Source organism: Peromyscus maniculatus, chromosome 5 (assembly GCF_049852395.1).
Source record: "Peromyscus maniculatus bairdii isolate BWxNUB_F1_BW_parent chromosome 5, HU_Pman_BW_mat_3.1, whole genome shotgun sequence".
NCBI lineage: Eukaryota > Metazoa > Chordata > Mammalia > Rodentia > Cricetidae > Peromyscus > Peromyscus maniculatus.
The window spans coordinates 106291909-106499374 of NC_134856.1; the positions used below are offsets into that span (position 1 = coordinate 106291909).

At 44.7% G+C, this 207466-nt stretch overlaps 7 protein-coding genes, 1 long non-coding RNA gene and 1 other non-coding gene across 17 annotated transcripts; 5 read left to right on the top strand and 4 right to left on the bottom strand.

Moving 5' to 3' along the window:
• Positions 1-1788: 1788 nt before the first annotated feature.
• On the top strand, positions 1789-5687 carry Armh2 (armadillo like helical domain containing 2). Its single transcript, XM_006977126.4, has 2 exons — positions 1789-2152; positions 5163-5687. Exons 1-2 carry the CDS (start codon positions 1861-1863, stop codon positions 5591-5593), a joined length of 723 nt encoding a protein of 240 aa, XP_006977188.3. The 5' UTR covers positions 1789-1860; the 3' UTR covers positions 5594-5687.
• An 11026-nt stretch (positions 5688-16713) lies between these two features.
• Positions 16714-40111, bottom strand: Gmnn (geminin DNA replication inhibitor). Of its 3 annotated transcripts, none has more exons than XM_006977127.4 (7): positions 40069-40111; positions 25886-25943; positions 22845-22922; positions 22052-22187; positions 18512-18594; positions 18178-18288; positions 16714-17108 (listed from the first exon to the last, which is right to left on the bottom strand). In XM_006977127.4, the coding sequence occupies exons 2-7, from the start codon at positions 25934-25936 to the stop codon at positions 16947-16949; spliced, it is 621 nt and encodes a 206-aa protein (XP_006977189.2). In that variant the 5' UTR covers positions 25937-25943; positions 40069-40111; the 3' UTR covers positions 16714-16946. The 3 variants fall into 3 exon arrangements, with proteins under 3 accessions (XP_006977189.2, XP_042134238.2, XP_042134239.2); XM_042278304.2 differs by lacking the exon at positions 40069-40111 and adding an exon at positions 27435-27544; XM_042278305.2 differs by lacking the exon at positions 40069-40111 and adding an exon at positions 27050-27068.
• Positions 40112-56069: 15958 nt separating this feature from the next.
• C5H6orf62 (chromosome 5 C6orf62 homolog) lies at positions 56070-66762 on the top strand. 2 transcript variants are annotated; one of them, XM_042278303.2, is made up of 5 exons: positions 56070-56207; positions 58921-59097; positions 60030-60152; positions 63413-63547; positions 65430-66762. In XM_042278303.2, the coding sequence occupies exons 1-5, from the start codon at positions 56166-56168 to the stop codon at positions 65553-65555; spliced, it is 603 nt and encodes a 200-aa protein (XP_042134237.1). In that variant the 5' UTR covers positions 56070-56165; the 3' UTR covers positions 65556-66762. The 2 variants fall into 2 exon arrangements, with proteins under 2 accessions (XP_042134237.1, XP_042134235.1); XM_042278301.2 differs by having other exon boundaries at positions 56101-57540.
• Positions 66763-68946: 2184 nt separating this feature from the next.
• Acot13 (acyl-CoA thioesterase 13) lies at positions 68947-82590 on the bottom strand. 3 transcript variants are annotated; one of them, XM_076573074.1, is made up of 4 exons: positions 82360-82590; positions 72575-72759; positions 69317-69492; positions 68947-69112 (listed from the first exon to the last, which is right to left on the bottom strand). In XM_076573074.1, the coding sequence occupies exons 1-3, from the start codon at positions 82438-82440 to the stop codon at positions 69336-69338; spliced, it is 423 nt and encodes a 140-aa protein (XP_076429189.1). In that variant the 5' UTR covers positions 82441-82590; the 3' UTR covers positions 68947-69112; positions 69317-69335. The 3 variants fall into 3 exon arrangements, with proteins under 3 accessions (XP_076429189.1, XP_076429188.1, XP_006977191.1); XM_076573073.1 differs by having other exon boundaries at positions 68947-69116; XM_006977129.4 differs by lacking the exon at positions 68947-69112 and having other exon boundaries at positions 69241-69492.
• On the top strand, positions 82587-94298 carry Tdp2 (tyrosyl-DNA phosphodiesterase 2). The gene is made up of 7 exons (XM_006977130.4): positions 82587-83043; positions 83124-83209; positions 85235-85405; positions 86078-86169; positions 89764-89882; positions 91543-91713; positions 93291-94298. Exons 1-7 carry the CDS (start codon positions 82846-82848, stop codon positions 93564-93566), a joined length of 1113 nt encoding a protein of 370 aa, XP_006977192.1. The 5' UTR covers positions 82587-82845; the 3' UTR covers positions 93567-94298.
• A 3084-nt stretch (positions 94299-97382) lies between these two features.
• On the top strand, positions 97383-166439 carry Kiaa0319 (KIAA0319 ortholog). Of its 4 annotated transcripts, none has more exons than XM_076573075.1 (21): positions 97383-97539; positions 122154-122296; positions 125363-126135; positions 129740-129932; positions 132457-132555; positions 134437-134534; positions 135620-135707; positions 138455-138547; positions 140629-140761; positions 142186-142414; positions 144405-144528; positions 146316-146448; positions 147939-148087; positions 149126-149277; positions 150883-151021; positions 151989-152148; positions 156796-156938; positions 159572-159694; positions 161906-161996; positions 163787-163878; positions 166080-166439. In XM_076573075.1, the coding sequence occupies exons 2-21, from the start codon at positions 122242-122244 to the stop codon at positions 166256-166258; spliced, it is 3246 nt and encodes a 1081-aa protein (XP_076429190.1). In that variant the 5' UTR covers positions 97383-97539; positions 122154-122241; the 3' UTR covers positions 166259-166439. The 4 variants fall into 4 exon arrangements, with proteins under 4 accessions (XP_076429190.1, XP_076429193.1, XP_076429191.1 ...); XM_076573078.1 differs by having other exon boundaries at positions 122160-122296; XM_076573076.1 differs by having other exon boundaries at positions 97391-97539; positions 142186-142418; positions 144409-144528.
• On the bottom strand, positions 117765-117955 carry LOC121829925 (U2 spliceosomal RNA). The gene has a single exon (XR_006072975.2). It is a non-coding gene; the product is annotated as a U2 spliceosomal RNA (small nuclear RNA).
• A 4594-nt stretch (positions 166440-171033) lies between the features above and the next one.
• On the top strand, positions 171034-172713 carry LOC121829563 (uncharacterized). Its single transcript, XR_006072495.2, has 2 exons — positions 171034-171171; positions 171345-172713. It is a non-coding gene; the product is annotated as an uncharacterized LOC121829563 (long non-coding RNA).
• Positions 172714-177366: 4653 nt separating this feature from the next.
• On the bottom strand, positions 177367-205834 carry Aldh5a1 (aldehyde dehydrogenase 5 family member A1). Its single transcript, XM_042278297.2, has 10 exons — positions 205392-205834; positions 195812-195895; positions 194037-194207; positions 192404-192520; positions 187191-187334; positions 185573-185716; positions 183214-183372; positions 181384-181553; positions 180173-180231; positions 177367-177680 (listed from the first exon to the last, which is right to left on the bottom strand). The coding sequence occupies exons 1-10, from the start codon at positions 205710-205712 to the stop codon at positions 177475-177477; spliced, it is 1575 nt and encodes a 524-aa protein (XP_042134231.2). The 5' UTR covers positions 205713-205834; the 3' UTR covers positions 177367-177474.
• Positions 205835-207466: the final 1632 nt, after the last annotated feature.

The window sequence follows — 207466 nt, forward strand, 5'->3', positions numbered from 1 at the left end:
CATGGTGTACAGACATACATACTGGCAAAACAGTTATATACATAAAACAAATTCATCTTTAAAAAATTAGATGGGAGCCGGGCGGTGGTGGCACACGCCTTTAATCCCAGCACTTGGGAGGCAGAGCCAGGCAGATCTCTGTGAGTTTGAGGCCAGCCTGGGCCACCAAGTGAGTTCCAGGAAAGGCACAAAGCTACACAGAGAAACCCTGTCTCGAAAAACAAACAAAAAAATTAGATGGGGATTGGCTGAAGAGTCCCAACATCATCCTCTGGCCCAGTACCTCTGGGATCCAATGACTCTGGCCTCTACAGGTACCTGCACACACATGTAACCCTCACCCCACACCTACACACATACAGGTAACTAAAAGAAAACTAAGTCTTTGAAATATATATTGTTGGGGGCTGGAGAGATGGCTCAGAGGTTAAGAGCACCGACTGCTCCTCCAGAGGTCCTGAGTTCAAGTCCCAGCAACCACATGGTGGCTCACAACCATCTGTAATGAGATCCGGCGCCCTCTTCTGTATACATAATAAATAAATAAATCTTTTTAAAAAAAAAAGAAAAGAAAAGAAATATATATTGCAAAGACAGTGAATGAGACAGACCGAACTATATGAGACCTTGTCTCAAAATATGTGCGTGCGTGCGTGCATGCGTGTACTAGAGGTGAGGGAGCATTTCCTTGTATGATCCTGATGCAGCGGCCTGCACTTGTGAGAGGCTGACAAAGGCGAATCACTTGAGCTCAGGAGTTAAGGTGATTCTAGGCAAAAGCGCAACAACCTGTCTGAAAACAACCCAAGCATATAAAACTGAGTGTGTTCAGAATACAGAAGTCATTTAAAGCCAGGGTATTGACTTAGCTGGCCTATACATAGAATCGTAGAGTTATTTGTTTTGGTTTTTTAAGACAGGGTCTTGCTATATAGCCCAGGTTAGCTTCAAATTCAAAAGCCTCCAGCTTTCCAAATGCTCAAATGATAGGTATATGCCACATTTAGCTGAGAGATTTTTGTTTGTTTGTTTGTTTGTTTGTCTGGTTGGTTGGTTGGTTTGGGGTTTTGTGGGGCGGGGGGGGATTGAGACAGGGTTTCTCTGTGTAACAGCCCTAGCTGTCCTGGAACTAGCTCTGTAAACCAGGCTGGCCTCGAACTCAGAGAATCCACCTGCCTCTGCCTTCCAAGTGCTGGGATTAAAGGTGTGCGCCACCACTGCCCGACTGGTTGCTTGTTTTTCAATGAAGCCCAGGTGCTTGTGTGCTAGGATCCAGTCGCCTTGGAAAATGTACTAAGACGGGGGAAGAATTGAAGAGTAGTATCTTTTAGGGGGTTGGGAGAAGTTAGTTGAAATGTCCACAAACAGGACACCCACGGGCACAAGAGAATACATGGGCACAGACAGATGGGTAGCTACGATGTGGGGTGACAGACGGTTCTCTTGCTTCATCTTTGTCATCCAAACAGGTTAAGTCTCCAATGTAAAGAAAAACAAATACCGCAGCCTAGAGATAGCTGAAGCCAGTTCCAGGAGAAGCCACTTAGCAGGTAGGGTGGGAGTCCAAGAATCCCAGTGAGCCCAGCACAAGACAGGGAGCAAAGACAGGCATGAGCTCTTGTTCGGGGAAACCGCTTAACTCGACGGTTTGCGCCCCCACAAGCGCGACTTGTTTTTGTTCTAGTCCTAAAGGGCCTTGAATGCCAGGCCCAGGAACCTCAGCATGTATCGGTTCTGGTTCCCGCGTTCTGGTTCTACCGTGTTGCGGGGCAGTGCCCTAGGTTCCGCTCTCTCTTGTTGCCAGGCAGGGCGTTCCCGCGCTGCGGTGAACTCCAGCCCGGCCTGTGCACGCCAGCACCAATGGCCTTCTACAGGAAGTTGAGGATCAGGTCTTTGGGGACTGTTGGTAGACGGATTTGCAACCAGACCCGTCGGTCCTTCACGAAGCTACTCAAGAGCTTCAGAAGGTTCTGGAATACTGTTAAGAGATGGTTTGCAAAGATCAAGGAGGAAGAGCAGCCAATCTCCGCAGCTGAGGGCATTTTTCACAGAGAAAAAATTACGGAACTTGGCCAGACGCTGAAGAATACAGCTCTATCCCTTGAAAAAAGAGCTCTGGCTGCCCAGAAAATTGGACTACTGGCCTTCACAGGTAACATAGCTGCTTCCTAACTTTCTTCTGCTTGTTAGAACACTGCAGTTTAGAAGGGATGATGATGATTATTTATTTATTATTATTATTATTATTATTATTATTATTATTATCATTTTATTATTATTATGCCCTGGCTGGCCTGGATCTCTCTCTGTAGACCAGGCTTAGATTCTGTTGTCAATATCAACTCAAGATCTTTCAACTCAAGTTCAGATTCCAACAAGGTACTAATTGAAAGGGGGCGTGCGGTAAGGTGGAGACTCTAGCCTGGAGCTCTGTTCTTGGGCTTCTCTAACTTGTGTGACCCTGGACCTATAACACTGAGGGTATTCCATTTGGTGATAAAGCTTTAGTGGAAGCTGGAGATATGCCCTCCCTTGCTTCCCATCAGCACAGCTAAGACTAGCACAAAACTAAAGCACTCTGCTCCTTGGATAAATAGTTGGCTCTTCCTCCAGAACATGAAACTCTAGGGGACTGAGCCTGCCTCACGTGATCACAGCACAGATAATTCCTTCACAGGGCTGAGCTATAGCTGAGCTTCCTGCCTCTCTAGTTTTAACCACTCAATAGTAAAGAAAAAGATGCCTACATTTCCCTTCATGGATATCATTCTTTGAAGATTTGACCCTTCAAATTACATCTAAGGAATTCATTTTCCCACTAAAATAAAATTAAAGCACTCAGACCTTCTAGCCAGAAACTTTTTTTTTGTTTTGAGAAAGGGTCTCATGTAGTGCAGGCTGGCCTCTAAATCTATGTAGTCAAGGATGACCTTACATTTCTGGTCTTTCTGCCTCTATCTGAAATTATAGCTGGTCCTGGGATAACCAGCCTCAGAACATATTATTTTATTAGGAGATGATTGTAAGGATTAAATAAAACTTTATATATATTCCTTAAAATTCATTAGGGAAAAATGGGCGGGTGGGACTTGGTCATCACCAGGGCAGTGTAGCCTTGCCTTTTCCTGGTATACTTACTTTCTTAGTAACTGTATTTGTTTTGTTCTTCCAGACAGGTTCTCTCTATTATGTAGCTCTGGCTGTCCTGGAACTTGAGTGTAGACCAGGCTGGCCTTGAATTCATAGAGATCCATCTGCTTCTGCCTCCTGAGTGCCCAGTTCTTCAGAAGTATTTTAGGAGTGTAAGTTTTTACTGATTTTTTTCAAAGACACTTTTCTATATAATAATGCTTTTTCTTATTTGAAGAAGGGGTTTGAGACAAGAGTCTTTTTTTGTAGCTGTGGCTGACCTGCAATTACCTGGAATCAGGCTATCCTCAGACCTGCACAGACTTGCCTCCCAAAGTGGGATTACAGATGTGTACTACCATGCCTGGCTCTGTGTTATACACTTTATAAACTATAAAAATAAAATATTTGGTACTTATATTCTTTTTTTTTTTTTTTTTTTTTTTTTTTTTTTTTTTTGGTTTTTTGAGACAGGGTTTCTCTGTGTAGCTTTGCGCCTTTCCTGGAACTCACTTGGTAGCCCAGGCTGGCCTCGAACTCACAGAGATCCACCTGGCTCTGCCTCCCGAGTGCTGGGATTAAAGGCGTGCGCCACCACCGCCCGGCTTGGTACTTATATTCTTTATCAAAATTTCATCACAAAGCCAGGCATAGTAGCACATGCCTTTAATCCCAGCACTCATGAGGCAGAGGCAGGCCATTCTCTGAGTTCGAGGGCAGCCTGGTCTATAGAGTAAATTCCAGGACATCCAGGGCTATATTAAGAAACCCTGTCTCAAAAAAAAAAAGGAAAGAAAACAATCTAGGACTAGGCTGAGTTGATGGCCTAAGGAAGAAAAATCTTCTATGGCAGCATTGGTCTTGGGTCTGGGGAAGTTGGGAGTAAGAAATGCATAAGAACAACTCAGCAACTAATGACTCCAACACATTTCTAGCACAAGGCAGCTGAGGCTTCCTTGCTGAGCCTTTGCATTTCCTCTGTGCTCTGCCTCTCTCGGATCTACCGACTTTCCTCCAGTACAAAGACAGAACTTCTCTAAGCAAACACATCCAGATCACACCACTTGGATACATGCACGCCTCGGCAGGCAGTGACCTTCCCATGCTTCCCTACAACGCCTCATCAGGTTCTCAATTTCCAGTGACACAGAAAAGGAAAAGTTAACATGTCTAAAATGTCACCAAGGGTTACCAGAATATGAACCTGGGTCTGGGGTGTAGTGAGGCCCTGAATTCAATCCCCAGGACCAAAACAAACTGACAGAGGAGGTGGAGGCTGAGGAGATAGCTCACTCAGGAAAACGCTTACTTTGTAAACATGAGGCCATGCACTCATGAGCCCTAGAACGCACATAAAAAGCTGGATGGAATCTTCAGACTGGAGAGCTGGAGACAGATGGGTTGCCAGTCAGTCAGGCTAGTCTATTTGTAGAGTTCTAGGCCAGAGAGAGACATGCTCACAAAAATATTAAAGGTATACAGCCCAGTGCGGTAGCTCACACCTTTAATCCCACCAAGGAGGCAGAGGCAGGTGGATCTCAGAGTTGGAAGCCAGCCTGATCTACAAAGTGAGTTCTAGGACAGCCAGGGCTACACAGAGAAACCCTGTCTTGGAAAACCAAAATAATAATTCAAAAGTGGATGATAACCAGACAGTGGTGGCGCACACCTTTAATCCCAGCACTCGGGAGGCAGAGCCAGGCGCATCTTTGTGAGTTTGAGGCCAGCCTGGTCTACAGAGCAAGATCCAGGATAGGCACCAAAACTACACAGAGAAACCATGTCTCAAAAAACAAACAAACCAAATAATGGATGATGTCTGAGGCTGTCTCCTAACCTCCTCGAACATGCACATACATATATGCACAGGCATCCCCGTGTGTGTGTGTATGTGTGTGTGTGTGTGTGTGTGTGTGTGTGTGTGTGTGTGTGTGCATGCACACACACAAGGAATAAGAATGCACAGGGGCCTCTGAAATTTTACCAGCTACATTCACTATGCACTTCTGGAAGCGAAAATGCTTGTCTTGCAGGGGGCCTGAGTGCGGCACAGTTCGCCAGCGAGTACATGCGAGAAGTGGCTCTCTTGCTGCAGAGCGAGAAGGTGATGTCGTCCAAGACAAAGATCCTCCTGCTCCAGAGTGTGGCGTGTTGGTGCTACTTAAACCCGGCCAGCCAGAAGCGAGCCAAACAGCTGCAGTTCATCCCCATCTTCATCACTTTCTTTGAGACCCCCTTCCACTCCACCATCAAGAGTGAAGTCAACAGCCACCGCCTTGTTCAGTTCTGGATATGCTATGCCCTCTCCGCCATGACCTGTAACAACTTAGCCGTCATGAAGGAGTTGAGATCTTACAGCTCTCTAAAATACCACCTGCAGATACTGGCTATGGAGAACTGGACTGGGTGGTCTGAAAATTTTGCTGAGGTCTTATATTTCCTAGTAGGTTTTCACAGAAATTAATTTTTTTCAGTCCAGTTCCATGATCCAGCTATCTGGGCCATCACATTACCCTGGAAACCTGAAATAAAGACTAAAAGCCGTGTGCTGTTCTACACTCTTGCCTTTTGCAGTTAAAAAGTTCTCTGCACAGGCTGAGGAGACAGTTCAGTGGGGAAAGTACTTGCTGTGCATGCCTGAGGACAAGTCTAGATCCCCAGACTACACCTAAAAGCTATGTGGGTGTTGGCACCCCCCATGTGGTCCCAGCAGTGATGAAGCCTCAGTATAGATGGTGGGCAGTGATGGGGGAAGACACACTAGGTCCACTTCAGACCTATATACATGCACCACACACATACACAACATGTACACACACACAATCTATGTAGACATCCATACAGTCTGTCCCTGTAATCATAAAACCTGAACAGCTCCACTGCTTACTATGAACTTAGAGATACGGGGCTCCTTGAGCTCACAAGTGTAATCTCTCCCATTAGGAAATAAAGATGTTAAATCATCCAGGCTTTTAACCCCAGTTCAGCTACTTGGCAGGTGGAGGCAGGGGGGTTGAGTTCACAGCTAGCCTGGGTAACACAGTGAGACCTAGTCTTCTGGGTTCCAGACCAGCCTGTTCTACAGAGTGAGTTCCAGGACAGCCAGGGCTGCACAGAGAACCCTTGAAAAACTAAAAGAGAGACCCTCTTCTCAAAAGAGAGAAAAGAAAAAGAAAGAAAAAAGGGGGAGAGAGAGAAGAAAAGAAAAGAAAAGAAAAGAAAAGAAAAGAAAAGAAAAGAAAAGAAAAGAAAAGAAAAGAAAAGAAAAGAAAGGAAGGAAGGAAGGAAGGAAGGAAGGAAGGAAGGAAGGAAGGAAGGAAGGAAGGGAGGGAAGGCAGGCAGGAAGGCCAGGTGTGGTAGAGCAAACGTTTAATAACAACACTCAGGAGGCAGAGCTCTGTAGTTTGAAGACAGTCTGTCTGCTCTACATATGGAGTAACAGGCCAGCCAGAGCTAGATAGTGATACCCTGTCTTTAAAAAAAAAAAAAAAGTCGAGGGGTGGCAAAGAGGGCAGCTGGAGAAATGGTTCAGTGTGAATAAAGAGCTTGCCACACAAGTATAAGGACCTGAGTTTGAATCCCCAGAGCCCACTTAAAGCTGACCACGCTAGAGTGCCACACTCCTCTGGCACTATGAGAGGCAGAGACAGGAAAATCCCTGAAGATTGTGGATGAGCTAGCCTGGTGCTCATGGCTGTGAACAAGCGACCCTGTCTCAAATAAGGTAGAAGATGAGGCCTGACACCCAAGGCTGACCTCTGACCTCCACATGCACCCTGCAGCACTCACACACCCATACTCACACACATGAACATACACATACACACATCATACACACACACACACACACACACACACACACACACACACACACACACACAAATGTTTTTAAAAGTGGAAAGCAGGGCTGGAGAGATGGCTCAGAGGTTAAGAGCACCGACTGCTCTTCCAGAGGTCCTGAGTTCAATTCCCAGCACCCACAAGGTGGCTCACAACCATCTGTAATGAGATCTAGCACCCTCTTCTGTATACATAATAAATAAATCTTTAAAAAAAAAAAAGTGGAAAGCAAAAAGCAGCTAGACCTGGTGGCACACACCTGTAACCCCAGGTTTAAAGGCAAATACTACAAGGGATAGAGAGGACTCAGCAGGGAGGAGTGCTCTTCCAGAGGACTTGGAAGGTAGAGGCAGGAGGACCAGAGTTCAAAGTCATCATCAGCTACTGACTGAGTCTGAGGTGCGGGAGCCCACAACTGACTCAGTTTCCCAATTTGAATCTGAAGTCTATTCTGAGTCAATAGAGTTCAAGGTTGTTTGCGTCAAGGCTGTGAGAAAGTCCTGATAAGCCCGCAGAGTCTCCTTGAAGGGCTATGAGAAAGTCCTGATTAGCCCACAAGAAGGAACACACTATTTAGCTGGATGCAGGCTGCTGATGCCAGCCAGAGGTATATGGAAATAGAAAATGAAACTGCCTGCTCCTTGATGCAGGGCAGGATAGATAGTGGCTGAATGCCTGTGCTGTGCATTGTTCTACTCTGTCCTTCCAGACTGTATACAAGCTGGCTGTGAAATAAACTCGGGGCTGTCCGGCATTGACCAGCAGACCTCTTGACTCTTTTTTGTCTTCTTCATTGTCTCTTCAATCCGCATGCCTCTACCCAGCTACCAGCTACCCAGCTGACTATCGGCAGGCCCGACAAGTGGCCGCCAAGGAGGCTGAGGTCAACTTGAACTACATAAAATTCTTTCACACACTCTGTAGCATGCAGTTGCAATTAGACGCAATGGGCTGTGTGCCATTGTTGAATAATGTCAGTGGGAATATTGATTTTAGCCTTTACACAAAAACCAAAGTGATTGCCTCCAGTGTCTACCATTAAACCATGAACATTATTTTCTGATATCTACTTGAAGCTGATTTACAACAATTACTTCATTACCAATTCCTCACTGAGAAAAAAACATACCCTGGATTCTCATCACACTCCATGCTTACCAGGAATAGCAACATATGCCTCTCATCTCAAAATGAGAGCAAAAGATCAGAAGTTCAGTGGCATCTTTAGTTAAGTATTGAGTAAGCATTGAGTAGGCTTTCCTGTTGCAAAGGCCCATGGCCAATCTCTCTCATCTCTGTCTCCTCTCCTTTCCTTTCCTCCTCTCCTCTCCTCTCTGCCTGCTGCCTAGGGATCAGGATATAAAGCTCTCAGCTACTTCTCAGCATCATGCCAGCCTACATGCCACCATGCTCCCTGCCATGATAATGAACCAAGCCTCTGAACCTAAGCAAGGCCCCAGTTAAATGCTTTCCTTTATAAGAGTTGCCTTGGTCGTGGTGTCTGTTCATCTCAATAAAGCAGTGACTGAGACAGCATATGAACATTCTCTTACTACATACATGTGCCCACTCTCAATATAATCGTTATGCAATTAGGCAACATAATTCTTTCAATACTTTTCCAAGCTGTCAACTAATACAGTGTGATTACATATTCCTTGTACAACTCTTTCCCTGTGGTTGCTTTTCACTTAGCTCCTGGATGCCTGCCATTAAGTTCCACATTTTTCTTCTCTATATTCAGCATCTCTTGGAGAGCTCATGATCATCATGGAACCCAGCAAGATAACAAGTAATCTAGGTGTCATGTCCAAGTATCTCCATCACCCCTAGTGATGGGTCCTGCTCCTCTATGTACCCTTGCCTTTCATTGTCCAATGTCTTCCTCTGATTGGCAACGTTGACATTCTCAAGGTACTGGAGACTGAACCCAGGGCCTTGCACTTGCTAGGCAAAAACTCTACCACTGAGGTACATACCCAGCCCTTAACTGATAGATTCAATCTTCTTCAATCTTTCTGAACCCAGAGAAACAGCAGCAAGCAGCAATGTTCCGCACAAGCGGAGTCCCAGTAGGACAGGGAAAGTTGAGCCCATGACGCTGAGTTCATACTTTCTAAAGACATCAATCCTGTCATGTCACGCCACTCTGCTGGAATCGGGAGTGTTGCGCTACTGGGGTGTCCTATGCCTGGAAGAACACATGTGATACAGAAAAGCATATATGCTGCCAATTAAAAATGTAAAACTGAAAGAGGATGTGGCTTAGTGGTAAAGTATTTGCCTACCCTGCAGGAAGCCCTGGGTTCAATCCTCAACACTGAAGGGAGGAAAAAAATAAAAAGTAGCATAACATATACTCCTTTAAAAAACATATATTAACATTCTACATATACTAATGAATGACTTACTCTTCCTCATTGCTTCAAAAGATTCTGCCATGGCCGGAGTGACATTTAGATTGCTTCCCGTCTCAACCGGTCAAAGCAGTAATGAATATATTTCACACAAGTGTGTCAAAGATATTTCTAAAAATGAAACTGACTAGTAACAGTGTCTTGTTATCCCCACACGTCACTTCTTCATTGCTGGGCTCTAGCTTTATTGGAGTGGAATTGGCTTTAGGTTTCTTGGGGGGGTTAGGGAAAGAAACCATGGCTATGTTCAATTTACATATTTAATCAGAGATGTCGAAAAGCTCTCCTGACTGTGCTCAGGGAACGTATTCTCTACAGAATGGAGTGCAGGGCAGTCTGGCCACCAAGCCTACTTAAGCTCCAAAAGATGCCGGTGGAGTTGAAGGAGGTAAGATACTTGGTGAAGTCGTGTGTTACTGTAACGTCTTGTAGCACTGTGATGCTAAGTCTTGAATGCCAAACTGGATAACCAGTTTTCAAGTCCTTTTGTTTTCCTTTACTAAGCCTTCTTAAGTCATCTCTCCAGCATTTGGGTTTCCCCAGAAACAATTCAGAGATATGGATCCAAGAACTAGGACTGTATTTAGGAGTTGATCCTTGGAACCAGCAAAAGGGACAAGAGGGGTATAGGTATGTTTGTTTGTTTGGTTTGGTTTGGTTTTGGTTTTCTGAGACAGAATTTCACTATGTAAACAGCCTTGGCTGTGTGAGATCTGCCTACCTCTGCCTCCTGATGGGATGAAAGGCATGGGCTACCACTGCCTGGTGGGGTATGGATTTTAAAAATGTGTGTTCAATGGCTCTCCCTGGGAAGGAGAAATAGACTAGACTCTGCAGGTGGATTGGAAGTGAGTAGGGAATAAGAGGGACCAGGTGGGGATGGGGTGGAGGGAGTGTGGCAAGAGACAGTTGGAACTAGGGGGCACTTGGGGTGTGGGGGTGGAAACCTAGTGAGTGGGGAATTACTAGAATCTATGAGGATGACCCTAGTGAGGACTCCTAGTAATGGAGGATACTCAGTCTGAACTGGCCATTTTTTGAAGCCAGGTAAGGCTTCCAGTGGTGAGAGTTGGGTTACATTTGGTCGAATTACTGGCCTAGGAAGCCTCTGGAGATCCCTAAACAACCCAGACTGAGCCGGGCGGTGGTGGCTCATGCCTTTAATGCCAGCACTTGGGAGGCAGAGGCAGGCGGATCTCTGTGAGTTCAAGGCCAGCCTGGTCTACAGAGTGAGTTCCAGGACAGGCTCCAAAGCTAGACAGTAACCCTTTCTTGGAAGAAAAACAAACAAACAAAAAAACCCAAACTGATGCAAGGCCAGAGGTTACTCTCTGAAAACTGAGGCAGCAGAGGGCATTGCCAAGGACAACTTCCACTCAGCTTATTGAATGGAGAGATCAAGCTGGTTCCCGCATGGTACCTTCACCCCTACATTCTAGTCTCTTTGGCATGAAAAGGTACTCTACGGGTTATGGAAAAACAAACCTGGGGGGGGGCATGTGCTGGGGCAACAATGGTGGCACAGAACTTGTGGGAGTGGCCAGCCAATGTCTGATTTAACTTGAGGCCCCTCCACAGGAGGGAGCCTATGCCCTAATCCGCCTGGGACGGCCAGAAACCAGAGACTGGACATCCCAGAGACCTACGGTAGAACCAAACATGATTGGTGCTGTGGAACAATCCAATCTACACTATGAATATGTATTAATCTCTTTTTGTTAATAAAAAGCTGACAGGCTGGTAGCCAGGCAGGAAATTAGGTGGGAAAGGCGAACTGAGAATGCTGGGAAGGAGAAGGGCAGAGTCGGGAGTCACCAGCCAGATGTAGAGGAAGCAAGATGAGAATGTTGTCCTGAGAAAGGGTACCAAGCCATGTGGCTAAACACAGGTAAGAATTATGGGTTAAGTGTAAGAGCTAGGTAGTAATAAGCCTGAGCTACTGGCTGAGCATTTATAAGTAATATTAAGCCTCCGAGTCAACTATTTGGGAAGCAGCTGCCTGGTATTTGGGAGCTGCTGGCAGGATAGAAACTTCCAATTACAGATTGGTCTTAAGAAAAAAAAAAAATCAATGAAATGATTCTTGATATTCTGCTATGCTCATAGATCAGTGGTCTGTCCAGTTGCCATCAGAGACTTCCTCCTAGAGCAGACAGGAGCAGGTGCAGAGACTCATAAACAGATATTATACAGAGTTTAAATTGGAGGTCTCCATCAGATCCTTCCCCTCAGAGCTCCAGGAACCCCAAAGAAGCGGGTGAGGAAAGACTGTAGGAGTCAGAGGGCATGGAGGACACCAGGAGAACACGGCCCACTGAATCAACTATGTGGGGCTCACATGGGCTCCCAGAGACTGACACAGTAAGCACCAGGCCTGCATGGGTCCACACCGTATGAGAGAACCAACTCCCAGGAGTCTTCCTCTGACCTCCATACATGCCTAAAGGCACATGCAGGTGACCCACACAAATAACAACAAAAAATTGTTATTCTGTGCTTGCTTGTATGTATGTTTACGCACCACACGACTGCCTGGTGGCTTCAGAACCACTAAGTGGGTGTAGGAGACTGAACCCAGGTCCTGTGGAAGAACAGCAAGTGCTCTTAACCATTGGATAATCTCTCCAGTCTCAATTTTTTAAAAGATATTATATTCTCAGAAATGTTTCCACTGTCACAAACTACTGCACAGCCATCAAGCCCACCTGGTTTCTCTCTAGCCTCAGCCAGCATACATTCCGTCACCATCATGCTACATGCTGCTTGCTCTGCTGTTATGCTATAGATGACACACTACTCTGAGGCGCCTGCACCCTGCCTCCACCTCAACCCTGCCACTATCCAGTTAGCTATGTGCCATTCCCGTGGGTCACATGTGATAGGTGGAGTTTGAGGTTCACTGGGTGATACACTGCTACAAACACTGACGATTCAAACTGCATGAATGGATGAGCATGCTACCTCGTGGGTACGTAGATAAACAGTGACCTGGGAAATGGTCCTCTGGGCATGTCTGTGGGGGAATTATCTGGACTGTGTTTCAGCAGTAAGACAAGCATACTGGTGATAGCACCTTTCCCTGCATGAGATCCTCAAGTTAAAAAAGGCTGAGCAGCAGCCGGGCGGTGGTGGCGCACGCCTTTAATCCCAGCACTCGGGAGGCAGAGCCAGGCGGATCGCTGTGAGTTCGAGGCCAGCCTGGGCTACCAAGTGAGCTCCAGGAAAGGCGCAAAACTACACAGAGAAACCCTGTCTCGAAAAACCAAAAAAAAAAAAAAAAAAAAAGGCTGAGCAGCAACATGCATTTATCACTCTGCATTCTGATGTCAGTGAATACAACATGACCAGCTGCCACAAGCTCCTACAAGCTTGACTTCCCCGTCAGGATATATTGTCCTTGAAGTGTCAACCAGAATAAATCTCCTTTCTTAAACTGCCTTTGCCAAGCTGGAGAGATGGCTCAGTGGTTAAGAACACTGGCTGCTCTTCCAGAGGACCTGGGTTCAATTCCCAGCACCCACATGGCAGCTCACAACTGTCTGTAACTCCTGTTCCAGATATATATATGTAACTCACACAGATATATATGCATGCAAAACACCAATGCACATAAAGTAAAAATAAATACATTTTAAAAATTAATAAATTGCCTTTGCCAGAGAATTTTATCATAGCAACAGGAAAAGAAACTGAGATGACATTGCTAAGGACAAAGCAAGCCTCCATAGCAAGCCTCCATAAGGAAATCTACCCCTGCATCACCCAGGAATTTGGACCAATTTCAGATGAGCTGGGAATCCCCATTTGAGAGGAACCAAGCCCCCCAAAAATGCAAACACCCCAGCAGGTGTATCAGGTATTTGTCGGCATTGCTATCAATTTACCTGGAAATGTTAGTAACATTTGAACAAATTCTTCTTTGAGTATCCAAACTATGTAATAGCAATTTGTATTTTAAATCAAAGGGAAGTTTGAACTGAAAAAAAAAATTACTGTGGGGAAAATGGACATTTTTTTCTTGGTTTTTTAAGATAGGGTTCTGTGTAGTCCTGGCTGTCCAGGATTAAAGGTGTGTGCCATCACTGCCCAGCAGGAAAATGGACTTGTTAATCCTGCTGGGAACTAGGCTGGTATATATACTGTAAGAGCCTGTTACCCTATCCAAAGGACCCAGGTGCTCTGATAGTTATAAATTCCTTGCAATTTCTTGACCTGTGATTTATCAGGTAAAACCTGAAGTCCAGAGATCTTGGGGGGGAGGGGGGAGTTATTGTTGTTTGGTTGGTTTGGTTTGGTTTTTTGAAGATAGGGTCTTACTATGTAGCCTTGGCTGTCCTAGAACTCAGAGATCTTCCTGCCTCTGCCTCCAGACTGCTGGGATTCAAGGTGTGTGCCACTGCAGAAGGCTAAATCCAGAGATCTTTTAAAGGAATAGTTAAACAGAATTAAGGGCCCTTATGGCAGTATGGTGGTCATGTGCTGCATTGAAATGTACTAGAATGTACTTCTGAAAGCATCTGAATTTCTTTTTATCAAAATAGCTTTTGTTGTTGTTTTTTGTGTGAGACAATTTCTCTATGTAGCCCTTGCTGTCTAAGAATTCACTTTGTAGACCAGGCTGCCCTCAAATGCAAAGATCCTCCTGCCTGCCTCTGTCTCCCTAGTGCTGGGATTAAAGATATGGGCCACCACACCTGGCTATCAAAATAGCTTTTTAAAAACAATTATATTTAGTGTATGTGAGTGCAGCCACTGACACTCCATGGCCCATACCTGCAGGTCAGAGAACAATTAGAAGTCAGTTTTCACCTATAACCATGGGCTCCAGGGATTGAATTCAGGTTGTCAGATTTTCCCATCTTGTCAGCCTACTGGCAAGATATCTCACCTCTGGTGTACTAAGACTGCCAGTCAAGGGGCTGGAGAGATGGCTCAGAGGTTAAGAGTCCTGGCTGCTCTTCCAGAGGTCCTGAGTTCAATTCCCAGCAACCACGTGGTGACTCACAACCATCTGTAATGAGATCTGGTGCCCTCTTGTGACCTACAGGCATATATGCAGGCAGAACACTGTATACACAATAAATAAATCTTAAAAAAAAAAAAAAAAAAAAAAAAAAAGACTGCCAGTCAAGCCTCTCCAAGAGCAGCAACATAAGCCTGAGTCTGAGAGAACCTTATGCAAATGGAGAAAAATATCTGAGAAGAAGCTGTGTCCTTTGCTTGTTTTTCAAGGAGAAAGTTCTACTTTTTACAAAGCCTGTTGATGACACAGCTCCAGCTCTCCATGTCCGGTGTGAGAAACCTTTGCAGACCTAAATACTGTTAAGGCTTTTTCATTTTAGAAACCTTTCCTGCTCTGGCACTGCCCTAAGAGTTATCACAGTACTTTAAAAATCCTCCTTATAACGGGGGGAGGGGAATTAATGGAATACACGGGACATGAAAGAAGAACTATTTGGGGGGGGGGAGCAACAAGCAGGGGACAGGAGGAAACGTTACCCTGAAATGTTTAGTTATATACCCTTGTATAACTAAACTGAGTCACACAGCTCCACTCTCCTAATTGTGACATTACCAGATTCTCCCCCTTGCCCTATCCCAAGTATTTTTAAAAATTAATTTGCCAGTTCTCTAATGCAGTCTTGAAGCTAGTGACCCAAATCCAATGCACAGCCACCGTCTCATCCCACAGTAGTTTATACAGCCTCGAGTAGTTTATAAGACACAAAGAAATTAAAATGTTTTCCATTCACACTAGCCACATTTTAAATGCTGAACTAGCGGGTCCTTCGCTGTACAACACAGGTATATCACCATCACCTCCAAGTCCTATTGAACAAAGTTGTTAGTAACAGCTTCCATTTTTGTTTGTAATATTTATTACTCATTTGAGTACGGCACACATGCCAAGGCCCGTGAGTGGTCAGAGGACACCTTTCCTGAGTTGGCTGTCATTCCTGCTGCTCTGCATACACCAGGCCAGATGGCCTGTGTGCTCTCGTCTCTGCTTCCTGTCTCCACACAGAAGTGTGCTGGGCCTGCAGACCACCTGGCTTGTCTTAAAAGCATGAGTTCCATTAACTGGGCATGTTAGCAAAAGCCTTTTAATCCCAGAACTCCAGTGCTCTAGGAAACAGAGGTAGGTGGATCCCCGAGTCCGAGGACAGCCTGGCCTACACAGAGTTGCAGGGCAGCCAGAGCTATAGAGAAACCTTGTCTTAAAAAAAAAAAAAAAAAAGAGGAGGTGGCGGGGGACGGAACGGGACGGTACGGGACCCAAGGGATGAAACTCAGGCCCACGGCCCTCACAGCAGGTCCTCCTACCTACTGAGCCATCTCCCTGGCCTGTTTGTTTTGCAACAGGGTCTCGTGTAGCCCAGGCTGGCCTTGAATTCATTATGTAGCAGAGGACCCTGAACTTCTGATCCTCCTGCCTCCACCTCCCAGAGCACTAGAATCACAAGTGTGCACCACTACCCTCAGCTTGTGCAGCTGGGATGAAGAGGCCTGTGTGCATGCTAAGCTCAACCGAGTTCCAGTACCCCTCCAATCCAGCTTTCTTCTTAAGCACTTTTTCATCGCATTAATACTAAGACAGGCTTTTCCTCAATACTGGTGACAGGAAAATGAAAGTTCTAGAAGAGAACGTACCTAAAATAATCTTTGGGGGCTGGTGACATGGCTCAATAGGCAGACTCTTGCTGCCAAGCCTGGCAACCCATCTCTGCGACCCACAAAGTGGAAGAACTGACTCCCACAAACTGACCTCTGACATTCATACACAAGTAAGTAAGGGCAATACAAGTGAAGGTTGATAATGTTCTTTGTTGTCAACTTACATAAAAACACTTACTCCCCCCCCCCCCCCCCACCATGCCGCATGCTTTTCTAGCAAGGTCTCCTGTCTGGTTTTCTTCTTACTCCTTGGATACACACTTTGTGTATAGTTTCCAAACTTTCAGCTACCCCGTGTCTCCCCCTGCACCTCCATTCACCACTTTGCTTCTGAGGACTGTCTCTATCACCCACTACCTACTGCTTGGAACGTTCAAAAACACTATGACCACACGAGTTAGACAAGCCTTTACCTGGCTAATCAAATTCACTCGGGGAAGCTTTAGGACAGTAGACGCTTCACTCAAAACATGATTAAAAATATACAAACATGAAAATCAACATTGCTCACAGTGATCCTGAGATCAGATCAACAGAGCCTTAGCTCCAGACAGAAGGAAGTTCATTTCCCACTTCTACAAAGTGAAATAATAAAATACTCTAGAAACAGATGCATTTTCTACAAACTGGATACACTGAATTCTCCAAGATATAGCATGTTCAACAGGAAACTGAAGTTTATTGAATATACACAAGTCACATCTGACACTGAGAACTGAAAATGCTATTTACATTGAACAGATTAAAATACATACTGTCAGTATCCGAATGAGGTACTAGAATGTGGCACTAGCCCCAGGCCTCCGACCTGGACCGCAGCACCTGCACACTGTAGTTCATTTACCAAGAGCCACGCCAAGGGCAAAGCTGGCAGTGCCCCACACTTCATGGACACGGTTTGGCGTCCGTGGAGGAGGACACGGTCTCTTCAGCACACGTGCCAGTTTCTGAGTCTTCCACTTCAGAATCCTCAACAGTTTCTTCTTCGGAATCAAATTCCTGACTATCTGGTGATTCAAAGCTATCCAGGGGTTCATTACTCAGCCTCTATTAAGGAATAAGCCAGCAATTTATTGTAAAGATCTTGAAAATGAAATACACTGTTAGTCAGTATACCTATACAGCAACCCACCAATGCTATAATACCTTCAATAAATTCTTTTACAGTGTTATATCAAAGTCTATATAGTGCTACATCATATTTCAGCAAAATCCAGTTAGTAATTCACTGTTTTTTTAAGCACTGATTGAGCTACTTCCAAAGCACAACTTAAATTGGTATTTCTCTTGGAAACAACAGAACTATGTGTTCGTAACTTCCAACCAGCTGGGGAATCATATTTTTAAAGCCAACAGGGAGGGCTAGTTCAGTACTTCAAAGATTGTCACAGCAGGGTTGGAGAGATGACTCAGTGGTTAAGAGCATGCAGTGTTCCTCTAGAGGACCAGGGTGTAACTCTAACTCTAGGCCATACTTATTACACATAATTAAAAATAATAAAATAAAAAAAAATCTTAAAACAACAACAACAATAACACTGTCATGGCTCTAAAATGTTAAGGAAGCAATTTAATGTGAGAAGGTTTGATTTAAAAAGCTTTCTTTCCACTGGGTGGTGGTGGTGCACGCCTTTAATCCCAGCAATGGGAAGCAGAAGCAGGCGGATCTCTGCAAGTTCGAGGCCAGCCTGGGCTACAGAGTGAGTTCCAAGACAGGCACAAAACTACACCGAGAAATCCTGTCTCAAGAGAAAAAAAAGCTTTCTTCCCATTGGTAAGATGGATTTGCTTTGTAAACACAAAAAAGGCTGAAAGTGATAAAGACAAGCCTGGTAGTTATACGAATCAGGCTGACTCTTAGAAACACATTAGCTACCTCCCAAATTTAAAAAGTCAGATAAAGCCTATTTGTTTTATAAATGATAGGTGGTAGCATGTTTAAAAACCAGAACCTGGAAATGTGTCAACTGTGCAATAGAGTAACTTTTCTTATTATCTTTTTCAGATGTGGGCTTATACAAGCATTTTACAGGTAAGGAAAATAACCCTGACAGGATAAACACACTCACTGACCATTGTCGACAACTCTGAACCCAGTGACTATGGAATCACCTACCTCAATCACCTCTGCCATGTACTGTACATGCTCTGCTACCTCTGCCAAGTCCTTATTCTCCTTCCTCAGGCGGGCAATCTCACTGTCCTTTTGTTCAATTTCTTTATGAAGCTATAGAATAAAAATATAAGTTCAGTACTCCATAAATCTGCTCTCGTCTCCAGCACTCTCCCAGCAGATCACTGACAAGCCCACGCAGTAACACAGGGGGCCTCACTCTGCTCATGCAGTCAAACTCTATGAGACCCACATTCAAGCTAGGCTGCACCAGCCGACTCTGCTGAACTGAGGAAGAACTACCAGAGCCTCCAAATGGTGAGAACTGCACACGTACTTTCTCGTTTTCTTTAAGAGCTTCATAGAGAGCTTTCCTCCGCTTTTCTGCCACTTCTTTCCAATACTGAGAGGATGGGTTTTCTGGAATAAATCAATGTTTTACACAACTTTAAACGTCAGTGCTAAAACCTGATCGTGGTGGAGCACATGATCCTAGCACTCAGGGGTCTGAGGCCAGCCTAGACTACACAGCAAGTCCTTATTTAAAAACACAAAACTTACTGCTATAAAAAAACTCAGTGAGGCCGGGCGGTGGTGGCGCACGCCTTTAATCCCAGCACTCGGGAGGCAGAACCAGGCGGATCTCTGTGAGTTCAAGGCCAGCCTGGGCTACCAAGTGAGCTCCAGGAAAGGCGCAAAGCTACGCAGAGAAACCCTGTCTCGAAAAAAAAAAAAAAAAAACTCAGTGATTGATTTCTATTGAAAAGCTCTAATCTAATTTGTATTTTTTCAACATATCAAAGCTTTCAAACCCTGAAAAGAATTGCAAAAGAAGGAAAATAAGTGCAGATCTATCACCTACACGGTTTAACATTTTACAAGATTCACTTTGTGTTTATGGTTTTTATTTGACCTTTAAGGACTCTACTACTATTGAGCTACACTCTCAGCCCAAATACTGTTACCTTTGAAAAGTCTAGACTAGTTAATCTGCATATAGTTCTTAATGTTGAATTTTTGTTTCAAGCTCAACACTTTTGGCAGGAATAAATACATTGTATCTTCAGTGTATTATCAGGAAGTACATACCAATCTGTTACAATGTCGAATATAAAATTTAATCATTTTATTTGGCTGCCATATACCAAATTTCTCCCTTGTAAAAATTGTTTTTCTTGGTAATTAATTAGAGATCTAGAGAGCAAAACTAGAGTTTGTTAATCTGTTCCTCAACCAATTTTAACTCTACTGGTAATTCTTGCCTAAATCTTCTAAACTCTACAGTGGATGTGATTTTTGAAAGGAATTCTCTCTATTCCATTTTCTCTTAAGCTATCATTACAGATTCATATGCTCTTTCCATTCACTGTACCACCAATAATTCTTTCTGTCTTTCCACTGTTTTTATTTTGAGATATGTATCCCAGGCTGGCCTTGAACTTGATGCGTAGCTGAGAATGACTTTGAAGTGGTCCTCCTCCCTTTGCCATCTCAGAGCATGCATGACAAGTGTGGGCCACCATGCCAGCTTTAGTAGAGGCCATTCTTGCCACTAGTCAGTTTCATGCTCAAATTTCCACACATTTAATCAGTGTGACTTTCTTCAAAGAGTCCGTCCCTTAAACATGTCTAAAACTTTCCCTTATTTTCTGATATGAGACCTAAGGATCATTCTACACTATCCTGGATATTGGAATACTGGAGTCGGCCATTTCCTGAAGAGCTTTAGTGCAGAATAGTGTTTACAAACCAAGAATTGGATATCTGCTATGTTTCTTGCTTTCAGTGGAGGGGTTTTTAATAATTTATAGTAATACTCTCAACCAATTCAACAATTCATCCTTCTCATCCTTCCCTTCTCCATTCCACATTTGTATTTCCATTCACCCGATTAAGAACTTGCCTCCCGGGGCTGGAGAGATGGCTCAGAGGTTAAGAGTACTGGCTGCTCTTCCAGAGATCCTGAGTTCAATTCCCAGCAACCACATGGTGGCTCACAACCATCTATAATGAGATCTAGTGCCCTCTTCTGACCTGCAGGCATACATGCAGGCAGAACACTGTATATATAATAAATAAATAAATCTTTAAAAAAAAAAACTTGCCTCCCAACATCAACATATTATTCATTTGCTCCATTCTAAAATATATACAAGATTTTTCTTTAAGAGTGCACAATGTACTACCAACAACAGATTTAACAAAATTCAGGCACTCTGTGTGGATCTTTTAATTCTAATGATGTATCCACTGAAGTTCTCAAGTCATACTGGTATTTTCTATGACTAAGAATGTCTATGATCACCGTTGACTGTACGAGCGATATTTTTGACATACGTATAGAACTAACCTTTAACTGACTTGAACCTAATCAGGTACCAACGTTCCAAGTCCTGTTTCATATGCACTGCAAAGCTGCTGGGGTTCTAGCCAGTTGACCAACCATTTGCAATTTTGTCCTCCTGTAAAAGTACTTTCTGCAGCCGGGAGGTGGTGGTGCATGCCTTTAATCCCAGCACTCGGGAGGCAGAGGCAGGAGGATCTCTGTGAGTTCGAGGCCAGCCTGGTCTCCAAAGCAAGTTCCAGGAAAGGCGCAAAGCTACACAGAGAAACCCTGTCTCGAAAGAAAAAAAAAGTACTTTCTGCTTCCAAACTTCCCTACAACATCCCAGGCAACTCAAACAAACCAAGCATTCCCGTGACTGTGACCCTGAGCAAGTCAATGAAGTTCTCTACACTTCATTTCTCATGACCTCTGACCAATACAGAGGAAAAGTCTCCCCAATGAGCCTGGTGTGGCAGTTTAAGACTACTCTTCAGGGAGGCAAGACTGCCTGAGTTCAAAGCTAGGTTGGGGCTACACAGTGAGTTCTAGGACAGTCCAGGCTGCAGAATGAGACTATCTCACAAAATAAAAAAGCCCACCATGCTGGGCAGTGGTGACTCAGCACTTTAATCCCAGCACTCAGGAGGCAGAGACAGGTGGATCTCTGTGAGTTCGAGGACAGCCTGGTCTACAGAGCAAGATCCAGGATAGACACCAAAACTACAGAGAAACCCTGTCTCGAAAAACCAAAAACAACAACAACAACAAAAAGGCCCACCACAATTATTATAAAACATCTTCAGTTTTCTATTCTTTTCTGATTTCTACTACTCTTCCATTAAAAACTATGATTAAAAACTATGATATAATAAATACACTTTATTAAAGTGTATTTCAGGCCAGGCAGTGGTGGGACACACCTTTAATCCCAGCAAAGGGAGGCAAAGACAGGTGGATATCTCTGAGTTCTAGGTCAGAGTGAGTTCCAGGACAGCCAGAGCTGTTACACAGAGAAACACTTTCCAAAAAAAAAAAAAAAAAAAAAACCAAAAGGAAAAAAAAAGTGTATTTCAACCAAGAGGTGGTGACTCACACCTTTAATCCCAGCACTAAGAGGCAGAGGCAGGCGGATCTCTGAGTTCAAGACCAGCCGGGTCCAAAAAAAAAAAAAAGAAAGAAAGAAAGTGTATTTCTCATTCATCTTTATCCTCTTTCCAGTGATGTTCCCACTGGCCCTATTACTTGGTGTTCTCTTGGAATATTCAAACCCTTCCTCTAGCACCACCTTTCTTCTGAAGAGCCCAGTTCCAGGTCTTGTAAAATCCCAGTGCAATCTACTCTCACAGATGCCAATTTAGTCACTGTCCTAGTCCTTAATACTATCTCACCCACATTGAAGGCTTGCCAAAAAATGGTTCCATGTGTCCAAATTTAGAGTATCTGCCTATTTACAACACAAAATTTTAAATTATCAAACAGTAACCCCACCAAATAATACACCTTCATCAAAATTTAAACTTTTAAGACAAGGCTATGTTCTTTTTATCATACCTTTAATCATAAGATCAAATGCTTCCTGGGTGACATCTCCAGCATCTTTATTTTCAGCAGCCTCTGGACCAGAGCTCGAAGTCTTAGATATTAACTGGTCATTCCAGTGCTTCCTTTTGGACAAGCCTTTTGGCAACTGTGATGGAAACGCTTATTAGATTTAATGAACAAGAAAGCTACACTGTTCAGTTATTTATGCATTTAAGAATCTTTTCAAATTATACAGTTCAAAACTACCGTAAGAGGGTTGGTGAGATGGCTCACCAGATAAAGGTACTTGCTGTCAACCTGCATTCAATCCCTGGGACCCACAGTGACAGAAGCAGATTCCTGAAAGCAGTCCTGACTTCAATTGTATATTGGGACACTTATATGAGCCTAAGTCCATGCAAACACATACATACCCACATGGGTGTGTGCCCACCCAAAATAAATAGTTGAAATTTTTTTTGGCTTTATTTGTAATTACATTTTTATGTCTGTGTGTGCGTTTATGGATTTGAGTGCAGTCCTTGGCCAGAAAAGGGCGTCCCATCCCTTTAAGGAAGAGTTACAGGCAGTGTGAGCTGCCCGACTGACATGGGTACTGGAGACTGGACTCAGGTTCTCTCAAGAGTAGTGTATGCTCTTAAGCACAGAGCTGTCTTTTCAGCCCATAAATATAACTTCAAAAAAACCTACCAGGATGTATATTATTTTAGGAATTTTATTTGCAGGAACTATTTTGATTAGAATTTAGCAAAATCTGGGAACTGTTTAATGCTGATTGACCACTCTAGCCCTGGACACATACCTCATTTTCTCTGCCAACAAGAGATCCATCTGCAGAAGGCTGAATCATCTTCAGCGTTCTCCTTGGAACAGGACTATTCTAAAAGTCAAGATGATTCATTATCTGGTTACTGCTATATGATTACTTTCCAAGTTTCTATATAGTTAGACTTAGTCTTACTATAATTTGAGTTAAAGAATAGAAAAAAGAAATCACTAAGAACACAAGATTTGCCCTGATGCTGTATCAGAATAAGTAAGTTTGCTTAATCAACCAGCAAACTTACTTCCTAAGTTATAATAAAGTTTGAAGAAATGTTAAGAATAGGTGGGCCAGCCAGGCAGCGGTGCGCAAGCCTTTAATCCCAACACTCGGGAGGCAGAGCCAGGCGGATCTTTGTGAGTTCAAGGACAGACTGGTCTACAGAGAGATCTGGGACAGACACCAAAACCACACAGAGAAACCCTGTCTCAAAAAAAAAAAAAAAAGAATGGGTGGCCATACCACCCAACCAGACACACACAGGAGGTAACTTTTCTCATTCTAATACAGATTCTTGTTATTTTAGTTAAAACACACTTTCTATGGTAGCACTGATAGTTCAAATGATGCCTGATAAATTTTCAATTAAAAAAATAACTGACTGTATTCTTAAAAAAAAAAAAAAAAAACTTCCAAAATGGGAACTTACACTCTACTTACAAAAGAGGTAAACACTGAGAGAAAAGATTACTCCTCAAAATATTTTTTTCTCTAATCAAAAAGATTCATCTCAGAACTCTAAATATTCCCAAATATTATGGGCATTTGTGAAAAAAAACTGCTGGTTTTTTGTCAAAAACCAGGACATATCTGGGAAGAGGGAATCTGACCTGATGAAAGAATGGCCTATAAGCAAGCAGGGATGGGAGGGGGGCGTTTTCTTGGTTGAGGATTGATGTGAAGGGCTCAGTTGTTGCCAGTGCTATCCTTGGGCAGGTGACTGGGATGCATAAGAAAGAAAACTGAGCAAGCAAGCAGGTGAGGAGTGTTCTTCAGTTCCTGCCTTGAGTTCTTGTCCTGACCTCCCTCAGTGTTGGACTGTGACCTGGGAGCTGGAAGCGAAATACACTTTCCTCTCTGGGTGGTTTTTATTGTTGTTTTGGCTTTTTTGAGACAGGGTCTCTCTGTGTAGTCCTGGATGTCCTAGAACTCACTTTGTAGACCAGGCTGGCCTCCAACTTGAAGATCCGCCCTCCTCTGCTTCCTCAGTGCTGGGATTAAAGCTGTGCACCACAACCACCTGGCTTGGTCATAGTGTTTTATCACAGAAATACAGTTTGAAATATTGTATTACATTTACACACACACACACATCATAAGACACCTTGCCAATCAGTTCTCTTCTTTCACCATATATAGTCCAGTGGGTCATCAGGCTAGGCAACAAGCATCTCACAGGCCCAAGAATATAATTTTTACTTATTATTTATTTATTAATTTATTGGAGGCAGGGTCTTTCTATATAGCCCTGGCTGGCCTTGAACTCAGAGATCCACCTGCTTCTACATCCGGAGTGCTGGAACCAAAGGCGTGCACCACTACGTCTGGCACCAGGAATGTAATTTTTAGGAACACATTGTAGGCAGAAGCAAGTGCATGAGGATGCCATGGACAGTCCCTCCTGAACCATCATCTGAAAACAGAAGCAGTTTTGTTACAAGTCCATTCATTAGGACACTGAATTAAAACACTCTGGCCCAGGCATGGCACAAATCTGTAATCCCAGCACTTGGTAGGTAGAGGCAGGTGGAACTCTCTGAGTTCAAGGCCAGCCTGAAGTCTACAGAGTGAGTGCTACACTAGCCAGGGCTGCATACTGAGATCCTATCTCAAAAACAGAAACAAACAAACAACAAAAACAAGCCATGCATGGTGGCACACACATTTAATCCCAGTACTCAGGAGGCAGAGGCAAACAGATTTCTCTGAGTTTCAGGATAGCCAAGGCTACATAGTGACATCTTGTCTCAAAACAATCCCCTCCCCCCCAAAAAAAAACCCTCTAAAATCCCCAAGATAGTGCTTTAAAAACAAAATTTTGAGCCGGGCAGTGGTGGTGCATGCCTTTAATCCCAGGACTTGGGAGGCAGATGTAGGTGGATCTCTGTGAGTTCAAGGCCAGCCTGGTCTACAGAGCTAGTTCCAGGATAGTCAGGGCTGTTACACAGAGAAACCCTGTCTCGAAAAAACCAAAAGATAAAATAAATAAAAAATAAAAAAAGTTGTCTTCTTTATAATATGTAAGCTCCTACATATTTCCTGATTTTAAGTTCTATTTTGGGAAAAAAAAAAAAAAGAATCATTAGTTATACCACCACCATGGGATAGCAAACAATGGTGAATACTCAAACAAGGTTAGCAAGAACATGACACCACACCGGCGTGAGAAAGTTACTGTACTTCACATGACAAAGTTCACCTTTCCCACGGTAAAGTTTCTACTGTTGATTATTATCTCAGTATTTAACTGAGGGACAAATGCCAACTACCATGAGAACAAATATTACAACAACATTTCAGATATAATTTAGATTACAGATTAATCAAGTCTCTAAACAGAAGAAAATAAAACTAAATGTTTAATCTTGATAATGGTCAAAGAAGCCAACTAAGGTGCTGTCATTTGCACACTTACAAAGACCACTTCCAAGATTTACACTTTATACATGTAAGCTTTATAAAATATAACTCAAGGAATGTACACTACTATAACATTCCTTTCTCTATACACATAGTACATTGGAATAACAGACTTTTAGACTCCAAGTTTCATTCATATATTTAAATCTTAACCTGTTCAGAAAACAATTTGATATTCTCAAAACCCTCTCCCCAAAAATATATGCAAGAGTACACTCAGTTTTACAACTTCTGATAATGAATCCTGAATTTAAACTCACTCTGGGGGTTGAGGAAAATAGTTTCAGCCCAGGAGTTAGGGGCCAGCCTGGGCAACACAGCAAGACCTCACCTCTTAATTAAAACAAATTCAAGCACATTTCAGAGGTTCCATTACATACCTTCACATTCTCTTGGGCTTCTTCCTGTTTCTGCTTCATACTGGGATTCATTTTTCAGCTGGCAACACAAACAAGCAATTTTTTAAAAAAATTTAAAAATTTAAAAACAGTGTGGTTTGTAACTGAGGGTAGAGTCTAGATTCTTTTTAAATTATTTACAAATATACACAAAAATCTTCCTACTTTATGGTAGAACCACTATCTGACAAAATGAAGCGATGTCCTGTACAAAATACAGAGATCTCAAAGGATCTGAGAAAGGGGCACCTGGAAAAGCGAACCAGGCACTTAAGCACGCTCAGATCTACCCTAAAGAATACCATCCTGCCTGTCACAGTGGCACATTCTGGACTGCGGGGGCAGAGATAAGAACATCAAGTCAGAGATCAGCCTAGGCTGCATAAACAAGATCCTGTCTCAAAATAAAATAAATTTTTAAAAAGGCATGCTTTCTTAGCACAGCATAAACCAGGCCTAGTGGCATCAGCTGGGAAGCAGGAGAAACAGAATTCAAGATTATCCTCAGCTACATAGCAAGCTTAAGACCAACTCCCCTCCTACTTACATGTAATTAATAATTTACATTGTGTCCTAGGCACCCACACATGTATGCAAATACAAACAGCTTATAACCCGGTGTGGAGTTCTGCTATTTTCTACTCTATTTCACGTTAATAAAACCTTATCGGAAACCCACTCAAGGGAATCTAGATGTGTTTCTTCTTTTCTTTTTTTTTTTTTTTGGTTTTTCGAGACAGGGTTTCTCTGTGTAGCTTTGCGCCTTTCCTGGAACTCACTTGGTAGCCCAGGCTGGCCTCGAACTCACAGAGATCCGCCTGGCTCTGCCTCCCGAGTGCTGGGATCAAAGACGTGCGCCACCACCGCCCGGCTTCTTCTTTTCTTTTGAGACGGCTAAGTAGGCAAAGTTGGCCCAAAACTCCTGAACCTCCGCCTCGGGCTTCCTGAGTGCTGGAGATTAAGCACTACCACGCCCAGGCTTGGGCAATGTTTCCTAAAGTGCAGGTAATGGCCCAAGATCGTGTTATCATTGGTCAGGCGCATAGGACAGGGTCCGAGGAGAATCCACTGTCACCTACACCGGCATCTCTGGAATTGGAGACGCAGGATTCAATGCCCTCGCCCCAGGAGCAGCGTTTGCACTACCTATGAGCTGGCCGGAGGTACGCAGCTCGTCTAGACCCCTGCCACGCCGTCCCTGAGACTCAGCGGCCGCACACCTTGCCGGACGCGCCGGCCCCGCCCAACGCGGCGTGCGCCAGCCAATAGGAAGCGCGAACGCCGGAGCGCGCCAAAACCGACCCCACCTATGGCGCAGCCCCTCGTCTCAGCTCGCCCAGCTTTGCCTTGCAGCCGGGCCGGGGCTACGGGCCGAGATTACAGGCCGAGGCTCGGGTTCCTTCCAGTCCTCGCCTCTCCCGGCCGGTTCCCCGCGGCTGTCGAGGCAGGCCTGGCCGCGGGCCAGACGGAAGACACCGCTGCCGGAGTTGCGCTCGCCTCCGCTCCCGCCCCCCGGCGCCCTCGGACTCACAGACTACGGTGCTCCGTTCCCAGCGAGCCTAAGAGCGGGACGAACCCCTGGCAGCACGCCGGCCCCAACGGCACCAGAACGACCCGAACCTGCGGACTGACCCGCCGACCGGGCAGCTGACGTAATGAGGGGCGGGGCCTCGGCATCCAGCCAATCGCCTCTTACCGCCGCCCACCGCGCCCACGGACTCCGTGCGCCTGCGCAGTCGGCCGCGGCGCCTGTAGTCTTTGGGTGAGGTCTCCAGGTTCCTCTTGGCTTAGAGGTCTGTTCCCCCCACCTTCCTTTCTGACCCCTCTGCTGGAAGCTCAACGCTTCAGCACTCTATAGTACTCTGCTGGCGAGGACACAGGACCTACTCCCACTAGCGGTAAACACGGAATAAACATATTTTTTAAAGTTATTTTATATATTTGTGTATTGTCTGTTTAGCTTTTTGTTTGTTTTCGAGACAGGGTTTCTCTGTGTAGCCCTGGCTGTCCTGGAACTCGCTCTGTAGACCAGGCTGGCCTCGAACTCACAGAGATCCGCCTGCCTCTGCCTCCAGAGCGCTGGGATTAAAGATGTACACCACCACCGCCCAGCGGCTACTCAAAAGTTTTAAAGGAAATTTTTCCTAAAGAATGTAAAGTGAATCTGGATGTGATAGCCCACACCTATAATCCCAATACTAGGGAGGCTGAAGCAGGAGGATCTTGAATTTGAAGTCAGCTTGAGCTATGTAGGGAGACCCTATTTCAAAATGCCAAAAAAGAGACTCTAAGAGGACTAAAAACATGACTCAGCAAATGGAGTGCTTACTACCGAGACTATGTGAGTTCCTTCCCCGGGATCCACATGATAGGAGGAAACTGACTCTTGCAAGTTGTCCTCCGATCTACACACACACACACACACACACACACACACACACACACACACACACCAAATAAATGGGTAAATGTAAAAACAGAAAAGACAAGACATAAGGAACGTTAAATGTGAGACCCAGACCTTGGAGAAACCGGATAGCCTATGGGACTCCACCCATGGAACTTTCTGGAAGTATATACTCTGTAGAACTTAACAGTAACCTTTCAGGGTACCAGAGAAAGCTCTTCACAGGGAGGTTCTCCAAAGAAGCGGTCTATTACGAAGTTGCCCCGGGCCTAGGGTGGCCTGGAGCTGCTGACTACTGCCGGCTATTAGTAATCTCAGTTAGTTGTAGTCCTTGAGCTCTACCAGGGCAGAAATCCAAGACGCTCTTTGGGTTCCAAGCTCTGGCAGCTTTTGTTCCCCTCAGTGCTTTGCTGCAGCTGAGCAGAAGGGGATAGCAGCAAGGCATGCCCTGTAAAGATGCAGTTCCTGCACAGACCTCAGTACCCAGCCTTAACCCAACAGGCACTACCACTCTCGTGAGTCTAGAAAACTCCGCTGTTGCGGGGAATTACAGCTTCCATTTAGGCCCATGTTTGGGGGAGTCCTTAGTGTTCAACACTGGCCGGTGTTAACAGCTGTTAGTCCAGGATCTAAAGCAGGGGAATCACTGCAAGTTCAAGTCCTGCCCGCCTACATATCAAGCTTCAAGCCAGACCTGATCTCAAAAACAAGCGAACAAAAGTCAGGCATGGTGGCTCATGCCTGTAATCGTAGAACCTAAGAGACAGGAGGATTATTGCAAATTTAAGGCCAGCATTGACTACATGATGAATTACAAGCAAGCTTAAGCCACAGAGGAAGACCTGCCTCAAAAAAAAAAAAAAAAGAGCTACATGTCCAGGCATGCTAACACACACCTTTAATCTCAGCACTCGAGAGGCAGAGGCAGGTTGATGTCTGTGAGTTGCAGGCCAGCTTGATCTACATAGTGAGTTCCAGGACAGCCAGGGCTATGTAGAGAGACGCTGTCTCAAATAAACAAACAAACAAACAAACAAACAAACCAGCTGCAGCTCTGTCTTCCACAGCTGCACCGTTAGAAGCCAGGGCTATTAGCTGTGAAGACAGTTATGTTGCTATCTCCAGGCTTCAGCTTGGGCTAGTCTAAGAGCACTAGCAGTTTGAGTGACAGTCCTTTTGCTGAAGCTGGCCTCGATGGTTTTAAATGTGGCACTTGTTACCCGTGTGAGAAAGACCATGAGGCACAACAAAACCCAGTATCAGAGCTTTATTGGGGGCCGGGGAGGCGGCGAGGACAGAAGAGAGTGACCCGGCCTGTGACAGACACATACAGGGAGAGTGGAGAAGAGGAGAGAGCAGAAGAGAGAGGATTCTGTGACTGGCTTTTTAAGGATTTCCCTGCATATGTGCATGTAGGCTGACGGAGCTACGCCACACATGTGCAGATTGTGTGACCACGCTGAGCACAGATGACGTAAAATGTAAAGGCTCCTTGCTTGGCTACTGAACTGTGCATGTGCAGTCATGCAGCTGGAAGAATTCTAGCAGGCCTGAGTAGCAAGGGAGATATCAATAGATGCCAGTTAGGGAATCAGGTTGCTCCACCCCCCAACATGTTTGTTTATTTACAGAAACAAGAACATGAGGAATGTGTACAGTGAGATCTTAAGAAGCTGTCATGAACACTAACGACGACTTTAACAGATTTGGTGGTGGGTAAATTACGAGAACTCCAGGCGAGTGCTCTACTAGTGAGCTACATCTCCAGCCCAATGGTGTGTGTGTGTGTGTGTGTGTGTGTGTGTGTGTCTGTCTGTCTGTCTGTCTGTCTGTCTCTGTCTACCCCTTCCTATGTGATTGGTAATCCTCCTACTGAACTTCCTGAGTGCTACCATTACAAGTGGGCATCACCACATCAGGTCCAGTGGGTTTTTAACAGTGTCTTGCCTGTGCTCACCACCTACCTAGGTGCCCAGGGAGAGGCAAATCACTGTCATCTGTCTCAACTGTGGAAGCCTAGTGCAGTTCAGAAGTTGAGCAGAAGCGGGAAGCCATCGCTATCTGCTCCTAAAGTGTCTCACCTCCGCCCTCTACTGGCAAAATGTCAGCATTGTCAGCAAAGGGAAAAGTAAGAATCCAGCCTCTCTCTCTCTCTCTCTCTCTCTCTCTCTCTCTCTCTCTCTCTCTCTCTCTCTCTCTCTCTCTCTCTCTCTCTCTCTCTCTCTCTCGCTGTGTGTGTGTGTGTGTGTGTGTGTGTGTGTGTGTGTGTGTGTGTGTGTGTGTGTGTGTGTGTGTAACTTTATTAGCTTCTGGAGCGGGGTAGGGTGTCAGAGGAGCCTATTCTTTCTTCTGCCCTGTGATCTCAGGAATCAAACTCAGGTGGTGAGATTTGGCAGTGAGTCCCACCCAGATCATTTGTTAAAGACCAGGCCAAAATAAGGGCTTTGTAGCTGAGAGACACAGATAGATCGTGTAGCAGAGATGTGACTGTTGCCTAGGTTCATTTTTTTTTTCCTTTCTTTTTCAATTTTGGTTTTTTGAGGTAGGGCCTCACAGTATAGCCCTGGGTTGACCTCCAGGCCGCCTGAGTGCTGGACTCACCCTCACTTGCCTGCACACCTAGCATTACTTGTATTTTCTTGCACAAGTTTGTTAATCACTTCATTTTCATTTTCTCCCCAAAATGAAAGTGAACAGAGTATCAATATAGTCTTTAAGATGCAGATAGTGACTGAGAGACAACTCAAGGGTGAAGCACACTTCCAGAGGACATAGGTTCTATTCCCAGCACCCACACGGCAGCTCACAACTGTCTGTCACTCCAGCTCCAGGGCAAATGACTGACGCCCTCTTCTGGCCTTTCTTCTGCTCTGTGATCTCAGGAATCAAACTCAGGTGGTGCTGAGTGTGCACCACTTCCTGGACAGACAGACATGAAGGTCAATCGCCCAGATGCATAAAATAAAAAAAAATAAAATCTCAAAAAAATTAATAAAGTGCGAGTGTCTTTTAAACATACAAAATAGTATCTGTGGTGGTTTGAATGGAATTGGTTCCCATAAACTCAGGGAGTGGCACTATTAGGCGGTGTGGCTTTGTTGGAGGAAGTGTGTCACTGTGCAGGTGGGCTTTGAGGACTCATATATGCTCAAGCCACGCCCAGTGTCTCAGTTCACTTCCTGCTGCCTGTGGTACAAGATGTAGAACTCTAAGCTCTTTCTCCAGCACCATGTCTGCCTGCATGAAGAGTTGCCATGTTAATGGTGTCTCTTGACAGTAATCGAAACACTAGCTATGACAATATCTAACATCACTTAAGAAAGGAAATTAGGAGCTGGGCATGGTGGTGCACACCTTTGATCTAAGCATCTGGGACTCAGAGGCAGGTGGATCTGTAAGTTAGAATTCAGCCTGGTCTACATATTGAGATCCAGGACAGCCAGGGCTATACAGAGTGACCTTGTATTAAAAAGAAAAAAAGAAAGAAAGACCCTATATCAAAAAGCACTCAGGAGGCAGAGGCAGGCGGATCTCTGTGAGTTCGAGGCCAGCCTGGGTTACCAAGTGAGTTCCAGGAAAGGTGCAAAGTTACATAGAGAAACCCTGTCTCAAAAAACCAAAAAAAAAAAAAAAAAGCAAAGAAAGAAAAATGCTTAGGTCTGGAGAGATAGCTCAGGGGTTAGGAGCATGCACTACTCTAGTAGAGGACCTGAGTTTAATACCCAGCACCCACACTGGGTAGCTCACAATTGCCTGTAACTCCAATTCCAAGTGATTCTGACACCTCTAGTCTCTAAGAGCACCTGAATTTAATGCACATACACATAATTAAAAATAAAGATAGACCTTAAAAATGAATTACAGCATCCAGCTGTGGCAGCACCCATCTGTAATCCCAAGACTCGGAAAGCTCAGACAGGAGGATTGTAAGAGCACAGGCTGGCCTCAAATTCCTCCTGCTTTAGCCTTCTGAATACTAGGATGAGCCTGACTTTTTTTTGTGGGGCTTTGTTTGTTTTGTTTTGTTTTTTAATTTGAGATCAGGTCTCACTATGAAGCCCAGGCTGGCCTTGAACACCTAGCCTCCTTCCTCAGCCTCCCAGATGCTGGGATTATTGTTGTTGTGATGCCACATGACTAAGTTAATTTATATCTGCAAAGCAAGCAAAACCTGGGTCTACTCTGCTCCTGCTGCTTTCCTTATTGGTCCTGGTTCTTTCTTGAGAGATGAGACTGACCCAGCTGATGCCCTTCAACTGAAGGGAGCTGAGCTTTTACATGTCAGGTCATGAACACCTGCTCTGAAGCACAGATCTGCGGTTTGAACTTTATCGCAAAAGAGGCCCAACCGACTGGAGAGATGGGTCAGAAGTTAAGAGTGCTTGCTACTCTTCCAGGGACAGGGGTTCCCCTCACCAATGTTGAGCTGCTCACAGGCACATGTAACTCCAGCTCCAAGAGATCCAATTTTATCTTCTGGCCTCCTCAGCTGAGCACATGCACACACATGACATTCACTCACACTGACACGTACATATACATGAATAAAAATAATAATATGTATTAAAGATAAGAGGCCCAAGGCTTTGTCTGCCTTTGACAAAATTACGCATATGTTAAATTAAATCTTTTTTAAAAGATCTTAGTATGGAGAAATGTCACAACTTTGGTTAAATTCTCTTGGCAGAAACCAGAAAGTGGCTGCATGTGCAGGTCCCTGTCTCCTGTCTCACAGAAAGACATGTTTCTTTTGTTATTGTGCTTGTGATAGGGTCCCATGTAGCCTAGGATGGCCTGGAACTCCTGACTCTCCTTTCTCTACCACCCAAATTCTGGTATTATATTCATGTACCTTGTTTAGCTGGCCTGGTACTCACTTTGTAGCTCAGGCTGACCTTGAACTTGAGGCAGTACTCTTACCTCAGCCTCCTGAGTCCTGGACCACCATGCCAAGCAACTCATTTCTTTAGAATTAGTTCTAAGTAATAGTAGTATAGCTGCCTTCTTTAAATTGTTACTGAGTTGTTTTTTTTTTGCCCCTTATAATAAACTTCATTATTTTATATCCAGGATATGATCCAATTTGTGTTGGCATTATAAATTACTTGTTTTCAAATCATATTTCATAAGTGGGAAAGTGGCAGGTGACTGTTTTGTCTTTGTTTTCTGGTTTTTCAAAACAGGGTTTCTCTGTGTAGCCCTGGCTGTCCTGGAACTCACTTTGTAGACCAGGCTAGCCTCAAACTCACTGAGATTTGTTGCTGGAGGGCTTCTCTCCAGATTCCACCAAGCCCCGCAATCCCACAATCCATGTATAAAATAACCACTCAGACGCTTATATCACTTATAAACTGTATGGCCGTGGCAGGCTTCTTGCTAACTGTTCTTATATCTTAAATTAACCCATTTCTATAAATCTATACCTTGCCACGTGGCTGGTGGCTTACCGGCATCTTCACATGCTGCTTGTCCTGGCGGTGGCTGCAGTGTCTCTCCCTCTCCTTCTTCCTGTTTTCCCAATTCTCTTCTCTCCTTGTCCCGCCTATACTTCCTGTCTGGTCACTGGCCATCAGTGTTTTATTTATATAGAGCGATATCCACAGCAGAGATTCGCCTGCCTCTGTCCCCAAGTGCTGGGATTAAAGGCAAGTGGCACCACCTTCCAGCTGACAGGTGACTGTTTATGAAAAGTACGTGCCAAGAAGCGCCGCCATTCCTATGGGGCTGCCATCTGCAGAGCTGACGAGTGAGAGCTCTGGAGAGTCCAGCTACTCCTTAATCTTCTAACATGAGAATGTCAGATTTCAGGGTTCGTTTTCAAGATCACCAAGGTTGTATGTAACAATAAAGATTCACAGACTTCTACCTGGAAATCAAGTGCACGTGCGTGCGTGCGTGCGTGCGTGCGTTCATGCGTGCATTTTGCAGGTTCACATATGTGTGCATGAATGTAGAGTCCAGAGGACAACTTTGGGTTTCATCTAGAAGTCTCTTCAAGAGAAAAGCAACTATAAAGAATTTCATCCCCACCCCCCAAAACTAAATCCAAATTGAATATTTACTTCCAAGCTAAGAAAATACTAGAGACAAGTTGTAGAGCTACACATGGGAATGATGTCAAAAGCCAAAGTGTAAAAATTGTCCAGGGCAAATAACGTGGTCCCCAACAAATCAATGACAAGATAAGGGTTAAAAATCAGGAGAGGCAGGCATAGTGCCAACACTCCTGGGAGCTATGGTGAAGAGATCAGAAGTACGAGTCTGTATGAACTACGTACTACAACAGCAATGGTTGTGGGGGAAGAGAGAGGGAAGGAAAAAGCAAGGGGAGAGGAGAACAAAGAGAAGAGGAAAGGAGAAGAGGAGGGTTGAATCTCACTACTGAAGAACAGGGGAAAGATTTATAGAGAACAGTCTGGTGCTCAGAGACTGGAGAGCTGATTTAGCCGTTTAGTGTGCGCTGCTCTTACAGAGGATCCAAATTCAATTCCCAGCAACTACATCTGGTACCTACAACCACTTGCAACTCCAGCTGCAAGGGATCCAGTGCCTCTGCCCTCTGTGGTATTGCACCTATGTGCAGATACCCACATGCACACAACTTAAAATAAAAGTTGTTTTCAAATGAGACATAGTACTAAGTACAATATGTCGTTCAGGATTGAATTCATCAATTCTAAGAATCAAAACCAGAAAAGCCACATGTGTGTGGTAGCACATGTCTGTAACCCCAGCACTTGGCAGGCTGAGGCAGAAGGATTCCTACAAGTTCCAGGTCAACCTTGGCTACAGAGTAAGACCCTTTCTCAAATACGAAGGAAGGGAAAGGCAGAAGAAAGGGAAAGGAACAAAAGGGCTGAACGTTGTGGTGTGTACCTCTAATCACAGCACTGGGGAGATGGAGGCAGAAGGATCAAGGTTTCAAGGCCAGCCTGGGCTACATGACACCCTGTCTCAAGTAAACCAATCAAAAATGAACCAAAGTCAAAAATCGGCCCTTTAGGATGGGTGAGATGTCTCAGTGGGTGAAGGCACTTGCCTCCTGTCTCAATTAGGGTTCTATTGCTGTGAAGAGACACCGTGACCACGGCAACTCTTCTAAAGGAAAACATTTAGTTGGGGTGATTCACTTACAGTTTTAGAGGTTCAGTCCATTATCATCATGATGGAGAGCATGGCAGTGTGCAGGCAGATGTGATGCTAGAGTAGTAGCCGAGAGCCCTACATCTTGCAGGCAACGGGAAATGGACTGAGACACTGGGCAGTATCTTTTTTTTATTTTATTTTATTTTATTTTATTTTATTTTTGGTTTTTCGAGACAGGGTTTCTCTGTGTAGCTCTGTGCCTTTCCTGGAACTCACTCTGTAGACCAGGCTGGCTTTGAACTCACAGAGATCCGCCTGCCTCTGCCTCCCGAGTGCTGGGATTAAAGGTGTGCACCACCACTGCCCGGCTGGGCAGTATCTTGAGCATAGGAAATCTCTTTTGCCCCTCCCCTTGCTGATGGATAAAAGCCCATTATGAATAAAGCAGGGCAGGGGAGCTGCTGGTATTGACCAGGGCCCTCCCGAAGCTATCCTGTGTTTCTGTTTTTCTCTCCATCCACATCTATATTTCTATCTAATACTTCCTCATTCCTCACTCCTCCCCCCAAGAACCCTTTGATAGGTCAGAGTTGGTTTCCTACAAACCTCTTTTTTGTCGTTTTGAGACAGGCCTCACTATGTAGCCCAGGACTTAGAAAGAATTTGCCATGTAGAACAGATTGGCCTCAAACTAACACGTAACTGCCTATTTCTGCCTCCTGAATGCTGGGACTAAAGGGCTGCACTACCATGCCTGTTAAAAAAAAAAAAGTAAAATCTTTAAAAAGCGTTTATAAATTTATTCCCAATAATTTAATAGCATTAATCACAATAATCTCTCCTGACCACTAGGTGGCAATGCTATCTAAATTAAAAGTAGGTCTTGAAATTGGAAGACTCATCCATTTATCAGTCTGTACTGAGTTTTTCTCATCTGTTGACCAAGCAACTTTTGATCACAGCTATGCAATATTCTTTCAAAAAAAATTGTTTTAAAGATTTATTTATTTATTATGTATACAGTGTTCTGCCTGTATGTTTGCCTGCAGGCCAGAAGAGGGCACCATTACAGATGGTTGTGAGCCACCATGTGGGTGCTGGGAATTGAACTCAGGACCTCTGGAAGAGCAGCTAGTGCTCTTAACTGCTGAGCCATCTCTCCAGCCCCCTCAAAAAATTTTTTCCTGCAGTGTCTCATTATGTAGTCCAGGCTGGCCTCAAATTCCCCAGGCAGCCCGTTTTGGCTTTCACCTCAATACCCTCCTGCTTCTGCCTCCCATGTGCTAGGATTTCAGACATGCACCACCATAACCAGTTTGTTCTTTAGAAGTTTAATTAATTAGCCAAGATGAATGTATCCTCTCTCCCTACATGTGGACTATACTGAAGCAAACAGAATGACTGTATTGGAAGGGTGGACAGAGGCCATCTAGGCTCCTTGTCTACTTCCAGACAGAATAAGATTTCTGTAGAATTTTTTTTTCTTTGCTTGAGAAACATAACTTTTTTCAGGTATCTATTCCAATGTTTAACATGAAGTCAAATGTTTCCTTTATAGCTTGTTTGTAAAGCAAACAAATTCTAAGTAACAACCATGTGCCAGGTATTGCGGGGCCTTCATGGGTATACTGGGGGGTGTATCTGGCTGTCACTTTCTGAAGAATGGAAGATTTACTGTGGCTCCTGTTGACACAGCTGTGATGGTTAACTTTAACTATCTACTTGACACAACTTAGAATCAATCGCTTGGGAAGAGAGTTTCAAAGAGGGGTTGCCTAGATGAGGGCGGCCTATGAGCATGTCCATGGGTCATTGTCTTGATGGCTTTAAGTGTTTTAAGGCTCAGCCTGAAAGCGGGTAGCGCCAGTCCCTTCTTTTGGGTACTGAAGTGCGTAAGAACAGACGTAGATGAGCACGGAGCATGCATGTGTTTACTTCTCTCTGCTCCTGACTGTGGATGTGACGTGACCAGCTGCCTCAAGTTCCTGTCTTGACATCTTTGCTATGATGAACTGTAACCTGGAATCAGGAAGTAAAAGTCAGCCTGCCCTCCCCTAAGCCGATTGTTGTCTGGGAGTTTATCACAGCAACAGAAACGCAAATGTTGGCTCTTCTCAGGTTTATTAGAGAGCCTACCTTGTGTCTAAGAAAGGAAGGGCCTCTCGGGAAGAGAGTGGAGCATCGCAAGGCAGTGTGGGAAATGAAAGAGGAGAGGAAGAGGGCGCGTGAGTTCCTTTTCTCGTGGTTGTGGCATGGGAAACCCCTGACAACAGCGACGTGAGGAAGGAATGGTTTGCCTCATGGTTTGATGATCCAGTCCATCAAGGTAGGAAGGCACAGTGGCAACAGCAGCCTCTTCCTGTGGCAACAGGCCTGTGAGGAAACTGGCTACATTCTGTCCGTGGTCAGGAAACCACAGAAAAGTGAATGCTGGTACCTAGCCTCCCAACCTCCAGATCCATGAGCATATAACTTTCTTTTCTTTATAAAGTGTCCAGTCTTGAGTTTCTTCTCACAGCAACAGAAAACGGACTAAGACATTTGGTTGTTCAGCCAAAATTGCAAAAGTCTGCTATTGAACTTGTGCCATGGCTACCAAACTGGAACATGACACAGCTTCTAAAATTAATGGGTCACAGCCCTGTAATGAGGATCACATTACTGAAGTTGGGAGTTGTCACAAAAGTTATGGGAATAGAAAAAAAGGTTTTGAATACACTATGACCAAAACTTAATTCAAAATTGAAGACATTATAACTCGGAGGTGTGTGTGGCAGAGCTCGGCCCTGTTGAACTGTGTACGTTCCTGTAGCCTTGGTCTGGTGTTAGTTTCTTTTCTGATATTGTGATGAAATACCATGGCCAAAAGCATCTTATGGAAGAAAGTTTACTATAGTTTAACTGTTCCAGAGGACTCGTCCATCATGGTGGGCAGGCAAGGCAGCGGGATCAGTGAGCTGGGCTACCACGTCACAACCACATGGGCGAGAAGCAGAGAGAATGTACTGAAGATGGGGTAAAGCCACAAACCCCGAAAGCCCATCCCCCAGTGACATACTTCTTCCAGCAAGGCATCTCTTCTAAAGGGTCCAGAGCCTCCCTAAACAGTACCAGCTAGAGACAAAGTGTTTAAAGACCTGAGCCTGGGGGGCGGGAGGGGGGGCATTTCTCATTTAAACCACCACAGTTCTAAACATACGCGTGCACTTTGCAATGTGCCTGCCATCGTGCTGTATGACACCGAGGAATTCTGCCTCAAAGACCTCAGCCCAGATAGGAGACTATTACACATTGTGATATTGGTTCTTTTTGTTTGTTTGCTTTTGGTTTTTGCTTGTTTTCTTTGGTTTTTGTTTTTGTTTTGAAGACAGGGTTTCTCAGTGTTGCCCTGGAACTAGCTCTGTAGACCAGCCTGGGCTTAAATTCAGAGATCTGACTGCCTCTGTCTTCTAAGTGCTGGGGTTAAAGGCGTAGTTTAATTATGGAAAACTTTCAATATTGTTCTACCATCATTCCCCAGCATGTCTGAAATTAATACACCTTTGGATTGTATTGTGTTAGAATGTCTGAGTTTCTTAAAAATTATTATCAACTGTGCACGTGTGTGTGTGTGTGTGTGTGTGTGTGTGTGTGTGCACGCGCACGCTCATGTGGAGGTCAGAGGAAAACTTTGTGGCATTGTTTCCTTCCTTATACTTTTACCCAGGTTTTAGGAATCAAGCACGGGTAAGCAGCCTTGTGTGGCAAGCATTTTACCGCGGGAGCCATCTTGTTAGCTCATGACGGCTCAGTTTGGAAACCGCTGTTTGAGTTTCTGACCTGAGTTTCCTTTACAAGAAACAGTGTTCTCAGCGCTTACAATCATAAAAATAAAAAAATATGCATCAAAGCCGGGCATGGTAGTGCACTCAGAACATAGAAATAGGAAGCTCGGGATTTCAAGGTTATCCTTAGCTACCTAGTGAGTTTGGGCCAGTCTGGGCTACAGGAGATTTTATCTAAATAAATAAGGCAGCAAACAAAACATACAGTTAAAAATGGTTGCAGGAGGAAAACATTTAAGAGGACCTGTACATACAGCGATGTGTACTTTAAAGGTCTATCTAAAAAACAAACAAACAAACAAAAAAAAAAAACCACAAAAAGCAGTAATAACCCACTAGCACTCTTCATCCTCTTTCTCAAGCCATATGCTTACTAATTTGCAAAATCCTACCACCAGTGAATGAAGCAGAAGCCCCAAAGACACTGTGTGCTACAGCAGACGCTCTGCAGGGATTCAAGCAGCTGGCAGGAGACAGAGCACATCTTTGAGGCAGTTACCTTGGTTTCTTTTCCTAGTTGCTGTGATAAAATGCTCTGCCAAAAGTGACTTAAAGAAGAACAGTTTATTTGTGGCTCACAATTCAAGGTAGAGGCCGTCTTGGAAGTCTAGGCAGCTGGAGCTGGTCACATCGCTCCCGGAGTCAGAAACAGGAGTAAACACAAGCTGCTGCTCACCTCCCTTTCTCTCCTTATATTCAAGAACCCCTGCCCATGGAATGGTGCCACCTCAAATTAAGATGGATCTTCACACATCAATTAATGAAACCAAGTAATCGCCCCCAGACAAGCCCAGGGGCCCATCTCCCAGGTGACTGCAGATTCTGTCAAGTTTACGACTGACACTGACCTTCAGCACTGCAGGAACTAGTACTTGTCTCTTGTGTTTCTGCTGCAGCTTCTGTTTAGCTTCCTGTTTCTTTAAATATCGCTGCGAGGGGGCGGGCGTGGGGGGTGGGGCTCCAGCGCACAGGGCTCAGAGGGAAATCCACGGAGTTGGCCTATACTAGACTTTTTTATCTGAGGGGGGTAAGGAGAAAAAGACACTCACACTCTCTTTTGATAGTTTCCTTTTTTATTCTCTATTCTTTCGTGTCCCTTCATTGTTGGTTGAAGAAAGAAGGCACTCCAAGATGAAATCTTAAGACCCATGTGACAGCAGGAAGCTCCAGCCTCCTCTGATGGACTGAACCCAGGAACAGCACAGGGGTACAAAGGCGTATTTATTGATTGTTACACAAAATGCTTCCTCATACCAAGGTCCCTAATCTTAATTTACATGTCTTGCTGATGGAGAGCGTCCCAAGTCCCCATGACTCTAGTCCTTTATTATGTAATCAATAGTGTGCAATACATAATAATACAAGAGCCTCCGGTCTTGTGACCAAAGCCGTGGGATGGCTGCAAAGCCCCTTTAGCAAAACAATCTCTGTCTTCCACAAGGATCCTTCAAGGTCAAGGTACTTCTAAACAACAGCTGTTCATTCTAATATCTACCCCATACATTCTGCTAAATTCCTACAGAGTACAGGTAAAAACACATTTTTTTATATCCCTCACATGATTAAAAACAAAGGCACCCCAATAACCCATATACATCTAAGTAACTTGTTACATATTAACAGAACATGAGCAAGCAGAAAGTATGTGTTCATAGCCAACTCTTGTTGGCAGGCGATAGCGGCGGCATACATATAAAGGCACAGCAGAAGCAAAAATGTTCTGGGGTCTGTGGTCTCAGGGCCTTGCCTAACAGAGATTCACCTGTCGGGGGTTGCCTCCTGGTGGGCTGACACCTAGAACTTCAATTGCCACCTGCTGCTTCTCTGACATGGCCACCAGCATTTAAATTTCCTTTTTTGTTTTATTAGTGATAAGTCTGAAGAAGTATAGGATGACCTTGAACTCCTGATCCTCCTGTGCCAACCAGGTGCAGGGATTACAGGTGTGTGCCATCACACCCTTTTAGTAAATTATTGTCTATTGACTAAATCTTGATCAGTTCTGGTCTGGGAAATGCTGCCCCTCCCCATCAACCCATCAGCTTATCACAATGTTCTTAACAGGACATACACTAAATCACCTCCTTATTAATCCTGCTGCCAAGAGAAAATAAAAAGGTACCTTTCTAGCTGGGCATAGTGGCACACACCTTTAATCAGAGCACTCTGGAGGCAGAGGCAGGCAGATCACTGAGTTCGAGGCCAGACTGGTCCACAATGGGAGTTCCAGAACAGCCAGGGCTACACAGAGAAACCCTGTCTCAAAGAAAACCAAAAACAAACAATGCACCTTTCATCTTTGTGCACAAATAAGCCCACAGGAGGCCCCAGTGTTCTATACTATTGACCTTCCTTTCACGTCCTGTGTGCCTTGAAGACCTTTTCAAATGGTATGTGTAGCTGTTCCTTCCAAGCAGTTTAAAGCTGTCTGGAACTCTCTTGTGTAGATGTATTAATACTATGATTTTATTCCTTGGCACCCAGATGGTTTTTTTTACATGCAACCACGCCATAAACTTACTTTTAGTTCAGATGATGGAGCCAGACTGACTGGGTTTCAATCTTGTGCTGGGTTTGGTCTGGCTTGGTCTTACACAAGTTTAGTGTGTTGCAATGAGTGTGCACTCACATGAGTCCGGAAGACGTTTCCTAGTGCTCATCCACTGCCTCTGGCTCTTACACTCTCTCCACCCCCTCTTCTGAAATGATCCTTGAGCCTTGGGAGGGGGTGCATGAGGTATGTATGTTCCCTTTAGGGTTGAGCCATTCTGGAGTCTCCTACTCTTGGCTCTTTAAGCAGTTGTAGGTGTGTGTTAGGTACCCTCTGTTGCAAATAGAAGCTCTTCAGGGAGTTGAGAGATGCATTGATTTCTATGTGTATTCCAGATGAAACACATATATCTGAAGTTCTTTTTATTTTTAATGTGCTCTTGTTTAATGCACATGCCTGCACCGAGGCCGGTCTTGGGTATCATTTCTCAGGAACCATCCACTTTTTTTTTTTTTTTTTTTTTTTTGTGATATATATTTTTCATTTTACAATACCATTCAGTTCTACATATCAGCCATGGGTTCCCCTATTCTCCCCCCTCCCATGCCCTCCCCTTACCCCCAGCCCACCCTCCATTCCCACCTCCTCCAGGACAAGTCCTCCCCCGAGGACTGTGATCAACTTGGTAGACTCAGTCCCTTCCTCCCAGACTAAGCCAAGTGTCCCTGCATAAGTTCCAGGTTTCAAACAGCCAACTCATGCAATGAGCACAGGACTTGGTCCCACTGCCTAGTTGCCTCCCAAACTGATCAAGCCAATCAACTGTCTCACCTATTCAGAGGGCCTGATCCATCTGGGAGCCCCTCAGCCTTTGGTTCATAGTTCATGTGTTTCCATTCATTTGGCTATTTTTTTTTAATAATTGAGTAAAACTGAAATTTATTATATGCCACAGTCGTCCTAGGGACCTCCATGCTATATATATAGCCTCTATGGTTCTATGGGTTGTGGTCTGATTGTTCTTTATTTTATATCTAGAATCCACCTATGAGTGAGTACATACCATAACTGTCTTTCTGGGTTTGGGTTACCTCACTCAGGATAATTTTTTCTAGTTCCATCCATTTGCCTGCAAATTTCATGCTTTCATTGTTTTTCTCTGCTGAGTAGTACTCCATTGTGTATATGTACCACATTTTTTTCATCCATTCTTCCGTTGATGGGCATCTAGGTTGTTTCCAGGTTCTGGCTATTACAAATAGTGCTGCTATGAACATAGCTGAGCATGTATCTTTATGGTATGAATCAGCATTCCTTGGGTATATGCCCAAGAGTGGGATGGCTGGGTCTTGAGGTAGTTCGATTCCTAATTTTCTGAGAAACCGCCATACTGATTTCCACAGTGGTTGTACAAGTTTACATTCCCACCAACAGTGGAGGAGTAGGAACCATCCACTTTTAAAATTTTTTAGATTACATTTACCTATTTACTGTGGCAGGTGTGGGGTGGAGGAGGGAATGGGCAGAGATTCTTCTGCCTTGCAAATGCTGGGATTAAAGATGGTTTTTTGTTGTTGTATTTTTTTAATGATTTGGGTTTTTTTTTTTGTTTGTTTGTTTTGTTTTGTTTTGTTTTGGTTTGGTTTCTTGAGACAGGTATTCTCTGTGTAGCTTTGTGCCTTTCCTGGAACTCACTCTGTAGTCCAGGCTGGCCTCGAACTCACAGAGATCTGCCTACTTCTGCCTGCCAAGTGCTGGGATTAAAGGCGTGCGCCACCACCGCCCGGCCTAATGATTTATGTCTCCTGTGTGTCTTTGTGTAGGTATGTGCACATGAGTGGCCAATGCTATGTAGGTCAGAGGGGTCTCAATGGAGCTGGAACTAGAGGTGGTTGTGAGCCACCCGAAATGCGTGCTAGAAATAAACTTAGATCCTCTGCAAGTTAAGAGCAGTGTGTGTTCTGAACAGCTGTCCCATCTCACCAGCCACAGCCAGCAGCAGGACTTTCTTTTGTTGAGCAGTGAACTTAGCCCTCAGGGATAAGTCCCTCAGACCTAGTTACAGCATAACTAGTCTATGTTCATTTCCAGGCGTCTCTCAAAGCTAAGAGAAGCTGGTCACATGGCCAGTAAGCTTCAAGGCAGTGTCTACTATGAAAGAAAGTGTCCCCAAGAAGAGCGGCCCCCAAAGGACTCCCCTCTTCTGCCTTTACACTGTGATATTAGGAACTACTGCAGTCATTTCAAAGTCATGAATCACCAAGAATAAGAACTGAGAGCAGGAGGAAGGAAGGATGCCAGTGTGACTCATGTTCTCACTTCCAACTTTCATTTCTTCCTGCGGGTCTGCTCTGCAGAGAAGTCATGATTAATCTGGTTTGGCATTCTTCTGCAAAGCCACTCACTGTGTAGATAGCTCAGATATTTCTCTTAGGGCAAAGTGGGAACTTGATTTTGTTCTAAAAAAAAACCTTCCAGGCAGAGAACCTTCCAGGCTTCTGTCTCCTTGTGTGAATGACTCCACTGCAAGGTTTGTGGTACAGAATTCCAGACACCGGAAATGGTGATGCAGTGACAGGAAGTGGTTCTGAAATTCACAGAGTCACAGGTACTTTGTCCAGTCACCTGCTGCCAACAATCCTGGATTCTTTGTTCCCATCCATACTCCAGCTTCCATTTGTGACCCACTAATTCTGTTCCTTGGCATCTTTTACTGCTTTCTTATGGACTTCTAGAAACTTCTTTTTTTTCTCTCTCTCTCTCCTAAAGCCTCTCTCTACTTCTTTATCCTTACCTTCATTAATTTCTTCCGTGTGTCACCGACTCAAATATTCTAATTTCTCCATCCCTGGGTCCTCACAGACATCTTCTTACCTTCCATCCAGGTTGCCTGGCAGCCCTAGGTTCCATTCTACCCCCTTCCTCACCCCGACTCTTATTTCTTGCCAGTAGTGCTGGAGATCAGCCTAGGGACTCAGGCATGGTAAGTCATCTAGTAGCTCTTCTAGGGAGTTGCAACCTCAGCTCAGTTCTGCGGGGGTGGGGGGATGGGGGTAGTGGGTGAGGGGGTAGAGTGGGGGTGGGGGGCTCCTGCCCCCACACACACTTCCTTTAAAAAAAATAAACTCGCCCGGGCGGTGGTGGCGCACACCTTTAATCCCAGCACTCGGGAGGCAGAGGCAGGGGGATCTTTGTGAGTTCAAGGCCAGCCTGGTCTACAAAGCGAGATCCAGGAAAGGCTCAAAGCTACACAGAGAAACCCTGTCTCGAAAAATTAAAAAAAAAAAAAAATTTAAAATAAATAAATAAATAAACTCATCCCTGGGGCTCCCAAGCTCCCTTAGGGACTTCACATCTGTAAGGCTTCCCCTACTCTATTCATTCTCCATTCATTTTCAACTGTGCAATAGAATCTTGAAGGGCACTCATCCCTGGTCTGAACCACACACTCTCTCTGGGGCTAGTAGCATTTCAGATATATGATCAGTGTATCCTGGGTTCCCATCCTTTCTGTCAATGCTCATACCTGCTGCATTCCCCCTTTTTTTGTTTGTTTGTTTGTTTTTTGAGACAGTGTTTTTCTGTTTTCTGTAGCTTTGGAGTCTGCCCTGGAGCCCTCTCTGTAGACCAGGCTGGCCTCAGATTCACAGAGATCCACTTGTCTCTGCCTCCTGAGTGCTGGGATTAAAGGCGTGGGCCACCACTGTCAGGCACCTGCTGCATTTTTGACATTAAATTTCCATTCCCATAGCTACCCTAAAACTGTTCTCTAAACAGTCAATAGTGACTTCTGTTTAGCTGAAGCTACCCATCTTTCCCAGATACTAGTAGTATTAGTATTGAGATAGGTCTCATATCACTGTTACACTCAGATTTCAGATCTCAGGGACCCCCCAAAAGACCACCACAGAGACCGAATCCTGCATGTAAAAGCAAAGAGGCCTTTATTATTTCAGGCTTGGAGCTTGGGCCCTCTGTCTGCCACAGAAGTGAAAGCAGAGAGCCCAGAGCCCAGGCAGGGTGGTAGCAGAGGTTGGGGTGAGGGGGATTTCCAGGGTTCAGGACCCTGATTGGCAGACGTTTGTCTAGGTATAGGAAATGTGTGGAATGTCAGGTATTCCCTCTTAGATGAATGGCCCCAGTGGGTGGGGTCAGTTTATGGCTCTTCCTGGGTCCAGGTGTTGCCTGCCAGAAGCTGTATCTGGGCCTCTAAGACTGTCATGGGAGCTGTGTGGTCAAGCTGTTTTGGGGTCCCTCTACAACATGCTATCACTCTCTCAGACAGAAAAGCTCTAGGGTTGAAATCTGGAGACATGCTGGCACTGCTGCTTTTGTGACCAAACTGTGCTGTCCATGAACAAGTTAGTCTGGGCATAGACTTGTTGTGAGTAGATTTTTGTTGTTGTTTTTCTGAGACAGAGTTTCTCTGTGTAACAGCACTGGCTGTCCTGGAACTCACTCTGTAGACCACGCTGGCTTCAAACTCAAGAGATCCGCCTGGCTCTGCCTCCTGAGTGCTGGGATTAAAGGTGTGTGCCAGTGCTGCCCAGCTTTTGAGTAGATCTTTATTGCAATGATTTAACCGTTAATCATAAATATGGTCCGTGTCTGATCAACTTCAGATAAAAATTTAGGAACAATGTATTTGTGAGTTCCTCAACAATGTGGTAACTGTTGATCACAAATAGGAAATGGAATGAGAGTGTTATGAGACCCAGATTTTATAAAGGGAGAGGAAATATATGCAATCTATGTGTTAAAGGTAACAAGTCTGTAGCTAGAGTTTTCCTGCCTTGCCCACAGTCAGGACAAATCTCTGTCACCCGCCAGTCCCACAGCTGCTCAGACCCAACCAAGCAAACACAGAGACTTATATTGCTTACAAACTGTATGGCCGTGGCAGGCCTCCTGTTAACTGTTCCTATATCTTAAAGTAACGCATTTCTACAAATCTATACCTTGCCACGCGGCTCGTGGCTTACCAGCATCTTCACATGCTGCTTGTCCTGGCAGTGGCTGGCAGCGTCTCCTTCTGCCTTCCTGTTCTTTTATTTCTCCTCTCTGTTAGTCCCGCCTATACTTCCTGCCTAGCCACGACCAATCAGGTTTTATTTATTGACCAATCAGAGCAACTTGACATACAGACCATCCCCCAGTACAGCCAAGTGCAGACCATCTCAGACACCTGCACTCAGGCCCATGGTCCTAATCATCCTCTATGCAAACCTGCTGGGTAACGCCACAAGGAACCCAAGAAGGGCTCCCACAGGACATACATTAACATCCCACAGCACAAGTCTGTAAATACTTTATTGGCTTTTCCCTTTTCTTTTTCTTTCCCTTTTATCTCACTTGGGGCGGGGGTGGGGCAGCCTCCAGGAGCCCAGGGCTAGAAGGAATCCACGGGGGCATGTGCGTATACTAGACATTTTTATCTGAGAGGGTTAGGGGAAAAGACACTCACACCCTGTCTTGATGATTTCTTTCTTTATTCTCTGTTCTTCCATGTTCTTTCATTGTCAGTTAAAGAAAGAAGGCACTCCAAGATGAAATTTTAAGGCCTGTGTGGCAGCAGGAAGGTTCAGCCTCTTCTGATGGACTGAACTGGACTGGCCCCAGAACAACCATTTAAAGCTGTATTTATTGATTGTTACACAAAGTATTTCCTCATATGAGGCCCTTAATCTTGATTTACATGTCTTACTGAAGGAGAGCATCACATGCCTCCATGACATGACTCTAGTCCTTTATTATGCATCGTGTGCAATACACAATACTACAAGAACCCCAGGTGTACCTGAGGTGTCTTTTGACCAGAGTCATAAGATGGCTGCAAAGCAAAACAATCATTGTTTCCCACAAGGATTCTTCAAGGTCAAAGTACTTCTGAAAAATAGCTGTTCATTCTAATATTTATCCTATATAATGATTCTGCTAAATTCCTGCAGAGTACAGGTAAAATCATGTATTTTTTCACAGTCAACTCTTTTGTTGGCAGGCTGCACATTGCAGTCACAAAGAAAGAATCAATCATTTTACTATTTATCTTGAAAGTTAATCTTATAAGGACTCCTAAGGACTCACCAATTGTTGTTGTTTGTTTTTACTCTTTAGGGGGCCTGCCACCCAGCTCCCAAATAAATACACATGGAGGCTTATTCTTATTTATAAATGCCCAGCCTTAGCTTGGCTTGTTGTTAGCCAGTGTTCCTTAACTTTAAATTATCCCATTCATTTTTGGCCTCGAGGCTTTTAGCATTCTCTATTCCTGTATACTTTTCTCCGTTTTTTTTTTTTTTAAAGATTTATTTATTTATTATGTACACAGTGTTCTGTTGGTATGTATGTCTGCACACCAGAAGAGGGCACCAGATCTCAATATAGATGGTTGTGAGCCACCATGTGGTTACTGGGAATTGAACTCAGGACCTCTGGAAGAGCAGCCAGTGCTCTTAACCTCTGAGCCATCTCTCCAGCCCCTTTCTCCGTTTCTTACTCTGTGGCTTGCTGTGTAACTGGGTGGCTGGCCACTGGTCCTCTTCTTTCTCTTGCTCCTCGATATCCCTCTCCCTGATTTCTCCTTCTATATCTTCTCTTTGCCTGCCAGCACCATCTATCCTTTCTCCTGCCTTGCTATTGGCTGTTCAGTTCTTTATTAGACCATCAGGTGTTTTAGACAGGCAAAGTATCACAGCTTCACAGAGTTAAACAAATGCAACATAAACAAAAGTATTAAAATAATATTTCCCACCAACAAACCTAAACTTTAGTACATAAAAAACAATCAGTCAGCTGTACTTTAGATCTTTAGGGTGCATATCCATTCATCAATAGTTTTTTTATATAAAGAGATTGAGGCTAGAAATGGGTACATGGAATTAATCATCTTTGATCATCAACCAACCCCAGCAATTAGGTAATAACAGTTGGGCAGCTTTGTATTTTTTACACACCTTAGCTATGTGTCCTAGTGAACTTGATACTGTTTTCTGGGGTTTTTCAGCTTAAAGCTATTATCAAAACTCTTATCTAGCCTGAAGTTATTATAAGGCTTTGTTTCTGTTAGTGATACACACCGAAACCTGTGACTGCATGGCTCAGCATTGAGATGAAAGGAATTTGAGCCAGCCTTGAACTTCAGTCACCACCTGCTGCTCCTCTGACATGGCCACTGGCACCTTTTGTTGTTGGTCTTTGGTTTTTGTCATTTGAAACAAGTTTTCACTCTGTGGTCCAGAGCTTCAGGCAGTCCTCCCACGTGCTGAATTAGGATGAGCTGCCATGCTTGCTGTTGGCAGGCTTGCTCTCCTATATTTAGCTGACATAAGCACGTGCTTGAGTAACCCTTTCTTAATTTGGTATAAAAGCAGGAGACAGGGCTGTCCAGTGCTGGCTTTCTAGTGCTGGAGTTAGGAGAGAACCTAGGAGTGCTCTTTTAGATTGGTCTTGATTCTTCCAGAGATGGCTGGTACAGAATCTTTACACAAGGAGTCATTACAAATGTAACGTCTTGAAACCTGGATGTGATGGTGCTTGCTTGTATTGCTAGCACTTGGGAAGCAGAAGTAGGAAGCCGCTGAACCCAGGGGTCCCAGGACCCCTTCTGAAAAAGAAAGAGTAATCTCCTTTTGTGCTAGCTGCATTGCCATTAAGGAAATTTCACAGTGTATCTGGTGTTGTAATGAAAACTCTGAGGATGTGGCCATATACTCCTTTAATCCCAGCATTAGGGAGGCTGAGGCAGGAGGCTTTCCTAGAGTTAGAGGCTGTCTGGGCTTCATAGTAAGACTCTGTTACTTAAAAAAAAAATCTTATTTTATGTGTATGTTTGCCTGCATACAGGTATGTGTCCAGACACTAAAAGAGGGCGTTGGATGCCCTAGAACTGGAATTAAGGATGACTGTGAGCCACTGTGCAGGAACTGGCTGGAGAATTCAAACAAGCCACCTCTCTATCTCTGAGACCATGTTTCAAATACACAACGACATCATATTCTTTTGCCTGCCATTTCAGTTTTATAACCTTTGAATAGTTAAATAACATGTGCCATCTTATCTAAAAAAAAAAAAAAAAAAAAAAAAATTCCATGAAAGCATGAAATTTGCAGGCAAATGGATGGAACTAGAAAAAATCATCCTGAGTGAGGTAACCCAAACCCAGAAAGACAGTCATGGTATGTACTCACTCATAAGTGGATTCTAGATATAAAATAAAGAACGATCAGACCACAACCCATAGAACCATGGAGGCTATATATATAGCATGGAGGTCCCTAGGACGACTGTGGCTTATAATAAATTTCGGTTTTACTCAATTATTGAAAAAAAATAGCCAAATGAATGGAAACACATGAACTATGAACCAAAGGCTGAGGGGCCCCCAGCTGGATCAGGCCCTCTCTGAATAGGTGAGACAGTTGATTGGCTTGATCAGTTTGGGAGGCAACTAGGCAGTGGGACCAAGTCCTGTGCTCATTGCATGAGTTGGCTGTTTGAAACCTGGAGCTTATGCAGGGACACTTGGCTCAGTCTGGGAGGAAGGGACTGGACCTGCCTGGACTGAGTCTACCAGGTTGATCGCAGTCCTAGGGGTGGGGGGAGGATTTGCCCTGGAGGAGGTGGGAATGGGGGGTGGGCTGGGGGTAAGGGGAGGGGGTAGGAGGGGGGAGAATAGGGGAACCTGTGGCTGATATGAAGAACTGAATGGTATTGTAAAATAAAATAAAATAAAAAATAATAAATAAATAAAATAAATAAAGAAAGAAAAGAAAAATAAAAAAATGCAAGGAAAATAAAAAAACATGAAAGTGATTGGCATCTAAAAAAAAATTCCAGAAAAAATTAAACATCTCTTTTTTTTTCTTTTTTTAAATTGTTTTGTTTTTTTTCAAGACAGGGTTTCTCTGTGTGTATTCCTGAATGTCCTGGAACTCACTCTGTAGACCAGGCTGGCCTGGAACTCCCAGAGATCCACCTGCCTCTGCCTCCCGAGTGCTGGGATTAAAGGTGCGTGTGCCGCCACCACTGCCCAGTTAAACAGATATTTTTAACCAAGGTGCCACCATCTCGGCTCCACCAATCCTGTTGTTTGAAAGATCCTGGCCCAAAAGTGGTGATTTCTAACATAAGGAAGTATACTTTTTTTCCATAGTAGGTGAATCTAAGTCTTCGGTGTTTTTTAGACTTTGTTAGAAGAGGTGTCGTTCATATAGTCCTCACTGACTTCAAACAAACTCATGATGAAGCTGAAGATGACCCTGAAGCCTCCTGCCCTTACCTCTCAGTGCTGGAAGTACAGGCTTGAGCGATTCCTACCAAATCTTATTTATTTACTTACTTATTATATGTGTGTTGGGGGAACATGTAAGGTTGCACTTGCTTTGGGTGCTTCAGGGAGGATACTGAGTGTCCTGCTCTGTCAAGCTCTGCTGTACTTCCCCTGAGACAGTGTTTATCTGCAGCTTGGCTGGAGCACAGCAAGCCCCAGCAATGCCGTTTCAGACCACCATAATGCTAGGGTTACGGGCACACTCAGCCATGCCCACGGGCTGGGGATTTGAACTCAGGACCTTGTGCTTGTACAGAACACACTCTATTTGCTGAGTCATCTCTCCCGCTTCCCCAGAAAATTTTGAGTCTCAGTCTTTTAATTTCCCTGGAGAACATTATGGTCAGAGATTTAATTTCTGTCCATTTCCCTTGACTACACTCTCTCTTTTATTGCCTTTCCAAGTTTCAGAGAAAATGGAGCCAGAGCAGTTTTCTCCCTTTGAGGCACATGACTTCTGTGTTGTGGCGCATTTCACTAAGGGCTGGCCAAGGTGCACAGCACAAATTGTAGGATTTGTTTGGCTTGTAACCTGTTACCTTCAATTCTGAAACTAAAAACTAACGTTTTTCCTTAACACCTCTCCCTCCTGATTTTGTTTTGTTTTTGATACAGGGACTCTATATTGACCTCATTTGCCTCAAACTCCTGGGCTTTTTGTGATTCTCCTGTCTCAGAGCACCCAGCTGGCTCTCCCTGCCCATAATTATTATAGCAGCATAAAAATTCTTCACTGTTCTTAGATATGACACCAAAAGTACAAACACAAGAAAAAAATAGTAAATTTGTTGTTTTTTTTTTTTTTTTTTTTGGTACCAGGAAGGATGTCACCAAAGGGGGGGGGGTGGTTGGGAAAATGCAGGAGAAAATATTTGCAGTGTATTCCTACACTTCAATAAGAAATTCTAAGCTGGGCGGTGGTGGCGCACGCCTTTAATCCCAGCACTCGGGAGGCAGAGCCAGGCGGATCTCTGTGAGTTCGAGGCCAGCCTGGGCTACCAAGTGAGTTCCGGGAAAGGCGCAAAGCTACACAGAGAAACCCTGTCTCGAAAAACCAAAAAAAAAAAAAAAAGAAATTCTAAATAGGCAAATCTCTGAATAGACGTTTCTTTTAAAAAGACAGAAAAATGACCAGTAAGTACATGATTCAGAAATTCTACTCCTTGGTTACTAACCAAGAGAATTTGAAGAGCCATATATGTATTCAGAACTTTTAAGCAAGTGTCACTAACAGCATTATAATAGCAAAAGACAGACACAATTTAATGTTTAACAGTTGAAGGGTCGGTAAAAATAGAACACCTGCCTTAGAATGGAGTATTACTCATCAACAAAAATTAAGTATTGGTAAATTATGAGTAGATCTTAAAAACATGTTAAGGGGACCAAAGAGATGGCTCAGGGGAAGACTGCATACTCTTTTACAGAGGACCAGAGTTCAATTCCTAGCACCTAGCACCCATGTCTGGGGACTCACAACTACCTATATTTCCAGCTCCAGGATATCTCTGGTTTTTTTCATAGGCATTTGTTCTCATGTGCTAGAGCGTGCTTGTGTGTACACACACACACACACACACACACACACACACACACACACACGTTTTTAAAAAAACTGTTAAGAAACTAATCACAAAAAATTACATCACATACTGCATTTCATTTACATAAATCTAGAAAGGACAAGCCTAATGAAACAATATAAATTGGTGGTTTCCAAGGGCTGGAAAGGAGAATGACTAATAAATGGGTACTAGGTCTTCTTGCTTTGAGAATGTGATGGTTACTTTACTCTGCAAAAAAATACTAAACACCATTAGAATGTATACATTAAAGAGATTAATATGTGTGGCATATGTGTTCATTTCTATAAAGGCTATTAAAGTCTTCCATGAAAATGATCATGTATATATATACTTGCTAATATCATTAACTCTGAAATAATTTTACTCATGTTTTTCAGTTTGTGATTGTGAGGATAAATCAGCAAAAGAGTATTCCAAGCTTTATCACATATATATTTTTTAATTGAAAATTATGTTTATTACGTGTAGTGGTATGTGTGCTCATGGCCTGTGTGTGGATGTCATAAGACTTCTGTGTGGGACCTGGGGTGAAGTCAAGTAGGGTTTGGCAGCTTGTGCCTTTATTCAAGGAGCCATCTCCTAGGTCATTCTTTTGTTTTTTGTTTTTTGTTTTTAAAAACACTGGATCCTACTATATAGCCCTGGCTGGCCTGGAACATGCTATATAGACTAGGCTGATCTCAAACTTGTAGCAATCCCCCCATCTGTCAGCCTCCCCAGCTCTGGCGTTACAGACCTGTGCCACCACACTGGTTTTATTTGTTTTTGTTTTTTGTTTGGTGGTGGTGGTGGTGGTGGTGGTGGAGGAGGGGGAGGAGGAGGAGGAGGAGGAGGAGGAGGAGGAGGAGGAGGAGGAGGAGGAGGAGGAGGAGGAGGAGACAGGGTTTCTATAGTATTCCAGGCTGACCTTGAATGTTTGAAGGAGAGTGACCTGGAACTTGCAGCAATCCTCTTGCTTCAGCCTCCTCGGTGCTGGGATTACAGCCACTATAGCCAACTCCAATTTTTTTATTTTCTAAAGTTAGGAATAATTTGGGAAGACCAGGAATCTCATCCGTGGTTTTGGACAACTTACACTGAAGGATAGGCTCTAATAATTTCTTTGGCTTATGGATAAAGAGGGTGATTATAGTTCGTACATCTTGATTTCACCAAGTGAAAAGCAGCTATTTAGGAGACTGGACTTCTAAATTTTCATCAGAGTAGCCAGGAATGAAGCACACAGGCTTTGCTCCACGTGGAGTATCGACTTTCGCTGGTTAATTATGTAACTTAGTTTTATCACACAATAGCTCCCAGAAACCGAGTCAGCGCTCTTTGGGGTCAAGGACGGCGTGATTCAGCGGTAAACGTTCCAGTGTCCTCTTTACTGTTGAGGACAGAGCCAGAAGGACGGGATGTAGGTCTGAGGTCCTCGGGGATCCCTGTTCTCACCAGGGTGGGGAATTGCATGAGTTCGTCTGCCTCTTCGATGCCAGCAGCAACCCATACAGGACATCTCTGACCTCGCTTAAAGCCTGAGGTCCACTTTCCGTGGTGGCGCAGGAAGCCGGGTGAGGATAGAGCCCTGCACGCTAACTCCAGACTCGCTGGGCTGTAAACAAGTTCCATTCCAGGCACTCGAAATGGATTCTCCGTTGTCGCAAGTTACCAACCGGCCGACTCCCGAGAATAATAAAGTGAATCTAACACCATCCCGTCACCTTCCAAAGCACTACCGGGTTCTTTCCTCAACCTGCCCCTTCCAACGCCCATTTTCCCGCCCACTTCCTCGGCTTTGGCTCTTGGGATTCTCTAGAGCAGTGTTCTCAACCTTCCTAATGCTGATACGGTTCTTCATGTTTGGTGATGGCCCCCGTACCCAACCGTAAAATTGTTTCCGTTGCTATTTCCTAACTGTAATTTTGCTACTACTAGGAATCGTAATGTAAGTATCTGTGTTTTCCGACGGTCTGAGACCCCTGGGACAAGGTCCTTCGGCTCCAAAGGAGCACCGACCACTCAGGTTGAGCATCGCTGCTCTGGAGGGGGCTCAATCGGGCTCCAAGTCCAACCACAGCCGCCCGGCAGCGCGCGGAGGCAGAGCGACACAACCCCGTGCTTCGTCACGAAGGGCGTGGGGGCGTGCTCTTATGACGTCAAAGAGGGCGGGGCAGAGGCCAACGCCGGAGACCCGGACAGGCTGAAGGAGGGGCGGAGGGAGTGGCGGGAGCCCCTGTCCACGCCTTAGGACTTCCCATCTTGAGGAGGAGGGGAGGACGTGCTCTCCAACTCCCCTTAGGGAGAGAAACACCACGTGGAAATCTTCATTTCCACGCCGCCCACTATGAACAAAGAGTTCTACGCGTGATATATTATCGATCTTCGCTTCCCTATCTTCGCGATCGTGAAAACGCTTCACACCTCCGTTCCTGCCTCCCCCCCTCGCCCTGGCGCACATGTTAGCGTCCTGAGTGCGCGCAGGCGCAGAGCGCTCGGGGCGGTGCCGCCGGGGGGGCGGGTGACGCAGCGGCCCGTCGCTGCCATTTTAAGTTGTTTGTTCTTGTTTCTTTGCCTCAAACGCGACTCAGCCCCGGACCCGGGAGGTTCCCGAGGCAGCCGCCGCCGCCGCCGCCGCCGCCGCTTCTGCAGCCACTCCGGTGCTGGGGGGGGACAACGAGGCTGTCGGTGGCCCCGCGGACGCTCGCCCTCCTCCACGCCGACTCTTTTTTTTTTTTTTTGGAAACGCCCTCCCTCGGGGCTCTCTGGGACTCTTTTCTGCCTGAACCAGACAGACAGACAGACAGACGGTCGGGCGAAGTAGGCCGCGGGAGCCGACGCTCGAACTGAGACAACTCTGCCGTGCTCACCCCGCGGACAGGCCGTAGCGCAGGGCTTCCCCTCCCCTCCCCGTCCCTCCCGCGCGCCTTCCTCTTTTCCTCGCCGTCCTCCCCCACCCCCACCCCAGCCCCCCGCGCCGCGTCCTTCCCTCCGTCCTCGCCCGGGGCGCCGAGCCCGACTATGGGGCCCAGGTGGGGGCTGAGCGGCGGCAGCAGTGCGCGCGGCCCGGCCACAGAGCGCAGCGCAGCGGGCATGGAGGGGCTCCGTCGGCCCGTCGTGTTCTCTTGACATGGCTCCCGCCCGCGCCACGAGCAGCGCTCCCGCCGCCGCCGCCGCCGCCGCCTCCTCCGCCGCCGCCGCTCCGCCCGCAGGCTGCGGCTAGACGGCCCTCCCGACGGTCGGTCGGCCTGCGAGTCCCGCTCTCCTCTCCGCGGGGGACCCCGCCCTGCCGCCTCGATCCCGGCCTCTGCCCCCCCCCCCCTCGGGAAACCACCCAGCCGCCCCCACTCGGGAAACATGGGCTGTTGAACGGGAAGAGCCAATCCAGGAACCCGGGAACTTCATCCCTTTCTTTTTTTGGGGTGGGTGGGTGGGCTTCTTTTAAAGAAGTAATTCTTATTAACACGATTATTTTCTTCTTTTCCCTTCTCCACTGATCCCACTTAACTCTCTCTCTTTTCCGCCTCCTCTACCCGGGCGGGAATTGTTATCCACGGTGAAATGAGTGAGAACCCGAGTGATCCAGTGTCTCCCGTGGTGCGAGTGAGTCGCTGCCGCTGAAGGCGAGGGGTGGGGGTGGGACCTGGGGTTCGAAGGCAGGTGATCCCCGGGCCCGGCCTGGGACGTGGGAGAACCCGCCACCATTGCCTCAGCCATGCTCACACGAAGATAATAGAACTCCCCACCATCCCGAACCTGAACGGGGTCAAATTTATACGAAGGGCTCCCCGGGGAATGTAGAACCCACCTCAGGGCTGAGGGTGCTTGGATCCCGGGCATTAATCAGGGCTAATCACAGAGCCGGAATAACTATTAATATCGTTTAATAGACCCCCCCTTCCCTCTGCCATCATGGTTCTCCTTGGCAGCAGCGTTCGCAGCCGCCTGAGGGTGAAAACGTGGGTGATGGGGAAGTTGGTAATGACTCCGCTGTTTTTTCTCATGGCTCCTTTGGGCAACAGCTGTCCGCCCCCGGTATACACTGTAGTTGATTGCAGGGAAACCCTGTACCTCTCCCCTTCTTTCTCTGCTGATTTTGCACTTTTCTCTTTGCTCACCACCAAGTGTAATCAATAGCAAAGCACTGACAGTACATAGCAGTAGTGAAATCTGAAATAACTAAGAATTAATCAGGTACTACAGCCATGGATCTGGCTGGGTAAAATCCAACTGGGGATTTCAGTTTCATTCACCTACCCTGTTTTGGTGGTTTTTGTTTTTTGTTTTGTTTTTTCCTTTTCTATATTTGGGAAACAACATCACAATTTCCCCTCCTTTTTCCTTTTCTTAATCCCTTCTCTTGAAAGGGGGAAAAATCCGGATGGATTTCAAGGATTGGACTGGTGTCAACTGTGTTTTATTGCACACCTAAATCCTGATGATAGGTTTTTCATTTTCCCCTCAAAGCCTTTTATTTTGGCAGTTTAGCCAAATGTGTTTTCCAGAAAGTTAGTTCGAAGTTTTTTCTCCTCTTTCTTATCCTCCTCGCCTTCCCCTTTCCCATCTCTCCCCCAAACATTATTGTCCAAACATGACTGGACAGCAACTTTTGTTTCTTGACCCTGTGGTATGACAGTCTGCTAATATTGCCAGAAGGTGCAGTTTGGGGGTTACAGTTGTGATTTTAGCTATTCAATCATATTAGCAGGAAAAAAATGACTTGTTTCTGTTGTACTTGAGTCTTAAGAAAAAGTGCCCATAGTTTAGTGACAATTTCCAAAGGCTTTAGTACCACCTGTATTTCAAAATGGGGGACCCAAACTCCCGGAAGAAACAAGCTCTGAACAGACTACGTGCTCAGCTTAGAAAGAAAAAAGAATCTCTAGCTGACCAGTTTGACTTCAAGATGTATATTGCCTTTGTGTTCAAGGAGAAGGTAATTTAAGTTCCTAACTGAATTAGCACAAGTGATTTTTGTAAGTTCATATTGTTTGTTACTTGAGTGTTTTTATATTAGGCTTAAGAGTGTGTGGAGAAAGACTGCTTTGTTTTTTGCCCTTAGGGGGTGATTCTGTGAATTGAGCCCTTGCAGAAAATGGAGGGTCTTTCTATATTAATTGACTTTGAAGTATTTAATTCAGAATACACTTTCAGTTGACATGGGACTGAGTAACTGCAAAACTTACATGGAACAAAAGAGGGAACTTAGTCAAGTTAAAAGTAGGATGTCTTAAGTTATATTGGGATCAGATGTTTATATGCTAAATTTAGCCTGTTTCTTTGAATCTTACGGTTTCAATTCTTAGGATACAGTTAATGAAACAATACATTTCAATTTTTAGGAGCAATTAAACATTGAAATGATAAAGTTTTGTTTAGAATTGCTACTTTTTTACAATTAAAAATGACCTAAGAAGGTGTGTGTGTGTGAGTGTGTGTGTGAGATATGAGAGAGAGATCTCTAGTTCCACAGTTAAATATCAGATGAGTTTGAGTTGTGAAAGTCAAAGAGAATGCCATGAAAGCGATATTTATTCTTTTGCAATTCAAAATGGACATTTATCAATAGAGCTGTTTGACATAAGATTGGGTTATGAATAAAGGAAGTGCAACTTTGACTTTTGCACTAAAAAAAAAAAAAACAAATGAAATCTTAGTGTGATGTCTGTTTAGTATTTTTTTTGGACGTTTCCATGGTTCTTACCCTAATCTTAAGTTTTTTTGTGTGTTTAAGAACCTTCAGCTGTTAGTAATGAATGCAAAGTGGTTCCAGAGTAGTTTGTATTGAAGTATTCTGAGGATGAGTCATTTTTACAGTTTCTGGTTTTTTTGTTTTTGTTTGTGTGTGTGGGGGGGTGTTTGTGTGTTTTCTAACACGTTGATGGCAAATTTGATAAGATCTGATTATATTTTAGTTTAAGGTATTGCAATATAGGTTCTTTGAATCCAAGCCCTTAAATGTTGAGACTAGATAGATCTTTGCACCTAATTCATAGGATGCCCCCGGGCCACCATAGAGTATTACTGATAAGCCTTGTTTGGAGGGTTTTATAAGTTTATAAAGATTGGAAAGGAGTTCTTGATCTTAACTAGTTTGGAGACACAATTTACTGTACATTCCCCCTTTTTAAACATTGATAATTGTAGTCAGATAATATCCAGAAAAGATTATTGGACTTGATACCATTTCAGGAATAAAACAGTTACTGTTTGAGTACTTGTGTGTTTTAAACTAGTGAGATTTTAATTTAGTTGCTGTAGAGTCAGTTAAGTGAATTTATATCAGCACTATATCACTGAATTTTTTTCCTTTTAGAAGAAAAAGTCAGCACTTTTTGAAGTGTCTGAGGTTATACCAGTCATGACAAATAATTATGAAGAAAATATTCTGAAAGGTGTGCGAGATTCCAGCTATTCCTTGGAAAGTTCTATAGAGCTTCTGCAGAAGGATGTGGTACAGCTCCATGCTCCTCGATACCAGTCTATGAGAAGGGTAAGTTCTGGAAGTCTTGATTTAGGAAATGAATTTCTGTGAGTTAAAGGTTGCAATTTTTCTCTTTGTGTGCTTAGAGACCTCTGTGTAACAAGTGTAGTTTTTGCCTCAAGACCATTCTTAGCTGGATAAAGCACGTAGAGGTATCCTCCAGTCACTCTTAGGTATTATGCATATTATGCATAAAGTTTTTAAATACCTTGAAGTGCTTTTTTTTTTTTTAAAGATTGACTTCCAATAAAAACATGGGTCACTTTGCTTAGATGGAATGATAATGATGTATGTGATCACTGAATGATATATTACCGTTCGTTAGATTCTCTTTTTGAGGGGAGAACTAACACCATGCCCCCTTGTAATGAGAAATCATAAATTATATTACTGCCAACCTTCAACTTTAATCTGGTGTATAACCCAAAATTAGTTAAAGCAGAGGGAGCCTTGAAATAACTATCCTGGTCTGGAAGAAGTGTACTGGTCTTGGGAAACAGATATATGGAATATGATGCTGGGAACAAGAATAGAGAAAAGTAGCTGTCGAACAGCACATCAAAATATTTTATGTAATAAGAGTGGGTCCTAGAAGTTTGAGGACATTTTGTGCCAAATACATTTTGTTTTGAAAGATGGAAATAAAGGCATAGGCACATTAGCTCTTTACCTGAAATTTAATCACGTACTGAGGAAGTTAGGTCTTTTTTATATGAGGAACATTGGGCTAAATGACTGGATTGATTCTACAATATAAAAATTAGTATTAGAACAGGAATTAGATTGCAGTCAGTCTGTTACCCCGAAGGTAGGAGATGATAAATTGTGGCCTTTTACACTGAGCCAGTGAGTCTGGGATCAGACCCTCCCTGCATTTTTACCTTTTGTCATACCACTTTGCTTCTTTGAAACTTAAAAAGACCTTTGTTGTCGTTTTCTAGGATGTAATTGGCTGTACTCAGGAGATGGATTTCATTCTTTGGCCTCGGAATGATATTGAGAAAATTGTTTGTCTCCTGTTTTCTAGGTGGAAGGAATCTGATGAACCTTTTAGGCCTGTTCAGGTATTTTATTCTAAATAAAGTAGTGAGCACTTCAGTGACAATCTCTGTAATAGGGTTTAACTTGAAAATACTTTGGGAATATGCTTCCAATAGTTCATAAATCTTTCCTGTCTTTTTAAATATTATATCGTATGAGAACAGAATTTATAGAATCTCTTAACACCTCTGGTTTTTAATTAACTTCTTATCCATTATTAGGATTTTGTCTTTCTGTTGCTTTTGTATGTGATGCAGGCTATTAAGATAGATAAATATAATATATTTAGATATATAGAGAGATATAGATAATATAGATAAATATAGATAAAAAAAATTTTTTTAAATAGCTAATACCTAACAGCCATGGATGTGCTAGAGCAGCAGTACTCAACCTGTGGGTTATGACACCCACAGGTCACATATCGGATACCCTGCATTATCATATATGTATAATTCATTCACAGTTATGGAGTAGCAACAAAGTAATTTTGTGATTGGGGTCACTACAACATGAGGAACTGTATTAAAGGGTCAAAGCTTTAGCAAGGTTGAGAACTATTGTGCTAGAGAGTAGAATGTAAAAGCTCAATAGAAAAGGAATGAAAATGGGAGTACAAAAGTTCATATTATACCTTAGTTCAAGTACTGTAATTTGAAATTATTTCTAAAGGTTATTAAAAAGCCAGTATATTAATCTATATACACATTTAACCTAAGTACTAGTGATAGCTAGGTATGTGTGAACCTCTTTTTCCAGAGAAAGAAATGAGACGGTTATAAAAGAGGAATAATAGGTTCAGGGTCGTTTAGTTGAGCAGTCAAGACAAACTGTAAGCAAAAATAAACCCTCTTTAAAAGCTAGGCACTAGAAAGCTGGCTTGGGTGAAGAGCACTGACTGCTCTTTCCCTGGATCTGGTTCAAGTTCTAGCACCCACATGGTGGTTCACAACTCTCTGTAACCCTCCAGTTCCAGGGAATCCAATGACTTTTTCTGGCCTCCAAGGGCACCAGGCATACACATGGTACATGGATATACATGCAGGCCATATTAAAAAACTAATTAAATTAATAAAGGAAAAGTAAGGTTAAAGTAAACAAGGTAAAAAAAGCTTATACTCATGACTCACTGCCTTCTATGAAAAGTTCCCTGAGCTAATTATAGGTTCCTTCATCCTTCAGGATTGATTATAATATACATGTAATAACTTTGCTAGTTTTATAGCTTACCTGCAATAAAATAAGCTAGTAATGTGACACTAATTTCATTCCCTTAAGTAATTTAAAAACAGGCATCTGTATGTTACATATCTTACAGGGATTGGCTCCAAAACCTCTGCATATGCTCAGTTCATGTAAAACAGTGTAACATTTACATAAGTTTCTGTATACTTTGGATCATCTCTAGGTTGCTAATAACATTCAATAAACAGCCACGTAAATAGTGTTACACGTTGTTTTGGAATGAGGGTGGAGAGTTCATATTTATTCAGTACTGATAGGGTTTTATTTTTCTAACATATTTTCAGTCTGGAATATTGAAGATAAGTAGTCGGTCTACTCTGTATGTTAAATGAGGACATGGAGCTGCTGACCTTCCCAGCTATGGCCCACTCCTTCCTTGGAAATGTTCTCTTAGTAAACTAACTCTGCTTCTCCATTTAAAAAGAAGTAGGAATTGAGAGGGCTTAAATATGAAGGCAAATGAAAAAAGAAGAAATTTTAACTCAGAGACTTTTTAAAAACCAAAAATTTGAAATTTCTAAGTACATCTATAGTGGTATTTAGTAGGGAGTAAAGACTTTGAATGTGTCCTTGTCGTGCTTAGTACAGTGAGGTGCTGGGATGGATGGACTAGAGTATTTTCATTACTTCAGAGAATTCTGTTATCTCTTCTTATTACCCTAAGGATGTAATTGAAATGCTATGGAACTGTATGGTGAATCTCAGTTTTGATTAGTGGCTGTTTGTATTAGGATTTTTATTTGTTTTTGGTTGAGATGGGGTCTTACTGTGTAGCCTTGGCTCATCTGGGATTCTCAGAAATCCACCTGCTTCTGCCTCCTGAAGTGGTGGGATTAAAGGTGTGTGCCACCACACTCTGGCCCTGATTGCCAGATTGATAGCAAAAGCTGTTGAGAGCTGGAGTTACGGCTTAGTGGAGCACTCACCATGTACTCGACCACGTGCAAGGCTCATCTCTGCTGTCACTGAGAGAAAGAGATGAGGAGTATAACTCACTGAAAGAGGCCAGCATTTACAAGGCACTGGGGTCTTCCCCTAGTACTATTGCAGGGGTGGGACTGTTAAAAAAAAATACTTGACAGTAAAACCTAAATAGCAGCCACTCGTGATTTTACATCTTAATATTGCCTACAGTTCTTGGTAGCAGAAATTGCTCAAGGCAAATGGACTATGAACAGTTTACAATCTGAATTATCTGAAAGATGGTAAAGGTTTTTTGACTTCTCTATTAAGTCTGGTCTTTCTGCCTGGAATTTGCTTCCTTTTTTTTTTCTTCTCTCCTCCCCCCCCCCCCCCAGCTGAGGAACGAACCCAGGGCCTTGCACTTGCTAGGCAAGTGCTCTACCACTGAGCTAAATCCCCAACCCCTAAAGGAGTCACATTTTCTTTTTTTTTTTTTGGTTTGGTTTGGTTTTTCGAGACAGGGTTTCTTTGTGTAGCTGTCCTGGAACTCACAGAGATCCGCCTGCCTCTGCCTCCCGAGTGCTGGGATTAAAGGCGCGGGCCTTATTTGCTTCCTTCTACTGCCCTTTGACAAGTGGAAGGGTGAAATTGACTTCTTCCATAATAGTAACTTTGTTTCTGTCTTCCATGACAATTTTCTTTTCAGAAGCCCATTTGTAGAAGTAAGACTGAGTTTGTTGCACATTGAAGGCTTTGCATTTCATAGGTGCATTAGGTTTGCATTTCCTCTTTAACTGTCTGGTGCAGTGGGTTAGAACCTTAATGTATGGCAAACTTGTTTCTGTTTGTTTGTTGTTTGAGACAGGTTGTCTGTCTTGTCCTTCTACCTCAGTCTCCTGATTGCTGGAATTACAGGCATGTGCAACTATACCTGGCAAGAACTATTTTTTTTTAGTTGATTTTCTTTAAATGAACTGAGTTTTACGTTGTACATAATTTTAATTAAATCTAAGTACTCCTGTGTGTCTCTTGTTTCCATCTTGGTCAACACAAACATTCATGTGGAAGTAGTAGATGATGGTTAGGTAGTGAGTTGTAACTGTAATTACATAAAATGTTTGTATTTTGTAATTAGGCCAAATTTGAATTTCATCACGGTGACTATGAGAAACAGTTTCTGCATGTACTGAGCCGCAAGGACAAGACAGGAATTGTTGTCAACAATCCTAACCAGTCAGTGTTTCTCTTCATTGACAGACAGCATTTGCAGGTAAGGAATTTTTTTAGAACTAATTTGGGGCTCATTTGAAGTTAAGAAACCTGTCCTATGCCCCCTCTAGAGAAGTTCCCATACTTTGTTCCTTATGAGCACTTTGTGCAGAGCAAGCTTTCTAAGTCCCTGATCAGTGGGTGAACATCACCTGGGAGCTAATTAAAAATAGACTCAGTTCCTGCTCCACTTCTAGTTGATCCAAGTATGTATTTTAAGTGAAATTGCTTGGGAGTGCAGGTATATATGTGAGTGTGGTTCTTCAGGCAATGTCCAAACCCTGGGGGTCCACGTGTCTCTGCTTCATGAGAACTGTGCATGTCACTCAGATCCTCATGCTTGCTCTGGCAAGCACTTGACTGACTAAACTGTCTCTCCAGGGTTAGCAGACATTTTAAATGCGAATCTTAAAACAAAACAAAAAAACTTATTTCTCACTTGAGCAGCAATCCAGGTATTCATCAAAAAAGTTTCAACAGGCATTCTGCAGTAAAAATTCAGGCTGAGAAATTATCTAGGGCTGTTAACTATCAACAGCAAGACATACCCAAGGTGGGGCTGGAGAGATGGCTCAGAGGTTAAGAGCACTGACTGTGCTCTTCCAGAGGTCCTGAGTTCAATTCCCAGCAACCACATGGTGGTTCACAACCATCTGTAATGAGATCTGGCACTGTCTTCTGTATACATAATAAATAAATCTTTAAAAAAAAAAAGACATACCCAAGGTAGGGAAGTCAGACATCTAAAGAGACAGTATGTGCTGAGAGGCATTCAGTGCAGCTTTGTGCCCCAAATTTACAGCCCAGATCTCCCTAGGGAAGGTAGATGTGCTGAATAGATCTTGGCTTCAGAGAAGGTTGTTTCTGCTTGGTATTAAATTGTACAAATCATACTCATAAAGTTATTGTGACTTTTTTTTTTTTTTTTTTTTTTTTTTTTTTTGACATTTTAAATCTTTTCTGGTTTTGAGACAGGGTCTCTAGTAGACCAGGCTGGCTTCTAAAATAACTCCCAGAGATCTGTCTGCCTCTGCCTCCTGAGTGTTGTACCCCACCACACCAGCTTCCTGTTTCCATGTTTCTGTTACATTTTAAATGAAACTTGGTCTAGCATGGTTAAGGCTTGTGATTGAACTAATGGCTCTGTAAGCATACTGCGAGTCCCTTTCAACCTCTCAATATCTGCTGTATAGAAAAGACTGAGTTAACAAGTCAGTGCATATCTCAAAGCTCTTAAAAGGTTTAGGACTCAACTTGATTTCAAAATTGGTGTTTCAGTGACCATCAAGAATAGAGTGGAAAGACAAAGCAGATTTAAAACTTGGAAATAAATCAAGTTAAATCAATTTATTTTGGTTGCCTCAAAATAAATTTTAAAAATTAAAAAAATTGGTTGAGAAACAGATCTACACACTCCCCATCTGAGAGCAGACAGGAAACTCAGATCTTGATTTCCCACCAGAGGGGAACCTGTTGTGTTGTTGGAGCTGGTTCCAGGGCTACAGGACCAGGCACAGTACAGTTCTATTGACTTCTTTAGTGTTTTAAATATGCATGTATTCTCTATGCATTTATTTCAAACATTTCTTCTTTTCTCCCATATCCTGCCTGAATAGGAAACATACATACTTTATTGCTGGGCAGTGGTGGTGCCTTTAATCCCAGCACTCAGGAGGCAGGGGCAGGCGGATCTCTGAGTTAAAGGCCAGCCTGGTCTACAGAGTGAGTTCTAGGACGACCAGGGCTGTTACACAGAGAAACCCTGTCTCAAAAAAATAAACAACAAATAAAACCCACTTTATTAGTATGCCATAGGCTTTAAATTGTGAGGGGATGATAATTTAAAAAGCTATTAAAATGATTAAAAATTCATTTCCTTCTAGACTCCAAAAAACAAAGCCACCATCTTCAAGTTATGCAGCATCTGCCTCTACCTGCCACAGGAACAGCTCACCCACTGGGCAGTTGGCACCATAGAGGATCACCTCCGTCCTTATATGCCAGAGTAAATAAGAGCATTGACCAGCAAAATGGAGAAGACCAGAGAATGCAGCAGCGATTTTCTTTTCTTGTTTTCTTACCACTTTTCTTTCAGAGTTTAAAGAAAATGGACTCATGCACAGAACACTATGCATTTTGAAACTTGTTCATCCTGGATTTATTTTAATCATTTGTATCACAGAACTTTAAAAAAAATTAGATGTCTTCTGCACGGACTGTGTGAAAGAAGGTGCTTTGCAGATTGCTGCACTGCATCGGCATCTTACTAAAATGTGAAGGAAGGACTATTGTACACTGAAATGCTTAATGTATCTGAAAGCACAGGTGATGCTCAGTGTTGTGGTCTTCATGTTTGTGCTGGTTTTTGCCTCTGACACCTGTCATCAGTATTGAGGGTGAGAGTGAATGTAACAGGTATAAATAACACTTAAAAACTTAATAGCTTTGCTATAATCACCGTTGTTCCAGAGCACTGTCAGATTCATTCTAATGACCAGAATGGTTGTTACAAAAAGAAATTACAACCAAGGGAAAGAAATCTTAATGAAAAAAGCATCTCATTGAGGTACTTCTACCTCATGTGCACTGGGCCATGTTTGTTTTCTTGGTACTCATTAGTACATGTATTTTTTCCCAGATCTCTTTCCCCGAGTTGCTGTTAGAGTACTCTGCTGTGTGCAGATGCGTTTACACACATTAAAGCAGATCTGGAGTCTGGCGTGGCTAAATGCAGCTATAAAACCAAGGAACATTCATAGCTGCAAAAACCATCTAAGTAGAGGACTTTTTGGTTTTTGTTTTGTTTTGGTGTTAGAAAATTTTAATTACAAATAAAAAAATCCAGTGAATTTTGCAGAAATACTGGTTTCTACACCATCCTAAAGAAGTTGAGTGTTTGGAATAGAAAAAAATAAAGTGGGGATCTTACATTGTAAAAATAACCAGAGTGTCAAGAGTTCTGAAAGCAGAACTCATTTGTGCAATGAACATAAGGAAAGACTACTGTATAGCTTTTTTTATTTTTATTTTGTTTTGTTTTTTTTTTCTTTGAAATGAAGAAAAGCTTTGCTTAAGGGTTGCATACTTTTATTGGAGTAAATCGGAATGATCCTACTCCATTGGAGTTAAACTAGTGCTTACTGGTTTCCATTTGTATTTAGCTTCTGGTTGGAATTTGGAAAAAAAATGAAACCTAAATAAAATAGGTGAAAGCTTCTTGCCTATTCAGATGAATATACAAAATTGCAGTGATAACTTTTTTATCCATGCTTTTGGTCACTTAGGTTGGTTGGTTTGGACGAAAGAACTAGCAGTTATAACTGAACAAAAACTGAAGACAGATAGATAGCTTCAATAGTTCCCTACCTTTTGCTTTGTTTCCATAGAAAAGGAAAAGAAAAAGCCACTCTTAATGTGAAAGGGCATTTTACATGTTCTCTGATTAGAGTCAATTTGATAGAACATTGTGAAGGTTTCTTAAGGCCATTGTTCTATAGCTGTCTAACAGTTTGGAGTGGAAGTAGACATACAGGTTGAGAAATTTGTCCAAGCTCTTATAAGTAGAGGACTTAAGTCACCAGAGGCCAGTGGCTTTTTAAAAACCATTTTACTGTTATACTATGTTCAACATACTAGGCAGTTCAGCAGCCATTTTATCTTGGAATAATTTAGAAAAGTTGGCAAGAACAATATGAGATGTTCTGGTGTAACATTTAAGATTTTTCCCAACATTTTCCTCTTTGTACGTACTTACTCAACCATAGCACTTGTTGCACACATGAGTTATATTTTGCCCTTTTGTACTTAGGCCCATGTTACAAATAAGTGCAAGATTTGGTGTGGTGGAGGGTGGGGAGGGGAGGTGTTTCTGGTCACTGTATCTTATAGTAGTACCATTACCAGGCTTCCAACATGACAGCATACCATCCATGTTCTAGTTAACCATCAAAATTGGGAGTGTGTTCATGGTTAGATTGACTTTGTACCCTTCTAATATCCAGAAGCACATGCCATCTGCTCCTTAAAACTAACTTTGGTTTCTGCACTATGTGCTTACTGCTAGTGACTGATGGCAAACAATATGAAAATGGCCTCTTCCCTTGAGTTACAATGAATCCTGGTGCCCAACCAAGCCAATTTTTTTTCAACCTTTATAAGGTGTTTTGCCCTGCTTGTATGTCTGTATCATGTGCATGCAATGCCTGTGGAGGGCAGTATTGGGAATCAAACCCAGGTCCTCTGGAAGAGCAGTCAGTGTTTTTAAATGTTGTGGCATCTCCAGCCCCAAACAATCTTGATGGTTGCAAAAGATTTTCCAAATTTCTCTGAACACGTTTCAGCATTCTGTGAGTCTTGTCACATTTACTGGCCATCAACATAGTATTGAGCCCAACCCACCATCCATAATATTCAAGACTCAGTTTCTTGAGCACTTTCATGGATAAATCAGAACCTCCCTGAGTCCCAGCCCTGGAACCTGTCAACAGCTGAGGAGTCTGAAGGAAGATCTGATATCTAATATAGACAACTTCTGACCGCAGATGCTTCAAGTTTACTGAAAGCTGCTTTCGTTTTCCACTCTAGTTTTGAACCCTGAAAATGAAGAAAGCAAGAGTCCTCTAATTTTTGAGACTTTTGAGAAATGCACTAATTTGCTAACTTGAATGTAGTATAGTAGGCTGGGAGATTTAAAAGGGCTCATGATAAGTCCCTTCTACAAAAGATGCCAGGTCCAGACATACAAAATCAGCAGAGAAAGGTATTTAGGCTGTTTCTACTGTTAGGGCTTCGCTTCAGATTTTTAGGCCATACATCGCAGACTCTTCAGTTTCTCATTATGGCTGTAGTTTTAGCATTTGGAAGTTTGATGATCATGTCTCATAATGGAAATGGGACAGCATTGGAGCTGGGAAAGACCTACAATTTCATTAAGGATTGATTATTGCTATGTTGAGATTCCTGTGTCTCCCTTAACTCTTGGGCCCTCAGGTAATGGTTTTTGGAAGTTGGAGGTGCGTGTGCGTGTGCGTGTGTTAATTCCTCTCCCCCTTTGCCATGTGAAGGCACTATTAACTAAAAAGTGGCCCCACCAAAAAGTATGGTGGAAACTCAACCTGCAAGTCATTTCTGAGGTTTATATGCTATCCAGCCTATAGTACTGACTGATATCTATCAACTCCTCTTTCTCCTTGAACACTAGACTTCAGTTTAAGAGTAATCTTAAAGTGGGTCTTCTAGCTGCTTTGCTTTACCTGTTATAAAAACTGAACTGAAACTAGTCAGGCAAGGTGTAACATACCTATCATACCAGCATTCAGGAGGCTGAGGCAGAAGATTGTTAGTTCGATGATCCTGATGCCAAAAGCCAGACTCAAAACACCAAAACACTGAGCCAAGAACTCCATCCAATTATCATGCACCTGATTTAAACAATTGATGCTTCAAAAGAAAAAAAGGCACCCTAGCTAGACTTGGTGGCACACACTACCATAGCACCTGGGAGGCAAAGGAAAGTGGCTATCTGGTCTGGTCTGGTCCACAGTGAGTTCCAGGGCAGCCAGAGACCCTGCCTGGGAAAAGGAAAAAAATAAAAATAAGACACAACCACCACCACCCACCCCTCCACCCCCGCCAGCTCTCATACTATATTTTGGTTTCTTGGTTTCTCTTCCCCAAAGAAAAGACTTCCTTAGCTACTTCTGGTACAGACATTTATTTAAGAAAGATCACAAATTATACTCTTAATCACTGTTGGGCTTCTTCAGGTTACCCTGCTGTCCTGCCGTTCCTCAGTTTCCCAGGTGTTTTGTGTGTCTGCCTTGTGCTATTAATTTTCCCGTGGCCTTGTTGGTTAGATCCACCGAGGCGAATGCAAGTGTTTTTCCTTGCTTCAGAATATGTGCTGTGATCACTATTTCTTCCCCTATTTTAGCAGGTGACATGTACCTTGAAAGAAAACATTTAAATAGTTAGTGTTTAACTGTTGAAAGAATGTGACAAACTCCTACCAGCTTTCCTGCGTAACTTAACCTACAAATAACTTGAGAATACTATTGGCAAGCTTTTGGTATTAAATTTAAATAGCTGGTCTGCATGATGTTCTTCCTGACCCATCCATCATTCATCCATGTATTTCTTTTCACATAAAGATGGGATTTCCTTGCCCTTTTTTATTTTTATTTATTGGTTTTTCTTTCTTTTTTTTAATTTATTTAACTTTTTTAAAAAATGTATATTGGTGTGAAGGTGTCAGATCCCCTGGAAATGGAGTTAAGACAGTTGTGAGCTGCCACGTGGGTGCTGGGAATTGAGCCCAGGCCCTCTGGAAGAACAGCCAGTGTCCTTAACCGATGAGCCATCTCTCCAGCCCCTATTTTTTTTTTTTTTTTTTTTTTTGGTTTTTCAAGACAGGGTTTCTCTGTGTAGCTTTGCACCTTTTCCTGGAACTCACTTGGTAGCCCAGGCTGGCCTTGAACTCACAGAGATCCGCCTGGCTCTGCCTCCCGAGTGCTGGGATTAAAGACGTGTGCCACCACTGCCCGGCCGCCCTTTTATATTTTTTTAAGTTTCTTCCTATTTCATATTTATTTGAAACCACTGAAAGATTACCTGTAGCTTTCATTTAATCTGTTTAGGTTCGTAAGTGAAGTATCTGGGTGTCTATATCTCAAGAGACTATTCAACACCAAAGTGACAGTGTAAGAACCACAAGGAGTGGGCTGGAGAGATGGCCTGTAGGGAGCTGCCATTCAAAGATGGCGCTGGCTTCCTGGTAGCCTAGCTGTAAACAACTCCATATTTGGCTATGCTCTCAGGACTACGTGCTCTGTGACCTGTGCATGCACGGGTATGGTAATCGACCTTATGTCCTCAGCCTATCCCGTGGCTCCCCATGCTTGCATTCTGGCGGGACCCAATCACAGTACGGCACGTTTGCCTGATTCCCTATATAAGCAGCTGCATTTCAGTCCTCGGGGCCCCTCACCTCCCGCTCTCCCTTAACCAAGAGGTGCTCCAATAAAGTGTGATCTGAGAAGAATCCTCGAGTGGTGGTCGTTCTTCCTCGCTGGCTGAGGAGCTCGCCGCAATGGCCCAGCAGTTCAGAGCACTGGCTGCTCTAGAAGACCCAGGTTTAATTTCCAGGACTTATATGGCAGCCTACAAGCCTTTGTAACTTGTTCCGGGGGAGCTGATTCCCACCCCACCACCCCCACCCCCGGCTCCTGTGTTTGTGTAGTGTACATGCACAAACTCGGATACACACACTTCATTTTAAAAAGAAACTACAAGAAATGAAGGAAATATGAAGTCTTTAGCCATCTTAGTAATGAACTGCATATACAGTTGTCCATGAGGATTAACGTAGATCCACCTGTCCACACCAAATCCAGAAACGCTCAAGTCTGTTATATAAAGTAAACATGCAAGTCAAGATCCACTTCGCAAGAAATTATAGTAAGTTTTTAAAAATTACATTTGCATTCATTTTGTTTGCATTCATAGTATTTGAGTGAAGGTCAACAGAAAACTTGGTGTCAGTTTTTTCCTCCCACTATGTGAGTTCCAGGGGTCAATCTCAAGTCTCAGGTTTGGTAGGAAGAACTCTTACCCACCATCTCGCTGGCCACATAAGTTGTTTTTGATGTTTATCCACCAACCCAGCTCTCCAGCTTCCTATCTTACTTTAATATGTATATACCTCTGTGTGGATATGTGCATGTGAGTGTCCAAGGAGTCAAGAGGTGTCAGGTCTCTTTGGACTGGAGTTACATGCAGTCTGCTTGATGTGGGTGCTGGGAACCAACTCAGGTCCTCTACAAGACTGTTCATGCTCTTAGCCACTGAGCCATCTCTCCACTCCCTTTGTCCACTTAAAACAAAGTTCTCATGGAAACATAGTCATCAACTGGGCTTGCTCACCACAAGGACCACCAAATATGGCTCATTAGCATAAACAGTCTCTTTTCTGTCCATCTTGTCTTTGACATTTTGTCCTGTGATTTGATTACTGAACTCTCAATTTATTCCCAGGCTTAAGAGAAACTGACAGGGTTCCAGTTTTTTTGGTTTTGTTTTTTGAAACTGGGTCTTGCTTTGTAGCCTAGGCTGACCTTTAACCGAAGATCCTCTTGCCTCAGCCTCCCAAGTGCTAGGATTAGGGACATGAGCCACCATGCCTAGCTTTAGAGCTCAAGTTTTCCATTTTGGAAAAGTGGCTTCTACAGACATTTTCACAATAGTGAGGGACAGGCTGAGGTCTAGACCACACACTGCTCCCTGACCCTGCCATTTACGCAATAGTCATAGGAAAGACTGAGGATCCCTTCCTGGCACCTGTGTTCACCTTGTTGCAAGATTTTGGTAACCCATGGGAAATGGTCAACTTTCCTCCAAATGTTGCTCACACTTTTCTTTGGGGGTGGGTGGAAGGGGGAACACAGAGTTTCATATAGCTGAGGCTGGCTTTGAACTCTTCTGACCCTCCAGTTTCTACCAAGTGTTGGGATTATACCACCACATCTGGCTAATTGGTGATACTTTAGTGTTTGGGGTTTTTTGTTTTAAAACAGGGTTTCGTTGTGTAGTCCAGGCTGACCTGGAACTCATTAAATAGACCAGACCACCCTGGATGGAGCTCACAGAGGTTTCACTCGCCTCTTCCTCCCAAGTTCTGGGATTAAAGGTGCTTTTTTTGTTTTGTTTCTTGAGACAGGGTCTCTGTAGCCTTGGCTATTCTGCAATGCACTTTGTATACAAGACTGGCCTTGAACTCAAGAGATCTGCCTGCCTCTGCTGGGATCAAAGGGATGTGCCACCATGCCCAGTTTACAAATGATTCTTTTAAGGACTATATGAAAGTTATAAATCATGAGTTTAAACAACCGTGGATTGAAGATATTTGAAAAACAGGTACACGTCCCCAAAATGTACAGATTTTTGTCATTATCCCCTGAACAAAACAGTGTAAGTTATTCGAAATGATTATCAGTTTTTTTAAAATCGCCCGGGATGGCATCTGGATACATACGTTATGTTCATGTCAACACTGACTCCAGGTGCTCCTCTTTCGGTGCACATCAGGGCCACGGTTGATATGCTATCTATCAGGGTTGCTGTCAAGCCTCCATGGAGAGTACCGAACTTATTAGCATGTTGTTCTTCCACTTTCATTTCACAAACTACTTTCTCAGGAGCAGCAGAGACAAGTGTCACCTAAATAGTAAGCAGATGTGAAAATAAAAATTTGAACATTAATTCTGTGGTATCTGAATAGCTCAAATACATCAGCACAGCAAGAGCAATCTTGAAGCTGGAAGCTTGGCACAGAGCCACACACCTGTAATTCTAGCATGTGGGGCGCAGAGGGAGGAGGACATGCATTTCTAGGTACCAGAGCTACAATAGTGACGTCTCAAATACGTATTTCATTTTAAACTGTGCTTATATGTGTGTATCTGTAAGTATATGCACATGGCATGCAAGTTGTGAGCCCAGAATAGGATGGAAGGTGTTCGGGAGATGGAGTTACAGATAGTTGTAAGCCAGCCACCCAACCTGGGTGCTAGGAATCAAACCCAGGTCCTCTGCAAGAGTAGTATGTGGTTTTAACCACAGAGCCATCTCTGTCCCCCATTGTGAGATTTTTGTCCTTAATTAAAAATGTGTGTGTGTGTGTGTGTGTGTGTGTATTTCTGGGTATTTTGCCTGCATGTATGTCCAGTTCCAAGATCTTGTCTTTAAAAAGTCATTTGAAGAAACAGAATCTACCTAAAAAGGTGGACTCAGAAATCTAGTTAACTTGCCAGTTCATGGTAGAAACGAACTTTGTACTATTGATTTTCTAGCTTAACCTGCAACAGACTGATTTCCAGAGTAAAGTGGGACAGGAATGCGCCCCTGGATTCATTCCTGCTGCTGGCTGGAGCTTTGAATCTGGGTTCTTGGTCTTAACAAACTTGCTTACTAGCACTCGGCTGTGATCAGTGTGCCAGGGCTGCAAACTGTTTTGAGAGGGGGGTGGGAAGGGAGAGAGAGAGAAGAATGTTCAGGATTTTTTTTTTTTCCTGTTCCTTATCTTGAGGAGTTTGGATCATTGGGCTGAGAAATGGCTCAGCAGTTAAGAGTACTTGATACTCTTGGAGAGGACCCGAGTTTCATTCCTAGCACCCACAGAGCAGCTCATAACCATTTGCAACTCCAGTTCCAGAAGATTCTTTTGGCCTCCACAGGCACCTGCAGGGAAATCACACACATAAAATAAAAATAAATCTTAAAAAAAGAATTCAGAGTGTTGTGTATACCAGAATCTTATGGTACCCCCGACACACACACTATTTTAAGTTTACTATTTTTGTGATTTAGTGTCTTGTGTGTGTCTGTGCATCATGAGTGTGCCTGGTGCACACAGAAGTTAAGAAAAGTTGGATCCTCTGCAATTGGGTTATGTATGGATGGTTGTGAGCTACCTACCATGTAAGGCTGGGAACCGAACCCTGGTCCTCTCCAAGAATAGTAAATGACCTCAACTGCTAAGCCGCCCCTCCAGCACCTCCTAGCATCTTCTTGAATATTTGTTTTGAAACAGGGCCTTACGTAGCTCTGGTTGGCTTTGAACTCACTGCCCTCTTGCCTGCCAAATGACAGACCACAGGCCTGCATCACCTGGCCTACCACCTCTCTTTGGACCTTTTCCATCAACCAACCCCCACAATCTGTCATCTTCTAGTCACCGATAAAAAGGTTTAACTTGGGTGTTTTCTAGTTTTTAGACAAGCAGAGTAATTTTCTACATGAATTAATGAACAGTGCAAAACAGCCTAAGAAACAGGCTGGGAGACGTTCAGTCATTCATCAAGTTGGTAGGATTATTAGTAAGCTTTAGTCGGAACCCCATTTAAACAGAAAATAGAAGTGAACTAAGATAATCCAGCAATGCCAAATTCCCGCTTGACGGCCCCACCCCATTTCTAAGTACCATGAGAAGGACTACACGAAGGTACAAACACAGGAAGCAAAGGTTCCTCCTTCTGAGGTGCTTTCCGAGGTCTGCCCGTGGCGGCAGGCAGGGTTTGTCTCCCTCACCTCCTGCTGCAGGGCCGGGGGCTGCGCCACCACTGACAGGCTTTGTTCCTCTCTTCCTTTCCTCATCACCGCAGCTTTGCTTGCAAGCAGGCCGTACTCTGTCAACACTCCTCATATTAAAATCCTCCACTAGTGAGATCCCAGACAAAACTTGTAACGTCCTCTCACTTCTTCCTGATCTTCCAGCCTCTGTCTTCCGAGTGCTGGGATTACACCTGTGCCCACCACCTCATTCAGTACTGGGGATTAAACCTAGGGTTGTGTGCATGAAAGGCATCCTACCAATTGAGCTATCAATCCCCAGTACATCTCTTCCCCCCTCCCTGTTTATTCTTTCTTTCTCTCTTTCTTTCTTTTTTAAGATTTATTTATTTATTATGTATACAGCATGTTTTGCCTGAAGAGGGCATCATTACAGATGGTTGTGAGCCATCATGTGGTTGCTGGGAATTGAACTCAGGACCTCTGGAAGAGCAGTCAGTGCTCTTAACCTCTGAGCCATCTCTCCAGCCCCCCTGTTTACTCTTTCTAAGGAGTGTGCTGAGAACTGTAAAATCCTTGACTTCTTTACTGTGAATTTTCTTGGGGGTTCTTTTTCTGCAGTTTTATTCTATTTCTTCAACTATATATTCACTGGACTGCAGGAAATTTTCACCTCTGATAATAAACTCATTTGTAGTACATGTGGCTTGATCAAAACGTCACTATGTAATAATGTATGATTGTTATGTGCCACACAGATAACTCGTATTTTGCTGATATATTCAGTGGTTCACTTCAGGCTCACCTCCTGTGTGACAGAACTGAGACTTTGCTCTAGGTCTGTCACCTCTATGAACCTCCCATCACTCCTATTTTAATTTTTGAGACAGGGTCTCCCGCAGTCCCGGCTGGCTCTATCTCTGAGGACCCTCTGCCCGCCTGGCACACACTACTATGCCTGGCGTTCTAATCACTGCCATAACATCGGGAAGTATGGAGAGGTCTTTAGGTTTCTTCCTGAGTCACAGCTACAGTTTCAGGGCTTCTACTCGTTTTTATTCTACAGGAGGCCGCGAAGGGGGGCAGACAATGCTGTTTTATACAACCAGTAAATAAAAGGGGGCGGGGGGGGGGGGGGGAGGTCAGCGTCGCCTGTTTATAGCAATAAACAGTCCAGCCACAAGATGTCCTCACAAACCAACAGGATATAGCATTCGGCCCAGAAGGTAACCCAGAGCCTTATTTTGGGTGCTAATCGAGGACACTGAGTCACACCAAACATGACTTTAAATCAAAGGTTGGCAGGGCAAAAGGAACAAGTTTCATTTTTGTTTGGAGATTGAGTCTCAAGTACTCAGGAGCTGAGGGTAGCCTTGAACTCCTGACCTTCTTGTCTACCTCCAATGTGCTACCACCCCAGCCACACGAGTGAGACTTAAAGCCTGCTTTTCGAGAGCTCAGTCTGAAGTCGGTATAGAAACTAGCAGCGGACGAGGTTACTGGAGATTGTGAATGTAGGTTTGCCTCTGTTTACCTTTAGAGCAGGTCTTACTACGTGGCTCAGGCTGCCTTCAAACTCAAGATCATCTCTTTCAGCCTCCTGAGTGGGAGATCACAGGTGACTGCCACCATGACCAGTCTGGCACAGGTTTCTTGAAACAGATACTTGTAAAGTAAAGTAAGCCTTTATATACTTCCTTAACAGATCTCACTTTCAAAGCCATGTTTTTATAATGAGGGATTAGGGGAGGCTTACAGGGAAATGATACCTCAAGTTCTTACAAAGGCCAGATGGGAATGATAGAGAGCCACGTGGACACCGAAAGTCGTCCTCAGAGGCTTGGTGACTCCAAGTTACATTTACTCTCTTGTGTATGTGCATGTACCGGAATGCCAGTGGAGGCAGGGGACAACTCTCAGGTCGGTGTGTTTTTCCTCTCCCAGGGCCCTTAACCGCTGAGCCACCTTGCCAGCTCAAAAGCTTAGTCCTCAAAGTTCCCCTTGATTCTGGAACTTTGCTTTGGTTAAGATGACAGAAGCGAAGGGGACGCCAGACTTTCTACTAGAGAACTTAGCTCTGCTCATTCTAAGACAGGCTCTGCTGTCTGTTTTTTCATTCATTCATCTATTTATTTAGAGACAGGATTTCACGGCGGAGTCCAGGCTGAGCTTGTAACAAACCTCCTCCTCAGCTTGGAGCCCAAAGTCTGTTCCATTCCCAACATTCTAGGAGTTGAGTGACTTCAGCAGGTCGGCATGAACTCAGCCACCCCTGACACACTGGACTCCTCAGTTTATCAAACACATTGTTTTAGCTGGGCTTGGCTGTAAACACCATTAACCCCAGGAGGCAGAGGCAGGTGGAACTGTGAGTTCACAGCTAGCCTAAGCTGCACAGGAAGATCTCTGTCTCAAAACAGAAGAAGCAATTGTCTTACACATTTGCACGTGCACTCACAACGTCCCGTTCCTTTCTCCGTGGCCATCGGTGTGTTGTCGCTTGCCAGCACCTTATCCATTCACATGGGTTATGTGTACAGGACTCACACTGTCACACCGTTTTTGACCCCTCCCCATGTAACCCCAAATGCTATTACAAACAGCCATGTTCTGGGCGACAAGCACAGCCCTCTTCGCTCATTTTCTTTCCCAGTGACCTGCCTAATAACATCAATGCTTGATTCACTGACTTAAAAAAAAAAAAATCACCAAATATGCTGGGCATTTGGAGGTAGGGGCAGGAGGATCAAGAGTTCAAGGTCAGCCGGGCGGTGGTGGCGCACGCCTTTAATCCCAGCACTCGGGAGGCAGAGCCAGGCGGATCTCTGTGAGTTCGAGGCCAGCCTGGGCTACCAAGTGAGTTCCAGGAAAGGCGCAAAGCTACACAGAGAAACCCTGTCTCGAAAAACCAAAAAAAAAAAAAAAAAAAAAAAGAGTTCAAGGTCATCCTCAGCTACACAGCAAGTTCAAGGCCAGGCTGCAATGAGACCCTGTCTCAAAAAACTCAAGTAAAGGGCTGGAAAGATGGCTCAGCTGTTAAGAATGTGTATTGTTCCTCCATGGGCACCTGAACTCACAAGTACATAAACATACACTAACACACACTAATCCACATAATTACAAAATAAAAATTTTGAAAACCTAAATAAAGCATTATTTGCCTTAAAAAAATCTCTAGTGTTAGCCAGGCAGTGATGGCACACGCCTTTAATCCCAGCACTTGGGAGGTAGAGGCAGGTGAATCTGAGTTCAAGGCCAGCCTGGTCTACAGAGTGAGTTCCAGGACAGCCTATACAGAGAAACCCTGTCTGGGAAAACAAAAAAACTAAAACCAAAACCAAACAAACAGTCTCTAGTGTCACATTTAAATAACCAGAGAGGCAATCTTTTTTCATAAAATACTAACATGGTTCAGGGAGTCACATACAAGTTAACAGAGAGAATTTAATATAAGGATTTATTTATTTTTTGGTACTAGAATTGAATCCATGAACTTATTAATGTACTTTACTCCTGTGTTACATCCCCAGCCCTTAGATAATAATTGTTAACCCGAGATTTGGGGAAAGCTACATTCTCTAATGTGCCAACATGTGAGGTGTCTCATGTGGTGATATTTTGTTTGTATGTTAATAAATAAAGCATGCCTGGAGATCAAGGGGAAAAAGGCCAGTCATTTTTAAGTAAACACAAAAGTCAAGCAGTGGTAGCACGCACTCTTAATCCCGATCACTTGGCAGGCAGGGTGTATGTGTGTGTGTGTGTGTGTGTGTGTGTGTGTGTGTGTGTGTGTGTGTGTGTGTTCAAGGTCACACTGGGAACAGATCCAAGGTGGTGGCACACACCTTTAATCCCAGTACCAACCACAGAGACTTGGAGGTCTGTATAGATAGGCAGTAACAAGGAAATAAGGTAGCTGGGCTAAGAGTCAATGAGAGGGCAGAACAGCAAGGCAATAAAGGTGTGGGTAGATAGGAAGTAGCTCACTTTTGGTAGCTGCAGACCTGGAGAGGTAAGGTTGGTTGGTGGCTCTCACTATTTCCTTGATCTCTAAGGCTTTCACCCCTATATTTGGCTCTGTGTTTTTTCTTTAATAAGACCGTGTAGAAATTCGTCTAAGTCTCAAGGTGAACAAACAATTCCAAGTTCAGGGCAAGGACACAGTATGTATTTTGAAAGGACAGGGTAGCAATTTAACTAGTTTGGATACAAGACAAATTGTTTAATTAGCAGAACAGTCCAGATTCCTTGGCCTCAGTCTTGCTGCCATGTGAACTGGGTAACTCTTTGTGATGGGGGCACTGTGGTGCAAAGATGTGTACTGTAGGTTACTGATTAATGCCCCTAGTCTCTACCCATTAGATGCCAGAACATCTGTCTCCTATTCTATTAAAACTGTGGTCAAAATGTCTCTAAAGTAAAGGTGTCTTCCTCACATGACAGAGGCCACATACTCATGAACTCAGTAGCTGTGGTTGCCAGAATAAGACCTTCATAGAATGAAGCTCGTTAGCATTCCAGCATGGAGGAAAGCAGCTCATGAGTCCCTATCCCACTTTGATCCCAGCACTTGGGAGACAGAGGCAGACGGATCTCTGAGTTGGAGGCCAGCCTGCCAGCCTGTTCTACTCAGGGAGCTCTAGGACAGCCAAGACTAGAGAGACAAAAACAAAAGGGGGGTGGGCATTAAGTTAGGAGGCAGCAGGGAGTGGATCTGGGAGGACTTAGGGGAGGACTCAGGGAGTAAGATCAAAATAAATTGTATGTATATCCGAACTTCTCAAAGAATAATCAATATACAAAAAAAGTTCTCAGAGAACATACTGCTTTATAGGATAAAATAGTGTTCAATTCTAGAATTGAAAAGGCCAACTAGAATCCATGAATTATTATAGTTGTGTCCTTGGATAGGTCTGGCAACCAAAGGAGGCAGCCAGAGAAGGCTGGCAAAAATACCCAGGCCTCTGGCAGGGACCTAGGAGAGGCGCTTCTGGCCCTTTTGAGGGCTCCTGCCTTCCTTGTTGGGCCTTGAGAGTTGTGAGCACTTAAAGGTTATTTATTGCAGTACTCTTCATATTCCAAATGTTCCTATAAAGAGGATATTTAAATAAAATATGCTAATATCTACACAATGGAATATTCTTAAAAGGAAAGAAAGGCCTAGAGTCCTGTCCTGCAGCTGGCTGGAAGCTCTTTTGCAGGCTCTGGTATGAATGCATTGAGATGCTCACTGACCAAGATGTAGTCGTGTGTTTGAGTCCTACTGATGTGGTATGCAACCCGTGGGCCCTCGTGACTGGATTTCCAAAGCTGCCTAACAATTTGAGAATGTATAATGAAGAAAAATTTGAAAGATTCCTTTTGAAAGCAATCAAAACTCTCAAGGCTTGAGGGAAGACCCTTTTTGCTAGCCAGGCTGCTTGCAAATATTCAGGGATGCAGCAGTACTGAGTTCCCACTCATGCTGGGGTGGGCTTTTCAGTGAGGCGGCTGCCTGGGCGTCTTCTGTGCTCTAATACACTCACTGGTTCACTCTGTTAGCAGGGCTATTGTTGGTACCCTAGCTGGGTGGGCAGACAACTGTCCATTTCTTCCCCAGGAAGGTCACATGAAAGGAAAACATGCATCATGTGGACATACTTTCTTTTCATCTTTTTGAGACAAGGTCTCATGTAGTTCAGGTTGGCTTTGAAGTAGGTATGAAGTTGAGGATGAACTTTTAACTTTCTGTGTCCACCTCCTTCGAGTGTGGCTGGGATTACAGGTGTGTGTGTGTACTATCACACCTGGTTTAATGCGGTGCTAGAGATGTAAGCCAGGGCTTTGCGAATGCTAGGCAAGCTTCCTACTAACTGAGCTACATTCCCAGCCTCCAGGAGGACACAGACTTTGAAATGAAGTGTGAAGTGTGAAGTGGTTTGTTTTTTGTTTGTTTTTTATGGGATCAATATAGCTAGATTCAGTCAGGACGTCAAAGTCCTTGTGAAGTTAGTACGTATAACAATCTTTTAGGAATCACTAAGCAGAAATACATTGGGTATGATGGTATACACCATATGAGTAACACCAGCACTCAGGGGACAGAGGCAAGGAGGGTTAATTCAAGTTCCAGACCAGCCACGATGCCGTCCCAAAAACAAAACAAAGGAAACCATAGAAACCACATATATGCATACACAAACCACTATACATAAACATATACTTTCGTCTTAGCTTCTCTGCCTACATAAAATGTAACCACTTATCTGCTGTAAATCAAGTTGCCAGTCACACAATGACTATTATCAATCTGTGTGGTTTAACAGCCACTTGCTGCTACCTATAAATTCTGAACTCCTGCAGTGTGGCCAGATCTACTGCAAATGTGAAATCAATGCTGATTTCCAAAGACTAAGTATTTAAAAATCAACTTTTTTTTTTTAAAAAAAAGAAAGGCTGGGCTGGAGAGATGGCTCAGAGGTTAAGAGCACTGACTGCTCTTCCAGAGGTCCTGAGTTCAATTCCCAGCACCCACATGGTGGCTCACAACCATCTGTAATGAGATATAATGCCGTCTTATGTATACATAATAAATAAATCTTAAAAAAAAAAAAAGAAAGGTTAACTGTTTTTTTTTTGGGGGGGGGGGATTTGGTTATGTAACTAGCCTATAAACTCCCCTGTATCAGCCTCCCTTATGTTGAAATTACAGGTAGGCACCACCACACTAGACTAAGGTATGAGAATTTTAACTAATTACTCAAAGGCAATCAAACCAATGTCAAAATTATCTCACACAAGATAGTCAGATGTGGTGGCACATACCTTTAATCCCAGCACTCAAGAGGCAGAGGCAGATGGACTTCTGTGAGTTCCAGGCCAGCCTGGTCCACATATCAAGTTCAAGAACAGCTAGTGCTACACAGAGAGATCCTGTTTAAATAGAAAAAGAAAGAAAACAAAAAAAAGTTATAAAATATTATAACACCCACAAGGGGGATGAAAGCTTAAGGAGGAAATGTCTATAGATCCCCACCGATGGAGGGCCTCCAATTTGCAAGTATGCTACTAACTACATCATCCCAATTCTCACAACATATTAAAAAAATAATTCAAATTTCCTCTTAGATTAATACATTCTTATTTGGGGGGTAATATTATCTTTTCAAAAGTCACTCAAATCATGTCTTTGGATTTTAAATATTTCTTATTTGAAAACATTAAATACATTTACCTAAGTGTTATTTCCTATTTTTGACAAAAGTCCTGACACTTTATGCTGAAAGATTTCAAATACCTGTAGTTGATCAATATTTAAATCTCATGTTCAAATTCTTTCCAAATTCCCAAGCATTCTTTCTTAATCAGAAAAACAGACATTCATGCATCAAAACACTTACCAACCTATGTTACAGAGTAAGACCCAGTCTCAAAACCAAGAAACACAACATAGGACAAGTTGTCCATCATTCACTTCTATAACCCAAACGTACTTCGCTTTCATACCTTAAAACAGTCCCTATATACTAGTCCTGCAGACTTCAGCGTCCCTTAAATGGTTCACACTTTTTTCTTGGCTCACTCAAGCAGTTTGCTGGTTAAAAGACCAAATCTGTCTCCACCGGTGACAGTCATACTTATTTGCAACGCACTCCCCTCGGCGTTTGAGAGGCCACTAGGGTGCACTTACAGGAGCACTCCACCAAACAGAATCTAACTCGGGTGTTTTATTAGGTTCGCCCCCTTCACCAGGTGCTTCGCCTACAATACCTTTTCCAAAACTCTATCAAAACCGGGAACTCTGAACAAGACCTTCATTACTTCTCGTATATTCTGGGTCATGCTGCTCATCGTGGACGCAACTCAAGATTCTGGGCTCTGCGGGAATGAACTCTAGATGAGAGGATCCTGAATGTACAAGAACGCAGAAGGTCAAATCTGCAAGCCCAACCCGTTCTGCGGCGCGCTCTGGTTGAAAGGTCGCGCGCGCTCCGGCTGCCCAACTCCGGCAAGCTCGAGCGCTACGGTTTTGTACCCGCTAGGGCCCCAGCGCGCATGCGCAGCCGCCCTGCCCTGTCCCCTCCCCACGTCCCCCGCCCGCGTCCGCGCCTCGCTGGCTGCGCAGGCTCCTTTGAGACCTAAGGGGGCGGGCGGTCTTCCGGCCGGAAGGTTGATGCGGGAGCACGCGCACGCGCAGCGCGCCTGCGCAGAGCCCGGCGTTTGTCGTCCGACGCGCGGGAAGCGGACGCTTTGGTGATGGCGTCCGGGAGCGGTTCAGATGCAGCGGAGCTGGCGGAGCCGGCGGCGGCGGCGCCCGCAGCAGCGGAGGCAGAGGAGGAGGTTGACAACCCGGTGAAGAGGCGGCGGCTTCAGTGCATGGGGTTTGCGTTGGTGGCGAAATGCGACCCCACGATGGCCCACACCTTCCTGTCCGAGAACGACTGGCAGATGGATGTAGGGTTGCGCTTCTCGCCTCCTCCCCTCTTCCCGGGTGGGCGGGGCGTGCCCTCCATCCTTGTGCCTTTGCCTTTCAGAAAGCGCTGAGCGCCTTCTTCGAACCGCCAGAGAACGACCCCGCGTGGCCACGCCAGCCTCCGACGACCTTCAGATCCGAGGCCTAGTAAGCGCCGGGGCCGCGGGCAGCTTGCTGGAGGATGCTTGCTGGGGGGCTGCGTTGGGCGTCGGAAGACCCGACCTGGAAATGGTGACTGGCGCCCCCGGGCTGGGAGTATGAGGGACTGCTTTTCTCCGAGGGACCTCGGTCACTTCCAACGTGACTTGCTTTTTTGGGTTGGTTTGTTTGTTGTTTTGAGACCGGGTCTCACGGTGTAGCCCTGAGGAACTCGCTCTGTGGACCAGGCTGGCCTCAAACTCAGATCCGCCTGTTTCTGCCTCCTTAGTCCTGGGATTAAAGGCACTTATTATACTCAGGATGCTGAAGGCGACTTTTAAGTTTGATGTCAGCAGATATACAATGTGAGACCCTGTTTCAAACACTTTATATTTTCTTCAGAATTGGCGTTGAATTAGCCTGGCACCAAGACCTTGGCTTCTGATATTCTTCACTAAAAAGAACAAGATGACTGATTCTAGAGCAGGAGGAAGTGAGGTAGAGGATGAACATAGAATAATCTACAGTGCTAGAAAGTAAGGGAGTAGCCAGAGAATGTTGGAAATATTCCAGAATAACATAGGAACCAATGTAAAAACAGAGACAATAAACAATTAGAAACAGGTTGTAGTCTGCACAATAAAATATAAATCTGTATTTAATTAAGTACCAGCTGTTCATGAGACAAGTGACTATTGAGGTAGAGTTCAAACTGGTAAATGGCCAAGGTTTGAGGATTTAGAAAAATCCTTTGAGAACTACTAAACAACAAAGTCCAATCAATGGATAGTAAAATTGGGATGGAAGTTGAGTCATAAACAAGATGCTTCCATGTTCAAAAACCCGCACAAAATGTCACTCATGAGAGACTAAAATGTTCCGGTTAAAGGCTATTAAAGAGATGGCATATCAGTGTGATTTAGTTCACAGTGAGGGTTGTAGAGTGTGTAGGTAAGAAAGTCTTCAGGGAAGGATGGAAGTGGTTTGGAAAGAGACTAATAAAACATTCGCATTTGGAGAATTTGGATGCAAAATTGGTTAGGGATTCTTTTTACTGTTGCAGACTCAAAAGTTTTGTGGGTTGTTTTTTTTTGTTTGTTTGTTTTTTGTTTTTTGAAACAGGGTTTCCTCTGAAACAGTCCTGGCTGTCTTGGAAATCACTTTGTAGACCAGGCTGGCCTTGAACTCACTGAGATCCGCCTGCCTCTGTCTTTCAAATGCTGGGATTAAAAGTGTGCGACACCGCCACCCAGCTTGTAGAATCAAAAGTTAACAAAGTGCCTAACGCTGACTTCTTTGAAGAAAGCCATTACTTGTGGCCCTGAGGTGGGTGGATGGTTAGTGTGCTTGTGGGAGATCACATGAAACAAACCAGAGTGACCAAGTATTTGAAACAACTCACTCTGGGAGAAAAGTGTTCCCTCTAAGGGCAGACACACACAAGCCAGCATGTGAAGGCAGAGGACAACTTGCAGCTCTCTCCACCATGTGGGTTCTGGAGGTAGAACTTGGGCCACCAGGCTTGGCAGCAAGCACCTTTACCCACTGAGCTCTATCTCCAGCCCAGCTTTTAGGATTCTTCAAAGAAAATTGTTCATAGGAGAAGTATCCATTATCTGAAATGTTTGGGACAAAAAACTGTTTGAGCAGAGGCAATTCAGAACGTGAATTTTCTGATTAGGAATCATCAGTCTGTATCTTCAAACTGAGGGCAACGGATACCGGAAAATTCATTTTTAGAGGGCACGGTCTGTACATCTATCTGTTGGAAGCCAGGGGTCAGATTTGGGTTCTGAAGGAGTAGTGCTCTTCTTGAGACAGTCTCCCACTGGGACCATGCATGGACTCCTCATTTAGGATAAAACAGGCCTCAGTATCTATTGGTCTCAGCCACCCATGGTGAGATTATAAGCATGTACAACTTCTGGTCTTTAATGAGAGTGGGGGCCAACTGAATTACCTCCATAGCCCCCAAATACAATTCGGAATTTGTAGATTAAAAAAAAAAATAAACCTTTATTTTGATCTTGCCAGTGTTGATCTAACCAACGAGGATGAAAATGATACCACCACTTTAGAATCCAGTTCATCTGGACCTCCTCTAGAAGATAGCAGCATTATCTCTTTCATTACCTGGAATATTGATGGATTAGATGGAAACAATCTGCCAGAGAGGGCTCGTGGGGTGTGTTCCTGCCTAGCTTTGTAAGCATTGTCACTTCTGTGGTAGGGACTGTGATAAGTGTTTTTATAGTTCTACAAAGCAACAATGCAAATTTGTACTTGAAATTTTGACTTTAAGGTCAGCTCAGAATAAATGTATAAGACTTGGGATGTTTGGTCTGGGAAGGGCCTTGGGATGGATTGGAATACCAGTTTATGTTAGCTGCATTCTAGAACTGTAAGCTTTACATAGTAAATTTTGTCCATAATTGCTGCCATGAACTGAAAATTTCCTAAAAGATCTGTTTCTGGCTGAAGTTCTCTGGGGCTGTTATCACTGGACAGCTACAGCTTTTTAAGAGAATCTGAAGAGGTAACATTGAATACATCTGTTGATGTATATGACCATGGAAAACTCAGTGTAGTATATATGTTTTCTGTTTTAATTCCACTGGGGTGATGTGTAGTGGAGGTGCTGGAATTGAACTCGGCCTTGTTAGGCAAGTATTCTGTCACTGAGCTACACATCCAGTCCATTTTTAATTGGTCATTATGATATTGTGTAGTAAATAATACAGATAAAGGTCAATATAAGCATTGAGTACTGGGGGTCCTGGAGGGTAACAGTTTTCTTATGTATTATGGAATTTTCTCTAGGTAGCTGAAAATGAATGATATGCTGATGTTCTTGTTAAATTGATCTTTTTAAATTAGGTATAGTCCAGATGTGGTATTTCTACAGGAAGTTATTCCTTCATATTGTGCCTACCTAAAGAAGAGAGCAAACAGTTACAAAATCATTACAGGTAATGCTTCTCTTGCCTTCTTTCTCAGTTGCCTTTTTTCTTTGAAAAATAGATCAATAAAGGAGAAAAATCAAAGTTGGGCTGTTTCAGCAAGAAAGGGCACACATAGTTTGAGAAAAAATGAGCAAGGCACATGATAGTTAAAAGGTTGATAGGTTATTTTATAGCTTAATGTTAATAAATGGAAAAATGATTGAAATAAATATTTCTTTTTAGGAAAACAAAGTTGTAAAATTTCAGACTTGTGTATTTTTAAGTGTGATAATCACATTTTAGTTATATTTTCTCAAAAAGTCTTTAATTCCTTTTGATTTGTTTTTATCCTTTTCCAGTATAATTTTAGTTTGTAATTTTTCTCTCATTTTGGTTTTGCTAAATGTGTTGGAAATAGCAGATCACATCTCATAATTGTTATACTGAGTACTTTGGATTTTCAGTTTCACATAGCCTGTGATTTTTAATTTTGATTCACACTCGATTCCTGGGTGCTCAGGAGAGCGCTCTTGAGTTTTGTGCCCGCTCCTCTCTTGGTTGGGTTTCTTTCACGAATCTCTTTGGGATTCTTATTTTTGGACTTTGTATTCTGTGTCCTATGCTTCTCCCCTCTCATTTTTTCTCACTTCAGTACCTTTTTTTTTTTTTTTTTTTTTTTGATAAAGGGTCTTATTGTGTAGCTCTGGCTTTCCCTTTCTCACTATGTAGATCAAGCTGGCCTTGAACTCACAGAACTCCATCTCATCTCCCTTTGCCTGTGCTTGGATTAAAGGTGTGTGCCACCACACCCAGCTAGAGCCATTTTCTGCTTGATTGGTATATGGGTAGTGGAGTGGAGTTTTTGTTTGGTTTTGTATTTTTAATCCTACCATATTTGAAAATACCTGTATTGCAGCCTTGTAGTTAGTTGAGTGGACATAAGTTTCTAGGTCAATGTTTTCTGAGTTTGGAAGCATTGATTCAGTGACTTTGGTTTCTGAGAATGGTCAGTCTGCTGCCGTTATGATTCTGCCCTTCCCCACTCCATTCTCTGGAAGTTTGTGGACCTCAGCTTAAACCCTGATGTTCTTTCTACCTTTTCTTCATTCATTGTACTGAGTGGCTGTTGGAGGGTTTGGTTAGAGGGTTGGAACACCCCCATTTCCCCATCCCTCCTCATCTACTTTTCCTTCTTTTTCCCTACCTTCCCCCTAATGCTTCTCTTCTTCCTCTATCATTGTTCTTTTTCCTTTCTCTTTTTTGAAAGCCCCCTTAAGTTGTAAAACTCCATAAATCCTTTATTTCCATATCTTTCATAAGTTCCCATATTTAATTTCTTAGGCTACTTGTTCACGGTTTATGGCGTGTACACTTTGATTTATGGATGCAGTATCTTCTCTGAATATATGGCTTTGTTTTTCTGTTTTAGTTTTTAAAGTTTTTGATTTGGTGAGCCACATTTATTATGTGTATAGGTGTTCTGCCTGTATGTATGTATGCATGCGTGTATGCTTGTGCACCCCATGTGTGCCTGGTGTCTACCGAGGGCAGAAGAGGATGTTGGATACCCTGGAACTTGAATTACAGATGGTTGAGAACTACCATGCTCTTCTGGGTCCTCTAGAAGAGCAGCCCAAACTCCTAACTGTTGAACTGTCTCTTTAGCCCTTGTTATATTTCTTTGATTAAAGGAGATGAGTTGAGAGTGAGTTCCTGAAGAGGAGAAGATTCTGGTTTTACAATGTGCAGTATTTATGAGGGTACTTTGCTTTTGAACTCTATTTTGTCCTTTCTTCCTTCTGAGAAGTTCCCTATGTTCTTGAACGTGGAGATCTTCTGCCTCCTTCCTCCTGGTGCTAGAATTGCATGAGTACACCCCCACACCCAGCTTCATTTTCCTCGTTTTGTTCTTTTTAGTTGTGTTAGGTTGGTATTTTCATGTCATAAACCTGGCCCTTTATGTATAGGGATTCTTGACTCTTGGTTCACATTTAAATTCCAGATTCCTGTTAAAACTTGGTAGTTTATTATCCCTGAGAAAGGCTAAGTACTGCACTTTACTAATGGAAAGTAAATTTTGGTATAGCCAAATGGCTTGTTCTGTGGTGGAGTGACTTCTAGTTGTCGGCATATCAAATATATAAAAGCTTTTAATCTGAGACCATTCTTTTTCCTAAAAAAGATTTCCTAATTTGGGCATGAGGCACTTTTCTCTGTTGAAAACAACTGAGCAGCAGGTGGTGGGGTGTATTCAGTGTTTTGGTATTGAAATAGGTCATCTACAAGCTGGGCGGTGGCGCACACCTTTAATCCCAGCACTTGGGAGGCAGAGGCAGGTGGATCTCTGAGTTTGAGGCCAGCATGGTCTACAGAGCAAGTTCCAGGACAGGCTCCAAAGTTGTACAGAGAAACCCTGTTTCAAAAGGAAAAAAAAAAAAAAAAAAGAAGAAGAAGAAAGGAAAGAAAGAAAGAGGTCATCTACAAATGTGTTGGACTGCATTCATGGCTGTCCTGGGTCTCACATGGCCTGGGGTTGCAGATTTGATAGAGTTGGTAGAGCCTCTAAAACTTAATTTAAGCATAAAGTAATGATTTGGCTGTGAGGAACCGGGGAAGACATGTGGGTCATGTTTATTCTGTATCCAGACCTGAACTGTCCCTCCTCTTCTTAGCTTTTGCCTTTGAGGTGATTTTATGTCCCCATGTTACCAGACTTTGGTTGAACACATCCACCAGCTTTCTTCGTGCACTCAAGTGGTCTCTCTGTTCTCATACTGTCCGCTACTTACCCACCTGCTTTCTTTTCAGACAAACAAAAAAAGCTGGAAGCTTTGATTCACTGGCCTTTTGTTCCTACTCTCTTTTTATGAGCTTCTAGCTTTCCAGTATTCTCAATTTTTTACGCATAACAGCTAATTACTTTTAGCACCTGTGCCCCTTCCTCCCCACCCCTCCTTCCTTTTTCTCCTCCTTTCCTGTCAGGGACAAGGACAGAATCTCTAGTTAGTGGAAAAATACAGACTCCCATAAGACAGAACTAGATTATCTTCCAGTCAGGTTGCCTAGCAACAGGACATGGAGTCAGAGCCCTTGACCCTCTCACCCTGTAAACATCCTATACAAACATCCTGTTAGCTTGCCCCACCTTATGCAAATGACAGCTTCTTGCTTCCCCCCCCCCCCCCTTGCAGGAACTATGTAAATCCTTGTGGAAGGAAATAAAGTTGCACCTTGATCAGAATCTAGACTTGGTGTATTTCCTTTGTATCTCCTGTCCCTACATTCCCTCCTTAGGGTGGTCGAGAACCCGTTGTAGCCCTGCAGGCCGGGGCACTTTCCCTGTCTCTGCTGGGGATATAACCCAGGGCCTCACACATACTAAATAAACATTATACTAGGGAGGCTTGTCCTATCCCTATCTGATCTTAAATATCAAATTTGTGTCTCTTGTTAAACTTTAATAAGGGGCAGAAACATACACTTGGTTGACCTACTTCAAAATGGACTCTCAAAGATTTGAACCCATGTAAATAATGTTGTTCCTTGTAAGAGTAGGGGAGCTTGTGGTAAAGTGAAGATACTTCTGACCTCCCCTAAAGACTTTTCCATAAATGTTTGAAGGTAACGAAGAAGGATATTTCACAGCCATACTGTTGAAGAAAGGAAGAGTGAAATTTAAAAGTCAAGAGATTGTTCCTTTTCCAAATACCAAAATGATGAGAAACCTTCTATGTGTGAATGTAAGTTTAAGTTTGAGGTGGTTTTTTTGTTTGTTTTTGAAGGAATTGTCTTTACAGATAAATTTGTTCCTTATATAGATACTCTTTTTTTTAGTATTTGTTTATGTGTGTCTGTGGTGTGTTAGTTAGGACTTTTGGGACTCAGTTCTCTCCTACCACAGGTTCCAGGGATCAAACTCAGATGGTCAGGCTTTTGTGGCAGGGGCTCTTACCTGCTGAGCCATATCACTGGGACAATCAGTCCCGTCCTCCCGCCCCTTCTCCCCCGCCCCTTCCCCCCCCCCCCCCCAGGGTTTCTCTGTGTAGCTTTGAGACTTTCCTGGAATTCACTCTGTAGCCCAGGCTGGCTTTGAACTCACAGAGATCCCTCTGCCTCCTGAGTGCTGGGATTAAAGGAGTGCTCCACCACCACCTGGCTGGGACAATTCTTTCAATCCTGTTTGTTTATATCTGTCTGTAAGTGTGGGTCTGGAGGTCAGAGGACAACTTTGGGAGTCAGTTTTCTTTTCCCACTGTGGTTCTATATATTGCTGTCGGGTCATCAGTTTTGTGAAGCAAGTGATTTACCCACTGAGCCAGCTCATTGGCTCTTTTACAAATATATTTTAAATAGTCTTAGAAAACTTAGATTTCCACTTAATTTCAGATACAAACAAACTTATCAAAGTTAAATTCCTGATTAGATGTTTTCTTAAGAATATTGTAACATTTGGCGGAGGAGAACATTTGTCAAGTAATTTGTTACAGCAATGAGAACAATTACCACTGCATAGCACAAAGGAACATTAGCAGTTGGGCTCACGTTGAGGGAAGGCCTGGTAGTGGGAGTGTGAAGCAGCTCGTCCTGTAGGTGCAGAGTTAGTTAGGAATTAGATGAATGTGGTACTCAGCTTGCTTTCTTTTCCCCATTTTTTATTCAGTGTGTGAATGAACCCTGTGGAAATGGAAACACCCATGGCAGACCTTTGCAAGTCACTGCAAGGGTTAACCTGTGGGTGTGAATGAGCGTTATGTTCACGTTAGTGTGATGGACACTTATTTTTCTCATTAGTGTGACAGAGTACTTGACTAAAGCAACCTACGGCAGGAGCAGCTCATCACATTGTGTCCACAGAAAGCAGAGCCATGACTGCTAGTGTTAGCTCAGTTTCCCCTTTTTGTAGAGTTTAAGACTCCTCTCACACTGATGCCCTTACTTACACTTAGAGTGGGTCTCTCCACCTTAAGTAACCTAATTGAGAATACTCCTCAGACATTCACAGAGATTTTCTTCTAGGTGATTGTAGATGCTGTAAAGCTGACAGTCAGTGTTAACCACCCTTAGTATGGAAAGGTAGTGGAGTATGACAGGAGGTTGAGAAATAGGCAGGATCCAGTTTGTGATCTTTTATAGTAGTCTTTTTACCTTGCAATAGCATTCTAGAAAGGTGTGAGCCATTGATGGCCTGGGATTACTGGGGGAGGGGCACAGTTGGGGTACTATGTGAATAGTTCTTGCTTGCTAAGTAGTTGTCGTAGGTGAGGGTGGCACCTGTGCTGCTTTTCATCTAGGGTAGTACTGACTGTAGTTGCAGTTGAGTAAGTAAATCCCAGTTGATTTGACTATTGACTAGTCTGCTGTTAGTCTGTTACCTGTTCAACTGTAATTGTCCTGTTGTAGGTGAGCTTGGGTGGAAATGAATTTTGCCTTATGACGTCCCATTTGGAGAGTACCAGAGAACATTCTGCAGAACGAATAAGTCAATTAAAAACAGTTTTTCAGAAAATGCAAGAGGCTCCAGATTCCACTACTGTTATATTTGCAGGAGATACAAATTTAAGAGATCAAGAAGTAAGTAACAGAGATGGTTCACTGTCTGTGGAGAGATTATTGCTGTGGAAACTAATTTGGGTTCCCTTTATCAAAGGTGTGGACTTGGAAATACAAGGTAGAAAACACTTGTAGTTTTTGTATAAAAAGAGGCCTTTACACTATTAGGGGAAATCCTACACGTGGTACAGACAGTATAAAGCAGTACATATTTTGGATAGGGAAGTATTAGAGGAATAATTAGAAGAGCTTAGAAAAGATGGAAGGTATTTGTAGCATCCCTAGGTACAAGAAGTTCTAATCCTCTTTTCTGAATTGAAACCAACTTTTTTAAAGACTTTATTTTTGTTGGTAGAACCTAGGGCCTCTTACATGCTAGGCAACACAGCTGACCTACCGCTCTAGGATTTTGTTTTTATTCTAAGTTTTATTCTATATGTTGAAACCTTTCAGATAAAAAACTACTAGAATTTAATTTTATATGTGTGTACATTTTAGTCAGAGCACAGCTTGTGAGGTGTGGTTCTCTCCTTCCTTCATGTGGGGTCCTGGGGTGGAACTGAGGTGTCAAGGCTTGGCAACAGGAGCTGTACTGGTTGAGCCATGTCATTGGCCCCAGATTTTTGAGATTTTAGTCATTACAAAAGAGATTCAGTCACACTAATCATGAACAGAATATAGTAGTGTGTTATCTGAACAAAAATTTTGCTGATATGTCATGATTCATCACCCTTTTACCCCATACTCCTGACATTGCTGTGGTCAGTTCTGAAGCAAAATTGTAATTTAGTTTAGACACATGAGGAGTTTTCAAGACCTCAGAAAATTAAATGCAGGATTACCATGTGATCCAGCATTTCCTACTTTGAGGAGTGAAAGCAGGACTGGAAAAGATGTGTGTACACTTGAGTTGATAGCATGGTTGTGTATGAGATCCAAACTATTGGAGGAACCATTGTAGGTGAGTTAGAAATAGAGTGTATGTGCGTAGGTTGGTGGCACATGCTCAGGAGCCAGGCAGCGCTGTGACACAATCCTGTCAGTCTACTGAAGGCCCCAGATTGTGCACACGGGGGATTAAAGGGATTAAAGTGGTTGGGGGTGTGTGTGTGTGTGTGTGTGTGTGTGTGTGTGTGTGTGTGTGTGTGTGTGTGTGCGTGTGTGCTCTGCCACACATAAAAACTTTGTTTTTTTTTAATGCTGGAGATTGAACCTGGTGTGCTACTAATGCTAACCCTGTACTTGATTGGTATCCTATTGTAATAGCTCACAAAAATTTAAATCATATAATGTGAATGGGGAAAGAAAAACAATATTATTAGGGTTTGGTCTGGTTTTTGTTGGTTTTTCTTTTTTAGTGTGACTCCCAGACATAGTAGTGCATGCCTTTAATCCGAGCACTTGAGAAATAGAGACAGACTGTGAGTTTGATGCCAGCCTGGTCATAGTCATAGTTCTCAAAAAAACAAAAAACCAAAATTTCAAAAAATTAAATAAAAAGTTACATTATAGGTGATAATATCAAACACCTTTTCAACTGAGTGGGGTGGGTGGTTGTAAATATATAAACCTTACATGATATTCTTTCTCTTTTCTAGGTTACTAAGTGTGGCGGTTTACCTGACAATGTTTTTGATGCCTGGGAATTTTTGGGCAAACCTAAACATTGCCAGTATACATGGGATACAAGAATAAATACTAATCTCAGGATTCCTGCTGCTTGTAAGCATCGCTTTGATCGAATATTTTTCAGAGCAGAAGAGGGCCACCTTATTCCCCAAAGTTTAGACCTTGTCGGGTTGGAAAAACTGGACTGTGGTAGATTTCCTAGTGATCACTGGGGTCTCCTGTGCACCTTGAATGTAGTATTGTGAAAAGCTTTCCAGATTTGAGCTTTACATGTTTGTAATGGTTCTGGATTCATGCAGATCTCAACCGTTCAGGAAAGCTAGGTTTAACACAGACAAATTAATAAACTGGATCATTAGTACAGCAAAAACAGTTATATTTTACTTTGTAGCTTGTGTCCTCAGAATTAAGAACTGGTGTTTGCAGTCAAAGTGTGCTTGTGTTCAGAATATGTGGGCTTTTGCTGAAAGGATACAGCCACTCAACTTGTACCAGTGTTCATTGCTGCCAGCAGGTCTTCAGGTAGTGGCCATCTTGTCTCAGGGCTAATCTTCACAGCGCTATTGTTAGGCACCAAAATAATATTAAACCGTTTTATTAAGAGAAAAATCAAGTTACTGAATTCTTGAGACTGCATTGTGTCTTATGTTTTCTAAGTTCAGAAACTTAAGTGAAAAAGCCATGGCCATCTGCAGTAAATGACAGATGTTGTATATCAGACTTGCACTTAGAATTTCAGTAACTTCTGATTAATATTAGTTTTCCGATAAGTGACAAAATTAAGCTTGGTAATGATTACACCCAGCTTAAGCAACATGGGAATTTTCTTAGAAAAAATTCATGAAGATAAGTAACCTTTTGGTTTTGTTACTGGTAAGATGGAAATACTTTTCAGGAAGTGAATAAAGAATACATTTTTAAAAAATGTTCTGTAAAGAAAAAAATGTACTGTAAATAAAGTGTTTTACTAATTTGTAGACTAAGTATGATTTCTCTGTCCATGCTGGGATTTTTGTTCTATTACCATTGGGAAAACAACCTCACATGTTGCTTTTCAGTGGGAATCACCAAGAAATCTCTGTGTGTTATTCTATTAAATCCTCAGCACTTTGGAAGCTATGGCAGGAGGATTGTCATTAGTTTAAGGCTAGCCTGGGCTGCAGAGTAAGACCCAGACAAAAACAAAAGATCTAACCTTGAAAGAGCAGTGTGATGCACCTATTTTAGCAGTATACTAGTGGAGGAGGATGGTGCTGGCTCATTTGGTAGAATTAAGTTTTAAGAGATCACATTGTTGGTTTTTTTTTTTTTTCTTCTCCCTCTCTTTTGGGGGCCCTGCCACCCAGCTCCCAAATAAATCACACACAGAGTCTTATTCTTAATTATGAAAGCCTGGGCTTAGCTTGGCTTGTTACTTGCCAGCTTTCCTTAGCTACCCGTTCTCTTACTTCTGGAACTTACTCTTATTCCTCCGTGGCTTGCTGTGCAAACTGCCTCCTGGAGCCCCCTTCCTTCTCCGGCTACTCCCTTTTCTCCTCCCAGATTTCTCCTGTTTATCCCCTCTGCCTGCCAGCCCCGCCTATTACTCTGTCCTGCCTCACTATTTAGCTCTGTATTAGACCATCAGGTGTTTTACACAGGCACAGTAACACAGCTTCACAGAGTTAAACAAATGCAACATAAACAAAAGTAACACACCTTAAAATAATATTCTACAAGATCACAGTATGAAATGGGTGATGTATTATACTATTAGACCATCAATTTGTTATGAAAACATGAAAGTTATAATTTCTGTTATGTAAGTGTCTACATAAAATGTTTTCCTTGTTTATCACTTTGGACAAAATATGTCAGGAAAAGAACAATCCACTGTAGTCTTCAATGGGCAGCAGTTTTCAAATGGGAAGATTTGAAAACCTAGTAATTTGTAAGATGTTGAGATTTTTTAAATTTGAACAGAAAAGGAAAACTCGTAGTGAAATTCCAATTCACAATTGGTAGCAGACAAGTGCTCTGCCATTAAGCTACATCGTGAGGTCAGTGGTTTAGCTGTGGCCCCCCTGTACACCCTCCCCCACCTTTGGTAAGCACAGTTTTTGCCGTCTATGTGCAGTGTAGCAATGTATCTTAACCTTGTTGAACTTGAGTTTATCCAATTAAGATAATTCCATGCTTTTATTGTGAAAAATTTTCTAGCAAACATACAGGTGAACAATCAAAAAAAAAAAAAAAAAAGACAATCAAAAAACTACAAATGCTTGAATCACTTTGTCTTTGAACCTGTCTGGCAACTAATGGGAGGTCAGTGAATGTACACCGAATACCAGACCAGACAGAGGTGATCGTGGTTTCACATCCATTGGAAGGAGACTGGCATTTCCTTCAGTGTGTTCATGATGTGTGTGTGTAAATGAAAGAGAAGCTGATCTGATCTTTTTTTTTTTTTTTTGGCATGATACTCCCACTTGGTTGTTTTGGAGGGGGAAAGGAAGTTGAAAGTAGCTCCTCATTTTGCAATTGTCAGCTGTAGGGATGTATGGTTGACTTGTTTATCTCCATCAGTATCTGCTATTACTTCATCTTACTCCATTTCACTCCTAAATTTGTCATGGTGGGGGATGGGGACTGGGGCGAGGGGAGGTGGGGGAGTTGTACACTGATGTAACCATTTCCATCTTTGTCAGGCTCTGCCGCCTGAAGTTCTTCACTGTCTTATGACAGAAGGAGAAAATGTCTTCGGTAGCTTTGCTGTTGCCCTTTACGTACCATTTTTTCCAGTCAGGGTTTCTTTGTGTAGCCCTGTCTGTCTAGGGTTCCCTCTAGACCACGTTGGCTTTGAGCAGCTTGAGAACTTAAATTTAAGGCGTGCACCCTTTCACAGCTCACTCTCCCCCACCCCCTAAACAGCTCATTATCTCCATTAGTGCCCGCTTTCATTCGATACAGTGCTTTTAAATGAATGTATGATGTGCTCACTTCGGCAGCACGCATATTAAACATGTCTGTAAGAACGTGTGGAGGCCTGAGGGCAGTTTGTGGAGTCATTTCCATTTTTATGTAGGTCTCAGGGATCTGACTTGGTGTTCGAGGCCAGCCTGGGCTACCAAGTGAGTTCCAGGAAAGGCGCAAAGCTACACAAGAGAAACCCTGTCTCGAAAAACCAAAAAAAAAAAAAAGTGCCTCGCTGAGCCACCTCACCTCTCCTTCCCCCTTAGTGTCTCACTGAGCAGCTTGGACTGGTCTAGAACTTGCTAGGGGCACCCGGACAGCTTCAAACTCGGTGATCATCCCGACAGCCTCACCATGCCTGGCTTTTAATGTATTGTTTGAAAGAAGGTCTCAGTATGTAGCCATTCTCCTGCCTCAGCCTTTTGAGTTACTAGAGTGTACTACTGCTCCTGGGTCAGCTCCGGTTCTGCACCTTTTAGTAGGTTTGTAACTTGTCTGAGGTGTCTCCACAAAGATGCCAGTGGAACTTATTCTTTCCGGTGTGCAACTCTGTCTTTAAGCCACGACGATGGGGTGTATAAGGAATATTCTGCCCACCCTTTCTGCCCTTTCATACCAATTCCTAGATACTTTGATGTCCTTATAATACTAAAAATAAAAGAAAGTGTTCCTCCACCCATTTCCTCTGACTCAGATTCTCAATACAAGGCACATTTCGAAATGCACTCGGCATCCATTTACCCTTGCAAAGTACAGAGTTGATCTGTGTCGACGTAGACTCAGGTTTCTATCCTTGATCTGAAAGCAGCATTCAAAAGCAAGAAGATAAGTTATTTGGGGCCGGGTGGGGAGTGCAAAGGGCTCGGCTGAAAACAAGACTTGAATAGCCAGGCGACTTGACTTGGAGGAGTCTGAGCCAGGCAGTTGCGTGCTGTTTCTGAAATACCTGTCCATCCCGGCATTGTGGAGCCATGGCCGGGAAGAGGTGGGCGAGGGGGACCAGAGCAAGGAAACAAATAGGTCGGTCCCTCTGCTTGGTGGAGTAGTGCGGGCTGCGGCACAGTCCATCCCTAGGGGCGTGTGTGCGCGTGCGTGTGCGTCGCCCTGGTAACCCGGGAGGCGGAAAGGCGCTGAATCACCAGCGTCTGTGCAGCCGCAGGGGCAGGCAGGTGTCGCCTGCAGGTGTGCCTCTCAGGTGTCCTGACTGGACACCAGCTTCTGGGCTGTGGGGAGCATCACGGAGCCTGGAGATTGCTAGGGATGGAGGTAAGAGCCGCACTCCGCCGCCGGCGTTCCTGTTTTGATTGATGGATTCTCAGCAGGGTGGAGTCAGGGAGACTTGGGTATCTAACAAACCTCAAACCCAAGAATCCGTTTCTTTAAAGTTCATTCAGTGCTGTCATTTGCTAAATGCATTTCGTATCTGCTACGTGTAGCAATCAGAGGCTTTCAATCTGGAGTCCAGGTCCCCTGATTTCTAACCAGGGTCTACTTGGGGTTCTGCGTTACCTCTGCCTAGGGATGGAGGGTGTGAATGTGTTTGTGAGGCTGGGCTGTGGGGTATTGAGTGAAGCTCCCAGTGCCCAGCTTCAGTGTCCCTACAGCCACCTCAGGTGCAGAACCCCATCTCCCAGCCCAGTTGGCAAAGTGTCAGCAACGGAAGACAGTAAGCAGGTAGGTGATGCCAGTGAAAAGCAAATAAGAGGCGGACTTCTGAGGGTTCCTCTAGACACCTAGGAAAAGCAATCCCGGAGAGCCGCATGATTTGATGGTTTCCCTGTATGGTGGAGGTGGGATATTTGGCGATCTTTCCAATCTTTCAAATTGCATGCCTTAGACATTAGACAATTCTTCAGAATTGTTACCTTTAAATTGCGTTTAGTGCTGTTGACGTGGTCCTTGCTACCATTTGCCAAATACATTCATTTATCACCTCTCCTTACTGTCGCCTAAAGCTTAATGGTGTTTAAAGGCTTTCTTTCCTGATCTTTGAATCCCCTCCAAGGAATGGCACAGATTTACCAGGAGCACAAAGCTGGAGTCGTTAGTCATCGTTCTCAACACCATTTGTTCTCATAATTGTATGGAGGGAGAAAGCAGTGTGATCATATTCGTGCTCATGTTTATTGCTGGTCTTCCTGAACATTTTTGTTTGAGAGTTAAATGTTGACATTTTTTCCACTGCTTGAACAGAAAAGTTGAATATTTTTAATAATGGAAAAAAATTATAGATCACATTCCGTAAACAACACAAAAATTTTTGAAGTGGATGTGTGTATTACTTTATTCCTGAAATGCTTGGTGCCTGTGAAAATTCTTCAGTGAGACAACTAAAGTTATGCCACATGTAAATCTTTATTTTGTGCTCATGATTTTACTTATTTCTAATGCAGATGGGGCAAAGTGGAGGTATCAGTGCAGTCCTAAACTTAGACCTCACAGAGAAGTCTAAATTCTCTGCAATTTGAAAAAGATATAAAAAACACGTAGCAGGAATTTTTAGAACCCCAGGTAACAGGAACATCCATCACATCTTGACTGTGTAAAATGCCAAAGCAGGGCACGCATTTTCTTTCAGAAAAATACAAACAATTCAACTAACACCCTCACAATTTAGAAAGCTGAAGGCGAGCATCAGTAAATTCTAAAAGAATGCATATGTTTAAGTTTTTTTTTCTTGACTTAACACCACCACCACCAGCACCACCCCGCCACCCTACCTGACCCCCACCAGAGAATCATTCTTTTTAAATAAATTTGTACAAGTAGGGCTGGCTGTTTAGGACGCTAGAGTTGCGTGACATAGATAGCATGATAAGAGAGACGGCCTGCTTAGGGGTGTGGTTCAGCTGTTAGTGGCAACCTGAAATTAGGGAAACTCTAACCTCTAAGCCTGAGTCTCTTCATCTGTAAAATACAGAAAATAGTAAGACCTACTCAGTGGAATTCCGGTAGGAATTAAAACAAGACTCTAGAACTCCCACGAGCTGAGCTGCAAGGACTGCTCCAACCCAAGTGTTGGAGGTCAGCTTGGAAACACAGGGATACCATTGGGTTTTTTTTGTTGTTGTAGTTTTTAGTCAACATTTTTCTTTTCTTTTCTTTTCTTTTTTTTTTTTTTTTTTTTTTTTTGGTTTTTCGAGACAGGGTTTCTCTGTGTAGTTTTGTGCCTTTCCTGGAACTCACTTTGTAGACCAGGCTGGCCTCGAACTCACAGAGATCCGCCTGCCTCTGCCTCCCGAGTGCTGGGATTACAGGCGTGCGCCACCACCGCCCGGCCAACATTTTTATTTTCTATGTGTGTATGTCTGCCACAGAGAATTTGAACTCCTGGAGCTAGGGTTCAAGACAGTTGTGAACTTCCTGACATAGGGGGCTAGGATCCGAACATAGAAGTCTATTTACAAAATTAATAAGATGAGATAATATGTACACGAATGCCTTTTTATTTCTTTATTTTTCTTTTATCAGCTTGATACAGTATAAATTCTTATCCTAATTGTGAAATGTTTCATTGAGGCTTGCCCAGTAATTGATTAAAACAAAAACTTATTATAAGCCACAGTCATCCTAGGGTCCCCCCTGCTATGTAGCCTCCCTGGTTCTGTGGGTTGCAGTCTGATTGTTCTTTGCTTTATATCTAGAATCCACTTATGAATGAGTACATACCATGTTTGTCCTTCTGGGTTTGGGTTACCTCACTCAGGATGATTTTTTCTAGTTCCATCCATTTGCCTGCCAATTTCATGCTGTCATTGTTTTTCTCTGCTGAGTAGTACTCCATTGTGTATATGTACCACATTTTCTTAATCCATTCTTCAGTTGACAGGCATCTAGGTTGTTTCCAGGTTCTGGCTATTACAAATAGTGCTTCTATGAACATAGTTGAGCTTGTATCTTTGTGGTATGATTGAGCATTCCTTGGGTATATGCCCAAGAGTGTTATGGCTGGGTCTTGAGGTAGATCAATTCCCAATTTTCTGAGAAACCGCCATACTGATTTCCACAGTGGTTGTACAAGCTTGCATTCTCACCAACAGTGGAGGAGTGTTCCCTTTGCTCCGCATCCTCTCCAACATTGACTGTCATTAGTGTTTTTGATCATGGCCATTCTGACAGGTGTAAGGTGGTATCTCAGAGTCGTTTTGATTTGCATTTCTCTGATGATTAAGGATGTTGAACATTTCTTTAAATGTCTTTCAGCCACAAATGCTTTTTTTTAGGAACACCCCCCCCCCTTTGAGACAGAGTTTATCTGTGTAGTCCTGTCTATCCTGAAACTTGTTCTATAGACCAGGATGACCTCAAACTCAGAGATCTGCCTGCTTTGAGTGCTGGGATTAAAGGCCTGAGCCACCATACCACACCCAGTTTAATCTCTGCATTCAGGTAGGATGATCACTCTATCAAATTCAAGACCAGTTTGGACTATTTGAGATCCTGTCTCAAAAAGAAACAAGAAAACTAAATAAATTATATTTTTGATGGTTTGAGAAATGTATTTATGTGACTGTATGTATATTACATGTGTCTGGGTACCACAGAGGCCAGAAGAGAGCTCTAGATCCTTTGGAGGTGGAGTTACAGGCAATTGTGAGCTACCTCTTGTGAGTGCTGGGAACCAAACTTGAGTTCTCTGGAAGAGCAGCAAATCCTCTTAGGCACTGAGCCACCTCTCCAGTCCAATAAAAGTTATTTTTGAAATAAAAAGTGTTCAGGGAAAAAATTTATTTCTTCAAAATAATACGTCACTAAAAGTAGAATTATTTTAATGTGGCCCAAAGTTTTTCTGATGTATAAAGTCAAGTTTTGTTAGAAACATCAGAAAGTTCATACATCTTTCCTTGTAATATCTTTATAAAAACAATAACAGATAAAATCTAAATGCATGCCAATTTAATGCCCAGTTAATTACATTTAATACTCCAAGAAAGGAGATTTGCTTCAGCAGGCATGAAATAACTAGTGGGTTATTGTTCTATTTCCTTTAAAAATCTATTTTACTAGACAGCCAAGATGACATAGACCCTGTGTCAAAAAAAAAAAAAAAAACCCACGTAACACAAATCCCATTCATTAGAGCTCAGCCTTTACCATCACACTTCTTAAAATGAGTGTAAGTTCCAAATTCACATGTAGCACCTGTTAGAATATCTTAGATGGGGGACATTTTATTTTTTGCCAGTTCTCAGAAGTTGTTGACCCTTGTATTACATTTTTTTCCATCAACTTTGACTAATATAAATTGAGCTGAGCATGATTGATACATATCTGTAATTCTGGCATTTGGAAGAGGGAGGCAGGAGGATCCGAAATTCAAGGTCATCCTTGACTACCTAGTAAATTTGAAATTCATCTGGGCTGCGTGAGACCCTCCTATCCAGAAGAGAAATCCACAAAACCAAACAACAACAACAACAAACCACCCAACAACAAAACCCTACCACCAGGGCCAGGGAGATGACTTAGGAGGTAAAGGCTCCTCCCACCAAACCTGCCAACCTGAGCCTGAGCCCTGGCTCCACATGGTTGAAGGAGAACTGGTTCCCATTATTTATTCTTTAGCTTTAATACATGTGCTGTGGCATGCATAAACCCACCCACATACACACGCACACAAATACATTTACCATGGGTATATGATATATACATAGTGATTTCACAATCCATCTAATTAATCTATCCATCAACCCATATACTTGCCTGTTTTTGTGTGTGATAAAAATAATAATAATTAAGTTTTTCTCTTAACAAATGTATAGGGTAGCATAGCATTTTAAAGTATAGTCATATCACGGTTCTGTGTGGCACATCCCAACAACTGACTTATCTTGTTACTATTCAGCTGGCTGGGGTCCTTTCGCTCTACCTGGAAGTCATGAATAGAGCCAACATTGCTGTTCTGGCGCCAGTAGTTCTAGGTCCTCAGATGCCCAATGCTGACCAAAAGGCTTCCAATTCCAAGCCCTAAGAGCCAGGAGCTGATTGCTCCTGACTTTAGAAGCCAGAGACTTAGGGCACTGGGCAATGGGTTAGAGGCTCTGACTGGGCTATTCCACTCGCAGCCTTAACATGTGGCTGTAATCCTTACCTTCCAGCATCAGGTGGTGCCTGCTTATGTCACAACTGCTGGGAAAGCCTTGGGGGTTGGGACCTTCAGGTCTAACAGTGTCCACCTTGACAGCTCTTGGGCCTAGACAGGGCCTTTGGACAGCAGCTACAGTTATACCTCTTGGGAGTAAAATATCCCAGATTTTCACCCCTAACTAGACAGCTCCCTGTGATTCTTCCAGAAATTGGGGCTCTTCTGCTCCCAATGTTTCTGCCCCTGGCAGCTCCCTGGAACATTCTAGCAGCCTTCTTGCCACAGATGCATGCTCACCTCTTCTCCAGCATCCTAGGGAGAACTGAGGACCTCCAAACTCTCTCAATCTCATAACTTATCTGTTGCTGGAGGGCTTCTCTCCAGGTTCCACCAAGCCCCGCAGTCCCACAATCCACGTATAAAATAATCACTCAGATGCTTATATTACTTATAAACTGTATGGACGTGGCAGGCTTCTTGCTAACTGTTCTTATATCTTAAATTTTTATAAATCTATACCTTGCCATGTGGCTCATGGCTTACCGGCATCTTTACATGTTGCTTGTCCTGGCGGTGGCTGCAGTGTCTCTCCCTCCTTCCTGTTTCCCCAATTCTCCTCTCCTTGTCCCGCCTATACTTCCTGTCTGGTCACTGGCCATCAGTGTTTTATTTATATAGAGTGATATCCACAGCACTTATCTCTTCATTTTTTTTGCCTCTTCCAAATTCTTGTAAATTTCTATTAGTAAGTGTATATTGAACCATTTGTTACTTTATGAATCTCCCCCCCCCCCAACTTTGTTTTTTCTTTGAGTTGCATTTAGGTTATTTCACCAGATAGAACTTCCATGTTATATGGACTCAGCTTTTTGGCTGAGATCAAGTGTAGATATTGTTTCTATTCTAAAATCCAATGGCTGAAAACAAAGCAAAACAACAACAACAAAAACAAAGCCAATGGCTGGGTTGCCTACTTGGTCTTTTTTTTTTTTTCTTTATAAACTTTTATCATTTAAAGATTTTTTACTTGTTTGTTTTCTCAAGACAAGGTTTCTCTGTGTAGCCTTGAACTCACTCAGTAGACCAGGCTAGCCTCAAATTCATAGAAATCCACCTGCCTCTGCCTCCCAAGTGCTGGGATTAAAGGCGTGAGCCACCACTGCCAAGTTCCTCTAAAGACTCTTTTTAGCCAGGCAATGGTGGTGCACACCTTTGATCCAAGCACTTGGAAGGCAGAGGCAGGAGGATCTCAGTGAGTTCTAGGACAGCCAAGACTGTTACACAGAGAAACTCTGTCTCCAAAAACGAAAAAACAGCAGGGGGGGGAGTTCCTTTTTTTAGCGTGTATGTGTGTCTCTGTGTGTGTATGTGTGTCTGTGTGTCTCTGTGTGAGCGTGCTCACACACGCATGTGTGGGTGCCTATGGAGGCCAGGAGAGGACATGAGATCCCCTGGAGCTGTAGTTACATGTGGTTGTGAGCTGCCCAGAATAGATGTTGGGAATCAAACTTGAGTCCTCTGTGAGAGCAGGGAGCACTCTTAACTCCTAAACTGTCTCCATCCACGGCCCTGTAAAAATGCTGACTATCTGTACCTACGCTGCATTGCTGCATTTAGTGTGGAGATACTTCTAAATTAGTTCTTTACTGAGTTCCCAAAACAAAGTCCTAGTAATGAACGTACTTTGGCAGTCCTCCTATTTGTTTTCAATCTTGCAGTCTAAGGATTTTTTTTTTCTAATTCCTAGTAATAGGACTCATTACCCCTTCTTGGCCTGCAGTGATGTTTATGAGACTTTTCACAGTATTTTACAATGTCAGTCAAAGTCTACCCACTTGCTTGCTGTATTAGTTTGTTTGATATTGCTGTGGAATAAATTATTACAAAAATAGTGACTTAAAACATCACACATTTGTTTGAATTTATGAGAGTCTCATAAATTCTATGCAGCTGGCTCTTTCTCTCTCTTTCTTTCTCTCTTTCTTTCTCTCTTTCTTTCTCTCTTTCTTTCTCTCTTTCTTTCTTTCTTTCTTTCTTTCTTTCTTTCTTTCTTTCTTTCTTTCTTTCTTTCTTTCTTTCTTTCTTTCTTTCTTTCAACTTTCTCTTTAGAGCCCTGCCAACCAGCTTCCAAATAAATACATGGAAACTTATTCTTACTTACAAATGCTTGGCCTTAGCTTGGCTTGTTTCTAGCCAGCTTTTTAAAAGTAATTATCCCATCTACCTTTTTGCCTCTGGACTTTTACCTTTCTCTAGTCTATATACCTTTCTTTCCTTCTTACTCTGTGGCTAGTTGTGTGGCTGGGTGGCTGACCCCTGGCACCCTCATCTCCTTCTCCTTTTCTCATTCCTCCTCCTTCTCCTATTTATTCCCCGTGCCCACCAGCCCCACTCCTGTTTCTTTCCCTGCCTGGCTAGTAGATGCTCAGCTCTATACTAGACCAATCAGGTGTTTTCGATAGTCACAGCAACACAGCTTCACAGAGTTAAACAATGCAACATAAAAGAATGCAACACATCTTTGAATCATTAAACAAATGTTCCACAACATAAATGAATGTAACAGATCTTAAACTAATATTCCACAACAATTCTAGACTCAAACCAAGTTTCCATTGCAGTGTGCTGTGTGTCTTTTCCTTGGGAAAATAGAACAATGGTACTCCAAAAATGCAATTCTGTCGAAGTTCAACTTAATGAACCAATGAGTTCATTGGTATTACTTACAGGAGCAACTCCATCACCCAAAAGCCCACCCCAGCCTGGCTGACCATTCACAAAACTACAACACTGGAGTCTCTTGAGACACTTGCAGGCTGCTACACCACTGAAGAGTCTCCTTAACCAGAATCTTTCATAACCTAAGGGAGGTACATTCATGAATCTGGGGAGCTTTCCTCCCCATTCCAGTGAAGGAATGTTTCAATCTATGCACCATTACCCCTGGCTTTGCTCAGGAAGTATCACATGGGGAAGGAATGAAGGATACTTTATAAAAATCTTTAACAGAGTTTTACAAGGGATTGTCACTGACTCCAACTGAACCGGACTGACCCAGACAACAAACAGTATTACAAAGATCATTGTTTATCAACCAGTAGCCAAATGTTGTGGTCAACATTTATGATGTAAATGTAATTTTATAACATCGCTTTCAACCTCTATTTTTTACTGCATTCAGCAAATGATACACATGTATTACTCTGGGTCAAGGGAATAGAAGAGTATGCAATTTAGGATTACAACTATGCATTAGCTTACATTGTAAAAGTTGATTGCATGGGAAATCATGGCAAGTAAGGTTGGTTCTCTTAAAGGCAGATTAAATAAACAGGCTGAGAACACAGTAGGAGAGCAGCCTTAAGTGTAAAATGACCTGAAGGGGTATTATTAACTCTGCCGGTGAGGTCCAGCAAAACCTAGTCATTTAGATCAAAAGGGCTCTTTCCATAATATTGCATTACCATACATGCTTATGTTCCTAGCTGGCTATTGGCTAAGGGTTGCTCTTAGCAACCCTTCTTCCCGCATGATGCCCTATATCCAAAGCAGTAATAAAATACCATTGTTACTTGATATTCTTGCAACTGTATCTTGGCCTGCCCATGAACATAAAAATCTGCAGGCATTCAAGTTTCATATAAAAGGTTATAGTATGCCCTTATAAACTAGGCATACCCCATCACATACTTTAAACCATCTCTAAACTATTTATAATACCCAATACAATGTAAATGCTATGTAAATTTACATGTGGTTGTGAGCTGCCCAGAATAGATGTTGGGATTCAAACTTGAGTCCTCTGTGAGAGCAGCGAGCACTCTTAACTCCTAAACTGTCTCCATCCACAATTGTTATACTATTTTATTTGGGAAACGATGACAAACAGTTTGTTCAGTGTAGGTCCTTTTCTCTCCCCTCCTCATTCTCTCCCCGACCCCTTCTTTTTTTTTTTTTTTTTTTTGAGATAAAGTCTTATTATGTGGCTTAGGCTGGCTTTGAACTCCTGGTTACTTTTCTCCCTTGGGCTCCCAGATACTATGCATTTACCACTATGTGTGGCTTTGTTTTCTGTTTTTGTTTTTTTGTGTGTGTTTGTTTGTTTGTTTTGTTTCATTTTGCTGAGACAGGTTCTCATTCTATAGCCTAGAATCACTTAGAACTAAGTGGCCCAGGTTCACCTTAAACTCATACCAGTCCCCCTGTCTCAGCTTTCCAAAGGCTGGAGTATAGGCATGTGGCACCACTCCTGGGCACAGTCTGTTTTCCTCCTGCATGTTTTCAGCTCAAGGCTGGCGAGAAACTGAAGGTGAGAGAGAATTGTTGAGAGGCACAGCTATCAAGGTTCCAGACGGCCTTGTCAGTCAGTCTGAGATGAGGAGACGTGCTTGTGATCCCAGCACTTAGAAGGTGTAGGCAGGATCATCCAAATCCAAGGGCAGCCTCAGCTACATGACAAGTTCAAGACCAGCCTGAACATGAGCCCTTGTCTTGATAACCAAACAAAAAAGATATTTAGGAAGTAGCTGAAGCTTAAGCCCTGTGGAAGGGGACAGCAAGAGAAGTTTGGAAAGGCAGAACAGAGCAAAGAGCTAAGGAAGGAACATGCTGACGTGGGTAGATGAGACCGTTCAGGGCTAAAGAGCTTACTAAGCATCAATGGCTGCCACTACAGCTCCCAAAGGAGTCAAGCTGAACAAATTTCTCTTACCTTGAAACACGCTCCTCATCAGACTTGCAGCTCTCAAAGGCATCCTTGCACACCTGTGAGAGTCCACAGTGCCTGTTAGAGCAAGCAGAGCCAGGAGGGGGCAGACGCTGGTGTGGAGTGGTACCCTATGGGAAGCTTCTTGCTCATGGCTGTGCCCATCACTATTTTAAACCCTGTCAATGATGGGTCTAGTGTGAAACCCGTTATTTTATTTTATTTTTTATTTTGGAGACAGGGTTTCTCTGTGTATCTTGGCTATACTGTAACTCACTCTGTAGGCCAGGCTGGCTCTGAACTCAGAGATCTCCCCACCTCTGCTTCCCATGTTCTGGGATTAAAGGCATGTGCCACCATACTAGGCTGCAAGACCTATTAAATTGTGAAATAACCAGCTTTCCCTGGATTTATTCTTTCCTTGTTTTGTCTCCCTAGCTGGTTCCAGTGGTCTGACAGTTTTATGGCTAATATCTCTAGAGTTGTTCTGAAAGGTGCAACTTGATCCATCAGTGGATATGTTATCAGAATCTACAATGGGTTAAAGATCTATTTCTTGTACTTAACTTTCCAATTCCAAGTCCATAACCTAAACTTACATAAGAGTCTTCTATAACCAGTTGTAATATAATGAGTTACCATATTGCTCCCCAATGGACCCATTCTGTCTTTTAAGTTGATCTTCCCTTGTAATTGGACTTTTAAAAATGCCATTTGGCATTTCCATTATACAGAAAGGAACCCAGAAACAACATAATATTTTGTCAGTATTTTAGGAGAGTACTCAACGTAACTAGTAATAAAGGGGTGGGATCTATCTCCTCAGCAGTTCTGATTCAGGTCACCACCCCACATCATGCACAGAGCCTTAGGAATGATTTCAGTCCACGAGCCAGTTTTGTCTCACCAGAAATAATTCTTTAAAACACCACCAATCAGATCTGTTGCATTATAACACAGATGGAATGAGTCCTCGTGGGACTGTAGCCTTCTTCTTTAAAGTCCCTGATTCCCTAGCTAAGTTAGTCCTTGACAACCGCTTAGCCCTTGATTATCTCTTGGTAGGGCAAGGAGATGTTCATGCAATAACCAGTGCCTTCTAGTCAGACATGCAGCACAGGCCTATAACCCTGCACTTGGAAGTCTAAGGCAAGATGTTTGTGAGTTTTCAGTCAGTCTGGGCTACATAGAAAGTTCCAGGCCATTATTGACCACATAGAGAGATCCCGTTTCCAACATAAAAACAAAACCAACTAACACATTCTGTTGCATCTATATGAACACTATAGACCAGGTCAAATTCAGTGTCAAAGAGAAACATAAGCTGTTAGAAGGACTGCCCAAGTTCACTGCCTCCATTGACTGTACTGCAATTAGGGACAATCACTCATGCTTAACCTGGTTTCTGTCCTTCCCCTCCAAGTAGAAGATTGTACGCCTGTTAAATTTTTAACCCTGTATCTTCATTCTCTTGGTGCAGTTTGTGTCTTTCAGGACACAGAAGTTTCATGCTAAGGTGATGATGATGATGATGATGATGATGACTACAGTGGTGTCTCCAGGAGAAAGAGTTTGGGCCCTAGTAAACTATTCAACCAATCAGTGAGATGTTCATGTCTGTATGGAAAGTAAATACTTTTGGTCACAGGAGAAAATTACAGAAGACAGATTTCCTAAGACTAAGGAGCATAGAGATTGGCAAGATGACTCAGTGGATAGAACTGTTTGCCCTAAAAGTCTGATGACGTGAGTTCAATCCTCAGACCCCACAGTGGAAGGAAAGAATTGGCTTCCTGAAAGTCCCTTTCTGACTGAACTTGCCGCTCCCTATTCTGGCTTGTTTTCTGTTGCTGTGATAAAACACTGAACAAAAGCAGCCGTGGGCAAGACTTATTTTATCTTACATTTCCATGTCACAGACTGTCACTGAAGGAAGCCAGAGCAAGAACTCAGGCAGGAACCTAGAGGCAGGAACTGATGCAGAGAGCAAGGAAGAAGGCTGCTTATTGGCCTGCTCTGCTGAGCCCTACCACATGAATCATTAATCCCAAAAAAAAAAAAACAAACAAAAAAAAAAAACAAAACAAAACAAAACAAAAAAAAAAACCGTCCCTACTGACTTGCTTACAGGCCAAGCAGTTAGAGGCATTTTGGTTCCCCCTTCCTAGACGACTCTAACTTGTGTCACATTGATTTTTGACTCGCCATCACTACTCCCTGATAACAACAATAAATCAAAATTTAAGAGTTAAAAAAGATTAAAGAAGATGGAATTTCTTGTGGGGAAGTAAGAAAGATTATAGGACACTTGGCCTTCCTCAAAGTGAGATACATACCACACACACACACACACACACACACACACACACACACACACACACATGCATACATATATTTTCACATATGTCTGGGTACACCAGTGAGGGATTTTTTTTTTTTTTGTAATTAAATAACTTGAAGTGGAAAGACCTATTTTTAATGCAGAACTTTTGAAGTGGGAAGATAGACCTTTAGACCAGATCTTTTGAGGCAGGAAGACCTGCCTCTAATCTGGGCCATGCCTTCAGCAGGAGCCTATACAAAGGGCATGGAAGAAAGCAGCTTGCTCTCTTGCCTGCCTGCTCTCCCTTTCGCTGGCAAGTCCATTCTTTCACTGGCTCTAGAGTCTACTTTGGGATTCCGGCTTATACTAAAGAGCAGCTTAGACATACAGCCTCACAGACTGGAAAACTACTCGATTCTTGGATTTTGTGTTGGTAAACAGACATTGTTGGACTAGCTGGATCAAAGCCTGTAAGCCATTCTAATAAATCCTTTCACACACACACACACACACACACACACACACACACACACTATAGAATTTACTACTAAAGTATGATAATTTTGTGTTGGATCTTCCTTATAATATCTCAATGTTTTTGTCTTTTCTCTATTTTTTAAAAAGGAGCTTATTTGTAATTGTGAGCATGTGTAATGTGTGTGGAACGCATGTGAAGGTCAGCAGACAACCTGTGGAGTCAGTTCTCTCCTTCCACCTTATGTAGGTCCGGGATAGAACTTAGTCCCTAGACTAATTCATGAGGCCCCTTTACCCCCTGACCTGTCCCCAGGCTAACACATGAGGCCCCTTTAACCCCTGACCTGTCCCCAGGCTAACACATGAGCCTCTTCACCCCCTTGAACTATCTCACCAGCTAACACATGAAGCCCCTTTGTAGCTGAACATCCAACAGCACAAGGAGGTTTTCTTGGTAAAAACTTCTTGTTTGTCCTATTTCGGCCAAGCTGAGCCAGACAAGCGTGCGTTTTTGATCCATCAGACCACGATGGAGTCGCTAAAGCCCCTACAGTAACCCCAGTTTCAGCTCTACAGATTTGGTAGACAAGCCAGGAGAAGGCAATCAAGCATGGCTTCTTTAGCGATTTGGTGAGTTGCTATCATGTCGGTGTGGCTGCTTCACACTAGGAGACTTTCCTTTGGTGGCAGATACCATGGGGAGACGTTACTTCAGTGCAGATGTTTCAGAGACTCTGATCTGCTCTTGGGAACCATTTGTTCTGAAGGCCGTCATGTTAACAAGCACTGAGAGCTGAACACGTGGACAGCCACTGTGATAATGCCACATGAACTACCACCATGAACTGACTACATGAAGAGAAACCGTAAGCTCATCACATGAACTGACACTGTCAGCCTACCACACGATCAGTCACTGGGACCTCACCATATCAACAAACAGCATGAATAGGAGCAACCCCCAGTGGTGACCATCATGAGCAGGCAGGCCTGAGAACCCGGGTTTAAAGGTCACTGGACTTCCCCAACAGCAAGTACAAAACTCCAGCTTTCTACACAGGAGAGCAGGAGACAGCCTGTGGCTGTCACCAGTTGGACCAGCCTCACCAATGAATGAATGAAAGGGGCTGCATCCATCTGTCAGATGCTCACTTCCCTGCAGCTAGGGGGCAGCAAGACTATGAAGCACAAAAAGACCCAAGCTCAGGCAGAACCCTTGCAGGAACCCCATGCTCACGGCAGCTGACAGTCCAGAAAGGATTAGATGGCTTGCTTTCCTCTCTGCAGTGGAACAGGCTTTTGGCAGCGGACACCAAGCTCAACCTCCATCTCCTCAAATACCATAAATAAAAAATAATAAGTGAAGAAGTAAATGAAAGAAGGAAAGTAAATTCTGTTGGTTAGGCCAGGGCTTCGGAAAATGTTCCTGCTCATAATTTCGTTTCACTTGAGAAAGGTAATGTGACTCTGGATATATAGGTCTATTAGACAGGTATAAAATGCAAATATTTGCTGATAATAAGTCATAGAGAAATTTAATCTACCAGGCATTATGGAACATACCTTTAATCCCAACCTGGTCTACACTGAGTTCCAGTCCAGCCAGGGCTATGTAGTGAGACCCTGTTTCCAAAATACCCCAAAAAGTTTAATTTACAACTCTTTGGTATAAATATAATTTTACCACTTATTAAAGATGAAGGTAAATTTGCATAGTAATGAGATGGATCTGATTGTTTATTTTTACATGAAGGATTAAACTGACTCAACATTTGGTACTCCTGGGGTTGGGAGGTCTTGCACAAGCTATCTATGTCTTCTGCCAAGCAAGTTTACCAAGAAAGTTGCTCACCACTCAGTCAGATTCAGGAGCTACCAGAGCAGCAGTAACGGTCCTTGATTCGGTTTCAGTCTCTGCTCTATCTGAGGCAGCAGCAGCTACAGACAGGTGCAGGGCAAAGGCTGGACAGCTGCCAGTCAAGTGGCAAAGCCATTCCCTGTCACAATAACAGCTTGGGTCATTTAAAGGGAAGATAAGGTGCCGGTGAGATAGTTCTGGGGTGAAGGGGCTTCATGTGTTAGCCTGGGGATAGACCAGGGGTGAAGGGGCTTCATGTGTTAGCCTGGGGATAGTTCCGGGGTGAAGAGGCTTCATCTGTTAGCCTGGGGATAGTTCCGGGGTGAAGGGGCTTCATGTGTTAGCCTGGGGATAGACCAGGGGTGAAGAAGCTTCATGTGTTAGCCTGGGGATAGACCAGGGGTGAAGGTGCTTCATGTGTTAGCCTGGGGATAGACCAGGGGTGAAGAGGCTTCATGTGTTAGCCTGGGGATAGACCAGGGGTGAAGAGGCTTCATGTGTTAGCCTGGGGACAGTTCAGGAGGTAAAGGTGATTCATCTGTTAGCCTGGGGATGTTTTTCATAGTTGATCAATATTTTGTTTTATTATTGCCAGTGCTGAAAACACTAGTTACATAAATACATAGTATAAAATGGGAGAAATACATTTAGGGTCATTTCAGAAATTCTTAGAAAATTCATCCTAATCCCCAGTCAAAATTCTTTGAATGGTTTTTTAAAATGAAGTGACTTTATCAAATCAGCAATTCAAACAATAATCTTTAAAGTCAAGCATTGTAACACATTATAATACAAAGATATATTAGTTGTGTGTGTATGTGTTGTATGTGCATGTCATTGAGTGTGCATGCATTTGTAGGAGTCATATATTGATAGGTGTCTTCTATCTCTTCACCTTAATTGTTAATTAATTGAATGTGTGTGTGTGTGTGTGTGTGTGTGTGTGTGTGTCTATGCCTCTGTGTGTACGTGCATGCGTACCACTGGAGGCCAGAAGGTGTTATTGGATCCCTTGGAGCTGGACTTACAGGCATTTTTGAGCCACCCAGTGTGGGTACTGGAATCTGAGTTCCAGTTCTCTGATAGAGCAGCATGTAGTCTTAACTACTAAGCCATCTCTCCAGCTCCCATACACCTGAGCAGGGTCTCTCACTGAACCTGGAGTTTGCTGTTTTGATTATATGGACTGGCTAGTGAGCTCCTCCTGCCTCTTCACCCCAGGGCTGGGGTTTTAGGCATGGGCCACCATGCCCAGTTCTTCTGTGGGTCCCAGAGATCCAAACTCGTCCTCCTGCTGTACAAGCACTTTCCCTATAGAGCCCGGCCTCAGGATACTCTAATTTAATACTTACATGTTGAGGAATGACAGTAGGAAAATACGAAAAGCCTTCATTTTCTGTAACCAGACCATTCTCCTTCTGTAGGAGCAGAGAACTTTGTACAGTGAAAACACTGTGATTCATAACATACAATAGCCTCTAATCTGAGCCAGGGTGTTTCAGGTAGCATCCGCTGAGGTTATGTGGTGTGACGGCAGGCGCAGTACAAAGTTGGGTGTTGTGTGTGCAGAATGAAGGCTTCAGCGAAGCCACATGACACACACAGATAACACTGTCAGGAACATCTTGGAATCAGGTGTTGGAGTTTGAATTAATAGTCTGGTCATTAAGTGTTCAGAGACCTTTGGCTATCGCCATACATTTTGTGCCCATCACATGTGGTTGAGACCCACAGTATAAGAAGCTTGGGTTTAAGCCTCCCAGTCTGCTTTGGTGGGGCCGATGGCACGAAGTAATAGAGCTGTCTTTAGGAAGCAATTGAAGAGGGAATGAGCTGTACGTGCTGCTGTGGTCAGTCAGCGTACAGGACCAGGGGTCTTCCTAGCTGAGAGAACAGCTTAGCACAGCTGCAGCCCAGGGGACAGGTGACTTTTTATAGAAGCTGTGGATAGTTTTGCCTGTCTGAGTATCGAGCTCAAGATTCTTGGCTCCCTGTTCTCAATCAAATGGCAACATACGTTGGGAGTCAGTTGGCAACCTTCTTATTGTTATGTTATGATTGGCCCGGGGAGCACAGAGCAGGATTTTAAGCTCAAGAAGCTGGCAGCTCTGGGAAGTGCCAGTTAAGAGCAGCGGGAATCCCCGTGGCTGTAGTTTTTGTGTGTGGGGTCAGTCAGACTGGAGCTGTCTTTGGGTGGCTCTTGCTGAAGCATCTGGGGAATTGCTGCCTGTGATGGACACCCCTGCTGCCAGCAAAGTGCTGATCAGAAGACACTTTGCATTTTCCTTTGCCCCCCCCCCTCCTTAAGCATGGATACTTTCTTGCAGGTCCTCTGACCCTGCAAGTGCATTAGTCACTGTTACAGTTAGTTTTTATGTCTACTTGACACAAGCCAGGGTCATTTGGGAAGAAAGAATCTTAATTGGGAAAATGCTTCCACAGGATTGGCTTGTAAGCAAGTCTGTAGGACATTTTCTTTTATTATTTTTTTCAGGTGATATTTTCATTTATTATGTTTATAGGTACCATTTACACTATTTTTTTTTTCAGTTTATTTGAGTCAGGCACTGAAGAGGCTGGTATAAGGTGAAATACCAGCCATTCCAGTGGATCAAGCTACAATTGTAAGGCCTGCTGTCTTTCCCCAGTAGGATATTTTCTTGATTGGTGATCAGCGTGAGAGGGTCCAGCTCTCTGTGGGTGATGCCACCCCTGGGCAGGTGGTCCTCAGATGTATAAGGAGGTAGACTGAGCAATCTATGAGTGAGCAAGCCAGTAAGCAGTATTTCTCCATGGCCTCTGCTTCAGTCCTTGCCTCCGGGTTCCTGAGCGCCTTAACTTCCTGCCCTGGCATCCCTGGATGGTAGACTGCAAGCTGTAGGATGAAATGAAACCTTTTCCACTTAGGGTTTCTATTGCTGTGATAAAGCACCATGAGCCTAAGTGTTGGGAGCACAGCACAAAGGACCTCGTGCCCACAGATCTCCAGAGAAACCAGCAATGTGAAGCATGAAGGATTGTCTTTCCAATGGGAAAGTGTCATGGGCCATGCCCTAAACACAGCAGGTGACCAATAGTGTTCGGATGTTATCCAGAGCTATTGAGAGCCAGCCTCGATACCCTCTCAGGGTTCAGAGGGAAGGCTATTGCCAGCGCAAGGCTCAAGGGATCTGAGGGTGAAAAAAATCCTCTCACTCCATGCTCATTTGTGCCAGTTTCTTTATTATTTCTCTCTCCCTTGCTGCAAAAACTTTCAGTTATATATACACGCAAAACAAAGGCTGTTCTCTGGTAATTGCAAAGTTACAGAGCCCGAATTTTTCTCAGGGTTAACGCAGATAGGAGCTGTCCAGAGTGACACTGTCAGCATCTTTCTGGCCCCAGGGAGGCATGGCCAGAAAGATGCCTGGGCAGCATTAAGAGGCAGAAAAGTTGACTTAGGGAGCTTTAAATTTCAAGAAGGGAGAAGGGGAGTTTGTGTATGATACTGTATTCCTAGGTTAAAATCCTGTATCAATAAACCAAGGTGAGGGTAGTTGTAGGGAATTAATAGCTTTTAGGATGGAGCTGGAGGTTAGCACCTTCCCAAGTCAGCTGTGAGAGAATTTAGGGCACTCACTCTCCATAATCAGGAAGGGCCAGGAATCAAGCAAGCTTAGATGTCCCTTTATCTCTGAAGTTCCCAAATGTGATCTATTTGAAAGATTCCCTTCCTGACCACATGTCCTGCCAAATGGGAGATAATTGCAGGGAGCTGTCTTCTAATGTTTGTCTCAGGGAACAGAGTGGAGATTAGGCTGTGGGAACCAAGTTTATTGACTGCATGACTAGATTCTTTCACTGAAGGTCCCATGGAGCGGGGAAGTCACCCAATATACCAGCACATGGGAAAAATTGTGCCCAATAATTTACACATTGCTGGGTCATTTTTGGTATGGGTCCCACTTAAAGAGGGGAGAGCTTTTGGTTTCACAAGAGATTTACTGTAAGAACAGCCATAATACAAAAGGCAATATGCCCAGTGTCTTGTGACTGGATCTCCTCTCTCAGAATCCATTAATTCTGGTGGGTTCCTTTTGTTTTATCAGCTGAAACCCTACTGTATAGTCCTGAGGACTACAGCAAGTTGTCAACCCACCAGACGAATGGTTCTCTGATGGAGGAACCCTGTCAGGCAAGGCTTGCAGGGCCATGAGCTCTGAAAAAACTGTTGTTCCTGTCTGTAATTTCACTTGTGCAAAACTGCTATGATATCTCCCCATTACCATGCATTTTCATGTAATGTGTACATGTAAAATCTCATGATTACATTTCGATGTTATAGGCACATATATTTGTGGATGGTCAGGAAGATGACTTCTTCCTACACTATGTTATTCTTGCAAATAAAGCAAGCTCTCATAGATCAACCTTTGTTCCACATTACGATGAGAAACTTAGAAGCTTGTTCTCTATCATTAGCCTTACTGACATGGCAATTTGGCCAGATGAAGTGTCCTTGTGGACAGACTCACAAGCAGAACTTTCAGATTTTACTCATGGAATTGCAGGTGTCTGGCCTTGTTGGATCAAAGTCCTTCAGAGTTTAATAGCAACTTATATTGTCCTAAGCTTCCTCCGCCAGCCCTGCCTTACTGGGACTGTAATACCTTGTAGTGAGAATCCTAATTGGTCTTAACAATAAAAACCTGGAGCCAGATATTGGGGTAAATGCTAAAAGATCAGAGAGACAAAGGAGCAAGCCACAGCCACCTCTCACCTCGACAACTCCTCAGCCCGAAAGGAGCTGAGCTCCTGTCTCTTCCTGCTTTATATTCATCTCTCCACCCAGCCATATCACTTCCTGTCTCCACATCCCTAGCGCTGGCATTAAAGGGGTGTGCCTCCCAAGTACTAGGATCAAGGGTATGAGATTCCAAGTGCTGGGATTAAAGGTGTGAGCCTCCACCACCTGGCTCTGTTTCTCTTTTAGACTGGATCAATCTCATGTAGCCCAGGGTGGCCTTGGACTTCTTATCTTCCTACTTCCTCCTCCCAAGTACTGGGATTAAAGGTTTATGCCACCACTGCCTGGCCTCTATGGTTAACTAGTGGCTAGCTCCACATTTTGACCTCCAGGCAAGCTTTTTTTTTTTTTTTTTTTTTTTTTAATTTTTTAAATTATTTTTTAATTTTTTGGTTTTTTCGAGACAGGGTTTCTCTATGTAGTTTTGGTGCCTGTCCTGGATCTCACTCTGTAGACCAGGCTGGCCTCTAACTCACAGAGATCCGCCTGGCTCTGCCTCCTAGTGCTGGGATTAAAGGCGTGCGCCACTACCACCCGGCCCAGGCAAGCTTTATTTGTTAGAGCACAAACAAAATATTAGCACAGCACCTCCTCAACACTGGCTAAAAGAAAGCAATTACCACTTTGTATACAAGTCCACACCAGTCTTTAACACAAGATTTAAGCTCAGTTTACTAACTTGTTCACCTTCAGTTCTGGATTTTATTTTATTTTTAATTTTTTAAAGGTTTATTTATTTATTATGTATACAGAAGAGGGTGCCAGATTTCATTACAGATGGTTATGAGCCACCATGTGGGTGCTGGGAATTGAACTCAGGACTTCTGGAAGAGCAGTTGGTGCTCTTAACCTCTGAGCCATCTCTCCAGCCCCTATTTTTAATTTTTATTTATTTATTTTTTTGAAAGCAGACACACTTTATTTCTTAGGGCCCATTTCCAGTTGTGTAAAGCCAGGATTACTTATGAAAAAGAATTGTTTTAAGACAGAATCTCACTATGTATCCCAGTGGGTCTGGAACATTGTAAGGTCCTTGGTTTCATAGGAACCCGCCTGCAATTACCTCCTGAGTAATGATTTAAGTGCCCAGGCATGCAGTTGAAGGTAGTAAAGAGGTCTGATAATACCACGACAAACTGTAAAAGAGGAAGAAAGCCTGAAAGTACTTGCAACCACCACAAGCTGGAAGGAAACCTATTATCCAGACCATTCTGTACATAACAACTTATTCTTGCATTGAACTGAGATCATTCCCCAAGGGGGTGCACCATTCCCAGAGATACTGCAATACTGGGTTGATGCGTGGAGTGGACGGAGCAAGCTCCTATTCCAACTCCCAATTCCAAAAACCCGTTTAATATATTGTCCTCAGATAGAGGACGCATCAGATATTAAACTGATAAGAACAGATACTACACTTGATCTTAGCCAAAAGGCCGAGAAGCGATACCTGCCACACAACCGGCAGCCTTGCTCTGCGCCCTCCACCCACAAAGACGTCGTGGTGACCGCTCGCAACCCTCGCTCCCGGCTCTCCCCCGCGCCTCCTTCCGCGTCCCGTCCGCGTCCGCGTTCTCGGCACCTCACTCGCCCTCCCACATCCCACAGCTTCAGCCACAAACTCCACGACCCCGGCGCTCCCGGCATTCCCCCGCGTGGGCCAGCAGCGTCTGATTTGCATGCCCCGCCCCTAACGAGGGGCGTGGTGACCTTAAAATGAGCTTCCTCCGTCCGGGTCGCCTCCCCGCCGCGCTTAGGCGCACTCGGGGGCACTTCCCTTTTGGCCACCCTAGAGAAAAAAATCAGTCCTGGATTTTATATGAATAACAGGTAATTAACCAACTAATTAATCTAACCCAGTCCAGAAGGAATTCTGGATCCCCAGAAGCTGCAACCTTGACAGCTCCAAGGCACTGTCTCCAACCTCAGATCACCTTGCCAAGTCTGTTCCTGGACAGGGACACAGAACTAAATTTCCCTTTGTCCTTTTCTCCAGGCCTGTGAGAAAGTCTTGGGTTGATCTGGCTCCCCACAGCGTCCTGGACAGCAGCTCTGGTACACTTGCACTATTTCCAGCTTTGAGTAATGACAACTCTGTTATTTCTGTTCGCTGAGTCACCCTGGAATTTGATCTTAGCTCCCACCTTCCATTCTACCCATCAGCAGATCCTGTAGATCACTGGAGCCGGCTCTGCAGCCCTTATGCTTTATCTCTTTTGAAGCAGGGTTTCTTGTAGCCTAGACTGGTCTTGAGTTTATGATCATCCTGCTTCTGTCTCTTGAGGGCTGGGATTAACATTTCGTTCTGTAAGGGAGCATATGGTAGTGATCAAATGGATGAATTCATCATCCAGACTGTGCCTGCTGTAAAAAGTTAATTATAGATGGCCAAAAGGTTTTGGTTCTAATGTATTTGAAATTTCAGAGAAACAACTATTAACTCTATGTCTACTATGATTTTATACAAACCCAAACACTTTACAACCCTGAACAAGCAACAATGATAACATAATATAGAAAAAGGAGCTGAGAGGGAGGAGGAGAGGAATAGAGAGAAGGAAAGAAGAAAGGAACGAAGAGAGGAAGGGAAGAGAGGAAGGGAGGGACTTGAAGTTATTGATGGTTGGGAGTCACCGTGTGGGTGCTGGGACCCGAACACAGGTCCTCTGAGTGTTGAAAATGCTCCTAACTGCTGAGTTCCCATGCCCAACTTTTTATGTGAGTGCTGGGGACTTGAACTCAGGTCCTGTGCATTTGCAGCAAGCATTCTGACTCATGTTGGAGCCACCTCCCCAGCCCCTTAGCTGATGTTAACTCTTTTAAGTCTTAGTTTCATCATGTGTGGATCAGAGATAGTAATATTGTCATGGTGGTTGTTAGGATCACACTGAGAAAATTTCTAGGAAAAAACCCTGTGCTCACATTACTACATCCAGACCTCAGACACTGGTGACAAAGTGCACTGTCGTTTTAAATAACGCTAAGGAAGAAACACTCAAAGCAAGGCACATTCCCGTCTTATCACTTAACACAAGGCTTCTTAATCTTCTTCCACTATGATCCTTTTTTACCCAAGACATTTTTATGTGACCCTGGGCAAACAGGTATATAGAATGGGCATACAAACTACACACTGACAGCAAATCACAAAGAAATTTATTTTAAAGCAATTCTTTGTTTTATATATATATATATAAAACAAAGGTAAAAGTGACATAAGTGAAGATTCCCTAGCCAGGTATGGTGCCTTGCCTGGGGTTCCAGCTGCTCAGGAGGCTGAGGCAGGTATGTTATTACTTGATCCTAGTTCAAGGTCAGCACATCCTCCATATGATAATAATAATAATAATAATAATAATAATAATATTTTGTTACTCTTTTAGTTCATTTCTGCTGAGGAACTTTTCTACTCAGTCACCGGTGTCTGTGGCCTTTCCACACAGTGTCTCTTGGTTCTACCACACACTTCTTTCGGTGGATGCAGTATTTCTGAAGAGCTCTTTATTTCTTTCTTAGTTTGTTTTTGGCGTTGGGAATTGAGCTCAGGGCCTTGTATGTACTAAGCACATGTATGTACTAAGCACATGCTGTACCACTGACCCACTCTGAGCACCTGCATGTTGTTTGGGAACATTCTTCCCAGCCTCTGACACCTGCTCAGTGTGGCTGATGTTTACACAGATGCTGTGGCAGGTTCTTCCTCTTCCACTTGGCCAACTGTAATTGTAAGCAATCCTAATGTCCAAGGTGGTAAAACAAGAACATATTCATATGTTAGAAATGAAAGAATATGGCATATCAGCTCTGAGACACTGAAGGTGCAAATGCCAGTGGCTGAACCATATACAAAAGTAGAACTCTGACCCACAACTCATAGAAACCTGCCCAGGAACCCACCCTTGGTCTATAACAAACAGTCCAGGAAGCCAGCTTGCCAAGAGACTTCTCGGAAACTGGATTACCAAGTCTAGTACTTCATGAGGTCAAATAATGGCTTTTACAGCAGCTAGCAGCAAGTGGGCAGGACTTGAATAACTGACAGCTTCTCTAAATTTTAGCCCTTTTCCCCTTGGGACCAGCCCCCCGCCCCTGCAAAAAAAAGTAAGTACATTCATGTCTTAGAGTTTCTATTGCTGCCATGAAACACTATGACCAAAAAGCAAGTTGGGGAGGAAAGGCTTTATTTGATTTACACTTCCATGTCAATGTTCATCATCGAAGGAAGTCAAGACAGGAACTCAAACAGGGCAGGAACCTGGAGACCGGAGCTGATGCAGAGGCTATGGAGAAGTGTTGCTTACTGGCTTGTTCCCCAAGGCTTGCTCGGCCTGCTTTCTTATAGAACCCAGGACCACCAGCCCAGGGATGGCACCACCCATAATGGGCTGGTCCCTTCCCCATCAATCACTAATTAAGAAAATGCCTTGACTGGGCAGTGGTGGCACATGTCTTCAATCCCAGCTTTTGGGAGGCAGGTGGATCTCTGTGAATTTGAAGCCAGTCTGGTCTACAGAGCAAGTTCTAAGACAGCCAAGACTACACAGAGATACCCTGTCTTAAAAAACTAAAAAAGAAAAAAAGAAAGAGAGAGAGAGAGAGAGAGAGAGAGAGAGAGAGAGAGAGAGAGAGAGAGAGAAAGAAAGAAAGAAAGAAAGAAAGAAAGAAAGAAAGAAAGTGTCTTATAGGCTTGCCTACAACCCCATCTAATGGACGCATTTTCTTTTTTCTTTCATTTTGTGTTTTTTATTGTTATTTTGGTTTGGTTTGGTTTTTGGTTTCGGGGGACAGAGTTTCTCTGGATAACATCCCTGGCTCTTCTGGAACTTGCTTTGTAGACCAGGCTGACCTCCAGCTCACAGAGATCTACTTGATGGAGGCATTTTCTTAATTGAGGTTCCCTCCTCTTAGACGATGTTAGCTTGTGTCAAGTTGACATAAAACTAGCCATTAGCTTTCCCCATATCACGGGATGTTCCACGTCCAGTTAGCCAGGACAGCTTCCCACAACAGCAGCCTCCTCTCCCAGCACACTGAAGCCTCCTTTGCATCCCACTACACAGCGTTTCCTCTCCTCTGTCTTCCAGTCTCTGCCAATGGGAGTGACTGAGTTCTTTGCCACAACACACTGTGAATATAGAGCCTTGCTTTTCTCACTTGATTGGTCTTTATTTCCACAGTTTGTAGGATGAGCTGACATAAAACCTTTCATCTTTTCTCTTCTCTCTCTCTCTCTCTCTCTTTCTCTCTCTCTCTCTCTCTCTCTCTCTCTCTCTCTCTCTCTCTCTCTCTCTCTCTCTCTCTCTCTCTCTTTGAGGCAGGGTCTTACTATTTAGCTCTAGCTGTCCTGGAACTCTCATTGTATAGACTAGGCTGGCCTCAGACTCACAGAGAATCTGCTTGCCTCTGCCTCCCGAGTGTTAGAATTAAAGGTATGTACCAATATGTCTGGCCTTTTTTGTATCTTCTTAGGAACTAACTCTCCTAGCTATTTTAACAAATTTCTCTGGAGAATAGCTGCTTTGGCTATGACTTCACTTCGTGAACAGGACAGTTTTTCTGTTAACGGGAATAAATGATAGGAACAATGTGTTTCCACATTTATCTGCTCTTTTCTTCTTCCTTGTCTCTGTTTTGTTTTCTTTGAAGTTCTAGAGGCTACATCTGGCTCATCCACCGCCAAAGGGAGCCTGCTCCAAATCCTCTGCCCTGGCAGCGTCATCCTGTGTGAGGCAGAATGGTGTCCCCAACAGGAGCACTGTCTTCATTGCTGCTGCTGGCCGCCATTGCAGGTAGGAAACCATTACCAGGAGACATCATTGTTTCCTGGGAGAGTTGTAAAGGCCACCTCCCGTGGGTGGCCAGGGCCAGGCATTAAACACGATTTTGCTCAGATTCACTTGCTGCTGGACACGTGTCCTCAAGGGAAGGAAGGCACATCTGACCATGTGGGTCAGGGAGAAACTTCTGGCTCAGGTCTTCATAAAAGTTATGGAGAGATGCAATGGTAGCCATAAAAATACTGTGTGTTGGAGAGGTTGGGAGTTACCTTATCTCAGCTTCACCCCATCCTCTCTTGAGCTTCGTAAGAGGTGCTGTTTTGTTGTGTTCAGCTGTAGTAAATTAGTGTTTTCTCCATGTCTGAGATCTAGCTTTTCTCTAAAAAATAATAGACCAAAACTATTCATGTGATTTAAAAACTGGATTTGTGTTTGAGAAAATACCATCTCTGCTTCATGTGTTGCCTTTTTTAATTGGAAAAAGAACATACGTGGTATATCTAATTCTCATTACACTGGATGAAATAGTCTTTCCACAGAGCTGATGTTTGGCATTATGTTGCATTTACTCATTATTTACTCATTTATCGTGTGTGTGTGTGTGTGTGTGTGCGTGTGTGTGTGTGTGTGTGTGTGTGTGTGTGTGTGTGTGTGTGTTGTGGCATATGTGTGGAGGTCAGCATGTAGGGATCAGTTTTCTTCTGCTACCATGTGGGTCCAGGTCATGAGTCTTGGCAGCACATGTCTTTACCCACTGAGCAATCTTCCTGGCTCTGGAATTGTGTTATGAGACTACCAAGCTACCATCATGCTAACATTGCACTACTAAAACTCTACCCATTACAGTGATGTGGTGTACAGGTAGCTTAAAGGTGATTCCTATGTACGATAGAGCTATTTTCACACGGTCACTGTCAGAAACGATGTCTGACAGCCCTCTTGTGACTAGAACAACATTTATTAAAATAAATTCAACAGTAAGCCCTTACTATGAAGGAAATTCAGTGCTATTGAGGTTTGCTTTTATTATTTCGTCACAAAAACTAACAGACCACACTCCATGCTGTCCATGCCAATGCCTACTGTAGTGACTCTGTAGAAAGATTGATAATTCATTATTGAAAATCTGACTAAGACTAGTGGGATGTAAAACAAGGCGTACTGGTGAATGCCTTTAATCCCCATTCTTGGGAAGCAGAGGTAGATGGATCTCTGAGTTCCAGGTTAGCTAGGACTACACAGTGAGATCCATCTCAAAACAAACAAACAAACAAAAACTTGATTATAGAAATGTACTGAAGACAAGTGTTTTTCTCCTTAGACATTTTCCCTTCAGAAGATCTATCAGCGCCGGGCGGGGGTGGCGCACGCCTTTAATCCCAGCACTCGGGAGGCAGAGCCAGGCAGATCTCTGTGAGTTCGAGGCCAGCTTGGGCCACCAAGTGAGCTCCAGGAAAGGCGCAAAACTACGCAGAGAAACCCTGTCTCGAAAAACCAAAAAAAAAAAAAAAAAAAAAAAAAAAAAAAAAAAAAGATCAATCAGCAAATAGCCTGAGATAAAAAAAAAAAAATGTATTAACAACATCAACAAAACAAAGACACAGTACTTTTCTGTTCCTTCTGTAACTATTTTTTACACAAGGGCTATTGTAAATGACATAAAAAGGAGACAAGTAGAGAAGAGTGGAATTATAAATATGAAGAGTTGGAATGTATAGGTGAAAAGGTACATGACTAGTGAAAAGAATATATGTGGATAGAAAGGTAGAGGAATAGAGGGATGGGTGGATAGGAGAACAGCGGGAAGAGTGGATAAGAGAATAGAGATGAGTGGATAAGAGAATAGAGGAATGGGTGGATAAGAGAATAGAGGGATGGGTGGATAAGTGAATAGAGGGATGGGTGGATAAGAGAATAGAGAAATGGGTGGATAAGAGAATAGAGGGATGGGTGGATAAGAGAATAGAGGGATGGGTGGATAAGAGAATAGAGAAATGGGTGGATAAGAGAATAGAGGGATGAGTGGACAAGTGAGTGCGTGGGTGGATGAATGAGTGAAGAATGGATGAACTGGTGGAAAGACAGGTGACTGTGTGGATGAGAAGTGTGATGGATGGATGCATAGTGCAGTGGACCCTTCAATAGGGAGTGTTGATGGCTGGCTGCATAGCCAGGGATGGAGGAGCCTCTGGTTTTCTCGAACGGCTTCCCTGGGATGTACATATATACATATGTGTGCATGTATGTATAATAATATACATTACACACACATGTGTGTATGTATGCATTATATATATATATATATATATATATATATATATATATATATATATTACATTTTTAGTACAAAACAATAGGATTTAGGCCAGCAAGATGGCTGAGCAGGTTGAGGGGGAACTTGCTATCAAACCCAATAACCTAGGAAGTTCATTCCCTTCATTCCCTGAGACCTACATGGTAGAAGAGAGCCAACTCTCATAGGTTGTCTTCTGACCTTCATGGTACATGTGTGTGTGCACGCACACACACAAAGAAATAGAAATCATTTTTAAAAAGGCTTCATTGTGACATTTCACAAACATATATCATTGTTGTAGCCCAGTTTCCTCTCCCATCCCTCCTCCCTCCAAACTGTGCTTTTCCTTTCATATGGTATGTTCACATGTATATACATGTAAATGTAGGGAAAGCAGGGCGGGCTGTGGTAATTCCCTGCGTTATCCCCTCCTGCCCCTCCTTTCAGAATCTTCCTCTTCCTGCAGTTTCCTTTCTGCTTTCATGGCATGAGTGTGTGCATATATGTCCTATATCTTCAAATCTAGATTCTGCATATGGACTTCAGTTCTGTTTAGTATCTTAAGGCCAGGTCCCATGTAGTTCGCCTAGGCTGGCCTCCAGCTCTCATGGATGAACTTGAACTCTTGAACCTCCTGTCTCTACCTCCAAAGTGTGTGTGGGGGGTTACTGGTGTACTATACAGCTTGGATATTTTCTCCAATATTTATTGGCCATTTGTGTTTCTTCTTTTGAAGTTTGTCTGCTTACCAATTTGGCTTTTGGCATCTCTCTGGTCTTCAGGTGGCAGGGGCCAGCAGTGCAGCGAGGGGAGGACTTATTCCAACGCCATCATCTCGCCTAACCTGGAAACTATCAGAATCATGCGGGCATCTCAAACCTTCTCGGTGGGAGACTGCACCGCAGCTTGCTGTGACCTGCCCAGCTGCGACCTGGCCTGGTGGTTTGAGGGCAGCTGCTACCTGGTGAACTGCGTGCACCAGGAGAACTGTGAGCCCAGGACCACAGGCCCCATCCGGTCTTACCTCACTTTCGTGCGCAGACCTGTCCAGAAGCCCGAGCAGCTGCTGGACTACGGAGACATGATGCTGGCCAGGGGTTCCCCCTCTGGTGCTTGGGGAGACTCCCTTGAGGACCTCAGGAAGGACTTGCCCTTTCTAGGCAAAGATGGGGGACCGGAGGAGACTGCCGAGTACTCCGATGACTACAAGGAACTGGAGCAGGGCCTCCTGCAGCCCTCCAACCAACAGGACCCCAGAGGCGGCGCTGAGTACCCCGACTGGAGCCTGCTGCCCGGCAGTGAGGGAGGTTTCAATGTCTCAGCTGCGGAAGACAGCTCAGCTGCTTCCACAGAGAAGCTGAAGGACCCCACACCCCAGCCACTGGACCAGCAGCAGCTGGGGGCCCTGAATGAGTCCACTTGGTCCCCTACCCCCGGGCACTCAGCAGAAAGCAGTGTGTGGCCCCCCTCTGGGACCGTATTACCTGCAGGAGAGGGGATGGAGAGAGAGACTTTACAGCTCCAAGAACAACCCAGCAATAGCTCTGGAAAAGAGGTGGGTGTGCTGGAGACATGCTTGCAGTCGAAAGATTTCCTGTGTCCCGTCTGACCCACAGTCGGGGGGGACAAATCTTTCTCACCTGCAGTCCCACAAACACTTAAAAATAATCACTCGGAGGCTTAATATTAATTACAAACTCTATGGCCCACGGAAGGCTTCTTGCTAGCTAGCTCTTACAACTTAACCCATTTCTATTTATCTATAAGTTGCCACGTGACCATGGCATAACCCGTCTGCTGGCATCTGGCTGCTCCTTAGGCAGTGGCTGGCATCTCTGTCTTTCTCTTTCCTGTCTCTCTCCTTGGATTTCCCGCCTGCCTCTAAGCTACCTTGCCATAGGCCAAAGCAGCTTATTTATTAACCAATGGGAACAACATGTATTCACAGCATACAGAAAGACATCCCACAGCACATGCTTAGGTGGGCAGGCAAAGTAGCACATGGCAAAGCTCTGCCAGAGTCTTCAGGCTAGAGGAACAGGAAGATGGATGTCAGAGCCCAACGGGAAACAGAACAGCGTTCTTTTGCCGAGCTCCCCTTAGCAGGCAGTCTGAAAAGAACACAGAGCTGAGGAACCTGAGGAGGTTTCTCCTAAGGACACTGACTCAGGTTGATGCCTGAGGATGAATGTCTTCCACAGCCTAACCAGTAACATAATAGCGTTCTTTGCCATGCTTCCCTAAGTAGAAAGTTTGAAAAGAACACAGAGCTTCCCCTTCCCAGGTCATCTACCCAAGAGCCCTTGTTGCTGGAGGGCTTCTCTCCAGGCTCCACCAAGCCCTGCAGTACCACAATCCACGTATAAAATAATCACTCAGACGCTTATATTTTTTATAAACTGTATGGCCGTGGCAGGCTTCTTGCTAACTGTTCTTATATCTTAAATTAACCCGTTTCTATAAATCTATACCTTGCCACGTGGCTGGTGGCTTACCGGCATCTTTACATGCTGCTTGTCCTGGCAGTGGCTGCAGTGTCTCTCCCCCTTCTTCCTGTTTCCCCAATTCTCCTCTCTCCTTGTCCCGCCTATACTTCCTGCCTGGTCACTGGCCATCAGTGTTTTATTTATATAGAACGGTATCCACAGCAAGCCCTTCTCCCTAGAGATCCTCTATGGCTAATTAATGTTAACGAAGACTTCATGGAAGGCCCTGGAACCAGCCTGTATGGACACACACACACAGAGGCTTTGAAAATTTCCCGTAGTAGACAGATGTCAAGTTTTTCTGTACCACAGTCAGCCCAACCAGTTAGTTAGGTGGCTAGAAGGGGTACCAGAGATAGGTGAAGCTGATGGGTAGGAAGAACCACAGACCTTTCCATGAAAAACCCTGGTGGTAAAAGAACGAGGGTCTCATTCCCAAGTAGTCTCAACTACCCAGGAGGTGGAGGCAGGAGGACCATGAGTGGAGGTCAAGGCCATCCTTAACATGTTCTGAGATCCAACTCAAAAAAGAAAGAAAGAAACACTAATAGGGTATGACTCAGTGGTAGAACATTTGTCCCCGGGACCCTGGAATGAATCTCCAACCCTTTAAACAGTGTGCAGGGAGGGGGCACTGGAGGGGAAAGAATCACGGGGGAGACTAGAGACAGCAAAAGTAGGGAGAAGGCCTGAGTGGTACTGGAAGGAAATCCTGTGAGGGCAGAACGCCGGAGAACCCAGAGATCGCTCGGACTTGAAGAGAATGTAAGAATCCGGGAGCTTAGCAATGATCTGAAGGCAGTCAGAAAGAAGTGAATGGAGGGCACCGGGGAATTTCAGAAGTCCTGTTTTTATTTTATTTAGCTAATTATTTGCAGGCAGGGTCTCTGGCTGTGAGCTCACAGAGATTTGCCTGCCTCTGCCTCCTGAGCACTGGGATCCCGGGGCTCTCCTGGTTTATGCTGGTTTTAGCTACAACTCAGGGCCTTGACCATGCTAGGTGAGCTTTCTCTCAACCGAGATACCTCCTTGACTCCTTTAAGAATTTTAAAAAGGAAAATAGTATGTAAGATTCTTGACACACTGGGAAAAAGGACTTCCAGCTTCTGTGGCATGCTTTGGGGGAGAATGAGATACAGGCAGGAGTACAGGAGAAGGCCAGAGAGAAACTTGGCTTGAAGCATTTGGTTTGGGGTGCCATTTTCAAAGCCCCAATAATACATGCAAAAGAATGAGTTGTAGCTTTCTTATTTTATACTTTATATAAAAAAGAACTAAAAATGTGCTAAAGACCTGAACGATAAGAGTTAAAACAATACTAAACCTTAGTAACTAGGTTTAGATAATTATTTTTGTATAGGGCATCAAAATTTGGCAAAAATGATGTTATGCATCTTTAATCTCAGAATTCAGAAGGCAGAGGCAGGAGGATCTCTGTGAGTTCCAGACCAGCCTAGTCTACATTGTGAGTTTCAGGACAGCCAGAGCTACTTAGAGAATCTTGTCTCAAAACAAACAACTTAGTAAAAATTTAAAAAAGAATAAATTGACTTCATCAGAATTAAATACTTTTGCATCCCAAATAACAACATCAGGAAAGAGAAGACAACCTATAGAATAGAGTAAAATATTTGCAAATCATTTATCATAACATTATATGCAGAAATGCAAATAAATCTTACAGCTCAATAACAAGGAAACAACCTGATTTAAAAATTGGTAAGGACGAGTGGTGGTACGTGCCTGTAATCTCAGCACTCAGGATAAATAAAGCAAGTAAAAGAAGTTGAATCCAAAACGTAATGCTATTAGGATGGCTAGAATAAAATACAAAAAAAATAAAACCAGGACTGGGTGGAGAGTAGTCCAAGGTCTATAGGCCTGAGTAGTGCAGCAGCAGCAGCAGCAACAAAGCCCAACTAGGGAAGTGTCAGTCGGAGGAGACGGTGCAGTGCTTGTACATGGCCGGTGTAGTGCACAGCGATGCAGATGCCCGGGAAATCTGGCTTGCTGTTCTGAGCGCTAAAACAGTAATCCACGGCATCGCCCCAGCACGTGACCCAGCAGTCACACTTCCAGTGTGCACTTCAGAGGAATAAACACATCCCTCCATGCAAAGACTGTAGCAAGGCAGCGTTATTCATGCCACAGCGCCACTGAACAGAGTGTCTATAGAAAACCAGTCAAGACCAGACTTGTAGAGGATGAGGGGCATGTCAGCCCTTCCTTCCTCTCACCCTCTGCCTTCCTCCTTGCCTCTTCTTTCTCCTTTCTTCTCTTCCTTCTCTTCTGTTTATCCTCCCCCCCCTTCCCCACTCTCATTTTCTCTTTCGTTGGGACAAGGTCTTGCTATGTAGCCGAAGTTCACCTCAAAAGCAGCAATCCTCCTGCCTCAGCTTGTTGAGTGCGCTCTTTAGGAGCCTGCACCACGACGGAGCTCTGTCTTCTTGTATGTAATGAAGGCACTGATTCTGTTCATGAGGGCTCTCACCCCGACATCCTGACCACCTACTCTGCCTCCCCGTCACCTAAAAACCATCCCGTGGGGGTTAGGATTTCAGTGCATGAATTTGGAGAGGGTGGGCCCAAATAACCCATTGCCCATATTTGTGTTGTCCAACCCAAAGGAACATTTTTCATCACGACATATACCCTTGTTAACTTACCCCGCAGGTTCTAATGCCTTCCCCTAGTCCGCCCTCTGCCAGCCTGGAGTCCAGCCCAGCCACGGTGGAGAAAAGCTCCATTCTTACGGTCGCCCCACGGAGCACAGGACGCAGCCCCCCAACGTTTCCCACCACTACAGTTCTCCCTGGGCTGACCCCACCTGCGAGGCCTGTGTCACCGACTTCTTCTCCCAGGACAGGTAACGTTTGAAAACGACAGTTAGAAGACATTCACCGCAGAGGCGGACTCCAGCGGTGACAGTGTTTAAGGTTTACTGCTCCCTTCGGGCCCCCGTCTAGAGACAGACACTTAGCAGAGACAGACACTTAGCAGACGCTGTGCTCTGCACCCAGAGTAAAAGATGAAGGGCATTCTGTCTTTTCCCTCTGTGGATCTGGAAGGTACGAGGGGAGACTGACAGATGGATAGATGGCCCCGGCAAGCTACGGAAAATGCTGTCAGAGGGTGCTGGCCGCAGAGGAGGGTTACTTGACCTACCAGGAGAGCCAGGAAGCCATTCTGGAGGAGGGCCTGGCAGGGTAGGGGGAGCCAGGTCACATGGGGTTGACCTGTTCTCTAGGGGGGAGCAACACATGTTCTAATAGGAGTGCGTGTTGTGTATTTCTGGTTAATGAACTTCCAGCAAGAAAACAAGGCAGCTGTGATATTTGAGGGTGACTTCGATGGAGAGATAGGGAACTGCAGGAAGCCTGTCCTGGTGCTGGGAGCAGGAGAACCATGGTGGGCCTGTAGCACCAAAGACTTCTCTTCCTGGGAAATCACTAGCCTTGAGAGTGTTGCTCTCTGAATCTCAACACCACGAGTGATCTCTTCCATCGTGTGTGGAAGAGAAGACACGACTCACACAACATTTTGGAAGAACCAGAAGGAGATCAGTTGGCTGGAACTAGTTTTGTGGTTGGAGAGGACAAGATAGGAGTCGAGGATGGGAAGGATTACTTAGATTAGGTTCACCGAGGTGGGAAGACCGTAACTGTGTGGGCAGCGCCTTTCCGTGGGGTAGGGACTGGATGTCATAAAAAGGAAAAAGTGAGCTGAGTACCAGGGTTCATCTCCCTCTGCTTCCTGATTGGGGACACAATGAGATTAGCTGCCTCCCACTCCTACAGCCTTGTCCCCGCTGCCTTGATGGACGCAACCCTCATGCTGGGAGCCAAAACAAACATTTTCTTCCTCAAGTCGCTTCTGTCAGAGTTTTTGTTACAGCAACAAGAAAATTAAATAAAAACTAATATAAAATAAGGGCTGTTGTCCAGAAAGTGAGTGGGGGCTTAATGCTTCCAATGTCAACTGGAATATGAGGGTGGCTGTAGCTACAGCCCGGTTCAAAGCTTGAACTGCTTGGCCAGGCGGTGGTGGTGCATGCCTTTAATCCCAGCACTTGGGAGGCAGAGCCAGGCGGATCTCTGTGAGTTCGAGGCCAGCCTGGGCTACCAAGTGAGTCCCAGGAAAGGCACAAAGCTACACAGAGAAACCCTGTCTCGAAAAAAACAAAAAAATAAATAAATAAATAAATAAATAAATAAAATAGATAAAAATAAAAATAAAAATATTGAACTGCTTGAGTGTGGAGGTGCAAGTCTGTCACCCCAGCACTTGGGAAACGGAGGCAGGCAGATCAGGAGTTCAAGATCATCCCTGGCTACATAGAGAGTAAGAGAGCAGCCTGGGCTATATACGATTCTGTCTCAAATAATAATAATAATAATAATAATAATAATAATAATAACAACAACAACAACAACAACAACAACACTCCTAACGTAAAGGTTCAGTTACCTTTGAGACCTGCCTGGTAGCCCAGGTGCCCCCTGGACCAGTGCTGCTCAGTTTTGATTCCCTGATGCTTCTTACCCTTCACTCTTACTGACTTTGACCCTGAACTTGAGTGAGGAGGGGACTGAGGTGAAAGAGAAGCTGTGTGAGGAAGAGAAGCTGCCCTGGGATGGGCTCCCTGGGTGCTAATGGGGATATGGGAATATTGGGGTGTCTTTGAGAATGGCAGAGCCTTTCTCAGCTCTTGGTAAGCTTGGTTTTGTGGGCTAAGGTCCCAGAAAACTCAACTCACATAGTTTATTCTGACCCAATTATGAATGGCGGTGAAACTAGTGCCCAGTTGAGACAAGCCACAGTAGGGCGATGTGGACGCCATGGAGGCTGGGCAGTAAATGAGCTTTGCTGCATTAGCAGGTAAGTGCTTTTGATGAGAGGTAATGTCCCTGCTGCTGGAGTTCAATTACCTCTTCATACTGAGCTTGCCTGGATTTCCTATTGGAAAGGCGCCAAGAGCAAAGCCATTAGCGGCCATTTATGAGGGGCTCCCGGATCTGAGCAGCATGGCTAATGATACCGAGTCACTTAGAAGCACTCTTGACCTAGTTGTGAGTAAGGACCGCTCACCAGGGAGTCAAGAAAAGCTGGTGGCCCCAGAGAAAACAAACTCAATCGGTAGTCCTCCACCTGTTGGTAAACTGCCACCCAACACATTGCTCATTCTGAATGATTATTTTCTTCACAGTGTCAACTCATGCAGGAAGTTTTAAACTTGCAAAGTCTAGCTTGCAGCATAATAGAGGGCACCATGGTGCCTGGGCTGGGGTGCCTTAGATAAAACTTTATGAAGGATGATCACGCTAAGAGCAGGTATATTATCGAGACATTGTATTACATAATGGCATGCACGATTTCTAATTAACTTTTAGTAAAGGCGCTTGCAGTGTCTGCTGGAGATAACCTTGTGATAACCTTACCGGACAGTGAAGCAGAACTGAAGGCCTCTGTTGAGCCAGCGCCCCCTGCAGGTAAGAGTTTGACATTTTTTGGCTGGCAGAGCTGGGGTGTTCTCTCCCAGGTCTCCACAGATCATAGGCCTGATGCATTCTTCCCACAACATTCCAAGTAGGAGATGGCCAACATTTACTGAAATAGCAGAAATGCAGTAGGTATCTAGGAAGTTCAGTATAGTGCATAATCTTTGACTGGTCAGATTGGAAGATCACAATATGATATCAGAGAGGTGGGGTTGCCAGATGCAAGGCCTTGATCTGTGACATCCCACAGAGGCCAGGGAGATTCCACTGAGGAGAGGGAGTGGCATGCAGTGGGAGGCTTGCTTGCTGATGCTGTAGTATTAGAGACACAGCTGAGCAGTTCTCAGAATATTCCAGATCAGCTGCTCAAAAAAAGACCAGGGGCCAGGGAGGTGCCGTGGACAAGTACCTGCCATACAAGCATGGGAACCCATGTCAGATCCCTAGAACTGATGGAAAACTGGATGTGGTAGCATGTCTATCATCCCAGCACTCCTGTGGCAAGATGGGAGGCAGAGCGAGGCTAACTAGCCTAGCCTGTACAGTGGTGAATGACAGGTGATCCCATCTCAAACAAGTTGCAAGTAGAGGATCAACACTTGAAGCTGTCTTCTGACCTCTACACGCACTCCTACACACACACACACACACACACACACACACACACACACTGCTGCACACACACACATACACACACACACACTCCTACACACACACACACACACACACACACACACACGGTACACACACACAGTACACACATATCACACATGTACATACACACACATACATGCACACATAAACACACATAAAATACACACAGATAGATTTAAATATCATGCCAAGTTGACAGTGCTTACCTTCTCCTTACCCGGTGCCCCGCTATTTCCAAGCATTTGAAACATTCCTACAGCCTATCAGTGCACTCTTCCTTAATTAGATCATCCTTAAAGTGTTTGGTTCTCACTCAGGTCACGTGGGTCAAAGTTTCCTAAACAGAGATGGTCTCCCCTGTCATTTGCCTCTCAGTCCCTTGAGCTGAGCTGAGCTACTCCATTGCTATCTAAAGGCTGCAGACAGCTTTAGTTCAAGATAGAGAGGTTCAAGTAACTTTGTGTCTTAAACCAACCCCCATCCAGATCAAATGAGTTGAAATCTATGTACTTTTCATCAAAAGGAGAAAAGATACAGTGGATTCAAGAGTTGAAGTGTATGTAGGGGTGGGTGTGGGTTTGCACGCCTTTAATCTGAGCACCAGGGAAGCAGAGAAACTCAGATTTCTGTGAGTTGGAAAACACCTTGGTCTTGGTCTACATAGTGAATTTCAGGCCAGCCAGAGTTACAGTGTGAGAGCTTGTCTTATTGATTAGAAAAAAAAGGAGCCGGGCGGTGGTGGCACACGCCTTTAATCCAGCACTCGGGAGGCAGAGCCAGGCAGATCTCTGTGAGTTCGAGGCCAGCCTGGGCTACCAAGTGAGCTCCAGGAAAGGCACAAAGCTACGCAGAGAAACCCTGTCTTGAAAAAAAACAACAAAAAAAAAAAACAAAAAAAAAAAAAAGAAAAAAAAAAGGAATTCTATGGATAATCAGGTGTTGGAAACAGCCTAGAAGGAATGTTTTCAAACATTAACAGTGAAATTGGGGAGGTTTAATTTTTAGACTCTATTTTCTATCATTTGTGTACTTTCATGATAATTTTTTTTGTGTGTTTGTTTTTCTTTATTTGCAAAGACACAGAAGCTTTGTGATTCCTTCCTGGGATGAGGATTGAAAGCGTGTATTTAAGGCAATTGGTACTGTTGGTTTAAAGCTCTCTCCTTCTTAGGGTTATCTCAGAATTGATAAGCATTCATGTTTCTGATTTGTTCTCAGACACAACTTACAGCTATAAATGGAGTTTAATGAGCCACCCTATAGACTTTCAAGGTAAAATCAAACAAGAGAACAAGCCAACTCTTCACCTCTCTCAAGTAAGTAACAGGTTTCACACCTCAAAATCCGGTTAGCAACATCTTTGCTGGTGAACCCAGAATTCTCTCTTAGGATTAAAAACAAATGAAGAAGCCAGGCATGATGGCATGTGCCTGTGGTCTCAGCTACCTGGGAAACTGAGGCAAGATTGTTTGATCCCAGAAGTTCAGGCCAGCCTGGGCAACATAATTGAATCTCCTGTCTCAAAACAAAAACAAAAACAAAAACAAAAACAAAACCAGAAAGATCAGAGAGTTATAATTACATAACGCTCAAGCAGGCAGATGGATGGTTAAATGAGGAAACGTTCAGTAGCTTTTCTGTTTGAATTGCTTGGCATATTATCAGTTCAAGATAAAGAGCCTTGGAAGCCCATACTGTGTGGTGGATTCAAAGCCTGGGTTCTAATTCCTGCAGTCTTTAGTTAAAGATAACTCAGGTGGTCACCAGGCATGTTCTGTGAGTTTCTAGCAATTCCATTCTAGTTGCTCAGATTATCAAATCCTGCTCCACACACAAGACACATACCACTTCCTTGGCTCCAAGGAGAACACATTGACTTAATAGCTAGGGGTCTGGTTTCTTATGAGGTGAATGTCTTCCTGCAAGGCTGTACCAATTCCAGAGCCTTACCAGCTCATATCACTGCTGTGAGACTAAGCTGTTTCTCAGAGCATGATACCCAGACCTCTGCCAGTAAATCTGTGAACTTGTATGTATGTTACAAATGTGTGATTCCAGACTCGGGTGCAGATCAGGGTAGGGTCCTTGCTGAGCACATGTGAGGCCCTGGGTTCACTTTTATCACCGAGCAACCCCCACCCCCCACCCCAAACACAGCACAGTTCCATACACACTCATCCAAGAGCTGCTGTCCTTGGCTCATATAAGGCCTGTGATACCTGTAACTAAGAAAAAGGACTATGTAGGTGACTTAGTATTTTAGAATGCAGTTCTTACATTTGTAGCAGTCCTAGACACATTGAAATGAGGCTTCCTCTCAAGCCTTTGGGATGCTGTTCTAGAAGGCAGATTCTAATGTCTTCAGATGCTCACCACCCATGTGTCTGTTTTTACATTGCAGTTGTCCGTGGGACTCTATGCCTTCAGAGTAGCTGTTTCTAGTGAGGATGCATTTGGAGAAGGCTATGTCAACATCACTGTTATGCCAGGTGAGTCGGGTGGGAGAATGGCCGCTTGGCTGTGCTGGTCTCATGTTCTGCACCCGGATGCCACGGTTGTATAAACTGACGACATGACTGCTCCATGGTATGGTTAAAGGGAAGGTTTTTTATTGTAGGTGTGTGTGTGTGTGTGTGTGTGTGTGTGTGTGTGTGAGAGAGAGAGAGAGAGAGAGAGAGAGAGAGAGAGAGAGAGAGAGAGAGAGACAGACAGACAGACAGACAGACAGACAGAGGCATCTGGAAGAGTCCAGAGCAGAGAGAAGTGGACTGGACACTGTCAGGGCTGTCTGTGAGAGAGGAGGGAATAGCAAGGGAGAGAGACTAGAGAGAACAGGGAGAGAGGCGGGAGCAGAGAGAGAGGAAACATAGCAAGAACACCAAGGCTGTAAGGAGACTGAGTAGCTGGGGTGAGGGAAGCCAGCGAGCTGAAGGGAGTTTAGGGTAGGGAGGAGGTGAGAAGGGCTAGATGCTGGACTTTGTAACAGGTACTGGTGATACAGAGGGAGCCTGGAAGCCAGCATAGGCTTTGATATGCTGAAAGGTGCCACAGGTGCCACATGTCCCTTCTGCCAGAGGTAAGGGAAATGAATCCTTATGACAGAGGAAAAACTAGCTTCACGAGTTCCTGAGGGATGCTGGCTTTTTTTTGTTTGTTTGTTTGTTTTTTTCAAGACAGGGTTTCTCTGTGTAGCTTTGTGCCTTTCTTGGAACTCGCTTTGGAGACCAGGCTGGCCTCGAACTCACAGAGATCCGCCTGCCTCTGCCTCCGGAGTGCTGGGATTAAAGGCGTGCACCACCACCGCCTGGCAAATGCTGGCTTTTATCTAACTGCCAGAAATCCTCCTGTAGTCTAGGTGGAGCTCTTTTCTGGATATTTGGACTGCCTTTGGAGTTTGGACCGCATATTCTTTTATTTTTACTTTAGAGACTGTCTTAGTTAGAGTTCTATTGCCATGAAGAGACATCATGACCAAGGCAACTCTTATAAAGAAATGCATTTAATTGGGGTCTTGCTTACAATTTCAGAGGCTTAGGTCATTGTTATTATGACAGGGAGCATGGCAGCGTGCAGGCAGGCATGTGCTGGAGGAGTTGCTGAGAGCTTTACATCCTGATCCACAGGCAGGCAGGCAGAGAGGCAGGGGTGGGGGGTGGGAGGTTGGGGGGGGAGGGAGAGAGAGAGGGGGAGAGATGGGGGAGGGAGAGAGCCTGGGCCTGGTGTGGGCCTTTGCAACCTCAAAGCCCACCTCCAGTGACACACCTCCTCCAACAAGGCCACGCCCCCAATCCTCTTCAACAGTTCCATTCCCGGTGACTGAGCATTCAAATACGTGAGCCTTTGGGAGCCATTCTCATTCCACACACAACCCCCTCCCCGGCACCATTGCAGAGAAACATGCAAGGACATATATGTTTAGTCTTTTTGTTTTCTTTTGCTTTTTATGTAACGCTAGCACTTGCTTGACATGCTACTCAGGTATACAAGGTAACTACTCGCTGTTCTTGAATGATGACAAGCTGTACCTTGACCCTCCCTGTCCAACGCTTACTCTATCCACCTTCTTTCCTCATGATCTATAACTTTCGTATAGGAGCACGGATATTTCAGATGCATTCACCTGTGCCCCTAAAGGATCAGGGGCACACATGTGTCATGGACTATCAAGTCCACCCCTGGGTCACAATGCAGTGTATTCATGTGGGTTAGAGGAGGTGACCTTTGGTCCTGGTGGGCACACCCTGCTCTGTGTCCTGGCCTCCAGCTTCCACTTACCCATCAGCTCAGCGGAGCCATTGGCCTCCATCATGTTTGTGGCAACACCACCCCCTAGCCATTTCTCCTGGGGGCCAGCAGCTCCACCTTTCCCACAGTCTACTTACTACTACAGCTCAAGTCTTGTGATGGTGGTGGGCACCTTCGGTCAAAGATTTAAGATCCAATTCATGGTTTGGTGATGTTGCTCAGTTGGTAGGGTGCTTGCCCAGTACTGAATACACCTGTATTCACCCTGTAATCCTAGCACTTGTGTGGGAGGCCAGCTTCCACTTTTTCCCCAGGGTACTCTTGAGGAGGGAGGAGTGAGGAGTGAGAAACATTTAGATAGAAAGATAGAGGGGAGAGAAACAGATAGAGAAACAGATAGAAACACAGGATAGCCTCAGGAGGGCCTGGATCAATATCCACTGGCCCCTTCTGTATATTCTAAAGGGCCTTTTGTAGGAATGCCAAGGGGTGGAACAAAAGACCTCCCTTTAGCACAGCCAAGTGCAGACCCTTCCAATCACCTAGAAGCCATACATGAGGTCAAACCATCCTCTAATGCAGCCCTGCTGGGTAAAGCAAGCTCAGATCTCCCAGGAAACCTTTGTGGGCCTCCACACTTTTGGGAGGCACAGACAGGGGAACAGGAGTTCAAGGTCATCATCCATAGAGAACTGGAGGCTACCCTGGTACAAATAAGGCCCTGCACTCTAGTCTTCCTTTTCTGTAATCACGGTACACATTCCACGACTCACCTCTTGAGTATGGGATTGTCTATAGGTCAGTAAATTGACAGACAAGCTCAAAATCCACAGGAGGGTTTAAAAGTTTACGGTTTCCACAGTTGAGACCCAGGGGGATGAAGACCTCTCCAGGAGGTTCAGAATAAGCTCTTAGCGAGGATTCTTTGTTTGTGTGTGACTGGTGTGAGCGAAGCTGGCTTAGCTGCTGTCTGTTTTTTTCTGTCCCACAGCTGCAAGAGTCAACCAGCCACCCACGGCAGTTGTTTCTCCTCAGATACAGGAACTCACTCTGCCCTTGACCTCAGCCCTCATCGACGGCAGCCGTGTGTATCCTCCATGTTTGGATGGTTTCTGTCTGTCTGTACTGTCCGATTGAGCACTCTGTGTCAGGGCCAAGAAGACTTGTTACACCGAGATAAACCAGTGTCTCTTTCAGCTTCGTGTCTTGGGCTCTTCGGCTTCCAGCTGGGAGCAGCAGCATCCCTGTAATCCCAGCACTTAGGCAGCAAAGGCAGGAGAATGGGGAGTTCCAGGTCATCTTCTGCTACTCAGGGAGTTCTAGGCCAGCCTGGGATACACGAAACACTGTCTAAAGCAAACAACAAACAAACAAACACAATGTTCTTTAGGGTCAGATATTTGATTTGTAATTTAAATAATTACTAAGGATTCTTTTGTGAATTACGTAGCATTTCTAATACTAGCAATTGAACAAAACCTTTAAATATAAGCAAGGTTGGCTTCAGTGAGAGTGAGTAGCATTTTGCTTACTAATTTATTCAGAGTTTATTCTTTAACTAGAGGATGAGGGAAGTCTAACTTTGGGTGTCCATACAAGCGAGGATAGACTATAAACACGTCTAGTGTTAACTTGGTTTAACAGTGTGATGTGCTCTGCATCTGCTTTCCCGTTCATTCAGTCACCAAGTTAACCCCATGGCCTGCTGAGAGTGAGAGGCAGTGACTGTGGCTCCTACTCACGAATGTCGCTCTCTCAGCCCGCCGCCAGACTGTGGACATCACAGTGATGTGATGCTTGCATCTATTCGCATCATATCCACATCCTCCGCCCACTACAGTGAACATACAGCACATTTGTTTGTTTGCTTGTCTGTCTGTACTGTCAGCTCAGGCTGGCCCCACACTTGCTGTGTACTTAAGCTTGACCTTGGCCCTCTAATGCTGGGATTTAGGCTCGTGAGCCTCCATGCCCAGTGGACAGAGAACACTTTAAATGGAAATAATTATATGAGAAAAGGCCAGAATTTTTAAAAATCTTTGATCAGAATAGCTCAGTTATAAAAACCATGCAGGATTATTAGTTGGCCATATAAACTTATTTCCTTAAAGGAAATTGACGAAAAGCCAGCTTCCTTCTAGGTCTGGAAGCCTAGGGTTCTACATGACATACATTGTTGCTCTCTTTTATTATTTATTTGTTTATTTTTGTGACATAGAGATTGAGCCCAGGGCTTTGTGGATGCTGGGCAAACATTCTGCCCTGCTTGGTTTTTTGTTTGTTTGTTTGTATTTTTGTGAGACAAGGTCTCACTGTGTAGCTCAGTCTAGCCTTGAACTCATGCAGATAATTTTGACTTAGTCTCCTGAATGCTAGTGAACTACCATGCCAAAACCACCCCCTCCCCACTTCTCATTACTGGGGATCAAACCACTCAGGGCTTCATATGCATAGTAGTTAAGCACTGTGCCACTAAACTACAGTCCCAGCCTTCTGTATGTGTGTGTGTGTGTGTGTGTGTGTGTGTGTGTGTGTGTGTGTGTGCTCATACTGTGTGTGTATTATGTGCAATATAGCACACCTGAAGAGTTCAGAGGACAACTTTTGGTAATCAGTTCTCTTGTCCCACCTTGTGGGTCCCAGGGATTAAACACTCAGGTCGTCAGCCATAGTGGCAGGTGCCTTTAACTGCTGAGTCATCTTCTCTGTCCTACCCTGGTTTGCTCTTTTAAGTGGGGAAATTTTCGTGCTTGAGTCTTTTTCTGGACTTATATCTTAGTCATTAATATGGTAAAGGGGTTTTGTACATTGTAGATAATCAGCTCTCAACATGTTCAAGAACCTGTTATTCAGATATCTGTATGAAACTGTTGGTAGCATGTCATCAATCACCCAGATGAGTAGCAGCTGAATGTCAAGGCGCTGCACTCTGGGCCACAGTACCTGTCAACAAGTTAGAACAGCCCTACTCAAACCTATGCAAGTCTAGAAAAATGGTGACAATTTAGGGACTGGGAGATGGCCACAATGCATATACTGTGTTCTGTTGAGATCTGTGCAGATGCGTATTTCTACTAAACACGTTTAAGTTTCCAATAAGTTGTAACACTTTCATCTCACCATTCCCATAACTCATTCTGGATGTTGTTTTCTTCCTCTTTGTAGAAAGTACAGATGATACTAAGGTAGTGAGCTACCACTGGGAAGAAGTCGACGGGCCCTTCCTCGGAGAGGTGTTTCTGGCTGATGCTCCAGTCCTACGCTTGTCGAACTTAGATCCTGGTAACTACACTTTTAGGCAAGTGGGTTCTACCTATATTGTGTTTTCCCAGGACTTCTCTTTTGACTGTTTCTTGAAACTGATACTTTCTATAAAAATAAAAATAATATATCACCAAGCAGAGGAAGCGAAATATTTCCCCTATGTCCATGACCTAAAAATGAGCACTCTGAACAGTATGGTATTAAGTGCTTCTTAAGTCACATGCTACTTTAAAACCTTTTCTTTTTTTTCTTACTTGGGTTAAAGTTCTGATGGGAGAGACCCCTGGGGTTTTGTTTGTGGTCAGAGCTGAGCTGGAGTTTGGCCCTTGTCTGTGTGGAGTTTGTGGGACAGTGTGAAAGGAAGCCCAGAACCTGCAGATGACCCCGATGTACAATTTACCCTGAGCTGCTGTTCTCTATTCCTATTTATACAGCTTAGTTCCCAGACACCCGCCCCACTCCCCATCTCCACCAAGGGTGAAATGAGCGAACGGAGACTGTGCTGTTCTTGGGACCATTTCAGTACAGGAGGGCCTGGGCAGCTTGCTTCTCTCTCTCTCTCTCTCTCTCTCTCTCTCTCTCTCTCTCTCTCTCTCTCTCTCTCTCTCTCTCTCTCTCTCCCTTTCCTTTTTTCTTTTTTCTTTTGGTATGTGTATGTTGAGCATTTTGTATATATTTGAAAATGCTTAACCCTAAAATGCTTTGCAAAGAGTGTTCTGGAAGCATGATTGTAGAAAATCCTCTAGAAATGACTTTAGAAACTGGGTGCTTTGTAGCTGAAATTCACAAGTGGTTCAGTCAGTAAATTCTCAAGATCAAAGGCAGAAGTGGCTCCCGGTAACACTCTTAGCATGAGTCATTGGAGAGGGGTGTGTAGTGATGCTCTTAGGATGAATTGTTGGAGATGGATATCTGGTGATGCTCTTAGGATGAGTTGTTGTAAGAGGTGCCTCGCAATACTCTTAAGATGAGTTGAGTTGTCTAGAGAAGCTTCTTGGTTTCCTTGAGGGGGCACATTCTCCATTCAGCATCTCAAAGAGTAGTAGATCCATAAAAGCTAAGCCTTAATGTGGAAACATATTATGATTCAAAAGTAAAATGACATTCAAAAATCCATGACAACAGAAACAAAGAAAAATATCTTCTGGCATGTATGCTTTTCTTAGCCTCATCCTCAAGTTTCTATTTTCACCTTTCTTTTTTTTCCAAGACAGGGTTTCCCTGTGTAGTTTTGGTGCCTGTTGTGGATCTCGCTCTGTAGACCAGGCTGGCCTCGAACTCACAGAGATCCACCTGCTTCTGCCTCCTGAGTGCTGGGATAAAAGGCGTGTGCCACTGCCGGCTGGCCTCTATTTTCACTTTTTTTCTGAGAATGTTTGGTCTGAGCAGGCTAAGGTGACCACTTACTTTCAGGTGTGGCACAAGCTTGGATGTAAGAGCTTCCTTTTCTCTTTATAGGTTGACCATCACAGACTCAGATGGCGCTACTAATTCCACCACAGCAACCCTCATCATCCATGGTGCCGTGGACTACCCACCTGTTGCCAATGCAGGGCCAAATCAGACCATAACTTTGCCTCAAAACACCATAACTCTGAATGGAAACCAGAGCAGTGATGATCACCAGATTGTCCTCTATGAGTGGTCCCCAGGCCCTGGCGGTGAGAGCAAAGAGGTGGTCATGCAGGCAAGTCCTCTATCCTGCCTGCAGACTTTTATCCTATCTCTGTCTGTCTGTCTGTCTCTGGTCTCTGTCCGTCTATCCATCCATCCACCATCCATCCATCCATCCATCCATCCATCCATTCATCCATCTATCTATCATCTATGTATCATTCATTTATCTATTCTTGGTTTAGGGGGGTTGTTAAATCAGAAAATCTGTTTTACAAATTTCTCAAACTGTGAAGTGGTGGGAAGAGCATGTAACTCACAAGTCTCCCCCAAGTTTACATCCCTTGCTGTCACACACCCAGGTAAGCACAGAACAGCAACCAAGCAGTCAGTCCTGTTGTTTCAACTCGATCATGACATCCTTTGGGAAAAAAGCAGACATAGTATTTGTTAGAGCAATATTTTATTTAGACTTGGGAGAAACATTAGAGGTAATTAACCTAACTACGTTATCAGGAAAGCAGATATTATTCTGTATGCCCCACTTACTGAAACACTGTAGCAGATACTGCTGTGTTTACCACTCTAGAAGTGGGGGGACCTGGGAGAATGGAGCCTATAAGCAAGGCGGACTAAAGTCTCATCAATAGCCAACTTTATTCAGAACATCAGACAATTTATATTCCAAGGGTTAACAGGAGTGACATGAGTCAAGTGTCCAGTCACAGGGCAAGCCGCAGCTGGCGAGCAAGCTGCTCATGGCAAAAGCATGTTTATCCACATAGGCATATAAACAAATAAGAATAGCCGGTTGTAATGAACATTCTGAAGTAAACTCCTATCCACTACTCCTGGGGGGCGGGGCACGAAAGCGTAATCCAAGAACAATTTCATGTTTTTGAAGAAACTGAGGTCACTCTTGTCTTGGCTACTTGGAGATTTTTCACAAGCACTCAGAAATCTCCTTACACCTCCATTCTCGGACCCTGTTCCAACGCTGCTATACTGAGTTCCAGGGACTTTATTAATTGGCATTCCTTCAATGCTGTGAGGACACACAACAGACTCAGAATTACATTGTCTCGGGTTCACACCCGTTTTTATTTTCTCCTTCCCTCCTCCTCTCCCCGTTTTTCCTCCCCTCCCCCTTTTTTGAGACAGGGTCTCACTGTGTAGTCCTGGCTGGTCTGGAGCTTGCTACGCAGACCAGGCTGGCTCCAAACTCACAGAGATCCGCCTGCCTCTGCCTCCCCAGTGCTGGGATTAAAGGCGTGTGCCACCACACCCTGCTTCTTCCTTCCTTCTTTTAACTTCTGCATGCACCGCCTAGCACCTCACATGTACTAGGCGAGCTCTCCAGCCCTGAGTGCTAGCCCTTTCCCCTTTCATATTTTTCAAGTTGAGCTAGGGTCTTCCTAAGTTGTGCAGATCGGCCTTGAACTTCCTCTGTCCCTGGCAGGTCTTGAACTTGCCACCTTCTTGCTTCAGCTTCCCAAGAGTCTTTGTTTGCTTCTGTGGCTGTGATAAAGACCATGACTAAAGGTAACATGGGGGAGGTGAAGTTTATTTCACCTCGCAGCTGGTAATCCATTATCAAGGGAAATCAGGGCAGAAACCCGGAGGCAGACACTGAAGCAGAGGCCGTGGAGGTGCGCTGCTTACTAGCTTGCTCCTTATGGCTTGCTCAGCCTGCTTCCCCATACAACCCAGAACCACCTGCCTAGGGGTGGCACTACCCACAACGGACTGGGTTCTCCAAAATCTGTCATTAATCCAGAAAATGCTCCCCCAGGCTTGCCTACAGGCCAGTCTGATAGAGGCATTTTCTCAACTGAAGTTTTTTCTTCCCAGATGACCCTGGCTTGTGTCAAGTTGAAAAAAAAATCTAATTGGGACACCAAGAAGCTGGTGTGTTAGGCCTGCACCACTGCATCCGGTTTGTTTTCGAGCAGGATCTCTGCATTCAGTGAACCCAGCAGCATCTGTCATGGCACACTGTTTCCTGGGACTTCTCTAAGGACAGTCTTCCTCTTGTTTCCTTTTCTACATTTGCTATTGTGTAGGGAGCACAGACCCCATACCTCCACTTGTCTGAGCTGCGGGAAGGAGAGTACACATTTCAGTTGATGGTGACGGATTCCGCAGGACAGCAATCCGCTGCTCTGGTCGCCGTGATTGTCCAGGCTGGTAGGTGAGATACGAATGAGATTTGATCCCAGAGATGAAAGCAGAAGCGATAGCCAGACTCTTGAGCTTCAGATGTGTCTAACTTGGTGGTCACATCCTGAGGTTCCTGAGCTGGCAGGAAGTCAGAGATGCGAGAGCTGATGGGGCATGGACAACCAAGTTTCCTTTGATGTTCTGAATCTTGTCACTTGCCTCTAAACCATAGTACCAAAGACAAAATGAGAGTCCCTGTCAGCACCAAGTGTGTCTCTGATTGGTCATCTGGTAACTCCTGGGCCTGTCATACTCAGCTGGAGAAAGCTCCAGGGTGTTTTGGGGAGACTGGTTGACTGTGTGGCCTGATACCCAGACGCAGCAGACACTTGGGTGGTGACCCAGGCTCCACTCACTTTCTGGTCTTATAAAAACCCAGGGCTCGGCTACCTGTAGCTTTCGGGAGACTCATAGGTAGCCAGCCAGACCTTGCTTATGATGGTCTTGGTTTGAAAACTTCTCTAGAAAAGGCTCACTGTCTCCACATCCATCGCCTGGTAGCCTGATGATGGGAAGTCTCAGCTGAAAGGCAACTGATTGAATTTTCACTAGCTGATTCAGCTAAGATGTAAAAGGTGCTCCCAACCAGACCCTAGGGATATGGACTTAAAGAAGATGGGCCTGGCCTGTGCTCTTCCAGGGCTGTGGCAAGTGCACGTGAAGTGACATGAAGTTATTCAGGCGCTCTCCTCAGTGAGGAAGGGCACCCACATAAAGAGCACCCACAGAGCACTTGGCTCCAGAAATAGCTTTCACTGGCGTCCCATTGACAAATTCATGACAGGTGATCAGGAGGAGAAGGATGGGGAGTGGAGGGCAAGAAGGAAGGTGTTTAGGAAGAGGGGCCCAGACTCCCAGAAGTCACAGGACGAAAGGGGCCTGGGTACATTGAAGAACTAAAAATAATGGTATGACTGGAGAAAAAAAGAGACGGGACTAGGCCTGTTGGAGACCAGGACTGGGATGAGATGTCCCACAGAGGGGCGGAGCTTTGTGGATGTTTGTCCTTAGGAAATTAGGAAGCCACTGTGCATATTGAGGAGGACAGAGGGGAAAGACACTATATTCTGATGTGTGACTCTTGGCTTGCATTATGTGGCCTTTTTTTTTTTTTTGGAAGCAGAAATAGTAGCTATTCATAAAAATAACACCATGAGCAATATTTTACTTCTTTTTCTTTCTTCCAACATTCAGCTGAGACATTTTCCTTTTTTAAAATATTTATTTTTATCTGCATGGGTGTTTGGCTTGCATGGATGTCTGTGAAGGCCAGAAGGAGGCATCAGAACTGGAGTCACAGACAGTTGAGAGCCACCATGTGGGTCCAGGGGAATTGAACCCAGGTCTCTCCAGCCCACAAGTGAAATGTTGTCAACATGTGCTATGTAGTGGGCACTGTGCTAGACAGCGGGGCTGCAGACAGAAGAGAGCAAGCTGTGCACCCTGATTTCTGTCCCTCTTCCTTCTCCTCCCTGCACTCTTCCTTCCCTCTTGCCCTTGTTTACTTCCTCCTTAATTCCTTTCCTCCCTCTCACCTCCTCTCCTTCCTTCTTCTTTCATTCCCTTCCCTTCCTCCCCTCCTCCCTTCTTCTTCCCTTCCCTTCCTCCCCTCCTCCCTTCTTCTTCCCTCCCCTTCCTCACCTCCTCCCTTCTTTCCATCCTTTCCTCCTCTCCTTCCTTCTTCTCTTCCCCCTTCCTTTTTGCTTCCCTTCTCTCTTCTCTCCTTTTCCCCTCTTTAACGTCTGTAATTCTAGAGAACAACCAGGCTCCGGTGGCTGTGGCAGGCCCCGATAAGGAGCTGTTCTTCCCGGTGCAGAGCGCTACACTGGACGGGAGCGGGAGCAGTGATGACCACGGCATCGTCTGCTACCACTGGGAGCACATCAGGTAGTGTATCCACCCAGCTCTGAGGCCGGGTCACTGCTGAGTGACCGCATCCCTTCCCTGGAGGACCGTGTTAAACTGCAGCCCGAGCTTGTTGAGGAGTCAAGATTTAAGCAAAGAGTAACTAGGCCTTATTGATAAAAATATGTATTATAGGCATGGCACTACATGCTTGTAATCCTTGCACTTGGGAGGCTGAGGCAGGAAACTCTTGAGTTCAAGGCTAGCCTAAGCTACATAGCAAGACCCTCATTTCAAGCAAACAAGCAAACAAAAAGAGGATAGTGTTTTGGGAGAGATGGTCACCAGTTGGCAGTGGAGGGAAGTGGAACTCAGAACAGGTGGACAGGGCTGGCGTGGTATGGGGTGAGCTTCCTGGCAAAAGAGATGTAGGGAAAGCCATGTGTGGTCTACACTTAACCAGCCCATTGATTTCATAGGACAGATGTGCAAGTTCAAGGTGAAATTCACATTATAACATTTTCTGTTTTACCTACTGGGTCTCAATATACCACAAGGCTTTTGAAGAAGGAACTGCATCCTTCCCATTTTTTTGTTTGTTTGTTTATTTTGAGGGTTTTACTTTGTAGTCCTGACTGGTCTAGAACTCTCTACATAGACCAGGCTGGCCCTCAACTCACAGAGATCCATTTGCCTCTGACTATCCCCAGCTCCCAAGTGCTGGGATTGAAGGCGTGTGCCACCACACTGGCTGGCTCATCCCCATTTTCAAGGTGAAAAACTTAGGCTTGAAGAAACCAGCAAGGCCGAGTAGTTTAGGCTGCCTAGACTGGAAGAGGCTGCATGGAGACACAAACTGCCTCTGTCTGACAACCAAGTCTAGGTCTTAACGACTAAACATAATTCCTCTCTCCCATGGCAGATCATCTGGCTTGTGCCTTCCTCTTCCATGCATGCCCCAAAGCTAGATGAGGACTAACAGAGTTTCATTCAAAGAAGAAATGGGCAGGGTTGGGGATTTAGCTCAGTGGTAGAGCGCTTGCCTAGCAAGCTCAAGGCCCTGGGTTCGGTCCTCAGCTCCGGGGGGGGGGGGGGGGTAGGGGGACGGGTAGAAATGGGTGGTTGGGTATGGTAGTGCACACCTGTAATCTCAGCACTTAGCAGGCTGAAGCAGAAAGCTCATCATGAATTCAAGACTAACCTGGACTACATAGTGAGACCCTATCTTAAAAAAAATGAAAGAAAAATGAGCAGTTTCTAAAGTTCCATTTTCTAGAGAGATCAGTTCAATGGCATCTTAATTAAAAAAGAAAAAAAGAATAAAAGCCCTTTTCAAAAACCTAGTACATCTTTTTTTGAAAACAGACTTTAGCTTTGACCCTCATGCCAAGCTAGAGAACGTGTGTGCATAAAGAGTTATCTTAGAATTCTGTAGAAGAGCAGATAGAAGGTCACTACAGCCAGGAGTAGAAGCATTTGCCGGGGCACAGATCTCATGCCCACCTTTTGTCCTCACCATCCCCGTTTTACAGAGGTCCCAGTGCAGTGGAGATGGAGAATGTGGACAAAGCCATAGCCACGGTCAGCGGGCTGCAGGTGGGTACCTATCACTTCCGTCTAACCGTGAGAGACCAGCAGGGGCTGAGCAGCACATCCACCCTCGCCGTGGCTGTGAAGAAGGGTGAGTGGACCTGGCGACAGGACCTGAGCCTGCCCTGCCTTCCAGCCTCCCGGGTCCCCAGGCCAGTCCGTGATCACCCAGCAATAGTGGTGTTTGCTCGTGAGTTCACAGCTGACGGAGCTCTGCTCGGGGCGGGCCAACCTTCTCCCTGACAACTGACTTCCCTTAAGTCCTGTCGGGCTTCAGGGAGTGTGCAGAGCAGGAGGACATGAGCCTACAGTCTCTGCAGGGAAATAGTGTTTCCTCTTGTTTGCAAAGCAGTTCACTCTCCTGTGACCCTGGCCATGAAAGATCCAGTTCTGGCCAGTGCTTAGCTTTCTTCTTTCTTGGAAACCCAAGAGCAGAAATATGTTCAAGTTTTATGCTTTGTTTTTTAAAGGAGCAGTTTAAAAATTTTTTATTATGTTTTTATTTATTGTGTATGTGTGGGAGGGGAGTGTGCTTGCCACAGTGTGAGCGTGTGTGAGTGTGAGTGTGTGTGTGTGTGTGTGTGTGTGTGTGTGTGTGTGTGTGTAGGTCAGAGGACAATTTTCAGGGAATCAGTTCTCTCTGGTTACCATTTGGGTCCATTAGCCTTGGTGACAAGCTTGTTACCCACTAAGCCCTCTAGTTGGCCCATATACACCCCCCCCCCTGTTTTTTATAGACAAGTTTTTGGACTCCTCATCCTCTTGCCTGCTGGGATTACAAGTGTGCAGCACCACACCTGGCTTTATTTGCTGACAGGATTGGACTAAGGGCTTCAGGCATGCTAGGCAGGCACTTTACCACTGTATATGCCTAGCCTTCTGTACTAGTTTGGATTGTAAAATTCTCAGTAAAATTACTTGCTTTTGTCTGTCTTCCCATTGGACCAAGAGCTGCTCAGTATCTGTATGTATATCTTGTCTTACAGGTATTTGAGACAGAAAATAATGCTTTGGGTTATCTAAAACAACCTTGGCTATAAGATGGAGCAGTTGTGGGTGGTTTACACCATGCCATTGATAGTGTCTTAAATCAACTTCTTTCCTTTTGTTTTTGCTGTGTCTGACTTAGAAAATAATAGTCCTCCCAGAGCCCAGGCTGGTGGCAGACATGTTCTTATACTTCCCAATAATTCCATTACTTTGGATGGTTCAAGGTCTACTGATGACCAAGGGATTGTGTCCTATCTGTGGATCCGGGATGGGCAGAGTCCAGCTGCTGGCGTGAGTACTGGAAGGGGGCTACCCCTCAGTCATGTACACTGCATCCAGATGAGTCAGTGTGGTCTGCTGTGACAAAAGACAGGGTGGCCTAAACTACAGAACAGTTTTTCCTCATAACTCTAGAGGCTGGAAAACCAGGACCAGGGTGCCAATCTGTTTACCTTTGGTGAGGGATCTCTTTCTGTATCCTGGGTAGCCAACTACTTGCTATGTCTTCATGTGGCAGTGTGAGAAAGGAGGAAAGAGGTGGGGGAACTGCTCTCATGTTTCTTTTATAAGCACACCAATCCTGGGGGTGAGGCCCCACCCCTATAACCTCATTCAACTCTAATTACCTCCTTCTAAATTCTAACTTAGAACTTAGTTGCAGACTAGGACTTGAACATGTGACTTCTCTCTTACCATGCCATCTCCCTGGTTAGATTCATGGGCCTCTGGGTTTGAATATTCTGAGAGCTGGAGACACTAGGCTGTCATTAGGTTTAAGCAAAGTCCTTTTCCTGATCTGATTTTAGGATAGCAAACCACGCAGGTGTGTCCCACCCATGGTGCTCAGGCTCTTGTGTCCTAGAACAGCTATGGATTGAGCCCAATACATTTGTAGATGACAACATCGTGTTACAGTATCAGAAGGTTGGGTACCATGAGGGACATGGAAGCCAAGCTTTCCAGTGGGGCCCTTCTCCTCCTCAGCTTCCTATTTGAGCTTTCTTCCTCCATGTATCAGGTATATCAGATGCATGGGGATTTCCATTTTGCACTTCACAGGGGCAGAGAGTAAAATATAGAGATGGAACATGACTTGGCCAAGGCCAAAGAACTCAGTCTCACACCAAACAGACCCAGATTTTTAGCCATTGGAAGCCGTCGGATCACTTTGCCGCTTAGACTGTAAATTTCCGTACATCTCCCTTTTCTCCATTGCTAAGGACTTGAGATCTACAGAAGCACTCTTGTGGATATACAAAGGTGCGGTCACAGGGAAGGAACTGAAAATGCCTTGTACATTCTAATGTACTTCTAGAATGAATTCTATCTAGCTAGATAGTAGATTAGCTTCTAAATGCATTTCAGTGTTTCTCAGTTCAGATTCCTAATTTTTCATTGCCATCCATTCTGGTCAAAAAGTACAGACAAAAGATTCCAGAAGATTTCTCACCCACTCTTTGGAGCTATGGGCCTGTAGAATGAGTCATCTGTTTACCAAGGCTCTGGGGTCACTTGAGAAGGTGGATATGATATGCTGTGAGGGGACATGCGGTGAGAGCATTATAAAACTATATTAAACAATAAGACCATAAAACTCCATGCTTTGTCCTGAAGCTTTCAACCTAAGCTCTCGCCCTCTGTTAATTAATCATTTGGCCTGGAAAGTTGTTTACCTCATCTTGTTTGGTCCTTGTCCCCACTGGAGTTCCACATAAAGAGGAGCTGAAGATTCAAAACCTTCCTCCTTCCCCTCCCCCCCCCACCCCACTCCTCCTTCCCGCTCCCCCAGCCATATAAGTCCTACACACCTGAAAACAAGAACTCAGAGCTCTGAGCTCTGAAGAGGTTCAGAGACTGGGTACAAGCCTGACAGCTGTCCTGTGGTTCCCTCCTCAGGATGTCATCGGAGGCTCTGACAGCAGGGTGGCTCTGCAGCTCGCCAATCTGGTGGAAGGAATCTACACTTTTCACCTGCTGGTCACTGACAGTCAGGGGGCCTCAGACTCGGACACAGCCACGGTGGAGGTGCTACCAGGTGTGTACGGAGCCCAGGTCACCGGGGCGGGAGGTCCTCTGTGTCTAGCTTCTGCCCTTGGCGGGTCCCACCCTCTGGCAGGAAGATTTTGCTTTCCTGATTTAACATGAAGTAAACGTGGTCAGGCTGAGGGAGGGCAGCCTTGGTGAGCTGGGCATAGTGATGCTGCTGAGTGTAAACTGGACTGGGTAGTGCCCCCTGAGCAGGAAGTGTGCGAGGTGCCAGAGTTTCCATGTAGCCCACGGGTATAGTTGATTATCTTTTGAGAGAAAAACTACTAGATAACGAGGTGGAATAAAATTGGAAAAATACTCCAGAGTGGTTTCTGCAGTGGTCACCCTCCTTACGCCCCCCATCTCTCTCTCTCTCTCTCTCTCTCTCTCTCTCTCTCTCTCTCTCTCTCTCTCTCTCCCCTCTGGTTTTTTTGAGACAGACTTTCTCTGTGTAGTTTTGGTGCCTGTCCTGGATCTCGCTCTATAGACCAGGCTGACCTCAAAATCACAGAGATCCGCCTGTCTCTGCCTCCCAGTGCTGGGATTAAAGATGTGCACCACCATCGCCCAGCTCAGCTCTCTTTTTAAGGCAGGGTTTCATGTGTCCCTGGTTGGCCTCAAACTCACTGTGCAGTAAGGATGACTTTGAACGCCTGATCCTCTTGCCCCCAGAGCCCCAAGTGCTGGTATTGTAGGTGTGTGCTACCACACTCACCTCTCTGCTGTTTTAGAATGATCTCAGTCCTAAAACTAGCTATAAAAGACAGACAAGGGTTCTTTTACACTTGTATTTGTTTATTTTGACCTACTTTTGCTGTGCTGGCCATGGAACCCACAATCTGTGGGTACCGGGCCAGCACCCCTCTCCTGAGCCACGTGCCCAGTCTGGCTTTGAACCCTTCTACAGACCCTGCTCCTTGCCTTACCAAGCCTGTGATCTCGTGGTGAAAATCCTGTGTCTTCTCTCTCCTCAGACCCCAAGAAGGATGGCCTGGTGGAGCTGATCCTGCAGGTTAGTGTCGAGCAGCTGACCGAGCAGCAGAAGGAAACCCTAGTGAGGCAGCTGGCTATGCTTCTGAATGTGCTAGACTCAGACGTGAAGGTGCTCAAGATCCAGGCCCACACGGATGTCAGGTATGGAGCTGCATGCTCAGCCCCCGGTACTCAGAGGTCAGCTATGATGCGGTCAGCTATGATAGCTACTGTCTTTTTGTTTGTTTGTTTGTTTGTTTGTTTTTTGTTTTTTGTTTTTCGAGACAGGGTTTCTCCATGTAGTAGTTTTGGTGCCTGTCCTGGATCTCACTTTGTAGACCAGGCTGGACTAGGCTGGCCTCAAACTCACAGAGATCCACCTGGCTCTGCCTCCCAAGTGCTGGGATTAAAAGGCATGTGCCACCACCGCCCAGCAATAACTACTGTCTTAAGCAAGAAGGTAGATACGCATAGTTGGTGTAACAAAAGTTACATTTTATTATGTTGAGGGTCATCACACAAGGTTCACACTCTAAGTTCCTAACTACATTCCTAAGCCTGTCTCCCCAAGGCTGCTCATCTATGTGATGTATCTTAGCTAGAGGTCGGGTCCAGTCTCTAACAGAAGCCTCTGATGACTTGAGGGTCAGGATCCTGTGGGAGACTCTCCTGTCCCAGGGCAGATCAAGGTGGTGTCTCTCCAGTGTGCAGCATTGCTCTTGGTCTCTGCTTATCTCCCGTCCAGTGGGTGTCATGGGGTTATCTTGAGTGAATGCTGTCACTGGGTTCTGGTGCAGCCCTGGGTATAGTGGGGTTCCTGACTAAGCTATTTTCAGATGTCTAAAAGGCACTTTTTACCATGCTCATTATACCTACCCCGTGCTGGGCCCCACTCGGGAGTCAGACATGAGTACTTACCCCGTGCTGGGCCCCACTCGGGAGTCAGACATGAGTACTTACCCAGCGCTGGGCCCCACTTGGGAGTCAGACATGAGTACTTACCCCGTGCTGGGCCTCACTCGGGAGTCAGACATGAGTACTTACCCAGCACTGGGCCCCACTTGGGAGTCAGAGATGAGTACTTACCCAGTGCTGGGCCCCACTCGGGAGTCAGACATGAGTACTTACCCCGTGCTGGGCCTCACTCGGGAGTCAGACATGAGTACTTACCCTGTGCTGGGCCTCACTCGGGAGTCAGAGATGAGTACTTACCCAGTGCTGGGCCTCACTCGGGAGTCAGATTTGCTGCAGGCCTCCTCTGCTCTCTCCCAGGTCATCTTTCTCCTTGTTTGCTTTCTTGTCTATTATTATTTTTTAAATCACATTCATATTCTTCTGTTGTTATCTTTAAAGAGAAGAGTAAGAACAAGTCATTCTAGGCCCCTCCCTCGGGTCCTGGTAAAGGTTGGTGGACTGAGAGTGTTCAGAATGAAAGAGTTGGGGAACTTCAACGGAGATGAGGCTTTGCTCTGCTGTTTCTGCAGGGCCTGCAGATAGCCTGGGCTTGTGAGGAAGGTGTCTTGTGCAGACACTCTGTGTGAAGAGACTGTCAGTACCAGTCACTGTCTTTAAGGGTTTTACTCAGCCTTTCGTTCTCCCAAATTTCCTGTATTTAATTAAATTTTATTTTTAAAGCTTTCCAAACCAGCGCCAGCACAGGGCAGGAGAATAGAAAGAATGGGATGATTAAAACCCACCATTTCCAGGAAGTGCATTTTGTGGCTATTGTTGGTTCGTCAGTCTGGATTAGTTTTCCAGAGAACTGAAATTTATTTAGAAAAGTGACTAATGAAAACATATTCTAATTAACTAATTATAGTGCTGCAGATGGGACCTAGGGCCTATCGAATAAGGGTTCCACTATTGAGATTGCTCAGCAATTAAGAATATAGACTACCGCCGGCCGGTGGTGGCGCACGCCTTTAATCCCAGCACTCGGGAGGCAGAGGCAGGCGGATCTTTGTGAGTTCGAGGCCAGCCTGGGCTACCAAGTGAGTCCCAGGAAAGGCGCAAAGCTACACCGAGAAACCCTGTCTCAAAAAAACCAAAAAAAAAAAAAAAAAAAAAAAAGAATATAGACTACCCTTCCAGGGGACCAGTGTGTCCCACTGCCCATAGTGGGCAGCTTACAGCCTCTTATAATTCCAGGTTAGGGGAGCCAAAGGCCTCTTCTGGTCTCCATGGGAACTTGCATTCATGTGTACACACACACACACACACACACACACACACACACACACACACACACACACAGAGACACACAGAGAAAGAGAGAGAGAGATCACATATCCATATAATTAAAAATAAAAATAAAATCTTAAAAATAAAAGAATGACCCATGTAGTCATGTCAGCAATTATGGAGAGAGATTTTTGACAAAGTCCACAATCCTTTTATGATGAAAACACTTTTGGGTTTAGACAGGTAAGGGGGACTCACCCTTCTCTGGGGCACTGAGCAGGTGTTAAACACTGTTAAAACCATGATGTTAACATTTAATTAATTTAATGATAAATTCTGAAATCCTTGCTATATGCACTCTTCCTGGTGCTCAGCTTTCTCTAAATAAAAATGTGAGGGGTGGGACCATCTGACTCCCTATTTGGAAGCTGTTGAACTCTCTCTTCCTGCCTTGGCTGTCTTGGGCTAAAGGGCGGTCAGTCAGACAGTTGTCTGGACTATTCTTACATTCCACTAGCCATCTTAAACTCTCCACAGATGCCTTGAGACATCTATGCAAATGTAACATTTGATTTCTTTGGCTCCTGTAGGCGTAGCCTCAGCCAGGACTATTGGAAAGAGTTTGTACCAGACACTGAGCTATTACAAGCTGTGACTGTTAATCTCACTTGTCAATTTGATCTAAAAAATCAGCTAGGTGACGACCCTCTGGATGTGCCTGTTGAAAGATTGTTTTGATTAGGTTTATTGAGATGGGAAGAGCCATGCACTATGGGTAGCACCATTCCCTGGGCAGAGGATCCTGGCCTGTATAAAAAGGAAAAAATGAACTGAACGTAAGTGTTCATCATTTTCTGCTTTCTGACTGTGGGTGCAGCATGACCAGCTGCCTTCTTGCTACCAGGTTCCTCAAGCCATAAGCTCAAACAAACCCATTCTCCCTTTGCCATGGCAATAGGAAAAGGAACCTAGACAGAAAATCGGTACCAGGAGTAGGGTCAATGCTGTGATAAACCTGACCATGTGGTTCACAGGCGTTTGGAACTTGTTTTTGGAAGGAATATGTAGAAATTTGGAACAATTTGGAAGTTTGGGGTAGAAAAGCTCTAGAAGGCTGTAAGTAAAACTTAGGAGACAAGAATGCTGAAAGAAGTGTGGACAGTGGACAGACAGATGCCTGACTGTTGAGGTCTCAGTAGAAAACAAGGACTCTATCAGGACCTGGGGTAGGGCCCATTCGAGTGATATTTTACTAAGAATCCTGTTTAATTCTGCCCATGCCCTAAAAACTTGAGTGAAATTGAATTTAAAGCTAACAGACTAATTCGTTAGGCAGAGGGGACTAAGGACAAGAGAGTATTTAAGCTGGTGCTGAGATCATCTCTGGCCTCAACATGTATTGCACACCTGCGAACACACACCTGCGAACACACACCTGCACACGCTCACACATGGGTGAGAGACGTACAGGGAGGCACATGAATAGAGCGCCAGGTCATAAAGAGGCACAGGTGGTAATGATGCATCTACAAAGCTCAATAAAAGAAATGCCAGGGAAGCCGAGAGAAAGGTCTGGAACATACCTGTCCGGAGTACCAGAGAGCATGATCCTGCCAACACTTTGATTTGAGGCTTTGGCTGTCCAGAACCTAGAGACAGGAGATTGCTGTTGTTTTCAGTGACTAAACTGTAGACTTGTTGGCAGTAGTCCTGGGAAACTCACACAGGTCTCAGTTGGTATTTCTCTACAGAAGAGGTAGGTGTGCCGGTCAGCACATGAAAAGGTGTTTAAGGAACTGCCACGTAAAACCACTCATAAGGCTGGAAGATGGCTTAGCAAGGTGGGCCTTCCTGCTGCCAAGCCAGAAGACCTGAGTGCAGTCATCAGGGCTCACATGGTGGACGGAGAGAACAACTCTCATAAGTTGTCCTCTGATCTCCTCATGTGTGTACCACAGCACATGTACCTGTGTGCCTAGGTGTACATAGACACAGACAGACAGACAGACACACACACACCTCTTTTAAAACCTGTTCACAGGCTGGAGAGATGGCTCAGAGGTTAAGAGCACTGACTGCTCTTCCAGAGGACCTGAGTTGAATTCCCAGCAACCACATGGTGGCTCACAGCCATCTGTAATTTGATCTGATGCCCTCTTGTGGCATGTAGGCAGAACACTGTATACATAATAAATAAACCTTAAAACAAAACAAGTCTGTTTCATTGCCTGCCTATGGGATGGCTATAATCGTGGCAACTGTTTGGAGCACTGTGTGTTGCTGGTGCAGATGTAAAGTGGAACAAACAAGTTGGATGGCTTCTAAGGAATGACATCCAAAGTTGACCTTTGACCTCCACATGTACACCCAACTACAAACAAATTATACAAATTATTTATACACACACAAAGAGATATACATACATACAATGGAGTATTATTTGGCCATAAAATGAATCATGATGCACGCAACAGCATGGATGAACGTTAAAAAAATGCTAAGTGAATGAAGCAGCTGCAGAGCTGTAGTGGTCTCCCTTCCCGACTGCGCAGGGCAGATGGCTGAGTTGGTACATCGTGCCGGCCACTGTCTGGTCATGTGACCGTCCTCTCATTGTCTCTTCTACAGCACTGTGATTGTATTTTATGTGCAGAGTGGGCCACCTTTCAAGGTTTTCAGAGCTGCTGATGTGGTCCGGAATCTGCACAGGCGGCTCTCAAAGGAGAAGGCAACCTTCTTACCCTTCAAGGTCTTGAGGATAGACACAGCAGGTATGCCTCCCATGGAAATACTATAATTAAAAAACAAAACAAAACAACAACAACAACAGAAAACCAGACTTGCCAGTTACTGGAGTGTTACAGGCACAACATGGACGCTGTTGTGGTAGAATGCAGAATGAATGTGCCCCACAGTATCTTTGAACACTGTTTGGAAGATTATGGAACTCTTAGGAATTGGAGCTTTGCTGAAGGAGGTGGACCCCTGTGGGAAGCTCTTGGGGTTTCCTAGCCATTCACCCCGCTACCATCTACTCCCCCTGCTTCCTGACTGTAGATCAGTGTGACCAGCTGCCTCCCATCTCTTGGTCATGCCTTCTCTGAACTGTGGAACTATGAGCCCTTCCCCTTTAAATTCAGGAATTTGGCCCCAGAAACAAGAATGGTATCTTATACAGGTGTTTTTCTTTCACTCCCCCTCCCTCCCCCCTCCCCCTTCTCCCCGCCAGGGACTCTGCATTTATTTCTCCAGTAGGTTTTCTGTGACACATTTGCCAACTACTCCTGTCTTGGAAAGAAACCGGAGAACAGTGGTGTCATACATCATTGTTTCAATAATTTCTCCCGCCAGTTTAAGATAGCTTATACGTGTCTTCCAGTGGTCACTACATTTCTTAGCTCTGCTTGTCCCTTTAAGATACCAAACCGATTCGTAGTTCCATGGTCCCCGTCCTCATCTCAAGAGCAAATGTTAATGGAGTAGTCACCTCAATGAGTTTCCAGGATATGACGATGTTTGCACAAATTTAATTTGTTTTAGATATGTGTTAGTTGTAATTGACTTTCTCATTCATAACACGGAGTAACTTGGTAACTTGATTTTTTTCAAAGTAGAATCTTTTGTTTTTCTAAGATCCTTGGCAATGATTTATTTATTGTAGAAATGTGAACTATCCTGAAAGGGGCGAAGAAGAAACCAATCCTCCGGTTTGTAGAGTTTAGAATTCCCATGGCCCAAATATAACTTTTGTTACTATTCCTGTGTTTCTCTTCCTAGTTGCTCCATCTTTAGGAAATATAATGCAATCAAGATGATTTGATTTTTTAGTGTGCTTGTGTGTGTGAGTGTGTATCTGTGTGTTGCTGGGGACTCAATCTGGTGTCTTACACCCGTTAGGCAGAGTGCTCTACCACTGAGTTACATCATAGCTCTTGTAATGTGTCTTTAAACTGTAGGCCATACCATTATTATTTCCCCAAATCCTTTAGAATTTCTTTTCCATAAGACACTCATGGCTGCCTGGTTTTCCTCCCTGGATGTGTTCTGTAATCATACAAATTCTACCTTGGACTGTAGGGATGATTTTTTTTTTCAAGACAGGGTTTCTCTGTGTAGTTTTGGTGCCTGTCCTGGACCTTGCTCTGTAGACCAGGCTGGCCTCGAACTCACAGAGATCTGCCTGGCTCGCTCTGCCTCCTGAGTGCTGGGATTAAAGGCATGCACCACTGCCGTCCAGTTGTAGGAATGATTTAAATGGTACAGTAAAGACAAACTGCCCTGAACTCCCAAATGTTCCCTTTGCACGTGCTCTTTGAGGTTATTATTTTGGTAAATGGTAAGGCTCTTCCTATGAGATGGATTGGCTTTTCCCTAAATTTGCTTCCTGATGAGCTCTTCGATGTTGAGAGTGTTTGCTACTGTTGTGGTGGTGAGGGTTGAGACAGGTCTTCCATGTTGTCCTGGATGGCCTGGTGATGGCTGTGTAGCGGAGGCTGGCTTCAAACCTGCTGCAGTCCTCCTGCTTCAGCCTCCTGGGTGCTAGGATTTTAGGTGTATGCTATCATGCTTGGCTCATAAGAGATTGTTTCGTTTTGTTTTCTCAAAACAGGGCTTCTCTGTATAGCCCTGGCTGTTCTGGACTCACTTTGTAGGTATCTTAGGATTTCTGTTGCTATGAAGAGACACCATGACCATGGCAACTCTTTTTTTTTTTTTTTTTTTGGTTTTTCGAGACAGGGTTTCTCTGTGTAACTTTGCGTGCCTTTCCTGGAACTCATTTTGGAGACCAGGCTGGCCTCGAACTCACAGAGATCCACCTGGCTCTGCCTCCCGAGTGCTGGGATTAAAGGCGTGCGCCACCACCGCCCGGCCTCATGGCAACTCTTATAAAGGGAAACATTTAATTGAGGTGGCTCACTTACAGTTCAGAGGTTTAGTCAGTTATTGTCATGGCAGGGAGAATGGCAGCTGGGACTATGACAGTGTGCAGGAAGGCATTGTACTGGAGAAGGAGCTGAGAGTTCTTACATATTGACTCATAGGCAACAGGAAGTGATCTGAGACACTGGCTGTGGCTTGAGCATCTATAAGATCTTAAAGCCTACCTCCACAGGGACACACTTCCTCCAACAAGATCACACCTACTCCAATAAGGCCATGCCTCCTAATAGTGCCACTCCCTTTGAGGGGCATTTTCTTTCAAACTACCACACCAGGCTGGCTTTGAACTCAGAGATCTACCTGCCTTTGCCTCCTGAATACAGGGATCAAAGGCATGCACCCCATGCTAAATTTCTTAAGAGATTTTTAATTCACCCATTTGTTCTGGGTTTCTACTATGGAAGTGGAAAATTGGGGCCCTCCTTTTGTTCGTGGTAACCTTATCTCTGCACCTCTTTTCCAGGATGCCTTCTCAAGTGTTCAGGTCATGGCCACTGTGACCCCATCACAAAACGCTGCATTTGCTCCCAGCTGTGGATGGAGAACCTCATACAGCGTTATATGTGGGATGGCGAGAGCAACTGTGGTGAGTGTAGTGTGTGTGTGTGTGTGTGTGTGTGTGTGTGTGTGTGTGTGTGTGTGTGTGTATGCGTGCGTGCGTGCGTGTGTGCGTGCGCGCGTGCGTGCACATGCACATGCACAGACACTCATCTCTTCCTGGCTTAGCATCCAGAACCATCCAACTCCATTCTTACCCGAAGCCAAGTGAACCAACTCACTTGGTTGTACATTAAAACCTTGGCCCAGTCCGTCTCCTGAGACTTATCTGCAAAACCTCCTGAGAGAGAGATACTTGGCAGGGCAGTTCTGCTCTCCGTGACGGGCAGTGCTAAGAAGCAACTGCTCTGAGACTTTCCCCCAAGACTGTACCTGCTGTGGCTTAGGATGTTGGGACCTTATGATAGCACACCCCCTCCTGGGATAATACAAAATGGGAAATGTGGCCCACACTGCTAGGAGTCAGCCCAAGCAGGTACCAGCCACAGGAAACACAATCTTGCCCCTCAGCCCAGGCTGGTGCCAGTCAGTCTCCTTGGAGGGAAAACTCACACACACACAAACACACACACACACACACACACACACACACACACACACACACGCTCTCTCTCTCTCTCACACACACACACTTGTAGTATATATATATATATATATATATATACACATAAACAAAATATAAACTATATATAATAAATGCATATAAAAATAATACAAAAATACAAAGCAAATATATCTCTATATAACTATATATCTTATATATATCATATGTATAGCCATATATGATATATATCTATATATACCTATATATGCTATATATATATATATATAGGTATATATATATATATTTAGTTACTTTGGATTTTTTTGAGGCAGGGTCTCATACAGACTGATCTGACTCTGAATTCTCTACACAGCAGAAGATGACCTTGAACACCTAATCTTTCTGCGTGTTGGAATTACATATCTTAGTCACCATACTCAGCCAGAAAACTCTATTTTAATGGCAGTTTCTTCTTAAGAGTAAATTTGTCATCCTAGGGATCCAGATGGACAGAAATGGCAAAAACTGTTAAGAGCTGGCTGCCATGCTGTGTTCTTTAACTCTCCACAAACATCAGAAAGGAGCCAGCTTCAGGCCACCATTCTAGGGAGATGGCATGACATTCAATCAGGTTGAGCATGAGTCCCTGTCCCATTGGTGCTTTGTTTGTTTGTTTGATTTTTTTTTTTTTTTTTTGAGACAGGATCTCTCCATGTTGTCCTTGCTGTCCTGAAACTCTTATGTTGACCAGCCTGGCTTCAAACTCAGAGATCTGCCTGCATCTGCTTTCCAAGTGCTGGGATTAAAAGCATGTGCCACCACACCATCTTGGGCACCCACTGGCATTTCTGCCCCTAAGTTATTACTTCTAAGGTTAGGATGTAGAAGGAATGAGGAGTAGTTCCCAAATTGACCTCTGGCCCTGATATCTTCAAGCCACAGGCAGACATCCAGACCCTTGACTTGCTTAATGAAGACCATGCCATGGGTCTGGGGCCATAGCTTGGTAGGCAGAGTGCTTGCCTAGCACACTCAAATCTCTCTCTCCAGCACCACATAAAATCAGGTGTTGGGTGCACATCAATAATCCCAGCACTGGGAATGTAGAGGAGGAGAGTCAGAGTTCAAGACCATCCTTGGCTATGTAGTGAATTCAAAACCAGCCTGGATTACATGAGAGCCTGTCTCAAAGAGAAGATAGAGGAGGAGGAGGAGAATGAGGAGGAGGAGGAGGAGGAGGAGGAGGAGGAGGAGGAGGAGGGGGGGGGGAGGAAAAGGAGGAGGAGGAGAAGAAAAAAATACCATACAGACTTCTTAGGGGGAAAGGTTATGATTCTTGGGATTCTGCAATGAACATTTTAATATTTCATATATTTATATGTAGGATGCATGGTTACTTCACTGTTTCACTTTGGATTTCCTGTTCTCAAGTTAGCCTGAACGATGTGCCTGAGGTCCCTGAGTTATGTACCTCATGAGGTCCCTCAACCAAATAGACACAGCCATTAGTCTGTTGTTCTGATTTGCATGGCGCCTGGCTAGGCTCTGTTGCCTGTCCACATAGTGGTCCCAGCACACCACTGGCCTCTGCTCAGACAGACTCACTGTGAGTCGTCAGAACAAAGCCAATTAGCAAACGGTTTACCATTGTGCAAATGTGTTTATCACCTACCTCTGGCCTTCTCGTTTTTGCAGAGTGGAGTGTGTTCTACGTGGCAGCGCTGGCATTGATCCTGACAGTGCTAACTGGAGCTGTAACTTGGTTGTGCATCTGCTGCTGCAGGAGGTACCTGATGTGCTTATTCATTGTGAGAAAAGAAGGCCCTTCGCTGGGGTGATGGACAGCTTCAGGCTTGTTTGCTTGGACTTGTCTCACTCTTTAACTGACTAACTGACAGCTAGTTTTTAAGACAAACTGGACTTCATGGGCACGTTCCACTTCTAGGCATGTGCATCTAAGTGAATGGATCAATACTGGAGGCAGGAGGCAGCTTTTTCTCATTGATGTTCCCTCACCTTCCAGCATAGCAAGACCTATAATTCTATATCAGATTATATATATATATGTATATATGTGTGTGTGTGTGTGTGTGTGTGTGTGTGTGTGTGTGTGCGCGCGCGCGCTATGTATTGAACCTAGTGTCTTGCACGTGCTAGGTAGGTACTCAACCCCTGAGCCAAATCCCCACTCCCAAATCTAATAGTAATCTCTGTCTCACATGTTCACCAGAGCAGTGTCCAGGTGGCTTTACATATCTCAGCAGAGAAAAACATTCTAGAAGTGTGTGAGTCTGATTTTTAGACTTGGTTATATGAAACAACAATTAGATCAGTCTGAATCCTTTAGTCCACCTAAAATTGAAGAGAGGCAATTTTGTTTTAGATTTTTCTTCTTCTTTTTCCCCCAAAGGAGATGACTTCTGAGAAGCCCCTGGGCTGCCCCATTGTCAAAACCTCCCAGAACCCTGTGTTCAGCCCTGATGAGGAGATTTGTGAGGAAAGATATCATTAGACCTCAGAAGAGAGTAGTGGGCTCATTTTCCTATACAAAGCACTATGTGTCTAAAGATGGGCTTTTAAAATGGCATTCTAAAACTATAGCTGCTTCTATAAGTCACCCTTAGTGTATTTGAGTTTTACTTATGACTGCATTCCCAGCAGTGGGTATGGCAGAAGAGCCAAGCCCTGAGAAAGAGGCCCAAACTCATTGAGTCCCCAGAACCACGTGGGATAGGGTCCCCTACTGAATGTGGCTTTACACATCTACATCTCAGGGTTGTGTACAGGAAGTGAACGGTGCTGACCTTGAACATCTACTGAACAGTTGCCGTTTTGATTCATAGTGACAGCTCTAACTGTCCTGTTGTATTTGGCCCTCCCAGCAACCCCAGGAGAAAGGGAATCTTCTGGAGGGGAGGGCATGGGACACAGAAGTCTTAAGTAATATTCTCAAAGCCTCCATCTAGCAAGCACTAAAGTGAGAGTTAGAAGCCCTTGCTCTGAGTGACATGATCTGATCAGAACAAGTTGACTGATGCTTAGGGTCGTGGTTTGTCCGTCTGTTTTGAGACAGTGTCTCACTATGTTGCCCTGGTTCTAGAACTTTCTACGTAGACCAGGCTGGCCTCAAACTCACGGAGATCTGTCTGTCTCTGCTTCCCGAGTTTAGGGTGGTTTTAATGAGTGTTTTTGAGTCATACTTTGCAGCTTAGCATGAGACACAAAGGATCAGCCCAGTTTTTACATCTTGTGGGAAAAATGAAAGACGGAGTTATTTCTAAGATAACTGCGGGGCTTCACTGTTTTATCACTTCTTCTGTGTGCCCCTCCCTCCGGGTGCTGGTTTCCTTCTCTGAACATTCTTGGTCAGCACTGATTTGGGGAATCTTGCTCACCCACATCTTTCTGAGTGAGACATTACTCATGGGGGAAAAGCTGCCTGGGCTGTATAGAGGTGTTGAGCATTGCTTGAAGAGACTCCAGCACCTGAGTTTCAGGTGAACCCTTTAGTTAGGTGGGAAAGATCCCAGGTACGATTCTGAGCATTTGAATTGATCACTTCATTGTTCCTTTCAGACGGAAAAGGACTAAGATAAGGAAGAAAACCAAGTACACCATCCTAGACAATATGGACGAACAGGAGAGAATGGAACTGAGGCCCAAATACGGTAAGACAATTGCCTGACACTTTGGAACACCCTATCTAGGCATTGGCCAGAACATTCAGGTGGGTGACATGGAGACTGAGGTGGAAGCAACAGTTCAATCAGGCTGGAAGAGCAAGCCTGGGAGTCTGCAAGGAAAGACAAAGGCCCTCAGCCCTGTGGGCGGGCAGGCTGCCTGAGAGCAGGCTAATGGCACTCTATTAGAAAGTTAATGAAACATTGACAAGTACTCTGGGACAGTAATGGGTGAGGGTTTGCAGGTACTTACTGAAGGCTGAGCCTCTGCCAAGTGACCCCAGGGCCAAGACTTCTCCTCCATGGAGGTGTCCCCCGTGCCTGGTTCTTCTCTACGCTGGGTTAGAGGGTGGTGGGTCATATGACCCACCATGCACTTTCACCCTGGCTTATCTCAGATAGCTGTTCCCTTTACATATGGCCAGAGATGCAGCAGCAGGACATCTAGCCTTTAAAAAAAGAACCATTTCCCATCAGCTCCGTCAGCTGGGGTGTTTACAGAAATTTGCCTTCTCAAAGTGTATTGGCCCTTATGCTCAGGACACCTTCTACTCACTTCAGTTAACCTTTGGATGCTCACATATTAACTATTATTTAATGTACTTTTTCTGCCCCTCTGAGGCTGCTCAGTGCTGATTCTATGGGTTTTCTTAATTCTGGGTTTATAGATAACTTAGTTCTTTCTTTTTCTGTGGGTTTTTGTTGTTGTTGTTTATTTTTGTTTGTTTTTTCGAGACAGGGTTTCTCTGTGTAACAGTCATAGCTACCCTGGAACTCACTTTGTAGACCAGGTTAGCCTTAAACTCACAGAGATCCACCTGCTTCTGCCTCCCTAGTGCTGGGATTAAAGGTGTATGCTACCACCGCCCGGCTTACATCTTATTTATTTATTCCAGGGCAGAGATGTACACGTGCCACAGCAGGTGTGTGGAGGTCAGAGGACAACTTTTGGAAGTTCTCTCATTCTACTCATGACCCGCTTATAAAATAATAACTCAGAAGCTTATATTAATTATAACTGCTCGGCCATTAGCTCAGGTTTATTACTGCCTAGCTCTTGCACTTAAATTAGCCCATAATTCTTATCTATGTTTATTCACATGACTTGGTACCTTTTCTCAGTTCTGCCTTGTCATCTTCCTTCTTCTGTGTCTGGCTGGTAACTCCTGACTCAGCTCTTTCTCTTCCCAGAATTCTCCTCATCTGCTTGCCCACCTATACTTCCTGTCTGGCTACTGGCCAATCAGTGTTTTACTTATCAGCCAATCAGAGAAACACATATTCACAGCATACAGAATGACATCCCACAGCATTCCCTGTTTCCTACTTGTCATTTGCTCCACACTTTTTTCCCCTGTAAGTTCTCCCGGACACTTCTAAATGTTCTGTGCCCTCCTTCTGTTCTCCTACCTCAACATCCCTCTTAGTTTAAATCCATCCTATTTGGACCATCACAGGATGAATCCCAGCTATCAGGAGATGTTTGTATCCTCCTGATTCATGTAAGAGTTATATTTCTTAGATATTTTGAGCCATCATGTCAAAGATCCATGTTTTAACTCCTTAGCTAGACACTATAAGTTCTTTTTAAAAATTCTAAAGCATTAGTGCTGGCGAGGTGGCTCAGTGGGTAGAGGTGTTTATCTCCAAGCCTGACAGCATAGGTTCTGTGCCTGGTGCTATTTGGAGAGAACCATCTCTCACTGTATCCTCTGGCCTCCACGTGCATGCCATGGCACACCCCGAAACCTTTATACTTTATGTTAGACACTAACAGTTGGTTGATATTAGGGGTCATATCTTAATCCCAGAAATCAAATCATCTATCAAAAATACTTGGTGGGGTTAAACTTCGAAGACCACTGTGGCGGTTATGTGTCCCGTGCCCACTTTGTGCTAAAAGCTGGGTGAAGGGCTTCACAGGGGCAGTTTCATGCCGTCCTCACCATAACCCTGTGGGTGAGAGCTTTGTCACCTTCCAATAGATGGGAAGAGTTTAGGTACCTTGACAGGGGTCATGAAGCTGGTGTCAAGGTCAAGTTCAAGTTCAAGGGTAACACCCAAAGCTGCTGTCATGCCAGCCCACCTGCCATGTGGGTGACTGCTTTGAAGGCCCAGAGCAGGAAGGCAGCCAGAAGGTCAGCTGAGGGGAGTGGCCCGGCCTTCACGTTCTCCCTGCTTCTCCCCAGGCATCAAGCACCGGAGCACCGAGCACAACTCTAGCCTGATGGTGTCAGAGTCCGAGTTTGAAAGCGACCAGGACACACTGTTCAGCCGAGAGAGGATGGAGAGAGGGATCCTGAAGGGTTCCCTGAACGGCTCTGCCAGAAATGGCGCTTCCTTCGGCTACTGCTCAAAGGACAGATAATGGGCTGTGTGTGGAGGGACCTCTTGGGCCTGTGACTCAGTACCAGACAGTGGGAGTTAAAATGCAAAACTGACTCCTGCTGGGCACAGCACAATTATCAACCCTTCCCAGGGGCCTTGCTCTGTGCTCCACATATTTATTAAAAGACCCGGGTTCTTGGAATTTTCAAGACAAAAGAAAACACTGCTTATTCAACGGATGCTCATTAATAGAGAAAAGGGTGCATAAGACGTCCGCGGAGTGAAAACAGTTTTGTGTCTCTGTGCTGGACACTTTAGTATATTTATTGTCCATGGTGAAATAAGGCGAACGCTTGTTTATTTATAGCCCTGTAGGAAAGACAAGTTAAGCTCTGTAGAAGCTGTGACAGCCTTTAAGAAAAACCTTCCAGAAGTGGCTTCTCAGAGGGGCTGCAGGGTCAGCTTGCAGTTCAGCTAAGAGGCAGGAGCCATCTGTGTGCAGCGGGCTTCCTGTGTTGACGTGATGTTCGTGATGCAGCCAATTGCTGGCTAGGCTAGAAATTCAGGAGTTAAGGAAGAATCAGAATCCAAGAACAGGAGGCAGTAGAGACGGGGAGGGGATAAGGACTTGCAGGTTGAACGCTGAAGGTAGCCTTTAATATTCTTTTCTTTCTGTCTATCTCATTTCTTCTCATTCTCTCTCTCTAAGAAAAGGAAACCGCAGTGGGGCTTCTCTCACTTGGTGGACAAATAAAACTGACTGCTTATGCACTTGACTTTTATTGAGTATGTACCTTAGCACTGCCATAGAAAAGGAGAAGGACTCAGTGACTGTGGACATATTCCAAAACTCTGAAATACGTTCTTCATGAGGGGAGTGTGGTCATCATGCTCTGAGCTCCTACAAAGAGTTTCCATAGAAGTAACTGGGTAGAAAGTTCACTGTTTATGCTTTAAAACGTATTTAAGGCGCTGGAGAAATGGTTCTATCTGCGGCCACTCACTGCTCTTGCAGAGGACTGTGGTTCAGTTCCTAGCACTCAGATGGTGGCTTACAACTGTCCATAACTCCAGTTTCGGAGGGGTCCAGTGCCCTCTTCTGGCCTCCAGCAGCAGCAGGAATGTACAGAGTTCATACATGTAAGCAAAATATTCATGCACATAAAATAAAATCTTAAAACCTTATCTAAAATGTAAAGAACTAAGTCTTACTTTAGTTCTTAACACAAAAAGGAATTAAACCATGCCCTCCCCTAAAGTGGCACTCAGAGCAATGAAGTAGAGTTCATTGCAGCCTGAGATGTTGATGGGCTTGTGGTAGTTGCCCAGCTGCCCACAGCCCCGAGGTTGGTAGCCTTGGCAATGTTCTTGGCATTCAAAGAGTAGAAGAGCCCAATACTGTAGCCCAGCACCTGGGAAAGGAGAGCAAGGAGGAGCAGTTCAGTGATAGCCTTGGCTATGCACTAAGTTTGGTGACAGCCTCGACTACATGAGACCCGATGTTAAAGAATGAAGAAAAAAAATCAGGAGAATTAGAACTATAACATAAATTTTAATAATTATTTGTTTCTGGAATCTTCTATTTCTGAACTATAGGTAATAGAAAGCTCAAAAAAAAAAAAAAAAAAAAAACAGCCATGAGTAAGAGTCCACTGTATTATACTTTACTGGGGAAATGGTTAAATTAAAATGTATAGGAATGCACTTTTATTTTAAAGGTAATTTATTTGTGTATGCCTATAAATCCTAGTTCAGTGTTATCTATATTATTAGAGGAAAAGTAATTTTTTTTTTCAACAGCAGTATTTAGTTTCAAGAACAGAATCTTCCCTATCCTTAGACCAGTATGACGCTACTTTTTGTGGGGAACTGGACATTTCTGGCATAGAGAGTATGGCCCAAGTTAGAACAATAGAGCGTAATAGTGAAGCCTGTGAAGACCTCCTGCTTTATGTATGCATAAGTATGCATTATGTATGCATCGCTCATAATTAGTTGACCTTTGCAATTAGTCTTGAAAGGAGACATTCCTACGCCATAGACGCTCACTGGAGGTCCGTGGAGCATGAGTGCTTTTCCCAGGGTCACAGTCAGTGGTGGATCTGGAAGTGATCAGGAAGTCAAGTGCCAAGACCCGCTTTCCAAGCCATGAATAAGTCCAGCCTTCATGTTGGAGGGCAGATCCTGGTGAGCCTTTCAGACCCCGGAAAGTTCTGTTGCTGGGGCGAAGAAGAAATCTTTGAGTGTGTCAGAAAGCAAGACCAAGTGGGAGAACATGGACCTAGACCCTTCCACTGGGACCCACTCTGAACTACCCCTCCCTCGAGGTTTTCAACGTGTGTGCTGGTTCTGTCCTTGGCTATCTCAGCTGGGCCCCTCTGATCCATAAACCACAAAAGAACCTTGAATCTATGGCAAACCAGAAATAAACGTCACAATGGTTACTGGAAAATGAATTCTGTCTTGTGACCCATTCGTTTCTTGGGGACCAAAAGAGGGGGTAGCCTTGCCACTCAGCATTCATCGTGTGCTGTTTATAACTAGGGACTCTGAGAGCTGTTAGTAAATAGAGAACAAGTCTCTAGCCCAGTGGTTTTCAACCTTCCTGATGCTTCGACCCTTTAAAACAGTTTCTCATGTGGTGACCCCCAACCATAAAGTAATTTTGTTGCTACTTCATAACTGTAATTTTGCTACTGTTATGAATTGTAGTATAAATATATGATATACAGGATGTTTAATATGTGACCCTTGTGAAAAGGCCAACTCACAGGTTGAGAACCGCTGCTCTATAGAGTATGGGAGAGAGCATTTTCTAGGGCTCAGAGGCTGAGAGTGCAGCTAATTACTGCTTTAAACAAAGATCCAACCCCAGCATCCCCAATATTTAAACACCTTAAAAACATGTAGCAGGGAGCAGCAGTCATTTGTGATTCTAGCACTTGGAAGGTGTTGGGGGGAGAAGTAAGACCAAGAGTTCAAGATCACCATGGCTACATACTGTATTCAAGGCCAACTGGGGCTACAGACCTGTCTCAAGCAAACAAACATTGAGTGAAGTAAGAAAATGGTGACCTGGTTACCATGGATTCCGAGTCTTGATCTTATTCTTTTCAATGTATTATTTTCCACATGTTTTGATCAAGTGTTGATTCTCATGTAATACTATTAAATACATGTGCTGATCTAAAGAAGAGTTCACATTTTCTCTAGTGTTTATTTTGAAGGAGAAATATATTTTCCTTATGCTTCCATGTAGAGAGATCTCCCTGAGCTGGATCAGAAAACTGATACTTCTTTTCTCATGCTGCACGTGTTGAAAAAAGGATGGATTTATATGTTATCCTTTTTCTTTTTCTTCTTTAGTATTGGGGGCAGAAGCCAGGAGTCTCTCTGGAATATGCTAGGCACATACTCTACCACTGAGTTACATCCCCAGCCTTGTGTTTTATGTTTCAGATAGCTGAAAAAAATTAAACTGTTTTGATCACATGCCTTATGTATAAAGTTAACATTTGTGTCTATAAACAAGTTTTTTGGAGCATGATCATATTTATTTATTTATGTATGGATTCTGTGGCTACTCTTACAAAGTTTTAAGGAAATTGTAATAGGAATTGTCTGCAAAGACTAAAACACTCAGCCAGGCATAGTGATGCACTCCTTTGAGGAGGCAGAGGCAGGAGGATCTCTGTGAGTTCAGGGCCAACCTGGTCTACAAAGTAAGTTCCAGGACATCCAAGACTACATAGAAAGCCTGTCTCAAAAACAAAAACAAAAACAAAAAATCAAAGATTAAAACACTTATTATCTAGACCTGTAACAAGGAAGACACAGTTTCTGAAGCCCAGAGGACCCAATAGTCATTCCTGAGGCCAGACAAGCAGCTTGAATTAACCGTTTTCAGCTCAGCACGTTCACTTCTCAGGATTAAAGCACAGTCTGTCCCCTGCTGGCAAGGGCAGACTGTAAGTGGCAGCTGTGGTGGTGTCATGAGTAGATTTAGGCCAGCAGTCCTCAACTACATTCAGCTTTTTTTTTTGACAGTGTAGCCCTGGCTAGCCTGCAATTTACAGAGATCTGCTTCTCGAGTGCTGGGATTAAAGGCTTGTGCCACCACGCACAGCCCTGACTTAACTATTTGTCAAAAACAAAGCCAATTTAGGACTGGGAATACAGCTCAGTAAGAGTTCTTACCTAGAGTGTGTGGGACCTTAAATTCAATTCACTGGGGGGGGGGGGGGGGAAGGTCAAACAATTTAAAAGTATTTTGAGGTATAATTCACTTAGATAAATTGCATACACAAAACATAATTTGATAGATTTTGATGTACGGCTATCTCTGTAATCAAGCTAATAGGTAAGTCATCCCAAAAGATTCTGTGCGACCCTTCATAGGCACACCTTCCCTTAAACCTCACTACCAGATGCCCTTGAATTTTCTAGTTTTGTAGAATTATGTTGTATGGATTAATTTTTGAACTTCCTCTGCCAGGAAGTTGTCTCCAAGGTGTTTACATCAATCAGTCTATTAGTAATTTTGTTGGGGTAAACTGTGGTCCTGTTCGGAGACTTAGACTGCTACTCATTACGTATATGAATTAAAAGTCCCTTTGATCATCACTGTCCTGCAAGAATTCCGTATTTTACTGAGTTTTCTAAAAGCAAATGAACCAGATATGCATCATCTTAACAGCAATGATCTTTGGCCACTGTTCGGATCTACAAGGGTAGTGTGTGGAAGGCTTGATCTCTAGACCCTGCTACTGCTGGAAGGCACTGGAAGCTTTAAGAGGTGGGGTCCGGTGGGAGGAAGTGACCTCACTGGGTGCGCGCCTTCCTCGCTCTGCTTCTCCACCCGCCCTGGGAACCGTTTTCCTCTGCCCAGTGGGGGCTGGTGCTCAGCCTGGCCCCGCTCCCAGGGCAAGCAGCTCGCAGGAGTGGGCTAGACGGGTGAGTCAGAATAGACCCTTTCTTTTGTAAATTCTTCATCTCAGGTATTGCGGGCAGTGACAGAAAAAGCTGGTTAACACATTTTTTTTTTTCCTTGTGAAAATGAAAATAACTCTTAAAATGTTTCTCAAAGGTCTAAGTCTGTGTGCCCCCTGCCCCCTTTTCCTTTCTAGGTCGGCTTCCTCCCTTGCCCCAGAGAACACTTCGTTTTTTCTTAGAGGAAGAGGCTTCCAGCTCTCCTGCCTTCTGCTTTCCCATGGCCGAAGTGACTCCTCGGGAGGCAGAAATGGATGGACCTCCCGGCATGTGAAGGAAATTGCCCCTGGTATGGCCATGCCCGTGTCTGGCTGCGTCTCCGGTTCCTTGGGATTTGGCTTGGCCTCCGTCACGAGGGCTAATGTCACCCTCATCAGCTGTTTCTTCCTGAACTCATCGGAAGTCAGGGGTCGGAGGAGACCCTCTGAGATGATTTGAGGTTCATCCAGGTCGTGGCGCCCTGGGGGAGAAAGCCCCACTGGGGGAGCTTAGTACCCGCACCGCGCGGGTTGGGGGGGGGGCGGCTGCCTGAGCTTCTGCCAGGTGCCCCTCTGAGGCCATTCCCTGTGCACTCTGCGGGGAAGGGGAAGACGTCGGGTCTGGGAGCTGCTGTATGTACTAAGGCCCTGATCCTGAGGTAGTGCACCAAGTCCACAGCCAACCCTTTCTATCTCGATGACTTGTGAAGCAGTACTACCCTCCTGCCTTCATTATGTCCAGCTGGAACCTGAGGGGAACTCTGCGCCTGGAGACCTGGGAGCTTGCCCTTGTCCTGGTTTCTGTTCAACCCTGATCAAGGCTCTGCCTGGAGTTCCCGCGGCTGTTGCCCCTTAAATGGACGCACTGGGCGTTGGGGATGGGGAGACGAAGGGGAGCTCACGTTAACATTCCAAGTCCCAACTCGAGGGAGGACGGTTGCCAAACCCGTACGTTGAACTCCTAACCCCCAAATTCTAGAATGTGCGAGGAGTTGAGTCCTTTAAGAGTGACTTAAAATGAGGCTGTAAGGGTGGTCCCTACCCAATTTTAGTGGTGTCATGAGGGTCAGGCCCCACAGATGGTTCCCAAGGGCACACAGGCCCAGTGGGGAAACACAGAAAGGGCCAACTGTAGGCTGTAGGCCCAGGAGGCGGGGTCATATGGGACCTTTCCAGAGCTGACTAGGGCTTTGCTTTCATGGATGCAACCACCCATGAATTCAGTGGATTAATGCAGCGTCTTAACAGTGGGCCTGCTGTTAAGGCCAGTTTGATCCGGTCTTTTGCGTGTGATGCCCTACACTGCCTAGGGACTCTGTTAGCAAGGGCATTGCCACATGCCTTGACCTTGTACCAGAGCCATGAGCCAAAACAATACTACATACGAGAGCCGTGGTCTTGTGTTACCAGCAACAGAAAATGCACTCAGACAAGTGTTCATATTTGAGGATCCTATCCGGATACCAGGGACTCAGAAAATGCCTTTCTCATACTTTTCTGTAAAATAAAAGACTGGAAGAGTGGCTAACAGTGGAGTGTGTAGAAGACAGATTACAGAAGGCTGGAGCACGCCCTTAGGCAGCTGCACATCCCAAACAAGCAAATCCACAGTTCTCGAATTCTTGGTGTTGCTAAGTCCTTGTCCCAGCAAAAGATACCCACTGATCCGGGGCTCGTTGGTGGGGAGTTACGATTTCATATCCACACTGGTCTAACACTATGCAGTTAAAACTCAACTGATTTAAAAAAAAAAAAAAGTCCCTCAACAATGATCTGGTGTAGAAAATGGCAAAAACAACACAGCCACTCACTTTGACACAGAGCTAGGAAGTCCTGTTAGTTCAACATTTATTAATGAGATTCAACTCTGTTGACCAGACAATGTCAAACACTAGAAAAATGAGTCAACGTATACATTTACAAAGCAAAATATTTCTCATCAATTCCCAAGATTTATCTCACAAAGTATGGCGAGAAACAATCACAGTATTAAGTATTATTCAAGTAATATTCTGTTTTTAAGTAGCTGCACATGGGTAATTAAAACACTGGGACCCAGCCTCCAGAGAGGCAAGCCCAAGGGAACCAATTTGAAGGTTGTGACGTCACAGAATAGGCTTGTTTACATTGTGCGTCTGATCTTTATTTTTACCAAGTCCCAAAGAACAAAGATACAGAAAGAAACAAGCACTTTCTATGGGGTCATATTGAAAGGCCCCTCAGATGGAAAAAGACTCAAACTTTGGCTCTTTCAGTGGGCCCCACTAGCTGGAGCAAATAGTGCCTTTCAGGGTGACAGGATTATCAGGCTAACATCCTTTGGGTTATTTGATGATTACTGCCAAGAACTCCTGGTAACAGATGCCCAGAAACTGTGCCTTCTTCACAGGAGGTGTTCAATCGAATGAACTCAGGTCTCATCAACACGGAGGCCACTGTCCCTCTCTTGGTATAGATGAGGGCCTGTAAACCAGCTTTGCAGTACATCTTGTTGGTTCTGCAGGCCATACCGTCTCAGCAAAGCTACCCAGGCACAGGGGACGGTGGCTGTGTTCACCCACAGACTCTGGGATTTCAGGAAATAACTGTTCTAGCCTACCACAATCCATCTGAATATATGAAGCACCTGAAACTCAGGAGTTATACAAAAACAGGTGGCAGGTAGGATTTGGCTCACAGGTTGTGGTTCAACACTTCTGTATATCCAGAAATTCCACTTATCACATATCTTATTGAACCATAACACGTTCACTTAAAAATCATCTCTTAGCTGGGCATGGTAGTTATATATGTGTAGTTCCAGCACAGGCAGTCAGGGCAAGAGAGTCTACATGAAACCCAAACTCAAAACCCCTACAAACTAAAACACTTAATTGATTTGGTGATAACATGCCTATAGTAGCAGCTATCTGGGAGACTAAGGCAGGAGGATCATTTGAGCCCAGGAGTTTAAGGCCAACAAGAGCTCCTGTTTAAAAATATATATAAAACCCCCAAATACTGTCTTTCCATGACCCAAAACCGTTTTTCTAAGATGTTCTTTCATGTTAACTTATTTTCAGTGGTGGTGATTAATCCCATGGCTTCCAGCATGCTAAGTATATACTTTACCACTGCTACCCGTTCCCATTATTTTAATTACAAAAATTGATTTACATTTATTGTAACACATGTCTGGGCCAGTGATATACCCAGTGAGTCAAATATGCACAAGAAGTAATTGCCACACAGTCCAAGAACTCCCTGGCTGACACTGTTTAAAGAAATGACTTCTATTCATATCTCAGCATGTGTATTCATCTTCTACAAAATAACAGCAGAACATTTGTATTGACTGAAAAAAGATGGGCACAAATCTTAAGAAATGAGAAATGTTGGGGCTAGCAAGATGGCTCTGCGGTTGAGAGCAGTGGTTGCTCTTTCAGAGGACCAGGGTTCACTTTCCCAGGGTCCACATGGTGGCTTACAACCGACTTTAACTCCAGTTCTAGGTGATCTGATGATGCCCTCTTCTGGCCTCTGAGGGCACCAGCATGCATGTGCACAGACATACATGAAGGCAAAATACCCACATCCATAAAAATTTTTTAAAAAAATGCGATGGAAACCAGCGGCACACTATACAAGAGGACAGAAACAGACTATGAACATGCTCAGCTGTGACTCTTGCCACTTGGGCGGGGTCCCTAGGAGGCAGATTTCTACTTCTTGTGCACAGGGACTTTTTTTTTTTTTTTGGTTTTTCGAGACAGGGTTTCTCTGTGTAGCTTTGCGCCTCTCCTGGAACTCACTTGGTAGACCAGGCTGGCCTCAAACTCACACAGATCCGCCTGGCTCTGCCTCCCGAGTGCTGGGATTAAAGACCTGCGCCACCACCGCCCGGCAATGCACAGGGACTTTTAAAACCATGAATTCCTTATTTGAAGCTCCCAGTGGCTTGGGACTTTGTAGTGTTTAGGTATCTCTGCAGCTAGCTCTGCTGTCATCCACGTTGGCTTCTCAGAGCCAGAGCCTCCGCAGAGTATGTGAGTGGGCTCTACACAGGGAGCGGCGTGGGGAGGGGGGCGGCATGGGGCAGGGAGCCGTGTGGGGAGGGGGGCGGTGTGGGGCGGGGAGCGGCGTGGGGCGGGGGGAAGGGGGCGGCGTGGGGAAGGGAGCGGTGTGTGGCGGGGGGCGGGGGGCGGCGTGGGGCGGGGGGCGGCGGGGGGCGGGGGGCGGCGTGGGGCGGGGGGAGGGGAGCGGCGTGGGGAAGGGGGCGGCGTGGGGCGGGGAGGTCCACTGCTGCCTGTTGGGAATAAACAGCTTCAACAGCTTCTAGGTGGACGGGAACCTAGGCTTTTCCTCATTTAAATCGTTTCAAAGTGAGACCAATACCAGTTACAAGGAGTTTGGGGTGTGTGTGTGTGCGCACGCGTGCTCACACGCATGCCTTTGTTGCACTTGTGGAGGTCAGGGGACAATGTGGGGTTGGTTCTCCCTTCCCATCTTTAAGTAGGTTCTGGAGATGGAACTCAGGTAGGTCCCCAGGCTTGTCCAGCAAAGCTCTTATCCACTGAGCTATCTGACAGGTCCAGGTACGGTTTTGTTTTGTTTTTAATCGTGAACCATAACTGCTTTTACTAGGACAACAGTGCTGGGGATTCATGGCTTCAGCTCTCTTCCACAGGGGACTGGCAATTATGGAAATCATTTTTCACCGTGGTGAAAGTGCTTTTGCTCTTCTGGAAGTTTAGCAGCAGGTGTCCCCGGGGACAGCAAGCCTGGCTCAGAGGTAGGCAGGTGAACACGTGGGCACCTGGCTTCCTTCCTCCACAAAGGGTGGTATTGCTCAGAATCAAAACTGCTCCTGTCCTCAAGCTGCATTTTCAGTATCTGTGAGGCATTTTCACTTCCTTCAGGCTCACAGTACCGTGTACGCCAAGCCTGAATCTCTGGAAGTGGGGCATGACATCCTAAACAGCACACCCAGGCAGTGGAGCCGCACAGCACCGGGAACAGCCGAGAGCCCATGCTTTCCACTGGCCTGGTCTGGTGGTGCAGGCCTGTCAGGAAACTGAGGCAGGACGATAAAGAGCTCAAGGCCTGTCAGTGTAACTTACAAAGACTCTGTCTCAAAATTAAAATGAAAACAAAACAAAACAAAATACATTGCGGGTAGTTCAGTGGTAGGACACATGCTAGTGTGTACAAGGGCATTGATTTAACACCTAGAAAAGAAACAACAGCCGGGCTTCGTCCTGCCCAACACCTCTGCTGATGTTTGCCCCCAAGCTTGGGTTGATTTTCTAAGAGAAATAAAACCAAGCATAAGCTAAGTTTAGGGCAGTGGAGACTTCCATTTACCCAGGTGTGGTAGAGCACACCTGTAACCCCAGCACTGGAGAGGCTGAAACAGTAGAATTGTGAGTTTGAAGCCAGCCTAGGATGCTTAGCAAGACCCTGTCTCATAAAAGCAACCCAAATGATGATGAACCAAAACAAAACAAAAACAAACCAACCCTGTTTCCAGCAATTAAAAAACAGCTCAGAGCCTGCTGGTGGTGGCGCAGGCCTTGAATCCCAGAGGCAGGCGGATCAATGAGTCCAAGGCCAGCCTGGTCTACAGAGCAAGTTCCAGGATAGCCAGGGCTACAGAGAAACCTTGTCTCAAAAAACCAAAAGAAAAAAAAAACAAAACAAAAAAACCCAAACAAGCAAGCAAGCAAGCAAGCAAGCAAACAAAAAACAGAAAAGCTGACCAGAAACTAGGAGAAACACCCCCACATTCCATACAGTACAAGGCAATCCTGTGCTGTTTACAGAGAAGTCTTAGGAAACCAAAGCCTTTGCCACAACCCCTCTGAACAGGCAGCAGCTGTTCATCACCAAGCCGACAGACGCCCAGGCCTGGATGTGACCCGCCCCATCCATCTGTCTATCACTCCAGCATTTCCTCCCCCGTATTCTGGGCCCAAGATGGGCAGTCCCATGGGGACTGGGGAGCCACTGCCCACAGTGACTACCCTTTGTGAGGGTCAGGGACATGTGAACACTCACATTGTACCTTCCTGAGGCAGTGGGGTTGTGCTGGGGTCCCAGGACTGGCTGGGGCCCACAGCCACAGAGATATGGCATCCATTGGTCCCTAGTTAAATAAGGGGGAGGTTGGGATTTATGTCTAAGATGATGAGGACTGGCTGAATTTTTAAAAATTCATAACTCTGATAACCTACTTGTTTATTTTAAAAGATGGATGGCATGTCCCTATAGATCTAGGTAGTTTTATTCTTTTTTGAAGAAGTGAAGAACCCTATAAGCCTCCATAACACACATACTTGACCTCAAGATACTCATCAATGCCATACTTGGACCCTTCTCGCCCAAGGCCAGACTGCTTCACCCCACCAAATGGACACTCCACTGAAGAGATCAGTCCTTCATTCACGCCGACCATGCCCACCTCCAGCTGCTCCGCCACTCTCCAGATCTGGGCTGGGTCTTGGGAGTAGAAGTACCCTAGCAGAGGAATAAAAGGAAACATACAGCATGAGGAATGCTCGTGAAGGTCACATGTGCCCGGCTGAGGATGCCTAGTCACATGGACCTGGGGTTCTCCTGCTTGCGGGTAAAGCCTCAGGTTGGTTTTGTCTACATTTTCATCCTAAGAACCTGGGGCATCCTGTTGGGCTTCTGTTTCTCTCTTGCTGGGGTTCTCCCTGCTCCCTCCAGGACTTGGTAACCATGAACTTCCGTGATCTTGTTTCCTGCTCTTCAATCCACCCTCCTTCAGATATCTGGAGAAGATGTTCAGACCTCGCGGTCGGCCCTAGCTGTCTATAGAACGAGGCCACATTTCTCAGTGGGCAATCAGTCCTGCCCCCAGCGGGGCTGCAGGCAGCCCTCTCCGCTTACTCCTGACTCCAGCTGATAGCCACTGTCTCCAGACCCATCCAGTTCAAGGTCATCTCGTTATCATGCTGCAGTGAACTAGCTTGGGCCTCTCTGCCTGGATTCTGTAATCTCTGCACGTCAGCATCTTACTTATCACGTATCGGAGACTATGGGGTCCAGCCCCTCGATAGTCCCCTCCCAGGGTCTGGGAAGAATCTATAACCAGCTGATAATTTAATCTTGATGAAAAGAAATGAATCTATGTACATGAAACTCCTTAGTCCATACACTTTATTATTCTGTCAGTTCTCTCTCTACACAGCTTCTATTCTGTTCTCATGCCTAGCTCCTTTATTGCCTGATTTCTCTCTACATTTATCTGCTGTCTCCTCTAGGATCTATCTTAATTCCTTCATCTTAGTTCTACCCCATCTAGGTTCTCATCCATCTAGTTCTTTCCTATATCAGCTCCTCTCCCATCTCCTTCTCTCTCATCTTGTTCTCCCTCAATTTGTTCTTCCCCATCTGGCTCTTCCTCATCTTCCATCTTGTTCCTCTAGTATTCTCTCTAGCCCTTCAATCTAGTTCTTTCCCATCTCAGTTTGTTCCTCTCAAGTTCTTACCCATCTAGTTCTTCTGTTCTCTTGTCTCTTTTCTGTCTTGTCTTCAAGTTCTCTCTTCAAAAATCCTCCTCTCTCCTTCTACCTCTCAGTTCTCCATATTCTTTCAGTTCTTCCTAACTCTCTCAGGAATCCAGTTATAAACCCAAGCAATAGCAATCCTCTTGCAGAGCAAGGTCACCAGGCTTGAATTCTTACAGGGTCATAAAGGCAGGTAAGAATTTTCCTCAGGCAGTGACCACCAGGCTTTCTTTTACAACCCAAAAGGGGAGTGGTAAAGGAGAAGGTCAATAAAGAGCTAACGATCGGTTAGTATATCAAGAAGAGAATTTATGTGCTCAATCTACATTCCTAGAAGTGGTCAGGTAAGAAATTAGGAGTCTATTAGTAAGGCTATAAGGAAGAAGGGTCTCACCCTAAATTGCACAAGAAATAAAGCTATCCAACTGATCTAGGAGACAGGTGTTTCGTTTGGCCTTGGATGCTTGATAGACATTTTAGATAAATACACTGTTAGGAGTTCTTGGAAGCACACAAGAAAATCATTTTAGGAAACAGCAAATATATATGTACAAAGGCTAAAATATCACCAAGACTTCTTAAGCCACGGCTTGACCTTTGGAGAAGTCTTTGACTTTTCCAAGTAGTAGCTTTTGTGATAGTAGCTGAATTCCATTACGTTTTCCTGCAGCTTACAGCAATCACGTAGGATCTAAGGCAAGGCATGGCTTCCTCCACATCACACCATTGAAAAAGGAGGAGGTGTTGCTCTTGACCTTGCAGAAGCCTTGGGCCGCACGTTGCTCCAGCATTACCACAACTGAGTATGTGACAGCACGCTTGTCTTCCTCTCTATAAACAGTTTGCGTTATGTCCACAAAGGAGTCTCTAGAGAGCTACAGCTGTATCTTATGTGTGTCTCTACATGTGATTTTAGCAAAAAGGCTGAGAAATGATAAATTATACCTCTGTACCCCACAGTTCTGCATTTATACCCAGGGCCAATGAGCACATTTTCTCAGTATCATCTCCAAACTGAAAGAACAGCAGCCATTTAGTGATGATCAACACACACACACACACACACACACACACACACACACACACTTCCCATCTCTAGAGGCTTCTTTGGGATACCAGGACAAGTCAAATGTGAAAAAAAGCACTGAGCGTTATGTCTCTGGAAAACTGCATGTGACTCTCCACCTAGAACAATCTGCACCCTCCCCCACTGCCTCCCACCCTCAGCTCTAGCCAGAACGCTCTACATGTATGTCATGGGTCACAGGAGAAAGGAACATGTTTGTACAAGGCCACTTTTGCCACTTGTAAAGAAACAAAGCATACGACTGTTTAAGTTTGCTAGGCAAGGTGGTGAATGCCTTTAATCCCAGCTCTCTGAGACAGAGGCAGGTAGACTTCCGGAGTTCAAAGCCAGTGCAGAACCTGGTATTGACTTGAGGAGATGACTATGGTGGCTTCCGGACAGACACCTACCTGCTAATCCAACATTGACTGCATTTGCGATGGCAATGGCCTCTTCTTCTTTGTCAAACCTGCCAGAGTTAAACAAAGTAGGTCATAAGCAAAATCCTAAGGCGAAGAGAAAACACAGCTAGCTTTATCTTCTCCTGATTCATTTCCTAAATACCGACAAGAAGGAGGCCAGGGTTGCAAAGTGATCCGAGGGGGAGAATACAAGAAGGAAGCACAAACACAAGCATGGCAACTGAGCCCTCTCCAAGACGCGGTAGGTCAGTGCGGCCCGCCTTTGCCAAGAGAGAGGAGAAGCAGACCAACTTGGCAGAGACACCATCAATGTTTAAAAAAGGGCTACTCATTGGTAGAGAGTATTTGCTGCTCTCGCAGAGGACCTGGGTTCAATTCTTAGTGCCCATATGGTGGTTCACAGCTGGTAACTCCAGTCCCAGAGACCTGACACTCTCTTTTGAGCCCTTCCAGGCCCTGGATCCAAGTAGATAAATATTTTCAGAGCACTGATCTGAGAACTATTATTTACTTGTTAAGATGGGATAAAGGATCACAGGAGGTCCAAGTTCATTACCTCTAGATGGCTGAGATAGAGCCCTTGAAGGTATTCCTCATCAGGGGAAAAAAAGTAAGTTTAGAGGCAGCAGGAAACTAAATGGAGTTTGATGAATTTTGTGCTTGAAACTGGGTGTGGCACATGCCTATTATCTCTACACTCGGAGGCTAAGGCAGGAAGGCTGGGAGTCTAAGGCAAGCCTGGGTTACAAAGACAAAAGACAAACACCAAACCTGGGACCAGGGACTAGGGAGATACCTGGCTCTGTTGGGGAAGTGCTGAGTTCGACCCCCAGAACCCATGAGAAAACCCAGTTTGGCGGCCTGTGCTTGTAATCCCAGGTCCGGGGAGACAGACCGAGAAGTATCCCTGGAACTGTGAGCTAACCAGTCTACTCTAACCAGAGAGCCCCAGGCGCCAGTGAGAGACCCTGTCTAAAAACCTGAGGTGGACAGCTCCCAAGAAACAACGCCCAGGGCTGACCCACAGCCCCCAAATCAAAACCAAGATAGCATAATAAACTCAGCTGCGCTGTTCAACCGATACAAGGCAACTCTGCCTGCAGCTGCTCAGGCCTCCCACCCCGCCCTTGAGACAGCACGGGAACCGCTCTCAGATTAGCTTTCCTTCCCATCTTCCTTCCCACCACAGAGGAACGTACTTGACAACCGGCGCCAGGGGCCCAAAGGTCTCTTCAGTGATGCACAGCATGTCCGTGGTGGCATTGCTGAGCAGCGTGGGCTCAAAGAAGTTTCCCCCACTTGGGTGTCGCTTCCCGCCTGTCACAACGGTGGCCCCCTTGGCCACTGCGTCATTCACATGCTTCTCCACCTGTGAGAGGAGAAGAAGGGCAGGAGGGAAGGCTGGATGAGGACATTTTCCAAACGGTGCAGTCTCTTAAAATGTTAAACAGCAAAAACCATAGTTGTTGTTGTTGTGTTTTTTCTCTGTTTCCCTATAGATAGGCAAGCACGGTGGCTCAGCATGCAAGCCTGACAACCAAGGTTCAATTCCTGGGACCCACGTGGTGGAAGAGAACCAGCTCTGGAAAGCCCAGGGGTTCTCTGAGCTTTGCCTTCACGGCAAGCTGGGCTGGTTGTACTTTCGTAGATTCACTCGTCCACTGCCATCAGGGTTGAAGGGACGTTTAGCTACATCTCCAACACAGAGGCATTACTTACCTATGGCAGACGTTCTGTCTCAGAAATGTGTCCTTAGCTGATCTCACTATTGGATAAACAGCATACAGCATTTTGATACAAACCCATCGGCCTGGCATGCTGCACACCTAGCCTATATGGTGTGTGTGTAGGCTATATGTGGTGTAGCCTATTGCTCCAAAGGCACTGATGGACAGAACAGCTCAAGATCAAATCAAGCCTAAGAGAAAGCCACACAATCAAAGGGCATTCCAGGGAATCCGGAGAGGTGGCTCAGTGGTTAAGAACACTTACTGCTCTTGCAGAGGACTCCAGTTTGGTCCCTAGCACCCAGGTTGAGAAGCTTACAACTGCCTCTAACTCTAGCAAAAGAAGTAAGGGCTCTTACCCTCCAGGTCACCCCGCTGGCTCCCTCACTTTCTGATTCTTAAAAAGATTGCTTTTTAAAAAACAGTAGAACAGAGCGTGGAACACATGTGATATAAAAGCAGAGCGGGGACTACTTGGGGGGAGAAGGAATGAGCAAGAAGGGAGCTGGGAGGAGGAGGGTAGGCAGGGAGGGGATGAGAACAAAGTCTAATGAAATACATGTATAAGAGTGCCAAGATGAAACCCTTAATTCTAACGATAACTTAAACAAATGAAAATAGCTAAAACCAGGGCTGGTGAGCGGTCAGCAGGTAACTGTGCTTGCTGCCGATCATGAGAACCTGAGTCCTTTCCCTGGGATCCAGGTGGTGGAAGAGAGAAGGACTCTAGTACATTGTCCTACGATCTCTATACCTGTGCTGTGGCACACATGTGCCCTGCCCCCCGCCCCCCACTCACGCTCAGACACACTGAGTAAATAAACATAGTAAAAACAAAGCGAAAGCCAAACACACACCAGTGTAACAGAGAAAGCTCATCCTGCCGGTCACCCAGACTGTGACATTCAACAAACAATTCCTTCCTGCAAGGAGCTTCCCTCTGTCATTCCTTACCTGTGGGATGCCTGCGATTCTATGTGCCTTTTTTGGGGTGTCTACGTTAAAATTCTTCTGGAAGGACATCAAGGAAAAAGCTTCTTATGACAGAAAACTTAGGGAGGGCAGAAGACCTAAAGGGCCCAATCTCAGGTTCTCAGGCGGAGCAGGAAGAGCATGTCCAGACATCACCGTCCATACACATTGGTAGTGGTAGGAATTCTTTTTTTTTTTAAACCTTTTTGCATCTCCCCATTATTTCCAAAACAGCCTTGCTGGGGACCTTATGAAAATGCTTTTATTTAACTAAGCTTTTAATACTGACATCACAAAATTTCCTTCATGAGGATATTAGGACCAACCCACCTTTTCTACGGCTTTCTCATTAATCAACGGGCCTTGAGTTGTTCCTTCCTCGAATCCGTTACCCACACGCAGGCTTCTCTGCATTGCTTCTGCGAACTTCTTTACAAAGGAATCGTAGATACCCCGCTGTACCAGGAACCTGTTTGCGCAAACACAAGTCTAGACAGAAGACAAAACAAACCCAGTTAGTTTTTCAGAAGCGGCTGGTCCAAGAATCGTAAGACAACCCTTCCCGAAATGGTTCTCATGAGTCCAGCCTTCTATGTTCTTCCCAGGTGGAGAATAAATCCCCCGAGTGAACACACCTGTCCAGTTCTCCCCATAGCTATCACACATCTAGAGCTAAACATAAGCAAGAATAAACAGCTGTGTGAACAAAAACCAAATAACCAGAAAAGTAGCCATTCAATATACTATTAGGAAGCAGAGGCTGTGATGTTCCTGAGGAGCTGGGCTGCAGCAGCAGAGAATACAGGAATGAGGTCAAACAATAACACACATCCTCCAGCCAATCCTCCAAGTGTTTTGCTGAATGTGTGATTTCAAAAATGGATACGAGGCCTTTCTTTTGGGGACAGAGAGATGGCTCAGCAGTTATTTGCTCGTGTAGGAGGACCTCCTAGCACCCATGTTGGCCAGTTCAACAACTGCTTGTAACTCCAGGTCTATAAGATCTGATGTCCTCTTCTGGCCACACATGGACACACACTTATATACATAATAATAATAATGATGATGATGATGATGATGATGATGATGATGATGATGATGATAAAGGACTGGGGATAAAGTTTTGTGGTAGATTGCTTGCTTGGTATGCATAGGCCATGGGTTCTATTCCCAGTACTGCCAAAAACCAATAAAACAAATAAAAAATTATGAGGGGACCTGGAAAGATGGCTCAGAGGTTAGGGGTATTTGCATAGGACCCAGGTTCAGTTCCTAATACCCACATGGAAGCTCACAACAATTCTGGGACTCAGGTGTCCTCTTCTGGCCTCTCAGGGCAATGGACACATACAGAGTGTACATGCATGCAGGCAGAGAACACTCACACTTATAAAAGGAAAATTAATCTTTTTTTGAAAGCTCATAAACTCTTGCAGCTCTAGAGTTTATTGGCTGAATGTTTGCAAATAAAAAATAAAACTTTTTTTAAAAGGCCATCTTCCATGTTGGATTGAAATACTGAGACTCTGGCTTGTTATCTGTCCAGTCAGACTTCATATTTTAAAATGATAAAATATAAGCATACTATAGGAAATGTAGTTATTATTGATAAATTTGTTTTTCCTCATTGTGTTTTCCTAGTAGAAATAAGTATATGTATAATTGTGTCCTATGCATTTTTTATTGGTTTAACACAGTTCAAAGCCATAGCTTTGTATAGAACTCTGCTGACATTTTGTGTTTGCTTAAAAAAAATTTCTGTAACAACAACAACAACAACAAAAAACAACAACAATAACAACAAACTATTTAGGTTATGTGAAAAGGAAAAATTAATTACCAAAAGTCAAAACAAGGAAGAAAAGTTCTACAGAACAGTTTACACCACCAGCTCCCCCTTTTGCACATAAACTTCGGAGGCTGTTTATCTCAGAAGAGCATTTAAGAAGCTCATTGGGCCGGACACAGCAGCACATGCCTTCTAATTCCAGGAGGGCTTCGTTTCCCAGATGGCCTGTGCTACAGAGCAAGTTCAGTGCCGGGCTGGGCTAGCAGGGGAGCTCCTGTCTGTGAAAATGAAGCCGAGATCCTCGGCTTGTTGACTGCACTTTTAAGGCCCAGTTGCCTGAGAGTAGGACTTAAGCAGCCAGCTTCTGGCAGGGGCTTGGGCAACAGGATGGGAATCGGGCCCTTGGCTCCTAGCACCGGGACTGTGAGGATGACTCAAGCCACTCAGTCTTTTTGGTTTGAGTTCCTAGATTTATATCAGAAGTGCTGAAGGTGCCTGTCAGATCTGACATCCAGGATTTCCTAGGCAAATGTATAAGCTCCCCTAGTTCCTCAGCACAACTAAGTAGGGATACCAGGCACCCTCCTCTGGCTTCTGCACACGCCCCAAAGGGTCATAGGCCTACACACATGTATATACATATACCATATACATATATATAAATAGAGACATGAAATTCTCGAAACTCTCTGAAGCAACAGACTATGTCTTACTTCTCTTTGGACAATCCAAGCCTAACTAGTGCCTGAGAGAAACTACTCACTAAATGCTTGCTCACAGAATGAGCACCTGAATTCACAAAGGAACCAGGGAGAGAGGCAAGGCACAGTGGTGCTAGGATCTTTGTAAAACACATACACCTACCCTTATGCCAGCCCTAAAATGTTCTGGATGACTCACCTGCCCAGCATTCCTAAACTTAGATGCCATTGCGCCCGCGACAGCCTGGTCCACATCGGCACTGTCAAAGACGATGAATGGGGCGAGGCCGCCCAGCTCCATGGAGACACGCTTCACAGAATTCGCTGCATGGTGCAGCAGGATCTGCAGGGGTGCAGCAGGGGAACACTGTGAACATCTAAAACAACGCAGAGGGTGTTCCTGTTTGCACAGAAAGTACCTTCGTCCCTGATGGCTTAGATGTCCCGCTGGTGACCCCAGTGAGAGGGGATTAGGTCAGGAGGTCACAGCTGAGTGGACTATTCATAGGGGGTCTAGCCAGGAAAGAGGTCACGAGGAAATGTGTTTGGAGGATGTATCTGGTCCTGGACCTCTCCTCTCCATCAATGCCTCCTGCCTCATTACAGGACTAAAAGCAATGGAACCAACTGACCATGGGCTGAAACTTCCTAAACCTCGTGCCAAAACATCCCTCAAATCTTCCTCTCCTCCTTTAAGTTATTTTTCTCATGTATTTTGTAACAACAGCAAACTAACATATAAGGCTGCTAAAACTGTTTTTGTTTAAAAAAATTGTAATTTGTTTTAACAAAATTACCCAATAATGAGCCAGGCGGTGGTGGCACATGCCTTTAATCCCAGCACTCGGGAGGCAGAGCCAGGTGGATCTCTGTGAGTTTGAGGCCAGCCTGGTCTACAGAGCGAGATCCAGGACAGGACCCAAAACTACACAGAGAAATCCTGTCTCAGAAAAAAAAAAATTACCCAATAATGAAAATTTTAAGGTGCACACAAGATCACCTTGCTTTAGATTATCATTTCATATAAGAAAAGGGAGACATGATAATGTATTATTATTACTCTGGGGGGTGTGTGTTTTGAGACAGGGTTTCTCTGTAGCTTTGGAACTTGCTTTCCTATCCTGGAACTTGCTCTATAGACCAGGCTGTCCTCGAATTCACAGAGATCTGCCTGCCTCAGCCTCTCGAGTACTGCGATTAAAGGCATGCACCACCAGTGCCCAGTGACAATACATTATTTTTAATACATATTTATTTATTTATTTATTTATTTATTTATTTATTTATTTATTTATTTATTTATTCTTTGAGAATTCCATACATGTATACAATGTATTCGGGAGACTACAGATTCTTATTTCATTAGATTTGATTTAAAAAACCCACTAGGAAGGTAGTAGGAAACTAAAAGCAATTATTTACAGAAGACAAGGAAGGAGTCAGCGACACTGTGAGCTGGGGCAATGCCAGCGGCAAACAATGCCAACGGTAAACAATGCCAACGGCAAACAATGCCAGCGGTAAACAATGCCAACACTGTTTTGAACCATAATATCAATTCACAATTTATATGACTGGCCAGGTGTGGTGGTACATTCCTTTAGTCCCAGCACTTGGGAGGCAGAGACAAGTGGGCCTCTGTGAGTTCAAGGCCAGTCTGGTCTACAGAGCAAGTTCCTGAACAGCAGGGCTATGTAGACCCTGTTTCCAATAAAATGAAACAAAAACAATAAAGTAGCGATTCCATGCTCTATAAAGAGAAAGCCTTAGAACCGCCCGCTCTCGTTCGACTCTGACGTCACTCTGACGTCACATACCTTCCCGGTCGCTGTTGAGCCAGTGAAGGAAATTTTGGACACCAATGGATCGGTGCACAGCACCTCCCCCACTTCCTTGGCTTTGGTTCTAGAGCAGGGAAGGACGTTATAGACCCCTGGAGGGATTCCGGCCTGGTTCGCAAGCTTTAAGGAGAAAGAGCAAACACTTTAAGAAGGATTGAACTGGAAAACAAAACACAAAATAAGAAATAAACATGTTTAGTCCAGAACACAATGTAAAATATAAGCTTGCCTTGGAGCAGAATAAAAACATACCGAGGAGAACCAGACATGGTGGTGCATGTCTATAACCCTAACTCTTGGGAGGTAGAGGCAGGGGGACCACAAGTTCAAGGTCATTCTCGGTTACATAGTGAGTTAAAGGCTGGCCTGAGCTATAGGAGACCCTATGCACCGAAGACATATATTTTGGGCTGGATAGACAGCTCAGTGCTTATAAGCATGTACAGCTCTTTCAGAGAACCTGAGTTTAGTTCTCATCACCCATAGCTTACCACTCTGTAGCTCTAGGGTATCCAATGCCCTTTTTTGTGTATAGACCTCTACACACTCAAGCGCGCACGCACACACACACGCACACACACACACACATACACACAAACAAATAAATGTAATAAAATTAATATACATATATTAAATATTAGCACTAATAAAAACCTTATTTCAGTTCTATATATACATGTATGTGTATGTATGACTTGTATATGTATACACATACATATAGATATATGTGCTAAGAAATAAACCCACAATCTCATTCTAAGCACAACTCTACACTAAGCTATACTCCTAAGGCCCTAAAGAAATACACCCGTATAAACTAAGCATCTCCGTCAGGTATTGCTAATACAGTATCTTAGTAAGAGTTTTAGCGCCACCTCCTGTTCAGTCCACCAGCAGACCTGGGGGTTCATGAAGATTCTGACACTAATCTCGAGGACTTTTTGACTGACTGTAGACTCTAGGGTAGAGTGTGGAAAGGGTGTTTAGAAAGAACTCACCATTGCTGATGGGGCAAAGCTGCTTGCTAGTTCCTTGTGGGGCAGAGTTGAAAAAAGGGAGGTGTAGATAGGGGACCTCAGCAGAGGTGAGGAGAGGGGGTGGGGGTGGGCCTGACCCCAGCCACCTAACCTGGGGACCTGGGTCTTTCCATGGCAGGACTCTGGATCAGGTCTGTCCTGAATGTGTTATATTTCTGACCCAGAGCCTCCATTTGTAACTCTCATTGGCCTTAAACTGGTGGCCATCCTCCTGCCTCAGCCTCTCCAGTGCTGACATTACTGGAGTAGTTTGCAAGGTTTTTAATCTCACTGTTCTCATAAAAACAATAACCATATGAAGCCAATATCTTTGTACATTAATCAAAAATTTAAACAAACAAACAAAAGTAAAACCAAACTGGCAATGAGGTAGCAACCCCAAATATCAGGACATTGTTTACAAGAAGACTAGGGGACCAAGTTTTTCCACAGAGACAAACTGCAAGCAAGTGAAGGTACCATCTCCAGGGATAAGGACCTGTGTGAGGAGGGAGACTGAAGGATGGTCCTGGATAGACCCCAAGGAAGCCCGGAGGTACTCAAGGGACCATGGGCACAGCCATCCTGAGAAACGGAGATGCAGCCTGAATCAGTCAGAATAGTCAGAGATGTGGTGAGAGAATGCAATAAAAAAATTGAGAGTAAAAAAAATTCAGAAATGACAGCCAAGCTGTAAGACCATGAGAAAGAATGAATGTAACACATAAAACCTTGTTTTATCTGCTTTCTCTCAGAGTGCTGCCACTGGGAAGTTGAGGGGGGTCTGATGGGAGTTGGGGTCTAGTGGGAGGCCCTCTGCTGGCCTGTTTTGTTTGAGAGAGAATCTTCCTAGCTACTCCAGGCTGACATGGATCCCTCTGCCTCAGCCTCCCAAGTGGAGGGACTTCAGGTGAGGTGGCTTAGCCCAGCGGTCTTCAGGTCACTGGAGGGTTGCTCCCTGTGGTGACTGATCTTCACTGTTGATGTGACTACGGAGAGGATAACCTAGGAAAGGTTCCACCGAGCACAGAAGACAGCCCCCTGCTGTGGGCTGGGGTCCCCAGACTGAATAAAAAGAGGAAAAGGAGGAAGCCAGCTGAGCTCTGGCGTTCACCCCACTTTGCCTCGTGACTGCAGACACAGTTCAGGCAGCCATCTCATGCTCCCCGCCGACAGGACTTCTCCCCTGGAGCCTCAAGCTTCTTCCCACGCTGTCGTCAGGCATTTGGTCACAGCAATGAGAAAAGGAGCTCGGACACCTCCACAGGGCACCGAAGAACGCCAAGGCTTTCCGCTCCCCCTTGCTTCCTGGCTGTGAGGTGGACAGTTTGCGTTGCCACGCTGCTCCTACCGTGATGTGCTGCCTTACTACAGGCACGAAGCAACAGGGGTCATGGACTGGAACCTCTGAAACTTAGGAACAAAACAGACCTTTTCTCTCCCTAAGCTAACACCTCAGGCACTTCATTATAGTGACGGAAAGCTGGCTAACACAAACGTTCAAGAACAAAGCGACCAGAGAGGCATCAACTAAGGACTGGCGGTGGTGTGCAAACCACAGCTCCTTACAGAACTAAGTCTGCACAGTGGGAGGTGGGGGGAGGCAAAAGGTAGAGCAAGTATGGCGTAGTTACAGCCCTGATAGATAGACCTAGAACTGTTCTGTTACTGTTACTGGTAATTGTTTCTGTGGTACTTGCAATTGGACCCAGGGCCTCGTGGCATGCTAAGTAAGCACCCAACCACCGAGATCTATCTCCAGCTCTGGCTTTTACATTTTATTTTGAGATATGCCCATTGCTAGTTGTTTTTTTCATTGTGACCAAATCCCGACAAGAAGCAGGTCGGGGGAGACAGGTTTCTTTTTGGCTATGGTTTAAGCTGAGATGCAGTCCATCGTAGCAGGGAGGGCATGGGTGTAAGAGTGTGTGTGATGCCGTGTCCACAGCAACAGAGAGCAGCAGAGACGAGATGATGGGGCCAGGCCAGAACACCTTGGGGACCGCACTCAATGGCACGTTTCCTCCATCGAGGCCCTGCTTCTTCCTAAAGGCCCCACGACCTTCTAAAGTCGCTTTACTCGCTTGGGACCACGCATTCAAACACATGAGCCTATTGGGGGATACTTCACATTCAAATAACCACAGTGTCTCTCTAAGTTGCCCAGGCTAGCCCTGAATTTTGGAATCTCCTGCCTCAGCCTCCTGAACAGCTGGGATAGAAGGCTTGCACCACCAGGCCAGTGACATTTAGTTCTTATGAGATCTTATGTGAATTCTTTGGCTGGATGTAGAATTCTAGCGAATATAAAAGTTGATTAGCAAAAGAAAAGCGTAAAAGTTGTAGCCATTTATATGTGTACAGTGACTGTCACAAGACAGTAGAGTCTGAAGAAGTTACTGCAGGCTGGTATGTGCACACTCTTCAGACAATCCATGTGTGAAGGATAAGAGGATGTGTGGATCTCCAGAGAGGACAGTGTGCTCCATGAATGTTACAGAGAGACAACTGGAGACTGGGGAACTACAAAAACGAACCCAGCTGCTTCACAGTCTGATTATTCTGGCTCGCTACAGTCTCATGCTCTAGTCTCTCATGAACTATGGTGGTTTCCAATATGTGAAGCGTTCCCTCCAAAAAGTACCTTTCTGGCTTGTTACATGTAGGAAAACTCAGGCTGAAGGGTTCTTTGTGAAATGACATTTTTCTGCACCTCAAAAATAACTAATATGCCAAAGGAGTCCCCTTGAGGTGGCATGTTCCATCACTTCTTCATTAACAGTAGGGGAGGCTGAGTACATGCTCGATCCCTTCATTATTTCCGTAAGTGTAAAGCAGAAAGATGTGGAGAGGGCTGGCCTGGTACTCAGTGGGTAAGTGCTTGCTCTGCAAGCCTGGAGACCACATAAAGGGGAGGGTGGACCCCACAAAGTTGTCCTCTGACCTCCACGTGAGGGTTGTAGAATGTGTGCCCGTCCCCCTCATCATGTACATATACACAGTAATAATGCATACTGAGTATTTAAAAAATACACAAAGAAGCAAGTGTCATGGGACCATCTGGGGAAGAATGTTCCAGAAGAAGAAGGTTGTTCAGTACCTGAATTGAGGGTGAGGTTGGCGGATATAAGGGGTGGCAGGAACCAGAGAGGCTCAAACAGAAGAATGGGGGGCTCTGAAGTGAAGACAAGTCATAGGGTGCTGGAGTTTGGGAGGTGGCGTAGACCCCTGAGTAAAGCTGCATTTTACTCCGAGTGGCATGGGAAGCCATCTGAGAGGTTTAGGCAGAAAAGTAAAACGATTTGACTGAGTAAAGACTGCACTAGGATCAGGAGTGGTGAAGAAGGAGCCTGGGGCTGGAGAGATGGCTCACTGGTTCAAAGCACTGGCTGCTTTTCCCTGGACCTGGATTAGGTCCTTAGCACCCACACCAGGGTGCTTGCAAGCACCTGCAACTTCAGCTCTAGGGCTGCCAACACCCTCTCCTGGCCTCTGCAGGCACTGCATAAACACGACACACAGAGAACACAAACATATACCTAAATACAAATAAATCTTAAAACAAGTAAAAACCAAAAAAAACTTAAAAATTCATGAGAGAAACAGAGAGTGAGATAGATAGATAGATAGATAGATAGATAGATAGATAGATAGATAGATAGATAGAGAAAAGCTGGGTGGTGGTAGCACATGCCTTTCATCCGAGCAGAGGCAGGTGAATCTCTGAGTTTGAGGCTAGCCTGCTCTACAGAGCAAGTTCCAGGACAGCCAGGGCTACACAGGAAACCCTGTCTCAAAAAAACTAATAAATAAATAAATAAATAAATAAATAAATAAATAAATAAATAAATGAACTAAAATTAAAAAAAAATTTAAGTAAAAGAAAGCTCCTAAATGTGGGAAACGCCCACATTTTTAGTGCAATGAAAAATGATGATGGATCAATATCACTTTTAGGGTATCAAAATGTGACCAACAGGAATCTGAAAATCTCCCCTCCTTTCTTCTTTTCTACTAAATCAGCACGTGAGGTAGGACAGCTGCTGTGCCCCAAGAGAGACACTCTGTGCACAGGAGGAGACATCACTGGCAGAGAAGGGAATTCCGAAAATGCTTCCCCCTGACCCTGAGAAGCATCCACCTGGGCACTGGTTGGTCTGCACAGAGACTCACCTGCGCCAAGGCCAGGGCGGAGTAGGGCGTGTCTTCGGCAGGTTTCACCACCACGGTGCAGCCAGCTGCCAGGGCGGCCCCCACTTTCCGGGTGATCATGGCACTGGGAAAATTCCACTGGAAGAACAGAGGAAGGAAGAGAGTGTGGGCACTGCCTCAGGAGCCAATCAAGGCCCGCCAGAGCCAGTCATAGCCCCATTGCACAACTGACTGGCAGACCTGTTTGTTGCCGTGCAGGTGAGCTCTCAGAACACCTGACCCTGGTCAGTGTGAGGGACTCAGGAGGTCCACAGAAGCAGGACACAGTCGGGGGGTTCGATACGGCACAAAACTGTCTAGACCAATGTGTTCCGTGAGGGCCATATTTTGTAGGATGTATAGTCTCTGTCACAGCTTTGCATCTCTGCAGTTGCCTCATAAAAACTGGCTCACAAGTGGACCCCGTGTGTACTAATAAAACTTTATTAATAAACACAGGGGCTGAGCTAGATTTGGACTGAGACTCTTTAAGTAAAATATTGGTGATGTGACTTTGAACATGGCTGATGACTTACTTCCTTTCACCCACATATTTATAGGGACTAGATATCCATGGATCTATAATAATTTCATTTATTTATGTGTATGTGTATATATGTATGATATATGTGTGTACATGCCTGGATCCCCTGGTGCTGACCATCTAATATGGGTGCTGGGAACCAAACTCAGATCTTCTGGAAGAACAGCCAGTGCTCCTAACCGCTGAGCCATCTCTCCAGCCCCACAGTAACTTATTTTAACAAACTCCTGAGTAATGTGTATTCTGTCTCAGCTATGGTTCTAAGTATTTTGAAATTCCCATGAACTAAATCCTTATGACATCTCAACGAACTCATTGTTATTATTGTCTCTATTTACAGACTTGGGGGAACTGAGGCATCACAGTTAAATAAGGTGTCCAAGATCACATGACCAGCAAAAGTGAACTTCAGGGCAGGCTTCATCAGTCTAGGTAGCAAGGACGATTATCTAAAGCAGTTCTGGACAGGGGAGGCCAGCAGCTGTGAAAAACAGCTGTCAAACCCTGGAGAGAAGCTGGCACCAAGCCCCTCCAGGAAGGCCCAGTGGGAGGAAGGGGTATACTGCAAACCCAGCTGGGCAGAGGTAGCATCTTAATTCACACCCTTGGACCTCCAGGACCTGGCCCTGTGCCTACCCACAGAAGCACAAATGCTTTGCTATTGATGATAATCACAAAGTAAACATATCTCTTTAACAATGGCCTAAATAATAAAGAGAAAATATCCCCTTCAAAGTCCATTAAAAAAATGACAAAATTTCAAAGGTCTTTGCGGAGGAGCTCGGTAATACCAGGATGGAGTCTCTATGCCAAGTCAGAAAAGCCTCTGCGGGTCACCCGGTCTTTGAAGGCATTGGAAGGCATGTACTCCCACTTCTGCCATGACATCTGACGCTGTCAGGGAGAATGTGGAAACACACCTCTACCTCCAGGGAAGGAATCAGGAAGCCAAGGGCAGGTGGCAAAGCCAGGAGGATGACGGCCACCACACCTGTTCACTGGGAAGGAGACACCGTTTCCCACCATCCCACCCGGGCTCCCACCCCGGATTGTGCCGGTCTTGCCACATACCGGTGTGATGATTGCGGCCACACCAACGGGCTGCTTGAGGACCAGCCCCCGTTTATCCTTGGCAGAGGTATAGATGATGTCTCCATAAATACGACGAGCTTCCTCGGAGAACCATTCTAGGAAAAGGGCTGAATACAGAATTTCTCCCTGGGCCTCTTTCAGTGGCTTTCCCTAAATCAAACCAGAAAAGGTCATGTGCATTGTCTTCCAAAAAAGGAAAACACAGCTCTGTGTTTCTAAGTTATTCAAAGCTGCGAGAAGAAGAGAAAAGCTCAGAGGCTGCTGAGAAATGACTACCCTTGGTGCAAGTTTTAGGGATTGAAATGATGGAGGTAAGAAGAATCGCCAGCATATGTTCACAGTAGGGGTGGACACAGAGCACTGTATATTCTAAGGCTTCCCAAATGCTAAATCATGGTGTGAAATCTGATTCTGTGGACGAACTAATGGTGCATTTTACAAACAAAAATAATGAGGAACGCCTGGTGGCGGTGGTGGCGCACACCTTTAACCTCAGCACTCGAGAGGCAGAGGCAGGCGGATCTCTGTGAGTTCGAGGTCAGCCTGGTCTACAGAGCGAGATCCAGGACAGGCACCAAAACTACATAGAGAAACCCTGTCTCAAAAAACAAACAAACAAACAAACAACAACAAAAAAAAAAACAAAGAAAGTGAGGAAACTAAAAACGGGTTAATAGAGAAAAATAACTGGGTCACAGCAGCTGAAGTTAAAACTACACAAGATCAAGCCAGTCAAAATTCTAACACTGGGGCCCAGAAGCTCCCATGGCTAGCTAGGAGATATAAGCAGTTGATAGCTGGTGGGGGAGGGGTGGCCACGTGTCGGTTGCCCATACCCCAGTGTGTGGCCTCACACCCATGACCAGCACTATCTGGACTAAGGTCACCAAAAGTGAAATGAAGAGGACATGGAACCGGGAGGGGACATGTCGAAGGGATGCCAGGGGAGTCGGACTGGGGGAAGGGGGAGACTGATAGACTACAAATATATTGTATACATGTATGAAATTCTCAGGAAATAAATGAGCAATATTATATTTCAAAAAAGATAAAAAAACTGGCTCAGTGGTTAAGAGCACGGGCTACTCTCCCAGAGGACCAGGGTTCGAATCCCAGCACCCATATGGTAGCTCAAAACCATGTGTAACTCCAGTTCCAGGAGGCCCAATGCCCTTTCCTGGCCTCATTTGCACTCACATGTGTACATACATACATATACATGAATAAATAATAGCATAAGTCTTAAAAAATAAATAAAAACCGGAATGATTAAAAAAATCATTGTTCATATAGTTCCAAACAGACCTATTTCCTAAATATTGACTTTTGTCATTTTTAATTGTATGTGTCTGTGGGGCAGTGTGTGCACATGAGTGCAGATGCCCACAGAGGTCAGAGGCATTGGATCCCCTGGAGCCGGAGATACAGGCAGTTGTGAGTTGCCTGATGTGAATTTGGGGAACTGAACTTGGGTCCTCTGCAAGAGTAGTGCACGGTCTCAATTGCTGAGCCATTTCTCCAGCCCTCCAAATCTATTTTTTGCAAATTAGTAACATATACACTAGAGCACATATATTTTGTTTTAGCAAATGTGTTTTCTGGGCACCATGACAACTCAGTCCCTTTGTCATCGAAGGATCGAATGTTTCTAAGCTGCAGGACACCAGCCAGGGGAAGCCTTGACTGTCTAACCACCAAGCTCTGGTTTAACCACCCCGGGACTCTTCCTCACGGCAGCAAGCTTGTGAACTCACACTCTCGGCTGTGATGATCTTGGCAAGGTCATCCTTATTCTGTATCATTAAGTCATACCATTTGCGAAGCAATGAACTCCTCTCCTAGAAAAGAAATGAGACAGAAGCAAATGAACTGAAGGGAAAGAAAGCCACCCCACAGCCTTCCCCTCCCAAAGCAGCAGCTGTGTGTGCAGCTCACATGGGGCAGAACAGTTCACTTTCACTGTCTGCTTCACCAGGCTATAGGATGTCTCAATAGCTGGTGAAACACTCTTGGGCTTGTCTCTGGGTGCTCTTCCCAGAAGAGATGAGCATCTGGCAGGGCAAGGGAGTGACAGAAGGGACAAACTGGAGTAAGTTATAATGACACACATGTATGAAGAAGCCACCAGAAAATGAAAGAGGAGGCTGAGGCAGGAGGATTACTTGGACCCAGAATTTTGAGGCAAGCCTGTATCAATTCAATGATGAATATATGTCTGAGGTTGGTGTCATTCTAGAAACAAGACGTGGTCTAGGTGTGGTAGTCCATGTCTCTAATTCCAGCACTTAGAAGGTAGAGGATCTCTGTGAGTTCAAGGCCAACCTGGTCTACATTGTGGGTTCTAGGGCAGCCAGGAATACATAGTGGGGAAAAAGGGTGTGTGTGTGTGTGTGTGTGTGTGTGTGTGTGTGTGTGTGTGTGTGTGTGTGTGTGTTTGGGCACAGACACCAAAACACACATCCAGAAAACACTATCTGAATAAATACAAAGAAACAGCCATCTATAAACCATGTAAAAGGTCTGGAATAAATCCTGCCCTCACAGTCTTCAGAAGGAGCCGCTGTCGGAATGAATACTTTGGCTTTAGACTTCAGTTCTAAGACAGGACATTTTTGTTTGTTAAGCTCCCCGGTTGGCAGCCTCTTGTTACGGCAGCTGTAGAATGCTGACAGAGACCCCCCCTCCGTTTATGATGAAGTTATGTCCTAATAACCCACTGGTGGTCAACACCATCCCAAGGAGAAAGCGCTCCTAACACAAGTGAGCGACGGAGCAGGTCTAGCTCAGCAATACAGTGGAAAGTCAAGAGCTTCCTCTCATAGCAAGTTGTCTGGAAGCCATGGCTTGCTGCCGTAGCCTGGCATCAAAAGGGAGACCCCACTGCACATGCATGGCTCACCCAAGAAAAGATCAAAAGCCTCAATTCCACTGAAAATGCACTGCTCTTAAACTATCATGACGTGGGAAAATCCTCACTTGACCAGTAACTTGAAGATTGCCTGTTCACCCTAACTAAGGGGCTGTGTGGACACACAGACTCAAATAGAGCTTCAGAAAGGCGGAGGAGTGGATGGCCACATGGGGCTCCCGCCCCAGGCCCTTCCCTAGACCCACCTAGTCTCTTCAGCCACAACATGACTCACATGTCCGCCTCACAGGGCCTTCAAAAGACTAAACACATCCCTTAGGAAGCACCAGCAACAGTGCTCAGCCTTCAGTTACCCGCAGCCGCATTCCCTGAACTGGTGACAGCTCCCTGAGACAGCAGAGGAACAAAAACATGCCAACCCACCTTAGACCTCTGACTTTCAAAAAAACTATGAAAGAAAACTCACATTGCCACAAGTTGCTATGTTTGTGGAGATATTTTTTTTTTCTCTTTTTTTTGCAGCAATCTAGGAAACTAGTACATTAGCATTTGAGGTTGTGGATAAATATCAGTCCCTTCCTCTCGCGCTGTGATGGTTTGAACCTGAAGTGTCTCCACAGGCTCACATGTATTCACCAGGTGCCTAGAGGGTGGCGCTGTCTTGGAAGGCTGTGGCCCTTTTAGAGGGACAGCTGGGCTGGAGGAGGTGGGCCACAGTGGAGCGGAGGGGGCTTCAGGGTTACTGCCCGGTCCCACTTCTGGTGCTCTCTTCTGCTTCCTGGTGTCTAGTGGCCACATGTGGAGATCCACCATGCGGTCCAGCCACCATGCCATGCTTTTCCCACCGTCATGACCCAAATCCCCCTGAATGGTGAGCCAAATTCAATTCTTCATCCCTTAATTGTTTCTGCTAGGTATTTGGTCACCTGGAAAACTAACTCATCCTCTAGTTCACAAGGAGGAAAAAGGTCGTAAACACATGAAAGACTGAGGTTGATGACAGTGTGTGGGGACCAGTTCTGCTGCTTCAGAGAAGGGAGGATAATGGAAGCCTGCGTGACGGGCAGGCCCAGAGGCAGACGTTACACATGAGCTAGACCTTCAAGAACACATCGTTTGTGGTGGTGGGAGGTGAGGGGGCTTCGGGAAGGGAAGTGAGTCCGACCCGGAGAAGGTAAAGGAGGGTGAGGCTCCTTCCCTGCTTGTCCTCCACTGCTTCCTGCAGGGAATCTGCAGAACGTCCCCCTCAGTAACAATCCAGCACCCGGGAACGCCTCCTTCAAGAACGAAGTTCCCCTAAGAAGTCCAAGGCTCTTGTAATCTTGGAGCTGAAGCATGCTGATGTTTGAAGGACTGAGGCACTTAGGATGGAGGCTACGGTGGAGGACAGGATGATGTTGGCAATTCAGAGGGGTCCTAACACCAGGTAGTTGGTTGCCAAACTACCAACAGGACTAGAAAAGCTCCCTGTACCCCTGCACTGTAAGCCACTGTGAGTCTGTAAAAAGATGCTAGAGAGTCCAGGGATCAGGTCCGCCCCTCCTCCTCTCCCATCATCCCCATAGCTGAGTGCATGCACAGCCCCTGCATGTGTGACTTTAATATCTGCCCCTCTAGCCCAGGCTCACCTTCCAAGTCCAGCTCATCTATCTAGACCCTTACCTGGATGACAGTTCATCATCTCAGAGGCAGGGGTCCTGACTGAGCTCTGACATCTCGCCCAGCATGGCTCCACTTACATCCTTCCTCAGCAGTGGGTGCTGACTTTACCCTTAACCGCTGCTCAGACCAAAATGGCTGGGGTCATAATTGATTCCTTTCCCATACATCCCTTAATAATACATCAGGGAATACAGTCAGCTCTCCGTTAAACTGCATCCTTTATGGGACCATTTGGCACTACCTCTACCTAGTTTGAGCCGTCATGACCTCCCACCTAAGTCAAGCAATGTCCTCGGCTATGGTTTGAGTGTGTCCCTAACTCCCTAATCCCAGGTGCTGGTGCTGGAGGCTTAAGTCTTCAGTGTGACGCTGATAAAAGGCAGCACCTACTCTGTAGTCTGAATGTCCTTAGAAGGGATTCAAGCAGTACTCATGGGACATGAGTTAGATATATTTTTAATATTTTGTTATCACTGTTATTAAAGGGCACCTAGGTGCCACACAGCACATGTGGAGGCCAGAGGACAACCCGTGGAGTTGGTCTTCTCCTTCCTTCTTTATGTGAACTCTGGGGGATTGAACACTTGTCCCAGATGTGTTCAGCAACTGCTTTTACCCACTGAGCTAGCTTGATGGCCCTGGAGTTAGTTTTTCCAAAAGTGGGTTCTTAGAAAAGCGAGCTCTACCACCGACTCTGTCTCCAGATTTTTTGATATGATCAGGCACGCCCCTACCACAGTGTCATCCATCATTAGGGGCTTTACCAGAGGCCAAATCCATAAGGACACGCTCATATTGGACTGTGTGTGTGTGTGTGTGTGTGTGTGTGTGTGTGTGTGTGTGTGTGAATCAACAACTGGGTCAACTTGCTATTCTAACTTAATTCATTAATTACAATTATAGATTCAAATGGTAAACTTATTTTTTAATATTTTATCTATTTTTTATTAATGCTTTGAGAATTTCATACAGTGTACTTTGATCACAGTCTCCCAGACACACCCAACTTTGTGTTCTCTTGTTTTGCTTCTTCAACTAGCAAATCCAGTTTGTGCTCCCCATATACTCCTGGATGTGTGGCCTTCCGCTGGAGTGTGGCTGACTTACTGGGGTAAAACTCTCAAAGAAACCGACTCCCCCTCTCCCAGCGGCTGTCAACTGCGGTAGCTCCGTGGTTAGGCATGGGTAGGAAAGTCCCACCTCCCCTCTCTGCTGGGATTTGGTCTAGCGTGGGCTTGCATAGGGCTGTGCCTCTACTCACAACTGCTCTAAGTTTGTATATGTAGCTGTCCTGCTGAGGTTGAGAGGCACTGTTTCCTTGTGTTCACCCTCCAGCTATGGCTTTTACAGTCTTTCTGCTCCCTCTTCTGAAATGACCCCTGAGCTTTGGGAGGAGGGGGATGCAATGTAGGGATGCCATACAGATGTCCCAGTTAGGGCTGAACATTCTGCAGTCTTTTATTCTCTGCTCCTTGGCCATTTGCTGGTCTCTGTGTTAATCACCATCTATATAGAAATAGAAGCTTCTCTGATTAGTATTGAAAGACACATTAATCTATGGGTATAACACAAAGTCATTAGGAATCGGTTTAGTATTATGCCCATTTAGCAGAATAACAGAAGTAGGTTCTCCCAGAGGTTCTTGGCCTGACATTGGTACCAGGTATGGGTTTCATCTTATAGAGTGGGACTTAAATTCAACCAGAAAGTGGTTGGCTCTGCCCATAATGTTCATGCTACTACTTGTACATGGGCATGTCTTGCCAGGCCAGTTGTTATTGTAGCTTGTGGGGTTCATAGCTGGGTAAGATTGATGATTACTTTTCTCCTCTGGTAATGTGCTGTCTTAGGGTTTCTACTGTTATATGCTAAAACTCCATGACAAAAAACAACTTGGGGAGGAAAGGGCTTATTTCATCTCACAGTCCATCATCAAAAGAAGGTAGGGCATGAACTGGAGGTAGAAACCTGGACACGGGAGACCATGAAGGAGTGCTGCTAACTGGCTTGCTCTTTGTAGTTTGCTCGGCCTACTCTCTTATACATCCTAGTACCACGTGCCAGGGGTGGTACCACCTACACTAGGCTAGGCCCTTCCACATCAATCATCAATCATAGACCAACCGGATTTCCTGATTAAGATTTCCTTCTTCCCAGATGACCCACCCACCTTGTGTCAAGTTGACAAAGTTAGCCAGCACAATCGACCCCTGGTCAACTTCACACACACATTTAGGCCATGCCTTCTCTTTCTTGCTGTTCTTGGATATCATGTTACTACAAATATCACAAGGTAAAACATTCCTACTTTTATATTCAACACTTTTGTTTCTTTAAAACATCCAGTCTCTCTAGAACATCGAAACTCTCTCTAAAATACCCCAAATCTCTCTGAAATACCCAGAGTCTCTCTAAATATCCCAAATATTTGTAAAAATTCCCAAGTCTCTTAACTGTAAGCTCCTGCAAAACTAAAATAAGTTCAATACTTCTTATTATAACCAGGCGGAGTTTCAATCGGATCAGAGAAAACCAAGGTCCAACTGTGCAAAGCTCCATGCCAGACATTTGGCGCTCATGGCCTTGGACTTGGCAGTGGCACTTCTCCAGCTCTGCCATCTACAGCACACAATCTCACAGACTCAGGTTGGCACCACCGTACTTGGTGGCCATCCCACCATCGTATTGGCATCTCCAAAATGCGGAGTTGTCCTGATGCAAATAGGCTGCACCGTCACCAATTGCCTCTCCTGGGCTCTCTTCATGGACTCTGATCCTGCCACATGGTGCCAAGCCTCAACTTTTCTTCATGACCCCTTCAATCCTGGGACTTCTACTAAGTCTGCACCTTCACCCATGGTTCTCCTGGCCTTTCTTCAGGGACTCCAGCCTGCCACACAGCATCAAGCCTCAACTTCTCTCAATGATCCCTCATGCCTTCAAAACCAGTACCACCTGGGTAACTCTTATACCTTACTAAAGTTGGCTTCCAGCAAAAGGTACAGCCTCATCCAACCCTGGACCACAGTCTCTGTGTGCTGACCCTGAGAAAATACTCACAGAAGATTTCATCTCCCAGTTGCTGCTGTCTGTCTGTCTGTCTGTCTCCTGTTTTTTTGAGACAGGGTTTCTTTGTTTAGCCTTGGCTGTCCTGGTACTCGCTCTGTAGAGCTTCAAACTCACAGAGATCCTCCTGCCTCTGCCTCCCGAGTGCTGGGATTAAAGGTGTGTGCCACTACACCTGGCTTGCTGGGCTCTTTTTAGTGACCACTAATTTCTCAGCTCCTGCTAACCAGCATTGATTGTCCCAGGAAAGTGAACGTTTAGCTTTAGTAGCTCTTCATTCAAAATAACATAAATAGCTTTGATAGAGTCGTTAAGGGACTTTAAAATGTCCCTCTGGAATTTTACAAGCCAGCCCTCCATCATCTGCATTGATCTCAACATTATTTTCCAAGCCCCTACAGAACAGCCCAGCGAGCTCTGAGCACTCAACAGCTTTCCCGAAGTTCCAATGGTACCACAATCCTTCCCAAAACACATGACCAGGTCAGTCACAGCAATCTGTGATCTGGCACTAATTTCTGGCTTGGGGTTTCTATTGCTGTGCTAAAACACCATGACCAAAAGCAGCCTGGGGAGGAAGGAGTTCATTTCATGTTACACTTCCGCATTACAGTCAACCAGCCAAGGAAGTTAGGGCAGGAATCGGGGGCAGGAAGCTGGAGGCAGGAACTGACACAGAGACCATGAAGGAGTGCTGCTGACTAGCTTGCTCCTCATGGTTTGCGCATCCTACCTTCTTATATACCCCAGGACCACCTGCTCAGGGGCAGCCCCACCCACAATCTCACATCAATCAAGAAAATGCCTGACAGCTTGCCTACAGGCCAATCATATTCTTACTAAGATTCCCCTTGCCCAGATGACCCTATTTGTGTCAAGTTGACAGAAAGTCCATCAGCACATGTACATACACTGTCCAGCACTGGGACAGACATAGCCAGTAGAGATGAAGCTTCTAGATCAGGACCAGCTCGATACCTCCATGTCCTATGACTCAAATATGTGTTATCTTCAGCAGTGGGTCTTAACATCAAGTTCTAGGAGCACCAGCAATGGCCTTTAATGACACTAAAATCCTCTTTTTAAAAAAGTCACTGGAAACCTATGACTTTGACTGTAGAAGCATCCATAGACAGACAGACAGACAGATATAAAATGAAGTCACCACAAGCTAACAAATAAAGAGCCTAGTGCCAGGAATGGGTTACATTTTTCTGGGATTGTTGACCACGGAGGCCCTACAGACCTCCAAACACCACAGGTTATTATTGATCTTGGATTTCTGCCAGCTAAATCCATAGGAAAAACAAAATTATTTGCCTTATAAAGTTAGCCTGCCTCAGGAGTTTCCTTATTAACAAACACAAACAACAAAAGCAGGCCAATAGCTCCTCTCAACAGGTCTGTCTCTACCACTGCCCTCCTAGGTCTCCCGTCAGCACCAGGACGGGAGTCTCCCTGCCACCACAGCCAGTCAAAGTAAACCTGAAGTCCTTGGGTGGTCCACAGGTCCCAGCTGAAGCAGCTCCTTCCTTCCCACCTCTCTGACAGCTTCCTGCATGTCCTCCCAGTTCTTGGTCCACTACGGGCCACAAGCGCCTCCTTGCTGTTCTGGAAGCCAAGTAGCCACGTTCCTGAGTTGTTCAGGATTTCCCCTCACCTCTCTTAGTCCTTATATCCTCAGGAAGACTGACCTTGATGTAATAGGGGGAAATGTGTCCCCTCCAAGAGTGAGGTGTTCAAGTCTGGACCCACCTCACCAGTGCCTGAGAATGAGACTGTGCTTGGAGACAAAGTTTAAAGAGGTGATTAAGCTCAGCTAGGTCACAGGTCAACAAGTGGCCCCAGAAGAACGTGAGGGTGACAGAACCGAGAACAATGTCTACACGCGTGGAAGGGAGGCCTTAGGAGAAACCAGGCCTGCTGCCATCTTGACCTCGGTCTTAAGGCTTCTATTGCTGCAACCAAACACCATGAACATAAAGCAAGCTGGGGAGGAAAGGGTTTATCTGGCTTACACTTCCACAGTGAAGTTCATCATTGAAGGAAATCAGGATAAGAACTCAAACAGGGCAGAAACCCGGGGGCAGGAGCTGATGCAGAGGCCACGAAGGGGCGCTGCTTACTGGCTTCCTCGCCATGGCTTGTTCAGCCTGCTTTCTTACAGAACCCAGGACCACCAGCCCAGGGATGGCACCACCCACCATGGGCTGGGCCCTTCCCTATTGATCACTAATTAAGAAAATGCCTGACAGACTTGCCTATGACCTGATCTCATGGAGGCATTTTCTTAATTGAAGCTCCTTCCTCTCAGATGACTTTAGCTTGTGTCAAGTTGACATAAAACTAGTCAGTCCAACCCCTGACTTCTAGCCTCCAGAATTGCAGGGAGACACGATTCTGTCACGTCAGCCACCCAAACGGTACTTTGCTGTGACATCCTCACAGACCTGTACACATGATCACACTCTGTTCTGCACCTTGCCCTTCCCTCTGACCTCTGACCTCTGGGCCTGCCTATGCCTTTGCCCCTCACGTTATTCATCACCTCCAGCACTTTCTGGCTGAGGTAGGTGTTTATTGCTTTCAGTTTGGATCCTCCAAACACACACATCATAGGAGCTTTGTAAGGGGCTGGATTTTTTTTTTAAGATTATTTACTTTTATTTTACATATATGAGCATTTGCCTGCACGTACACATGTGTACCTTCTGAGTACCTGCGACTCCCTGGAACTGGAGTTACAGACTGTTAATCGTCACCATGGGAGGGCTGAGAACTGAACCCAGAAATTCTGCAAGTGCCTCTTAATGGCTGAACCATATCTCCAGCATGCCCCCACCCCAGCATTCCAAGCATCTCCCGAAGTATGTGACAGGTAGCTGGTGCTCAGTAACTACCCACTGGTGGGTGGACTCTGGTGCTTGTACCCCTATCACTAGGCACCTATCTTCAGAGAGGCAGTGAATGATAGGGAAGCCATGATTTCTCGGAGTTGGCTGCAGGTGTAATATCATAAACGAAGGAGGAAGACTTTCTAACGCAGTTTTCTGTCTTACCATCTGTCCCCATTGTCCACACATCTATTAGTAAGTGGCAGCCCTTGCCCATTAAGACTGAAAATCAGAGAATGCACCTGGATGTTCCCCTCCCCTGAGCAAAGCTCTCACATGCTTTCTCAGTGTCCTTGACACAACTCCTACACACAAACACACACACACACACAGCTCCACATGCAGCCTACACATACAGATGTACAGCCCCCACATACGGCTCCCATATACAGCACTCTCTCTCCCTCCCCCTTCTGTACACACACACACACACACACACACACACACACACACAGCTCCACATGCAGCCTACACATACAGATGTACAGCCCCCACATATAGCTCCCATATACAGCACTCTCTCCCTCCCCCTTCTGTACACACACACACACACACACACACACACACACACACACACACACACGGGCTAACATTATTCAGCTCACTTTTATTATGCACCCCTGTCGGTCTCTCTTCCTTGAGATTTGAAAACAGGGGATCTGACATCGTGGTGGGCACCGATCCCAAGCTCCAAACTTATTTGTATCTTTTTGTTGTTGCTCTGGCTTTCTGCACTGTGCACCCCCGGCGAACTAGGGTGGGTGGGTGGGTGTCACGGGCTGGTTTCACTTGGGGGATCGGCCTCCCACTAGGCCGGGAGCCAACGTCCGACGGCGCTCTCACCTTGACCGAGACCCCTTTCCAGCTGCAGAAGGCATCGTAGGCGGCGCGCACGGCGGCGCGGGCCTCGGGCACCCCGCAGTCGGCCACGGTGCCCAGCGTGGCGCCGCTGGCCGGGTCCTGCACGGGGAAGGTGGCGGGGGCCGGGAGCCAGCGGCCTCCCACGAAGCTGTCCCCGCGGAGAAGGTCGGCGGGGAGGCCAGCGGGGCCGCGGGCGTAGCTGCGACGCTGGGCTCCTGCGGACGCCGGGCAGAGGCAGCGGCCGGGAGGCGGCAGCGCCAGGCGCGCGGCCCAGAAACTCCGCAGCAGAGAGCAGGTCGCCATGGCCCCGCAGTGGCGGCGACAGAGGCAAGGGAGAGGCAAGCGGGCTCGCAGGAGCTCAGGGGTCGCGGGGAAGCGGGAGCGCGGCGGCGGGGACGCGCAGGGCGGCGGGGACGGCGGCGGGGGATGGCGGGGACGCCGAGAGCGCCCCCTCTCTGTGCTCCTGGAGCTGCATGGTCCTGAACCGGGCTGTGCTCCCGGGGCGCCCTTCTCCAGGGCCTGCGAAGCGAAAAGACTCCTAGTAAGATGAACTTGCACACATAAGTTAACCTTTCCCGCTGTCGCGTGCTCACCTGTCTTTTCTAAGGCCTTCACTGTGACAGGAGAACCTTCTGTTCCCCTGTTCCCCAGCCCCAGCAATCTGCTCTCGGTGTAGAGATGGCACCAAGGCTAAAATCGAGGTTCCACAGGCTGCAGCAGCTCCTGAACACCGGGATTGGGAACCATTGTTTAATGAGACTCAGCAGTCTGCCCCTTGAATGCTTTTCTTCATATCCCGTTCATGAATTTGGAGCAGAGCGCTCCTGAGCACTGGGATTTGGGGCAACCATTCAACCGGGCTCGAAGTGAGCCTCAGGGATTCCTCTTGATGCTTTCCTACATATTTCCTCTGTTGGGCCTTTGCAAGTAGATTGGGATGCTGTATGTCCTAGCTGCTGTAGGTCGAGCAACTAGCAAGGCTGAAGTCTGGCCAATTAGTAACTGGAAGCAATCAAGGCCCATGCCTTTAATCCCAGGATTTTGGGAGGCAGAGGTAGGAGCTGCTCTGTGAGTTCAAGGTCAACCAGGGCTACTTAGTGAGACCCTGTTTAAAAAAATGTCAACCAGAGTGTGAGGATTGCCTGAGCCCTTAGTTCATCATTGTATCTCCTTTTAGACCAAGGAAGCAACAAGTCTCAAATATTTTGGATTAATATGGATTTTTATATGATGATAAGCTTTTAAGGTTATAAAGGTCTATTTGGATTAACAAAAGCCTATTTAAGATATATCATATAGATATATATGATTTAAGATATATATCTAACTACTTTTGCCTCTGCTAAATGTTTAAGACCAAGCTACTAGAAATTTAGATAAGTAACAACATATGTTTGATAAATAAGGTATATTTGATAAATAAGATTTGTTTGATAAATAAGGTACTGTGGTGGTTTGAAAGAAAATGGCCCCCAAAGGGAGTGGCACTATTAGGAGGTGTGGTTTTGTTGGAGTAGGTGTGGTCTTATTGAAGGAAGTGTGTCACTGTGGAGGTGGGCTTTAAGGTTTCATATATGCTCAAGCCACGCCCAGTGAGATAGACTACTTCCTGTTGCCTGTGGGATCCATCACCATGTCTGCCTGCATGCCATGATGCTCCCCACCATGATAATGGACTAAACCTCTGAAACTGTAAGCTGCCTCTTCAATTAAATGTTTTCCTTTATAAGAAAAAAAAAAAAAGAGTGTGATGATTGAACATAGCGCGGTCACCTTAAACAGCATCTTCATCCTGCTGTTACACCTGTACCCCGAACTCTACAGCATCAAGGAACCCCAAGTTAATTTGGATAAAAGAAATAGCAGGTCTGTGCTCAGAATATGTGGGGTCAAATGCAACTCAACCCTGTGCATTATTTTAAGATCCCAAGATTAAACATTTCCTCATGATCAATTACTATAAATTGTGTGAGTGTCTTGCTGGCCTTTCTAGAATATACAGGTTCTTCATTTTAAAAATATAATAATAATAATAATAATAATTATTATTATTATTA

Excerpts from the sequence above, each read along its gene's own strand:
- Aldh5a1 (XM_042278297.2), bottom strand. The coding sequence starts at position 205,712 with ATGGCGACCTGCTCTCTGCTGCGGAGTTTCTGGGCCGCGCGCCTGGCG. Across the intron at positions 192,521-194,036 it reads TGGCCGCAATCATCACACCG|TGGAATTTTCCCAGTGCCAT; the intron begins GTATGTGGCAAG and ends CTGTTCTTCCAG. Across the intron at positions 185,717-187,190 it reads GCTCAACAGCGACCGGGAAG|ATCCTGCTGCACCATGCAGC; the intron begins GTATGTGACGTC and ends GCACCCCTGCAG.
- Gmnn (XM_006977127.4), bottom strand. The coding sequence starts at position 25,936 with ATGAATCCCAGTATGAAGCAGAAACAGGAAGAAGCCCAAGAGAATGTG. Across the intron at positions 18,595-22,051 it reads ATTTGATCTTATGATTAAAG|AAAACCCATCCTCTCAGTAT; the intron begins GTATGATAAAAA and ends GATTTATTCCAG. Across the intron at positions 17,109-18,177 it reads ACATGGCAGAGGTGATTGAG|AGGCTGAGTAATGAACCCCT; the intron begins GTAGGTGATTCC and ends ATTCCTTAATAG.
- Kiaa0319 (XM_076573075.1), top strand. The coding sequence starts at position 122,242 with ATGGTGTCCCCAACAGGAGCACTGTCTTCATTGCTGCTGCTGGCCGCC. Across the intron at positions 129,933-132,456 it reads GACTTCTTCTCCCAGGACAG|TAAAGGCGCTTGCAGTGTCT; the intron begins GTAACGTTTGAA and ends ATTAACTTTTAG. Across the intron at positions 134,535-135,619 it reads CAACTCTTCACCTCTCTCAA|TTGTCCGTGGGACTCTATGC; the intron begins GTAAGTAACAGG and ends TTTACATTGCAG.
- Acot13 (XM_076573074.1), bottom strand. The coding sequence starts at position 82,440 with ATGAGCAGCATGACCCAGAATATACGAGAAGTAATGAAGGTCTTGTTC. Across the intron at positions 72,760-82,359 it reads TTGATAGAGTTTTGGAAAAG|GTGACACTTGTCTCTGCTGC; the intron begins GTATTGTAGGCG and ends CTTACTATTTAG. Across the intron at positions 69,493-72,574 it reads AGTGTTGACATGAACATAAC|GTACATGTCACCTGCTAAAA; the intron begins GTATGTATCCAG and ends TTTTCTTTCAAG.
- C5H6orf62 (XM_042278301.2), top strand. The coding sequence starts at position 57,412 with ATGGGGGACCCAAACTCCCGGAAGAAACAAGCTCTGAACAGACTACGT. Across the intron at positions 59,098-60,029 it reads GATACCAGTCTATGAGAAGG|GATGTAATTGGCTGTACTCA; the intron begins GTAAGTTCTGGA and ends GTCGTTTTCTAG. Across the intron at positions 60,153-63,412 it reads AACCTTTTAGGCCTGTTCAG|GCCAAATTTGAATTTCATCA; the intron begins GTATTTTATTCT and ends TTTTGTAATTAG.
- Tdp2 (XM_006977130.4), top strand. The coding sequence starts at position 82,846 with ATGGCGTCCGGGAGCGGTTCAGATGCAGCGGAGCTGGCGGAGCCGGCG. Across the intron at positions 85,406-86,077 it reads GTGTGTTCCTGCCTAGCTTT|GTATAGTCCAGATGTGGTAT; the intron begins GTAAGCATTGTC and ends TTTTTAAATTAG. Across the intron at positions 91,714-93,290 it reads CAAATTTAAGAGATCAAGAA|GTTACTAAGTGTGGCGGTTT; the intron begins GTAAGTAACAGA and ends TCTCTTTTCTAG.
- Armh2 (XM_006977126.4), top strand. The coding sequence starts at position 1,861 with ATGGCCTTCTACAGGAAGTTGAGGATCAGGTCTTTGGGGACTGTTGGT. Across the intron at positions 2,153-5,162 it reads TGGACTACTGGCCTTCACAG|GGGGCCTGAGTGCGGCACAG; the intron begins GTAACATAGCTG and ends CTTGTCTTGCAG.